General features: G+C 39.8%; 4 protein-coding genes across 9 annotated transcripts; 2 read left to right on the top strand and 2 right to left on the bottom strand.

Moving 5' to 3' along the window:
- Window positions 1–50,304: 50,304 nt before the first annotated feature.
- On the top strand, window positions 50,305–58,311 carry TAC1 (tachykinin precursor 1; the record flags this gene model as incomplete). Of its 4 annotated transcripts, XM_081244368.1 has the most annotated exons (6): window positions 50,305–50,427; window positions 51,486–51,582; window positions 52,062–52,106; window positions 52,583–52,606; window positions 54,051–54,104; window positions 57,775–58,311. In XM_081244368.1, the coding sequence occupies 6 exons, from the start codon at window positions 50,305–50,307 to the stop codon at window positions 57,822–57,824; spliced, it is 393 nt and encodes a 130-aa protein (XP_081100494.1). In that variant the 3' UTR covers window positions 57,825–58,311. The 4 variants fall into 4 exon arrangements, with proteins under 4 accessions (XP_081100494.1, XP_081100495.1, XP_081100496.1 ...); XM_081244369.1 differs by lacking the exon at window positions 52,062–52,106; XM_081244370.1 differs by lacking the exon at window positions 54,051–54,104.
- A 36,847-nt stretch (window positions 58,312–95,158) lies between these two features.
- ASNS (asparagine synthetase (glutamine-hydrolyzing)) lies at window positions 95,159–112,393 on the bottom strand. 2 transcript variants are annotated; one of them, XM_081243496.1, is made up of 13 exons: window positions 112,290–112,393; window positions 108,871–108,906; window positions 107,867–108,138; window positions 104,049–104,286; window positions 102,234–102,419; window positions 101,875–101,976; window positions 101,258–101,385; window positions 99,872–99,998; window positions 98,396–98,502; window positions 97,816–97,916; window positions 96,601–96,682; window positions 96,355–96,510; window positions 95,159–95,497 (listed from the first exon to the last, which is right to left on the bottom strand). In XM_081243496.1, exons 3-13 carry the CDS (start codon window positions 108,113–108,115, stop codon window positions 95,288–95,290), a joined length of 1,686 nt encoding a protein of 561 aa, XP_081099622.1. In that variant the 5' UTR covers window positions 108,116–108,138; window positions 108,871–108,906; window positions 112,290–112,393; the 3' UTR covers window positions 95,159–95,287. The 2 variants fall into 2 exon arrangements, with proteins under 2 accessions (XP_081099622.1, XP_081099621.1); XM_081243495.1 differs by lacking the exon at window positions 108,871–108,906.
- A 7,856-nt stretch (window positions 112,394–120,249) lies between these two features.
- On the bottom strand, window positions 120,250–232,267 carry LOC308622230 (uncharacterized protein). Of its 2 annotated transcripts, XM_081243497.1 has the most exons (8): window positions 231,937–232,267; window positions 231,259–231,332; window positions 182,774–183,149; window positions 161,188–161,320; window positions 128,479–128,552; window positions 127,090–127,228; window positions 121,659–121,849; window positions 120,250–120,275 (listed from the first exon to the last, which is right to left on the bottom strand). In XM_081243497.1, the coding sequence occupies exons 3-6, from the start codon at window positions 183,036–183,038 to the stop codon at window positions 127,224–127,226; spliced, it is 477 nt and encodes a 158-aa protein (XP_081099623.1). In that variant the 5' UTR covers window positions 183,039–183,149; window positions 231,259–231,332; window positions 231,937–232,267; the 3' UTR covers window positions 120,250–120,275; window positions 121,659–121,849; window positions 127,090–127,223. The 2 variants fall into 2 exon arrangements, 1 of the variants encoding a protein (XP_081099623.1); XR_014016586.1 differs by lacking the exons at window positions 120,250–120,275; window positions 121,659–121,849; window positions 127,090–127,228; ... (1 more) ...; window positions 161,188–161,320; window positions 182,774–183,149 and adding an exon at window positions 207,393–208,098.
- A 210-nt stretch (window positions 232,268–232,477) lies between these two features.
- On the top strand, window positions 232,478–274,888 carry C1GALT1 (core 1 synthase, glycoprotein-N-acetylgalactosamine 3-beta-galactosyltransferase 1). Its single transcript, XM_081243392.1, has 4 exons — window positions 232,478–232,696; window positions 259,958–260,194; window positions 263,372–264,039; window positions 269,794–274,888. The coding sequence occupies exons 1-4, from the start codon at window positions 232,690–232,692 to the stop codon at window positions 270,010–270,012; spliced, it is 1,131 nt and encodes a 376-aa protein (XP_081099518.1). The 5' UTR covers window positions 232,478–232,689; the 3' UTR covers window positions 270,013–274,888.
- Window positions 274,889–288,358: the final 13,470 nt, after the last annotated feature.

The raw sequence follows: 288,358 nt of genomic DNA, 5'->3' as shown, positions 1-288,358 counted from the left end.
AGAATAAATTTTGTATAAAACTGTGAAAAAACTATAGGAGAAGAGAGAATATAATGTGATTTATAATAGTTATGTGTGGTTTTATTGAGAAGGAGGGTGATTTCAGTTTGATTGGGATTTGAATTATCTAGGGAGGGAAGAGACAAGGAAAGAGACTTAAAAATCCAACATCTTTATCTTAATTTACAGTAACATTTTTTATCTAATAAGAGGATTTTATATTTACGGAAGGCTCTCACTCAGTATGACCACAGCCATAACATTAGGATCTGTGTTCTTTTCTGCTATAACTAGGAAGAAGTGAGCCTAGATGTAGCTGAGGCAGAAAGTCAACCTGGTAGGTGAAAACAGTGAAAATTACTGCTTATGTGTCTTTTAAAATATTCACTCTAAATCATTTGACATGAAGTGCTAATTATCAAACAAATTTTATAGTCACTCAATTTTTCCATGAAAACAATACAAATCAGGTTATTGCCGTACAATGGAAATTTTATTCTATTAGTACAAATTAATATAAGTCTATTTGAATGGACTCATTATAGAATTTGAGGGATACTGAAAAATAGAATTTCTAATCTAACTACTTGCTATTGGAACTCTCCTAGTTTCATGTACCTGCTCAGGAAAACAATGTTTTTGAAGAATTGCCTTTTAGAAACACAGAATATATATTAGTCCATCTTGGTAATGAAGTAATGTATTCTTTCAAGGTTGGGAATTGTTCTAGTAAATGGTAGAGCATTCAAATATATGGCCATGTGTATTCTTCTCATTAACTAAATTACTGTTTACTACAAGTCAATGTGCACAGAAGTAAGACAAAATAATATTAACAAGCCACATATATAAGCTGCTTAATTTTCTTACAAATGCTACCTGAATTGAAAGGTTTTCTTTTCAAGATCTGTTAGAGAACACATCTTCCACTGAGATGGCTATATGCTTTTTCCATCTTAATCTGTTAATGTGGGAAATTGCATACACAGATATTCTAATATAAATCACCTTCATCTTCCTTGATCATGAGGCATTTTTTAAATACATTGCTAGTTTCTATGTGCTAATCTGTGGATTAAGACTTCTGCAATTATGCTCATTAAGTAAGACTGACCTATGACATTCTTTTCTTGTACTGTTTTTCTGTGTTTCAACACTGAGGTTCTAGCCTCATAAAATTAGTTGGGAGTTACGCCACTTTTGTCATTCTTTGTATTAGTTGCAGAAGATAGGAATTACCTATTTCTTGAATCACCTGTAAAACTATCTAAACTAATTTTTGCTTTGGTGGATATATATTTTAACTCCTAATTTTATTTCCTTAATTGTTAGAGGTCTAAAATTGTGTCATTTCTTTTAGTCAGTTTTGTTATGGTAGATTTTGCTGAGAAAAAGTCCATTTTGTCTAAGTTTTCAAATTTATTTGCATAAAGTTTTCTATAGTATTCTTTTACTATTTTTCTGTGACTGATGTATTTGTGATTATTTGCCTTCTTTCATTTTCAATAATGTTTACTTAAATCTTCTCTATTTTGTCATTTTGCCAGTTTGATGATTATTTATCCTTTCAATGAATCAACTTTTGGCTATGCTATTTCTTGACTTTTATGTTGTTCTCAATTTCCTTTTGGTTGTCATTATTTTTATTAAATCTTTATTTTTGCTTTTAATTTTTCAGGTACTAATATAACTACATCAACCTTTTCTGGTTATTGTGTACCTGGCTTATCCTTTCTCATTCTTAAAAAAAAAAAATCAACTCTTCGTCCTTATATTTGGGGATTTTTCTATAGATTTTTGTTTGATTTCTGTTTACCACGATTTTTCTTTACTTTTTTTTAACCTTTCCAAAATTCTTCTAGATTGATCAAACCTTTATCTCTCTTGTGCCTCTATATACTGTTTAATATTATAGATTCTATTTTTATTTTTTAGTGATTATTCTTAGAATTTCTCATGTATAATTGCTTAGGGTCTAAATTTTATCAATAGCTTTACTCTCATTCAAAAACATACACGGACTTTAGAGCTTTAACCTAGACTACCTCTTTGCCTATTATATTGTTATTATTCAGTTTTTAGTTCTACCCTGTTGATATTCCTATAATTAGTCATTATTACTGTTGCTATTTTATTCAATCAATGCTTGTCTTACAGATATACCAATTTATTTTCTTAACATTCCTTCTTGCAATTTAATCCTTCTTTTAGGGGTTTTATTTTCTTCTTCTTCTTCTTTAGTTTTTCCTTTAGTAAAGGTATGTAATTGATAAATCCTTTCCCTCTTTGTTTTGTGTTGTCTGGAAATACACTTGTTTTGCCTATAGTCTATAATATTTTAGCTGTATATAGAATTTTAGCTTTACACTTATTTCCTGATTACTATTTTTGTGATAAAACTACTATAGTCATAAAACATTAGAAACATTTCCTTTAAAATTGGGGGGGTGCTTCCCTGGTGGAGTAGTGGTTTGAGAGTCCGCCTGCCGATGTAGGGGACACGGGTTCATGCCCCGGTCCGGGAAGATCCCACGTGCCGCGGAGCGGCTAGGCCCATGAGCCATGGTCGCTGAGCCTGCGTGTCCGGAGCCTGTGCTCCGCAACGGGAGAGGCCACAACAGTGAGAGGCCCGCATACCACAAAAAAAAAAAATTGGGGGGGGAGGATACTTGCTACACAACTTCTGTTTAACATTTTTCTGGTTTAGTATCATAATAAAAAGAAATAAAAGATTTATGAATTGAAAAGAGAGCCTAAATTTTATTACTCATTAATGATATAATTATTTCTGTAGAATATCCAAGAGAATTTACAGAAAAAACATGTTAGAAAAAATGTTAAAATTCTGAGCAAAACACGGACCTAAATGTAAAAACTTAAACCTTAATACTTTTAGAAGAAAACATTGGAGAATATATTAATGACTTCAGTATAGAGATCATTTTCTAGAACAAAACACAATGTGCACAAACCATATAGGGAAAGGTGGATAAATGTTTAGATTATAGTAAAATTTTAAACTTCTTTACAAGAGAAATATCATACAGCAATAGTTAAATTAAAATGTTTAACTTCTTTAAACTTCTTCACAAGAAAAATATCATAAAGTGAAAATATGAGCCACATACTAAAAGAATATTTCTATAATCTTACAATTGACAAAAATTAGAATCCACATTATATAAAGAGTATCAGCAGATGCAAACTAGTATATATAGGAGGGATAAACAACAAAGTCCTACTGTTTAGCACAGGGAGCTATATCTATATCCTGTGATAAACCATAATGGAAAGGAATATGAAAAAGAATACATGTATGTATAACTGAGTCATTTTGCTGTACACCAGAAACTAACATAACATTGTAAATCAACTATACTTCAATAAAATCATTGAGACAAAAAAAAAAAAGAGTATCTGTGAAACAGTAAGTAAAATGCAAGCAACCCAAGAAAAAATGAGCAAAGACTATGAACCAGCAATTTATATAAGATGAAACCAAATGGCCAATAAATGTGTTGTGGTAGATTAAATAAGTGTTGACAATTCTTCCCTCTCCTGCAGTAGTTAATAAGCCTGCATGCTGATGCCATAGTCTCACAGGGGTGGAGTATTCCCCACTTCGTGGATGTAAGACTCAGCTACGTGCCTTGCTTTGGTCAATGAGACATAAGCAGAAGTGTCACAAGCAGGGACTTGAAGTGTCCATGATTAATGGGGCTTGCATCCTTGTGTTCCTGCCTTTGCTGCAAGAAGAGCCTCTCTAGCTAACTAGGATAAGAGACACCTAGAACAGATGTGCATCCGCAGACCTGCATCCTGAAGCAGAGCTGCACCAGCTGGCCTGCAAACCCATAAAAAGAGATGATTGCCACTAAGTTTTGGGGTGGTTAGTTACCAGATATTATTGCAGCAATAGCTAACTGTTGTACATATGAAAAGATAATTAACCTTATTATCAATAAGGGAAATGTAAATGAAGCCACGGTGTCGAACCATTTCCTATCCATGGGATTGGCATTACATAACACTGCTGTACAACACTTTGGAGAGTAATCTGACAATAAAGCGCAACGCTGAAGCATTACAACTTCTAAGTATGTAACCAAGAAATCCTTGCACTTGTGCACAGACACATAAAAAGAATGTTTATTACAGCAGTGTTTGTAACCGCATATTTTTTAAAAATCTAAATATGTATCAACAGAAAAATGGATAACTGCATTGTAGTATGTTCACAATATGAAAAGCAGTAAAAATGAATGAACCATCACTATGCATTTCAGCATTAAAAAATCTCAAAAAAACAGTGAGCAATAAAAACAAGTTTCAGAAGAGTTCATGCAATTCTACTTGTATGCTGTTCTAACCCATGTAAAACAATGCCATACACTGTTCAGATATATACTATTTATGCATCTTCACATAACAATAGCAAATTTGGAAAGCAGTGTGAGAAGTACTATCAGTAAAAAATATACAGGTGTTATATTGAATCTGTTTTTATTTATTTAAAAGAAATAAAGGAAACAAACATAGCAAAATTATAAGATCTGACAAAGCTGGGTGGTAGGTACAGCTGTTAGACATGTTACTCTTTGGACTTTTCACAGTGCCTTAACATTTCATAATTTCAAAAAGAAAGAGCTTTCAATTATGAGGAAAAGACCTTTTCTGATACCAGCTCTGCCATTAACTGGCTATGTGACCCTCAGCAAAACCTATGGGCTCTCTGGACCTTTGTTTTCTCATCTGCAAAAATAAATGTTTTGAACTAAGAGACCTTTACGTTTCCTTGCACCATTAAAATTGCAGATTATATTAATTTTTAAACACTGAATTAACTGCCTATTTTTATCCATTACTCTGGGCAGAATTCAGAATATCCACTTATACATGCAAAACCATCAATAGAGTCCTGTGACCTCAGACAATTAGCTCAGCTCAAGGAATAAAAACTAAACTGTGATTGAAACAGTGTCTCATTCCAAGATCATGAAAGCTCTAAAAGTATGAATGTCCTCAAAGGTCTTTGTGACTAAAAAACTGTTTCTATTGTTCTAAAAGTTAAAGATCCAGAAAACCAAAAACACAAACAAAAAAAGTCATCATCCTTCAGGAAAGAATGAGAGCAATATCCTTATGAATGTTTTATAGAAATCTGTATAGATCCTTAACAGGACCCGCCCCACAGCCCAATTTTCTATTGTCTTGACACAATTAATGCACAACTGTGATCATTCAAAAAACGTGATAAGCAAGGGTTGGCAAAGTACAGGACTAAATTGGTGCCATTTTTCTACTGTAGACACAAAGAAAAGTCTCACTCTTGATAAAAAGGACACATTAAATCTAAAGATTAAAATGAGTCTCCATAATAGATTCATGAATTCAGCAGCAAGAAAATAGCATTCTTCTTTCTTTCTAAGTGCGGTTTGTGTTCTTAACTTCTTTGTTTCAAGTTATTGGGAGAAAATATAGTTCTTTGGCTACAGAAAATATTCCATCTAAATGTTTTCATATACAGCATATGAATAACAAAGCTATTTATACTATATCTCTGCTTTTCAGACCCTCTGACATACAGGACTCTAGTGCTTTCCTGGAGACAATAACATGCAAATACCTATCCAGGGACGCTTGATGAAAGCAGCATCACCTGCTGTGGTCATGTAATAAAATTTTTTCATGCTTAATAAATATGCTTTTAAAAGATTCCACACTTAAAACATTATTCAATGAGGGCATAATTTATGCTCATCTTGGTCATAGTGGCTGAAAATCTTGAGGATTTGATGAACAGCTCCTTCCCTGTGTGTTTAAGAGTTGAAGTCCCTCCTGCTCTAAGAGAAGATCTTATCTGTGATGTTCAACTTGGGAATTGACTTAACAGAGAAACAGCCTGTGGTAAGGACCACTGAGCTCTCTCACTCATGGTGATGCCATTCTGTTCCATTAAACATTTACTCAGTGGGCAATACAAATACACAGCATCATGCAGCACCTGACAAGAATGTGGGGGGAAAAAACAGACAAAACAGCTGACATACCCAACTTCTGCAACTGGGGACAGTCATTTATAATTGTCTGCCTAACATTCTGTATGTTGAAAGTAAAGCATTTATAAATCTGACCTTCACTACTTGCTAGCTCTGGGCTGACCTTGGATATTTACCTCACTTGTTTAAGCCTCAGTTTCCTCAACTGTCTCTTCAACAGTTTCCTAACCCTAAGTTCTCACTGCACAATTGCTGTTATCACTTGTTTCTACAGCTGATGATATATTTTAAATCTATCTTTATCTATTGATTTTCTTTCTATAATTGCACTCTAAAATTGGCCATACCTATTATTTCCACTGGGATCCCAAAGATAACCCATACCCTCTCTCCAAGATTCTGACTCCTTTCCAGGCCCAACTCCTCATGCCTTCGCTATACAAAGGGTCAGAGGAGAAAGTTTCCACCACCGCCATCACCACTCTGCTGTGGCTGGTCGCACAGCTGAAGGTAGAGTTTTAGAAAAGAGAAATGCCTAAGGTGGATTCAAGTTGTTCTCTGACAGTATAATATGAAGTCTGCTTTATTTCCTCTATAGAATCCTTGGTAAATTCTTTTAAAAATTAATTTTTTTTGATTAATTCTTTTTAATGGTAAAAACATACATAAAATTTACTATCTTAGTCATTTTAAAGTACACAGTTCAGTAGTGTTAGCTATATTTACATTGTTGTGAAACAGATCTCCAGAACTTTTTCAGCTTGCAGAACTAAAACTCTGTACCCATTAAATAGCTCTCTTTTGCTCTCTCCTCCCAGCCCCTGCTAAGTACATTTTACTTTTACCTCTATGAATTTGACTACTTTAGACACCACATATAAGTGGAATCATAGAATCATACAGTATTTGTCCTTCTGTGACTCAATTCTCTATCTTTCTTTAACCTGTCAAGAGCTTTAATAGATACTATTTTTTTAAGAGGTATGTTATTCAGAATTGAAATAAACCAACCGGAAATACCAAGATTATCATTAATGATGAGCAATTAAAATATGTAACTTGAAGTTTATCCATATGGAAAACTATACCTACACAATTTAGTGTTTTTGTTGGGTTTGATGGCACAGAAATAACCCATGTTACACATCTAAGATTAAACTGTTTCTTTGCCTTGGTAAATTCTATACCACTGTGCTTTACTTTGTACAAGGGGCTTTGGGGGAGGGTGAGAGAAGGATATTGCTTAAACAGGAGAGTGAATAGATGAATAGGCACCTGATATTTACATTACATAATTAAAGGAGAATTACATACCTTACACCTCTTTTTTATAGCTCCTTTCCCCATGGTACCTAATGCAATGCCTACCTTCACAAATATTTGTCAAATAAAAGGCAAAGATCATGAGAGGAAGAAGAACAGAAAAATAAATGTGATGGTGGTGGCAGAAATAATGGTAGCAGAAGAAAAGAGAATGAAGCAGTAATGAATTACAGAGGGGCCTGTGATCAACATTTTACTATAAACCAAAGGAAAGCAGACTTCAACATACAGAAGTCCCTTACACCCTTGATTCTAGCAGGGGCAGGTGTTGATTTAGCTCAAGTTATAAGGGGATCAACTATATTCTTTGTTCATCCTCTTTCTTTTCAGCAGCTCCCCTCTGCATTCAATTCAGCTCCACTCCCCTGCTGGATCCTGTACCCCGGGCAACAACACTCTGACTCCTCAGAGCTTTTTGAAGCTTTCCACCCGCTACCACATCCCTCAGCCCAGTGGAGGATGGCAGACCTTCAAACCACAGCCGCAGGCAGAGGTCACCTCTCTAATTCACAAAATTGCTCTAAATAAAGGAATGCCTTGGTGCCATATCTGTCACCAGAACATTTTATCTTTTTCTAAAACAAGCTTCACTGGTCATCTGAATAGTGTTAAAGAAGAGATGAGGTGGATGGTTATGAAAGATTGCAAAAGGTAAAGAGGCAAAGCTTTCCTCCTGTTGCCACTTCCCCCCCCTCACCAGACATTGAACCTACACTCGCTCCAAATACTGTTATGCTTCCAAGAGAAGGTAAGATACAGCTCAACAAAGAGATTTGTACTCTATTTGTTGGAAGTGTGCATAAGAAGCTCAGCAGAGAGACCAAAGTCAAAAATATAAATCAAGGAGTCATCTACCTGGAGACTATCACTGAAGCTCTTGGAGGAGAATAGCATTCCTTTCACTCATGCATCAATAAAAGATTAATATCAGGAGCTTCATTGGTTCATAGGGCTGAAGGATGCACCAGCTGGTGGTTCATAGTTTTAGGTCAGTGCAAGTTCTATCAAAGAAGAAAAGACATATGACTGATCCTTGCCTTAGAATGGATCATAACATATGGATAAATTTCTGCAAACAGATATACATCAGAAATGAAAGTGAAATCTTAGTGTTTAATGGACCTCTGCCTGAGAAGGCCTTTAGATTCCATGCGCTCTAGGTTCTTTTAGCTTCTTGGGTTAAATAGAGTAAGTTGTTAGCTCTGCTCATATTGACACTAACTTGAGGTCCAGATTCCTGCCGTGGGTGCTGCAGTGAGTCATTTTCATCCAGCCTTATTTACTTGGTAGATGGTTGACCTAGTGCCTTGGTTATACAAGGTGTGAAATGAATAATGAACCTGAAGAATTTCTGGTCTTTGCCATCATCTAACAAATTTTAAAAGTACAGTTGAGGTGTTTCCCTGGTGGCGCAGTGGTTGAGAGTCTGCCTGCCCATGCAGGGGACACGGGTTCCTGCCCTGGTCTGGGAACATCCCACATGCCACGGAGCCGCTGGGCCCGTGAGCCATGGCCGCTGAGCCTGCGCGTCTGGAGCCTGTGCTCCGCAACGGGAGAGGCCACAGGAGTGAGAGGCCCGTGTACCGCAAAAAAAAAAAAAAAGTGCATTTGAATGGTAAATAAAATAGTGGCTTATCTTCATAGTTTTATTATGAAACACAGTTTTAACCTAGGTTAAGGCAATAGGGATAATACAATGTGTTAGAAAGAGGTCTTTTACACCAAGTACTGTCTTTTATGCTTGCCACTTAAATATCTGACAGCTTGACATGATCATAAGAAAGGTTATTAAAGTGAATAATAATAGTTCTGCTGTAGTGAGCTTTTTAGAGAACATTCTAATTCCTTTAAACCCTCATCATAAATGTGTTTCTATGCACCAAATGTCGAACTGTATTTATACATGTGAAATATTCATCACAACAATGAGTATGTAAACATAAATATTAATGAAGAAATACAGAAACAATTTTATTGATTAAAAGTTGTCTTCCCCTCCAAGGATATACACATTAACATCATTATGCCTATTTAAATGACTATCATTACTATTGAAACCCCAAAATAGAATTTAAAATTTTGAAAACACGTCTATACCCTGACCAACTGGCCGTGGATGAAGTTACCAGCCTCTGATTTAGTATGAACATACTCGTGAGCTTGTTTTGTCATTCAATTTCATTTTAGCTTATTTTTTTAACATTTCCCCATTGCCTTCTGCTTTACAAAGAGAGCTGTGCTCCCAAACAGGTTTGACCCCAAAATTATGTTGTAATTCAGTCTAAGAAAAAAACAAATGTAAATAAAACATAGGGGAAAAAATTCCGGTAAAAAAAATTGAATGGCATGAAAATGCTGTTCAATGAAATATTTGCATGAGAATACTAATGAGAATTTTGAGTACATTTCAAGCCTCAGAGAAAAACATGCATTAAATATAATGGAACCAATATAATTATTTTTTATGACATAAAATTAGGTAGAAGTTGAATAAGTAAAAATAACTAGGAAACTAAGCCAAGATATAAATACTATTAAAACATTGACATTCTCACTATTGTTTATAATTGAACAATTGTATATATGTATATAATATTTATGTAATCAATTTTAAGTGAAAATTAATAAATATAAATTATAAAAACTAAACATTAGTCTTATCAACAAGCACTGTGATCTGGAGCAAGTTATTTAATTTCTGTTTTATCACCTATAAAAGGGGGATAATAAAGTCTACCTCACATAGTAGTTATAAGTATTAGAGATGATGCATGAAAGTACCTATATCACAAGATTCATAGTCATTAAAAAAAAGCCAACTCTAACTAGCTTAAACAGAAAAATAATTCATTAAATGTTTTTAAGTAACTACATGAGCTACAGAAAGACCAAAACAACAAGTACTGAGGTTACATAGCCAGAACCAGGGCTGTAAGTCACACTGTACAACAGCTGGAGACAGCATTTTGGAGGCAGTGTTGCCATTCCCACTGAGATGGATACAGGGATTTGCATTGACATCAGTATCACTGGGCACAGGATGCTACCAATAGAACCTCTGCCTCTGCTACCTCTGGGAAGCAGGATCTATCCTTTGTAAGCCAAACCAGAATACATTTTTTTATGGCAACTTCTTCCATCAGAGTCGGCTTCAAAGACTGACATGGGTGTGTCCAACTGGCAGAGGCTGGGTCACATATTTGTACTTAGAGCTAAAATAAAGTTGGAGAAATGGGTTTCTGGTTTCCATAGTGAGAGTTCTACTCATTGGGTAGAAATTCCCCTAAATTTAAAAAAGATTAAAAACGGGGAAGCCAAAAAGGATGGAAAATATCCACTATAGTCCACTCCTTTGGCATCTCAACTTCCTCATACACTCTTCTTCCTTATACAAACTTTCAAACAAATACATCTATTATTGTACCCAGCTCTAAGTCCAGGATCTCTGGGGTAAATTTACTCCTCCTTCACTTCACAGTCCCATCTTGAATAACATGAAACCTATGGATTATGAAAATCACCATCAGGGACTTCCCTGGTGGCGCAGTGGTTAAGAATCCACCTGCCAATGCAGGGGACACGGGTTTGAGCCCTGGTCCGGGAAGATCCCATATACCACAGAGCACCTAAGCCCGTGTGCCACAACTACTGAGCCCACATGCCACAACCACTGAAGCCCACGCACCTAGAGCCCGTGCTCCTCACTAAGAGGAGCCACCGCAATGAAAAGCCCATGCACCGCAACGAAGACTAGCCCCCACTCGCCACAACTAGAGAAAGCCCATGCACAGTGATGAAGACCCAACACAGCCAAAAATTAATTGATTAATTAATTAATTTTAAAAATCACCATCAGCATACTCTACATAAAATTATTAGAGACAAGGAGAGGGTAAAAGAGGAAAATATGTATTTAATATTTAATTACATATATACACAAATATGTATTTAAGTACATATATTTGATATCAGTCCATTTTTCTTCAAGTCACAAGCTATAGTTATTTGATTTTTTTTTACAATGTATATTACATATTTTTGTCCTTAAACCAGCAACACATCTGGTGGTTGTCTTCCCGTGATGAAGTGACCCTAAATTTTATCCCTGAGGGATCTGAATCTTTAGCAGTCTTGCCTGAATGAACCTGTTCTCTGGTTATCCACTACCATTTACCACTGTGCGTGGAAGAACTTCGAGGCCCTCCAGAGGATCCTTGGTTACATCATACTCTGTCCTTCCTCTCTGCCTTCATTGAAAAACAGCAACCCTATTTCCCTTAGATAATCTAAACCAATTCCCCCTACTAAAATATATTGTACAGTTTGCCTGTTAGTACACTAGCAGGAAAATCTAGGAGCTATGTTGGTTTTCTCCAGGTAAAGAAACCACACCTGGGGACTTCCGGGGAAGATGGCGGAAGAGTAAGACGCGGAGATCACCTTCCTCCCCACAGATACACCAGAAATACAGCTACACGTGGAACAACTCCTACAGAACACCTACTGAACGCTGGCAGAAGACCTCAGACCTCCCAAAAGGCAAGAAACTCCCCACGTACCTGGGTAGGGCAAAGCGGAGAGATTCCCGCACAGAGGATCGGTGCCGACTGGCACTCACCAGCCCGAGAGGCTTGTCTGCTCGCCTGCTGGGGCGGGCGGCACTGGAAGCTGAGGCTCGGGCTTCAGTCAGAGCGCAGGGAGAGGACTGGGGCTGGCGGCGAGAACTCAGCCTGAAGGGGGCTAATGCGCCACAGCTAGCCAGGAGGGAGTCCGGGAAAACTCTGGAGCAGCCGAAGAGGCAAAAGACTTTTTCTTCCCTCTTGGTTTCCTGGTGCGTGAGGAGAGGGGATTAAGAGCGCTGCTTAAAGGAGCTCCAGAGACGGGCACGAGCCGGGCTAAAAGCGCGGACCCCAGAGACAGGCATGGGACGCTGGGGCTGCTGCCGCCGCCGCCAAGAGGCCTGTGTGCGAGCGCAGGTCACTGTCCACGCCGCCCTTCCGGGAGCCTGGGCAGCCCGTCATTGCCGGGGTCCCGGGATCCAGGGAAGGCTTCCCTGGGAGAACGCACGGCGCGCCTCGGGCTGGTGCAACGTCACGCCGGCCTCTGCCGCTGCAGGCTCACCCCGCACTCCGTGCGCCTCCCTTCCACCCGGCCTGAGTGAGCCAGAGTCCCCGAAGCGGCTGCTCCTTTAACCCTGTCCTGTCTGAGAGAAGTACAGACGCCCTCCGGCGACCTACACGCAGAGGCGGGGCCAAATCCAAAGCTGAGACCCGGGAGCTGTGAGAACAAAGAAGAGAAAGGGAAATCTCTCCCAGCAGCCTCAGAAGCAGCGGATTAAAGCTCCACAATCAACTTGATGTACCCTGCATCTGTGGAATACATGAATAGACAACAAATCATCCCAAATTGAGGAGCCAGGAGTCAGTGGTGTGCCTCTGAGGTGGGAGAGCCAACTTCAGGACACTGGTCCACAAGAGACCTCCCAGCTCCACATATTATCAAACGGCGAAAATCTTCCAAAGATCTCCATCTCAACACCAACACCCAGCTTCACTCAACGACCAGCAAGCTACAGTGCTGGACACCCTATGCCAAACAACTAGCAAGACAGGAACACAACCCCACCCATTAACAGAGAGGCTGCCTAAAATCATAAAAAGTCTGCAGACACCCCAAAACACACCACCAGACGTGGACCTGCCCACCAGAAAGACAAGATCCAGCCTCATCCACCAGAACACAGGCAGTAGTCCCCTCCACCAGGAAGCCTACACCACCCATTAAACCAACCTTAGCCACTGGGGACAGACACCTAAAACAACGGGAACTATGAACCTGCAGCCTGCAAAAAGGAGACCCCAAACACAGTAACATAAGCAAAATGAGAAGACAGAAAAACACACAGCAGGAGAAGGAGCAAGATAAAAACCCACCAGACCTAACAAATGAAGAGGTAATAGGCAGTCTATCTGAAAAAGAATTCAGAATAATGATAGTAAAGATGATCCAAGATTCTATTTCCAAGATCCAAAATCTTGGAAATAGAATAGACAAAATGGAAGAAACAGTTAACAAGGACCTAGAAGAACTAAAGATGAATCAAGCATCGATTAAAAACACAATAAATGAAATGAAAAATACTCTAGATTGGATCAATAGCAGAATAACTGAGGCAGAAGAACAGATAAGTGAGCTGGAAGATAAAATAGTGGAAATAACTGATGCAGAGCAAAATAAAGAAAAAAGAATGAAAAGAACAGAGGACAGTCTCAGAGACCTCTGGGACAACATTAAACACACCAACATTCGAATTATAGGGGTTCCAGAGAAGAAGAGAAAAAGAAAGGGACTGAGAAAATATTTGAAGAGATTATAGTTGAAAGCTTCCCTAATATGGGAAAGGAAATAGTTAATCAAGTCCAGGAGGCACAGAGAGTCCCATACAGAATAAATCCAAGGAGAAATATGCCAAGACACATATTAATCAAACTGTCAAAAATTAAACACAAAGAAATCATATTAAAAGCAGCAAGGGAAAAACAACAAATAACATACAAGGGAATCCCCATCAGGATAACAGCTGATCTCTCAGCAGAAACTCTACAAGCCAGAAGGGAGTGGCAGGACATAATTAAAGTGTTGAAGGAGAAAAACCTGCAACCAAGATTACTCTACCCAGCAAGGATCTCATTCAGATTTGATGGAGAAATTAAAACGTTTACAGACAAGAAAAAACTGAGAGAGTTCAGCACCACCAAACCAGCTTTACAACAAATGCTAAAGGAACTTCTCTAGGCAAGAAACACAGCAGAAGGAAAAGACCTACAATAACGAACCCAAAACAATTAAGAAAATGGGAATAGGAACATACACATCAATAATTACCTTAAATGTAAATGGACTAAATGCTCCTACCAAAAGACACAGATTGGCTGAATGGATACAAAAACAAGACCCATATATATGCTGTCTACAAGAGACCCACTTCAGACATAGAGACACATACAGACTGAAAGTAAGGGGATGGAAAAAGATATTCCATGCAAATGGAAACCAAAAGAAAGCTGGAGTAGCAGTTCTCATATCAGACAAAATAGACTTTAAAATAAAGACTACTAGAAGAGACAAAGAAGGACACTACATAATGATCAAGGGATTGATCCAAGAAGAAGATATAACAATTGTAAATATTTATGCACCCAACATAGGAGCACCTCAATACATAAAGCAAATACTAACAGCCATAAAAGGAGAAATCGACAGTAACACAATCATAGTAGGGGACTATAACACCCCACTTTCACCAATGGACAGATCATCCAAAATGAAAATAAATAAGGAAACACAAGCTTTAAATGATACATTAAACAAGATGGACTTAATTGATATTTATAGGACATTCCATCCAAAAACAGAATACACATTTTTCTCAAGTGCTCATGGAACATTCTCCAGGATAGATCATATCTTGGGTCACAAATCAAGCCTTGGTAAATTTAAGAAAATTGAAATTGTATCAAGTATCTTTTCTGACCACAATGCTATGAGACTAGATATCATTACAGGAAAAGATCTGTAAAAAATAAAAACACATGGAGGCTAAACAATAAACTACTTAATAACGAAGTGATCACTGAAGAAATCAAAGAGGAAATCAAAAAATACCTAGAAACAAATGACAATGGAGACACGACGACCCAAAACCTATGGGATGCAGCAAAAGCAGTTCTAAGAGGGAAGTTTATAGCAATACAATCCTACCTTAAGAAACAGGAAACATCTCGAATAAACAACCTAACCTTGCACCTAAAGCAATTAGAGAAAGAAGAACAAAAACATCCCAAAGTTAGCAGAAGGAAAGAAATCATAAAAATCAGATCAGAAATAAATGAAAAAGAAATGAAGGAAATGATAGCAAAGATCAATAAAACTAAAAGCTGGTTCTTTGAGATGATAAACAAAATTGATAAACCATTAGCCAGACTCATCAAGAAAAAAAGGGAGAAGACTCAAATCAATAGAATTAGAAATGAAAAAGGAGAAGTAACAACTGACACTGCAGAAATACAAAAGATCATGAGAGATTACTACAAGCAACTCTATGCCAATAAAATGGACAACCTGGAAGAAGTGGACAAATTCTTAGAAATGCACAACCTGCCAAGACTGAATCAGGAAGAAATAGAAAATATGAACAGACCAATCACAAGCACTGAAATTGAAACTGTGATTAAAAATCTTCCAACAAACAAAAGCCCAGGACCAGATGGCTTCACAGGTGAATTCTATCAAACATTTAGAGAAGAGCTAACACCTATGCTTCTCAAACTCTTCCAAAATATAGCATAGGGAGGAACACTCCCAAACTCATTCTACGAGGCCACCATCACCTTGATATCAAAACCAGACAAGGATGTCACAAAGAAAGAAAACTACAGGCCAATATCACTGATGAACATAGATGCAAAAATCCTCAACAAAATACTAGCAAACAGAATCCAACAGCACATTAAAAGGATCATACACCATGATCAAGTGGGGTTTATTCCAGGAATGCAAGGATTCTTCAATATATGCAAATCAATCAACGTTATACACCATATTAACAAATTGAAGGAGAAAAACCATATGATCATCTCAATAGCTGCAGAGAAAGCTTTCGACAAAATTCAACACCCATTTATGATAAAAACCCTGCAGAAAGTAGGCATAGAGGGAACTTTCCTCAACATAATAAAGGCCATATATGACAAACCCACAGCCAGCATTGTCCTCAATGGTGAAAAACTGAAACCATTTCCACTAAGATCAGGAACAAGACAAGGTTGCCCACTCTCACCACTCTTATTCAACATAGTTTTGGAAGTTTTAGCCACAGCAATCAGAGAAGAAAAGGAAATAAAAGGAATCCAAATTGGAAAAGAAGAAGTAAAGCTGTCACTGTTTGCAGATGACATGATACTATACATAGAGAATCCTGAAGATGCTACCAGAAAACTACTAGAGCTAATCAATGAATTTGGTAAAGTAGCAGGATACAAAATTAATGCACAGAAATCTCTGGCATTCCTATATACTAATGATGAAAAATCTGAAAGTGAAATCAAGGAAACACTCCCATTTACCATTGCAACAAAAAGAATAAAATATCTAGGAATAAACCTACCTAAGGAGACAAAAGACCTGTATGCAGAAAATTATAAGACACTGATGAAAGAAATTAAAGATGATACAAATAGATGGAGATATGTACCATGTTCTTGGATTGGAAGAATCAACATTGTGAAAATGACTCTACTACCCAAAGCAATCTACAGATTCAATGCAATCCCTATCAAACTACCACTGGCATTTTTCACAGGACTAAAACAAAAAATTTCACAATTTGTATGGAAACACAAAAGACCCTGAATAGCCAAAGCAATCTTGAGAACGAAAAACGGAGCTGGAGGAATCAGGCTCCCTGACTTCAGACTATACTACAAAGCTACAGTAATCAAGACAGTATGGTACTGGCACAAAAACAGAAAGATAGATCAATGGAACAGGATAGAAAGCCCAGAGATAAACCCACGCACATATGGTCACCTTATCTTTGATAAAGGAGGCAGGAATGTACAGTGGAGAAAGGACAGTCTCTTCAATAAGTGGTGCTGGGAAAACTGGATAGGGACATGTAAAAGTATGAGATTAGATCACTCCCTAACACCATACACAAAAATAAGCTCAAAATGGATTAAAGACCTAAATGTAAGGCCAGACACTCTGAAACTCTTAGAGGAAAACATAGGCAGAACACTCTATGACATAAATCACAGCAAGATCCTTTTTGACCCACCTCCTAGAGAAATGCAAATAAAGACAAAAATAAACACATGGGACCTAATGAAACTTCAAAGCTTTTGCACAGCAAAGGAAACCATGAACAAGACCGAAAGACAACCCTCAGAATGGGAGAAAATATTTGCAAATGAAGCAACTGACAAAGGATTAATCTCCAAAATTTATAAGCAGCTCATGCAGCTCAATAACAAAAAAACAAACAACCCAATCCAAAAATGGGCAGAAGACCTAAATAGACATTTCTCCACAGAAGATATACAGACTGCCAACAAACACATGAAAGGATGCTCAACATCTTTACTCATTAGAGAAATGCAAATCAAAACTACAATGAGATATCATCTCACACCAGTCAGAATGGCCATCATCAAAAAATCTAGAAACAATAAATGCTGGAAAGGGTGTGGAAAAAAGGGAACACTCTTGCACTGCTGGTGGGAATGTGAATTGGTACAGCCACTATGGAGAACGGTATGGAGGTTCCTTAAAAAACTACAAATAGAACTACCATATGACCCAGCAATCCCACTACTAGGCATATACCCTGAGAAAACCGTAATTCAAAAAGAGTCATGTACCAAAATGTTCATAGCAGCCCTATTTACAATAGCCCGGAGATGGAAACAACCTAAGTGTCCATCATCGGATGAATGGATAAAGAAGATGTGGCACATATATACAATGGAATATTACTCTGCCATAAAAAGAAATGAAATTGAGCTATTTGTAATGAGGTGGATGGACCTAGAGTCTGTCATACAGAGTGAAGTAAGTCAGAAAGAGAAAGACAAATACAGTATGCTGACACATATATATGAAATTTAAGGGAAAAAAATGTCATGAAGAACATAGGGGTAAGACAGGAATAAAGACACAGACCTACTAGAGAATGGACTTGAGGATATGGGGAGGGGGAAGGGTAAGCTGTGACAAAGCGAAAGAGAGACATGGACATATATACAGTACCAAACGTAAGGTAGATAGCTAGTGGGAAGCAGCCGCATAGCACAGGGAGATCAGCTCGGTGCTTTGTGACCGCCTGGAGGGGTGGGATAGGGAGGGTGGGAGGGAGACGCAAAAGGGAGGGGATATGGAAACATACGTATATGTATAACTGATTAAATTTGTTATAAAGCAGAAAAAAATAAAATTAAACTTTAAAAAAATATATATATAAAGAAACCACACCTGGAGCAGCAGCTGCAATAGGAATCCTTATCTGATTAAGTGTATGGTAATCTACTCACCTTCTTAAAGTCCGTCAGTCTTCTGTATAGGCCAAATAGGTGAACTGAATGGGAATGTGGCAGAATAATTGCTTGATTAGCTGTAGATTGTTAATGAGGGCACTCATCTCTGTAATCTTTCCAGAAATGTGAAATTACTTTGCTTTACTATCATGGTATGAAGAGGCAACACTAGGGGCTTCTACTTGCTCTTTCTTACAATGATAGACCTCACTCTATAAGCCAATAAGGGGATAAGTAAACCAATAAGGGGATTCTGCTAATTGCTGAATATGTCTATCCCAATTCTGGAATCTAAGACTGGGAAGATAACCAAGAGGTGCATTTATAGACTCACAGGACCCACTGTGAGATGGACCTGACCTGAAACTTCATTAATCATCCGACTTTCATAAGCTACTACTCTAACTGGTGAACCACGACAGTAGAGAAGAGCCAATAAGAAGCCTTTTAAGGATCCTGGTTTTCCCCACATTGATGTATTTTCAAAGCCTTGGTGAAAGGCATATTCCCTGCTTCAACCTGGGAGGGGAGTAGTAGACAAGCAGTTTGTACATAGTAATTCTCCTCTCCCTAAGCTTTTGCACACTTTTCTCTGCAGTCCACCAAGCATGTTCTGGCATCTCAACTTCATTTAATGTAAAAACCTGTCAGGTCTAGATTTCAGTGAAACAACCAAGCAAATTCTTAGAGCCACTCTCAGGTGCTTGAGTTAACACACTGATACCAGAATCTCTGGTTGACACAGTCACATCAATAAAACATAGTATTCTTTCCACCCTGGTCTAACACAGTTAGGATTTATTCCTATACATATTACCTATGTTTCTGCTAATACAAATTGACAAAGTCTTGCAATTTTTGACATTTATGGCACTTCTCTCATATCATCTCTTGAACCTGCCTCCTTGAGTATTTGAGTTCTGTTATAGGTCTAGAAACTATGAGAGACAACAAAGTTGAGTTGAGCAGGGTCAGCATTTCTCTATAAGACTTCAGGAGAGTTTATTATAGATTCTTCAGGTTAGGGGAAGCTAATTTCTGCAGACAAGGGAAGAGCATGTTTCTACTGGGAAGGAGGGCCCAGAAGAATTTGGAACAGCCCAGATGTCCCCATCTCAATCTACAAGGTTCCACTCTTTCACAACAAATGCCTGAACTTTAAAATTCAATACCTTATGAGGCTGTGAACTCAATTTGTGTTGTCATTCAGCTACCTGCAGGACCTAGACTATGAGATAAATATATCTTTCAAGGCAGTCATGAAAGCTTTCTGTGTCTTTACTTAATCCTAACCCTATAAATATAAAGCCCTGATCCCATCATTTTTTTGAAAGTTCTCCAGCATACTTAGAAGCAAGAATATCACCCACAAATCCTATTCTCTTTATTCCCACTATAATTCTCTGTTGCAGCAACTACCTTGTCATCCTAGTATTCCATCAACATTTGACTCTAGGTGACCACTGATTGATCATTTAAGTATCTATTTGGCTACCTCATGGCATGGACTACCATGAAGTCAACAACCAGTGGAATGTTAGACCTTGGGAGGATATCTGCGACGTCCCCCTCACTGTGATTTGTGCAGAGCTCTGTGGACGTTGCAATATCTATGGGAACCAAGGCACTGACCGAGCTGCAGCATCTCATCATCTCACAGCCTTCTAATTATAAGAATTTCCACCTCATCCAAAACGTTTCTACATTATTCTCACTGGTAAAATCTAACCCAGTATTTAAAAGGGATTGGTGATAGTGGCACCACCCTGACAACAACAAATCCAGCACAGCAAGGAAACTATCCTGTCTCAACAGTGGTGCTGGGAGAATTTATAACCTCAAGTCAAGCCTCACAGCAATCTTTGAATATAGGCTACTTGCACTGGCTAAAACTCTTCTAGTTGGAAATTTGATTTAATACGATCTTGAGGTGGTAATGTGCACAGAAATCGACAGAAGTAGACACAAATCTTCTCCAAGCTCAAGCTATAATTCTTCCTGACTCATCTGCCTCCTATAGCAGCCAAAACAAAGTGAGATGAAAGGAGATATTATGGGCATCACCATCTTTCAAGTCTGACAACTCCTGCAATTCTCCCTAGAGATACACTACTGCCTTGGGGTTTCTATTTCTGTAGGATGGGGGAATTCTAATGATGTCCATTTGGCCGTTAGTAGTCTCCTTATTTCATAGATCATGGCGCCAGTCTGAGGATTCTGCTTGTTGCTGAAAATGTAACTCAGAAGTTCCCAAACTTTCTTGGTGTACAGTATCCTTGTTGTCACAGTGATTTTTACACAGTGGCTTTAGACCAAAAGAAACACCTAACCATTCTGTTGATTAGGTAGTTACATTTAAACAACATAATACGTATTTATGTCCTAACAAGTTGATAGTTGTTTGAAAAATAGTATACTTTATTGAAAGAAAAACATTTTTATTTTATTCTTGAGTAGACAAAACCATTTATTAATGGGATGTGTGCATGTATATGGCACTGCACAACTTTTCAGATCTTAGGCGAGAAAATGTCACTCTCATTTCTGGTTCCACATTAATTTCTCACACAGTATTTGCTTTCTATCACAGCAACTGCAAAAAAAGCCATCTTTGCAAAGAATTATATCATCAAAACATATAGCACAAACTAATGAAACTTTGAATTACCCTGAGCTAACACTTCTCATGATGTGTAACATATGTCAAGTATCACTGTGTTTCCCTCAAAAATTTAAAATACCTGCCACACCTCTGTGACTCAGGATGCCTTGGCACACAGTTTAGGAACTATGGATATAACTAGCACATAGAATAAGCCAGTCTCAGGGGTGTAAACCTAAACCAATCTTATTTTCTCTCAGTGACTCTTTGAAATTTACTGCTTGGAGAAATTTTCACCTGTTGCCCCAGAGTGTTTACTATGTTCTAAGTATGTTACAATATTAACTAATTTAATCTTCATAACCCAAGGTAGTCACCACTATTGTTATTCCCAATTTACAGATGATGAAACTGAGGCACAGAGAAGTTAAGTAACTGACCCAAGATCAACACAGCTGCTAAGTGGTCAATCTGGAATTCAATCCCAGGTAACCCTTTGGTTCCAAAGCCTAATACCTTTAACCACCACATCATGCTGCCCCTTTAACATGAAGTCACCACTTCTACCCCCACTGAGCAGAGATAGCAACAACACACTGGACACTGGGTGTTACCACTGAAACCTCTGCCACCACTGCCTCAGGAAATTGCAGAGGCAGCAATACCCACTGCCATGCAAGCAGAATGGATTTTGTTTGGCACCTGTTTCTTTCATCACTTAATGTGACTGGTAGAGCCTAAGTCAATGGTCAAATCCCTGCACCCTAATGAAATGGAAGAGGGGAAAGAGATTTATATTTCTACAGTGGGAGGTAGAGGCTCATCGGGATTAGAATTTGCCAAATACAAAAAAGCTGTGAACGTCCAGAAAGAAAGGCAAATGCCTTCCATAGCACATAATACTACGTCTTATACAGAAGTAAAGATACAGATGAAGTATTAGCAGTAACCGTTATTGCCAGTAATTATGTTAAACAAGGAATGTGTGTTCTTATATGGTGCCTAGATCTTATTGTGATGAATCTACATGTATTTATGCTCTTAACTTCACAAAATGAGTTTTCTATCCATAACTTTCACTAACACCCAGGAATGTGTGCTATATTGTTTCTTTCATTAACATTCACCAAGCCTACACAACCTTAGACTTAAAAAAAAAAAGGATATAAAAATGCATCAACCCACATGCTTTTGAAAGAGAAAAAAATGTTCCTCTCTCCTCCCCATGGTGATTCCCTCTCCTCCACACTTTTCAAAATGTTGATCCAAATATAGATTTAAATGATTTCTCAGGGCATAACATATTGCATTCCGAGATATTATCAACATGCTCATGCTCTCCTCAAAACTATATTAATGGAAACTGGCCTCAAAATAAGATTATTAGTCACAGGAGCTAATTTTAAGTTTTAACATATCTTTATAATTGGTGACTCAAGTATTAAAGAAAAATCATAATCAGAAATAACAGAAGAACTAAAATGTTTAGGTGTGTTTATATGTAAATACATGCACACTAAGTAGAGAAAGAGAGAGACTAAAAACATGAAAATGGGAAAATGCACATTTTATTATAGAGCTTCATGAAGAACACTGCTGAATCAGACCAAAAGTTCAACCAGCTTGGTATCCTGTCTCAACTGTAGCACGACAGTTCCCTCTATGACATGGCCGATTTGCCAGGCCCCCTTGAATTTCACAGACCTTACATTTAAAAGCAGGTAGAATACTATCTATAGGAAAATGTTCTCACATCTGTTCAAATACAATTAATTAATAATTATTAATTTAAAAAATCAAAAGGTTATCAACATTAAAAAATGACTCCAAAAGTCACTGATAGCATCATGATTCTTGAGAAACACTTGAAAACCCTGAAAGGTCTTAATCACTGCTTCCTGTAGGATGGATGAGATAACAGCCTAAATAATTTAAGAGATTATATAAAGAGGCAAGAGGTACATTCATTTGCTTTTCTCCCAGGAAAAGTAACGCTATACATAGCTACTTACCACTCACAGTCACATTTCTTGTACAGAAATGATGATCTGGCCGGAACCAGTATGCCCCAACTATCCTATTCACATCCTGCTTCTCACCACTCTCTTCCATCTCCTTTCCCTTCTCTTCTGAGATCCATCACACGTGATACCCTTGATCCATCCACATCCTTCCTCCACAGGGGCCACCCTACATAATCCTTGCCAATTCCTCTATCGATACCCTTCCCTTCCCATCCCCACCATAAAAACTTTTCTGTCTTTAGACCGCTGTCTTAGGAGTTTACTCTCTGCTCTTCTAGAACAGGTAAGTAACTGACACATTAGTGAGGGCTAACTTGTTAGTGGCAAATAATGCTCTGTTCAATGACTCCTCCAGAATAGCTGGATCCTAAAAGTGAATGCCTGAGTCTCCATAAGACCTTCCCTGAGTCCCCTGGCTGAACTTTATCTATTATCTCTATTATAGCACCGAAATGTGACATTTTTCCACCTTACATTACAAAGTTTATGAGCATATTCATCTCCATTCTTAATTTATAAGATACAAGCAGACACCCAGAACAGATTTTGTATCCCTAAAAGATCCAACAGTGACTTCATTGACCTGTATTGACCCTATGAATAAAGCCTGATGGAGGAAGCAGGTTTTTTAGAGCGCCTCAATTCACACCACTATTCTATCCCTGCATAAAACCCACTCTGGAATTAGGCAGTGGGTGGAACTGACAGTTGGACTCCACTGCCTGTGTCTTTCCTCCACAAGCAGTATTTACATCTACAGGTGTGAAGCTTCTCTCCTCTACTCGGCAGATAGGCTAGTCAATGTTGGGCTGACATGGGGGAAACAGTGAGGAAGAGAGGATGTGTGGGAAATAGAAAGGTCCCAAAAGGGCCTACAAGAGAAGATTGCAGGGGAAAGAAAAGAGAGAAAATGGATGATATCCTACAATCTTTCTACTTCTAGGAAACTACTGAAAATGACAAAGTGGGAAAACAAGTGCTATAAAAAGTGCCAAATATTCCTTACCAGTTGTTTAGCAAAACCATGTCCAAGGGGCTATTGAGTCATGGTTTCCTGGTTGTGAAAAATGATGTGATAAGAAATCACTCCCACAGAACTGGTCAGACACTTAACTTGCAAAGATAAAATTCACAAGATTCTCACTGCATGACATATCGTATCATGTTAATATGCAGAAGGGGCTGCTGAAATGATAACATTTGCTGGTTAAATTTGAGAAAATCCCATCATTACAAGACATATTTCTTTCCCTTTATACAAGTGACTTTCGGGGAAATATTCACAGTCTAAAATTAAAGCTGCCAGATCAAATGACAAGATCTAGGTAGTTAATTGGACACAGATGAAGGGAGGGGATGAGAAGGAAGAAGAGGACAAGAAGAAAATTGGAGAGGAGGAGGAGAACGGAAAAAACCTAGAGTAACTTTAAGCATCTAAAATATTTCTAGGAGCAAGAATTCTTATGTTTTAGACACATGTCTGTCATATTAATAATTATTTTGAAGTGACTTAGTTCTCTGTAAATGCTGCAAAGAATATAATCTGTACCTGTGGTGAAGACAAACCTGCTGCTTTGAAAACACTGAGAAGGTGGTCAGCTTTCCTACTTGGCTACTGAATGCATCAAAGAGATGCTGAAAAGATACCACTCTGCCCATAGAGGTCTGGCATTCCAGAAAACTTGGAAATAGGAGATTAAAATAAAAAAGAAAGAAAAGAAGTTAGGAAAGCTCTGTAGTGAAAGGCAATGCATACAACATGATGCTCTAAATAAGCAAGCTATCTAGAGGTCCAGGGAGAGCCAATTATCAGGGAATTTACTCATTCATCCTTTTATTCTTTCATCCATTAATACATATACCCATCTAGTCACTCATTCAACATGTATTTGTTGAAAGCCCTCTACATGCCTGGTTCTGGAAATACTGTACTGAGTACAGCAAACACAGTCATGGAGTATATATTTTTCATTAGATAGTAGGGTTTTGTTTTTGCTCCAAGAGAAATTATGGAGAAAGAATATATCTTGGTCTTGTCATTAAATGGCAGAGTATAGCACACACTTGATGAACCCCTTGGAGTTGTTAATTGGACTTTGTGTCACTAGGAACGTGATAAATTGATGTTGTAACAGAGTACATTGCCATTAATTATAACTGGCCTCCCTCATGAATATTTCAGAAACCATTCTTTAGCTGAAAAGGAAAAAAGGAACAGAATTTTAGAAAACAAAATTTCTTAAACTGAAAGATATATGAAGAGGATTCATTTCCTATTCACTCTCAAGCAAATCATTCACATGAACGTCAATGGTAACAAAGAATTACCAAACTTTGTTCTCTGTCTCTAAGGATTTTACATTTTAAATGTTGAGTTTCAAAATAAGTGGAAACCTGAGAAACTCTTAAAAGGCATAAGTAAGCAAAAACAAGACTATGCTTTACAAATCTTCACGACACCCTTCACATATTACTTTCCAACCACACTACCTCTCAAACCAATTTTAAATCTCATACACCTCTTAGTTTCTTTGAGAATTTATTGCCATAAAATTCAATGTATTTAACCCTCAGATCACGTCTGTGTACTAAGTGAAGCTTAAAATCTAAGGTCAGAAAGTGCTCATTGGTCTGTCTTTAACCTAGAATACTAGCAGTGTAAACAAATGTGATATCTCTATAAACACCCTTCCTCCTAGGTTTAGCTATTTTCTAGTCACCTAACCAGCCATACTTTTCATCGCCCTAACATGGCACCTTGTCATCCCTTATAGGGGCTTCACCTTATTCCCAGCTCTCCATCTTTTCCTGTGCTCCTCTCAGCATTTGGAGTGATCTATCCCTCCCTCTCCACACCTTTAGTTTCACAACCCATTCTTCCTTCAAGGTCAAACTCAAATACTATAGCCCATGAACCAAAGGTCTGGCCTGATCTGGTTAACAATGATTCCTCCATTATCTTTGAATTCCTGTAGCCTTTTTGTTTGTACTCTACACTTGGATACTTGGCCAAATATTGACAGCCTCTGCTCTTTGAAGAGGAGGAACTATTTCAACTAATTAATGAAATATAATAGCATAGAAATTCTTGACCCAATACTTACGCCTACATTTTAGAAGGAAAGTGAATCATACTTACAGGAAACACCTGACTTTTCTCCACCCTCCCTCTTTTTAAAAATCTGACTCTAGCACACAACAGGAAATACTGAACTTAAAAGGTGAAGGGTCCTCTATCCTTCCTTATTGAAAGTAATTTGTCCTTGTTCTAAGTATGATCTAACTTAATCATTGAATTATTTAAACTAAACTTGCCTATGGAAATTATGAAATAAGCAAAGTTTGCTCACAATGCATCTCACACTTTTTAAAATCTAGACTCCAAGTCAATCTTTCTTACCAGGGATCTAGAAATGAGACAAGTATCTGCTGATCTAACTAATCCACTCTAGTGAATGCAGTCTTGAGCCAACGATCAGGGGAGATTCCCTTCTCTTTGCCAGGTTCCAATTACCTTAACTAGTACTATTTTCCCAGATAACAGTGAGTAAATGTCTAGATCTCTACTAGAATGGCATTAAGCAGAAAGAGTTTTCAATAAAATCACTCTCTTTGCTACTGAAGGCAGCATTAAGGAACAATAATAGCTGAGACTGAACACTTGCATAGGTTAGCTCATTTAATGCTCTCTCAACCCTTTAATGCAGATCCTAGTTTTAATGCCCAACCACCCTGGCTCCACATAGCCCCAGTCTATCCACAACACAGCAGTCAGAGTGGCTTTTTTTTTTTTTTTTGCGTTACACGGGCCTCTCACTGTTGTGGCCTCTCCCATTGCAGAGCACAGGCTCCGGACGCGCAGGCTCAGCGGCCATGGCTCACGGGCCCAGCTGCTCCGCGGCATGTGGGATCTTCCCGGACCGGAGCACGAACCCGTGTCCCCTTCATCGGCAGGAGGACTCTCAACCACTGCGCCACCAGCGAAGCCCCAGAGTGACTTTTTAAACCCAGATTATGTCACTGCTCTGTTCAGAAACCCTCAGTGGTGCTCAGTCTCTCTGAGAGTAAAAGCCAAAGCCTTACAATGGCCTACAATTTCCTCCAGCATCTGACCCTCCACTGTGAAGGGTCAGTGAAGAAGTAGACTTCACTTCTACTACTCTTCCTTCCTGGCTCCATTCCAACCACCCTGGCCTCCTTGCTGTCCTTCGAACACAGCAGACACCCACCACCCTCAGGCCCTTTGCACCAGCACTTCATATGCTTCACTGGTACCTTCGCAATGATACCACCCTTTTGAAAATTGCAACACCCATTCCTGCCCCTGCAGCATTCCCTGTTTCCTTTGCTCTATTTTTTCCCTAACAATGATCATCTTTTTAGATACTATATTATTTATTTGTTTGTGGGCTTATTCCTTTATTAGGTATTTTAATTAAACTTTTTCTTTTGAGATAATTATAGATTCACATGTAGTTGTTAGAAATAATAGAGATCCCATATACACTTCACACAGTTTCTCCAATGGTAACATATTACAGAAGTATAGTACAATATCACAACCAGGATATTGACATTGATACAGTCAAGATACAGAATTGTTCCACCACCAGAAGGATCCCTCATGTTGCCTTTTTATATTCACACCCTTTTCACTTCTGCCACCACTTTCTCCCTGACCCCTGGCAACCACTAATATGTTCTCCATTTGTTAGGTTTTGTTTGTTTTTTCCCTACTGTAGGATGTAAGTTCCACAAGGACCAGGGTGAACGATTGTATGGAATGTATGGAAGAAACTGAGATACTGAGAGGTTAAGAAATGTGTCCAAGGACACAGAGATGGTAAGAGGCTGAAGTAGGATTTAAACCATCTCTGCACAATCCAACCTCTAAGTAATACCAGAGTGACTAAGGCTGAATTCCTCAGGAGCAGATGCTGACACCAAGATTCACATACAAGTGGATTATTAGGGAAATGTTCCCAGAAAGAAACTATAAAGGAGCAGGGGAACAGGCAGGGAAGAGAAAGTAGTCAAGAAGGGTGAGATCTCAGGCAAAGTCCTGGAAAGTGCAGCTTCTGCCTGACCCCATAGTGGATCTCTGGAGTATAAGTCACACCTGAACTCAGAGTATTCCTAGTCAAACCCAAAGCAAGGGAGCTGGCCTTTAGTGGCCCTTCACTTAGTAGACATTGGTCAAGGGCTGGGAATGGATGAGGTGTACATTCTCAAGTACTTCCTTCCAACACTCTATGCTTAAGGGCAAAGCTGCTCCAGTATGCTGACAACAATTAGGGTTAGAAGATAGGTGTTAGAAGGGAAAGTACACCACAGGGCAAGAAGGCTGGGTGGGGATAGGGGACCACTAACTTGTCTACTAAGTTGTCCTTCAATGTCTCTCATAATGCCTAGAATCATGCCCCAACTCCATATCATGGCCTAAGACCCCACATAACCTAGCCCATGTCGACCATTCAATCCACATCATGCACCACTATTCTGCAGCTCAGTGACCACAGGGCCTTTGCACCTGCTTCCCTCTCCCAGAACACTCGTCGTCTAACTCTTTACATGACAGTCGGCTTTTGATTTTTCACAGGCCAGTTAAAATATCCTCAAAGAAGCCTTCCTTAAACATGGAACCATCACAACACTTTGTATTTATAAAATATACTTATGTTTATTTGTAAAAAGTACTTATAATCTGTAATCATTTTATTTCATTTATTTTTGGTTTTTTTCTGTTTCCCACTAAAATACAAGCCCCATCAAGGTAAGGGCAATGTCTATTTATCCAGTGCAATATCCCTAGTGCCTAGCTCATTATAGGGGATCAAACTATCTCTTGAATAAAAAGAAATACTGCGAGAGAAATCACTAACCACACAGAATCACAGACGCTTTGAGTAGATCTTTTTTTTTAACAACTTTATTGGAGTATAATTGCTTTACAATGGTGACTTCGTTTCTGCTTTATAACAAACTGAATCAGCTATACATATACATATATCCCCATATCTCCTCCCTGTTGTGTCTCCCTCCCACCTTCCCTATACCACCCCTCTAGGTGGACACAAAGTACAGAGCTGATTTCCCTGTGCTATGTGGCTGCTTCCCACTAGGTATCTATTTTATATTTGATAGTGTATATATGGCCATGCCACTCTCTCACTTTGTCCCAGCTTACACTTCCCCCTCCCCATGTCTTCAACTCCATTCTCTACATCTGCGTCTTTATTCCTGTCCTGCCCCTAGGTTCTTCAGAACCAATTTTTTTTTTTTAGATTCCATATATATGTATTAGCATACGGTATTTGTTTTTCTCTTTCTGACTTACTTCACTGTATGACAGACTCTAGGTCCATCCACCTCACTACAAATAACTCAATTTCGTTTCTTTTTATGGCTGAGTAATATTCCATTGTATATATGTGCCACATCTTCTTTATCCATTCATCTGTCGATGGACACTTAGATTGCTTCCACGTCCCAGCTATTGTAAATAGAGCTGCAATGAACATTGTGGTACATGACTCTTTTTGAATTATGGTTTTCTCAGGGTACGTGCCCACTAGTGGGATTGCTGGGTCATATGTAGTTCTATTTTTAGTTTCTTAAGAAACCTCCATACTGTTATCCATAGTGGCTGTATCAATTTACATGCCCACCAACAGTGCAAGAGGGTTCCCTTTTCTCCACACCCTCTCCAGCATTTATTGTTTCTAGATTTTTTGATGATGGCCATTCTGACTGGTGTGAGGTGATACACCACTGTAGTTTTGATTTGCATTTCTCTAATGATTAGTGATGTTGAGTATCCTTTCATGTGTTTGTTGGCAATCTGTATATCTTGAATTACCCAGAGACTTCAAGCAGAGGCAGCCCAGAAGGAAGTATAGCAAACCTCTATTCTCCAGCATCCATGAACTTCCCCATCTCTCTCTTTTGTGAATTGGAAGATACCACACCAAATGGAATGTAGAAGTAGTATTTTTATCTTTTCTTGTCTCAACAGTAGGATAAAAACAACTCTCCCCCCACCACCAAACAAATAGTAATTTTCTTCTCCCTTTAAAAATTAGACTGATTTGACAAACACAAGTTTTATAACACAAACAGAAACATAGAACATGAATTTTAAGGATTGTTTAAAGTCAAAGCAGGGACTTCCCTGGTGGTTCAGTGGTTAAGAATCCACCTGCCAATGCAGGAGATAATGGATTCATCCCTGATCTGGGAAGATCCCACATGCCGCAGGGCAACTAAGCCCATGTGCCACAACTACTGAGCCTGTGCTCTAGAGCCCGCAAGCCACAACTACTGAAGCCCGTGCCCCTAGAGCCCGTGCTCCGCAACAAGAGAAGCCATCTTACTGAGAAGCCCGCGCACCGCATCAAAGAGTAACCCCCACCTACTGCAACTAGAGAAAGCCTGTGCACAGCAACAAAGACCCAATGCAGCCAAAAATAAATAAATTTATAAAAAATAAAAATAAAATAAAGTCAAAACAAACTTCCAGTTTGTTGTTTTGACTATAGAAGCTTCAAAGACTTATTAATGTGTTGTCTAATTTGCTGCCAATGACAATAGATCCCAATGTATGTAGTCTGTGAACCTCTCCAGTTTTCCAATTTTAAATATTTCTGGTAAGGACTATCTTACTAATGTCTTTTGAAGAACACATATTATCTAATAACATAACCAGTTATTGACCCTGAAGAGTCAGAAAACAAGAGTGTCCCCAAGAAAAAGAGGAAATTCTCTTCCAAGGAGAAGCCACTCAGCAGTGGGCCTGAAGAGGCTGCTGCCAGCAAGAACAGTGGCTCCAAGAAAAAAGAGAAAGCTCTGAAAGCTATCCCAGGAAAATTAGAATGGACATTTCCCTAGTGGGGCATAACTTGCAGAAATATTTCCCAACCCATCCCCTATAGCCCAATAAAAATAAGACCAAAAAAAAAAGAATTCTTACTTGTACTTAAATTTTAATTCTTCTCTTTTTAATCCCAATAATGGGATACATAAGCACACATCCACCAGGCTTCTCTGTATCTATCTATCTATCTATCTATATATATATATATAATAAAACCTAGAATAGGTTTTCCTTTTCTTCCAGCACAAGTTCAACTGGTATATCTTCTAGGTAAATCTTCCCATTCCCTCAGTTCTAAGTAATTCAGGATACCTTTCTTAAAATTCCCAAAATACTTTTCCGTCTGTCTTCAGGTACTTACCTTTTCCTGCCATCTATGTTAACAATTCTTTAAGCAAATCAGCCTCTGTCCTCTCCAGTGCCGTAGTGTGGTGTCTGGTTGCGAGCAGCACTCTGGAGCCACACTGCCTGGCCCCAGCTCCTCTCTCGCCAAACAACTAGCATCGCGTGAATGTACGACTCTTCCCATTGGCAGAATAAGGAATGCAATTTTCTTTAACTCAATCTCTATTTCAATTCCTCATTCCACCTGATGATAGAACACGTTATTTAATTGATTCCAGGTTTTCTCAGTCAATTCAGGGTTAACTCTCTCCCCTATCAGGGAAAAGTGCCTCCTGGTGTTGCATCTGTGCCGGAACGTTGGGGAGGGTTGTCTGAGTTCTAACTCATCTGCATCCCACTCCTGGTGCCCGTTCTCCCTGGCCTGTGCTGAGCTGTCTGAACCCCAACTGTCAGCCACTTGTAGTCCTCATCACAACACCTCTACATATGGTGGCCCTCAGGGTTGTTTGTTGCTTGTCCCTCTGCCTATCTATAGTCAGAGGGGCATTTTCTTGGTCATTTTTGTATCATAATAAAAAAATGACAAGTTTGTTCTTCCTACACCTACTTAGAAATACACTGCCTTTCCAAACACATATAAACCCATAAAAAGCTGAATAACTCAATGTTCCCAATGCACTTTATACAAAAAAAAAAAGGTGTGTGAGTGGGTCTTAGAGGTATATATTAGAAAAATATTTTCCTACAACATTTCTTTTACAGTATTAACTTTTAATATTTGTTTATCAACATAATAAATGTACATGCTGGTTACAAGCAGCAGTCCTCCACCCATCCCTTTCTGCCACCAAATTCAGCCTGTTCATTCTGGACTCCTGAAATCTCTCTGAGCACTATGCTCCTGAGCTCTTTGTTTTATCAGCTCCCAATATTTCCCATTAACTTCCTGCTATGACAGATGAAGATTTATGTCACTCTGCAATCACCCACCTGCCTCCCCTTCTGTCATTGCCCCAAATTGTATGGCTTTCTTTTTTCTTTATTGGCTAACTTGGCCTTCTACCTGGATCCCTTGTTCCATCCAGTATAGACAGCAAGTTTTGACTTGCCGTTTAGTATATTAAGCTATTGGCTTTCTTAGTCTTCCCTTTAGCTCTCCTTCACCCCACCTTCGCCTCTTTACTTCTGTCATCCTTACTCTTAATTTTGTACCGTCAAAATTGATAACGTGTATACTGCTCAGTAACCATCGTTTAGTCTTCCGTATTCTGTCAATACACTGTTCTAGAAGTTAAAATTTTTTTAAAGTTTACATGATTATGATTATGTATATATTTTCCAATGCACACCAATCATTAAGATAACATTTCTTTTCTTGTTCTTTTCTTTGGTTTAGCATAGAGTTTAAAGGCCTTATTGCTTGCTCTTTTTTAGAAAAATCTCTTCATTTCATGTGGGATTTTCAATGCCCCAAGATGGTTTTTTTTCCTTTTACAGAAAAGGCTATTTAGAGGTGTATTTTGGTTTTAATAATTACTAACTTTATAAAGCTTTGTCAGAGAATGTTGTTTTTTATTCATAATCAAACCTCAGAAGGTTAGAATTTAATGCCACCATTGTAACCCTTCCTCTATTTCTTCTGCTTGTCCACTGGGAACAAATCAAGTAGGCTGCTGAGGCTTGGCTGTGAGGAAGACTTGTTAGCTATGTTTCCATTAGTCATACTCCCGGGTGAGAAAAGAGTACATACTCTTGACTTTATGACTGTCAGTTGGTTTAAAATCCCAACTGTGAATTTGAAGGTGAAGAGATGTGCAATTGTTAAGAAAAAATAAACAACAACAGTGAAAAAACCTGAGGTAATCCTATAGCTACACCTACCTGCTTTCCCACGAAGAGTCAATACTTAATAGTAATGAAGGCAGTAAATATAGCTCACTGTCTTAAACTGCCAAAAATTGTTTACATCTATTCTCTCCAATTGTTCAGCTGAACAGCAACTGCTGAAAAGTCAGGCAAGACTCACAAACTGGACTCTGCTGGCTTGCCTGCTTCACTCCACTTTCTCTGCAACCACGTCTGACAAACCCGATATAGCTGAGATTGAGAAATTTGATAAGCCAAAGTTGTTCAAGGCAGAAGTGTAAGAGAAAACTCTACTGTCTTCAAAAGAAAAGATCAAACTGGAGAAGGAAACAGGTGAATGCTAGTGAGGTGTGCCACCAATAGGCACTGCTCATTCCACAAGGGTTGTCCTCTTATTTTACTTCTCTTAGCTGTTTAAGTTTGTGAGATGCAGGGGTTGGATCAGATTTAAATGACTATGTTGCTCTTTTTCACATCAAAGAATCAAGAACTACCGACAGAAAAGGCCTGTCTCTCTCAGGCAGGTCTGGCTGGCTGGCAGGGAAGAAAAAGTACCTGGATGTTGATGATGAAACTGTTGGGTTGAACCAAGGTGAATCTTCAATGAAAATTAAGTTGGTTCAAGGTGCCTGGCAGGCTGTAAAATGCAGTTTCATCAGAGTGCCATTTTTTTTGTTGTTCTTCAGACGATTTTAGTTTTCGAATGCACCATTTTTAAAATATGCAAATAAAAAGTTTTCAAACATGAAGAAAAATAAAGTCAAACCACCTAGCTTCACATCGTGCATCACTACATCCCTCTGAGATAAGAGCTAATGCCGATGCAGAGAGACATCATTACTGACAATGAACAGTACAGGTTTTGCTGTAGTTCCAGAGTCTGGGAAGACGGTGCCTTGGAGAGCATAAAATGATCTTAAATGCATCTACTCTGTTTCTGAGCTTATATCAAATTAATCTCTCAAAGCCTCAGTTGCCTTGTCAATAAGACAGATAATAATAGTATTCACATTAGAGGGTTACTGCAATAATTAAATGAAATAAGGCACTTAGCACAAATCTGGCACTTGGTAAGCACTCAATAAAAAATAACTATCAGGGCTTCCCTGGTGGCGCAGGGGTTGAGAGGCCGCCTGCCGATGCAGGGGACACGGGTTCGTGCCCCGGTCCGGGAAGATCCCACATGCCGTGGAGCGGCTGGGCCCGTGAGCCATGGTCGCTGAGCCTGCGTGTCCGGAGCCTGTGCTCCGCAATGGGAGAGGCCACAACAGTGAGGGGCCTGCGTGCCACACACACACACAAAATAATAATAATGATAACTATCATTATTCTCACTATTCTTTATAATCTTATATGACCCAGCCTCTTTGGGCAGTTGCTACTGTTGCCTTGTGCTCCTCTTGATGAAGGATTAAACACTTTAACATATAAGACCGCCCCCCCCCAACACACACACACCACCAAAAATAGGTCCAAATGCAATAATGAGAAGTGAGAATTTACTGAAGATTTTGTGTTGGTAATGGGAAGAGGATTCTTCTTGCACACACTATGGGAAAACTTCTCTATTTTCCCAAGAAATGCACCTCTTGCCAAAGGTATATACACAACACACCTGCTCCCCTGTGGCAGCCCAGGAACCCAGCAGTTATCTGAAGCCTGAGCAGTATTCATCTTCAATATGTCTGGGGGTGTAGGTGGTTCATGCTGCCTCACCCATTCTTCCTCACCACCAATGTCAATGTTCCCCAAAAGTATAACAAGAATCAATTTTTGTAAATAGAGGCGTATTTTAGGCATTTGGAAAAGTCTGCTAACCTGGACCAATTCAAGTATCACATCTCCTATGAAACTGTCTTAAATTAAGCAGAGCCAGCCACAGGAAAAGCGGATCGGAAGTCAGGAGTCCTGAGTTCTAATCCTGGTTCAGCTGATAACTGACTAAATGATCTTAGAAACATCTTTTTGGTTGTCTGTTTCATCACCTGAAAAAAGTGTTTGGCAAGATGATTGCTAAGGTATCTTTCAATTCTAAAATTCCATTGTTACAGACCGTGTCCCCCCAAAATTCATATGTTCAAATCCTAACCCAAATGTGAAATGTGCCCCTATGAAAGAGACCCCAGAAAGCTCTTCATTCATTCTACCTGTGAGGACAGAGTGAGAAGACAGTCTATGAACAAAGAAAGGGGCCTCACCAGATACTGAATCTGCAGACACCTTGATCTTAAACTTCCCAGACTCCAGAACTATGAGAAATGTATCTTTGTTGTTGATAAGCCACCTAGTCTGTGGTGTTCTGTTACAGTAGCTTGAACTAAGACATCCACCAAGGATCTTTCTGTAAATACAAGAATCTAAAATTAAAACAAATCTTTCATCTCACTCTCAAGGTTATCTTAAATCCCAGTTTCTTTAAAGTGAGCTGTGCCTTAATTCTGATATCTAAACTCATGAAGCCTGCATTCATAAAATACAGGCCAGTGCTGCAAGCTTAGATACCTAATAAAAAAAAAGTAAAGATACATTGGCTATGGTTTCATTTACAGAAACTAAGTGTTGAGTAAGCTAATTTCACTTACGTATACAGAGCTAACTGCTCCCTGGAAATATTCTCCATACCAAGATATGTCTCTCAGTGAATATTGCATTTCCCCTGGAACACTCAGATTCTACATTTAGAGTAATAATGATATAACCATGATTGCAATTTACTGTCTACCAGTTCCCAGGTACTATACTATGTGTTTTACAATGTGATTTCATGTTATCCTCACAGAAACCTTATGATGTAGGAATATTAAACACAAACATACACACACATACAGAATAAGATGTCTAAGTTATATGCTTAAGGTCAAACAGCTAGCATACGATAAAAAACAGACAATAAACCAGGTCCATCTTACTGCGATATCTGCATTTCATTCCATTATCTATGTTCTTATAGCCTCTAAATGATTCTAAGTATGTGTAATCACCTATGAATCTCAAAGTTTTAAAACAGCTATGCACTGTATAGATTAAAGTAGCAAAATCCCATTACACTAGAATGGATGCAGTAATTGAAATTATTTTTCTTTTGTATGCTTAGCATATTCTAAAGAAATGTTGGTAGGGACTTCCCTGGTGGCACAGGGGTTAAGAATCCGCCTGCCCATGCAGGGGACACGGGCTCGAGCCCTGTCCGGGAAGATCCCACATGCCATGGAGCAACTAAGCCCATGCTCCACAACTACTGAGCCTGCGCTCTAGAGCCTGTGAGCCACAACAAATGAGCCCACGTACCACAACTATTGAAGCCCATGCTCCGCAACAAGAGAAGCCACCACAATGAAAAGCTGAAGAGTAGCCCCTGCTCGCCGCAACTAGAGAAAAGCCTGCGCGCAGCAACAAAGACCTAATGCAGCTAAAAATTAATTAATTAATTTAAAAAAAAGAAATGTTGGTAGAACAAAGTTGCAGTCTGCCACTGGAACAAATTTTTAAAATAAGAAATAACTGGACTTCCTTTCCTTTCACGAAGCTTCTTCTAACTGATAACTTACCCTAGAAAGATGATGGGGAATCCAAAATGAAGTAAATGGAAAAGAGATTGGCAATACATTTTTAAAGGTTTCTCTGAATTCCTAGTTACTGGTAATGCTATTTGCTACTTTTAGAAGAATCAGTCCCAAATCTCTTGAATTCAGTTGGCTAAAAGAAAGGAAGATAAATCACTGGACCTCTAGTTAAGTTACTTCCTTATAATTAAAAATCCATTTACCCATAATTCTATTGATTCTTCTTGTGGCTGACAGAGATGTAGAATAATAAATTATTATTTTATATTTAATTCTTAATCCAAGTAATTATATCCAGGATAATTCTGTTACTGGGATAGCTTGATGACTGATTTTTACATATCACTAACAATGACTCATGGCCAGTACAAGACAAGCAGAGTAGAAGGCTGCTGGCCTTTTTACTTTCTGTTTATAGAGTAAGCACTGAGGATGAAATATCAGACCTCTCCATGGTTTAGGCATTAGTGGCTTCAGGTTTCCCTTAAACTTCACAGATGCTGACTGCCATATAGCGCTAGATATTTGCTCAGACAAGAGCTTATGATTTCTTTTAAATTCTGTTCCACGCTATGCAAATCATTGTCAAAGTTTAGTAAAGTCTCCCAGGCTTTCTCTCAGCTTTTGAACCAGATCCAAGGTCTCGGGCAAAACTCTTTCCCACTAAAAATGTTAACCATGCCTCTCTGTCTCTCAATTCCCCTTTTTACTGAAGTTTTCACCAGGATATCTTGGGATACTGTCCTTCATGTGTTCCTTACTCATCATTCCTTTCAGATAGATCTACTAAAAACAACACGGAGTTTGGCTCTAAGATTTCCCCACCAATTAATTAATTAATTAGTCTTATGCATGGTTCTTAACACATCAAAACTATCACTGTAAATAAGGACATATGATTACAGAGCAATTAAACATCTCTGGAGTCTTCCTATGAAACTGTTCTGATAAAATTTGTAATCAATGGTAAAGTTTGTTTCTTTTTCTATCTTAATGCTATGATCAAAGCTCAAACAGTACAGATGATGGAATTTTACTACTAAGGACATATTATGTCAGGTAATTTACATATACTAGGGTATCTATTTATACATGAATTTCTTAAGGTTTTAAAGATTAGACGTTTCTGTACTTTTTAATAAGAAAATTATCTCTAAGCAAATATGGTTGGATCTTACCACATGGCTTTGACTAATGATTCTTCATAGTTTTCCTTTTTTTCATCAGTTTCTCTATTTTCATTTTGATGTAACTATTTAATAAGGGAACTCTTTCTCTGGACCTCCACTTTATTCTCCTCAGGTAAATGCATTGTCACAACACCTCGAGACAAATTAAAGACTTAAGGACTATTGCCTGATTGCACCCATGAGAGTAGATTAAACTACAAAGAGGGCCCCATAAGGGCAGTACACAGGAAGGGCATTCTCAGTGAAAGATAAACTGGGAAAGGGGCTGCTTAAAAGATCTCAAAATATTCAACAAGCAAAAGGGAAATTATTTTTTAAATTGGAGGTGGGACATAGGACAGGTTCACTCATTTGTTCAGATAACATTTATTACCTGCTATGATCGGGTATTATTTCAGGAACTGAGTATAAAGTGAAGAACAAAATTGACATGTTCCCTGCCCTTAAGAAATGTATTTCAATTAAAAATATAGTCACAGGTCAATAAAAAATAGTTAAACACAACTTGTGGTGAACGTAATGGAATCACAAATTTGGTACAATGATAGAAAATTTAGGTAGTAACCTGCTTAGATATGGTGATCAGGAAAGCCTTTCTGAGGTAGAGACATTTGACCTGAGAACAGTACAATGAGAAAAGACTAGCTCTGCAAGGAGAAGGGGCATGAATATTTTAGCCTGGAGGTCAACAAACATTTTATAATGGGACAAAGAGTAAATATTTCATGTTTTGAGGGCCACTTGTTCTCTGTTACAATTACTCAACACTGCTACTGAAGCATGAAAGCAGCCATTGACAATACCTAACCCAATCTGTATTGACTGTGCTCCAATACAACTTTATTGACAAAAGCAGGCAGTGGACCAAATTTGGCCCATAGACTAGTTTGCCAACTCCTGCTCTAGCCAGATATAGGACCTGGGCAAAGACTGTGGACTGGGACTGCTGTGTTCAAGGGACTGACAGGACACTGGTAGGTTAAAGTAGAGTAAATGGGAGGAGAGGGGCAGGAAGTGAGCATGAAGAGGTAAGCAGGGGCCAGATCATGCATGGCTTTGAAGGCCAGGGTTAAGGATTTTATTTAAGCCACTTTGAGTTTTAAGCAGGGTGGTAACAAGGTGCTCTTTGTGTTTTAAAAGCTCATTATAATTCCTTTGTGGAGAGTGGTTTGGAAGACAATTGAAGTTGTTCTGGACTAACAAGGTGGCAAAAAAAAAAGGGAAGAGGAGGACTTGCCTGGCGTGGCCAAAAAAAAAAAGTGAGGATCCTAACTGATGATGATGGATTGGGTGAGGGTGGGAGGGGTGGGGGGGATGCAGAGATAAAAGAAAGGAGAAAATTAACTTTGAGGTTTCTGGCTGGAACAACTGGGTAGACCACAGGTAGTCAAGTTGGGCTAAATTAAAAATTTCAAAGAGGAAGACTAGAGGACTTCCCTGGTGGCGCAGTGGTTGAGAATCCTCCTACCAATGCAGGGGACACGGGTTCGAGCACTGGTCCAGGAGGATCCCACTTGCCACGGAGCAACTAAGCCCGTGCACCACAACTACTGATCCTGTGCTCTAGAGCCCACGAGCCACAACTACGGAGCCCGTGGGCCACAACTACTGAAGCCCATGCACCTACAGCCCACGCTCTGCAACAAGAGAAGCCACCACAATGAGAAGCTCATGCACCACAACGAAGAGTAGCCCCCCTCGCCACACCTAGAGAAAGCCTGCGTGCAGCAACGAAGACCCAACACAGCCAAAAATAAATTTAAAAAAAATTTTTTAAATTAAAAAACATAAAAAAGAGGAAGACTAGAGGGAGAAAAGACTAAAAAGCTAGGTTAAATGCATATTAGGGAATCTTAAGAAATGAGTTAAGGAGATTGTAATTGTCTTTGTGAAAAAGAGGAAATTACTGAAGAGTTTTGTAGAGCAAAATAATACATCAGAGTTCTCCTATAAACTGTGTTGTGTTGGATAGATTAGAGAGCGATATGTCATGAGTCAGGGAAAATTGTTAAGAAATTATTGAAATCATATAGAAAAGAGATAATGAAGAGTTGGCCCAGGGTTATTAGTATTGGAAATGATAAGAAATGTAAACCTAACAGGTCTTTTGGTTTTATATATATATACATATATATGTATATATATATATGTATATGTATATATACATAAAATTTGAAGCTATTTATAATAAATTAATGATATAAACTAATTTTAAACATTAAAACATAAGACAAAAGCCAAGTTTTAAAGAGAAATGTTGAGTAATTACACTAGACTAGAAGTTAATAAAACTGAGCCCCAAAATCGAAAACTAGCTCTGAGTTCTCTGACAGCTGAGATAAATAAAATAGAAGAAAAACAAGGGGAAAGAGGTGAAAATATTGGATAACATAACTCCTATCTGATATAAGGAGACATACCAGTTTTCCAGAGAAGATACACCAAATAATAAAAGAAATAAATCTCACAGTCTTTTACAAAAGGAACATTAAACACACAATGAACTATGCCATAAGAGCTATTTGATCAAAACATATATACTCCTCATTAGCAATTTCTTAAATCAAAAACTCTTACATTTTATATCTAGACACCCAATTAAATAGAATACGTTATACCATAGACCTGTGATATTATTTTTACAAGAATTAGAAGCAATGAAATCCAGATAATGAGTTTTAGAGTGACTTGATTTGATTCAAAAGTGAAACTTAGAAAATAAGAATACATGATTAGTGCTTCCCTTAGACATCCCCCACCCAAACCCTCAGCACATAAATGACATCAACTCTACAGCAGGCCGGACAATATGGTGGTAAGAGCTAGTGGCATGGACCCTGAAACCAGATAGCCTGAGTTCAAAACCCATTTGGTAGAGACATTAATGGAAGCAGTGCAGGAGAGTGGTCATGGCTGCCAAATGGCAAGGTCTTCCCAGGGTAATCAGGGAGGACTTTTCGGAGTTCAAAATCAATTGTCTGATACATTAACTATTAAACTACTGCCTAGAGGATGAAGGGAATAAAGTATGGCTTCCCAACTGGGTTTCTCAGTTTGACATTGAAAAATGCACTTTCCTGTTTTAGGGTGCCCAGTGAATCTAAATGCGCACATTCTCATTATCAATCTAGTTCAGAATGATTTATTTCCTGATTTTTAACACTGTTTCTATGCCATGTTACAAACTGGCCATTTTGCTAAGACATTTGGGCTGGCTACCCCTAATTTTCAATGAATTTTTGACCTTTAAGGATCCAGTTTAGTAAAACTGATAACTGATTAGGTGTATGTTCAGTAGACTTATTAGTCTGGTTTATTATTTTAACCCTGCAGCGTCATGTTGAATAAAGAGATTATCTTCAGTCTTTTGGCAAGTATATACAATGTGAATTTTTCAATTGCACCCAGAAGCAATGGAAGGAAAACACATTTGTTAAATATTTTTAAAAACTGTTATCCTTGACTATATGTAAGTAGTTCAAAAAATCACCAAACACCTAATCTTTTGATCCAAGAACCACTAGTGACTAGGAGTTTATGAGGTGAAAAACAACAGCTGTGAGCTTTGCTCTTCTTCGAGAACAAGTTACCTTTGTTTGCTAACAGGATTTGCTGATGTTTAGACTGAACAAGAAGTTAATGTCAGTTGACTTCATCTTGTTTTACCCCTCCCAATCCTTGACTACCACCCCCACCACCCCCCACCCCCAACCCCCACCCCCGGCAACATTTGCCACCTTGGTTCCAATCCTCCAGTGAATACCCATTGCATAGCCTTATCTCTCTGCGTTTGCTTAAGCTGTTCCCTCTCCCTGGAATGCCTTCTATCCTACTCCCTCCCACCTAGGGAAATCTCATTCCATGCTCCCTTAATACAATGCTCACTCTTCTGTTATAGCATCTATTATGTGTCCTGCCCCTCTGACTTTCTTGAGCCCTGCTGGAGCAAAAAGTGTGACTCATTCAGCTCTGTATTCCCAACACCATACTTGCTTAGAACATAGCAAACATTAAATAAATGTTTATTGATTTAATTCTTTTTGTGGCATGTGCAGAAGGTTGGAGGGTTGAAATACTGTATCCTTTTTCTAGTAGTGTGCCACTTCTGACTTTACTATACCAGGAACTCAAATCAGTTTCTCATAAGAAGTGGCTCTCTGGACAAAGGGACGGCAACACAACAACTAAACGCTTGAAAAAGCAACATCATGAAAAATAGAAGGAAGCAATTAGATTTAGATGCAAGGGATTAGTATTACCTGATGAAGCCATGATTATATTACCTGGTTTTGAGTAGAACTGCTTAAAATCCCCTCTACTGTACCTCAGGTGCTACAGAAACTTGTAATTCTACCTTTGCCTCTGAGTGGTGTCTCTTTCCATGCAGTGGCAAATGCTCAATAACCCAGAGCCTGGTAATAATGGAGGCTGGAAGGATTTCAAAGAGTGATTGACATGAGTGTGCTTTAAAAAATCAATAAAGCATGTTAGAATTTCCATGAGGCAGCAAGAAAAAAAGAAGTGATCATAGCAGCGAGATTTCCCAGGTAAATAACATGTAAAAGGTAAGCCAGTGTGTCAGGGAAGAGAGAAGGGACTTTACCCTGCAGATAACATATTCTTCCACTGTCATATTTGCAGCTACAGCAGTGCTCCAGAGGATTTTCTAAAGTTAGGGAGTCTGGGACAACAAAACAGTAAAGAACTAAATGCATCCATGTGATGTAGATGATATCCAACAATTCTACAAACAATTACTAGTCAGATAAAATGAACATGGTACTGTTCCAGGTCTTCTCCAATGCCTACAAAATAAAGTAAAAATTGTTAATTCCAGGAAGAAAATTAAAATCTACCATCAGCCACTAAACAAGAGTCACAATCTAATTAATGCACTAATCTTCAAGAACCTGTATCCAATGAAAGAAGCAGAAAATTCTGGAGCCAAGCAGAGAGAGAGGCCCATCACTGCTTGGCTCCACAGGACCCCAGTCTCCCAAACTTTGCCATCACCTTCCAAAAGATTTATTTGTGAATTGATAAAATTCTGAGAATTCTCAATGATGCTATACATGGAGAGAAGCAAACTGAGTGAGCAGATGATTATTTTCTTCCAAAACATAAAGGATACAAGTGGGTGAGAGAAACTGGTGACACCAGGGAATAGAATAGAGCTGATGCTCAGGGAAGTGGAGGGAAGCTGTCAGGCATACAGAACTCAAAGTCCAGTGGGGTCGCTCACCAGAAAGGAACAGACCCTCCAATCAGGGAATTGACATGGAACAAGACACTGCACCAAAATCTCAGGGGAAAGAGCAGAGACTAAGTATTCAGACTGTATCACACCTCATCCAAGTTCCCCCTCCCCTGTCATTCCCTCAGGCTAAGAAAAGTGAACAGAAGGCAAAATTCCTAGTTCTCAGAGGGAAAAAAATCTCCAGTATTATAGAAATAGAGTCCAACAGTCACGTCCAGAGCCACCCAAGCAACATCTAGATGGAGAGAATGGTCCAGAAACTGTGCAAATATATTACACACTGTTTAGGATTCTCCAGAGAAACAGAACCAATAGGATGTGTATGTGTGTATGTGTGCATGTGTGTGGAGAAGGAAAGAGAGGGAGAGATTGGTTTTTTAAGGAATCAGTTAAAGGATTTAAGGAATTAGCTCACACAATTATGGGGGCTGGCAAATCTGAAATCCACAGGGCAGCCTGGCAGGCTAGAAATTCAGCAAGAAGTTGATGTCTTGGGTCCAAAGGCAGTCAGGAGGCAGAATTCCTTCTTCCTTACGGAACCTCAGTCTTTTTCTCTTAAAACCTTCAACTGATTGGATGAAGCCCACCCATATAATGTAGAATAATGGCTTTACCCAAAGTCTACTGATTCAAATATTAATCACATGTTAAAAAAAAAAAACCTCCATGGCAACATCTAGAATGGTGTTTGACCAAACAACTAGGCAACATAGCCTAGCCAAGTTGACAAGTAAAATTAACCATACACACAAACACACACACACACACAGCCACCTAGAATAATAATAGTTAAATGTTCATTGCATGTGCTAAGCACTGTTCCTTACACTTTACATGTATTTACTCATTTCACCCCCACAGCAATCTTATGAGGTAAGTACTATTTATTATCCCATTTGATGGATTAGAAAATTGAGGCAGAGAGTACATGGCTAGCAAGTGGCTAAGCCTGTATTAAAATTGGTAGCACTTGCTCAAAACTCATGCATTTTACCACTGAACTTGAAGGAAACATAACTCAGGAAACAGAAGGAAACTCCCTCAATTACTTCACACCAAGAATATCTTAATAAGAACATAAATTCAATAAAATAAAATTATACCAATAAAATAATAAAGCAATTAAATGAGATGAAACAGGAAATTACTAATCTACATAGACAAATTGGGGACTATGCAACATGATTATGGAAATAGTAAGTAACTTAGATACAGCAAGGTGAATTACTAACACAAAAGTCAATTACTACACAAAGAGGAAAAGGTAAGATAATCTAAGTGAATGTGGATGAAAAGGGCAAAGAATTAAAGCAACTTGGTAGAATATTATAGACATTAGATATACATATTACAATAGTATATATATATATATATATATATATATATATATATATATATATAATAAAATATATTAAGATCCAAAGAAAAAGACCATAATATTTTTGAAGTGGAATTTCCATTTAAAAGATATATTCACAAAGACATAATACAGTAGAATTTCCCCAAAATGAAGAGAGAGAATTATCTGCAAAACAAAAACAGTCATGACACGCTAAGAAAATTAGATGTGAGATGCCCAACAAGACATATCCTAATTGAAATATTGAACATCAAGGATAAAGAAAGAATTCCTCAGATATTGAAGCAAAACAGCAAATCACATCTAAGCAGGGGGAAAAACTATCCCACCTCGGAATTCTCCACAACACTCAATTCTGCAAGACAATGAAGCAGTGTCCATAAAGGGCTGAGACAAATGGAATTTAATTTTTAAATATTATAACTATTTAAGATGTCATTCAAGCATAGGAAACACTGAGAGACATTCACTAGCATGAAAGAAGGCAGGGAATGCAATATGTATGATTTCTTCTCGAGGAAGAAAAATTTGCTTGACAGTAACATCCACCCAAATAAAAGATGATTGAAAATAAACTTGAGAATGGCAAAGCTAGATTAGAGGGACTGGTGGTGAACATAAATCTGTTTAAATATAGAATGAATAGAAGACAACTAATGAAAGTACAGAAGCAAAAATAATTGTGAATGTTATAAACCTGAATAATATTAAAATAATAATATAATTACAAAAATTGGGAGGTGGGGGGTAAGGAAGATGGGAGGAAGTTTGAGTGCTAATGTCCTCATCTTTCAAAACAGGAGATAAATAGGTACTCTCCAAATATCTATTTTTTACACTGTTACATACTGGCCTCTTAATGTTTATCTCCAAATCTTGTTTTATAACATTAATGGGTTATTTTATGGAAAAAGTATCTTGTGGTAAAGAAACATTTTTCACTTTTATTTTGTTTTTCTTCTGCTAAAGTCAAATAAAATATAAGCAACCATCTTTTATTAAAAATACTTCCTAGGATCTCATCCTACTTTCATAACTTTTATTTATCTGTGACTATTGCTATAGTCTTCAACATATAATATGCATAGAACTATATTCAAAATAATGTTAAGGGTGGCAATTTCTGAGTTTGTGGTAATTTTTTAAAAAATACATTATTGTATTTTTCTGCATTGCGTTATTTTTTATAAAAGGTAGGTCTTATTTTACAAAAAGAAAAAAATCAGGTGTTTTTTTTTTTCCCTTTAAAAATTGTAGGCAGTATATCAAGATGTTAACTATGGTTTATTCTGGGTTATGAGAAAATGGATGATAGTATTTTTTCTTTGTGCTCTCCTGCATGTTTTTAATTTACAAACATAAAAAATGATTTATTAACTATTTACTTTTTCACCATTCTACTTCTCATACATATGCATTTTACTGATATGTATATTTTCATAAATTTGATGTTTTGGGAAACAAAACAAATAAAGAATAGAAATATCCCAAATAAAAGAAATGAAGAATATAAGTAGCCCAAACCCTGCAATGTTCAAGGAGAAAGTGTGTCAGTAAAGTGCATGACCTTACTAGGAGCACTAAGTTAGCAATTGACGAATGACGTGGAAAAAGTGGGTAATGTATTCTTTGATCAATTTTTTATCTCATTGTTGTTTATTACTCAATTCTATAAAACAGCCTTTGTTTTATGTACTGTGGCACATTTACAACATATAGCATCTGAACACAGTTATACACCTGGTTACACTGAGCTAACAGGGAAGAATTTGTGAAATAGCTGTCTTTATTGTTACTTCATAAACCACATCAGCAACTAAGAAAAAAAATTAGTCTAAAATGCCCCACTTTGGGTATGGAATTTTACAAGGTGGAGAGGGATATGAATACATATTTGCTTAAAATATAATAACAACAAAAATAAAATAATAATAAAAGGATAAACTAAACCTAAAAGAAATAGTTACTAGAAGGAAGAGGGTAGTGGGACAGGGATTGAAAGTATACTTCTTTGAATACATTATGTTTCAAATATTTGAGTTTGGAACTATGTGTTTTATATAATTCTAATAAAAGCAATTCCTAAAACTCAAAAGCAAAGTGAGCAAATGAACCTATGTGTATTATAGTTGATAGCATAACCATATAGAGAACTTTTAAAATGACTTTAAAACATAGTAAGTTGACTGAACATACCTTGTGTGATATATCTTAAAGATTTTAAAAAATGCAAACAAAAGCCCTTAGTCTGTTTCTAATAATCATATATTGTTGATCATGTTGGCATCGTGTATTGGGATAAAGCAAATGAGTAACAATGTTGATGTCACTGGGAACTGATATTTTGGCATTGAAGAGGAGATGCAAAACAGAAGAGGTTAAAGAAAGACCCTAAGGCTTCCCTGGTGGTGCAGTGGTTGAGAGTCCGCCTGCCGATGCAGGGGACATAGGTTCGTGCCCGGTCCGGGAAGATCCCACATGCCACGGAGCGGCTAGGCCCATGAGCCATGGCCGCTGAGCCTGCACGTCCGGAGCCTGTGCTCCGCAACGGGAGAGACCACAACAGTGAGAGGCCCGCATACCGCAAAAAAAAGAAAACAAAAAAAGAAAGACCCTATAGTATCCTGATTTGAACAGAAAGTTGTCACGATATATTCATGATTTTAAACACACACACATACACACATTTTCAGCTCTATTCATTGAAAAAGTCTTGAAACAATGAAGAACTCTGTAGCAGTGTGCACCCATAATACCCAGATTATGGTCTCTAATTATCATTTCTAATTCAAAAGAAACAAGAGCTCCTTAAATGCAAATTGCAGGTTTGAGGCAGGAAATATACAACTTAAACCTAGAATATCTTGTCTTACCAAAATCAAGAAAGCCCTTAAAGCCTATCTAAGGCATATCAGATATCTCACGAGTCAATTTGAAAAGTCACTTTCTGGTCACCTTTCTTCTTCTGGCCAAGAAATGGGATAATCTGAGCACCAATTAGAAGGAGGCCTGATTCTATCTTTCTTTGAAGAAATGAAATACTTCAATTGTGTTTAAATTCATGAAGTCATAAGAATCCTAAATGGGGGGGTGCCATATTTGAATGTATTAATTTACCAACTCATTTTTTAAATTGGTAAAGGGAATTAATCAAGCACTTATCCCATCTTTCCTAGGTTAGCCATGTCTTAGAGTAACTACATAGTTGTTGAGAAAAAAATTTTCTCTTTATATGGAAGGAATAGGCCAGCTAATAAATAAAAAAATAAATGATAAAATCATAATAACACTATTTTGAAAGTACTAATAAGTTAATGGATCTAAAAAGATCAGCAACAGCTGCTAACTCTCAAAAGGAGAAACAACCAGCTATCACGTGCTTCCTAACAACATATACAAAGTAACTTTGTCAGAAAAACTGAACCAACATGTCATTAAACTTCTAGATACAACTACCAAGTAATCGGAAAAAGAACAGAGGAACAAGTTAAAAGAAACCACTAGGTGTAATCATCAAACTCCAGAACATAGTACAGTCTACTGAGCAGTTTTATTCATAAAGAGAGAGCGAGAGAGAGAACTATAGATTAGGTAAGATTTAAGAGATATACAAACCAATTGCAATTTATGAACTTCATTACAATTCTGATTTCAACTAGTGAACTGTATGGGGGTGGGGCTTATGAAACAATGAGGAATATTTGAACACTGACTGGATATTAATGTAAGGAATTATTTTATGTTGTTTTTAGGTGGAACAACAGCATGGTTCTGTTTTTATTTTTTATCCTTTCTATAGACATGCTGAAATATTTACAGTTGAAATTATGTCTGAGATTTGCTTTGAAATAATCTGAGTGGTGGGGAAATAGGAAGGGTTTGTAAGTGAAACTTGCAAATTGTTTCAAGTGGATGATTCTCTCTACTTTTGTATGTTTATAATTTCCCATATAAAAAAGTTATAAAAACAAAGAATATAACGCCTTGCATTGTGAGGCTAGGCCTAAAGAAATGAGATAGACACATGGGAATTTCAAAAGTCAGGGTTATTTAAGGAAGAACAACAAATATTAGAAGAAAAAATATTGGTTTATATGAATTGCAATATATGAATTCCTTTATGCACTATACTAAGAACATCAGAATTAACTGGAAAGCATAGTACTTACTAAGGAAAGAGCAGAAAACAACTCCACCCCAGATACAACAGTCATTTAGTCTGCAAGGCAAACCATGGGCTCATGGAAAGCTGTGATATCTATACAGATGTTATTTGTCAAATCGTTTCGTACTGATAATGACTGCCCAATTAACATCTTCACTACACTTATTTTCATATACAGGAGAAATCTATGAAGGATCTTAAGAGTCCTTTAGCGACAACCGGGAAGGATCCTGTACACCTCTGGCGCGTTTCTTAGTCTTCAGTGAGAAAGGGTAGGAGAGAAGCGAAAACGTACCCCTGCTCCAGCATGTAGCTAGCTAGCTTGGAACAAAAGATATCCTAGAATGGCACTGATATAAAAGTTCTAAGTGCAATGCCAGGTTTAAATTCCCCTGTCTCCAAAACGTAAAATAAATCTGCTGCCATCGTCTGAAATCCTATGGGACTGAAAAATCCTTTCGTATTACTGAAGAAACGCCAGTATTCTAGCTAATTTGGGAGAAGGATGTTCTGCTCGTAGAAAGATCCTATTGATATATCTCAGCAACACTTAAGACACTCTGCAGATGGAAATAGGGGGGAAATGTCTCCCTACCCGTCCCCCCCATTTTAAGTTCTCCTTTCTTAGCCTGATTTTCGACAACAATATCTTTATACCCGAAGTTATTTGGCCATCCTTGGAAGTGCAACTTACCCTCTCAAGGGACTTAAAAGTTGCCTAAGCGTGAGGAATGAGTCACTTTGCTCAATTTTGATGAGTAATCTCAGGTGTCATGGAACCCCATTCTGAAGAAAAAGAGGGGAGGGGGCGTCAGATCTGCAAACGGAAGAAGACAGGCCGCTGCGGATTGGATGGCGAGATCTCGATTTTCCTATAATTGCGTCATTTCGAACCCAATTGGGTCCAGATGTTATGCGCACCGACGGATTGCCGTCTCGGAAACTCTCAATCAGACGCAAGCGAAAGGAGAGGAGGCGGCTAATTAAATATTGAGCAGAAAGTCGCGTGGGGAGCGTGTCACGTGGGTCTCGAGGCTCAGCGAACCTCGGATAAATACCGCGCTGCAGCCAGCAGGCAAAAGCGCGAGCCGCTGCGACAGAGAGCGCCGAGCGCCCAGCGAGCGCTCCGACCCGCCGAGGAACCCCAAGGGCTGGTCAGCCGCAGTAAGTGCCTGCGCCCTGCCGGGTGGGCTTTCCGCACCGCGCACCGCTCCGAGGAGGCGTCTAGCAGGGCTGGATGGGCCGCTGCGGCGAGGGACAGCGGGGAGACAGCTGAGGGACAGCGGGGGGACTGCGGGGAGACGGCAGGGAGACGGCGGCGAGACGGGTATCCCAAGTGCCTTGTCCCTCTTTGCCTTCCACCCGCAGAGCCTCCTGGCTTGAAGGTATGGATTGGTGGGTTGGGGGCTGGGGGAGCTGGGATCTAGGAAGAATAGGATTTGAGAAGCTTTAGGGCTTGATTATCTTTCGTAAATGGTACCGACAGGACTTTAGCCCTTAGGCGGTTTATCTTGTTTCAGTCGACCTTGAGTTCCGTTGTGGGATCGAAAATCCTGCTGCCTTAACTCTTGGATAGACACCCCCAATACATATATTTTTTTTCTCTCCTCTGCCTCTTCTCCCCACTCTTCCCAGAAATCCAGCATGAAAATCCTCGTGGCCTTGGCAGTCTTTTTTCTCGTCTCCACTCAACTGTTCATAGAAGAAATTGGAGCCAACGACGATCTGAGTTATTGGTCTGACTGGTCCGACAGAGACCAGATCAAGGTGAGACCCGGTCCCAAGATGGCCCGCGCCGTTCTTCATGGGCTTAAGAGGTGTCACTTACCCCCCCGCGATAGCATCCTAGTTACCCTAGCGGGCACCGGGACCGCAACCAGAGGCGGTGGAGGCGCGCCGGGAGGGATGTAGAGGAACGCCATCCCCTGGGTCCCACACGAGATTCTGCATCCAAGAACCAAGTTTCCTCCCGAGGGCTGCACCGTCGGGTCTCGGGAACTCTCTGGAGGAATAATACCCTCCTAGGTGATCCCGGAATCCTCACAAGACTGGAAACCTCACAAGGTTTCATCCCCTGGTAACGCGGATTTCGGAGACTCAGGTCCAGCTGCAAGGACCTGGCATTTGGAAATGCTGGGGCAGGGGCAGAGGAGTGCGCGCCCGACGCAGGCGAAAGCAGGGGCAAGTGGCGAGGTGCTGGGGGCTTGGAGAGTCGCAGGTGGGTAGGAGGCTAACTTCCTGCGATGACTTTTATTTTACGGACCTGGAGACGTAGCCGCAAGTTTTCCTTTAGGTTGCTCGCAGGCTATTCGCGCAAGGGAGAGCGCCCCGCCGGAACAGTGAAAGTCGCGCACTGTTAGTCGCTTGTAAAGGGCTGTCACCTTCCCTACCCTCCCCCCGCCACTCCCCCCTACACACCTGTGCGCATTTAGGGCGGTGAGAAGTCTCCAAAGCCCGAGCTAGAGATGAACAAAGTCCGGTAGCTGAGCGGCAGATAAGTGAGGGTCCCCGGGATGGGAGGAAAGAGGGGAAAGCGAGCAGGGCTTGGAGACGACGAGCCTCCAGCTAACTGGTTACTGCTAGGCTTCGGGGAGGCGGCGGCGCCGGACACGAATTGGGCGGGGAGGGGTGGAGAGAGGCAACGCCCCGGTGTCGGGAGGCCCGGCCTCCTCTCGCCTCGGAGCTGGTTCCCCACCCTGGCTTGGCCTGTCCCCACCGCCAAGATTTGCCCCAGGCTGGAGCGCACCACCAGAATGACTCTAGTTTGCCGGCGCCTTGCACTGGTTGCCTACACGTGTGCCCCTGTCGGTGCGTCTGTCCTCTAGGAGGAGCTGCCCGAGCCCTTTGAGCATCTTCTGCAGAGAATCGCCCGCAGACCCAAGCCTCAGCAGTTCTTCGGATTAATGGGCAAACGGGATGCTGGTGAGATGGGCAGCCATCACCCTCTCTGTCTCTCTGGGCACCGCCCACCGCCCCCCCCTCGCCACTCCCACCCCGGAATCCTAGCTCATGCTCAGAGCACACAGTCTCTCTTGATCTATGAGCAGAGATTTCCACCCTAAAATGGGTATATCTCCCGGAGCACGACTCTGACCCTCACCCCGCTAACACACACAAGCCACGGAGGGAGGGAGAGATCGGTCCAAACCGCCAAGAACAGGAACCAACCTTAAGCTAAGTGCTTCCTTGACTAAGGATCCAAACTGACAAAGAACAGGAAGGCACGGGGCCTCCAGGGGATATCAGAATGTTCTCAGTCCATGTGGAAAACTGACTTTAGACCACTGGAGTTAGATTAGATTTAGCTGCCAGTGTCTCATGATAGAAATATTTCCTTTTCTTGAATTCTAACACCATCAGTGGAGCGTGTAAACAGTTAATGTCAATTCGTCTCTTGTCAGATTCCTCAATTGAAAAACAAGTGGCCCTGTTACAGGCTCTTTATGGTAAACGTTTCTATAAATCTTTATTTTACTCTTGTGAATGCACATGTATGAAAATGGAGAATGTCTTTTGTGGGATGAAATACAGATTCTTGGTTGATTATTGAATAAAGAGATGGGTTTGCTCTCTCTCTCTTGAGCATCAAAGCTGACCGGCCTTGAAGATGTATCTCTTATAAGAAAACGAGAGGTGGTATGGCCAGGCAGTTCAGGCCTCAGGAGTCTCACAGACCTGAGTTTGAATCTGTGGCCCACATAAATCACTTAAAAATACTCCTTTTGTTTAAAATATTTTGTCTTTATTATTAATAATTTGGATAGCATTTATGATTCTGCTATATTCCTCGGGATAGTACATGAATGGAAAATGTTGCATTATTTTAAAAATCAATTTATTTTATAATTCTCTTTAAAAGATATAATGTAGCTCCTTTAAAACAAATCTATTGTGTTTGTTAATTTTATTTTTCTTTCTATAGGACATGGCCAGCTCTCTCATAAAAGTAAGTTCCAAATTATTTTGACATGTATCATATGCAAATGTAAATTAGATTGAATTCCACTTTACATAATAACTTATTTTCTGTTGTAATGTAGACTTAATATTTTTAATTAACACAATTTAAGAATGGCGCAGACTCATATTACATCCAGAACATGAATGTTTAAAGCTCTGTTGTTTAAACATATCATACTTACTAAAAGGATGCATTATATTAAAAATCCTTTAACTCCCAGCTGAACTGTTGCTGAATTCCTGACCCACAGAAACTGAGATAATAAAGAAAGAAAGGAAGGAGAGGAAGGAAGGAAGGGAGGGAGGGAGGGAGGAAGGAAGGAATCCTTTAACTCCTGTAAATTGTTAGTTTTAGATAAGAATTTCAATCCTAGGGGTAAAAATCCACCACACATTCCTCTCCCCTCACCCCCACCCCACCACTTCCACTGAAAAAAACAAAAGCAAAAACAAAAATCCAAGCATTTATAGGCATCTCCTAGTTCATTTAGTATGCTTGATTCCATGATGATGTCATTTATTAGAGTAATCCAGCAGCCAATTAAGAGGATGGAGTGAATGTCTGCGTAGAGAATCCATACTAAAGGTAAAGATAGATAAAGTTGTAGAAAGTACCAGGGGTCCATCTCAATCACACTCACTTATCCCAAGGTCCACTCACTTACTCCAACTTGGATTTTGATTCACTGGAAGCAGAGTAGAGGCCACACTAAGATAGCAGCCATGTTCTTAGCTAATATAGTATAAACCAAGAGACATCCTCCCACTAGAGTTAAAATAATAATCCTTTCCAAAGGCTTTATCTTTGAAAGTAAATAAATCTTATTCATATTTACTTTCTCAGGACTTGACTTTCAAGGGAATTATGTATAGCAAAATTCCATGTAATGAAAATAAATGTACTATATTAATGTCAAAACTAACGTACTTTTTCCAAAAGAAATATTTTTAAAAATCCAATAAAATAGCAATAGTGAACTTTAGAAGTTTATAATCATCAGGTACAGGAATCTGATTTAACTAAGCTTCAGTTTCCTGAGAAATACAACATATTCAGTAATATGAGGAAATAAGCTTTGATGTTTCTGCCACACAAATGTGAAATTGACTCCCTAAACATCAAAGCTAGCTCAAATAGCAATATTTAAAACATTGTATATAAACAGATAAAATAGAATATGAATAAAGTATACTTGCTAATATTTAGATATAGAATTGAGAAAAGTGCTTTCATTGTATTATTTTTATTTAGTGTCATTTATAAGACTTACTAGGAATCTTTATTTCTTCAGGCTCACCAAAACTTGAAATAATTATATATTTATTATATAGGCATATATTTGGAAGCTTGCTTTTTTTTGATACTAGTTATAACAGTTTATTTCCTCAGAGATATACATATTAAAATACCCCTAAATGTATTTTTCCAGGGCATAAAACAGATTCCTTTGTTGGACTAATGGGCAAAAGAGCTTTAAATTCTGGTATGTATAAAACCATGACTGCAAATAAACAGTACCTTAAATCTACTTCTATTTTCTCTAAGGCATTCTTTTCAGAGTATTAAACAGGAATAATAAAATTAAAATGAGTATTTATGTTGAAAAAATCTAATTGCAATAAATAAATCCAAGAATGGATTTATAGATGATTGAGCTAATATCACCACAGTATCAATCTATCCTTCTCAAACTCCCAGTGTCTGCCGCATTTAAACATTACCTAACCTGAATCTTTGGGCTAGTCTAATACCCTTTCCCTTACATCTGTTCAATAAGCCACATTTAACCTTACTGAACTAAGGGGGATGGAGGATGGGGGAGATAAGACCGATAATTTTACTTGTTACCAAGGTAATTGGAAAGTCTTACAAAAGGTTAAATCTGACAGTCTTCCAACACAAAAATAAATAAATAAATAAAAACAAATCCATTTTTATAAATCACTTGCTCTTAATGATATTATAGAAGCTCAAACTCTAAACCTGATGAATGTTTAAGACTAGGAGAGTAACATAGTCTGTTCCAGTGCCTTCAAAAAGGAACACAATCAAATTATCCTAGAGGGTTATAATCAGTTCTGGCTATAAAACCCTTAAAGAGAAGGAGAGCCACAATTCTCCTCATAACCCAGTTTAAATCTGAACAACTCTTTCACTTGATTTAAAGCCTGCATATTTCCTTTCTTTTCTTTAATTTCTATCTTCTATGTAAATGCCATATGCATATATCTGAAAACTCTAATTTCTTAACTCATTCATCACAGTATTTTTAAGGTTAAATAACCCCTGTATCATTTTCATAGAAACTGATATTGTGTTAAGCTCATTCAGGCCTTATAGTTCATAGCTTAATTTGAAAGCTATTCAAATTCTCTTTATTTTACCTTCAGTGAAATTAGAATTAAAATACTAATAATGTAATTAATTAGAAAGTAATCATCACCTGTCTTATCCATTTAGAATATTTCTGGTTTCCTGAAAATCTGTAAGTAAGATATGCTGGCTTAATTAATCTGAAAAAGTCATGCAAAAATGAGGTATCCTAGTATTTTTTTTTTAATTTCATTTTATTTTTGGCTGCATTGGGCCCTCGTTGCTGCGCGCGGGCTTTCTCTAATTGCGGTGAGCGGGGGCTACTCTTCGTTGCGGTGCGCAGGCTTCTCATTGTGGTGGCTTTTCTTTTTGCGGAGCACAGGCTCTAGGCGCACGGAGCTTCAGTAGTTGTGGCTTGAGGGCTCTAGAGCGCAGGCTCAGTAGTTTTGTCGACCCCTGGGCTTAGTCGCTCCAAGGCATGTGGTATCTTCGCGGAACAGGGATCGAACCCATGTCCCCTGCATTGGCAGGCGGATTCTAAACCACGGCGCCATCAGGGAAGCCCAAGGTATCCTAGTATTTATATTGGTTCTCTACCTTCCAGATTTAGACACTACATTTGTATTTCTTCGTCAGTAATTTGGAGGCTTCTCAAGTTTAAATTTTAAAGAAGTTACCAGTGTACCTAATGAAAAACTAAAATTGTTTTATTAGTATGTATTATCTTCCAGCTTTTGGAAATGGAATATAAGTTTAAACCACACTGGCTTTATTTGTATCAGAAGTGTACACTAGCCCTTATATACCTGTGGTTTTCTTGATAATCACACCAGTCAACAACTTTCCATTTTCAGAATTGATAAAAGGTTTCAGAACATGCTTAACTTTACAAATAATATAGATATGTGCAATATGAATAAATTAGATGCTATTAAATGTACTTAAAATAATATAATTATAGATAATATTAAATAGAATCACTGTATAAATCAGAATCAATTTATGACTAAATCTTTGCTCCTCCATTTTAGTTAAGAAAATACAAAAGGAAAAAATGGGCAAGCATGTAATTTATACCCAATCGGGTACATTTTCATATAATCAGTTGAGGCAAGGTTATCATAGACACCTTCTACAGCCATCCAATCCTTACCCTGTTATGGTCACAGACCCCTTTGACAATCTGAGTTATCTAGAAAGTGTCTTCCCAGAGAAACCCTTATCAGCTCATACACACAAACATTTACATATGGTTTTAGAGGGTTCAAGGACTCTTGAAGGTAAGAAACTCTGCTTCCAATTAAGAGAACATTGTATTTCAGCTCAATCACTAACGTCTTTGGTTAGTTTACATTCACATTCACTTCCCTTCTCTGAGGAACAAAATTATGTTACCGAAAGCTTGTCAGGAACTGTACTTGTGCTGATCATCCTCCTCCTCCTACAAACAAACCAGGGTCAGAAATGGACTGTTTCTTTCCTTCAGAACTGCCAAGATTGGGCCTCAGACTATTCCACCCCAGAAGTGTGTGCATGATTGACATAAAACATTCTCCTTATTGTTAACCTCACTTAAGGGAACCTTGGATGCTAATGAGAACCTGCTCAGTGGTAAACGGGGAAAGTGATAACACTGGAGGCTTCACCTACCTACTCTTCCAACAAATCCTTCTCACTGAGAAAATTGTTTAGAGTGGCACCTATGATTCCTACATGTCTTTCACAATTCTTTCTACTATTTCTATTTAAATTCAGTATTTTATACATGCATACTGAATTTTTAAAAGCACAGTAGTTTGACTACAATGTAAATCTAAGTGTATAAAGTATTAGATAAAATGATGAAAATATATACTTAAGTATTTTGATCACAGCAATCTGATCCTTACCCTTTTGTGGCTGCAGACCCCTTTGAAATTATATTTAATAATATAATATAATATAATATAATATAATATAATATAATTTGGTACTTTTTTCTGTCCATATAGTCAAAGTACTTAAGTTACTTGCTAGCTATATGTTAAATACCTTTGGAAGCAGTGATTAATCTTTCACAGGCCATTAGGGTGCTAGGAGGTAAGTTAAACTATGTTTTATTTAGATGACTCAATTGCCCTACTTATAGACAATGAGATTGTTTTTAGTCTCAAGGACAATCTATCAGTGGGAGGAATCCACAAGATAGGAAGAGACCCTGACACCATTAGGTACCCCTATACCAGAAATCAGCAAACTTATTCTGTAAAGAGCCAGGTTTTAGACTAACATTTTAGACTATGTGAGCCATGCAGTCTCTGTAGCAGCTACTCAAGTCTTCCATTTTAATGTTAAAGTAGGCATAGACAATACATAAATTAATGGGTGTGGTCATGTTCCAATAAAACATTATTTACAAGGAAAGACGGTGGGCTGGATTTGGCCCATGGCCTGTAGTTGGTTGATTCTGTCCTAGAATAAAAGTCCCACATTTTGCTTTCATCCTCCTACTATTCCTGTTTACTTTAGGCATTGTCCTTTCTATAAATCACCATGGTGTCCACCACTGCTTGAGAAAGCTGTGGAGAATCAATGTTGCAGTATACTGTGGAAATACACTTTGGGGGCACCAAGTCTATGAGGATGACCAAAATAACCAAGAATTCTGTGGACAGATCACTTCCAATCAGGATAAAGACTGAGGCCCGATTGGAAGATGTACAAATAAGACTCTTAGAAATACTTCCATGGAGTGAAAAAAGTAATTATGAGTTTAAAATAAATTTCTGTATGCCTTGAACTTTGTTTAACTGTGTCAGTGAATCTTCTTAACAAACCCTTTACCTTATCTTTGTTCTCAGTGGCTTATGAAAGGAGTGCCATGCAGAATTATGAAAGAAGACGTAAATAAACTACCTAACGTATTATTCATTGAGCTTCATTTGTGTCAATGGCCAAGGCAAGATAAAATGAGACATGCGCTATGAGGAATAATTATTTATTTAATAATAATTGTTGTTTTGAGTTGAAAACTCAAAAAGTATTTATTTTTCATATTCTGCCAATATGTGTTGTAAAAGCGTGTTGTAATTCTAATATGACAACATGCTCAGAAGTAGAAGTCAGTGGTAATTTCTCAACAAAGCACAGTATACAATGAAGTTGTAAAAGCCTATGAGAGATATAGTCTCCAAAGAAAGAAACCATTTCTCTTTGCTGGCAGCAGTCACATCAGCTACTACTAAAGAAAGGAAACTCACAGATAGGCTGTGCTTCTCCATTTGCTTTCATGGTGAAAGTGTACTGAGACTTGGTACCAAACTGTGTTTTTATCCCTGCAGCATGTTTCATGTTTTGTGACTATATAGAGATGTTTTAAAAGTTTTACTGTGATTCTAAGGTCTTTATTTTATTGTACAATGTGTTGTGATAGTCTACATTTTAAATAAAAGAAAAAATATCTTGAGAACTGTGTCTTATTCTTTCATTAACATTTATGTCAAATCAGCAACCTTTCTTTTAGTAGATGAAATATGTTCCAAGCTGTTTTTGGCTGCTAAATACTGAAACAGAAAACTACTAAATCTCTCTTCCTTAAGGAAAATGACCAAAATGTAATCCCAGTTTCTCTCACACACACACTTTTGGCACAGGATCATTCATGGAGAAAACAATTACATTCTGGTCCCCAAAACAGTTAAAGCTCAATTCTGTTTATATGTGCTTATGATTCCCTTTTACAAATAGGATAATCTATTTTAAAGATGCATTTCACTGGTTATTTCCTTGTTGTGTAAAACATCAGCACACTACCATTTCAGCCATGTTTAAAGCCCAGGAATAAATGCAGCAGTGTTTGAGTCTCACTAGAATCAAGACACCAAACCAAACTCTCACAAGGGTCACTAGAGGATGATACAGAAAGCTAGGGAGCTGATAATATGGCATCACCCCCATAACAAAGATAAGAGCTGCTTTCTTGCATATCTAACGACTGCCTGTGAATTGCTAGTGCCCTTAACACTCCAGCAGAAGCATGTGTATCAGAAATACAGGGCAATCAGAGGGAAGCTCTTGTGTATTTATTTAAGGGGAAGCATTGCTAAGTGTCCTTGGAATTATTTTCTGATTGCATAAGAGAGTGTGAAATATTGACAAGTGGTAAAACAACTCAGGACAAGCATTGCTCAGTGAAATAAAACTCTGTGAGTTTATTCTGGACTGGTGACTGTTGTTGATCAACGTTAAAACCACTTGTGGGACAGGAGCGCTAAAGCATATTTTAATCTTTATATATTTAAATGAATAATTTGTTCAAAAAACTCCAATGAACTAATTTGCCTTATTACACAACACTTTTTTTTTTTTTTTTTATGGTACGCGGGCCTCCCCCTGTTGTGGCCCCTCCCGTTGCGGAGCACAGGCTCCAGACGCACAGGCTCAGCGGCCATGGCTCACGGGCCCAGCCGCTCCGCGGCATGTGGGATCCTCCCAGACCGGGGCACGAACCCGTATCCCCTGCATCGGCAGAAGGACTCTCAACCACTGCGCCACCAGGGAAGCCCTACACAACACATTTAAATGCTACAAATTATATTACGATAAGCAAAAAGGAGAAAATCATAGTCATAGAGCCCCATCCCCCAACAGTAATGTTTGATGTTCTATTTAATAATAACAATAGGGGCTTCCCTGGTGGTGCAGTGGTTGAGAGTCCGCCTGCCGATGCAGGGGACACGGGTTCGTGCCCTGGTCCAGGAGGATCCCATATGCCACGGAGCGGCTGGGCTCGTGAGCCATGGCCACTGAGCCTGCGCGTCCGGAGCCTGTGCTCTGCAACGGGAGAGGCCACAGCAGGGAGAGGCCCGCAAACCGCAAAAAAAAAAAAATAATAATAATAATAATAATAATTTTAACATAGAATCATCATCATAATAATAGCTTCATAATATATATTTAATCACTCATTGAAGGAAATATTATTATTATCATTTTACAATTGAGGATATGAAGCTCAAGGAAATGTTGGGGTCGGAGATTATAATACGAGAGGAGTCAGGATTAGAAAGGAATTATTAGGCAGAAATAACAATGAGATTGATGAAGCAAACTGCCATAGTGACAAAACTGAATACTATGACATCACTTAAAATGGCATTATGGTGTGTTTAGTGACATGAAACAACATATATGGTATGTTGTTAGGCACAAAGCAGTATTTCTGCATTGTATGTACATATATTTTTCTGCATAGATGTTTTAACAGGAAGGAACCATGTAATGGATAAGAGTGTGGGGTTCAGAGTCAAACTACTCTATCACTTAATGGCTGTGTGATGATGGGCAAGTCCCTTAACTTCTTTCTGCCTTGTTTTCATCATCAGTAAAACTGGACTAATGATGCTGTCCACTACTATCATACACCACTCTACACAGTGGACAGTAGCCACACGGAGCTTAGGTGAGGGTCGTGGGACATGATGCATGTCAAGCTTTGAGCACCATCTCCGACACACAGCAAGCATTCGGTGAATGTTACCTGATGCCACTGTTAGCTACTCTCCAAAATCCCCAAAGAGAAAATTAGCACTATATGATAGCCACTAAAATGGTTTTTATAGACACACTGAAGAAGCAGTAGCAGCATGGGTAGTTTCTAAATAGTTACCACACAAATTAAATCTGGGGCCATCTCACAAATAGAGTGGCGCTTCGTGCTGTGCATCACTGCACTAGACAGTCCCCACAGCCCCATCCCTCTCTGACATTCTATAAATCTCTGCAGCAGGATTGAAAAGCGCTAGGTGAAGACCATTGTCTGCCAGGCCACACTCCTGTCTGCTCTCCCTCCAGGCCCAGAAACCTAGCAACCGCTGAGCAGGAAAGAGAGCGACTGCAGCTTGAAGTTTGTACTCATGAAATATTTATTGTTACTTCCCCTCTGTGGCATACTTCCTTCAACTAAAATGAGCTTTCTTCACCTATATTCCTTCTAAAATACTTTTACTCTGTTACAAAACAGCAAAAAGATCAATCTGGATAGTTAATCTACCAGAATACTTTATTGCTTTGGTTTGGGGTTTGTTTTTTGATTTTGGTTTTGTTTTGGTCAGGATCCAGGGCAAAAATAAATGACACTCAAGCTGAGTCATTAGAGGAAGATTTAATAAAGGGACTAATCACAAAGGTGTGGGCAGGATGTGGAAAAGCCAGCAATGGAATGTGGTCTCCAGGCTAACATCCTTGGAGCCACTGTGATCCCCAGGCCTGAAGGATCAGGATGAGGAAGTGAGGGTCTCTATGTGCCAAGGGCTGCCTGGCAGCTGTTGTCTTCATGGGAGGATGAACCAACACAGGATAATCAGTATGGGGGAGAGAGTGGGGAGGTCAGTGTATAAATGCCCCAACCTCAATCTCCTCCTCCTGTCTGATCTGCTCTTGTTGCCTCCATTGGGTAAACCCACCCGGAAAACAAAGGGCTCAGAGCCCTGGGTGCCTTCCACACTGGAAAGCTGCACAGACAGGGCACCAAAGCTGGTGGAGAAAGCTGGTGAGCACATTGGGAGGTGGAAAAGGAAGATGCTCAATACATCAAGTACCCGATTATTTTGAATCAAAAGGAAACTCATAAGCAGAAATTCAAATAGAGAAATGTAGATAGTAAAAATAAAAGTCCTTATCTGAACACCAATTCTACTCCCGAAGGATATAGTTTCATGTGGATCCATCCAAAGAAACAAACAAAATTAATCTTATTTCAACTTGAGCACATGCTGAAATCTCCCCTTTTAACACCAAATCATTATAAGAATTTTTTAAAAGGTACATACATTTTTTAAAGAAATTAATAATTACACTGGGATTTGTGAAAAACAGAGAAAGGACTTTTGGTGGACCAGAAATTACACAGTTTCTGGAAAAAGAAAGCACAGGGAAGCCACAGCTGTAAGCCGTGGTCCTGGCAGGAAAATGCGGAGGCTGCAAAGGAAGGTGCTAACCCCAGAATAGGAAATTGACCACGGCAGAACGGACTTCTCATCAGCAACACTGGGTGCCATGAGATCCAAAAACAAAATCTAAAATTTCTTAAGGAATATAATATTCAGCCAAATTATGAATTTGTGAAAGAAGAAAAACCACCTAAAAGCTGTTAGCTTAAGCCTTTTTTTTTTTTTTTTTTTTTTTTTTTTTTTTGCGGTACACGGGCCTCTCACTGCTGTGGCCTCTCCCGTTGCGGAGCACAGCCTCCGGACGCACAGGCCCAGCGGCCATGGCTCACGGGCCCAGCCACTCCGTGGCATGTGGGATCTTCCCGGGCTGGGGCACGAACCCGTGTCCCCTGCATCGGCAGGCGGACTCTCAACCACTGCGCCACCAGGGAAGCCCTTAAGCCTTTTTTAAAACCATCACAACAGGTGAATTCCTCAAGATGTCTGTTCTGCAGGAGAGCAGATAACCTAAAGAATTCACATGTTAGATTGATGAAGGTCAGTCAAATTTCCACTATTTGTAGAAGTATTGTCAAAACAATTCTGAGGGCTTCCCTGGTGGCGCAGTGGTTGAGGGTCCGCCTGCCGATGCAGGGGACATGGGTTCGTGCCCCGGTCTGGGAAGATCCCACATGCCGTGGAGCGGCTGGGCCCGTGAGCCGTGGCTGTTGAGCCTGTGCGTCCGGAGCTACCACAAAAAAAAAAAAAAAAAAAAAAAAAACCAATTCTGAGAATTGTTCACAGTTCTGATTCTTGGAAGTTATAGGGAACTTACGCTGCATCAGTCATGGGACAGGATTCGGGGACTGCATTTAATAAGACCAACCTAACCCTAAAGACTTCACCACAAAACTGTTAGAACTAATAAATTCAGTAAAGTTGCAGAATACAAAATCAACATACAAAAATAATCTTGTATTTCTATATAATAACAACTATTCTGCTGAAAAAGAAATAAAGAAAACAATCCCATTTACAATAGCATCAAAAACAATTAAATACTTAGGAATAAATTTAACCAAGTAAGCAAAAGATCTGTACACTGAAAACTATAAGGCACTGATGAAAAAAAGTGAAGAAGACACAAATAAATGGGAAAAGAGTCTGTGCTCATGGATTGGCATAATTAATATTGTTAAAATATCCATACTATCCAAAGTGATCTACACATTCAAGGTGATCCCTCTCGAAGTTCCAAGGGCACTTTTCACATAAATAGGAAAACAATCCAAAAATGTGTATGGAACCACAAAAGACCCCGAATAGCCAAAGCAATCTGGAGAAAGAAGAACAAAGCTGGAGGCATCATACTTCCTTATTTCCAACTATATTACAAAACTGTAGTATTCAAAACAATATAATGCCAGCACAAAAACAGATACGTAGACCAATGGAACAGAATCTAGAGCCCAGAAAGAAACCCACACACATAGTCAACTAATATTTGACAAGGAAGCCAAGGATACTCAGTGGGGAAAGGATAGTCTCTTCAATAAATAGTGCTGGGAAAACTGGATACTCATGGCAAAAAAATGAAGTTGGACAACTATCTTACACCTCTCACTAAAAATAACTTGTAATGGATTAAAGACTTAAATGTAAGACCTCGAACCATAAAACTCCTAGAAGAAAACATAGGGAAAAATCTCCTTGACATTGGTCTTGGCAATGATTTTTGGATATGACACCAAAAACACAAGCAGCAAAAGCAAAAATCAACAATTGGAACTACATCAAACTTATCAACAAAATGAAAAGGCAACCTGTGAAATGGGAGAAAACATTTGCAAATTATGTACCTGATAAGGGGGTGATATCGAAAATATATAAAGAACTCATAAAACTCAATAGCAAAAAAATAAAATACAAAACAAAACCAAACAAACAAAAACCAAATAATACAATTTAAAAATGGGCAGAGGACCTGAATAGACATTTTTCCAAACAAAGCACACAGATGGCCAACAGGTACATGAAAAGATGCTCAACGTCACTAATCATCAGTGAAATGCAAATCAAAACCGCAATGAGATATCACCTCTCACCTGTTAGAATGGCCGTCGTCAAAAAGACAAGAGATAACAAGTGTTGGCTAGGATGCAGAGAATAGGGAACCCTTGTACACTGTTGGTGGGAAGACAGTTGTTGGGGCAAAAATTATGGGAAGAAATTAAAAGCTAAAGAGAGAGAGAAATAAACCCCAAATTGACAACTCCTCAAATAGGAGGGAATATACTTCAATAGAAGACATTTTCAGCAGATATTACATTCCGTCAGTTCCCTAAACTTTGTATTAATCTTGATTCTTTAAAATATTTTCCAGTGTAATCTTCTTCCTCAAAGCTAGTTTACATACATGTAAGAAAACTATTTTCTAAAATAGACCAAAGTATGGAGTTAATTTCTAATCTTTACTTTATTGAGTCATTATTTTTCATAAAGAAATATTTAAGGAAGTTAAAAAACTTCCTCTATGGCTATTTCATATAGTGGTATTCTTTCTTAATACACATTAATGGCCTCTTCTCAATAGGTAATAAGTCTATTGCATAAATACATCATTCTACATTTGTAGCCTTTTTAAAATCCTGATTCAGTTATGTTAGGCTATGAAAATGTATTCTATAAATCCCCAGAAATACATTTGGATTTTTAAAAATTCCACTGTAATCGCTTCCTTGATGCCTATTTTATGTGACTCCAACCCATAATGATGGAGGTTGGGTTTCTTCTGTACCAATTCAGAAAAGTAAAAATTATGTTGCATTACTCAGGCATAATAGGTCAGAAAAATTGGTTCATTCACTCACCTATTTATTCATTCACTGTCCATTCATTCACCACTTGTCAATAGTCTTTTAGCTGTAAAACATTGTGATAAGTAAATTAGACAGTGATACTGACATCAAAGCACTCACTATCTTATGGGAGGATAAGATATGCCCAAATAACTAAACTGTAGCGATTGCCATAAGAGAGATACAAATAAAGTGTGATTAGCCTTGTGATGGCAGAGACCATTTCCCTCTGGCTTTCTGGTAAACCCTTATATCTAGAATAGTGCTGGCTCATAGCAGGTGCTCATACTTGCTGAATGGAGGAAAAAAGAAATGAATGAATAAATGAATGAATAAAAGAGGAGGTGGTATTTAATCTAGGTTTTAATGATGGAAGGATCTGGTTATGGGAAGATAAAGAAGGCAAGTTTCAAGGACCAAGGTCATGCTTATGAATCTTATTTTGATCACTCTAATTCAGTTTTTTTCCAGCTGAGCAATAAGTGCCTCAAGCCTCCCTTTGGTCCCAAGCCTCCCTTTCCACACTGTCCTGTCACAACCACTTGAGAAATCATCAATGAACATAAAGGCAAATATAGTCCCAGAAATTAGGGAAAATTTTTTGAACCATGGTCCATCCATCAGATGAATTCATTCCTTTCCAAAGGAGTCACCTTGAGGTTTATGGACTTAGTTCCATGATGTCGACATTATTCACTATACCCTTAGAACTCCGGAAATTGCTTCCAGAATCTGTATCAGCTCTTTATAAACATCCACAATGGTTACATTTTTATTCTTTAAGAGCAGCTTTGATATTTAGGAGTCCTGATATTTTCTCCACTTAAATATTCAAGTAGGTCAGTTCAGCAACATTATTATTAAATATCTTAAAGAGATACCAAAATCACCTCCCCAGAATATTTGCTGTACATGATGACAAAGCATGTAAAGTGATAAGGAGACTAGCTTAGATGGTTACATTACCATTTTATTTAAATAAATCCTCAACTACCCACTGTAATGTAATGGCATATTTTTTTCAGCAATGGAACATTGATTTTTATTTTAATAATTTGATGCTTTAATTTTTATTTTATTAACATAAGAACCCAACAAGAGATCTACCCTCTTAAAATCTTTTTAAGTGTACAACACATTATTGTTAATTATAGGAATGATGATATACAGCAGATCTCTAGAGCTTAGGTATCTTGCTTAAGTGAAACTTTATGCCCATTGATTAGTAACTCCCCATTTCTCCCTCCCTCCAACCCCTGGCAACCACTATTCCACTCTTTGCTTCTATGAATTTGACTACTTTAGATACCTTATAGAAGTAAAATCATGCAGTATTTGTCTTTCTTGACTGACTTATTTCACTTAGCATAATGTCCCCAAGGTTCATCCATGTTGTCACATACTGCAGAATTTCCTGTTTTTGGAAGGCTTAATAGTACCCCATTGTGTGTACATACCACATTTTCTTTATCCATTCACCTATCTGTGGACTTTTAAGTTGTTTCCATATCCTTGGCTATCGTGAATAGTTCTGCAATGAACATAGGAGTGCTAATCTCTTCAAGATCCTGATTTCAATTCTTTTGGATAAATACCCAGAAGTTTGGTTGCTGAATCACATGGTTACTCTCTTTTTAATTTTTTTGAAGAATCTCCATAATTTTTTGTATAGTAGCCACACTATTTTGCAAATTTTCCTACTAACTGTGTGCAAGGATTTGTAAGGGGATATTTTCTAAAATCTCAATGGAACTGTTGTTGAACCTAAGTTCATGTGCCCGATGCACAGTGAGGCCAAACAATCTGAAATGTCGAGTTTGGAGCAGAGAAAGGTTTATTGCAAAGGCCAAACAAGGAGTACAGAAGCTCAGCTCAAAAGACCCAAACTCTCCAATGGTCTTCAGGGAAGTGTTTTTAACGGCAAATTTGGGGGAGAGGGCTGCAGGATGCATGACTTTCTTCTAATTGGTTGGTGGTGAGGTAATAGGGTGGTGTTCCACCAGTCCCAGTCATCAGCCTTTTGGTTCCAACCAGTCTGGGGTCTATGTGTTTGTGCTCAGCCTGAAGTTACCATCTTCCACCTGGATGGGGTGCCTTAGTTCCTATAAATGAACTCAAAGATATATCAGATTGCTATGTATATGCCTTGAGGAGGAACTAGGACTCTGCTTTATCACTGCATTATTGTTTCTACACTGCTTTTCCTTTGTTTTGGCATTTCCACACTTCCCTAATTAGTAACTGTTTGAATCTGCCCTTTGGAACTCTAGGAATACCTAGGAGGCTTTTGTACCCAGGAGGGCCCTGCAGGGTTCTGCTCGGTTTCAATCCCCCCTTTTCTTTGATACTCTTTAATCTTGAGGGGGAACAGGTACAGGACAAGAAAAGGAATAAAGGTTTGGATAGATAGGTTATTCATAAATTTGGCAGAGGATCTTAGCTTTACAAGGACTCGGTTTCAGAACTGAAAAACTAAGCATATATTGGAACTTCTGAGTTCCCAGAAATTCAATAAGGGTTTGAAAAAGATCAGAGTAACAAAGTGTTAGATTATCATTTTAAAGAGTTATTTCATAGCAAACAAGTACATCAAGAGGACTAGAATTTTTTTTATTAATGAAAAACAAGAAGGTGCTTCTGAATTATAGAAGACAGCCTTGCAAAAATTTCAAAGAGTGGATGAGCATATCTAATATAATACCCAAGGGGAACATATGCCATGGAAGAAACAAAGGAACACCATATTTTTATTTATTTATTTATTTATTTATTTATTTTTGCGGTATGTGGGACTCTCACTGTTGTGGCCTCTCCTGTTGCGGAGCACAGGCTCCAGACGCGCAGGCTCAGCGGCCATGGCTCACGGGCCCAGCCGCTCCGCGGCATGTGGGATCTTCCCAGACCGGGGCACGAACCCGTGTCCCCTGCATCGGCAGGCGGACTTTCAACCACTGCGCCACCAGGGAAGCCCCGGAACACCGTATTTTTAAAAAGTGTAAGATGGCTCTGAACGGGATCTTATCTATGCTCTTAGATGGTTAGTATATTTTCCCTTGTATCATCATCATGATTTATTATTAATGGTGTGTCTTCAGTGTCATACATTAGTGAAGATACGCCAATGTCTTTCCCTTAACATCCAGGATAGACTATATTTTATGCATACCATCTTTCTATGTTAACTATTTATTTCTTCCATTATTCAGTAATAAATGAAGATACTCTGTCCTCTCTACAGTTGACCCAGAAAATGAAACAACCTTGGGGATCCCTTCAAATACTGGTACTTTTGTTTTGTTTTGTTTTTAAGACTTTTAGGGGGCTTCCCTGGTGGCACAGTAGTTAAGAATCCACCTGCCAATGCAGGGGACACGGGTTCAAGCCCTGGGCCAGGAAGATCCCAGATGTCGCGGAGCAACAAAGCCCGTGTGCCACAACTACTGAGCCTGCGCTCTAGAGCCCACGAGCCACAACTACTGCCTAGAGCCCGTGCTCCACAACAAGAGAAGCCACCGCAGTGAGAAGCCCGTACACCGCCACGAAGAGTAGCCCCCGCTCACCGCAACTAGAGAAAGCCCACGAGCAGCAACAAAGACCCAGCACAACCAAAAATAAATAAATAAATTAATTAATTAATTAATTTTTAAAAAGACTGTCAGAAAGTTCTATTAACCAACAATAGCATAAATAATATTAAAAAGTCCTTGTTGTTTATTTTAAAATATGTCTTTCTCTTTTTTCTTTTCACTTTGCACCTTACATTGTCTAGGTTTTCCTCAAAATTATAGAAATGATGTATGAGAGAATGTCATGTCCTTTCACTCTCCCAAAACTTTATAAGAAATTCTTACAAGCTTGTGGGCATAATTATCTTGATTTCAAGAGAAGAAACTAATATAGAAAAATTTCTAGATAAGTGTTTGTCCAAATATTTTAGAAACTAGTGAAACATAAGGAAAATGCTCTTTCAAATAGCAAATCATTTATGTAATATATGATAAATAATTACCACTCATTTTTTTAAAAAACTGTAACTAGTTTCCTGTGTGATTTATATTATAATTCATTAGGTCAACTGAAATGATATATTTCAGTGGCTCTCAAAAAAGACTGCACATGGGACCATGATGCATGATATTCACAAAAGTGTGACACAATCCCAGATGGAAGACTGCAAAACAGATAGAACATTCTGAAGATTATAAACAATTCTCAATAATGATACCCTCAAAAGACTCATGCTCATCAAAACTACAATGAGGTATCACATCACACCAGCCAGAATGTCCGTCACCAAAAATCTACAAATAATAAATGCTGGAAAGGGTGTGAAGAAAAGGGAACCCTTCCACACTGTTGGTGGGAATGTAAATTGGTGCAGCCCCTATGGAGAACGGTATGGAGGTTCCTTAAAAAACTAAAAATAACAGGGCTTCCCTGGTGGCGCAGTGGTTGAGAGTCCGCCTGCCGATGCAGGGGACACGGGTTCATGCCCCAGTCCGGGAAGACCCCACATGCCTCGGAGCGGCTAGGCCCGTGAGCCATGGCCGCTGAGTCTGCGCGTCTGGAGCCTGTGCTCCGCAACGGGAGAGGCCACAGCAGTGAGAGGCCCACGTACCGCAAAAAAAAAAAAAAAAAAAAACTAAAAATAGAGCTACCATATGATCCAGCAATCCCACTCCTAGGCATATATCCAGAAAGAAAAACTCTAATTCAAAAAAGATATATGCACCCCTACTGGGCTGCACCCCACAGGCCTACAAGGCCTGTGCTTGCCCAACTTCAAGACCAGAGTCAGCAACAGAGACATCAATGGTTTAACGGATGGGGGAGCTTACACGTCTAAGCAAGGTCCTGGAGCAACACTCCATCATGTGCAGCAGACAGCAGGCAGGATATGATGGCAGTCTCTCCCAGGGTAAATACCGGTTACACGGGAATTGATGTCAGGTGGGTTCATTTGTTACCAGCGAAACCAGTAGAGGGGCACGCCCCTCACCACCCCTTTGATAAGAACGATCACCAGCTGGGGCCTGGGGCAAGTTCACAGGAAGGTCAGTCATGTGAGTAGGGTGTAGGTGAAGCAGGCACTGGTCAGGCTGGGGATGTACAGAGAGCAAGAGAACAGCCACCTTGAGTGGTGTGACCATACAACCCCACTGTTCATAGCAGCACTATTTATAATAGCCAAGACATGGAAGCAAACTAAATGTCCATATACAGATGAATGAGTAAGGAGGATGTGGTGTATATATGACTCAGCCGTAAAGAAGAATGAAATATTGCCATTTGCAGCAACATGGACGGACCTAGAGATTATCATACTAAGTGAAGTAAGTCAGGCAGAGAAAGACAATTATATGATATTATTTGTGGAGTCTAAAAAATTATATAAATCAACTTATTTACAAAACAGAAACATACAGACATAGGAAAGAAACTTCTGGTTACAAAAGGGGAAAGGGGAGGGGGGTAAATTAGGAGTATGGGATTAATAGATACACACTGCAATATATAAAACTGACAACAAAGATTTACTGTATAGCACATGGAACTATATTCAATATCTTGTAATAACCTATAATGGGAAAGAATCTGAAGCCGTACACCTAAAACTAACACAATACTGTAAATCAACTATAGTTAAATAAGAAATTAAAAAAAAATAATAACTCATGCTCAAGAAAATATAAGGGAATACAAGTAAATCAAAATGATGCTATTTTTTACCTTAACTTTTCTCCTTTTTAAATTTCACGACCTTAGAATTTTACCTATTATTAATAACAAATTTGTTGTGATCCACCTCATGTCTGATATTTTATTGTAGTTGCTAACACTGCTCTCTGTCATTCATTAGTTCATTCATTCAAACACCGTTCTTTGACAGCACATTTATTGAATGTAGGCTGGGCATCAGGCTTTGTGATGTGCACTGGCATTAGAGAGACAGATGAGGAGTCCCTGAACTCAGTTTTGTCTTTTTTTTTTTTTTTTTTTTTTTTTTTTTGCGGTACGCGGGCCTCTCACTTTTGTGGCCTTTCCTGTTGCGGAGCACAGGCTCCGGACGCACAGGCTCTGCGGCCATGGCTCACGGGCCTAGCCGCTCCGCGGCATGTGGATCTTCCCGGACCAGGGCACGAACCCGTCACCCCTGCATTGGCAGGCGGACTCTCAACCACTGCGCCACCAGGGAAGCCCCAGTTTTGGCTTTTAATCATCAGTATATTGAATGCTGGTGAATGATGGATTGCTGTTTCATGTTGGACTCCTATAACCGACAAATTATAAAATGTTCTTTAACACGAGATTCACTGCAATTTTAAAATGACTGAACTTCTTCCCTATTTTATTTCATGTGCATTTACTGATCACTATCTATTTGACAGAGAGGCTGAATAGCAAATTTTAGGTTTTAAGAAGACCAACCAGAAATGGAGACATAAGTTCTGGTAAAGAAGGGCAGTTTGAATGTGTGGTATGCTCCTCCCCTCCCTGAAAGCTACTGAAATTGAGGGAAGTGAAGATAGTCTATGTACAACTAAAATATTCCAACTTAGCTTCCTAACCAAGAAAAATTAAAAATGAACCCAGAAGCTCCTCAGTGAAACGACTTAAGACAAACACTGAGCCATCAAGGAAAAGAAATAGGAGCTTTGTTCAATTTCCAGGAATATGGAATAACAGAGAGACCAAATCATCTAGCCTCAAACCATCTTAAAATATTTTTAAAGGGAAAATATTTTTAAATATGCTTTTAAGTTAATGAAAGATGCTGCAAGAAATTAAGAAAAATCATGTGAAACTGGTACTAAAGTGGGAATTGCAGCCTAGAGCCTGTGCTCCACAGCAAGAGAAGCCACCACAATGAGAAGCCTGCACACCTCCACGAAGAGTAGCCCACACTCACCGCAACTAGAGAAAGCCTGAGCACAGCAACAAAGACCCAACGCAGCCAAAAAACCAAATAAAATAAAATTAATTCATTAAAAAAAAAGATTATTCTGTTAATAGGAGCCCCAAATCACAGTTGGGTGGGTATAAAGATATTACAATTCAGGAAATTTAGAACTTAATTTAGAATTTCATTCAGGAAATTTTATTCACTTATGGGAACACTGGAATCACTAAGTGCAATGAGTCATTAATATCCATTAAGCTGAAGCACAAAATTAGTTAGTTGATAGTCAGGAAGCTTGCCTTTCAGATCAATACAATGATCATGGGCTTCCCGGGTGGCACAGTGGTTGAGAGTCCGCCTGCCAATGCAGGGGACACGGGTTCAAGCTCTGGTCCGGGAAGATTCCACATGCCACGGAGCAACTAAGCCCGTGTGCCACAACTACTGAGCCTGCACTCTAGAGCCCATGAGCCACAACTACTGAGCCCGTGTACCACAACTACTGAGACTGCATGCCTAGAGCCCATGCTCCACAACAAGAGAAGCCACCACAATGAGAAGCCCGCACGCCACAACGAAGAGTAGCCCCCGCTCCCTGCAACTAGAGAAAGCCCACGCGCAGCAATGAAGACCCAATGCAGCCAAAAATAAAATAAAACAAAAAATAAATAAATTTAAAAAAAACAAAATACAATGATCATTATTAATCTTTCTCCACCCTGAGTTGGTGGGAGGAGCCTCTCACACGGTTTTACGTCCAGAGTAGTGGCAAAAGAGCCTTCCTTACACTGAAAATAAATTGTATATTTGGTCTTCCAAGAAGCAGAGACAATAAATATATCCTGAATGGATCAAAACTGACCTGTTTTTGTTTTCTTGTTTTGTGCAATTTGTCCTTGTCTGTTTTGTTTTAAATAAAATAATGTAAGGATAATTCTGCTTAAGATGATAGTCCTAAAACATGACACATTAACTTTTAAGACTTACGTTAATAAATCCCTTAATAAGGGCCAAGCCTTCTGTAAGCGTTTTAATGTTTGTTCAGAATCTGAACCCATAGGTTTCCATGTCTGCCTCAGGAGTGTGGCACAGGTGAGTAAGCCCAGAAGTAGGGATAGAAAAATAAAACCATATCTTCACCAAGCACCACAGCATTATTTCCAGCCATCGCACTTCCTCCTTTCCTTACAATACTGTGAGCAATGAATGGAATCACTCTTCTAGCAATAACTTTCATTTTATCAGTTATAGGGAGCAGTGGTCAGAAGAAAATTATAGAATGTTTGAATTAGAGAAACCAGATAGCATCTTATCTAGCTGTCTTGTTTATGGCTAAGGAAGCTGATATCCAGAGAAGTCCCATCGCCCCTCAGAGGCAATGAGGCGGTAAAGAGAGGACATTCTTCCTCTTGTTTACTGAGATAATTATTTGGTTGTAGTGGTGAGGACATGATTTATTAGCATTTCTTAAACACAGACCAATTTCAAGTTGAGAATCTGCTTTAGGTCTTACTGCTTTATAATGAACAACCACAAATTTAGTGGCTTAAAACAAATCCCATTAATTAGCTCACAGCTTTGTAGAAGTCTAGGCACATGGTGGAGGGGGTGTTCAGCTCAGGTTCTCACAAGGCTGAAATCAAGCTCTTAGCCAGCTGCACCTCTGATGGATCTCAAGGTTTCTTCCAAGCTCATGTTGTTGTAGCAGAGTTCAGTTCCCTGAGGCTGTAGCACCGAAGTCCCTGCTTCCTTGCTGAGAGATGGTCTCAGCAACTAGAGGCTGCTCGCACTCCTTGCCATGCGGTCCACTAATGTTCAAAGCCAACAGTGGAGAATCTTTCTCAGGTTCAATCCTTCGCATGCTTCAAATTTCCCAAACTTTGAATCCTTCTCTCCAGGAAGAGCCTCATTCCTTTTTCATTCATTCCTGATCTGATTGGGTCAGGTCCAGAATAATCTCCCTTTTTAAAATCCAACTGTGCCATGTAACGTAACCCAATCATAAGAGTAATAACCTACCATATTTACAGGTCCCTCCCACACCCAAGGGTTGGAGATCATCTTAGAATTCTGCCAACTACTGAATCCATGCAATTGAGCAGTTTGCATAACACTGGCCCAGCTGCAAGCTCCACCGAGCTGAACAGAAGGTGCACCAGGATTCAGCACATTTCTGAGGGCAACGCTACTGAGATTGTGGGCATGGAGATTAATGAGCTCCGAAAGTTCTTGCTCACTCACCAAATTTTAAACAACAATTTTCGAGGCTTACAGCCTTATGTAAAGAGAGGAACTAATGTAAATAACATAAGATTATTGAGGGAAACAGGAACACTCTAAATGTCTGGTTTGAAATTATATATATCAACTATTCAAAATTATGCTCTTCCTGAGAAAGAGCCGTGTTTTGATTCTCCCCTTCATCATGAAAATAAAAGTAATTACAAATGATGGCTTGGCATATTGTAAAGACAATGCTCCATCTATGATGATCTTAAGCCTCTTTTCTGAGCTAACTCAGTAAAAGATGCATTCATTATACAGACCAAAATATATTGCATGCTGCCGGCAGCTGTCCCATCTGTCCATTTCCATGGCTAGAGCTCTATTTCAGACTCTCTCTGTCTTTCTCCTGGACCCTGCATGAGCCCATCACCCATGCTCCAGGGTCCATTTGGTATGCCTTGTAATTTTCTTCTAACCAGACATGATATACTGGGTAAAAGGAAACTCTGGAAATATGCTTTTAGTAATGTAATGGTGAGGTACGGGGACAGGACAGTTTTTCTACAGTCCTATGATTAGGTCTCAGCCTTTAGTGAACCTATGCCTCTGGCCTGTGAACTTCTCAAGAGTTTCTCAGTGGTTTTCTCCCCACTTAGATACGACAGGATGGCTAGAGTGGGCCGGAGTTGTCTATTTCCCTTCTGCCAGGTCAGTTAGGCTCTGACAATATCCCAGTGAATTAGGCTGTGGTTAATTAGTTTCACCTGAAGGGAAGCTCTGTTCAAATTGGTTCCTTTTCCCCTCCTCCTACTGGAAACACCAGGGGATTTTTCTCCAATATTTGCTGTGAGAACCTGGCTGAGCTCCTAAAGGTAATTCTCACAATATTGTTGAGCCCGTCATCCCCTGCCCGCCCTCTCAAGACTGGGTGCCCCTGAAGTTTTTAACTCTGAGTTGCCTACACTGAACCTTCAGCAATTCAATTATAGTTCCGGTTTTCCTTCTCCAGTCCTGGTTCCCACTGCGTTTTTTTTGTGTGTGTGTGTGTGGTACGCGGGCCTCTCACTGTTGTGGCCTCTCCCATTGCGGAGCACAGGCTCCGGACACACAGGCTCAGCGGCCATGGCTCACGGGCCCAGCCGCTCCGCGGCATGTGGGGTCTTCCCGGACGGGGGCACGAACCCACGTCCCCTGCATCTGCAGGCAGGCTCTCAACCACTGCGCCACCAGGGAAGCCCCCCACTACGGTTTTTCCTCTGAGTCTCTGCTCAGGTAAGTCGTGACCCTCTACGTTTACTTCTCTCTCCAATCTTGGAGGCGGAAATTTGCCCTCTGTCCTCCCTTCTCTTACAGATCCAAGAAAAGTTGTTTATTTTTCAGCCTGTTCAGCTTTTACCTGTTAGAACAGAGTAGCGACTCCCAAGCTTCTTGTATGTGAATCTGGTAGTCAGGATGTTTTTAACTCGTGTACTTTTCCAAATCTTAATACCCAGGATGTCATTAATTTCCAACTTTAATTCCCCTCTGCAGAAAATGTAATACTATTTCCTTTTATCCCTGTGGCCAAACCATTGCTTACATTGATACTGAGGGATTTCTCTCAAAACCTACAGTAAATAATCTCGAAAAATATCTGTTCACAGCATGCAGTTAAACTGCACTTGATGAAACAAACGGATTTTGTCTGAAACATGTATTCTAGGACCAGCTTTCCATAAACTGACAAAGATTTGGGTTTTGTTTTTGTTTTCTTTTTTGTTTTTGTTTTCTTTCTACCACAGAAAGTTCAAGTTTTATTTTCATATTTCTCAATATTTAACCTGTGTTAAAGGAACGTTCTGTACTAACTCTGCCTATTATACAACTGGAACCTAACCATTTGTCAATTGTCATGTGCTAACTATATCATATAGGAATTATATGAGAAATACACTAATTAAAGTGATGAAATTATACACGATTATAGTAAAATTGGTAGAGCCAACACTGAGTCACTCCTCAACAGAGCTTCCAAGAAAGAAACAGTAGTTGTCTGTTGACCTCTCCCTCTGTCCCATGACACAGGCATGCAGGAGGAGACTTGTGTTCTGTTTTTTCCTAAGGGCATCTACTAAACACCTATTTATAAATATCTGTTAAACATGGTAGTCAGCATGATTCTGAGGATTGGAATGTAATAAGGAATTCACTAGCAAAAGGGGAGTAGGGACAGAGCCAATGTCAAGAGCAAAGTTGCCTTTTCTAAATACTTTAGGTATGACATATTGCACACAAATGCACACGTGCACTAAAATTCTACTTATGACATTGACACATTAGAAGTAAGTGCCATTTGAATTTTATTAAGAAATCACGATATACAGATACGTTTTTAGTTTGGATTTCTCACGCTTACTATGATCCTTCCTACAGTCTCCTCTCCTGTCCGTCTACCAAAATCTGTTCTAATCAAGCATCTGGTATCAGCAATAGAGGCCTTAGTTTGAATTTAAATCATTGTGTTATATTCTCCCAGAGCAACTTCACTTTAAACCTGAAATCAAATGGACTGTCCACTGTCATAGACATTTACAGTATCAACCAACAGATGAGGAAAGGTTTGGGGAAACATGAGAATGATCCTGAAACCACAAAATGTAGGCAATGTATGAGACCAGCCCTTCAAAAACATGGCCTTTTGAATCCAAACTTCTTCATAAAACACAGAAAAAACTCATGCTTTTCTCAGGCTAAGATTTTCAGTGGCTCAAGTTTCCAAGCATGTTGTTTTATCTTCAGGTTGTCACTTCTTCTTTGAGTCTAAAATGCCTGACTTTCCCAACCTCTTAATCTTCCATCAAAAATCAGAAACATTGCATGATATAATTAAACTATATTATGCTCAAATTCTTTCTCTAAGGCTAGTTCCTATTATTACCTGTTTACATATTTCTGTCCAAAGGAATATGTTATTGAAACAGAAGAGAGAGGTAGTACACAAACACCTAACAACTTCTAGCAACTAAATAAAGGATATATAAGATGACAGCCTGTATTTGAAATATGCTCTAAAGCACTTCTCTTAACTTATACTATGTAGGTGGAATGCTATAAAAAGAATGTTTTCCTTTTTGTACATATATTGTACAGTGTAAAACGTTACATTATTTTGAATTTTTAAAAAGGATTTTTAAGGAAGAAACAATCCAAATATTAAGGATTTGTCATTTTCCTTATGTGCTGTTAACTTTGTCTTTAGTTTACAAATGAGAATCTCAGAGTCTGAAACTGTTTCATTTACAAGAAATATAAGCCACTCCTCTTAAAAAAAATAAACCATCAAGGTCAATTTGGTTCACTGTGAACAGTTATACCTAAATAGTACTAAATATTAGGTTCAGTCCTGGTGCTGAAACCATGTTAGACAAATCAGTTAATAAATGCTTATTTAGTCATATCATTTGCAAGATTACCTGTTAACTTCCATGTGGGATATAAACGCAAGTTCTCTGTCCCTTACAGAGTTAATACCAGAACTGAAAAGACCAAGTTAAAACATATTGAAGAAGACAAAATTGGGGCTGGGGGGAGCGGTGCAGTGGCAGTTCATGGCTAATGCCAAATAAATACAGAATAAAACATCACCATGGGGCTTCCCTGGTGGCGCAGTGGTTGAGAGTCCGCCTGCCGATGCAGGGGACACGGGTTCGTGCCCCGGTCTGGGAAGATCCCACATGCCGCAGAGCGGCTAGGCCCGTGAGCCATGGCTGCTGAGCCTGCGCATCCGGAGCCTGTGCTCTGCAAGGGGAGAGGCCACAACAGTGAGAGGCCCGCCTACCGCAAAAAAAAAAAAAAAAAAAAAAAAACATCACCATGGAAGCTTACAGGAGAAAGCTCTCATTGCACGGGTTTATTAAGCAAACTTTCTCTTCCTCTATGTGATGTTAAAGCATCTGCTTTAAGTTCAAGGATAGCAAATCTGTTACACAGATGCCACCTCTTCCCTTGCAGCAAACATAGAAATCCTCCCCCAATAGCCCTGCCAGCAGCAGCCAGCAGCAGTTGCCAGCACTGGCAACCCAGAGGACACCTGCCTGCCAGGGTGAAATAGGCTGTGGGCCCCCTGCCAGGATAAGGGCTTTATCCCCAAAATTTAGCACACAGCTTGGCACACTAAAGGTCTCTAATTAAAAGAAGCTTAGGTAATTAATTAACTTATTAAGTTACATAATTCGGTTCTTGCCTAGGTGTGAACAATTTCTTTTCTGTATTTGACTGTTCTCCAACCCAGGAGGGACAATATTGAGATAGGGTCACAGGTCGGTGCCCTGTAAACAGAGTACTAAGGAGTAAAGAAGACAACAGAACACAGGAAACTGAAAAGGCATAAAGAAGCAGGAGCCCACTGAGTGGAAGGGAAAGGTCTGAAATTAAAGAACAAAATTAATGGCATCAAGGTCAAGTTAAGCTGACCATGAACCTGAGGGAAGTCACTGTCCCACATATAGGTGCATTTTGTTAAAATTATAAAATACAACTTATTTGCAAGTATATATAGAAAGCTTTTGTACAGTTTAAAGAGCAGTAATAAACTAAACGCTCATATGCCTACTACCACATCAAGAAATAGAATATTCCCACCCCCAGAAGCCACTCCACGCCCTCACTGATTGCACCCCTTCTTGCTCCTCTCAGTGGTAACTACTGCCCTGAAATTGTAATCGTTCTCTAGTTGTTCTCCGTCTTTACAATCTATGTGTCCCCATGTTTGAACATTTGCAGTGGAATAATACTATGTGTCTCTTCTTCTATAACTTTCTTCTTTTATTCAAGTTTATGCCTTTAAGATCATCCATGTCATGTATGTACTGAAGTTGATTCATTTTCACTGCAGTGTAGTATTTTACTATATAATTATTCCATACTTGTTTGTCCATGTTACTTTTACGAACACGGGTTTTTCCCGTTTTTTTCCTATTATAAACAATGCTGAAACAAAAAAAAACAAAAAAACCCCAATGCTGCTGTAACCATTCAGGTACCTGTCTCCTAATACACAAGTGCCAAAGTTTCCCAAGCGCATGTACTTGGTAGCAGAATGGCTGGGTCGTATGGTATGGTCATGTTCCACTTTACTAGGTAATACAAATTGTTTTTCATACCTGTTCAAAAGTGATTGTACCGGGCTTCCCTGGTGGCGCAGTGGTTGAGAGTCCGCCTGCTGATGCAGGGGACACGGGTTCGTGCCCCGGTCCGGGAAGATCCCACATGCCGCGGAGCAGCTGGGCCCATGAGCCATGGCCGCTGAGCCTGCGCGTCCGGAGCCTGTGCTCTGCAAGGGGAGAGGCCACAACAGTGAGAGGCCCGCGTACCGCAAAAAAAAAAAAAAAAAAAAAGTTGGGGCACGAGATGTTGGGTTCAAAACCTTCATTCCTCAGAAAGAGCTGGGAGTTGTGAGTTCCCTCCCAACTGTATGTCACTGTGTGGGCGTGGGGTTCATGGCAAGAGGATGTTTCAGCGTTTCCTATGCATTTCAATGTGGGTTTATTTTCTTGTTCACCCAAAGTATAGGAGTTGCTAGTTTCTGGATCTCTTTCAGAGGGAATTGTTCCTTGTGTGGCTGTAGATTCGGTGTGTCTGTGGGAGGTGAGTCCAGGAGACTTTTAGGTCCCCATCTTGGACTGGAACTGCCAAAAAGAAGAGATATTTACACTAATAATTAAAAATCTAAATTTCTGGATTCTCTTTCAAAGAGAATGCCAATGTTCCCCAGGGCACTGGGGGCAGGGGCGAGGGGAAGGATCTAAGGAGCAGCTGCACTCCACACACAGGCCTGGGCTTGCTTTGCCAACAGCCACAGCAATCCACTCCCTGCCCAGTCTGGCTTCACCATTTACACCTGTCTGGCCCCTCTCAGCTCTTTTCTTCAGTTGTATTGTGATATAATTGACATACAACATTGTGTAAGTTTGATATTTACAGCACAATGACTTGACATACATATATTGTGAAATGATTACCACAATAAGTTAACATCCATCACCTTATATAGTTACAAAGAAAACAAATATTTCCTTGTGATGAAAATTTCCAGGCTCTACTCTCTTAGCAACTTTCCTCCTCAGCTGTTGAGTGTGTAATTTCTGGTTGGGTGATGGTATATGACTTATCACGTGTTACAATATGACAAAGATGTTTACAAGGTTATCACCTGGGGGTTGTGGTTATAATCTTTGACCACAAAAATGCTAGACTACACACACACACACACACACACACACACAATTCAGCTGTTAAAACTGACAGGAAAATTCCCCCGAAATCTTGTGGAACATATTCGGCTGAATATCATCTTGCCCCACCTTGTGGTCATTTGAGAGCCACACAACCCAGACCACCCCGCGCCAAATACAGCAGAACGTGGCTTGGTCTGGGGATAAGGTAATAGGATTTATATAATGTTGTGTTCAATGTGTTTTAGCAAAAATCCCAGATCAGTAGTTCATGAAATTTGATCTGATCAATCGATGCAGAACCCCAGAACCCTGCCACTGTAGCCAATAATGAATCATTCTTTTCAACTGTGTTTTCTTCTCACTCCAGTAACAACAGACCAACACAAATCCAGGGTTCTTCCCTAACCCTCCACTTTCAAACCTCCTACTCCAGAACTTGTAACGTTCTCACTAAAACGTCTGCTGGTGAGCAGAACCCCATAATGTATAAAAGATGATGGTCACTGTAATGGGGTCTCACCAATTTTCTACGGTTCATCTAGCCCCAAATAAAAATTGCCTTGTTAATATAGAGGTCTTTTCTGTGGCATCCATTATAATCAACAGATTATTGCATTGGCCACAATTGACCATCTTCTGTTTCAGTGTCTGGGCTGCTCCTACGTTCTATTTCTTCATCCATAAAATGGGATGACAACAATAGTGGGTACCTCTCAGGGTTGTTATAGAGACCTAGCATGGTTTTAGACCAGGGTTAGACTCACAGTGAGTCACCAGTACAGGTTAGCTCGTGTTATGGGTAAAAAGTCTTTTAGCTGGATTAGAATAAACTGAGATGAGGCAGGACTCGCTAGAGTGGGTGATCCTATAAATGACGGTTTGTGTAGATTTGATTGTTCAAAAGGCAAAATCAGATTGGGATTGTCCACATTCCTTCTTACCTTTGAGTATGAGAGATCTTAACCTTTTAAGAACACACTCTGTACAGGTACGTTTAGGATGGCGGATCAAGGAGGAGGAAGATAGAAGGTTGAGGAAAAAATACATATATAGCTCATACTGGCCTGAACAAGAATCATATGCTGTTAGCAAGTTAAAACTGTTCGCTTATTACCTATCGCAAACTGTGGAGCTTCTGTGCTTGGATTTATTCCATGAAATGAATGTGTCATTTCTCCAATTTGGCATAAAAGTTTGTCTGCATTACCACATTTGAGAAAAATCATAAAATGTCTGAAGAGAAAATCATGTGTCTTGGCTGTCACCTTGTGGTCTTATGTATTATATTAGCCGTCAGAAATCAAATATTTTATACTGCAACAACCAATTTCTAAAATACACTAATAATTTGAGTATGGCTTTTTCCCTAGCATTACTGAAAATTCTCCAAGTTGCAAAGAGGACTATAAATTAATTTTTGGCATCCATTCACTGGCTAGCTAGGGCCTGAGATCAGGTAAGAATTCACATAAGATCTAGATCACATAAAATCTACATTGAACTAAGTCATGTGTGCTTCTTTGGGTTCATAACAAATTTTTTGAAAAATTTTTTTAAAAGAAATTCTCTTACGCTTAAATTAGTAGGTATGTTAAATAACTTCTGAACTATCCATTAAATGGAGTATATAATCCCATTTAAAATAGAGAATTAGAGAAAAATCTCGGAATTATATTTTTTCCATGCACATAATTATTTTCTATACTCTAATCCTTTGAAAGGTAACACAGAGTAAGGGTTAAGTTCAAAGCCCCTAAAATTCTTGAACCTGGGATTAAATACCCCACTCTGATTACTTATTAGCTATGTGAACTGGGGCATGTAACCTAACACCTCTCCCCCACACTCTGCATCTATAGAATGTGGATGAGCTCAATAGTATACACCTCACAGGATTATAGCTTTGAGAGCAGTCTTGAGCATTCAGGAAGCGTGACCTTTGGTTCTGGGTAACCAAAATTAGAATGGCGTGAGTTAAATTAACTTTATTGCTAGAAATCAGCCTTCCACCCGAAAGCGTTCCCCACTTCCACCAGCTCTCTCACTCCTGCCTCCTCCCGGCCACACAGTGATGTCTTGGCTGCTGCTGATTCTTGAGGGGCAGTTTTCTGCTGGAGCCTCTGGGGTAGGGCCCTCAAAATGACTGGTGAGCAGGGTGTCAGAATTGCTAGCCACCAGGGTTTGCTGTATGCCGCCCGTTCTTTTCTTTTCAAAGAGGAGTATATGTTTTGTTGTTGTTATTTTATTCCTCTTCTATTGTATATTGAACAGGTAGGGAGCAGGTAAATTTTCTTATAAGTTTATGAAGAGGAACCACCTTGTACATCAGCCCATCATGCAGAAATCCTCAATTCTGGGCATATGGCCACGACAAGATGGAATTCTTGGGTTGTCACTCTTGAAAATCACTCTTGATGATTGTATTTTGTGTGTATGAAAGATAGTGAACTATTTGGTGACTGAAGGGTGGATTTGGGGAGTCATTAGTACTGTTCTCCAAAAACACATTTCATTTCCCTTTCTGGTACATGCAACCTTGAAGTTAGGAGTGGTCAAGTGACTTGCTTTGGCCCATAAAATGTGAGGAAAAGTGATGTATCTCTGCAGGTGGAAGCTCTAAGTCACGGTACATGAGTCACCACTGTCTTCATCCCCTGCCTTGCTGGTCTTGGAAGTATGTATGTGTCAAGATTGTGTCTCGGGCTTCCCTGGTGGCACAGTGGTTGAGAATCCGCCTGCAGATGCAGGGGACAAGGGTTCGTGCCCCGATCCAGGAAGATCCCACATGTCGTGGAGCGGCTGGGTCTGTGAGCCATGGCCGCTGGGCCTGTGTGTCCGGAGCCTGTGCTCCGCAACGGGAGAGGCCACAACAGTGAGAGGCCCGCGTACCGCAAAAAAAAAAAAAAAAGATTGTGTCTCCATCAGCTGAGTCCCAGAGCGATTATAACCCCCTCAACAATGAGCAGAGCCCCCCGAGAGACCCAGATGAACATACAGTTTGAGCAAAAAATAACTTTTGTTGTGGTAATGCACTGAAAATTTGGGATTGTTTTCTCATCATCTAACCTAGCCCTTTACAGAAAATGATTAGCGTCACTGGCCTCGCCTGGGAGGTAACCCATCTCTCCCTGCTTCTGCTCCCAACTCAACGCTAGAGAAGCCCCTTTCCCCCAGTTCCTAATTCACAGCAGAGACCCGGGCTGTACTTTCATGCTGGTATTGGGAGGATAGTCAGGCAAGAACACCACAAAGACTCTAGAGCCAATCTGTCTGGCTAACTTGGGGCTCCACCACTTAGTACTTAGCTGAATGATTTGGGCAAGTGACTTAACCTGTGTAAAATAGACGTAACAGTGCTTACCTGTGCCAGCTACTATGCCTGTGTAAGAAACCATCTCAAAATGTAACGGTGAACTTCCGGGGAAGATGGCGGAAGAGTAAGACGCGGAGATCACCTTCCTCCCAACAGATACACCAGAAATAACATCTACACGTGGAACAACTCCTACTCAACGCTGGCAGAAGACCTCAGACCTCCCAAAAGGCAAGAAACTCCCCCACGTACCTGGGTAGGGCAAAAGAAAAAAGAATAAACAGAGACAAAAGGGTAGGGACGGGACCTGCACCAGTGGGAGGGAGCAGTGAAGAAGGAAAGGTTTCCACACACTAGGAAGCCCCTTCGCAGGCGGAGACTGCAGGTGGTGGAGTGGGGAGCTTCAGAGCCGCGGAGGAGAGCCCAGCAACAGGGGTGCGGAGGGCAAAGCGGAGAGATTCCCGCACAGAGAATCGGTGCCGACCGGCACTCACCAGCCCGAGAGGCTTGTCTGCTCGCCCGCCGGGGCGCGCGGGGCTGGGAGCTGAGGCTCGGGCTTCGGTTGGAGCGCAGGGAGAGGACTGGGGCTGGTGTCGTGAACACAGCCTGAAGGGGTTAGTGCGTCACGGCTGGCCGGGAGGGAGTCCAGGAAAAAGTCTGGACCTGCTGAAGAGACAGAAGATTTTTTCTTGCCTCTTTGTTTCCTGGTGCGCGAGGAGAGGGGATTAAGAGCGCTGCTTAAGGGACCTCCAGAGACGGGCGCGAGCCGCAGCTGAACGCGGACCCCAGAGCGTGGGACGCTGGGGCTGCTGCTGCCGCCGCCAAGAGGCCTGTGTGCGAGCGCAGGTCACTGTCCACGCCCCGCTTCCGGGGAGCCTGTGCAGCCCATCACTGCCGGGGTCCCGGGATTCAGGGACGGCTTCCCTGGGAGAGCGCACGGAGTGCCTCGCGCTGGTGCAACGTCATGCCGGCCTCTGCCGCCGCAGGCTCGCCCCGCCCTCCGTACCCCTCCCTCCCCCCGCCCTGGCTGAGTAAGCCACAGCCTCCAAATCAGCTGCTCCTTTAACCCCGTCCTGTCTGAGCGAAGAACAGGCGCCCTCCGGCGACCTACACGCAGAGGCGGGGCCAAATCCAAAGCTGAGACCCGGGAGCTGTGAGAACAAAGAAGAGAAAGGGAAATCTCTCCCAGCAGCCTCAGAAGCAGCGGATTAAATCTCCACAATCAACTTGATGTACCCTGCATCTGTGGAATACATGAATAGACAACGAATCATCCCAAATTGAGGAGGTGGGCTTTGAGAGCAAGATTTATGATTTTTTCCCCTTTTCCTCTTTCTCTGAGTGTGTATGTGTATGCTTCTGTGTGAGATTTTGTCTGTATAGCTTTGCTTGCACCATTTGTCCCAGGGTTCTATCCATCTGGTTTTTTTTCTTAAAAATTATTTTTTATTTTAATAACTTTATTATATTTTATCATACTTTATTTTATTTTACTTTATCTTCTTTCCTTTTTTCCTTCCTCCCCTCCTTCCTTCCCTCCTTCCTCCCTCCCTCCCTCCCTCCCTTCTACTTCTACTAATTCTTTCTTTCTACTTTTTCTCCTTTTTATTCTGAGCTGTGTGGATAAAAGGTTCTTGGTGCTGCAGCCAGGAGTCAGTGATATGCCTCCGAGGTGGGAGAGCCAACTTCAGGACACTGGTCCACAAGAGACCTCCCAGCTACACATAATATCAAATGGCGAAAATCTTCCAGAGATCTCCATCTCAACACCAGCACCCAGCTTCACTCAACGACCAGCAAGCTACAGTGCTGGACACCCTATGCCAAACAACTAGCAAGACAGGAACACAACGCCATCCATTAGCAGAGAGGCTGCCTAAAATCATAAAAAGTCCACAAACACGCCAAAACACACCACCAGACGTGGACCTGCCCACCAGACAAGATCCAGCCTCACCCACCAGAACACAGGCACTAGTCCCTTCCACCAGGAAGCCTACACAACCAACTGAAACAACCTTAGCCACTGGGGACAGACACCAAAAACAACGGGAACTACGAACCTGCAGCCTGCAAAAAGGAGACCCCAAACACAGTAAGATAAACAAAATGAGAAGACAGAAAAACACACAGCAGGTGAAGGAGCAAGATAAAAACCCACCAGACCTAACAAATGAAGAGGAAATAGGCAGTCTACCTGAAAAAGAATTCAGAATAATGATAGTAAAGATGATCCAAAATCTTGGAAATAGAATAGACAAAATGCAAGAAACAGTTAACAAGGACCTAGAAGAACTAAAGATGAAACAAGCAACGATGAACAACACAATAAATGAAATTAAAAATTCTCTAGATGGGATCAATAGCAGAATAACTGAGGCAAAAGAACGGATAAGTGACGTGGAAGATAAAATAGTGGAAATAACTACTGCACAGCAGAAGAAAGAAAAAAGAATGAAAAGAACTGAGGACAGTCTAGGAGACCTCTGGGACAACATTAAAGGCACCAACATTCAAATTAAAGGGGTTCCAGAAGAAGAAGAGAAAAAGAAAGGGACTGAGAAAATATTTGAAGAGATTATAGTTGAAAACTTCCCTAATATGGGAAAGGAAATAGTTAATCAAGTCCAGGAGGCATAGAGAGTCCCATACAGGATAAATCCAAGGAGAAATACGCCAAGACACATATTACTCAAACTGTCAAAAATTAAATACAAAGAAAACGTATTAAAAGCAGCAAGGGAGGGCTTCCCTGGTGGCGCAGTGGTTGAGAGTCCGCCTGCCGATGCAGAGGACACGGGTTTGTGCCCCGGTGCGGGAGGATCCCACATGCCGCGGAGCGACTGGGCCCATGAGCCATGGTGGCTTAGCCTGTGAGTCCGGAGCCTGTGCTCCACAACGGAGAGGCCACAGCAGTGAGAGGCCCGCGTACCACAAAAAAAAAAAAAAAAGCAGCAAGGGAAAAACAACAAATAACACAAAAGGGAATCCCCATAAGGTTAACAGCTGATCTTTCAGCAGAAACTCTGCAAGCCAGAAGGGACTGGCAGGACATATTTAAAGTGATGAAGGAGAAAAACCTGCAACCAAGATTACTTTACCCACCAAGGATCTCATTCAGATTTGTTGGAGAAATTAAAACGTTTACAGACAAGCAAAAGCTGAGAGAGTTCAGCACCACCAAACCAGCTTTACAACAAATGCTAAAGGAACTTCTCTAGGCAAGAAACACAATAGAAGGAAAAGACCTACAATAATGAACACAAAACAATTAAGAAAATGGGAATAGGAACATACATATTGATAATTACCTTAAATGTAAATGGATTAAATGCTCCAACCAAAAGACATAGACTGGATGAATGGGTACAAAAACAAGATCCGCCTATATGCTGCCTACAAGAGACCCACTTCAGACCTAGGGACACATACAGACTGAAAATGAGGGGATGGAAAAAGATATTCCATGCAAATGGAAATCAAAAGAAAGTTGGAGTAGCAGTTCTCATATCAGACAAAATAGACTTTAAAATAAAGACTACTAGAAGAGACAAAGAAGGACACTACATAATGATCAAGGGATCGATCAAAGAAGAAGATGTAACAATTGTAAATATTTATGCACCCAACATAGGAGCACCTCAATACATAAGGCAAATACTAACAGCCATGAAAGGGGAAATCGACAGTAACACATTCATAGTAGGGGACTTTAACACCCCACTTTCACCAATGGACAGATCATCCAAAATGAAAATAAATAAGGAAACACAAGCTTTAAATGATACATTAAACAAGATGGACTTAATTGATATTTATAGGACATTCTATCCAACAACAACAGAATACATATTTTTCTCAAGTGCACGTGGAACATTCTCCAGGACAGATCATATCTTGGGTCACAAATCAAGCCTTGGTAAATTTAATAAATTGGAAATTGTATCAAGTATCTCTTCCGACCACAACACTATGAGACTAGATATCAATTACAGGAAAAGATCTGTAAAAAATACAAACACATGGAGGCTAAACAATACACTACTTAATAACGAAGTGATCACTGAAGAAATCAAAGAGGAAATCAAAAAATACCTAGAAACAAATGACAATGGAGACACGACGACCCAAAACCTATGGGATGCAGCAAAAACAGTTCTAAGAGGGAAGTTTATAGCAATAAAATCCCACCTTAAGAAACAGGAAACATCTCGAATAAACAACCTAACCTTGCACCTAAAGCAATTAGAGAAAGAAGAACAGAAACACCCCAGAGTTAGCAGAAGGAAAGAAATCATAGAAATCAGATCAGAAATAAATGAAAAAGAAGTGGAGGAAACAATAGCAAAGATCAATAAAACTAAAAGCTGGTTCTTTGAGAAGATACACAAAATTGATAAACCATTAGCTAGACTCATCAAGAAAAAAAGGGAGAAGACTCAAATCAATAGAATTAGAAATGAAAAAGGAGAAGTAACAACTGACACTGCAGAAATACAAAAGATCATGAGAGATTACTACAAGCAACTCTATGCCAATAAAATGGACAACCTGGAAGAAGTGGACAAATTCTTAGAAATGCACAACCTGCCAAGACTGAATCAGGAAGAAATAGAAAATATGAACAGACCAATCACAAGCACTGAAATTGAAACTGTGATTAAAAATCTTCCAACAAACAAAAGCCCAGGACCAGATGGCTTCACAGGCGAATTCTACCAAGCATTTAGAGAAGAGCTAACACCTATCCTTCTCAAACTCTTCCAAAATATAGCAGAGGGAGGAACACTCCCAAACTCATTCTGCGAGGCCACCATCACCTTGATATCAAAACCAGACAAGGATGTCACAAAGAAAGAAAACTACAGGCCAATATCACTGATGAACATAGATGCAAAAATCCTCAACAAAATACTAGCAAACAGAATCCAACAGCACATTAAAAGGATCATACACCATGATCAAGTGGGGTTTATTCCAGGAATGCAAGGATTCTTCAATATGTGCAAATCAATCAACGTGATACACCATATTAACAAATTGAAGGAGAAAAACCATATGATCATCTCAATAGATGCAGAGAAAGCTTTCGACAAAATTCAACACCCATTTATGATAAAAACCCTGCAGAAAGTAGGCATAGAGGGAACTTTCCTCAACATAATAAAGGCCATATATGACAAACCCACAGCCAGCATTGTCCTCAATGGTGAAAAACTGAAACCATTTCCACTAAGATCAGGAACAAGACAAGGTTGCCCACTCTCACCACTCTTATTCCACATAGTTTTGGAAGTTTTAGCCACAGCAATCAGAGAAGAAAAGGAAATAAAAGGAATCCAAATTGGAAAAGAAGAAGTAAAGCTGTCACTGTTTGCAGATGACATGATACTATACATAGAGAATCCGAAAGATGCTACCAGAAAACTACTAGAGCTAATCAATGAATTTGGTAAAGTAGCAGGATACAAAATTAATGAACAGAGATCTCTGGCATTCCTATACACTAATGATGAAAAATCTGAAAGTGAAATCAAGAAAACACTCCCATTTACCACTGCAACAAAAAGAATAAAATATCTAGGAATAAACCTACCTAAGGAGACAAAAGACCTGTATGCAGAGAATTATAAGACACTGATAAAAGAAATTAAAGATGATACAAATAGATGGAAAGATATACCATGTTCTTGGATTGGAAGAATCAACATTATGAAAATGACTCTACTACCCAAAGCAATCTACAGATTCAATGCAATCCCTATCAAACTACCACTGGCATTTTTCACAGAACTAGAACAAAAAATTTCACAATTTGTATGGAAACACAAAAGACCCCGAATAGCCAAAGCAATCTTGAGAACGAAAAATGGAGCTGGAGGAATCAGGCTCCCTGACTTCAGACTATCCTACAAAGCTACAGTAATCAAGACAGTATGGTACTGGCACAAAAACATAAAGATAGATCAATGGAACAGGATAGAAAGCCCAGAGATAAACCCACGCACATGTGGTCACCTTATCTTTGATAAAGGAGGCAGGAATGTACAGTGGAGAAAGGACAGCCTCTTCAATAAGTGGTGCTGGGAAAACTGGACAGGGCCATGTAAAAGTATGAGATTAGATCACTCCCTAACACCATACACAAAAATAAGCTCAAAATGGATTAAAGACCTAAATGTAAGGCCAGACACTATCAAACTCTTAGAGGAAAACATAGGCAGAACACTCTATGACATAAATCACAGCAAGATCCTTTTTGACCCACCTCCTAGAGAAATGGAAATAAAGACAAAAATAAACACATGGGACCTAATGAAACTTAAAAGCTTTTGCACAGCAAAGGAAACCATGAACAAGACGAAAAGACAACCCTCAGAATGGGAGAAAATATTTGCAAATGAAGCAACTGACAACGGATTAATCTCCAAAATTTATAAGCAGCTCATGCAGCTCAATAACAAAAAAACAAACAACCCAATCCAAAAATGGGCAGAAGACCTAAATAGACATTTCTCCACAGAAGATATACAGACTGCCAACAAACACATGAAAGGATGCTCAACATCTTTACTCATTAGAGAAATGCAAATCAAAACTACAATGAGATATCATCTCACACCAGTCAGAATGGCCATCATCAAAAAAATCTAGAAACAAGAAATGCTGGAGAGGGTGTGGAGAAAAGGGAACACTCTTGCACTGCTGGTGGGAATGTGAATTGGTACAGCCACTATGGAGAACAGTATGGAGGTTCCTTAAAAAACTACAAATAGAACTACCATATGACCCATCAATCCCACTACTGGGCATATACCCTGAGAAAACCGTAATTCAAAAAGAGTCATGTACCAAAATATTCATTGCAGCCCTATTTACAGTAGCCCAGAGATGGAAACAACCTAAATGTCCATCATCGGATGAATGGATAAAGAAGATGTGGCACATATATACAATGGCATATTACTCAGCCATAAAAAGAAACAAAATTGAGCTACTTGTAATGAGGTGCATAGACCTAGGGTCTGTCATACAGAGTGAAGTAAGTCAGAAAGAGAAAGAGAAATACCATATGCTAACACATATATATGGAATTTAAGAAGAAAAAAAATGTCATGAAGAACCTAGGGGTAAGACAGGAATAAAGACACAGACCTACTAGAGAATGGACTTGAGGCTACGGGGAGGGGGAACGGTAAGCTGTGACAAAGCGAAAGAGAGGCATGGACATATATACACTACCAAACGTAAGGTAGATAGCTAGTGGGAAGCAGCCGCATAGCACAGGGAGATCAGCTCGGTGCTTTGTGACCGCCTGGAGGGGTGGGATAGGGAGGGTGGGAGGGAGACGCAAGAGGGAGGGGATATGGGAACATATGTGTATGTATAACTGATTCACTTTGTTATAAAGCAGAAACTAACACACCATTGTTAAGCAATTATACTCCAATAAAGATGTAAAAAAGAAAAATGTAATGGTGTCCAACAACCATTTATTAGGCTCATGGATTGATGAGTCAGGAATTTGGATGGAGCACAGCGGGGATGGCTTATCTCTGCTCCCCATGAAGGGGGCCTCAGCTGGAAGGCTCAGACTAGGAGCTGGAATCATCTGGGGGTTCACTCACCCCACCCCTGGTGATTGACATTGACTGAGACCATGGCTGGGGCTGTCAGCCCTCTTACACATGGCCTCTCTGTGTGGCCTGGGCTTCCTTATGACACACATTGAGAGAGAGAAAGCAGAGGCCGATTCGCCTTTTGTGACCTATCCTCAGAGGTCACTTTCTAGTAGATTCTACCAGTCAAGGCAATCATAAAATTCTTCCCAGGCTCAAGAAGAGGGGAAGCACACTGCTTCTCCAAGGGCACAGCAAGTCTCTGGCAGTCTGTGAGACCAGAAATACTGCTGTGGCCACTTTTAGAAAATAAAATCTGCCATGCTTCCTCAGAATGAGGGTTAACTCACTGAATAAGCTAATGCAATAAAGTACTACAACAGTTGGTAGGTATGTGCTTGATGTTGTGATTTTCACTGCATAGGTTTAGAGCCATATGGAACTGCCTCCCTGTGGCCGGCCTTTCCCCCCAATGGTGACCCACTCCAAGAATCTGCTATCTCAGACTCAAGACCAAACTAAGGCAACCCCCAAGGCAGGAGGAATCGAGGAGCAGGCTCTGAGGCTTCAACAAGGTGTTCACACAGTGGTCTGACACCAGCAGGCCCAAGGTTAGTTCCTTTTCCTATTTTCCTTGTAAAGGATTTAAGAAGCTTTGAGGCCTTATTTAACTAAGATCATATTCTTGCATAGGTACAACTGTGCTTTTCAGCTAAAGATCTGCAAGAAAATGTTAAAACTATTGAAAACAGTGGTAGGATTGAGGTGTTTCTAATATTTCATTTTTTAATGGAAATATAAATAAATTTTGTAAATAAACTCATTTGTATTATTTTAAAGATTCCACATATACGTGATATCATACAGTGTTTATCTTTCTCTTACTTCACTCAGTATGATAATCTCTAGGTCCACCCATGTTGCTGCAAATATCACTATTTCATTAAGAAAAACAAACAAACAACTCTTAAAGGGTACATCATCCACTAAGGTGTGCAAATGAGGTTGAAAAGGCAGGACAAGATCAGCTAAGAATCTTTTAGTTTCTGCTGAAGGGATTGGATTATCTGTTGGTAACAGTGCTGTGTGGATTAGAAACCACATGCCTCCTTAGCACTGAGTCATCAATATCAGAAAAGTCCAGGAAAGCAGGCTTGGCCTGTATGTAGCTGCTAAGCCATGTGCACATGTCCCAGTGGCTACAGCTTCTTCAGCTACTTTAGTTGCAGAAGAAAAGGCTCACTTTATACCACGTGCCTAGCACATTATGTAGGTCTCACAGGCAGTTTGTTATCTAGCGAGTTGCTGCAGTCACGGTTGACCTGCAGGACTGAGTATCTCTACTGTCAAACTTTTGGGTGGTATCTAAAACCACACCAGATCACAGAGTCACTAAAGTTAAAAATCTGAAGCCCAAGCTCATACCCTTAAAAACTGGCAGTTTGTGGTTTACGGCGTACCTTAATCTTGCAGTGCACCCTGGGTAATCACTATCAGCTAAGTCTCCCAAGCATTTCTGGTGTCACTTAGCTTGGCTGGGTGAGGCTGCCCCATGAATGGACATGCCTGGCATCAAATCATGCCGGGTTTAAACAATTCAAGCATTTACAAATACAAGATTATCATTAAGAGTCACCCAATATTAATTAATGACATTTCCTCAGCTTTCTAGAGACTTTTAAAATTTTGTTTTATTGAAGTATTTACAATATTGTGTTAATTTCTGCTGTACAGCAAAGTGATTCAGTTATACATATATATATTAATACATTATTCTTCATATTCTTTTTCATTCTGGTTTATCACAGGATATTGAAGATAATTCCCTTGTTTATCCATTCTATATAAATCGTTTGCATCTGCTAACCCCAAATTCCCAGTGCATCCCTCCCCTACCTCCCACCTCCCTCCCCCTTGGAAACCACAAGTCTGTTCTCTATGTCTGTGAGTCTGTTTGTTTTGTAGATGTTCATTTGTGTCATATTTTAGATTCCACATGTAACTGATGTCATATGGTATTTGTCTTTCTGACTTCATTTAGTATGATAATCTCCAGGTCCATCCATGTTGCTGGAAATGGCATTATTTCATTCTTTTTTTATAACTAATATTCCATTGTATATAAGTACCACATCTTCTTTATCCATCCCTCTGTTGATGGACATTTAGGTTGTTTTCATGTCTTGGCTATTGTGAATAGTGCTGCTTTGAACATTGGGGTGCATGTACCTTTTCAAATTAGAGTTTTGTCTGGGTATATGCCCAGGAGTGGATTGCTGGGTCATATGGTAGTTCTATTTTTAGTTTTTCAAGGACCCTCCATATTGTTCTCCATAGTGGCTGCACCAATTTACATTCCCACCAACAGTGTAGGAGGGTTCCCTTCTCTCCACAACCTCTCCAGAATTTGTTTGTAGACTTTTTAATGACCATTCTGACCAGTGTGAGGTGGTACCTTATTGCAGTTTTTATTTGCATTTCTCTAATAACTAGCGACGACGTTGAGCACCTTTCCATGTGCCTGTTGGCCATCTCTATGTCTTGTTTGGAGAAATGTCTATTTAGGTCTTCTACCCATTATTCAGTTGGGTTTTTTTGTTGTTGCTGAGTTGTATGAGCTGCTTATTTTGGAAATTAAACCCTTGTCCATCACATCATTTGCGAATATTTTCTCCCATTCCGTAGGTTGTCTGTTTTATGGTTTCCTTTGCTGTACAAAAGTCTGTGCATTTGATTAGATCCCATTTGTTTACTTTTGCTTTTATTTCTATTGCTTTGGGAGACTGACTTAAGATAACACTGGTACGATTTATGTCAGAGAATGTTTAGACTTTTTAAAAATAAGTGAAGGTCAACAGGTAGGCTTAAACAGTCCCCAACTTCCAACTTACCAGCTAAATTCCTGGGCTACTCACTCTTCCCATGAAGCGTTCTTTTATTTACCTGTGCATCAGCAGTTTCCTCTTCAAAAATTTGTAATAACTAAATTCATCTTTAAAATACATTTCAAAATCCTGTCCCTAAATAACCAATGAGCAGTCAAATGAAAATCTACCTGTTCATTGAATGTTTCCTTGTTATATTTTCTCTTCTTCCAACCAGTTTTGGAATGTTTTTTCCTTTTATCAGAAATGCCTGGCTCTAGAACAGGGCTTGGCAAAGTATGGCCAATGGGCCAAATCCAGCCCACTGCCTGTTTTTATAAAGTTTTAATACAACACAGCCATGCCCATGTTTGCATATGGCCTTGCCCATTAGTTTCCATACTGTCTGTGGCTGCTTTTGCACCATAATGGCAGAGCTGAACAGTTCCAAGAGAGGTCTGCAAAGCTGAAAATATTTACTGTCTAGCCCTGAAAGTTTGCTGACTCGTGATTTACAACGATAGTTCCAGAAGAGACATTGACTCAACAGAAAAAAATATAAATTACTATCCGTGGATGAAAAATGTTGTCTGCCATATCAGTAAGCAAAGGATATTAAAGCCATCAAGCCATCAGCCACCTGCCACTGTGCACCCTGAGGGGATTCAGGATGGAGAAAAGTAGGATACTGGCCCTAGACAGTTAAAATGCATATCAAAGGAATGATTTCAATTAGCCCAGACTCTTGCCTCTTCCTATACAGAGAAATGCACTAAATTCATTAACTTGAGATGTTTGGTTTTAACAGTAATCTTTTGATGTTCTGGACTACCTGGTCTTTGTTGCAAAAACTCCTATATATCCTGCCTCTTCCCTTACCTCTGCGGGAACAATCTCAGAGGCTGTCTTCTGAGCTTAAGGAAGTTTTATTCAGCAGATTTTCTGATGACTTAATTCTCAACTTTTAGGCTGCGCAGTTTTCAGTCAACATATCTTACAAAATAGAGCTGTCAAAGTCTTACAAAGGACTTACCTCTCCAGAATGTAACTAGCCAGCTGTTAGGAATGCAGAAAGAAGTAAGGGAGGAAGTCAGAGGAGGACCACACACAGATGAGGCAAGGCCTGGAAGGAGGCCCCGCTGGCATGAGACCCAAAAGTCCTCTACAGTAGCTCTGCCAGGAGAGGGCGTGTGAGGCTTCCCAAACATCAGACTGTTTCCCCTTTCCTAGCTCACTCTCTTTTGTGATACAGTGAAAGCTGTTCAGTTTCTAGCTACCTCTGATGAGGGGGCTGTATGAATATAAATGACTATAGCAATGTTTCAGATTTAAGACTTTTATTTTTTCACACCCAAGCAAGCCCGGGCCGTTGACCCTTCCTGCCCCCAAGCCCCCTACCCTTCACAATGAGAAGAAATGTTTACTTTCACTCCATGGCTCAGGGAATACCTAAGCTTTGGCAGTGGCCTTGTAATGGGTCAGAGTGCGGGCAGAAGGGTCAGTGGCGCTAGTCCACCTGGGCATCCAGTAATGAGGCAGCCAGTCGGCGCGGCCCGGGTAGTGGCGTTCAAAGATCTGACGGTAGTAATAGCCTTCTTTCGTTTTGGGAGTATTGACGGCAAATTTTTGGGCTGCGCTTGCCATCACTGCGTCATCAACCTGCAAGAATAACAAGATAGAAGTGAAATGGTTTTTTAACTGGCACGGAAATACTTGTATTTAATCTGGCTCCACAAAAACAAAAAACAAACAAAAAGAGAAAAGGCATGACTGTATATTGTGTGAGAGACTCTTTGGATCACCTAGAAAATGCTAAAATACCCTAATATACATAGCTGCAGTGACCTTTAAGGAACATTCACATGCACACTTCTTCTAAGTGGTGGCTCTAAGTGTTTGATTCATTTGTGCCTAATAACGTCCGGCACCCAATAGGTGCCCAAAAATGTGTAAGATGAAAGCCAGGGGGCTTCCCTGGTGGTGCAGTGGTTAAGAATCCGCCTGCCAATGCAGGGGACACGGGTTCAAGCCCTGGTCCGGGAAGATCCCACATGCCGCAGAGCAACTAAGCCAGTGCGCCACTACTACTGAGCCCACACTCTAGAGCCCACGTACCACAACTACTGAGCCCACGTGCTACAACTGAAGCCTGCACACCTAGAGCCTATGCTCTGCAACAAGAGAAGCCACCGCAATGAGAAGCCCGCGCACCACAACGAAGAATAGCCCCCGCTCGCCACAACTAGAGAAAGCCCATGCACAGCCACGAAGACCCAATGCAGCCAAAAATAAATAAAATAGATAAATTAAAAAAAAAAAAGTCAGTGATGACTGGTAAGTCTCCTCTCTCTATTCTAGATGCCACTTTATTCTTACAGAATTCTTTAAAAGAAGTATTGTTTATAGGGCATCTCTCCCGCAGACACAAACATTTAAATTAAATACAAAATGAACAGTGATTACTACTCTGCATCCAAATTATCCTATTCCAGAAAATACCTTTAAAGACATGATACCTGATGGTCAATGTATTCCTGTAAAATCCTAAACCAGGAATTCTTAACTGAGGTTATTCCATCACTGAAGGCTTCTTTTGGTCGCCAGAGAATCTCTTTAGGTATCAGATTGGAGTCCTCAAACGTCTCTCTCAGAAGATGTTTTTCTATCCCGTTCTGACATGAAAACAAAAGGAGTGTCAGTGAAAGTTCTAAATATAACCAGTATCAATGGTTTTTTGACAGTTTTTATCTTGATTCACCCACCTTGGGGATTCTCATATTTGGTGGCAGAGACATGTAATAGGAAGAAAATCGATGATCCAGGAAGGGGACTCTCAGTTCAAGGCTTAAAAAGGAAAAGAAGAAAATCTAAATCAAAATGGATATTTAGTGCCTGTCTGTTTAGATTCAGACTTAGTTTCCTAGGAATTCACTTAGCCTCTAAGTAATGTTAACATTATAAAGTCATTTTTATAATCCTAAATAACTGCCCTACGTTAATGCACGAATACAAAAACCTTCATTCAGAGTACATATTACATCATCTAGGGAGTGAAACGAACTACTGGAGAATAATTACTTTTACTTTCCCTTCTGTATACTATTAAATATCTCAAAAATCAGAAAAAGAATGAGTGACCTGATCATTAAGAACGTACTTTGCCTTGACTTTTCTGACTCACAGTTTTTTCTAGGTGAGACCATCTCTCGTCCTATTAAAAACTGTAATGCTAATCTGCGGTTATTACCCTATCTGCTTGTCCTAACCAGAGTCCCCAGGATCCAAGAAACAGATGATGTGGCCTTTGATGAAACATTGTAGAACACTGGTTTATACTGAATGTAAGTTATTCATCAGTTAGTAGTAAAAATGTTTGAATTCAGTTCATTCCGCAACCTCATATTATTTTCTAATCTAAGTGTGATTTGGTAGAAGCAACTAAAAGAGTTGATATTGGTTGTTTATCACATACAGTAAGAGTCTTCAATTCTCCAACATGACCAGCTTTAAAAAGTGAAAACTTTAGCCAACCAGAAATGATACCAAAGAAACCTGTTTTATAAGCTGATCAAATCTCTTGCATCTTTGCTTCCCTCTCCCCACACATGGTCCCCACAGCATCAAACAGGCATGGCAGGTGCTCAACGCTCACAACATGAAGGTGTATAATCTTTATTTCTCTTAAAAAAAACTTTAAAAAAGAGCTGCAAGTGCCTTCCATCTCAGTTGCCCAGAAGTGGGCAAGATGTTGTGCTTTCAAGGTGGGAACTCCATCTCAAACCGCCTATCCATGTCCTCTCACCATGACAACAGCACTCTGATTCAGCCTTATCCCTTTGCACTAACAGACAAGCTTCATTTTCTCTATAGAAGGCATACTTTGCAACATATACTAACTGGAAAGAAAGAAATCGACCACTGAGCCTTTTGTTTTTTGAGGTTATTTTTACAATCGCTTCCTAAAATACCACGTTTACCCATGGGCAGCAGTAGTTCGATCTGCTCGGAGAACATCAAACAAATACAGTTCCTTCAGAAGCCGCTCACTCTCCTCCTCAGCCTTCTCAGGGGAAGGAGCCTATTTTGCAAACAGAGCTGAAGTTACAAATACACCCACAAGCTTTGCTTCTGGCACATGAAACAGTTTTTATATCTCACTCGTACACGTAACTCCAATTCTAAAGGTGGGTAAGACAAAAAGCCAAACAGAGCTTAGGGAATGGAGTAAATGCTTGATAAAACGTACCTTCCCTCACACCAAGACTGCTAGTGCTAAAACAAACAAAATGACGTGCTGTACGACAGCCATAAGACCATAGGGGACTAAGAGCAGAAACATGATTCTTAGGCTTAACTAGTTCAAAAAAAGATATTATCTGCCACTATTAAGACTTCTTTCTCCCCCCAAAAATACAGACACTATCAGATTTCCTGATATGTCTCACAAGATATCCAAAGTGTTACTGTTATACCAAAAAAGAAGATAGAAAATAGGTAAATAATAATTCATACTTTTCTTCCCCTAGGATCAATATCCCTTCATTTGAGAATGCTTACCTTGTGAAAATATATGTAACCCTGTGTGAGTTCATCTGAACCTTCTCCAGAGAAGATCACTACGCTATCCGTGTTCTTCCGAATGTACTTTGAAATTAAGTACATACCTTAAAAAAGAGACAGAAATTATTGTTAATTTCCACATAACCCTCTACCAAGAATGCCTTTTATTTGATTTCTGGAAATGACTGCAAGCTTTGCTATATTAGACTAGACTCTCTGTTAATATAAAGTAGTTTGCAAAAGAATGACCTTATATCTACAATATCTTTATATGGTGCCTATCTTTTTATGTACGTAATCCAAAAGTTGTACTGTTGTGATGAAACACCCCAAAACCCTTCCACAATTTTATTTACAGGTTTTAAAATGTTACTGCTTTCAGACCAAGAATGTCTATCTGAAAATTTTGCTAAACAATGTTAAAAATGCTAAAAAATTTTGCTGAACAATGACTCAAATATCTTAAATGTGATAACGTTCACACCAGTATCACTATAAAAAAAATTAAAAGTTAGGGCTTTGGTAGCTTAATGTTTATTCGGGGCTTTTTTTCTGATACTTACTCCCCATTCAGCATATGTCAAATACAGTTAAGAATATTGCATCCTTGAAAAATGCTGGTTGGTCCCTGTAAACCAGTATCTGCTCTTAACTGTTTTTTCATGATCACCTCCCTATAGGGATACTTTTTAGATCTTTTTCCCTAATCTCCTTCACCAATGAAATATCAGTACCAGAAATACTGTATTTCTGTTGATGTACTGTGGCCCTTTGGAAGGCCAGAAACCACTGTAAAACCTAAGATTTTTTTGCCCTTCAAGAACTAATTTTTGCTTCCTTGGGAGAGACAGCACCTCTGCACTATTACTGCAAAGATTAGAGCATGAGGATGCAGACCCTAAACTTTGCAATGGAGTCCTGTCAGATTCTGCATCCCTTAAGAGAGGCATATCTAAGCTAGTAGCATATTAGAGACTCAGCAAAATTAGATCAGTCTGATTGGGAGTATACTTCTAATCTCAGTGTGTATCCACAGGGTAAAACTAGTATTTCTTGCTGCACAATATGTTATTGATTGATAAGTCCTACGATGGAATATTTACCAAAATATATCTAAAACGAGCATTCCTTACAGAAATTAGTTACAACGTAGACCTATTTCCCTATACAGCCCAAGAAACTTTTATATAGAGAAACTGGGGGAAAGGTGGTGCAAAAAATATGTATCTACTTTTTGGAGAAATATAAATAGTGATACCATAAATGTGGAAGTTTACTATGTATTTATTGTTCCTCTCCAAAAGAGGTTTCAGGAATTCTTAAATGGCCTTGTCTTCAACAATTGCTGACACAGGAATTTTACCTGTGCTCATTCTTGAGTACTATTTTTTAAACAACTGCTTGAAACAGGATTGTTTAATCCTTACACCTTTTCAGTATTAAAAATCTTTTGGGGATCATAAAATACCTTACCTACTGAAGCACGGACTGTCGTAATATCATAAGTTTCCAAGGAAAATATGACTTCATCCAGGACCTGAATGCCTTCCTCAGAGTTAAAGAGGACTTCATGGTGTTCGCTCCCAATATGATCTGCCACCTGATTATACAAAGAAATACCCACAGGCTTGTGTTTTAAAGAAAAGGACTACTCTTGAAAATGAAGCAGGACCATAGCTCACAACACATTATGAATTAACAAGGGTGTTAAACAAACAAGACAAACTAAGCAGAAATGATTCTGTAGGCCACCACAATAAGGGGAAATAATTCTCTAGGCCACTGCATACGAGCCCCACCTAGTCAGGCTCCCTTGCCTCCCCCAGTGTCTGCCCTCCACTGACCACCAAGAGGTAGAGCTCCCATCCACTCTTCCCACTCCAAGACTTCACCCTAACAAGCATGCCCCCCACTCCCCCTCACACTGATTTTACCTCCTTTTGGCCCTCCTGCAATGCCTAATTCTACATCCAGGATGTTATTCCTAAATTAAATGGCCCCTCCCCTCATTCTGTTTCCTTTGGCTATTGTGGATTCATTTAGCATTGGTCAGCTTGCTTTGGGACCACTTGCTTGCTCCTTCTCATCCACTCCATGCAAGTTTCTCCAAAGTGGGAACGAGGTCTCCCGCACACTGAATGTGTACAAGGTCCCCTCTGCCCACAGCCCTAAACACCGTACTTTATTAAAAAAAAAAAGAAAAGTAAAAAGAATAGCTAACATTCTCTAAGTACTCACTACACGCTAGGTTCTATCCTACACACTTATATTAAGTATTATGTAATTTTCACCTCAAAACTATCCCATGGTAGATACTATTACTTCCATCGCGTGAGTGAGGAATTGTGTGGTAGAAGTAGGATTTGAAACCAGCAGTCAGGCTCTAACGCCTGCAGCCTGAACCACTATACCATGCCCTAACTCTCAAAAGGGCGGAATTATCATAGGGTCTTTGTGAGGACTGCATGGGTCGTGATAGATAAAAGTGCCCAGAGGGGCTTCCCTGGTGGCGCAGTGGTTGAGAGTCCGCCTGCCGACGCAGGGGACACAGGTTCGTGCCCCAGTCCGGGAGGATCCCACATGCCGTGGAGTGGCTGGGCCCGTGAGCCATGGCCGCTGAGCCTGCGCGTCCGGAGCCTGTGCTCCGCAACAGGAGAGGCCTGCGTACCGCAAAAAAAAAAAAAAAAAAAGTGCCCAGAATACAGTGTACAACATAGTTGATATTCAATAGGCATTTCATTCCGTGTTAATATATTTAATTCAAAACAATTACCTAAGTCAATGCAGCAGCAAAGTATAGAACCATCAATTACTAACAAGTCTGTCTTAACTACATAACAGGCAAAGACAGTGTCTTACCTTTCTAGCAGCTAGTAAATCAGGACTGTCTTCCATGCCAATCGCAAATGTCTGGAGAGGATACTGTACTTGGGCCTCTTTTAGCTGCTTCAACAGGATGGCAGCAACCAAACTGGAATCCAAGCCACCTATGAGCAAGACAGGAAGTGTAGTGGTTATGGGCCTTACATAAGAGAGGGACAGATATGCTTTACATTCCTATTAAGCACTAAGATTACAGTTTTACCATTTAGAATCCCTAAGTTATATAAATTGAAAATCAACTTGAAGGAGAAACATCTGACATTTAACCTGTGACAATGGTAACAGTATTTGAATTGGTTAAAAACCACTACACACATTCTAGGACTCGAATCAAGATGGTGGAGTAGGAGGACATGGAACATTCTAAACAATGTTTACTAGCTCACTCGTGCCAATATAATTAGAGTATCACCTTAAGTTGCTACATTATTATTAAAATATTGAAAGCAACTTACAGAAAACCTTTTCATCCTATAATGGAGGAAAGATTAAATCATACAGTAAGTATTTTATAGTCAAAACCTACTGGATAGCTATCAATCATTTAAGTGAAATATGCACTAAATACAATTAGGTTTTTAAACTGACTTCACCTGATAAAAGGCAGCCAATCCTTCTGTCCGTCATCAAACGTTTCTTAATGGCATTGTCAAAAAGGATTCGGAGGTTGTTCTTCACAGTTTCTATCTCAAAACCTATTAACACATACAGGAAATTAAATAGCTGCAGAAAAGCCTGGGCTGAATTATTTACTGAAATGGGTGCACAATCATCTGCCTCTATCATGATGGCATTTGCTCAACAGTGAAGTTGGCCAAATTGCAACGTGTCACCTCCAAATTAAAAAGGAAACAGATTTTCGAACGTACATCATTCCAGTGATGTGAGAGTTCAGTCTTCCTTTCGGGGAGAGAGGGGTGGGGAACAGGTGGGTGGGCTACTGCCTTCTTACCCGGGAAGAGTTTCTCCGCACTGTCATACAGGGCATGCAGAGGCTCATCTCTACAGTGATGATATTTAACCATCTCCACCGATGCTACTTTGCCATTTGGCTTTAAATCCAAAACTTCATAGTGTCCTGGGAGAAAAGGCTCCACTTTTAAAAAAGGAGTCATGGAGTGCTTCAAGTTAATGAGACCTACATATTCAAAAAGATAAATTTATTCAAATGAGGATAATACTTCACAGTAACTTTCATGATTAGTTAATATCACCTGAATTCCTATTTATCTTCCCTCTTTAATACAAATACGTGTCCATTACATAAGCAAAACTGGAAAAATATAATCGCTCAAAACCCTACCATCTGCTTACGAGAAAGGTAATAGTGGTACAGAGATGCACAGCAAAATTACATTCGTTTCTAGTAGTTCAAGGCAATAGGAAAATCTTCAGTGTTCAATTTCTTCTCCCTAGCTGGAATTTCTGATTTTAAAAAATCTGTTTTCTTCACTAAAGCAAACAAATATAAGAAAAGATATATTTATTAAGCAAAGAGAAGGACTTGAAACTTAATTTTATGATATCCTGGTAGTCACTTGTCATCACTGAGGTATCTTAAGAAAATAGCTTATGGTTCCCAGTCCTTTAACAAGCAAAATGATCCACCATTACGTACTTTAAACTCAGATATTAAGAAGTCAGACATCTATCCCTTATGTAGCTATTATATACTGTGTGTGAGTTAAACATTATAATTTAAATTTCCTCAATAAGTTCTCACAGGAAGTAACCAACCTGACATCACCATGATCTGTGATTAAAAAAGAAAAATCAGTGGTTTATTATAAACAGTAACAGCCTATCTACACAGAATACTTATTATGATTTATAATTTGAGTTGGTTGACCCAGGAATCTACTGTGTAGTATGGAATTCAAACAGCAGACAAGCCCCAGATCCTATCACCAGCAAGCAGACCTCAAGCTAGCCACACAGCTCCTGTAGGGGGAGGAGCAGTTACAAGATTTTTAAGCAGGGAGCACCATGACCAAATGAGGTTTTTTTGGTTTTTTTTTTTCCGGTACGCGGGCCTCTCACTGTTGTGGCCTCTCCCGCTGCGGAGCACAGGCTCCGGACGCGCAGGCTCAGCGGCCATGGCTCACGGGCCCAGCCGCTCCGCGGCATGTGGGATCTTCCCGGACCGGGGCACGAACCCGTGTCCCCTGCATCGGCAGGCGGACTCTCAACCAACTGCGCCACCAGGGAAGCCCTATGGAGTTTATTTTTGAGGTGATAAAAAATTTCTAAAACTGACCGAAGCATTGGTTGCAGATATCTATGAACATACTAAAAACCACTGAATTGTACACTTTAAATGGAAGAATTGTATGGCATGTAACTTATACACCAATAAAGCTGTTTAAAAAATGCTAATTAAAATGAGTCTGTGTGATAGCCATGGCACAGTACCACAGAGCAATAACTGCAGGGACGGCCAACCCTACCATTACAATGTGACATAGGAAAACTTGAAAATACATATGGGATCAGACCAGACGCAGAGCCTATTAGCACAACAAAAATTAAATGACTTTACTACAGATTTATCCTCTAAGGTTTACAGAATTTAAGTGCTAAAAAGAGAGTCCAACTCCTTGGCTTTATAAAGAAAAGCTCAGAAAGTCCATGACTCACATAGACACTTATAAAAAATCTGGGTTGCCCCATTTGTAAATATGCGTTGGATTAGATTTACAAATATTATTTAAAAGAAAACACAGAATCAGGACAATAATGAAAATCTACAGTAAAATTCTATCCTTACCTTTAGCTTCTGAACACACGGCCAAAAATCCATCTTCTGTCATGGCTTTAAACAAAGGTCTGACTCCATAGGTATCTCTGCCCAAGAATACTTTCTTATTGGCAGTATCCAGTAAAATAAATGCAAATACCCCATCCAACATACAAACTGTTTGCTCAATTCCTCCTTTGTCATAAAGATGAAGGATTATCTCACCATCCACTTTGGTCTGGTATTCAAATTCAAAATGGTGTTGCAGCTTAAGGAAACAATAGTAAAACAAAAATGTTAGAATCCTTGTGCATTCACTAATTGTCTTTTATTGCAAAGTTGCTTCAGTATTTTTGTGCTTTATAATTTCATGCACGTTAGTGATTTAAAAGAATAATGGCATTATAAAAATATAGCCTGTTTGAACTCAGAATCATACAAATTCTTTATAACATAAAGCTAAGCCCGTGAAAATTTTAGTTGCATTCTGATAACCAGAATACAGATGCAATGTACCTCAGTATTGCGTGGAGGGATGGAAATGTATATTATATACATACTGTGTATGTAATACACATGTATTTACATAAATATGTTAAGTTAAAGCAAATAGATTGCCAGGTGTCATGGACACTAAAAATGTGTCTTCTTCAACTGTGAGATTTTGGTTTGGGAATATAGTATCAGCCGAGCTTCTTCCAGTTCAGCCTCACAGACTTCCTATAAAAACAGAAAGCGAAAGGACAAACACGTTTGGCACTATTCCCTGACAAATAAATGATTCCATCACAATGGTGGAGACAAATGGTCCAACACAGAGCTGCTGGTCCTGGGGAGGACTATAGCATCCCGTCCTTCCACCACTGCAGAGGCATTAAAGCTACATCTCAGTGATGGACAAAATGATGCTGGAGCTTTATTCATCCACATCCCCCAGTGGAACAGCAAAGAGACCATCATTCCCACTGCATGTAGAGAGGGTTCAGTTAAGTTATTTAGGCCCAAACTCCGTGGCTCTCCCTCACCACTGGCCAACTGTGAGGGTGAAAACTTCTTGGTATGTTCCTCTTTCTTTGTACTTACTCATATTTTTGGCTGATAATAGAGAGGAGGTTCACGTAAACAAAATCAAGTTGAAACGCTGGGTACATTTGAACATTTAAAACATGTTTTTAAATATCAAAAAGTAAGTCTCTATGTTTATATGTGTATGACCTGTAAAGCATGCTTCACAACCATGCTCACTCTATAAATTTGAGAGCCTTCTGTCTATAAGCACGGAACTGTCCCAAAATGGGCTTTGGCCGCTTCCAATAACTACAAAGCCACCTCCTGGTCACCTCTCCTTGCTCTGAGAGACTGTCATTGATGACCTCTGTCACTAGGAAGTAGTGTTTGGAAGGGGTCTTCTGCTGACCCTTCTGGGCTTAAGTACCTGCAGGATAAATGAGCCTAAAGCATTAGATGATTTCAGCAAGCAACACCTTCCAAATCTATACTCCACCACCACATCATCATCATGGCTCTTTGGCCTAAAGCTTACAGGTAACTTACTGGTTAATGATTCACGTGTATGCTTCCCACCCTCCTGAAGCCACACTTAGCTTAAAGCCCCCATGTTCTGCCATCACGCGGAAATCACACTGCCATCTGACTTGCTGGCTCTAGGCCTCTGATGCCCCCTGCAGGGAAGGGGCCTCCTCTTTGCCCAACCTTCACTCGTATTCCTCCTCTCCTTGACCAGTCTCCCCCTCCACTCCCACTGCTGGCTGGATTTTAGTAGTAAATTCTATTTTCACCAAAAAAGGGGGACCTTTGAAGCTTATGTTGCAGAATTCTTTATATAAGCCTGAAATGTCAATTCTACTCTTTAGACAGATTTTAGATGCTCACACTAGATAACCTGAATGACTGGTAGAAGCAATGGAACTTCTCTGCGTCTGAAAATACAACATATTTGGCTAATTTAGAAAAGAAATATTTTCAAAATATTTAACTATTTAACAAAATACACAAAAGCAACTATGTTGTTCAAGTAAAATATGGCATTTCCTACCTAATTTAAGGTGAAAGTCAGGCTACTACTGTCATAATACAAACTTAGCATTCTCACGTACACGGTACCAACTTGGCTTAATAAGGAAGTTTTAACTGCCCCCTCCTCTATTCCCACTAGCTTGAAACTCCCTTACTTTTCCTGTTCCATTTCACCTCCAAGCACCTATAAAAATGATGTCTGATGTATAGTAGGCCCCTATTAAATATATGAAAGGAATATGCTGAATAACTATACCGACTCTTCAAATGAAAAGCCTATTCTTGAGTGTTCCTATAAGCGGACAACAAACAAAGACTAAAGCTATTATTCAGAGATAAAATGGCCAGAGGGTGACTAGAATATAAATCCCTACTCATGAATGATAGGCATATATCAAGAAGTCTCAAGAAGTACCAAGAAAAATCACAACCAAATGTATGACCCTTGAATGAAATCTGGCTCAAAACCAAAAAACAGCTATAAATATATTCTTGGAACACCTGGGAAATTTTAATATGAACTGGATATTAGAGGGCATTATGGATTCTTAGGTATAATAATAGTATTGGTGTTAGGTAGAAGAATGCCCTTATTCTTAGCAGACAAATGCTTACATATTTAGGAGTAAAGTGTTATAATATCTGCAGTGTACTCTAAAATGATTAAGCCCAAAATTGAATGTGTGTGTATATAGACAGAGATATAAAGCAAAAAAGGCAAAACATTAACAATTATTCCATCCAGATGCTCAATGTTCTGTTCTTTTTTTGTAAATTTGAAATTTTCAAAATTAAAAGTTGGGGCAGAGAGTGACAAAAAAATAACTTGCAAATTTTAGATTAAAAAATTTCTTATGAAACACTAGCCAAACAATTCCAGATTGCAAGGCTCTTAGTAAATGCGGCTTCCTCGGGTTAGAATTTCCAAACCTTCACTACTCTCATCCTAAGAGTATGCTTTCACCAGATTAAAAAGCCGTTCCAATTTTAGTGCTGCCGAAAGTCTTACTTCTTGCACTCCACTGCATCTGGCTACCTGTCTATCCTTCGCCTGATTAATTATGCAACAGCAGCATCTTAAGGGCAGCTACAAATGTGATCATCCACAAACTATTAAATTCTATCCCTGCCTTAAAAATCTTCAAATCTCATTGCTCTAAGAATTATATTCTACCTCCTTACCAAGTCCTTCTTGCTCTGGTCCTCCCCAATCCCACCTGGCCCTTGTTCACTTATGACAATCCCAGGGTTCTAAGCATGCTATTCCCTCTGCACGAAAATGCCCTTCCCAGCCCTGCTAGCTAATCGTTGTCCATTCAAGTCTGAGTTCAAGTGTCAATTCCTCAAGAGGCTTTCTCTGACCACCTATACTGAAACTGGATCTCCCATATCCATGAGCTCCATATTCATTTTTTCAGAATGCCTAGTATATGTACAATGATTTTTTTTTGTCTGCTCCCTAAAGGAATAAACTCCTCCAGCATGCAGACCTACCTCTCATATTTACTACTGTATCCCCAGTGCCTAACACAGCCTCTAATTAACATTCAAATTCATAATAGGAAAAAAAAAAAAGATTCTAAGAGTTAAAAACCTGAAATGTAATCCTTTCTATCATTTTTTTTTTTTGTGACCAAGTCATTTCACCTCTTTGTGCATCGGTGCCCTGTCTCTCTATATATAATTGGAGCAAATGAGAACGAACATGGAGTGTTTGAAAGCAAAAAGCATTATACAAAATAAAATTATTATAACCAACTAGCTCTAAGGCTTAATCACATCCAGATAGCTTCTGGTTTTATTCTGTTTACCTTCTTGTGGTTGTAGATTTCACCGTTGTAACACAGCCACAAGTAAGGATATTTCTTCACTCGAATTGGCTGCATTCCAAACAGCTGGTCAACCACTGCCAACCGGTGAAATCCAAAGCAGCAGTTGGTATATCCATTGACATTCTCAAAACGAAATGCATCTGGACCTCTGTGTGCAATCTTCATAGCACTCAGACACTGAACAGAAAGGCAGTCGTCACTGCCAAAGAGGGCCCAAATGCCACACATGGTGCAATGGAGCTATGGGCTCTCTATGGAGAGAAAAACAGACAAATTAAATATTCAATACCCAATCCAAGTCTGTATTCAATCTTGATTCCCAAAACTTGCATAAGCCATTTCAAAGACTGAAATATAAATTATCTTATCTACAGCAATTTTCCAGTAGGTTGGCAGTCACACAGGGACAGAGAATGATTTAATTTACTTACAAGTATTCAGGAAAGATGGATGACCTTAACATCCAGCCAGCTATAGTAGCTTAGCCCCCAGTCAAAGGCTGCATCCCTCTCACATTAGGATTTGGTCAGCTAGAGCTAGCAGTGTTCAGGCCACATTCTGTTTTGTATCCTAGGTTTACACCCAAGATACAGATACACATGCAGGCTGGCTCCATCCTTGCCAGAGATCCCATCCCCACTCTCTCCATCCCAGAATCCCAAAAGCCCTGAAAAATCCAAGAGATGCTCCAGATTACTACAGTCGCCTCTTGTGTCTCCTTGACAATTAAATGCCTCTTTATACCTGTACTAATAGATGTTTAGTGGGTAGAAAAGATGATCATACATACTGCCTAAGTGTAACATTAAGATACACAGCTATTCGTGGAGCGGCTGGGCCCGTGAGCCATGGCTGCTGAGCCTGCGCGTCCAGAGCCTGTGCTCCGCAACGGGAGAGGCCACAGCGGTGAGAGGCCCGCGTACCGCAAAAAAAAGAAAAAAAGATACACAGCTATTATAAACATTTCACTACTTCTAGCTTACCTCCAAGTGACTTATTCAAACACAATCAAAGAAATTCTAAAAAGAAAAGAGAAAGCAATATTATCTGATATCTTAGTTTAATAACAACAAAAAAAATTAAGTTGACAGAGATACAAAATGTTCACCATCAAAATGTCCTAAAAGACAAAAATGTTAAACATTTTTGTCTCAAAGCTACCTTGGTGAGTAAGAAAGCAAAGTAGGTGGGACAGACACAGCAGCACCTCAGAAAAACAATTTGGCTCTTCGCTGTAGGCCAAGAAGCAAATAAGTACTTCCTACAAATGTTAATTACTTTGCAATTCAAATTCAATTCTCAACCGTGAAATAAAGAGCAGTTTTAGTTGAATGCTGTCAGCTCAAAACAGTTACTTTACCTAAATATCTGTAACTTGTAAACTATTTTGATATTTTTTTAATGGAAATCTGCAGCAAATGCCTAGATAAAAGGCATCAAGAAAAAATATAAATATTCAAGTTACATCAATCACTTGGAACAATCCTCTGAAGACATTTCATTTGCATTTAAATGAAACAAAGCCTTATTTGGAGCTTTTATGAGACCAGATCAAATTAATGGAAAATGGTATTAACTAAAACAACTTGGAAATGAAGTATCACATGTCCTATGCAGCCCCTCCCATGCATTTGGCCAAACAGCTCATAATCAGATACAGGACCATCTCTGAGATATTGTCAGTTTGGTTCCAGACCACCGCAATAAAGCAAGTCACATGAATTTTTTGGTTTCCCAGTGCATATAAAAGTTATGTTTACACTATACTGTAGTCTGTTAGGTGTGCAATAGCATGATGTCTAGCAATGTACATACTTTAATTAAAAACTACTTTATTGCTAAAAAATGCTAACCATCATCTGAGTCTTCAGCAAGTAGTCATCTTTTTGCAGTGGAAACATCAAAGATCACTGATCACAGATCGCTAAAGTTTCAAGTTACAAAAATGTGACAGACAGGAAGTGAGCAAATGAGCAAATGCTGTTGGAAAAATGACACCTATGCAGAGTTGTCACAAACCTTCAATTTGTTTTAATTAAAAAAAAAAGCAGTACCTGCAAAGCTAGGTATGCTTGGATTTACTTCGAGATTTACTGGGAAAATTCACTGAGGTTTAAGTGAAGTGACTATTAATAAGCCATCTACCTTTTTTTTTTTTTTTTTTTTTTTTTGCGGTACACGGGCCTCTCACTGTTGTGGCCTCTCCCATTGTGGAGCACAGGCTCCAGACGCGCAGGCTCAGCGGCCATGGCTCACGGGCGAGCCGCTCCGCGGCATGTGGGATCTTCCCGGCCCGGGGAACGAACCCGTGTTCCCTGCGTCGGCAGGCGGACTCTCAACCACTGCGCCACCAGGGAAGCCCAAGCCATCTACCTTTGACTCTAGAAAAATGGGCTGGGAAAGTGCTCTGAAATCATGTGCGGTGATTAGTCAGTCATTTACCTAAGTCTTCCTAATGCTGCTTAGTGAATCCCATTAAGCATGCTACAGAAACACAGTAAGCACTAAATTGGAGGGGAAACAGGGGCACCAAACGATTGCAAAGCACACTTATTTCTCCAGCAGGAAAAGCAAATTAAAACTATCACCTATTATTTTTATTGGAAACAGTATTACTTGCAAACATCCTACTTGGCAATGCTTTTTCCTACTGCTGTTACCTGTTCCCAGTAATTTTCCATATTTCCTCATAAACGCCTAGAGCAGTGCTGTCCAATTGAAATGTGAGCCACATGTGTAATGTTAAATATACTAGTAGCGCCATTAAGAAAGTAAAAAGACAAAAGCATAATAAAAAAATTTTTTTAAGAGAAAAAAGTGAAATTTCAAATAGATTTTAACACAATGTACTGAAAATAGTATTATGTCAACACGTAATCAGTACAAAAATATTAACAAGATATTTTACATTGCTTTTTTCTATTAAATCATCAACACTTTAAGCATATTTCAATTTGGATTAGCCAGCACTTCATGTTCTCAATAGTCACATGTGGCTAGTGGTTACTGAATTGGACAGTGTTGTGTCAGAGCACTTAATTTCTTAAACCAATACTTAAAAGCAAAGTGATACGGTGAAGTTTAAGATTTCAGCAACTAACTCCTGCACAGGTTCAAGACTTAAATTACTTTTTTTTTAAAAATAGATCTTTACTGGAGTATAATTGCTTCACAATACTATGTTAGTTTCTGTTGCACAACAAAGCGAATCAGCCATGTGCATACACATGTCCCCATATCCCCTCCCTCTTGAGCCTCCCTCCCATCCTCCCAATCCCACCCCTCTAGGTCATCGCAAAGCACCGGGCTGATCTCCCTATGCTATGCTGCTGCTTCCCACCCAGCCAACTATTTTACATTCCGTAGTGTATATGTCGATGCTACTCTCACTTCGCCCCAGCTTTGCCCTCCCACACCATGTCCTCCAGTCCATTTTTTATGTCTACCTCTACTATTTACCATAGCCAGGACGTGGAACCAACCTAAATGTCCATCGACAGATGAATAGATAAAGGAGATGTGGCACATAGATACAATGGAATATTACTAAGCCATAAATTACTTTTAATTAATCTTATAATAATGAGATCAATCAATGAAAAAGTTGAGTTACCAGTGCTTTTAAATTATTTATCAAGCACCCCAGGCAATAGATGGTAAAGAAATAATGTAGGCCACAGGCTGAGGAAAAACACTGTCCATTCATTCAAACTAATAACATTAAACTGAAACTGGCCCTATAAAATAGATATCCAATGAGAAAAAGCATGCCCGTTTCTTTTGCCTTTTCCCATACCGCGCCGCCTGTCGTGCCCAGATCTCTTCTGGGCAGGATTTGCTCAGCAGGTCACTTGTTGAGTCTTGCAGTCCACACAGATGGGGGGAGGGGTAACTAGGTGAAGGGGTGGAGGTTGCCGGAGGTGAGGGGTTATCCTCCGAGGCCTTAACAGACAGCCCTGCAGACCCTCCCTCTCGGACCAGGACCTAGCGACCGCGTCGCCCCAGGACTCGCGACTGCACTCGGGCCACGTGCACCCTCCAGCCCATCCGAGCGGGTCCCCTGAAATGCGAAAACTTCCGCAGGCTTCGACACAATATAATACAAAATAATTAAATTTAAAATGGCCAACTTAAACCGCCGCCGCCTTCTCTCCAAAGCGGCAGGGCCTTGGCTCTGCGGGTCACGCTGTCCCCGCTCCGGGACCACAGCGGAGGTCTTCCCAGGGGCGCAACAATCGGCCCCGCCCCCTTTGCTCGGCAGCAGCCGCAACAGCAGCGGACGCCGGGATCCGCGTCTGCCCTCCCGTCGGGCGGGCCAGGCTGCCGCGCATCCTCCTCCCTCTCCCGGGGCAGCCCCGCGGCACGCCGGGAGAGCGCCGCGACCCCCGGCTGCCCAGCCTACCTGGGCTCCAGTGAGGTGGGCCGGCGGGCGAGCGTAAGGTGAGCAGGCTGCGACTTACGGGCTGAGGACCTTCCGTCACCTCTCACTTTATAACCTTCTGGCTCCTGTAATGCGTGCGGGAAGTTTCATCACTTCTGGGAGGACCAACCAGCGCGCAGAGGCGTGGCCCGCAGGGCGTCAAGGCGCTAGCCCGGCCAGGACTGGATGCGGAGCGAGGGATGCGGAGCGAGGGAGGCGGAGGAACTGCTCTGTTTCTTGCTTCTTAAAGTGTTAGTGCACCTGCTGAGGGAGAGCCTCAGAGGTCTGGCCAGGTGCCCCACTGACACCTAGGATTACCTTACCTGCTGTTCTGACAATTCATTAATCTTCCGCACTTGTTTTGTTCTTAGGGAAACCATCAGCAACTGATTGCCGTATCCCCTCTGCAGCAGATCTCCCTCATGTCTTTAATTGTGAAGTCTTTAGAAGTGCTTTATCCTCCTTATTACTAAGAGAGCATCTTAGCTGTGGATACACATATATTTGCTAAATTAATAAATAGTGAGACAGATGGGAAGAGCTGGATGGGTCTCCACCTTTTATTTTATTTTTTATTTATTTTGGGGGGCATGAAACTCCTACATCTTTATTTTTTAAACATCTATTGAAGTATGATTGCTTTACAATGGTGTGTTAGTTTCTGCTTTATAACAAAGTGAATCAGCTATACGTATACATATATCCCCATATCCCCTCCCTCTTGCGTCTCCCTCCCACCCTCCCTATCCCACCCCTCTAGTCCACTTTTTATTAAATGCAAATTAGATTTCATTATGTTCTTCTACCTCAGATGGAGTTAAATTTCTCCTTCCTCTGGACTTACAGCACAGTGTAATTGTATTTTGTGATGGATCATCATCAGACTTCTGATGTGGTTGTATTGGCACTCAATGAGACGGTCACCTTGTTGGTTGTGTCAACCTCTTCACCTTTTGGCTCTCAGGATCGGCTCAGTAGATTCATGTATTCAGTTCAATTCGATTACTCATTACATTTGGTCGTTGACAAATTTCACTTTCAGGAAAGGACTGAGTTCCATTCCAGTCTGAATTTTATGACTACTCATATGACCATGAGATATGTTCTATAACCTCTTTACATTTACATCTTTAAAATAAGCAAGTTAGGGACTTCCCTGGTGGTGCAGTGGTTAAGAATCCGCCTGCCAATGCAGGGGACATGGGTTCGAGCCCTGGTCCGGGAAGACCCCACATGCTGAGGAGCAACTAAGCCCGTGGGCCACAACTACTGAAGCCTGCGCGCCTAGAGCCCATGCTCTGCAACGAGAAGCCACCACAATGAGAAGCCCACTCCGTGCAACAAAAGAGTAGCCCCTGCTCGCCGCAATTAGAGAAAGCCCGCACGCAGCAACGAAGACCCAACACAGCCAAAAATAAATAAATAAATAAATAAATAAATAAATAAATAAATTTAAAATAAATAAATAAAATAAGCATGTTAGAGACTACTGGGGGTCCTTCCAGTCCTGAAATTTTAAGTACTAAAGTGATGAGAGTTCTGTAGAGCCATAGCACCCAAGGAGGGAATTATTTTTTTTCATCCCCACAATATCAACTATCTCATCAAAACTCAAAATAGCATTGCAATCTGGATATTTTTACATGAGACCCAATTAGAAGTGTATTATCCATATTTACACACCTAATACTTGTGGATCCAGATGTGAAACCAGGTTTGTCTAGATCACAGGTCATTTTCTTTTCATCACATTCTGCCTGTGGAATAGAATGACAGGAAGATCCGTGTTGTACTGGAGACACAGACAGAAGAGAAAAGGGTTGATATAGCCTCTCTTATTTTTACAAAATATGAATGATCTCCATTCAGGACAAAATATATTTTCTTTTCCAGATTTCATCCCCATTCATATATTGGAGAATTACCCTGAAATTAGACTTTTTTCCTATTTATTGTCTGCACTGAGAGCTTGAAAGAGGAGACTCTCCATTTTAAAGGCACTGATGAACTGGTACCAGTACTGCCCTCAAATTTATTATGCAGAACTGGGTAAGCCATGTCCTCATTAAAAGATATTTAAGGCCTAATGTTTCTTTATAAAATCTAAGTCACATTGATACCTAAAACCAAACTATATCAGTGACCCCTAAACATTTTTACAAAGATTCCTTTTAGAATTTAAAAAAAAAAGGTTTTCTTGACCTGTCCCCACAAGAAGACAGTGTGCTTTTAGTGTCCCTTTGATAGAGAAAATATACCAAGATAAAAATAAACAAGGCCCCATGACTTCATAACACTCTAAAATAAATTTGTATTTTATTAGTCACATCAGCACCAAAATAAATTGAGAAATAGTAAAATTACATGTGCAAGACATACTGAGATCACACTATAGTTAATGCTTGTACAGGATACAGGTTTGATATCCTCATGTAATACATTCCCAACCAGTTCAGTGATTGTCAAGAATACAAATTCCCTAAGCACAGAGCATGCAGTAGACACTGAGTAGTTGCCAGACAAGAGCAAGGATGATAGAGGACTAAGTTCTAAGGTTCTTTATTGCCCTAAAGTTTTCAGCATCAAATAGACTTTGCTATGTCCTATTCTATATACTCTCTCAAACCTGAGGACAAGCTGGGAAAGTAGGTTTTCTACCCACATTTTACAATGTAAAACTAAGACTCAGAAATTGAGGGATTTAGCCGAATACACACTGTTTGAATGAAATCATAAAGAATTGAATCATAATAGTATAAATCCCATTTCCCTTCCCACCCTGTCTAGGTAGTGGGAGATAGATACTTGATACCCTATCTGGTGTGATTGGTGGTACTGGGTATCCTTCCCTTGTCCCTTCAGAGCCACTTTCAGGTTTGTGCCCTGGCTTCCCGGCCCTCCTCTTTCACTGGGAGTGGTCAAAGGGAGACACTTCCAGGAGCCGCAGAGGGTGGGAGGGAGAAGTCTCAGGGCATTTCTTTTCCTGGCTCACATACCACAAAGCTCCTCTCCTGTCAGCTGACCCTCTTTGTTCTTCCTTCTCTGCAGATTCCAGGAACTGCTTCCTCCTCACCCCCTTCAGGCCTAGCCCTAAGGTGCTGAGGCTTTCCTAAACCCTGCTGCCCACGCTTCTCTCATTAGCCCTAATTGGAGTGTGCCATCTGCTTATCTGAACCTGACCCGACACATTGGTCTAAGATATAACTGAGTTTGTGGTGGATTAAACTAGAGTGGAAAACAATTCATATCCTCTCCTAATTATCCAACACAAATGAAAACTAAATTATGTTGGCCTATTTTCCCACATCTTACCTCACCCGTCCTGAAACCTCACTCTAACAGCCACCTGGGAGCATTTAAAACTCTTTGAACTTAGTCCCTGAGGAATCAGAATAAAATCCTCCTCTGTCAAGTAAAACCTATAGGCTAGTTCCCCATCCAAAAAATGTAACTGGCAACACAAGACTATATTTGTTAAGCCCTGAGAGCATTAATTAAAATCAAGTCTTTAAATTTCTTTTAAATATCAACTAAGCTGGTTCTTCTCAATTTTTTTTGTAGGTGGATCTGTTTTCTAGAATTTAAAAAATATATAGTTGTTAGACAATCACATGATGGTAGCTATTCTTGGGTATTCATCGACTAAGAAAAAGTACATTATAATAAAAAGCTTCATTGATGTTAATAACACCTTAAAATAAATACTTGTTGAATTACTAAATGGTGAGTTGGAGTGGAATAAGTGAGAAGAGTAGAATGTTCTCCAGTCGCTATAACAGATTTGATGGAGCTTTCTTTGTGGTCCTCAGGAAAATGAATCCTTCCTTCCTGTGGCTCCAACTTCACTTATAGCTGCTCTTCCAGCCTTTTAATATTGGTAACTGTGTTGAGGTATGAGTTTCCTACCTAGCTGTGAACTCCTAATAGTCCCATCAAAGCATGTTAATGATGCTAGGTTAGGAAACTAGAATACTGAGGTCTAGTCCCAGATACACAAATAGTTTATGATATGTCTCTTGATCTTCTTGGGTTTCCACATCTGTAAAATAATGGGGCTGAAATAAACAAACTTTGGTGTTTCTTCTAGACTTACAATTCTAACCATTGAAACTAAATAGATATGAGCTATTTACAGCATTCCAATGTAGGAGTACAGATCAATATGTTAATTTCTCATCTAAGAAACCCTTATATTTACATTGCATATAAGATTTCCTCTCATTTAAAGCTAATTGAGAATCAGAGACAGGACAGGACTTAGGATCACACAGTCATCCAGGAGTATATCCAGGATCTGAGCCCAGATGGATCTGAATCCAGAGTCCCTCCTCCACCACCCACACGGCCTCTTATCTGGGAGACTGATCTATCTAAGAGGATTGTCCTTTTTATTCCAGGGCACAACTGAGATCCAGGTTGTTCTATATTAAAATATAGCATATTTCTAAGTATAATCTTTTTTCCAGTCTTCGCTTGCATTTTTTATTGGAAGCTAACAAAGGACCAGAGGCGCTTTTAAAATTATTTTAACTGAGCTATTAAGAATGTAGAGTTCATCCTGTTTCTGTTCTGAAAAGACCCTGGTGTCAGTATCCTCATCTTCCTCCATTCCCACTTACCCATCCCCACTCTGTCACTGATACTTTACCAAAGTTTATTATGTAAAATTAATATGCCCTGTCTGCAGGGTCCACAACCAGAGAACAGCTCTAGCTGAGAATATTAGTTAAAACAAGAGTTTCACATGAAAACTATTACTTGGTATGTAATAGTTATAAATAAGAATGTCTTTTTTAATGTCAAAAAATTGAGCAGTCTCGGGCTTCCCTGGTGGCGCAGTGGTTGAGAGTCCGCCTGCCGATGCAGGGAACACGGGTTCGTGCCCCAGTCCGGGAGGATCCCATGTGCCGCGGAGCGGCTGGGCTCGTGAGCCATGGCCCCTGAGCCTGCGCGTCCGGAGCCCGTGCTCCGCAACGGGAGAAGCCACAACAGTGAGAGGCCCACATACCGCAAAAAAAAAAAAAAAAAAAAAAAAATTGAGCAGTCTCACATAATAATAGTTGTACATCAGTCTCCCATTCATAGAGAAGAATAAGTGAGAAGCCACTTAAAACTCAGTAAAGACTTTGGAACTCATTTTGTTTTCTTCAGCATAAGAGCATCCACATATATCCTGAAATATAATTCTTCACGTGCGTTCATGATGCCTCTGATACGCAAGAAGGGCAAGGACAATTATAGAGTGATATTGTAAATAGAATGGAAAGGACAATGGAGGTAACAAGGGCCACGAGAGGTTTCTAAGTGAAGTGAAATCAGATCAACTTTTTCAATAGCTAACCTTGACAGCCGTGGGGAGAGCCAACTGCAATGGGATGCCCGGCAGGGCAGCAGGAGGTCAATTAGAAAGCAGAGGAGGATGTCAGCAGCGCTGGGATGCAGAGACAGACAGATGTGGAGACAGTGGGTATGAGGGTGAGGGAGAGGGAAAATCCAGAACAGTCTAAACTTGGGGAATAGATTGAAGGAGAAACCATGATAGGAAATAACGGGAAATATCAGAGGAGGAGATGTTAGAATAGGGACATCTGTAGGGTAGGGAAGGGGTTGGAAGGAGGGGCAACATTGTGTTTACTTTAGTATCTATTAAGATAGAAATGCCTGAGCTACATCCATAGGCAGTTGGATGGATGTACCAGTTTAAAACTAGGGAGATCTAAGTTAGAGTTTTAGACCAAAATAAAGCATAGTAGTTACAACAGAATCAGATAGACAATGAGTTCAATCAAAGCTCTGCCATTTGCTGACTCCATGGGATTGGGCAAGATTCAGAGCCTTACTAAGCATAAGCTTCCCCATTTGAAAATGAGGCTGGTAATACTCAGAGGAGTTTTTGGTGTGGATGGAATGACACAAGGCAGATAAAGAGGTTAGCAAACTGCCTGGCACATAATAGTAAATTCTCAGTAAATGTTAGATGCCATTATTATTATATAGGTTATTGAACAATGAATAGAGGTAAAAATTGAAACCAAAGGATTGGAAGTGATAACTGTGGGAATACACGAGAGAGAATAATCAAAGGCAAGGTCTTGAAGATGCCAACTCTGGAGGGGAAGGCAGAGTAGGAGCAGGCAAAACAGACTGAGAAGGTGTGGAGGATCAGGAGAGAGCGAGCGGGGGCCTGGAAGCCGATGAAAGAGTTGCAACTAGTAGGAGGATGGATCAGAATCATCATATTAAGCAGTTATGGAGCAGAAAATTAACCATTAGATCTCATAATGAGGATGTCACTGTTGACCTGAACAAACAGTACTTTAAAGAAAGGGTAGAGGCAGTACCCTGAGATAGCATTCAGCTTTCCTAGATGTCTGGAAACTTAATTACTAAAAATAGATATATAATTATAGAAGAATATACTCCAGCTTGAAAACAAAAAGGGGGGCTTCCCTGGTGGCACAGTGGTTGAGAGTCTGCCTGCCAATGCAGGGGACACATGTTCGAGCCCTGGTCTGGGAAGATCCCACATGCCGCAGATGCAGCTAGCCCCATGAGCCAAAATTACTGAGCCTGCGCGTCTGGAGCCTGTGCTCCACAGCAAGAGAGGCCGCGATAGTGAGAGGCCCGCGCACCGCGATGAGGAGTGGCCCCCACTTGCCACAACTAGAGAAAGCCCTCACACAGAAACGAAGACCCAACACAGCCATAAATAAATAAATAAAATTTAAAAAAAATCTTATTATTTCTCAGAGAATAGTTAGAAAAACACTGTTGTAGGCCATTAATCTTTAAAAAAACAAAACAAAACAAAAAAAAACAAGAAGGGGCTAATTAGTAGTATTAACACAACTGAAATGGTTCTCTCCAGGAACTTTCCCCTCAGTGTGTGATCATGCTATTATTTCTCCCATCTTAACAACAACAAATCTTGACTCTATAACTCTACTTCTTCCTCTGTCCACTGCTCCATCTCTCTTTTTAATCTTTGCAGCAAAACTCTTCCAATGGTTGAAATTCCCCATCTCCAATTTTCTTCTACACTCACTCCAAAAGGACTTCTCTCCCACATTCCACCAAAATTACTATTGTCAGAGTCACCAGTAACCCTCACATTGTAAAATCCAATGGTCATTTCTCAATCTTCACCTTAGTTGATCTATTACCAACATGTGATAATTTATCATTTTCTGCCCTTTAAGCGCTTAGCTTTCAGGATGCATATTCTCTTGATTTTCCTCTTTTTTCACTAGCCACTCTGTCTCCTTTGCTGGTTCCTTATCATCATCTTGATTTCTTAATACTGGAGAGCCTTACAGCTCAGTCCTTGGACTGCCTTATCATTATTATTTTTAATCTACACTCATTATTCACTCAGTAATCTAATCTAGTATCATGACTTTAAAAATATTTACATGCTGGTTCCCAAATTTATATCATAAGCCTAGATCTTTCCAAAAATTCCAGAATACTACATCCATCTTCATTTTAGCATTTCCACTTGAAATCTTTAAAAAACTGTACATTTAAAAAATGTATATCAACTAAATCAATGCTTGTTAACCCTTTCAAGCATGTGGAGCCCTTACTAATTTAAAAATTAAACCATTCACATGAGAGTAGTTGTAATTGGATAGCCATTGATAGCAAAATTTATAATGAAAGAACTTACTATGACTTTAGTCACACTTGAAGTTTATATTTCATTAATCATTACATTCACTTGAAAAACATTTTTAAAGATGTTATCAATTATGTTATTTTCAATCTATAGACAGTGAGATAGCAGCATCCACATTAACCAATTCATTGCTATATAATTCCCAAACTCTCCAGGACCTATGCCCCACAAGTTGAAAAACACAACTGGGTTACCAGTTAATTCATATGCGTATCCAAATGTTTATGCCTTCAAGGCTTTAAATTTTATATAGGTTGACACTTACCCTAGATGACTGATTCCTTGTTTCTCTTCATTTCAATACATTACTTATAGGGATTCTCTTTTCAAGCATTACAATTCAGAATGGGAAAAACAGAAATCCTCATGTTTAACCCTCTAGTCCTCAGTCTTCTCTCATAATTTCCTAAAGGTACCACCAGCATCTGTTCACATCCTAAATACAGTTCAAAGGTCAAATAGCAGAAGATAAAATTTGAGAACACCCAATACACCATTAAAATGCCATGGTTTCGCCTCGTGTTATTTTGACTAAATATTAAAATTCACTTCCCTTTGTGTAAAACAATAAAAGACTATTAATATGGTCCTTAAAAGACACTTCTTAGAAAAATTAAGATGGCTGTAAGATGTAGGATGGAATTGTAGTATGGAGAGACTAAAAAGCAAGGAGACTAGTTAGGAGGTGACAGATGATGGAAGTAGCAGTAGGGATGTCCAGATACCTCCGAGCTAAGTACTATAGGACTTGGAGCCAAAAGTATAGGAAGAATGAAGGAGCAGAAGGATTCTAGGATGACTCCCAACTGTCTGTATTTGTGTGAGTGGTGATAATATTAACAATATGTGAAAGAAAAGAAGAGGAGATTTGAGAGAATGTAGGTTCAGTTTTGTTCTTGTTAAAGTCAAAGTTTCTGGAGGCATCTAGGTGATGACTCGATAGAAAGTTGAACATAAGGATCAAGTCCATCAGTGTATCAATAGCATGCATCAAAATCATCTACCAAGATTTTAATTCAGTAGCAATGAACAGGAACAAAGGGCACCTCTATTTAAAACAATTTTTACTGATGTCTCTGAAGTGCCCCAAAGGTGTGAAGCCCTGGTCTCAGGTTCAAGACAGAAACTGAGGTTGGCAATATATTGGGTAGCATATGGTAAGTTTAAAACAATAGTTTGCAGTCATATCTAGGACCAAGTCCCAGATCTTTCAAGATATGATTTGAACAAGGAATGCAACTTCTGTGATCAAAACAGGAATACTATTAAGAGCCTTTCAGGGTTGTTGTAAGAATTAAATAAGATGAAAAATATAAAGAAATAAAAACAGTTCCCAATACATAATTGCTCAAAAAATGGTACATTTGGAGAATGGAATTAATCATCCTGAAAGGAACAAAAGAGGTGGGAATTAAAGGTCAGGCCTTGGGAATGCCAACATTTTAGGTGTAAGGAGAGAATGATAAAGCATATACACTAAGAAAATATCAGCAAGAGGCCAGAGAAGATCCATGGAGAGCAGTGAACTAGAAGCAATGGAGGAAATTCTTTCAATAGTCATGGGATAGGCCAACAGCATCAATTTCAGGATTAAGGAAGACTAAAACTAAAAGTGTATCACTGGATTGGAAGATGAGGAATTCACTGGGGAATGAACAATAAAACACACTCACAATAATGAGTCCTCTTGCCTGAATCCTTAGGGATGGCACCTGAGGTTGATTTCTAAACAGGCTTGTGACCAGACATTGGTTTCAGTTTCTGGTTGATTGATGTCTTCTCCAAGGGCCACCATATCCTACCTCTGAAATACTGCTGCTTTTGTCTTGAGTGGATCTTTCATGCAAGGTGGTTGTCAGAGCACCTAAAGGGACAAGAACTTGAACTTTATCAAGCTAATAGAAGAGACTGAATACACTATTTTATGCCTTCTTGTACACATGGCAGAATGTGACCTAAGGATAGCTTTCATTAAAACCCAGCTCAAGATTTTTCAGCAACTATAATTTTCTATCAAGAATTAACCATTCATTAGAGTGATCTTCAGCCTTTGCCTCCTGTGTACTCCCTCCTTCTTTCCTGTGGTGCAGTTTTGATAAGCAACGAAGTCTGATTATAAATCCTGAGCTTGAGTTTCATTTTACACAACAGTTTGGTGTAGTTTTTTGGATGTGAAACAAAGACCTTGAGAATGGCAGAGGTGAATGAAGTACAGGGCAGGGAAGTGTGAGTTCAGGGTAGGACTTTTTGGTGCCTTACTTTAGGTTCTTTCCTAAGTCCCTTCTGCACGCTCCCTCGGCAATACTATGGGTAAGCTCTATTCTGGAAGTGTTTTCTGTTCAAAAAGACTTTGTTTTGGGGGGAGGATTATAAACTGAATCTGTCTGTCTAGTTACTCTTCCTACTTCTTATATCTTTCCTATATGATCCCTTCAAAATGGATGGCTTGTTTGTTGATGTTTATCTAGCTCAATTTTCTATCAGTCTCCTTCAATCCAAGGTTTAAGAAGGGTGTCTCACCCCTGTCAGGTGCACGTAAAATCATCATTATCTTTGGGCTATAGCAGCAATTCTCAAAATATAGTCTTCAATGAGAGCAAAACTATTTTCTTAGTAATACTAAGATGTAATGTGACTCTTTCACTCAGTCTGTCATGAATGTACAGAGTATGAAACATTTATTGATATAGTTTCAGATTCCATATGACAACCAACCTTTAAGAAACTACCACTTGTCAAGTTTGGTGTAGTATCAAAGAAGAATATCTACAATTATCTCAAAAGGCTGCTAAAATACTCCTCTCTTTTCCAACTACACATCTGCATGAGGCCAGATTCTCTTCATATACTTATGCCAAACAATATATCACAACAGATTGAAAAGGGAGGCAGAGTGAGAATCCAACTGTCTTCTAAACCAGACATGAAAGAGATTTGTAAAATATATAAACAATGTCACTCATCACTAATTTTTTGGAGGGGAAAATAAAAGTATTTCTCATAAAAATTATTTATGTTAACATATAAAGTTTTAATTGTCATGTTTAAATGAATCAAGAATAAATCTTTTTTTAATTTCTCCATTTAAATTATTTATACCATAAATATTGATAGATATGTTCCACCTAAAAAAAGAACTCTCTCTTGGGTCCACAATAATTTTCTGAGTGTAAAGTCATCCTAAGATTAAAAAAAGAAGTTTAAGAAACATCGGTCTATAGAATTTGTTCTTTTTAAATGGAGCTCCCCCCTAAAATCTAAAAACATGTGGCATCTTTAGCTTACAGGCTAGAGAGAATACACTCTGTGACATCTCCATCAGACTGAGTGAAGACCTCAAGGAAGCCTCTAAGCTCCTCAAGGAGACTCTGGACAAATCATATCAGGACTCAGCTACGTAATAATAAACCACCAAGCCAATACCCTTGCAGAATTACCCTCCTTCTCTGTTTCTAATCACAACCCCTCCATCAAGTGTCTCTGGAAGTGACAGTCAATCATGATACCCCTAGAAGGACTCATAAATATACAGGTATTCAGGTGTGGATTACAATCTACGAAGGGGGAAAGTCGATCATGAAGAAAAGCAGCTTCCGAAATAAACAGCACTTCTTGTCATATATCCTAAAAGATAAGATCTCCAGGTTTCCTTCCTTGGTCCACTGCTCTCCGGAACAAACACTGTGACTCTTTCATAGAATGTTTATGTTTTACTCCCCTGGACAAATACTGTGATTATTTTTAAATCTTTAATATTTTATTGGACAAATAGCATAACTATGTTTAATTGTAGGTAGCCCCCTTTAACTAGCCCTTTTCAAGTTTGTCAACTTGGGACCATAAACTCTGCCCTCCACCAATCTTCCCTCCACCCCAACCTCCCATATCTCAAAATCCAGCTGTATCACTGGGACCAGGATTTCCACTGACACTTGTACATGTTGTGATAGACCATAGACTTAAGCTAGAAAGGAAAGAAAATGAAATATAATCAGGATGGTAGATGGGAAGACTACGGAAGGGTGGAAGCTAACGTGGTCTCAATTAGTTGGCTGAGTAGAGGCAGTACGTTAGCGGGTGCTTGTCATATCATAATCATCATAGATTTGTAGAGATTTATATGAATTTGTATAGATGTATGTATGTAAAATTATAACAGTTTTCTGGCATATGGCAATTCATTAGGATACTGTGAAGTATAGAGGAAAGGGAGAAAGAAAGGGGCTCCATCTACCCTCAGATGCTCTGGGCCTTCCCTCTGCTTCTCGCACTCATGCTTGTCTTGATATTTCAGTGCTGTTGAGGACATTACCTCATTTCTGCAAAGATGGGTCAGGTTTCCAAAAGGGGCAGGGCCTCTGTTGCAGCTGTCAGGACAACTCTACTCTAAACCATAGGCTGAGAAGAAAAGGAGTCTGGGGAGAAAAGCAAGAGTTGGGAAGAAGGATAAGAAGAGGGGAGAAAAGCCTGTAGCTGTATCTTTGGGCCAAACTTTCAGAACACATTTGCAAATCAGAATAATAAAAATCCAGGGCTAATCTGGATCATATTTCCCAAAGATCTGCCACGCCGGCTACTTGGAGATTGCCTGGCTTGCTGCTCTATAAAATAGGGAGCTTCCAAATTTGTTTACATCTCTTTGGGGAGGAATTATCTTGTTGTTACTTGACTTCCAGTCTTATGCACCCCCATACTTCAACTGTATATTGTTTGATTCATTTCTCTTCTTTTTCCCAGATGATGTCAAACACAATACCTGAAAGAAACATTTTGCTCCAGACATATTTGTTGAATTAATGATGGGTAGGATAATTTGGGATCATTCTTCAGCAGGTTTTCTAAAGCCTTCTTTTTGATCCCCAGGGAAATCCCTCCTTCCTCTGTGTACCCCAGACCAAAAGAATTTTTAAATTCTGAATTAAAAACTCTGGGTGAAGTCCAGGTATGGATAAGTTTGAAGACTTCCTCCAGATGATTCTGGTGTGCAGGCAGTGTTATGAATTTCAAGGACCCACTTCAGATAAAGAAAATATTTGTATTCATCATTGTACCCAGCAGTACCAGCCCAATGTCCAAAATTAAGAAGATTCTCACTTATTTGTTCCATTCAATCCCTTCAATGTTTCATTAGCCTTTGATTGAAGATCAATTTTCCATTACTAGGGATGGAAAATACTAGGCTAGGAGAAGCCTCTTCAGTCTCATCCCAATTATATAACAATTTTATGATGTGACCAGTAGATCTAGTATGGCCTCTTGCTTTTTTCACATTTGTGAAGTAATGGGCTAGGCTAAATAAGGGTTAAGTTTCCTCCAGCCTTAGAATTTTGAGCACTAAATGGAAGTGAGCTATTTGGGCACATGGTACCATAGAAAGAAAATTTACTAATCTTTCCAAGTTCAATGTTACCTTATTTAAACTCCCAATAACCTTATAAAATAGGCTTTGTTCCTATATTGAAGATAAGGAAACTGAGGTGTAATATTTGGTGATTTTGTATACAAGTTTTAACCCAAATAAATCCAAGTCCAGAGCCCAGTCTCCTCTCACCACACAGGGCCTCTGAACAAGGAGAATGATTTATATAAGGCAGCTGCCCTGGTGGTGCTGCCAGAAGAACAGGTGGCTGCACTAGGATGGAAAACAATGTCTTTCCCCCGCTTTCAATATAGGACGCAACTGAAGACCAAATTGCACTAGATACGTTATTAAATCAAAATATCACTTTTTCCCCTTGATTTTATTCCCATTTCTGTAGTGAAGCCTACCGTAAAGGATGGATGCATTTAAAAGTGCTTTCTAATGAGCTATTAAAAATAAAAATTAAATTCTTCCCTTCTCTGTAAAGATCCTAGGGCTGGTAACCCCATGCACACTCAGGTCCATGCCAATTATTATTCAATCCAGGTATGACCTTGGCTACAGGGTCAACAGCCTTGGAACTACAATAGCTAATCATGTTCATTAAAATTATTAAGTTCTAAAACCCCAAAGAAAGCTTTTACGAAATGTTGATCAATCAAAAAGGAGAACTGGGCTTCCCTGGTGGCGCAGTGGTTGAGAGTCCGCCTGCCGATGCAGGGGACACGGGTTCGTGCCCCGGTCTGGGAAGATCCCACATGCCGCAGAGCGGCTAGGCCCGTGAGCCATGGCTGCTGAGCCTGCGCATCCGGAGCCTGTGCTCTGCAAGGGGAGAGGCCACAACAGTGAGAGGCCCGCCTACCGCAAAAAAAAAAAAAAAAAAAAAAAAAAAAAGGAGAACTAATCAGTGGATCCCAGCCTTTTCTTTTACATGTGAGACACTCATTTCAACATGAAAAAAATTGAATGTAGTTGTACTTTTAGTATCTCATTGAGTGAGAAATTCACAATAATAAAAAGTCACTATAAATTTAGTAATACTTTGAAATTAATCTGGATTTTGTTCCTTATATAGCATCTACATACGTCTGAAAAAATAATTATTCACATACACATGAGACAATCTGAACAGAAAATACAGGTGGGGCCAACTGTTAATGACCTTGGATAAATGCTATGGAAATTGGTAGGCAATAAAAACTCAAGGAGCCAAAAGAGGTTTTTAAGCAAAATGACAGAATCAGATTGATTAAAAAGGTAGGTGACAATGTGCAGGACTAATGGGTTGTGGAAAGACCAGCCCAGGGAATCAATTAGGAAGCATGAGATGATGTCGGCAACACATATTTGCCATGACATTTATGAACCAAATGCTGCTGAACATGAAGACCAATTTGACAGGAGATAATGGAGAGGAAGGAGTCAGGACATTTCTAGACTTAGAGAGTGTGTAAAAGATAGAATTGTGAAGCAAAATACATACAAAAGAGGAGGTATTTGTGTTGTTGAGTTTGGGGGGAGGGGGAGAGTTGGAATGAGCAGGAATTTTGGAAGGCAGTAGACTACAGTTCTTATGGTGACAGTTTAGGATTCAGATGCGTCTGTGTTCAAAACCAAGGTCTGCCACTTGCTGACTATGTCAGCTTGGGCAAAATCCCTAACCATAATGAATCTGTTCCCTCATTTGAATATAGGGACAGTGATACTACATCACAGTATAGATACAATGATACAGCACGCACTTAGGGATTAGAGATGTACCAGCACGTGATGATGGCATGATCAAAGTTGAGTGCGATTATTATTATGTAAATTTTCAAACCATCAGAACTGTCCAGGAGTTGAAGCCATGCTACTTAAATTGGAGAAGTGATCTTCATCCTGAGAAACAAGAGAGAAAAATTAAAGTAGGGCTCGCTGGATGTCAAGACTAGAGAGACAGTCAAATGAGAGGGAAGAGGTGAGAGAACCAGGAGAGGCTGGAGACCTGAAGCCAAGGAGGTAAGAGTTTTAACAATCAAGGGAAGAGCTGAATATCATCCCAGTTTTCACTGAGTATTGGCGACAGAGCTAAAAATCAACCCTGGATTTGCCCGTGGATTAGTCGTCAGTATGAAGAGAGATGTGAGGGCAATGGCAATATGCAGGGAGTGACTTTACCTTAATTTATAAGGTAAGATGTGTATAAGATAAGAGAGTGGAGCTTAAATTCAAAACAAGAAGACCCTAATGCAAAGCAGGGAATAATTTGGTTCAATTTAAAAAAAGGTGTGTGGGGGGAGAGTCATTCCACATACTTTTTTCCCCTCCCCTCCCAAATCTACTCCATTAATAAATTATTTTAGTTCTCCTATCAAAATAAATCCCAAGTCCATTAACCTCTTCTCTGGTCTCTCTATGGCTACCACCCTGGTTCAGACTGCTATCATTTCCCTCCTGGACTACTAACCACTTAATTAGTGTCCTGGTTTCATCTCACTCCTCCGAGAAATGATTCTCTGTAGCATTAGCCAAGGAATTTTGAAAAAATGTTAAGCAGATACTATTGCCCTGCTTCAAACCTTCAGCTGTTTCCCACTGCATTTAAAATACAACCCTCACTATTTACCCTGGATCTATGCAGCTCTAGTGAATGGACCCCTGATTATCTCTCTTACCTTATCCCCCTCTACACTCCCCCTTGGCTACCAAGTTTAGCACAATGGTCACCTTTCCTTTCCTCTTGCAAGGCGACTCATTCCCATTTTAAGCCCTTTGCACTTGCTATTCCCTCTCCCTGGAGTGCTGTCTCTCATGATCTTCCCCATCTTCCTGTTTTTCTCATCTCAACTCCGATGTCACTTTCTTCCATGACACTGGCCTTCCATGGCCTTGTCCATTGAAGTAGCTCTTCCCCCTCCTCCAGTCAATTTCCATCTCTCTTGCCTTCACAGCTCTATTGACATCTGAGTCATCTTGCAGGTTTGTTTATTGTCTGTCTCCCATCTCCAGAATGAAAGCTTCAAGGACACCGGTACCTGACCCATGGTCTTGAATGTGAAAGGATTACTTGAGAGAGATCCAGATTCTACTTCTCCAGGAACAGACAGCAAGGCGTTAGGGTAAGAGGTAATGGGTAAACCTCTGCTTACCCTTTAGAGAAGGAGGGAAACTTGGTTCCAAAGGTTTACCCCTAAGGCCTCTGGTTCCTCCAAGACAGCATTGCCTGTAGAGAGTGAAGGGGCTGCGGGTGACTTAGGGAGAATAGTACATAATGACAAAAAAGGGGACTCCCCTGTATGGCTGAGTCTCTATCTATGAGTGGATGCCATACACATCTAGTGGGGCACTCAGTGGTGGGACTGTCTCTAAAAAGCAGGAGAGAACAGTGAACAAGTGTTGATCCCATGAGCTTATGAATCAGGAGTCCCAGTCTCTCTCATTCCATCTTAGCTCCACACAGCAGCCAAGGTGATTTCACAAGGACACAAATCATATCATGGTGCTTCCCCATTTAGAAACTTTTAAGTGTTTCATTCACTTCAAACCAAATGCAAACCCCTCAAGCTTTATGTGAATTGGTCTCTGCCTACCTTTCTCTCTGACATCATCTCATATCCATCCCTGCTAACACACTGGATTCCTCTCTTCCCCATAGTTCTCAAGGTTATTTGCACCTTAGGTCTTTGCTCTTGCTGTTTCCTCCACCTGGACCACTCTACCCTCAGACCTCTGCATGACCAGTTCCTTTATATCATGAACTCAAAGCTCTAATGTCACCACCTCAGCCAAGGCCACCTACTCTGAAATAGCCAGCTACCTCTTCACCCCAACCAGGTCATATCACTTCAACCTGTTAATTTTCTCCCAGTGCTTCTTGAAGGTTTCCTCTTTTCTAGGCACTGATCTCAGTATGCATATGTGCATATTCATTTATTTAATCCCAACAACAACTAAATGAGAAGGAAGCTTTTATAATCATACTCATGTTATAGAGTAAGAAACTGAGGCCCAAAGAGGTTAAATAAATTGTTCAAAGTCACATCAGTAAACTGTAGAGAAGCTGTGATTTAAACCCAGGCAGTCTGACTCCAGGGCCAGTGTTCTGGAACCCTTTCCAGTATACTTCAGCACACAGCATACAGTAAAGGCTCAATAAATGTTGATTAATTGTATAATCATCAAGGAAATAAGAAATCCAACACAGGGATGCACTTTTACTATCTGATAAATTCCGAGGAGCCAAAACTACCCAGCAGACACCCTCACTAGGAAACCAGACCTCCAGGGAAGAAGAGAGGGAAGCCCACTCCAGGAAGTTCTCTACATCAGGACAAACCAGCAAGCCCCCAGGCTGGCAGCAAAGGTTACCCACTCTTGGCTGAATCTTGATGATATCCAAGGGACTTCATGGACTCCTGAGCAAGATGGAGAGCTGACAGGGATTTATCAGGAAATACAACTGACTAGGCTTTGACCGATAGTAGGTGTCCTCGCCCCCAACCCCACCATTGCCTCCTCCACCTTCACCATGTCTAAGTGAGACACTACACTCTCAGAGGCTTCTGGTGGTACCCATGTAACAGGTATCTCTCTAGATCCTAGAGACTAGGATATAACCACCTCTGAATCCTGCATCCAGGACAAGGACAGGACAGGCAGCCTTGGGGGCTGCTATACCAGCCCTGGCTCTGAATGCCCTTCAGATACAAGGACCATTTCAAACAGACTTCCTGACCCACGTACCTAAAAGTATGCCCTGCATTATCCTCCATCGGGGCTGGGGCTATACACTGTTAACCAAACAAAATTTTCCATCTCCATGGTCTACCCAGCCACCTGGACTCCAACTTTTCATGCACGTGTATTCCAGTCTTGGATGGCATCATTCAAGAGCATCCACATGAGCTTCATCTTGTTCAGGGCTCATCAACAGCCAGCTGGTCACAGTATATCCACTATATCACTAACCTTCCAAAGATAACAGGGATGGTCCATCTGCCCCACCTCCCTCAGTGGAATCTGCCTAGAGCAAGTCAGTGTTCCTCTCTGCTCAGGACACTCAGCATGAATTGCCCAGTTCCCCATTTCTCCTGGTTACAAGAACACTCTAGCAACCAGCACACTTAAACCCTCCTAAAATAACTTTCTGGTGCACCAAATAATGGTATAAAGGACATATCCAGTAGGAGCCCAGGCAGTCAGAGTGAAAGACCCCAGCTGGCTTTCCTCCCAGTGTATACATTGGAGCATAGTAAGCTTTTCTCCCAGGGAACTTGAGGAAATTATGTGGACCCTTTCCAGACATATTACATCATAGTAGCTATTCTCTTGGTAATTATTGTTGAGAAAATATATGAAAGGATGAGTCTAGAAATACTTTAAAATAAATTCCTATCATATTCATCATAAAGGCACACATAATTGTTTTTCAGAGATTATTAGTCTACAAACAATACTACAAAAGCAGTAATTGTGAGCCTATGGCCCACAGATTAGAAAACACTGAACTAGATTCCCAGCTTAGGTCTGAACCCCCAGATGTGGATCCACATAATGACTTTCAACGGCCCTGAGCACATCTGCCTTCATTGATACTGTCCTCTGTAAAAAATATTAAAATTTATATTTTACAATTGTGTTGGTATATAGACAAATATATTAATATTATGTTAAAATATTTTCTTTGACCTAGATGCTCATTTTTTTCTGACTTTAAAAGAAATGAAAACATTGTCACTGTTGGTCCTTAGCACTATGCTTCATAGAGAAGGCAGCCCTGCCCAGGTGTAAACACCTTCAGGGCAGTGTCCATTTCAAGAACTCACTACTAATTATTAAGTGGGTTATTAGTCAATAACCCAAATGATGGTCATATTTTTTCTCACCTCTTCAATCTAGGGTCTAAAAGGACTTCCTTTTTAGTATTTGAAATGCAGGTTTGAGAAGGTAAACTTCTGATCCTTAATTTTCCACCCCATCGGTTATCTCTCATAATTCCTTAGTGTACTGACTGCTTTCAATCCATAATTCAACAGGTTAAAAAAAAACAGGATGGAAAATTCAAGAAGAGAATTTCTAATTGCCAGATACAGTATTATACTGCCATACTCATTTGCTGTCATTTTAGACCAGTTAGGACTATACCTCTTGGTCTCATGTGCATCCTGTACAAGTTCATAGACAAATAACTGACAGAGTCCACCGATAGATGCAGTTTTTACTTTAAGAAAAATGTCTTGGGCTTCCCTGGTGGCGCAGTGGTTGAGAATCTGCCTGCTAATGCAGGGGACACGGGTTCGAGCCCTGGTCTGGGGGAATTCCACGTGCCGCGGAGCAACTAGGCCCGTGAGCCACAACTACTGAGCCTGCGCGTCTGGAGCCTGTGCTCCGCAACAAGAGAGGCTGCAATAGTGAGAGGCCCGCGCACCACGATGAAGAGTGGCCCCCGCTTGCCACAACTAGAGAAAGCCCTTGCACAGAAATGAAGACCCAACACAGCCAAAAATAAATAAATAAACAAACAAACAAATAAAAAGCCAAGCATTTGAAACCCTTTAAAAAAAAAAAAGAAAAATGTCTCTGCAGGAATAAAGACACAGACCTACTAGAGAATGGACTTGAGGATATGGGGAGGGGGAAGGGTAAGCTGTGACAAAGCGAAAGAGAGGCATGGACATATATACACTACCAAACGTAAGGTAGATAGCTGGTGGGAAGCAGCCGCATAGCACAGGGAGATCAGCTCGGTGCTTTGTGACCGCCTGGAGGGGTGGGATAGGGAGGGTGGGAGGGAGACTGCAAGACAGAGGGGATATGGGAACATATGTATGTGTATAACTGATTCACTTTGTTATAAAGCAGAAACTAACACACCATTGTTAAGCAATTATACTCCAATAAAGATGTAAAAAAATAAAAAATAATAATAAAAAAAAAAGAAAAATGTCTCTGGAAGCAGTGGGAAGGAGAGCTAGAATGTGAACTGTTGGTAAGCAGGAGACCAGTGAGAAGGCAAAGATGATGATTTCAGCTGTGCGGATGCCCAGACATTTCCAGGGTAAGCTCTGCAGGAGGCGGTACCAACCACATGGGAAGATGAGGGAGGGGGAGCAGGTGGGATGGTTGCCTGTGCACCAGTTAGACCTTGACAGCTGCTCAGCTCCAAATTCACCCAAAGCCTACTCTGTGAAATGGACCTGGGCCTTTTAAATATTTTTCCTTTGCCGGCAGGCATGATTTAGGCTTTGTCAGTAGAGGGCACTTGCTTCCTGATTCTGGAGATCTGTGTGTCTTTCTCCAGCACCTGCTCCTGTGTCACATGCAGCTTCCCCAGTACCTGGCAGCTCCCAGCAGCCAGCAGCTTCCGCAGTCATCCCCCTCAGAAGGTTTTGTAGCAGAATGCCTCCAGGGACACACCTCTTTGTGAACAGCTTTCTTTGGCACCCTAGAGAGCTGATTTCTGGCAAGTTAGCCAGCACTGCACCCCAGTGGCTTCTCTGCCACCCAGGGAGCTGGCAGTGCCCCCTCCAACAAGGTCCAGGTCTCAGCCTGGAAGGGGGTGGGGGCCCTTCCTGGTGTGCTCTGTCTCTGCCCCAGCGGTGGTGGCTGCTCCTTATATCTGCTATTCCTAGACTCATTTCAGTTCTTTTGCTTCTTCCTAGCCCATCTCTTGTTACTTCTATCCCCTCTTATACTTAATAGTTTTTTATATTAAACTTTCCCATTACTGTGTGATTTATGTCTCCTGATTTGGCCCAGACTAATAGACCTGGCTCCTAAATTCATAAAGATGGTGATATTATTAATAAATATGAAAAACAGGAAGAGGAGGCAGTATTTTTTTGGTTTGTTTGTTTGTTTGTTTGTTTTGCGGTACACGGGCCTCTCACTGTTGCGGCCTCTCCCGTTGCGGAGCACAGGCTCTGGACGCACAGGCTCAGCGGCCATGGCTCACGAGCCCAGCCGCTCCGCGGCATGTGGGATCTTCCCAGACCGGGGAACGAACCCGTGTTCTCTGCATCGGCAGGCGAACTCTCAACCACTGCACCACCAGGGAAGCCCGAGGAGGCAGTTTGAAAGGAAAGTAATTTGTTCTGTTGTGTACATGTTAAACTAAGGTTCTTGACAGACACTCAGGAGACAGTCAAGAACAGGGCTTTACATTATCTGGTGCTTTTCCAAAATACACATGTTCCAACTCCACCCACTGAGATGTTTATTGAGATGTGATACTAGATTAGGGCACAGACACCTGTATTTTTTTTTCATTTTATTATTTATTTATTTTATTTATTTTGGCTGCCTTGGGTCTTTTGTTGCTGTGCATGGGCTTTCTCTAGTTTCTGTGAGCAGGGTTACTCTTCATTGCAGCACGTGAGCTTCTCATTGCGATGGCTTCTCTTGTTGCAGAGCACGGGCTCTAGGCACACAGGATTCAGTAGTTGGGGCACATGAGCTCAGTAGTTGTGGCGCACGGGCTTAGTTACTCTGTGGCATGTGGGATCTTCCCGGACCAGGGCTCGAACCTGTGTCCCTGCATTGGCAGGCGGATTCTTAACCACTGCGCCACCAGGGAAGCCCTGTATCTTTTTCAATCTCTACAGATGGTTCTCAGGTGCAATTGCAATATTTGACAGTATAGGGTATTGATTTGTAGTTAGATTAATTTGGGTTTATATCTCAGTTTTGCCTTTTATTAGTGATGACTTTGAACAATGACAAGTCTCTTCTACAAAATGTGGCTAGTAATATTTGGCTGTTTAAATTGTAAGAACTAAACTAGATGAAGACATGTAAAAAGCATAGTTCTTGGCACATCATAATATTTATTTCAGTAAATGGTAGGAGTGATTATTCTTCTCATATGTTTTGAATCTGCTTTATTCTTCTACATTCTACTTACCCCCACCTGATATATTATACGGTTATGTCCTTATTTTATAATTCACCTGTCTAGAAAGTAAACTCCATGATAGCAGGGCATTGCTCTAATCAGAGTTGCTCCCTAGGGTCCAGGACCAATGTAAGTAACTCAACAAGTATTAGTTGAGTGAATAAATGATCTAAATCTGAGCAGCAGCAGCATATTTAGAGAGCAGAATCAGTTAACTTGAAAGACGAAGAGAGAGTTGAATTTAAAACACAGCCAATGTTTGAAAAGTAGGAAGAAGAGAAGCAGTCAAAGACATATATACACTAAGTGAGATTGACATATATACACTAATATGTAAAAAATAGATAACTAATAAGAACCTTCTGTATAAAAAAATAAATTAAATTAAATTTTAAAAAAAGATATCGTAGGGGAAGAACAAACTTTTCTACATTTTAGGCTCCTTTAGTGGGATCTGTGAATTAAACTGACAAAGGACAGATTAACAGGAGAAAAGGTATACAAATTTTATTTGATGTTAATTTTTATTGGGTTGGCCAAAAAGTTCTTTTGGGTTTTTCTGTAAGATGTTATGGAAAAACCCAAATGAACTTTTTGGCCAACCCAATACATATACACAGAGGCCTTCAGAGAAAATGAGTGAAGACACAAAGAGGCATTTAGACCCAGGGACTTATATACCAGTTTAACAAAGGGTAATAAATTGTGAAGACCTGACTAGACAAAGGATACAGGGATTAGGACACAGACATCTTGGGTGAGACATTATTCTGCCTTCTGGGAATCTTCTATGATAAACTATCAAACTATTTGCCTGGGCAGGAGACTCTGGCAAAGTAAAGTAATGGTAATGAAGACAGTGGACTATCAAAATCGTGCTAATATGGACAGCAAGGTGTGGTTCTCAGACTGCAGGCTGAGTCGAAAAGTAAGACGGCTTTGGTTTTCACAGCCATAGCCTACAGCAAATAAGATCCACACATCACAATAATAGACATGATTTACTGAATCCAGCCTTCTTCATGTGGTTTAATTTCACTACTGGCTAAGTGTCCAAGAGCCAAAATTGCCAGTCACCCTATCTATGAAGCTGGAATCCCAGGGAACAGAAGCTTTGTTCCTTCAGCAAAGCTTTCAGTCTCAGAAAGAGAAGCCACAAAGCCAGAACACAGACCAGGCAGCACCAAAACATCTCTCCTCAGGAGACCATGGAAGGTGTCTAGACTTACTTACACTGGCAGACTGAGCTTCTTTCCCTTGAGTACTTTTGTAATGTATAAGTAGAAGAAGTTGCAGTATAGGGTGGTCTAGGTAACTGGAGGCAGCTGGCAGCCTTAGGGCAGATGGGGCTGAGGGGGCTTTCCCAGGGCCAGTGCATTATGCCCACAGCCAAATGTGGAGCCTTCCTCCTCAAAACTCTCTATCTGTGCTTCTGAACATATAGCCTGCCGGCCTTCAAGGATATGGTTTACTCATCAGAAATCCTCTTCAGTTTGATCTTACCCTGGTGTCTACTGTTGGAGAAATATAATTAAAAACAAAATCTCATCCCAACCCAGAACACCTCTCCACAAAGGTAAAAGGGAAAAAAAATAATTGTATTATTGAAAAACCATTAAACCAGAATGTGATGCACATTACAGGCAACCCGCTGAAGAGTTTGCAAAGACAGAAAGAAATCTTACTATTATATATTGCTCAGTGGATACATTATATTCATGTTTTCAAGATAAAATTGCTAAATTTATTGTATCTTTGTAGAGGTAGGGTTTGCAATTTGGAATCAGGTGACAGCTGAAGTTCGTCCCATCTCTTCCTGGGAAATGAGATAGAGCGATATCTTCCTTGATTTCAAAGAAATGGCTCTCAGATAGTTGTATGACGGGCAAGAGGCATTTGACCTTCTCTACCACCTGGAAAAGGTCAAGCCCACCCTCAACACCAGAAACCTGACTTTGGCCTCCATTTTATCTGTCATCCCCAAACTCTGTCACATTAATCCTAAATTATCCTGTCCTTATTATAACCAGTGTTCCCAAACTTCAATCCATGGGTATATCCCTGCTTTGGTGAACTCAATTCAAAGGCCCCCATGTTAGCATCCTCCCACCAGGTGTCTGATGCACAAAAGAATTCATATTTCAGTGGAAAACTATGCATTGTGTAGAGGATATTTCTTCAAGTTATCAAGTTCTATCCCTGTCCATTGTCCTTGAGCTCTGGAAGTTGTAGGTAACTGAGAGACTTGCAAATTCTGTCCTATCTTGTGGAGGTTCAATTGTCTTCACTGCCAATCTATGGAAAAAAAGTTTGTCTCCATTTACATGTTCAATTCAATATCCTTTTGGTCTATATACATCTGAGCTTTTTCAGCTTTTCCTTTGCACAGGTTATAACATCTGCCTGATTCCTTCTTGAGCTAAGCAAACATGTTCATTTTAATAACTGTATAAGGAAGTAGTTCAGTGTATGTCACCCTAACATATGCCACTCTGGCATAAGAATTACTTTGAGCTGAAAGTGACTGAGAAAGAGCAGACACAGTATAAATTCTCTGCCCTCCCCCTACCTGCCTGAAAGCAGAACATAAATTCCCCTTGTGAAGGTGCCCTTCCCATCTTCCACTTCCCATACCAAGAAGGGGATAACAACCTGATTAATGGAGATGAGATGGCACCGAGAGGAATCTACATAGCAAACCCTATTAAAACAACCCTTATCTTCCATTAGTTTCCCCCATATATTTACCTAATTGTCAGGGCTCCAGCTGAAAAAACTAGGAGGGTAGAGGGAAAAAATGTTTCCTCCCTTACAATAGGAAGCATGATTTTAACTTTTTAAAAAAACTTTTTCAACACTAGCAGTAGCCAAAGTAAGAGAACCAGCCAAGTGCTCATTTGCTTTACCTGCTACAGGTACCATGCTCCTTTGCCCACCCTGCAAAGGTCTGTAGCACATACCATTCCCCCCGCCCTGCCACAAAACACCCTCTACCCTCCGTTTACTGTTTGCTCTTCTACCAACTCACAGCTCCCCCATTCTTCCTAAATCTACCATTGCCTTCTCAGCCAGCCACCTCTGAACCACCTAAGAGGACATTCCAGCCTGTCCCCTTCCTCATTCCTCCTGGACCCACTGACACCACCTGCACTTGGCTTAAAGCCTGCTTTTTATAGCACTCTTATTGAAATATCAGTAGGATGATCACAACCTAGGACTTCTGAGGATGAAAGGGAGTGATGTTAAAAATCACAAGGCAAGAGGAATAAGTCAGGATTGGCTTGGGAAGCCTGGGATGTATATTCATGCTATGAATCTGTGGGAGAATTTGATGTTAGAATCAGATAATAGATGAGTGCCTGAATCCTGGATAAATCACTCATAAGTTGTGTGATGTTGAGCAAGTTGTTTTACTTCATTGAACTTTGGATCTTTCTCCTGTTAATTGAAAGTAGAAAAACAACTTTCCAGCACCAGTTGTTAAAATTAGAGATCACTAGAAGATTAGAGATATTTAACATAGGGCCTTGCACAGAGGGGTGCTGAAAAAAAGGCATCTCTGATCATCCATGTGAGACCTGATGTGGTTCTTGCCCTCCAGCTTCACATCACAGTTGCAGATTCCAGGCCTTGCTCCTGGTCCTGCCAGCAGCTCAGTCCATCCCCCAGGCCTATGGAGAGGAATCAACACACTTCCTGCCTACCACCTAGAATTTCCCACAACTCTACCTCGCAGTATTGTGTATAAAACTAAGAAAAAACACCTAATATTTTGGGAAAAAATATTTTTCTTAGCCATTTTCATTATTTAAGCACTATCTCATAAAAATCCAAAAGGCAATGATGTTGTAGATAATGTCAGCACTGAAAAGGGACTTTTAAATCTAAATTCTACATAGAATTGAATCTATTCTAGGGGTTCTCAACCTTGTCTGTATATTAGAGTCCCCTATGGAGCTTTTAAAAACTACTGTACAGTTACCTGGATCTCATCCAGAAATGATGGTTCTGTGGGTCTGGTGTAGAGACACATCTTTTAAAAGTTTCCTGATGATTCTACTGGCCAGTCAGGGTGGAAAACCACTGACTTCCTCTCTGAATACAAATTATAAAATTGTGCAAACATGATGAAGGGGTATAGCACATGGAAAATGGCTGTTGTTAACTTGTTTAGATAGTGGATTCCATTATTATTGTTATAACATTATTTGTAAAATAAGCAAAATGATATCAATTACATGTATCTGTGGGGTCTGAGTTATTTGCTTCTAGAAATATCTATTTAGAATCCTGTGAAGATGGCAAGGGAAAGGACAAGATGGGGTAGCTATAAGACAAGAAAACAAACACCACCCACATGGTACTCCCTAGATTCCTTCCATCTCATCCCACTCTGCCCAGTTGCAAACCACAACAAGAATCCTCCACTGTCCAACTGTCAGCTGATGCTCAGCATATATACTTGCTGGGAAGCATCAGAGGTTATAGTCTGCCCTCTGCTCCTCTCAGCCTTCCACGTCTGAGTATTTCAATTCAGACTGGAGGTTACATCATTCTGCAAGGTCCTACCAGGGCTGCAAAGGAGTCTGAAAATCTACTGCTACTAAAAAATTCCACCATAAACTAGAGAGTGGGAGAAAGGAAGGATGGAAATGGACATGTTAAAGCTAGACCTGTGAGCCAGGCTGTCAGAAAAGATATGCAACTCTGAATCATGGGGGAAGTTTTGGCTGCTAGTCTCTCATTTCTTCAAAAACTAAGAAGGGGATGACATTTTCTAAATACTATTTGGTGACTACCTGCTTTAATCTTCTGCAAATACCAAAATCTTTTATATGTGTTTATATCTCTTTTGAGGAAACTCATTCATTCAACAAATATCTACTCAGACTTACCACATGTCAAGAACTGTTCTGAACCCTGGGAACACAATGAACAAAACAGATGAAAAATCTCTGCCCACTGGAGCTGACATACTAATGAGGAAATTATCACCTACTGTGGTAATTATTGTAGTTATTATTCTCCTTATCTCACCCCTCCACCTTTGTTGTAAACTGGCACATTACTTGCCTTATTTTCCTCTGACCAAATGCAACATATTATCTGGTAAAGACTTGTTTCTTAAACACTTATGTTGGGGCTTCCCTGGTGGCGCAGTGGTTGAGAGTCCGCCTGCCGATGCAGGGGGCGCGGGTTCGTGCCCCGGTCCGGGAGGATCCCGCGTGCCGCGGAGCGGCTGGGCCCGTGAGCCATGGCCGCTGGGCCTGCGCGTCCGGAGCCTGTGCTCCGCAACGGGAGAGGCCACAGCAGTGAGAGGCCCGCATACCGCAAAAAAAAAACATTTATGTTGAACTGATGAATGGCTAGAATAGTAGACTGCTTTCATAGATAATGGCTTTAGTGAAGGTTTCTCTTTTGTCTACAGGCAAAATTAATACCTCCCTCCCTTTACAGTCTCAAGCTTTTATTTCAGCTGCTCTCCTAGTCCAGCTATAGCAAGATTTGGTTGAGTTGATGCCTTTGTCTCCACCATATTGGCAGTAGCTTCTGATGAAGAAGCTAATTGAAGTACCACTGCATTCACTAGCACTAAGAAGACTCTCAAATATATTTATTCAGTTCCATAGGAGAGCAAAATTTGCCATCCCCAAATGAGTCTCTTTGGCATGTGGATTATTTCAAGCTGAAAACAATCAAGGCTCAAAACACTAAGGAAGAACCTTTGATCTTCCTGCTAACTGCCTGAAAGAATTTAGACAGAGGACCTGTTCCAGGAGGGGAGATATCATCATAGATGCGTTGACTAAAAAAAATGTGCAACCTAAAAGTTGAGAATTATGTTTTATTTAGCAGACTTGCTAAAGACTTAAGCCTGGGAGACAGTCTCTCAATAGCTCTGAAGAACTGCTCTGAAGAGGCAAGGGAGGAGCCAGGATATATAGAAGTTTTTGCAAAAAAAACCCCAAGTAGTCAGAACATCAAAAGATTACTGTTAATTAAAGAAAAACCAGACATCTCAAGTTAATGAATTTAGCACTTTTCTGTGTATGGGAAGATGCAAGAGTTTGGGCTCACTGAAATCATTCCTTTGCTATGCACCTTAACTATGTAGGGCCAGTATCCTCTTTTCTCCATCCTGAATCTCCTCAGGGTGTACCTTTGCGGGCGAAGGGCGCAGCTGCAGTTGCAGCTGTCTTGATGGCCACAACATCCTTTGTTTAGTGATTGTGGCAGGCGACATTCTTTGTCCACAGATAACTATAGTATAATATGAACAAGGTGTGGTAGACAGGGAGGAACCTAGCAAAGTCTGTTTGTTAAAACTCCTCTCTGTGTCCTATTGTTTCTGTATGGTCCAGCAAATATTTGTTAACCAAATGATTGCACTTTCTTTTTTTAAACATTTATTTATTTATTTATTTATTTATTTTTGGCTGTGTTGGGTCTTCATTTCTGTGCGAGGGCTTTCTCTAGTTGTGGCAAGCCGGGGCCACTCTTCATCGTGGTGCGCGGGCCTCACTATCACGGCCTCTCTTGTTGCAGAGAACAGGCTCCAGACGCTCAGGCTCAGTAGCTGTGGCTCACGGACCTAGTTGCTCCACGGCATGTGGGATCTTCCCAGACCAGGGCTCGAACCCATGTCCTCTGAACTGGCAGGCAGATTCTCAACCACTGCACCACGAGGGAAGCCCTGATTGCGTTTTTTCATCTTCCTGTGAATTGCCTTCCTTCCCTTAGAAGTCCCAGATCTTTACCTCCTTCTTCTTAGTCCAGGATGACATATATACCTCATTTTACCTGACTGTCTTTTGGAATCTCTCATCCTCTGATTCCCTGTACATATGTAACTAAATGTGGGTTTTTTTCCTGTTACTCTGTCTCATGTCAATTTAATTCTTAGACCAGGAAGAAGAACCTAGAAGGGTAGAGGAAAATTTTATTTTCCTTCCCCAACAGTTCAATTCAAGGTTGATTTTTCATTATACTTAATTACTAGGTAATTTATCCATCCATAGAGTAGAAACTACAGCTAAGATATGAAGTAAGACCCTGGGCTCAAGCCCCAGCCACATAGTTGATTCAGGATGTGACCATAAGCAACTTTCATTCCCTCCTGAAGTTTCCATGCCTGCCAAACTATGAGTGCTAATTAATACATTCTTAAGATTCCTTTCAGCCTTAGAATTCTAAGCACTAAACAGACATAAGCTAGTAAACTATGGCACTCTTAAGTAGGGAGAGTGTGAGGGGTAGAGTGAAAGACAGGAAGAAACATGAATATTTGTAATTTTAAGGACTGGGTATAAGGTAAAACCCAAAGTTCATATCACTTTTTGTTGTTGTTGTAGACCAGATTGGGAGGTCATTTTGAAGTGCCTGCATGCACCTATTCATTAGGCCACTGGAAGTACAGGTCTAGAAATGTGGCCATCCAAGCTAGAGCTCAGAGGCTGGAAATCAGAGTAGTTATAACAACAGCTTATGAGTCGCCCAGGCCTGGGTTCAAACCTGACTTTAACCTTTACTAGATATGAGAACCTAGACAAGAACTTTAACCTTACTGAATCATAGTTTCCACATCTGAAAATAGTTATAAGAACTTACTCCTCCTGAGGTTTGAGGAATGGATTACATGAGACAATGTATACAGCAACTAGCAAAGGACCAGGCAGCAATAATGATAGGTGCCATTATTATCATATAGATGCGAAAGTCATCGGTCATCACAATACAGATGGGGGGTGTTGCCAAGGGAATGATGCTGGAAAGCTAAAGAGAATCAAAGACAAAAGCTCAGGGACTCCAGTACCAGAGAAACATGCAGAGAAGGAATAGGCAAAGCCGTGGAGACAGGGTAGCCAGAGCAGCCAGAATGCCAGGGGAGAATCAGGAGAGGGTAGTGAGCTGGAGGCTGATAGGAAAAGTGTTTCAACAAGCAGAATGAATCAGTTTCATCCCCCTTTCAGTAATGGAGGACAGGTGATAAAATTTAACCCTTAGATTTGGCAAGTGGAAGTGACCTGGAGAATGGGAGTTTGAAGAGCTCTGTGAAAATTGAGGAAATACACAAGGATATCAGTTAGCACTCTTAAGACTCTGAAAGCTTAATCATAAAAATGGATGCATACTTTTTTTTTTTTGCGGTACGTGGGCCTCTCACTGTTGTGGCCTCTCCCGTTGCGGAGCACAGGCTCCGGATGCGCAGGCCCAGTGGCCATGGCTCACGGGCGCAGCAGCTCCGCGGCATGTGGGATCTTCCCAGACCGGGGCATGAACCCGTGTTCCCTGCATCGGCAGGGGGACTCTCAACCACTGCGCCAACAGGAAAGCCCTGGATGCAAAATCTTAATAAAGAATATAATCTAGATTAAAATCAAAAAGAGCCTAATTAAAAGCATGAGCACATCTAAACACATAATTTGGTCAAGCTAAAAATCTAAGAATCTTCTTGCTTTTTTTTCACTTATCTTAAAATTAAGTCCATTAAAAACTCCTTTTGACTCTGTTTCAAAAATCAGTGCAAATTCCTCTACTTCTCTATCTCCTCTGGCTACCACCCTAACTGAAAGCAGCACTCTCTGCTCTGTGCCACCTGCATCTCAACAGCCTTCTGCCTCCTTTCTTTCTCCTGAGAATCCATTCTCCTGAACAGCTGCTATGGTGCTATTTTTAAAACAAGAATCAGATCATACCAATACATTGTTTTACATTTTCCAGAGACTAACCATTGTACTTAGACTGAAATCCATACAAAGGGGTTTGTGTAGGGTCAGTAGGGTCCAATGTGGCCCCACCAGAGACTACCTCTCTGACTTCACTGCATCCTTGCTTTCTACACTTAAGCCACATTGATCTTTTTGTATCTTATACATGTCAAACAATTTTGTATTTTTTTAAGAGGGTGCCCCAAATGACATAGCTTCAGGCCTAGTTAAACTTAGATCCACCTCTGCTCAGCTCCCTGTCACCATCACATCAGCCTGTTCTTTAACTGAGCTTACTGTATGTGCCAAGCACCATTCTAAGAATTCAACATGGACTTTTTAATTTAATCTTCACCACAACTCCATGAGATCAATAATATCATGATCCTGATTTTTACACATTAGGAAAGAGAGTCTTAAAGAGGTTGAAGAATTGAAAAGGTCCATACAGCTAGAAAAGAGGAGATGGGATATTCAACCCCAGGCAGCTTGGGGTGGAAGAAGGAGGGAGGGAGGAAAAGAGGCAGAGAGAGGCAGAGAGAGAGAGAGAGAGAGAGAGAGAGAGGCAGAGAGAGAGATGAGGCTGCATATGACAGCTTAAAGAAAAGGGAGTCAAATGTTACTGGAAGCTAGAGAAAAGGAGACCTTTATTATACAGTGGCAGAATGTTCCTCATTCTCGGCTCTCCAAATGACAGATGATTCTAAAATTAAGAAACGGCTTCCCAGCAGAGATCAAATTCAGGACCCTATCAGAAATATATCATCTAAAGGTGAGACCAAGGGAGTGACTGTAAATTCCTTCCTTAAGGCTTAAGAAAGGTTTGAGGTGCTGTTTCAAATAGACCAAAGTTCCTGTAAGGAAGGATCTTAATGGTGTGTCTCACAGATCCTCTCCTTACTGCAATTCTAAGAATTTTAAGAGCATCGTCCTATAGCAGTCTTACAAAAAGCCCAGTACAGAAGGGCTTATCTCAGTGAGATTTGTGGGTGTGGTTTTTGTCTAATGGAGGGAAACAATAATATTCAGAGGAGATCTACAAAGTTTTAAAGAAATTGTACTGGTGAATACACAGCTTAAACTAAAAGAGACAGAGGACATTTACAAAATTAAAAGAGGCCTTTGTACCCACAAATAACTATGTGTTGGAAGTAGGCTAGAAAATTACTCTGTTGCATGCATAGGCTATTTATTATGAAAAGGGAATGATGACTCAGATGGCAAAACCAAGAGCCCAGAAGGCAGAGCCAAGAGCCACAGTAAATCATTCCCAGGAAGTAAGACTGAATCCTAATCAAGAAATAGGTAGTATATGCCCAGCTAAATTTCAAAGTTGCTTTGGAATGGCAACTCTTGGGTTTCTCCCATTTTCTCCTATTAAAAAGCAGTTTAGAGCATTTCTAAGCCTATTTCACTATTGTATGTTGGGTGTGTGGGGAGTAGAGAACTTGTCTTTTCAGTTCACAGGTCTTTTAGGTAAAGAGGGATTGCATTCAAGGAGCTGTACACAGGGAACTGCACACAGAAGCCTCATCTTCACCTGCACCACATTTATATGGCAGGATTTACATGATTTGACCTGATGCTATAAAGGGCTGATAGTTGAGGGTCTTTCAGGAAGTAAAGAATATTTTTCATGTGAGAGTGATATAACTGTTGTGGCCAGAGGGTGGACATACTTTCCAAAGATGCCACATCTATCCCACATGCTCTTCTTACAATGCAACACTGACACTCCTTCGGATCTGTGTAACTACCTCAACAAAGAGTATGTGGCACAGTGACGCTGCATGGATTTTGAACCTAAGTCAAAAAAGGTGATTGGCTCCTACCTGGCTCTCTTTCTTTCTTGGACACATGAATTGGGAGCTGATATATAAGAAGTATGAAATTGCCAGTGCTGGAGAGACTTCATGTAGAAGACACTTACAGATAGAGCTACCAAGGAGCCCCAGCTATTAGTCACCCCCAGCTATTTGAGTCTTCCTAGCAGCAACTGCCAGACATGTGAGTAAGAGATCCTTCACATGATTTCAGCTCCCAGCCTTCAAGCTGCCCCAGCTGACACCAAGTAGAGCAAACATGAGCACTGTACATATTGTATATTTGTGAGCGAAATGGATGTTAAACTAGTATATTGTGGGGTGGTTTTTATGCAGCCATGGTAATTGGAACAATACTCCTGCCTCCAAGCAGATCCTGTCAGACTGTAACTAAGAAAACTATTTCTAGAATATTAAGTGAGGTACCTACATTACAAAGATATTCCCAGGCATCCAAAGTTCTACTGCTCCAATCTTGACTCCTGAATGCCATTGGGACCCAATGACCCTCTTTTCAGCAATCGCCCAGCCACACTCACTCTAGAATTTCTCCCACTTTGTCCCCTTCAGAACTAATTACCACAACCCTGGACATGAAAGATAATTTCTATCCTGATGGTATAACCAACCACCTAATCTTCACTATTCATTCAATTTTTATTCCAGTTTCGGAAGGCAGTTTAAATATGCTCTTACGAAAGCACACCACAGTCCAGACGGATTCTCTACTGCTATACCTCCAAATTTAAATATCACTGCTTCAGCTACTAAAGCTCCATTGATTCTTCACAGGAAAACATTACTCTCCCCAATGCCAATCACTCTTCCATCAATGCTCCATCAGTGCTACTTAATCCATCCTCTACCAATCTTCGAGGACCCCATTCCTTCTGGAACCGTTGGCATTCAGCCAATTTACGGACAAAACCACTTATGGCTCCACCTTCCTTCACCTCCAAAATTTTAGAAAGAACAATCTATGCATGTTTCCACTTCATTGTTCCCTCTTTACTGCTCAAAGTGGAAGACAGTTCAAAGGGCACAGCTGGTAGAGAGGTGAGGTCTAGTCTAGGCTAGCTGGACAGCCACCCAAACACAGCCTCAGGGAATACATTATTTCTTGAAGACATCATGATTTGAAGTTTGGACCTCTACACATCCAAAAATCATATCTTTCCAGAACTAGAGTTGATATGACCCATAAGTAGACTCATGATGATCAAACTAATTCTGATATATAAACATGTTTTCCAATATCAATTTATAATAAGAATTCATACCTGCTTTCTGTGGACAAGAATACTTATGCCCACCAGATTTACTACTGCTTTTTGCTTTTTCCCTCAACTGACAACTGAAGTCACATTTTTATATTCTTTTCTATCAATCTAAGACATACTTTTTTTTTTTTTCAGTTATAACCTCTCCAAAATCAGAATGCTTCTTACAGCTGACTGTGTTTTACAGTTACTGTCAGCCAGGTGGCAGTCATGATGTAGTGCATTTAAAACTTTCTGTTGATTTGGCAGTTTCTGAAAAAGTTAAACAGAGAGTTACCATTTGGCCTAGAAATTCCACTTCTAGGTATTAAACCCAAGAGAATTGAAAACATGTGTCTACACAATAACTTGTACATGAATGTTCATAGCAACATTATTCATACTAGTCAAAAAAGTGAAAATAACTACTAATGCAAAGATAAACAAATTGTGGTATATCCATACAATGGAATATGATTCAACTAATGCATAGATAAACTAATGTATAGATTAAAAAACTGTGGTATATCCATACAATGGAATATGATTCAGCCATAAAAAGGAATGAAGGTATAGATTCATGTAACAACATAGATGAACATTGAAAACATTATGCTAAATGTAAGAAGCCAGATATAGAAAACCATATATTATATGATCTCATTTATATGAAATGTCAAGACCAGGTAAATCCATAGAGACACAAAGAAAGCTGCCATGGTTGGGAAAAGCAGGTACTGGGAAGTGACCACTAATGGTACTGGGATTTCTTCTTGGGGTAGTGAAAATATTCTGGGATTAGATGGTGATGGAATCTCTTGCAGGTTGGCAGAATGTTGTGAATGTACTAAAATCCACTGAATTGTATACTTTAAAAGAGTAAATATGACCATATGTGAATTATATCATAAAAAGGGGGGGGGTAAACAACAAAAAAGTCACAAAATCTATGTCAAAAATGGGAAAAAACAAAGCAAGAAAACTTCTTGGTAAGATGAAGAAAGTGCTATCATCAAAGTGTCTGGGATTCAGTGACACACAGTATGTGAGGAACACTGTTTGCCAGGCACTGGCAAGGCCACTGAATGAAATGGATATTTAAATGACCAAAGGAAAAATTTTTCTTGCATAAAAATCAAAGGAGGGCCCTGAACCAAGATGGCAGAGTCGAAGGACATGCTCTCACTCCCTCTTGCGGGAACACCAGAATCACAACTAGCTGCTGGACAATCATCGACAGGAGAACACAGGAACTCACCAAAAAAGATACCCCACATCCAAAGACAAAGGAGAAGCCACAATGAGATGGTAGGAGGGGTGCAACCACAGTAAAATCAAATCCAATAACTGCTGGGTGGGTGACTCACAGACTGGAGAACACTTATACCACAGAAGTCCACTCACTGGAATGAAGGTCCTGAGCCCCATGTCAGGCTTCCCAACCTGGGGGTCCTGCAAAGGGAGGAGGAATTCCTAGAGAATCAGACTTTGAAGGTTAGTGGCATTTGATTGCAGGACTTTGACCGGACTGGGGGAAACAGAGGCTCCAACCTTGGAGGGCACACACAAAGTACTGTGCGCACTGGGACCCAGGGGAAGGAGCAGTGACCCAGGGGAGACTGAACCAGACCTACCTGCTAGTGTTGGAGGGTCTCCTGCAGAGGTGGGGGGTGGCTGTGGCTCACCATGGGGACAAGGACACTGGCAGCGAAGTTCCAGGAGGTACTCCTTGGCATGAGTCCTCCAGAGTCTGCCATTAGCCACACCAAAGAGCCCAGGTAGACTCCAGGACTGGGTTGCCTCGGGCCAAACAACCAACAGGAAGGAAACCCAGCCCCACCCATCAGCAGTCAAGTGGATTAAAGTTTTACTGAGCTCTGCGCACCAGAGCAACAGTCAGCTCTACCCACCACCAGTCCCTCCCATCACGAAACTTGCACAAGCCTCTTAGATAGCCTCATCCACCAGAGGGCAGACAGCAGAAGCAAGAAGAACTACAATCCTGCAGCCTGTGGAACAAGAACCACATTCACAGAAAGACAGACAAGATGAAAAGGCAGCGGGCTATGTACCAGATGAAGGAACAAGATAAAAGCCCAGAAAAACAACTAAATGAAGTGGAGATAGGCAACCTTCCAGAAAAATAATTCAGAATAATGATAGCGAAGATGATCCAGGACCTCGGAAAAAGAATGGAGGCAAAGATCGAGAAGATGCAAGAAATATTTAACAAAGACCCGGAAGAGTTAAAGAAAAAACAAACAGAGGTGAACAATACAATAACTGAAATGAAAACTACACTAGAAGGAATCAATAGCAGAATAACTGAGGCAGAAGACCAGATAAGTGACCTGGAAGACAGAATGGAGGAATTCACTGCTGCAGAACAGAATAAAGAAAAAAAGAATGAAAAGAAATGAAGACAGCCTAAGAGACCTCTAGGACAACATTAAATGCAAAAACATTCGCATTCTAGGGGTCCCAGAAGAAGAGAGAGAGAAAGGACCCGAGAAAATATTTGAAGAGATTATGGTCGAAAACTTCCCTAACATGGGAACGGAAATAGCCACCCAAGTCCAGGAAGCACAGAGAGTCCCATACAGAATAAACCCAAGGAGAAACACTCCAAGACACATAGTAATCAAACTGGCAAAAATTAAAGACAAAGAAAAATTATTGAAGTCAGCAAGGGAAAAATGACAAATAACATACAAGAGAACTCCCATAAGGTTAACAGCTCATTTCTCAGCAGAAACTCTACAAGCCAGAAAGGAGTGGCATGATATACTTAAAGTGATGAAAGGGAAGAACCTACAACCAAGATTACTCTACCCATCAAGGATTTCATTCAGATTTGATGGAGAAATCAAAAGCTTTACAGACAATCAAAAGCTAAGAGAATTCAGCACCACCAAACCAGCTCTACAACAAATGCTAAATGAACTTCTCTAAGTGGGAAACACAAGAGAAGAAAAGGACCTACAAAAAAAACCCCAAAACAATTAAGAAAGTGGTAATAGGAACATACATATCGATAATTAATTTAAACCTGAATGGATTAAATGCTCCAACCAAAAGACACAGGCTTGCTGAATGGATACAAAAACAAGACCCATATATATGCTGTCTACAGGAGACCCACTTCAGACCTAGGGACACATACAACTGAAAGTGAGGGGATGGAAAAAGATATTTCATGCAAATGGAAATCAAAAGAAAGCTGGAGTAGCGATACTCATATCAGATAAAATAGACTTTAAAATAAAGAATGTTACAAGAGACAAGGAAGGACACTACATAATGATCAAGTGATCAATCCAAGAAGAAGATCTAACAATTATAAATACATATGCATGCAACATAGGAGCACCTCAATACACCAACGGACAGATCATCCAAAATGAAAATAAATAAGGAAACAGAAGCTTTAAATGACATAATAGACCAGATAAATTTAATTAATATTTATAGGACATTCCATCCAAAAACAGCAGATTATACTTTCTTCTCAAGTGTGCATGGAACATTCTCCAGGATAGATCACATCTTGGGTCACAAATCAAGCCTCAGTAAATTTAAGAAAACTGAAATCATATCAAGCATCTTTCCTGACCACAACGCTATGAGATCAGAAATGAATTACAGGGGAAAAAATGTAAAAAACACAAACACATGGAGGCTAAACAATATGGTACTAAATAACCCAGAGATCGCTGAAAAAATCAAAGAGGAAATCAAAAATCACCTAGAGACAAATGACAATGAAAACACGATGGTCCAAAACCTATGGGATGCAGCCAAAGGAGTTTTAAGAGGGAAGGTTATAACAATACAAGCCTATCTCAAGAAACAAGAAAAATCTCAAATAAACCATCTAACCTTACACCTAAAGGAACGAGAGAAAGAAAAACAAACAAAACCCAAAGTTAGCAGAAGGAAAGAAATCATAAAAATCAGAGCAGAAGTAAATGAAATAGAAACAAAGAAAACAGTAGCAAAGATCAATAAAACTAAAAGCTGGTTCTTTGAGAAGATAAACAAAATTGATAAATCATTAGCCAGACTCATCAAGAAAAAGAGGGAGAGGACTCAAAACATTAAAATTAGAAATGAAAAAGGAGAAGTTACGACAGACACCGCAGAAATACAAAGCATCCTAAGAGACTACTACAAGCAACTCTATACCAATAAAATGGACAACCTGGAAGAAATGGACAAATTCTTAGAAAGGTATAACCTTCCAAGACTGAACGAGGAAGAAACCAGACACAGATGTAGAGAACAAACGCATGGACACCAAGGGGGGAAAGTGGCGGGGGAGTGGGGGTGGTGGTGTGATAAATTGGGCGATTGGGATTGACATGTATACCCTGATGTGTATAAAATGGATAACTAATAAGAACCTGCTGTATAAAAAAATAAATTAAATTAAATTAAATAATTAAGAAAAAAAATGACCAAGGGCTTCAAGTTATCACAGATGGAGGTATTCATCTGCCTTCATTTCTACAGCAGAAGTCAGTGAATTATTGTTAGTAGTAGTATTAGTATTTGCCCATAAGCCAAATCTGACCCCCCTCCCCCACTTGTTTTTGTATGAAGTACAGATAAAATATTTAATTTTATGTTTTTAAATGGTTATAAAATAACAAGAAAATTAATATTTTGTTACAAATCAAAATTATATGAAATTTGAATTTGTGTTCATAAATAGAGCTTTGCAGGAACACAGCCATGCCCATTTTGCAAGACAATGGTAGAGATGAGCAGTTGTGGCAGAGACCATATGGTCCACAAAGCCTAAAATACGATATGACCTTTCACAGAAAGTTTGCCCTCCCTTGATCTAAACCACTGAGATGATAGAAGTCACTGGGCAACTAATTTTACTAATAAGGGCGCTCAGGGTCCAGAGGAATGCAGCTCCCACACATCTTGCATCTTTTCCAGGCTGGTATTTCCCTGATAACTATTCCAGCTTCCTTTAAACACATTAGCCCAATCAGTTGGGCTACAGTGATATTTTCCCTTCCTGTTCAATTAAGATTGTATTGTTTCTACATTTCCTGTTGATTTTAATGGTCAAGCTCTTAGAGGTCTAGGGGTACCTTCCTGCTGCCTGTGTGTATGATCTCTTCCCTTGGGACAGGGGATAGCAGACACAGTCAGTGCCCTCCCATGTCTCTCAGACCTTTAGGTAGGCTCCAGATGCCTTCCAACTGCCAATATCTGCCTCTTGTTGCCTGGGGAATTTTTTCAGAAATACAATAGGCTTCTTACCAAAACTTCTGGCAGGTGAAAAATGCAAAGGAATAAACACCTCTAGGCGTAACCCTCAACGAGTAACTCTTGAAGTTGGCAGATAAATAGCCCAGCTGTCTCATCCCTTGGGCATGTATCTGCATAATTTCCAAGAAGGTCCTTGTGGGATTAAGCTCTAGTCTCCCACTATAGCAGATCACTTAATATTATGTTATAGTTGCTTTTCTTACCCTATTTTACTTCTCCTGTTCATATCAGTGTTTCCTGAAATTCCCAAATAACCTGCTTAAACCAGAATTCTTGTCTCAGTCTCTGCTTCAAGAGAATCCAAACTAAACACTGGAACTAAAATTACCCCTCCTATAGCCCTTGAAGTAGAATCTCCTGGGCGGAAGTTGTACTTGGTATAATATACAGAATCCCCAGAAATTTCAGCTCTTTCAACAAGGGGCAAGATGAGGACTGACTAGAAGAAAGTTTGTTCTCTTCCCAAGAGAGGTCAAGAATAAACGCTTGCACTGAGAATAAAACCAAGGTTTCCCTAGGTCTCTACTCGTTCCATCATTGGAGATGGTTGCCTGTTACCTGAAGTTCAAGTTATATTGCCTCAGTTTAGACCCATATGTCTAGCAGCCTAATGGACATCATCTGGTTGCAGCCCACACTTCACTTTTATATATGTTATATGTATGTATATATGTATATATGTGTATGTACATATACAGGCACCGAGATTATATATGTATATATAAAATCTAACCCAATATTATCTATATCCTCCCCTATTCCAACTCCATCCCCCAAAACAAATAAATTAATAAAAGTCTTGTCTTCTGATATTCCTTATTTCACTCATGGTCTCACCCTCCAACACAGTTTCCAAATTTAGAAATATTCTTAGCCATGCCCTCTCTGGCACGCCCCACACGTAGCTGGTCACCAAGTCCTCCGGTGCAGGGGCCACAGTACCTGTGCATCACTGTTGCTCCTAACATCTCCTATCTCCTAACTGACCTCCTGCTACTAGTCTCTCCTATGCCATTTGGCTCTCTGCACTGCTGCCAAAATTACCTTTCAGAAAAAACAATCAATTGTATTCTGTCACCTTGCTTTGAAACTTCTTTGACTCCATTTTGCCTACAGAATAAATTTCAAATCTTCTTGTTATGTCCCTAAGGCCCTTACCAATTGGCCCAGCCTCCCTAGAAGTTAGCTATTTCTCACACATATATGAGTGATTATTTTTCAGATGGATACAGATGCTGTTGAGATAAAGAAAATAAAAAACTCATTTCAAAGTTTTACTGAATTCATACTAGTTTTATTCATGTATTTTTCAATCAATGGAACACAAAAATGTATAACTATTATCATGTGGAGCTGTAATTTTCTGATGTTTAAAAAAAATTCTCATACTTGAAAAGTTGAGAGTCAACTAGATTTATGTTTTTTTAAGTACTTTTCCAACTTTCAGCACTTATTCACGCTAAGTAACTTTTTAAAGGCAGGAGCATTCCAAGGATGTAGACTTTGAGAACAATGGTCTACATGGGCTGAACAATAAATTTGGTCTTGTAGCAGCGTAAGCATGTATCTATATAGTGTGGGTGTCAGTGGGTGGTGGAAAGGAGATTAGTCTAGGGTTTATACGTCGATAAACAGCTCAGGATACTATACTTTATTTTCAATTTTAAAAAGTCTGGCTCCTTAGGTAGACTTCAAAAAGGAAACTGGAGTAAAGCCACCTGAATTATAATACAATTTAGGCTTCCATAATGTCCTGTAATAAGAAGGGAGGATGGAAACAGTTTTCCCCCTCGTGAATCCACTAGTTCTTCAGCATCACCAGGACACCATCTCGTATTGGATAGTCTCCCATTATAGAATCAGAATGTGGTGACTGGAATAAGCAGACTCTGGATTCAAATGGATTTGGCTTCAAATCCTGGCAACGCTCTTGGTAGCTCTGTGACCTTGAACAAGTCACTTCTCTGAGTCTCAATTTCTTCATCTATAACACAAATAACAGATCCATTGTACAACATTATGACTTTAAATGAAATTAAGTTGTTCTTGTAGGTATTAATGTCTTCTTTTCTTTCCCTGTTACTAAAATTACCATGCTCCCAAATATCTCATATATGTTTAAGGCTTCAAACCCCATGTCTGGAAAGATCCTTAGAGCCTATTTAGACCACCTTAGTTTTCAGATATGGAAATCAAAAAAGGTCAGGTAAGTTTCCTATCATAATATAATGAAGTGATAATATTTGGAATATCCACAAAGGAAAATAAGGAAAAATAAAATTAAAAGATTTTGAGAGTTGCTGGAAATGATCAAGGTCAACAGAGGTAAAACAAAAACAGCCCACACATGTGCATCAGGGAAAGGATTTTCTCCAAAAATACTTTTCAAAACCAGAAAGGAAGAACGCAGATACCAAAGGTCTCCCTGCCTCTGCACCTACTGCTGTTGGAGATGGTTATCCAAATGTCCCTCATGTTTCTGCAGGTCTTGCAAGCAGAGGCACTAACTGCCTTTGAACCAAGCCATCTTTTCAAGAATGTTTGTATAGTGAACAGTTGAGAAATGAGGACAGTTTCCCCCTCTAGAGCAAAGGGAGGTTTTTCTTACTTCCCATTATAAAAGATTTGGGTTCTCTAAGCTCAGGGCTCTTCCCTGTAACACAACCCACTCACTGCCCATGAAGTTGTCACCTAGCCCTCTTCACTGCCCTGTAGGAATCTGGGTTTAGGGAACCACTGCAAGAAAATGCTGATGCTTGGCTACTGCTATTACTGTAATTAAATCCTTTGTCTCTGATCCAGGGGTCTCATATCTTCTGCCCACATCCATGAAACTTTCTGGCTAACTTGTTAGTTTGCAAGTAGGGGGAAAACATCTCAGACTCTCCACAGTTCTGGACATTTGCTAAGTATTGTCAATGATCAAAGCTGGCTTTAAGTCCTTAAAGCAGAAACTTTAAAATAGGCTCCCCTGACCGCCTCATGCAGACTACTAGCAACTAAGGCAGACCCAGAAATAGTAATAATAACCATTTATTTAGTGTACGGAAACTCTTAGTGCCCCATTAAAATCCCCTTTGGATCTCTTCTAGCAGCTCCGTGATCTAATCCCCCAGCTTCGGAGGGCTTTGCTGCTAACAGCAGGCACCTGTGACCTTCTCCAGAGGCTTGATCTTGGGCACCAGAGCCACCTCACCTGTACAGAGTACAGGAAGTGGCTGGGGGGTTATATTTCTTCCAGGAAGCCTTGAAGACAATGAAGTAGAAGTACTGACTGAAGTAGAAGTAGGGGTGCCCTGCTTCTTTTCCTCAAGGCTAGATAAACTCTATGGGTATAATTTATGCTCCAGAAGTTCCTGTGGGATCAGGTTGAGACTGACTGATTGTGATTTGGGCCATTTGAGGGCCTTCAGGTAGTTTAATTTCACCCTTTTCTATATTCCCAGCATTCAAATAGGCCTAGCAGAAATCCCATCTAGGAAACTGCTCAGCCCAGGAAAAACTCCAATCTGAAAACTTGGCAGCAACAGCCCAGTTCAGGCAGCAGAAGAATGCTTTTCCTTGGCAGCCGTACTGGCATCTGGGGGAAGTCCTGAAATGGGAAGAGCCTAGAGGGCTGCTCTAGGGAAAGTTTATACAGCTGGGAAGCAAAAGCAGGCTGCTAGTCCTCCCTGCCACCCTAAAAAGACCACTGCTGTCCATGTATGGCTGCAAATCCAGTTCATAGGGCTACCATGACACTACATCCATAATGAGTCTCGTCTCAACAGCACCCCTTGACTCCTACCTGCAGGCAGCCTAAGTATGCTGTGATGGTTAAATTTTATTTGTCGACTTGGCTAAGCCATGACAGCCAGTTTGATCAAACATTAGTCTGGAGGTTGATGTGAAGGAATTTGGTAGGTGTGATTAATTTCTACAATCAGTTGACTTTAAGTAAAGCAGATTACCCTTGACAAGGTGGGTGGGCCTCATCCTATTAGTTGAAGGCCTTAGCAGCAAAAACAGGTTTCTGGAGGAGAATTCTTCCTCAAGACTCAAGACAGAGGTCCTACCTGAGTTTCCAGCATTGTTAGTCTGCTCCATTGATTTCAGACTTGTCATCTCCCACATAACTGCATGAGCCAGTTCCTTAAAATAAATCTCTTTACATATAATTACACACAATCTCCTATTGGTTCTGTTTCTCTAGAGAAACTGATACAGGTATGTTCCACCATTCCCAGTCTCAAATGCCCCAAGAAAACATGACTATGGCCTTCATTTTAGCCAGTTCTTCAGCCACATTCAACCTAACTGAACTTGAGCTAACCAGCCCCCTAGGCTTATACTTCCAGATTGCAAGTATATCCCTACGATTATGTGTCTGCCCAGTGCCCAACTGCAGTCAGGTGCTCTTTTGCACACTCTTTAGACAGGTAGCTGATTACATAGCTCAGCTACCTATCCAGCCCCCACGGAACATGCCTAGAGCCAACCTCCACCTTCCTTCACACAGAACACCCTATACCCCCAAAGTACACTTTTCCTCTGCCATCTCCCAGCACCCTTTTCCTCCTGGAACCACTGGCACAATCCAATGCTTAGCAAACTTCCTGGCATGTGGAGGTGCTCACGAAAAATCTAATGAAGGAAAGGTTGTCATTTAGCAAGCTCAGAAGCTCCAAGAGGATTTTTGAGAACTCTTCTGGTGGACCAAGGAAAGTTAGAAAGTCCATCCACCCCCTCCCTCAAGTGGTAGATCACTGGCATCTCAGTGGAATGCTATACCATCAGGGTCAACTCCTCCTCACCTGACTGTACTCACTGGAGCACAGGTCAAGGTTCACCTCCAGGCAAACTGTTTCTGCTAAAGGGAGAGGAGTCTTAACCAAGAACAGGTAAACTGCCAAGTATAACCATATCTTGTCTCAGTCATCATGTCCCCTGCTCCAGCCTCCTTAGTACCAGCCATATTTGATCTACATACACAAGCATTCTGGATTTTGCCTCCTGTTTGGTCAGTGCTCTCCATCCAGCTTTGTTCTCTCATAAGCTCTCATTCTGAGATTCTGGACTCTAGAATCAGAGCTATACATTTTAGAATCCTGGCTTTATCACTTACAAGCTGGGTGACATTAAACCTCAGTTCCTTCACCTGTCAGGTGGAAGTCATCTAACAACTTTCCAGGACTGCTGTGGGTTTAGAAGTAATCAGAGAATTAGTGAGATCTAGCAGAGCATCTGGCACACAGTAGGAGCTTTTAAAATGTCAGCCATTAGGGAGTTCCCTGGTGGCCTAGTGGTAAGGATTCTGGGCTTCCACTGCCATGGCCTGGGTTCAGTCCGCAATCAGGGAACTGAGATCCCACAAGCTGCATGGCATGGCCGAAAAAAAAAAAGTCAGCCATTGTTATTATCATTGTGGGATGAAAGTTAATATTTGACATCCAGGCACCACCACAATTATTTTTGTAAAAAAAGACATCTTACACCTGGGCCAGGATAGCCTGCAAACCCTTCCAGACTGGAGAACCTAAGCAGAAGACTTCCCAACTACTCCCATAAGTCTGCAACAAACTTAAGACAGGAAATATTAAAAACTACTTAAAGTTTTTATATTTTGAAATTTCAATTTTCTTAGCCATTTACAATCTTTGAGCTTCACTCTTCCATATGTGAAAGGAGCTGGTTTGTCAGCTTCCCCTAATGGTAGCTCACAAAAGTAACTTTTCATGAGAAGTCTATAGAAAATTGAATTAATTCCTATGATTCTCAGCTCTAAATGCACATCATAAGTAACCCCTGTACAGCTTTGTAAGATGCTCTCACACTGGATCTCCAAGAAAGAATTCCACTTCTATGGGTCTCTGTGTGGCCTGGATGATTGCATCTTTTAAAAGCCCCCTTGGAGATTCTGACGACCAACCAAGCTTGAACACCACTGACTTACTCTCTGATTATAGATAACTCAAAACTGTACAGAGAGATGTGATGTAGAAATAGATGCAGATTTGCACCACGGGGGCTGCAGGCAGCCCTCAGCTGTTCTCAGCCTGCTCTCTGTTTCCCCCACACCCCTGCCCCCAGCACCTCCGCATTCTGCTTGTCTGGATACATTAATTCAGACTGCAAGTTACCCAACTCCTGCAGGGTTCCAGCAGGGCTTCAAAGGGGTGGAGCCCCTGCTGCTCTAGGCAGATGCTACCTCAGACCAGCAGTCCAGAGGAAAAGGGGGATGGGTAGGAGGGAGCTGTGTATAGAATAGAAGCAAGGAGCAGAGAAAAGGGAGAGGGTGAGGGATAAAGCTGTATTTATGCACCTGGCTGTCAGAAAAGAAGTGTGACCAAGTAAGAGGGGTTTCCGCAGAGAATAACAAGCCCCTCCCAGCCATTCAGAGGTTGCCTGGTTTGCTGCACTGTATATAATGCTGCTTCTGCTTCTGTTCACATCTCTTTTAGAGAAAAATATTGCCTAGCATTGTTATGTTCCCCTGCATCTTATTCCTGTCCCCACTCCGTGACTTACATTATCGGTAGGTTCTCTCTTCTCCTATTCTCATATCTGGTAGCAGGATGCAGTGGTTAGCTGGCACAGATTTGTTGCTCCGCAGATTTGTGTTGCATTAATGAATGGTGAGCTGGTAGACAGTCCTCCCCACAAGTACACACACAGTGCCCCAGACTCTAGATGCAATTCTACTTTGTCCCCAGGCAGAATGCATCCCTCCTTCCTCTGGGTCTGCAGCATTTGGCACTTCACTTATGGTTACTCCAGTCTAATCTGTCCTGTAGATCTTGGGTTACGTCTGTGTCACTGCTGCCAGGCTGTGAGCACCTCAGGTAAATGGGTTGCTTTGTCCACCAACTCCCGGCACAGCACTGACATTAAGTAGGCTCTTGAATATTTGCTACCTCCAAGCCAATTTTCTATCTCCATATTATTTCACTGTCATCTGGTTTCTTCATCACTTGGAATAAAATCAATGAAGGGGAAGAAACACCAGGTAGGAACCTGGTCATACAGCTGCAGATAACCTATAAGACCTCTTGAGTTTCCATATCTGTCCACCAACTGGACTGAATCAGCTCCAAGGACACCCAGAGATTGAAGCACTAAACATATAGAAGATATCTGGAAGCATGGCACTGGGGAAAGCAAATGAACCTGAATAAATTCCCTGCAGATCAACCTTACTTCATAGAAACCTCGCCATTACTTTGAATTGTCTATTTTATTCCCATTTGAAGAACAAAAAAGAGAGTCTCAGAGCTTTGATTTGTTTAAGGTCAGAGAGAATGCCTAGGATTGGAACTCAAACCCGTCTGAACCCACAGCCCACTCTCTCCACACACTGCCTCACCAGTGGGAGACTGACCACACAAGACAGTGTCTTGGGGATGGTGCTGAAGAACCATAGCTTCATTAGGATGGAAATAGTTTTCATCCTCCCTTTTATCACAGACTGTAATAGAAGACAGAGTTTCACAGTATGACATTTCTATATTACTAAATCATGTCCTTTCCCAACTCTGCTTTTATTCCCCTTTTGGAGTCATTTTAAAAAGCTAGGGGCATTTAAAATTTTTATTTGAATTATTGAGAATGAAGATAAAATCATTCCCAGCTTTTTGTAGGCCTTAGAGCTTGTATTCCTACGCCATCCTACCTCCACCATCCTACCTTACAATTTCCCCCTTCTACTCCCCCCAATATACATAGAAAACCAAATTTATCAGTCCAAGTACACCCTTGAACTTAGAGTCCATATCCTTCTACTAACTTTGGCTAAGAAAGTTTCTTGAAATAAACTCTGAAACCTGGATGACATATTTCATGAGAACCTAATCTAGTTGGTTTCCCAATATTTATAATGAGAATACAGTTCCTACCAAATATAAAAATCCATCTCCACCTGATAATAGTTGTGCTTTTTAAAGTATCCATTGATTGAGAAAATAGTCAAAATGATAAAAAGTCAAAATGAATTCAGTCGAGTTTGGAAATGTTTATATTTTCTGCATCTATATGGCATCTATAATCCATCTGAAAAGTAATCACTTGTATGTGTGAAAAATAGCTGACTGCAAGATAGGCCAGGCCAATCATCAAGGGCCTTGGGCAGCATACCAAGGAGATTCATATTTATTTTGTAGGCAAAATGGAGTCAAAAGTTTTAAAGCAAACCGACAGGACCAGATTGATTTTTTTTTCAGAAGATAATTTTGGCAGCAGTATAGACAGCCAGTTGTGAAATGGGAAGAACAGTGGCAAGAGTTCAGGAAGGAAGTGGAAAATGACATTGGAGCCACAGTGATGCAGAGATACCTCTGACCCCAACATTGGAGGACTTGGTAAGCAACCAGGTATGGGCAGTGCAGGAGATGGAGGGCCCAAGATGTTTCAAGATTCAGAAACTTTCGGAGACTGTTACCTCGAAAAGAATAAGGAATACCAGAGGAGGTATGTGCTTTTTAGATGGGGTTGGGGGTTGGAATTGGTGGAATGGTTGGTGAGATTGAATGGATCTATATGTACTAAGTTTGAAATGATAGGGTACATTCATGTACTGTCTCTCCTGCATGCCACCGGATATTAAAGTCTGATAATGAGAAGATCTGAGATGGATCTTTAGGCAGCAGTAAATCATAGTTGTTATGACAATAGCTTACAAGTCAGACAGACCTTGGTTCAAATCCACTTACTAACTGGCTTGAGCAAAATCCTGAACTTTACTGAGCCTTAGTTTCCTCATTGGGAAAATTGGGATAATTAATACCCACAACAAGGGTTTCTTACAAAAGACTGCAGGGTTTTTTTAAATTAAAGACTATATATATTAGTAACTCACATGGCATATAATAGCTGCTCGACAAATAACAGGTGCTGTTATGTAGATTGAAAGCCTCCAGAGTAAGTGGTACCATCTCCTGATATAGTGAAATTTATCTTTCTTGGAGAGCAAAGGAGAGAAAAATGAAAGGCAGGGCCCTGGGGATGCCACACTAGAGAAACAACCAAAGGAAGTGCAGGCAAAAAAGGCTGAGAAGACAAGAAGGAAATCAGGAAAAGAGGGTGACCTGGCTGTCACTGGAGGAAAGAGCTTCAACAAGCAGAAGGTGGGTCCAATTCTTGAAGCTATGGACCAATCATTAATCTTGAATTAATAAGGAAACCATAATGCCCTGAAGAGTGACGTGAGGATAATGGCAACCCACTGGGGCAGTATTCAAGCACTCCTAGAGCTATGAAAGGTGAATTATCAAAACCATTATATAATTACAAGAGAGAGAACATAATCTGGATTAAAAATGAGAGCATAACTTAAAATGAGAGCATAATCTGTATTAAAAATGAGAGCATTGACATTGCCAAAAAAATGATGCATCTATTTGACGTACCTGGAGCAATTAATGTCTACTGCTAAAGTTTCCACTACAGATGCAAGAAAAAAAGTAATCCTTGTGATTTACTATGCTGTATACCTGTTACTTAATATTGTACATCAACTATACTCCAGTAAAAATAATAAAAAGTTAAAAAAAAGAAATAACCTTATCAAGAGTAAAGAGCCTGTTTTACTCAAAAAAAGGAATCAAAATTTCAAGTTAAAGAAAATTGTCCAAACAAGAAAATGTGCAAGTACTCGTCTGTCACTCATCTAAACAATCCAATCCATCGACAACTGCTGTTAGCTCTATTTCCAAAATCAATTCCAAATTCAGCCCCATTCTATGGTGGCTTTCTACTTCGTTAATTTAGCTAAATTGGAGCTTTATTTCCAAGAATTCCTGTGGGTTACATTTTGACATAAGAGAAATTTGCAGGAAATTTCACTCTCCAAAACAAAGCGGCAGCCATTAAAGTCTAAACGTCAGTACAGAGTGCCGTGCGGCAGTTCACTTACGTTGTTACAGTTTGACTTGTTGGTTCACCTCCTTGGAGCAGGGCAGCAGCTGGGCCCGGAGCTTCTCCAGCTCCCTCCAAGTCTCCTCTTCTGTCCTCTCCACGTCCTGGATCAGGTACTGGGGGAAGGTCACCTGCGACATTAAGTTGGAGGCACTGATAGATGTAATCCCAATTTGTCCCCAGTCTCCCCTGCTTCACGTTCAGTTTTTCTTCTCAACTCCTGGACCTACTGACTTCAGTGGCCTCAGGCCTCCACTAGACAGAGAGGCACCAGCTTTCCAGAGACTTCTCTATCTCCTCCCACAATTGTGTAAGGTCTAAATCCTATAATAAATCCCATATTCCATATTATTCACAGTGGTTTTTTTCCCCTGATTGAATGCTGACTGATATAGAAATTGAAACTAAAAGTGATTCCAGGGAACAGAAACTCAGGGATGGTTCTCTAAATTACCTCTGAGTTATCTGGAGCTGATTTCCTGATACAGTTAAAGAGACGACTAAAGGAGACAGTGGTAGTTTATGACATGCAAAAGATTTAGTTGAAGTATCACCTGGAGACATCTGTAATCAAGTGTCAACAGAAGGCAAGGATTTGAGTGAACTAACTGCTATCAAGGAAGATTTTAGTGAAAATAAAAAATGTTTGGGAGTGAATGAGTGCTTCTAAGTGCATTGAAGAATTTGGGGGGGAAAAGAAACTGATGAGCTTAAGGATTTATAACTGTCCTGAAAGATAAGGATATCCTGGACCACAGACCAAGATTTCTGAAAACCAAACATGAATTTAATCCTTTGGGTGGCTGAATTACAACACAAGTTGAATTCTCCACTTTGCAGCGTTTCTTATGTTAAGGTTAGGACACAGATTGAGAAGGAATACGAATTAAAATTTGCGATAGGAATATGGGAGCAGATTCCCATGACGCTGGGGACCTTGAACCCCTAAATTCTACTGATCCTCCAGTCCCAGCAAGCCCCAGGAGGTAAGCTATGAAGTGTGACTCATAAGGAGGTCAATACACACCTCGAGAACTGCAATATTTTGTCAGTACACATTGACAGAACCTCAGTAATGTGCAGGGGAATGGATCTTAAATTGTATTGGACCAGGGAAGAAGAAATATATTGTTGGACCCTCCGAAATTAGTTTCTTTAAGTGCACAAAGCAGAGACTCTGAAATCAGTGTGTTAGCTCGAGGGGCTGCAAATGACCCTAAACCTGGAGTTAAAGGTACTTTACACTAAATGAACTTGCAGTTTCATAAGCTTCTTGGTATACTGATGAAGGGATCCAAAGGCTTTGGAAAAATGACATGCTTAAGTGGATTTATTATGCAATACTTGTTCAGATACCTCTAACTATGTCTCCCAGAATGGTCCAGCAGATATACCTTCCACTAAGGCTTTGAGAAATGCATTGGGGAAGGAAGCCCAGCTTCCATAAAGAGCGTTATGGTGGCTGTTCTCTAAAGGTTAAGAGATGAGAGGAGGAAATGCTGCCATCAAACTGGGGTCTCTGAATTCAATGGGGAGAATGAGATACTGGCCTGGCAGGAGCCAATTGGTAGCATTTAATCACAGAAGACAAGGAAGATATGGTTACCACAATGGGCAGCAGAGCTGAAAGTCAACAGAAGAGTCTGACCCATGGAGACCTTTGACTTTCGATAGTTGATCGTGATGTCCCTAGAACTGAAATAGGTGATCACCTTACTAATGTCCAATTTGATTAGTATAAGTAGTGTGGCGAAAAGAAGTCATACCTGATTCAACAATAAAGAATTGTGGACCCTCAACCAATTGCCAGACTTAAGCCAGTTCATGGGCCCAAAGCCCCTTGAAAGAAAGGAAGACAGGGTCTCCTCAAGGAACACTCCTACTAGGCAACGAAAAATGTACACTCTAAGTCTTCCTTCCAGCCAGAGTAGTCTTCAACTTAGGGCAATTTTACCCTCCGAAGGGTAGCTGTCAATGTCTGGAGACATTTTGGATCGCCACAACAGGGTAGAGGCTAGGGATGCTACTAAACATCTTACAATGTACAGGACAGTCCCCCAGTGACAAAGAATTATGTAGCCCAAAATGTCAAGAGTGCTAAGGTTAATAAATCCCGCTTTTCCCAAGAGACCTGTGACCACTGAGTTCCAACAAGCAGAAAGTGGGTCAACATCATCACAATTTGCAGTGATTCAGGAGGACCAGGGCTAAACATTAAGCTTGGGATTGGCATATATGATAAATCAGAGTCACAGCACAGACTGAAGAGCGGTGTGTGGACAATGTTCAGGCACCCCTAGAACTCTGAAAGTTTAATTATCCCAAACATTACATAACTGCAAGAGGGAGAAAGTAAAACTCTGAACGTTTAATTATCCCAAACATTACATAACTGCAAGAGGGAGAAAGTAATCTGGATTAAAAATAGAATATAATTAAACATAGTAACAAACTAAAATTTGTGTTTAAAGTAAAAATGTCAAGTGATCCTTTTTCACTTACCAAATCCAATTCATCAGCAACTGCAATCCAAAAATCAATCCTAAACCCAACTCTTCCCATCTCTCCCACTTCTGCTACCCCCTCCTTGAAGCCCCTGGCATGTCTCTCCTAGAAAAGCCACTTTAACAGCCTCTTTACTTCCTCCCTTGTTCCTGGAGAATCTATTCTTGATATGCTGCTGCCAAGTGGTCCTCTTACAATGTAAATTACTCATGACACTCCTGAGCATCACAGAGAGTACAGCTGAGGATGTGAGATCATAGTGTGGGGGATGAAAGTGGGAACTCTTTCCTACCTTGAAGGAAAGCCCAGAGGTATGAGTAAAGAAAACACTGACCCAGTTTTGCTCCGCTTGAGGGAGCAAATATGGAAGGTGTCCCTGGTTTTCCTGCATCCATTCCTGGTCTTGCCACCCTTCCACACACACTCTCACAAATTACCCTTCAAAGCAGCAGAGCGATCTATTCAAACCATAAATCAGGTTGCTCAGCATAAAACAAACACCCACAAGGAGCCTCCTGGAACCAGCGCCTAATCCAAGTAGTCCCGAGTGGGGCCTGAGGGTCTTACAGCGTTTCATCTCTCCAGGTGATTCTAATGTGTAGCCAAGGCTGAGACCCACTGGACTACAGCTGTACTTCTCAAAAATCTAATGTGCACACAAATCACCCGAGAGGCTTGTGAACTTTACTTTCTGACCCCAGTAGGGCTGGGTGGGGCCTAAGATGCTACATTTCTAACAAGCTCCCCATGTGGTGCTGATGCTGCCGCCTGAGCACCACACTCTGAGTAGCCAAAGCCTGGGAGGGTAAATCATTGCTCCCCTCTACCCAGATCACCCTTGCTCATAAATGCTTGAAATCATATTTTTCACCCTCTACCAGCCCTCCAGTTTCTCAGCCTCCTAGACCCACCAATAGCTCTGCAGCCAGCCAGCTCAGGACAGAATCTGTGGACAAAAGAATGACAGAATAATGATGTCCACTATGGGAGACACTATATTTCTTCCCACTGTACAGTAAGGCTTCCTTCCAGGTAAAATTAAGCAAAATTCAGCCCTGCTATGTCCCACTGGAGACTGGATCTTCAGAGGGACAAGTTAAAACCTAATCACAATACCCTCCTCTCTCTCATATGCATCTAGAACAGTGTTTCTCAACCTTTTAATTATTATCACCTCCCTAAGGAGCATTGTTAGACTTTTTAAAAATAAATTTATTTATTTATTTTTGGCTGCGTTGGGTCTTCGTTGCTGTGCGCAGGCCTCCTCTAGTTGTGGTGAGCAGGGGCTACTCTTCTTTGCGGTGCATGGGCTTCTCACTGCGGTGGCTTCTTTTGTTACGGAGCACGGACTCTAGGCACACTGGCTTCAGTAGTTGTGGCTCACGGGCTCTAGAGCGCAGGCTCAGTAGTTGTGGCACACGGGCTTAGCTGTTCCGCGGCATGTAGGATCTTCCCGGACCAGGGTTCGAACCCGTGTTCCCTACATTGGCAGGCAGATTCTTAACCACTGCGCCACCAGGGAAGTCCCTAGACTTTTTTTTCTGATGGCACCCCCCTCCCCCATGAAATGTTAACACCACACATACTCTTGCCCTTTGTAGGGACACAAAACATTGTTAATACCTGTGTTTTTTGCCGCCCCCTTGTGGACAATATCACCCTCAAGGAGTGCAGAATCTGAGATCTTCCATTCACTCATTCCAACCACCCAGCTCCCAGGCCTGGTGTGTAGACCACACACTTATACACTTTCCTCCAGCCTGACCCTTCCAGCCCAAGTTATATGTTAGAGAGGACACCGTTTTTAGAATCACACAAACCAAGTTAAACCCAGCCTCTGCTATTTACAAGTTTTGGGACCTCAGGCAAATCTTTCCCTTTCTTAGCCTAAGCATCTCAACTGTTAAATGAAATCAAAATATTCACACTGAAAAACTGTTGTGAGGCATAGTGGGGGAGGGGAAGTGCCCTGTAAAACACAGATTACAATGCCCAGCACAGGGCAAGTGTTTGATAAATGGTCGTAACTGGCCATGATTTGGGGGTTGCCCTCCAGAGTTTCATACCTCAGTTGAGATCAGATCCTTAGCACCTGGCTCCAGTAGCACCTTGATGGCCTTGTATACCAAGCCAAATGAAGATTAGACATCTGTCATCAGGCCACAGGGCAGCAAGGAGAAAGACACATCTTCCCTGGAGCATCTACCTGAGAACCAGGAGATCCTAAAGCAGTCCGGGGAGTATTACTGGAGTGGGATAGGGAGTTGAGAGGGACTTCCAGCACAAGTAAATGTACAGCCTGCAGCCAAGGCCACTGTTATCGATTCATAGTCCTGACCCAGTCTCTTCACCTCAACACGACCCTTGATGTCTACCTCCTGGGCAAGAATAGGTCTGGGCAGCCCAGAAGTGCCACCCCACTCCTCTTCCCAAATGCCCCTGGAAACTCTGACTAGAGGCCCATTTCCAGCAACATGCCCAGCCTCCCTTACCATATGGACCCTAACTTGTCTCCAGAAATGCCCTCCCCCACCCCACCAAACAGTACTGGCCACCACTCTCCTACTTATCAAAGAGATTCTCCATCTTCGCAGACTATCCACCACCTAGACTGTAACCTTCACCTCCAGGGCATACCCCTACTTTGCAGAGTACCATTCAAGCTGGGTACATTGTTCTTCTCCTGTCAAGTCCAGCCACAACCAGAAAGAGTGAATCAGCCCTTTTGCCTTCTACTCTACAGACATTGTGGCTGCCATCCTCCAAAGAAAACAGCCTCCCCACTCTCAAAAGTACAATTTCCTCTTCAACCAACTCTCAGGTCTCCACCCCTCCTAGACACCCTGACATAATCCAGTGTTTAGCATGGTGATTTAAAAAGTCCTAAATGAATACCTGTTGCCTATGTCTCCACTGCGGGCACCAGAAACACCCACTCCCCAGAGTATCTGACTCTGTCACTAGGGGCGGTGTGACCTTCCTACAGGTGACGTTGCCTCCCTCAGCCTCAACTCCTGCACCTGTCACATGGCAGTAAAAGCAATACCTCTAGGGATAATTAGAGGATTGAACACCCAACAGAGAGCCTGGCTTCCACTTGGGGCCTCTCTAGTGAGAGACTGACCTGAAAAGATGGTCATCCTGGTGATGCTGCCTGAGGAACAGGTGGCTTTCCTGGGAGGGGAAATCGTTTCCAGTCTCCTTTTTTATTTCATGATACAAATGAGGACCAAGTTGTATCATATTACAGTACAGACTTATTACTAAAGAATTATTATTATGTTTTCCTGACCTTAACCCCTTCCCATAGTTGATTCCACCATCAAGGCCAAAGGCTTCTTAAAGATTCTACCACCTAACAAAAATATCGTATAAAATATTTAGTATTTCAACAAACAACCAAAATTTAATATTTTATAAATAAATAATTTCTAGCCATTTCCATCATTTCAGCTTGTTTCTTGCAAAGGAGAAAGGTAATGTCTTATAATTTTCCTGTTAAATCAGCATATAAAATGAAATTTTAAATTAAAATTCTATCAAAAATGCATTTGATATTGTCATGGTTCTCAGCCCTGATGAGTCCTCAAAATCCACCTGCAGAGTATTTTGAACAAAGTTGCCTGTTTGGGGCCATAGCAAATGTGCTGCAAAGAACATCTTATACTTATCTTTTGGTGCACATATATATCTGACTCTGTAGAGTGCATATCTGAGAATAAAATTGCTAAATCATAGGAGATGCATGTGATCAGCTTTTGTAGATCTACCAAAGAGTTCCTAAAGTGGTTGTACAAATTAACACTCACATCAATAGTGTGTGAGAATCCTCACTGTTCTGTATTCTCACCATCACTTGGTACTCTGTCCTTTTTATTTTAGCCATTTCAGTGATTGTTTTAATTTCCATATCCTGAACCACTCATGATGTTGAGCGCGTGTTTATTGGTCATTTGTATATTTTCTTTTGAGATGTGTCAAGTATTTTTTTCTGAGTTGGCTTTTTACTTGTTAATACCTAATATATATATTATATTCAGGGTACAAGTCTTTTGTTTTATGTGTATGTATTGAGAATATCTTTCTTGCCATCTCATTCTCTTAATGGTGACTTCTGTTGAATAGAAGTTCTTAATTTTAATAGATCTTAATTATCAGTTGTTAACTGTCATCAATAGTAAAATGGATAAATAAATTGAGGTTTATTCACAGAATGAAATACTATACAGCAGTGAGAATGAATAAATCAGAACTATTTGCAACAATATGGATGAACCTCACACAACACTGAGGGAAAGAAGCTAGACACAAAAGTATATATTATTTTAGTTTTTTTTTTAATTCCAAAAGCAAACTAATCCATGATGTTAGGATATTGACAACTTTGGCTGGGCTGTAGTAACTGGAAAGGGGTACAAATGGCTCTCTTGAGCCGCTGGCAGTAATCTGTTTCTTGATCTGAGTGCTGGTTACCCAAGTTTGCTCAGTTCGTGAAAGTTCACATTATTGACATGATATGTTTACTCTGATAAAAAGTTATGAAAGTAGAGGTTCATATGCCTGAGCTCCAACTCCAGAGGGCCTGGATGTCCATGTTTCCTAGTGACTCAGATCTGCAGCCAGGGCCGAGGAACTTTACTCAATACTCTGGCCGTAAATATCTGCAGATATAAGGACTAGAAGCCCCATTTCTTGAAAAATGTCTACTTTGTTAGACACAGTTAAATGGTGGGATTATAGGAACTTCCCTGGTGGTCCAGTGGGTAAGACTCTGGGCTCCCAATGCAGGGGGCCCAGGTTCGATCCCTGTTTGGGGAACTAGATCCCGCATGTCACAACTAAGAGTCCACATGCCACAACTAAAGCCGCAACTAAGACCCTGCAGAGCTGAAATCATTAATTAATTAATTAATATTAAAAATAAATAAATAAATGGTGGCATTATAGAGTTATTTTTTCCTGTTTCATTACCACCTAAATTACAATGTTGTTTTGTGCAATTATTAAAATCCTGTGAATTACACTTCTCCGTTGTCTCATTCATTTTTTAAATTGTTGCTTTGATTCTCTGGAAAGAAACATTTGCTTGTAAGTCTAGCAATGTGGTGAGAGGGAGGAGGGTCAGAAGCTATGAGAAACTGAGAAGATAAACATGATCCTCATGATGCTGGCTTGCCTCCGTCTTGTGCTACTCTGATGAGTTCCAGCCCATAGCCAAGCATCCTCATCTGACCAGGTGTGGGGGGAGAGTGGCGATGTACACCTCTCAGAAGGCAGGGTCCAAAGTTAATGGGGTTCTGCAAATTATTGTACAGAGTGAGGTCCTGAAGAACAGGAGAGACAGAGGCAGCTGCAGCTGCCAGGCACAGGTCTCTCCTGGGCTTTCTCTCTGTCTTCTCATGCCCTGTGTCTGGCAGTTTGAAAGCAGACTAGTCATTCATCATTTTTTGCAAGGGCCTATGAAAAGGGGTATGGACTCTGATGCTGCTAGACAGATTCTAGTTTAGATCAGAGGCCGAGGAGTGGGGAAGGATACACAAGAGGGGGAAGACATGTTAACACTATATTTGTGAGCCTGGAAGGAAATGTGACTCTGGATAATGGTGATACTGGCTAATGGGGTCAGTTTTGCAGAGACAAAGAGCCCCCATTCCAAGTCATTTGGTGGCTGACTGGTTTTCACACTTTAGAAAGCCTTCCTTCTTATTCCCAGGCAAAATGAATCCTTCCCTCCTCTATGCTTCTGCTGCACTTGGCACTTGTGTATATCCCACTAACCAGCAGCATCACCAGGGAACTTTTAGACCTGCACATCCTTAGAACCCAAACCTACTGAATTAGAAACTCTGGATACAGGGCCCAGTGATCTGGAGTTTAATGAGCCCTCCAGGTGATCCTAATGCAGGCTAGAGTGGTTCTCAAACTCTAGGAGTGCCTGTTCCTTTAGGTGAAGGGCACCTGTGCAGTACACCCTGTAGGACTTGGAAATCAATGGAATGTAGGAAGGCAGAGAAGTATTAAAAGATGAAGATGTTTCTAGTTTTGGAGACTGGATTAGTTGTACCGTGAGGCCAAATAAGGAACACAGGGGGAGGAGATATTTCAGTTTGTTATTATTTGTTTGTTTTGTGGGATTCATAGAAGGTAAGGAGCAGGTGATAAGTTTGGTTTTATGCCTGTTTTCAGATGTGCGAGCTCCATGCATGTGTGTTTCACTAAGTGGCTCGAAGTATAGATCTGGAAATGTGAGGTCTGAGCTGGGGCTATGGACAGTAGGAAGCACTGGTTATAACAACAGCTGAGGAGCCGCATGGGCCTGGTTTTAAATCCAAGCTCTCCACTTTTAATTCTTTGAGCTTGGGTAAGTTCATACACCTTCCAGAGCCTTTGCTCCCTCATCTGACAATTAGAATAATCATACCTACCCACAGAGTTCAGGGAAGGATTGAATGAGACAACATGTTTAGCTCAATTAGCCAAGCTCCTGGCTCATAGAAATGGCTGGTGCTACTACTTTATAGATTTGTGAGACAGCAGAATATAGATGGGAAATGCAGGCCATGGAGTGGAGCTGGTCACCCAGGTTGTGCAAGAGAGAAAAAGCAAGACTGAGCCTGGGGACACCAACATGTGGAGGGGGCCAAGCAGGAGCAGCAAGGAGATCAACGAGAAGGCACAGGTTTAGAGGTAGGAAGAGGATCAGAAGAGAGTGGCCTGTGGGTCAACGGATGAAGGAATTAGATCAACAACTGCACATATTGCAGCCATTAGTCAGGACTGGAACTGAGAATTAGCCATTTTATTTGACGATGAGAAAGTCAATGGTGACCTGGAAAACAGCAATGTCAATGGAAGTGTGATGGGAGAGGCAGAACCCTCCAGCCACATCAAACAATCCTTATACTGTAAGTTTAGTCATTAAAATAGATCCATAGTTGGAAGAGAGAAAGGAAATGTAATCCACCTTAAAAATGGGAAGAGCCTAATTAATGGCATTAGTACATGTAAAGGAATAATTTTGCTCGGATCAAAAACCTAGGAGTCGGGGGCTTCCCTGGTGGCGCAGTGGTTGAGAGTCCGCCTGCCGATGCAGGGGACATGGGTTCGTGCCCCGGTCCGGGAGGATCCCACATGCCGCGGAGCGGCTGGGCCCACGAGCCATGGCCACTGAACCTGCGCGGCTGGAGCCTGTGCTCCGCAACAGGAGAGGCCACAACAGTGAGAGGCCTGCGTACCGCAAAAAAAAAAAAAAAAAAACCTAGGAGTCAATATTTGTTTCTTTCCTTCGCATCTCACATCTGAGTCATCAATTACTCGTATTGGACCGATCACCAAAATAAATCTGTAATCCATCCACCTCTTTGCTCCACTGCTGCCACGCCAGTCCAAGCTACCCTCATCTCTCTTCCCCAGGCAAATGCAATAGCTGTAACTTCTTTCCTCTCTTGCCTCTCCAGGTGCCTCCCTACCCCTGCCCTCTTCCCAGCTGCCCCAGAGATTTTTTAACATATAAATCAATCACAGTAGTCTCTTTGTCAAACCCTCCAGAGGCTTCTCACCATACTTAGCAAATAATCAAAACAACTCACCTTGGTGGGCAAAGCCCCACTGATCTGTTCCTGCTTCCTCTCTGACCCTATACAGTCCAATGTGGTAGCCACCAGCCACATGTGGCTACTGAGCATTTGAAATGCTGGTAATAGTAAAAAAAAAAAAAAATTCTTTAATATTTCTTTAACAATTTTTACACATATATATATTCATAGAGCCAGATGTGACTAATGTAATTAGATTGAAAAACTGAATTTTAGGTTTTATTTAATTTATATTATCTTAAATTTAAATAGCCACATGTGGCCAGTGATTACCATCGTGTGCAGCACAGAGGTAGAACATGGCCTTCATCACAGTAAGTTCTACTGGACTGGGCTGCTCTGGCCTGATCTCCTGCTATGTTCCCCCCTGCTTACTGGATTTCAGCATAGCTGGCGGCTGACCTTCTGCTCTTCACTCACATTAAGCTCCTTCTCCCCTCAGGGCTGCTGCACAGATTTTTCTCTCTGTCTAGATTTTGTTGCTCGTTGATCTTCACATGACAGCCTTGTCTCAGCTTCAACGTCAACTCCTCAGAAAGGCCTTTCCTTTCCACCCAAATGAAAGTTTCCCTATTATGTTATCTTCAAAGCATTTCTGGCTAGGTAAAAACATTTTCCATATGGGTTGTTGACTTGTTTATTGCCTGTATCCCCTTTTAGGATGTTATTTCCCCAAGGGCAGGAACCTTGACCCTCTAGTGTAGGTGGAGGACTCAAGCTTTAAAAAATAAGAGGCAAAAAAACACACAAAAAACGAGGCAAGGTTGCTGAATGTGAGCCTGCTGGGGATAAAGGGATTTGAGAATCCAGGAAACCCAGCAAGGAACTGCTGAAAAGGATTTAATTACAGGTAAAGGGGCCACTGGGCATCACTGAGGATCCAGAAGGGAGTAGACGTCATCAACAGTTTGTAGTAAAATCTGTAGTGTGATTTTTCTCCAATAAGAGGAAGAGCCTAGATACGCTTATCACATTTAACCCTCACAACAACCTTTGAGGTGTGCTGAAGTGTCCCCACTTTACGAGTTATTAAAAGCAGAGAGATTAAGGACCCTACCTAAGACCATGAAGTTAATAAGTGGAGAAGCTAGGATTTGGACCCCGGCATTCAGAACCCAGAGCCAGTGCTCTTAGCCACATCACCATATTGTCCCTCTCCTTATTAGAGCTGCACATAGTGGGTATTTCATTAATGTGATAAATGTCCATTGCAGGGCTCCATGATTTCCCATCCCTTCCAAAATGGTATACCAGGCATAAAAAACAAGATGAGACAGATAACAATACCATTTGAATAAATTTACATAAGTCAAACTTTTGCACACAAACAATACACGTAGCGCAAAGAGGCACACAAAAAATAGACATTAAATACTTTGGAATGGTTAAGTAAAAGAAAATTAGAACAGAAATAGAGTTACAGATATAGAAAACAAACTTATGGTTACCAGAGGGTAAGAGTGGGGAGGGATAAATTGGAAGATTGGGATTGACATAAACACACTACTATATATAAAATATCAATAGATAACTAATAAGGACCTACTGTATAGCACAGGGAACTCTACTCAATAGTCTGTAATGGCGTATATGGGAAAGAATCTAAAAAAGAGTGAATATATGTATATGCATAACAGATTCACTTTGCAATACACCTGAAACTAACACAATATTGTAAATCAACTAACCTCCAATAAAATTTTTTAAAAAAGAAATTAGGGAAAAACAGGGAATAGATAAATAAAACAAGAGAAGAGCCTTGCATGGACATATAATGATAACATGCCGTGAACTAAGAAATAGAACTAAGCCCTCTGCCCTGAGGCCAGGGAGACCACGGGCTGCCCAGCTCATCTCTCTAGCTGTGAGGACCAGGGTCAGAAGCTTCCCTCCTCCCCTCAGAGGTCTCCCACCATTCTAACCTCACAGAGCTTGGGGTGATATGGGGAAGGTTTCAATTCATACAGAACTGCTTATAAATATTTTTTAAATGTTTTACTATTACTAGCATTTGTCACTCAAAAATATGAATGCATATCAATTTTAGGTGAGGCAAAAAATGGACCTTCAAATCAAAAGCCTATAAATAAAAATACTATGTACTTTGGTGGTTCTCATCTTTAGAATAACTCAAATACACTTCCATATATTAGGAATCCACAGCACTAAAGCATGGCCCAGGGATCCAAAGTGTGTGTGTGTGTGTGTGTGTGTGTGTGTGTGTGTGTGTGTGTGTGTGTGTGTGTGTGTGTGTGTGTGTGTGTTAAAAGCAGCCCCGAGATGATTTGCATGACCAGTCTCACTTGGGAAGCATTGCACTGCCACTGAATGACTACCAGTTTCCTAGTCAGACATATAAGAGAGGGACATTCCAAGCATGGATAATGACAGTGCAGCATGGAAAGTCCTGGTAAGTTCTGGAAAAAGTCATCTACTAGAGCTCTGGTTTGTGGAGATCGGCAGTAGAAGCAGATGTGATGGGGTCAGACTCCAGAGGTTCTAGGAAGCAGGGCTGAGAGCGCTACACTTCACCCTGGAGACATCAGGGGCGGCACAGGTTTAAAGCAGGAGGTGGCCCAATCAGGTGTGCTGGTTGGAGGCGTGACTCTGGCAGCCAAGTCCAGTGGACTTGGGTGGAGGGACTGGCGCACGTGCTAAGTTAGAAGAGGGAAGGCAGCCATGTGGACTTGCTGTCTAACAGATGAGGGAGATGCAGGATAATGCTTAAGTTCCTGTCCTCAGAGATCGGGTGGAAGGTGGTCCCTTTCTCCATGTACAAATTGTACACAGATAAGGTCAGGAGGAATAGGGCTGAGCCACCCTGGGAATAAATAAGCCTCTGCCTTTTTTGAGTCATGTAAACCAGAATGTGGATGTGTAAACTGCTGTGTTCATTTCATCCTGACTCTGCCCCTAGGCTGGAAGCCTGGGAGGAAGGAATAACAATCGCAGTTTATTTATTCCAAATACAAATGCTGTGTATAAGTAGCTCAGCTTGCTCAGTGTCTTGTGTTTGATAATTTTTTTTTTTTTGCGATACGCGGGCCTCTCACTGTTGCGGCCTCTCTCGCTGCGGAGCACAGGCTCCAGACACGCAGGCTCAGCGGTCATGGCTCACGGGCCCAGCCACTCCACGGCATGTGGGATCTTCCCAGACCGGGGCATGAACCAGTGTCCCCTGCCTCGGCAGGCGTACCCCCAACCACTGAGCCACCAGGGAAGCCCCTTGTGTTTGATAATTTAATTTAGTCTTCTGGCTCCCTGGGTCTGTCTGGTCTTGGTGTGTAATTGCTTAGCAAATCTGCCACCTCTTTAAGTCTTGAATCATCCTGGTGAGTATCACTGACCTACCAGACTATATTGTTGGTCATGCTGGTTTTGAGCATCTATATCCCTTTATGTTTTAGTACTTTCTCCCTTCCACCCAGATCATTCCCTTCTCATCTGCCTTGTTAGACTCTTTTTTTTCTCTGCCTCAGTCTTGTTGGATATTATAAAAGCAAAAGTTATCATTTCTTATATAAAGTACTACTCTAATAAGCATGTTACAGTTCAGCTCAGCATCCTCCACAGCGGTGGCTGGGGAAGTCCTGCTGGGAAGGTGCGCAATAATCCAGCAAAGAGATAAGACGTGGACAAGGGGGAGTCAGGAAATGAGAAAAAGGGAAAAGGCCCAAGGATTCACATGGAGACTGCAAATAAATGCATTGAGGGGAGAGACAAAAGATATTTCAAAAATTGGAGATCACTATTCAAGAAAGAAGATGTGACAAAACAGAAGATTAAACAATAATCACTGGGGGCAGAGATGTGGGTCAAGCAGATATTTTCACTCAATTCTAGTATAGTAGAAACAGGCATCATCGCTGAAAACTTGAAAAGATTTAAAAAGAAACAGCTTCTTACTGTAGCAATTCCACCTAAGTTAACCTCTGTGAAGAATTCTATCTGGTTCAGTGACACATATGAGATTCCAGAGAAGTTGCTCCCTGCTCTTAAGCTTAGGGTCCCAAACTGTCTGGTCTCCCCTGCTGAGAATCCTACCTCCTCCTGATAATAGCAGGACAAACCAATAGAGCATTTAATTCACATTAGAAGCAAAACATGCAAAGTCCAGAGTAGAGCAATGGAAGAAGGAAAATGCAGTCAATGAGGGTTGATGTCATTAGGGTTAACATCAGACTCACAGAACTTTGTCCAAATCTAGCATCATTTTTTGCTACCTCTTATTTAAAAGGTTTTGATTTATGCAGTCTTTCCTCATCTAGGGTATGGATTTTCACAGGCATATACTGCGTTCTATTTAATCTTTGTATCCCTAGTAATGGATGGTGTACCTAGCACAGAAAAGGCACTGAACACATATCTGATAAAGGAATGTGGTTATTTTCTTGACAAAATGATAATAATCGAAACTCTCAACTAGAAAAAAAAATTCTGAGAATCATCACCTTAGAGACTTAAAGAATTTGGGAGTCTGTACTCTGTGTTCCTATCCCTTTAAACAGAGTGAGCCCACCCAAGTATCCTACTACATCTGGCCTGTAAGATCCAGTTTCAGAGAAAAATCATTCCAGGAAATTTCCTTGGTACACTCCCCACTTACACCAGCTCCACTACTCCTGCTGCTACACCCGGCTGTCCGGACTCAGGGCTCAGTACCTCGGACATTGATAGGTGCCATGTGCTCCTTCAGGTCTGATGACTGACAAAATTTCCTCTCTGGTTCATGAAACCTCTGTTTCCCACCTGGCTCTTGTGCCTGCTCGCCAACACCCCCCAACCCAGTGACTATGATTTTATTAGGTTCCAGAAATATCATCAGGATAATAAAATCAACCCTCAGAGTGCTAAGTCAACTTAGCAATGAATACACCATGAAATGAATTAATAGAGACACCTGTGTTCACTTGGGTCCATGACATTGGCATGGCTGTTCATAGCAATCACCTGGGGAAATCTAAAACTCTTGACTCGGGGTTACCACCTCCATCGATTCTGATGTGATTGGTCTGTGGTGACGCCTGGGCATCAGAACTTTTAAAAATTTCCAGGTGATTCCTATGTAAAGTTTTCAAATCACTGCTTTAGGTTGAAAACCAAACTGGTACCATTTTTCCCCCAAACTGCAGAGAATAGACATTACTAAATGAAAATGAAACAACTTCTTAGCACTGTGTCCTAGTCTCTTGTCTGAGTATATAATAGCACCTATATAAGGGTTACTAGATGAAAGTAGCTTGGTTTAGGTGACATGTTAAAAACCACCCTGCAAGTAAAATGAGGTATGTTGGCTGAAAAGGTTTCAGACTTGTTAAAACAAATAAATAATTCCAAAATGTTAATGCCATGGGGATTGATTCTTCTCTCTAAACTGAGAAGCAGGGGTGAATGTTCTCCCCACTTCCGATCTTAACTGAAGGCTGAAAGCTATCTGTCCCCTCAGGATGTGGGTCAGGATCTCCCACCCCACAGAATTAAGAAGGGTTGGCATTCTCTGACTGGCCCCTCCCACCTGCCCAGGATTGGCTATTTTCAGAGATGTTATCTGGAGAGATATGGGCCTTAGCTCTTAACTGAGGGGACAAATGCCAACCTCTGGGTCTGACTCATGCCTAAGACATGCAGAGGGTGTCCTCAGAAGCATGCAGGGCTCCTTCTTCAGCTGTTCTTTAAACAGCTGACAGGGAAGCCCATCTTCCAGACATAACAGCTGAGGAAGCATTTGGACTCGGCTTCCATTCCTAAGACTCCAGGGATAAGGGCATGGCCCAGCCCTGGGTGCTGGCATCTTCAGCCTTAACTCCTGTGTGCTGTTTGTCCCTCTCTCTAGACCAGAAGGGCCGGCTCATATTGGTGCCAAAAGCAAAAAGCTTCGATTTCTGGGAAAAAAAGGGGGGCAGGTTATTAAATTGAACAGAATGGTTAACAATGCCGTGAAAACTATACTATGTGTAGTTTAAATAAGCTGCACGTCTATGGTCTTCTTTCATTAGACCCATTATTCTAGTTCTCTTTGGAAGCTTCTCAGAATCTTCCACCTGGGGAGGCCTGTCTTAGGATGGAGCTGGGAGAAGAGTGGTCACTAGCTGTGCACAACTCGCACCATCCCTGACATGAGATTCCAAGTGGATTCTGCCACAGCCCAGATAGGATAGCCCCTACAGGGGGTGGCGCTGTCATTTAAGAAGACTCCTGGCTCTTCTCTCTGGACACATTTGGAGAGACATTGTGATCACCTGTCTACTTGCTGGTGGGAGAGAGAGGGGAGAGGACATCCATTATTGGCTGGAGCTACAGCTTGAACAGAATCAGAGACGGGCAGAAAGAAGCAGCCATGGGCTTCCCTGGTGGCGCAGTGGTTGAGAGTCCTCCTGCTGATGCAGGGGACACGGATTCGTGCCCCGGTCCGGGAAGATCCCACATGCCGCAGAGCGGCTGGGCCCGTGAGCCATGGCCGCTGAGCCTGCGCGTCCGGAGCCTGTGCTCCGCAGCGGGAGAGGCCACAACAGTGAGAGGCCCGCGTACCGCAAAAATATAAAAATAAAAATAAAAATAAAAGAAGCAGGCATGCCAGGAAGGCCGACATATTCTCTACTGACAGGACTATGTCGTAGAGGGGTGAGAGAAAGCTCACAGCGGGACTTGTGTGGACTCAGGAGAGGGTCAGCATGTGAACAGCACACTCCTCTGTATCTTGAACAATAGGTCCCAGCCTGCCTTGTCTGTGGAGATAGCAATGAACTGGTCTCCTTGGCAACGGAGGCGCGCTGGCTCCGCAGGGCTACCAGGCAGGCGTCTGCAAGCCTGGAAGGAGTGCATTGCTCCTGCCTCTTTTCAACATCCACACCATCCAGATACATGTCCTCCCACTCCTCTTCATTGCTGTCCGTCATCTACTGCCTTTGAATCACTCTGAATCACTGAGTGAAACCCCCTCCACTCCAAATCTTGAGAGATTTCAGCCTCTATGAAGATAGCCAGTGAGCAATTTTACTTCCCAATTCCTGATTGTCCTTTGCTGCACTGCATTTCAGTCCCCTAATCCAAGGAGCTTGTCCGGGATCTTAATATCCTGGAAGTGCTCCAACTCAGAAATTCTAAACTCCAATCATCTGTTCTCAGATCACCTCCTACACACTTTCTGCTCTACCTTCATACTCACTGCATCTGTTCACAAAAAAACCTCTAATTCCTCAACCCGTTCTCTCCTCACAGTCTAGCAGGACCTGTTGGACTCATCTGCCACTACGCAGCCCAGGCCCCTTTGCTCTGAATTACTATCTCACCAGAAAAGTCTAAACCCTCAATCAACGCTACAAGCTACCTCCTCTGATTCTAAACTCTGGCATTGCTGCTGCCATGCAGGATGGCACAATGCGACAACACAATCATTTCTAGTTTCCAACCTCAGCTGAGCCCTCAGCAGTGTTTGTCAACCTTTCTATTTGTTTTTGACCAGTTTCATCCCACCTTCTCAATGGCTCTCAGTTGATTGCTTCACTTCTTACTTTTTCCACCAAACTGGCATCAGCAGCAGCACAGTCAACATGCTACCTCATTTCACTCGTGCACGCTACAAACTTGTTCTCCACCTCTGCTCAGCTGTTGCCTTGGCGGGCAAGGTCTTCCTCCCCCCACCATCACCGAGGGCCTTGCTCCATCTCCCTCCTCCCTCTGGAAGTGGGCTCACCAATCTTTCCCTTGTTTTTCTTTACCTTCTCCGTCTCCCTCTCTGCTGACCCCTCCCTGTGTCTACAGAACTGTCGGCTTTCCTCTCAGTCCTACCCCCTGATCCAGTGTACCCCATCTGGGGTTTGGCAAGCTAGGGTCCACAGGAAGCCTCTCTTTGTGAATAAAATTTGACTGGAATATAGCCATGCTTATTTGTTTATATATTGCCTACAGCTGCTTTTGTGCTGAACAGCAAGTAGTTGAGTAGTTGTGACAGAGATCATGTGGCTCACAAAGCCAAAAAGATCTGCTCTATGGCCCTTTGTAGAAAAGATTGTGGGCTCCTCCATACTCACCACCCTCTTCCTTCCCTCCTGGCCACTCCTTAATCCATGGTAACTGCGATGTTGCTTCTGTGTCTTACCACCTTCCTAATCTTCCCTTCCTCAGGTCACTGAGGTGAATCACAATTTCCCAATTCAAAGGCAGGGGGGAGATTTTCTCATTCCTTAGTCACTCTCTGCTGCACTGGACATTTGGAGATCACACTGTTCTTGAAATTCTAGGGAAAGATCCCAAATGCAAATGCCCAGAGGAACCAAGCAGGCTGTGTCAATGAGTGAAATGGTCACATTAAGATATGCGTGTGGGGGGACCTGGAGAGCCTGTCCCCACAGCAAAAGGGGAGCCCCTGCACTGCTGTGAGGAATCTAGGCCCTACATAGCCAAATATTCCAGTGCTTCATGGGAAGCTAAAAATGCAGACTTTATGAGGCATTGCTCAACTCTTAAAAGGTGGGAACTATTTAAAAAATATTACAAACCCTCAGGAGCCAAACAAAATGAAACTTTCGGCCAATTTGGCCTAATGGCTGTGGATTAGTCCCCCTGGTTCCATGACTGAACTTTCTTGGTTCCCTTGGGGAATCCTGATTTTTGCTGCTGGAGGTTCTCTTCAGCCAGCCTGCCTCTGCCTTCTCAGATGTTCATCCCCAGCTCATGCGTCTTTTCTTGCTTCATAGTTTCTCAGGTGAAATCTCAAATCTATCTCTCACTCTACCCTAGGCACCTGCTTCTGACTCGTGTCTCCATATGGGAAATAAACTGCTCCACCTGGAAATCCCACAGATACTTCAAAATCCACATCAGCCCTCCCCCATCTTCAACCCCTACCCTTTGCCAAGCCAACACCTACTCCGAAATTAAGACTCAGGTTCCCCCCAACCAAGCTGTCCTCCTCTCCATCTTTCCAATAGGATTGAGGTGCCTCTCTCTGTGTCCTCAGAATATTTTGGTAACTATACTTTGTACAAAGTATTATAATTATCTGTCTCTGTTTCTGTCTTACGCACCTAGAGAATAGCCCCTCAGTGGGCGGGGACTGTCACATTAATCTTTGTATTCCCAGCTTCTAGCAGAGTGCTGACACATAGTAGGTTCCTAACAAATGTTTGGCAAATTAATACACAAACAAAAAAAAGAGAAAGATACACTAAAAAATTAAATTGCCAAGTTTTCTATGCCTTCAGAACACTTTTACTAGTGTAATTTTTATTTTATGGTGTCTTTGGTATATAGCTAGTATTACTGTTAACATGTTAGTATTGTATCAGAAAAGAATGTAATTTTCCCTTAATTGTGATTTTTTTTTTTTCGGTACGCGGGCCTCTCACTGTTGTGGCCTCTCCCATTGCGGAGCACAGGCTCCGGATGCGCAGGCCCAGCGGCCACGGCCCACGGGCCCAGCCGCTCCGCGGCATGCGGGACCCTCCCAGACCGGGGCACGAACCCATGTCCCCTGCATCGGCAGGCGGACTCTCAACCACTGCGCCACCAGGGAAGCCCTAATTGTGGTTTTTAAAACATTTGTTTTCATGCTAAAGGAAAACTGTGTTATGTCCAGCAATAAAAAATAGTAAAATGTAATAAACTGAAGTCAACAAATAAAGTAGGATTTGCCAAATAAATACATCATAAACAAAACATAGTGACGGTGTATCTCTTCTAAAAAATGAGATTTACTGGGAGAATTTACTACCACACATAACAGAAAAAGTAATTTCTTGATCTTAAAATCTTGTTATGTGGAATGATAGCTAACAATGAAACAAAAGTTTCTCTCAAGCAATTATAGAAGGCAGTGATTCCAGCTTTCTGGAGGGACTCGTAATGCCCTATCATGTATTTGATTTTGTGGCATACTTTTAAGAATTCTATGAGCTATATCTCTTGGGAAAGGTGGCGGGAGTGGGTCAGGGTGAAAATGTTTAATTGATATCAGTTTTATTTTCACCCATAGTTAAGTGCTTGGGACTCTCCATCATTACCGCTTGCAGCTAAGACATTGAGAGAAAGTTCTCCTTTTCTACCATTAGGTGGCAGTATTGCTTTGGGACAAACAACAACGACACTGTCTTGTCTTTTTTTAAAAATAATTTCTAGATCTGTTTGACCTTTATTTTATTCCTAAACTCTAGGCTTCAGAGTGCCCAATACAAATAACAGTGGAGTAAACAAGGCACAGACATGATATTTGAAGAAAACTGAAGTGGGCTCACCAATATCATTCCTTCGTTCAGAACCTTGTCTTTGCAAGAAATGCCCACCAATTTTTCTCCCCCGAGGAAAGGCTTCTTTTCCATCAAGTAAATCTAGAGTGATGATTAAGGCAGAAAAATAGGCACCATGTTGCAAGTGGTAAATTTGCTTCTCTGAGAACCTCCAGATTGGGTTACATCCAAATCACTAATCTACTCCCCAGCCTGGCAAGAATCTACTCTGAATATGTATTCACATATGTCTCTTTTTTACATTATTGGTGGGATAGGACTGGAGAAAGGCATACAAATTTGTTGATGCTCTATTAATTTTTTAAAATTTATCCATGTATATAAGCCCACGTAACCATAATACTGTATAAGATATAGAACGTTCCCAGCACCTCAGAAGGTTTCCTATGCTTAGTTTTTAAAACCAGGAAAAGATTTCATTTCTCAAATAATGTATTCAAAACAAAACAAAACAAACAAAGAAAACTCCCGAGGCAGAATAGTTGGAGAGAGGGGTTGTCCTACTTTATACATTGATCTGGGTCTCTTTGTAGCGTTGAATAGGAACTCTGTGGTATATGCTTTCTGGAATGTGTATTCAATGCATGGATGGGATGGAAGATACCAAGTCCCAGTGAGGATGTGGAGCAGCTAGAACTCTCGTGCATCAGTGGTGGATGTGTAAAGAGATGCGGTCACTTGGGAAATCTGTTTGGCAGCATCTACATAAGCACACCCTATGACCCAACAACTCTACTCCTATGTTCATAGAAGAGTATGAATACATACATAGTTTCAAAATGCATATACACTTTCACTAAAAGGCGTGTACTAGGAATGTACAAAGTAGTAAATGGCCCATCAACAGTAGAATGCATGACTAAATTGTAGTATATTCACACAATGGAATACTATACAGCCACAGAATGAATCATCCACAAATACATATAACAACATGGATGAATCTCACGAACATAATATTAGGGGAAAGAAGCTAGATACAAAAGAGTACATATGTTATGATCCTCCTTTTATGAAGTTCAAAATTAATCTATGCCCTGAAGTGTGGATCATAGTTTCCCTTGGATGGGAGTGGTGATGGGAGAAGGGGTTTCTGGGTGCTGGTAACATTCTGATTCTTGGTGTCACAAGTGTGTTCACTTTGTGAAACTTCATCACCTGTACACTTATTTTAGGAAATACATGTAAATTATACTTTAAAGTTTTTAAAAATTAAACTCTAGACAAAAGTCACTTCTACCTGGAATGACAATGTGACGGGATGAAGGAAATAACATTTCAGTTAGGCCCTCAAACACGGGTAAGCAAGCCTTCCCAGGTGGAGATGGAGAACAGATATTCTGTAAAAAACGGAATCCTTTAAGCAAAAGCACGGAGGTTAAAAAGAGTAAGGAATGTTTGCAAAATGTCGAAACTGGCCAAAGAATAAGATTGGTATAAGAAAGAAGCAGTATCTTAAACAGCAGATCCTGCTTCTTTCTTATACCAACATGCTCGATAAGCATTGCTTGACTCTTTAAAGGACTTAAATACTGCAGGATTTTTCAGGAGTTCTCCCAAAGGCAAAATTCTTCACAAGGAATTTGATAGGTTCAAGTCCAAGAGGCTGTGCAGTCCTGTGTGTGCAAAAGAAATGTCCTTGGTTAGGTCACCTCGTGGAATGTCTCCTGGAATGCTAATGTCTTCCTGCATTGTCCTTTTTTTTTTTTTTTTTTTTTGCTGCATCCTATCCTTTGCCTTTAAATAAAGAAGTAGGAGAAAAGTCTCACAACTAGACAGAGGGAGTCTAAAGAATTGGGTCTTTATTTGTTGGGCAACATAGTGAGGTTTTTATTTTGTTTTTGTTTTTTAAGGGAGAAGCAAAATGATCAGATGTACACTTTGGGAAGCTCGATGTGCAGGATGCACAGGAGGAAGGAGTAGCTGCAGACTGAGGGGGCAGCACTCAAGTGTACAAGACCCCCTGTGATCTGCCTTCTTCCCACCCACCTCTTCATTCTAGTCCTTCACATAACCCCACCCTGCTACAAGCCAGTCATCCCATCACTTGCAGTGCTTCCAACCAAATCCAGCCCTCCCGGCTTTGCACACAGGGCTCCAACCCCTGGCAAGAGCCTTTCTCTGTCCCCTCTAATTAGGCTTACACTGAAAAAGAGCCATCTCTCCTCCCAGCAGCTCTCCCAGAAGTTTTGCCATAAAACAAATCAAAGTCTGCAAGTACGGAACTTGTCTTCAGGATCAAAGAATGTGTAAATCAAAAATGTGTGTAAATCAAATAAGGAACATAAGATGCAAATAGTTTCTATTGTCAAATCATGTGCAGACGCTGAAGGAAAAAGAAAAAAAAGATTAGTTTTTAACATTAATTTACAAACAACAGAGTTTCATTCCTGGGCCTCATCACTTTCAATAGTTTATCTGGGGTCTTGAAAACCACAGAAACTTGTAGTAACGTCCATAATGACAAACCACCAGGAATTACCCCAGAAGATAACCACAGCCCGATTTTGTTTTGGTACACAATGTGCTGTCCTTCCCCCTCGCCACACTACCAACCAAAAAGATGCTTCCTTGTTACTGGCAAGAAATTAGAAATTGCATATTGCGTCATTAGATCTCTTTGTATAGGCCCAGATTGCAAAATGTTTGAAGAAAATGAATAAGGGCTAAAGAGAATCATCTGGACGTTTTCCAAGGTTCAAAAGGAAACAGGAAAACTCAAGTAATTCACATCCTTTACACCTTCTAAGCAAAGCACACCCTTAAGCATTAAATGTAGTCATCCACAAGTGCAAATATTGGCCAAGGTGACACACAGGGCAGGCAGTGACAAATGAAAAGCACAAATATTTGTAGAGGGTTTTCAGTGCTAGGACCCAACCCTGGTGAAGAAGAATGGAAGCCAGTTGACGCCTCTTGGAGCAGGTGGGGCAGCAGCATGCTGGCGAGTGAGATGATGGAGGAGCCCAAGGTTTCCAAATGAAGGGCAGGAAGGGGATTGCGCATCTGGAAACCCACGGGACAATGGTCTTTGCTGGAACATCAGTATTTTAAAAGTTTAAAAATACTGATGCTCAGCCCCCATCCTCAGATTTCATTGGTCTAAGGAAGGTCCCCCATGTGGGGTTTTTCCAGGTGATTCTATGGTGTAGCAAAGTTTAAGAACCACTGAAAGAGCAGGAAGGCAGGGGAGTTAAAACTGTGGGCTGAGTTCAGGGTTACAATAGTCCCCTGATGAGAACTTATTCTCACCCCAGCCCACCCCTCTCCACCCCACCACACTCACCCAACAACCACCAGCTCAGTTTAATGTCTCCCAGGTCAGGCCCCTGGAAGATTCATCTACAACCTCCCCGCCCTGCAGCCCTCACCCCGGCACAGCTCTCTAAATCGATCAGCCAGTCACCAGGTTCTGTCTATTCTGCATCTTAACTCTCAAATCTGCCTTCTCCTTCCCATCTCCATAGTTGCTGCCTTATTCTGGTGATTTGTTTGCTCAACAAATAATTATTGAGTGCCCACTACTGTTTAGGTGCAGGCTATGTACACTGTATTGGTGAATAAAACAGACACAGTCTTTGCCCTGTGGGGCTTACAGCCTAACGGGGGAGAAAGACTATAATCAGGTAAGTGATCAAAAAAGTTTAAGACCAGAAATGTAAGAACTGAGAAGGAAACAAGCAGCGTGCGGTGAAAGAGTAGGGGAGGTAGAAGGAATCTGATTAGACAGCGAGGGTGGGAGGAACTCCTGGAGGGTCACATAAATTCTTTCTAAACTCTCACATAATAATCTTGGTCACATCCCCTGTCACTCCATTCCCTTGGCAACCGCCAGAGTGAACTTTGTAAAAGCCCAGACACTTTAGTAGGCTTTGTAACCTCTTCATGACCCAGCTCCCACCCACCATGCCAGGATCACATGTCCCTGAGGCTCTAATGGCCTCAGACCACTAGAAGCTGTGGGATCACCATGGTCTTTCCAACCCACTGTGTACACCAATGCCCTGCCAAGAAGGCTCTTTCCATGTCCTCCATCTGGCTTGTTCCTGTTTGTCTCTGAGAACACATGTTATGTCGCCTCCTATGAGAAGCCTCATTGGACCCTCCCTAGTTCGGCGGGGGGAGCTTCCATTCTTCTGGGGTTCCGGGGCACTCCATGTTTACATGAAGCACAGCACTCTCCCCTCTGTGATGTGACTGAAGTTTTCCTGGTCTGATCCTCCTCTGACTTGGAGCATCTTTAGGACAGAGACTATATCTTGTTCCTCTCTGTTTCCCGTGTCTGGCACAGTGCTTGGCACTTTAAGACACAGCAAATTTGAATGTACGTGTGGAAGGTCCTTTGCATGTTTTTGGCCTCTTAGCTGGACCTGCTAGGTCTCAAAGGGATGTAGGGTGACCTACTGTCCCAGTTTGCTTATAAACACGAAAGGCAGGAGTTAAAGATATCTTCTATCTCCAAAGCCCATGTTTTTTCCACATAATGATGTCACAATTGTCTCTACAGTGTTTTTAAAGTCACTGACACCATCTAAATTGAATAGATGATGATGTTAGAAATTTTTGAAAAATACAGATAAACAAAAAGAAAACAGTCACTCAAGTCCCATCTCCAACCACAGTTGTTGTTAACATGGCACGCATCCTTCCAGACATTTTCCCACACAAAGTCATCACATACAAACACATCCAGGTGTGACCAGGCGTAAAGCTACGTGCGAACAGGCACTGCTCTCCCCTCTACAGTTCCAGTGCCGTGGCTGTGGTATTTCACACAAAAGAGACTACTTATTTGCTGCTCAGAGTTCAAAAACTGTGGTTCAAACACAGTTTGAGGTTTTTTACACCTCACCAGCTGCTTAAATCGGAACTTGTTACTTGCATTTTAGACCGTGTATTCTGTACCTTTATTATAGCCTCAATATTTTCAAACTCTCTCTGAGCTTGTCCTATCCACCCCACAATCTTTTTCAGTCTTTTTCTGAACAATTTCTATCTGGGGTCCTCAATCCTCCTGCTCCAATGTGGGCTGGGAACTCTGTAGGCTGCTGCCCAGCAATCATCCTGGGACTTTACTTCCCTGCTTCCTGTTTCCCCCACCTTCCTCTTTCTTAGATTACTCTCTCTTATTGCTAAAATGCATCCTCAAGTACTTTTTAAGAAAAGGTATGTTGGAGAAAAGAATACTAATCCTTAAATATTTGAAAATGCCTTTTTCCCCCTTCAAACTCAATTGATAGTTTGGCTAAGCATAACAACAATCTGGATTTAAAATTTTCCCCAGACAACTTTGAAAGCCTTTCTCCACATTTTCCTTAGCATCTTATGATGCTGATAAGAAGTCTGATGCAGTTAATGATACTATTCTTTGTAAGTCTTCCATTTTCCCTCCCTATCTCTCTCTCTCTCTCTTTCTCTCTCTCTCTCTCTTTCTCCAACCCACCCCCCCCCACCAGGTTTTAAGGTGTGTGCTGTGTTTCTCTGTGTAATTACTAGGTACAAGGGAATGTATATTCTACAGAGGTTGGCAAAGTAATGCTTCCCACACCCTTCAAAGATGTCCATGCTCTAATCCTAGAACCCGTGAATTCATTCTTTTAATTAATTTATTTATTTATTTATTTATTATTTTTTTTTTTTTGGCTGCTCTGTGTGGCTTGTGGGATCTTAGTTCCCCAGCCAGGAATGGAACCCATGGCCCCTGCAGTGGAAGCACAGAGTCTTAACCACTTGACCACCAGGGAACTCCCTGAATTTGTTCTTTTATACAGCAAAAGGGATTTGGCAGACATGATTATCTACCTAGAGATGGGGAGATTATCCTGGATTATCTGGGTGGGCCCAGTCTAATTACATGAGTTCTTAAAAGTGAAGAGCCTTTTTTGACTGGGTCAGAGCTGGGACAGAAGAAGGAAGAGATGTGAAGAGAGAGACTTGAGCTGTCATGGCTGATTTGAGGATGGAGGATGGGGACCATGAGCCAAAGACCACACTGGACTCTGGATCTGCCCTCAGCTGACAGCCAGCAAGAGAATGAAGCCCTCAGACATATCTGCAAGGAACTGAATCGGCCAGCAATGGAGATAAACAGGAAACGGATTCTCCCTTAGAGCCTCCAGAAAGGGACACAGCCCTGATGGCGCCTTGATTTTAATCCAGTGAAGCCCATACCAGACTATGACCTACAGAGTTTAAATTAATAAATGTGTGTGTGTGTGTGTGTGAGTGTGTGTGTGTGTTTTAAATACGTATAGTTTAAATCCACTAAAGTTTGTGGTAATTTGTTACAGTATCAACAAAAACCCGATACATTTATATATTAAGTGCTGCCAAATTTTCATTCCAAAGGCTGACTTTATTTATACTTATGCCAATAGCTGATGAGAAAACTCTTCTTCAAAACCTTCACCAACATAGGATATTTTCAATATCTTAATTTTTCCAAGCTGATCCTGAAAAATATTTTATTTTTATTTTTATTTGTAGTCCTCTAATTTTGTAAACAAGGTTGAACATCTTTTATATATTTGTTAAAGTTTTTTTTTGTTTGGAATTACACTGTCCTTATTTTTAGCTACTAGATTTCTAAAATTTCAAACTGTTATGACTATGTGTACAAGATGTAACCTGTGAGGTATTTACTAGATACTTAATGATTTGTATCTCCTTTCTGCTGTGGAAATTATGTTGCCTATTAAACTAGGTGGCAGAATCTGCCAACTGCCTAACTCAATATCAATATCCTCCTCCTTAGTAAGAGTATCCTGATCTTTCTGTGATCACATTGCTGCCCAGAATAAAGGACTACATTTCTTAGCTTTCCTTGCAGGCAGGTTTGGCAAAAGAGATGTAAGCAGAATTATGGGAAAGCTGCTTAAAGGTAGTTAGCACCGTTTGTAACAACCACCCCCCAACCCTTAAAAAAAATTTTTTGGGTCCTTCTGGCTTACTTCTTTTTTGGCCTGGATTCAGACACAATGGCTTAAGTTGCAGCAGCCATCTTGGACTATGAGGTGGCCTTGAGAATGAGGTGGCCTGTTCTACCATTTAGCATTTACTAGATGGTAGAACAGGAAGGTAACAGCCTAATGTTCCCAGTGACTCACTGAAGTCACCAAACTACCTCAGAGCTATCTACTTCTTTTATGTGAGTGAGAAACTTCTATCTTGTCAATCTCTGATTTTTTAGTGATTTTTCTGTTTTATGATGCAACCAAAGCTGATCCTAATATAGAACCCCAGCAATGATCTGCTATGACTTTTATATCTTATCTTTCCTACAACTCTCTCTCTTTTTCCTATTTTCTAGGTGAGTTTCTTGACTTCACCTTTAAAACTTTCAAAATTTTAACTCCTACAATTCAATTTTATTTTCCAAGAATTCTTTCTTCTTCATAACACACAATTTCTTGTTTTATATATGTCATTGTTTTTGACATCTCAGAAGCTACCAGTTGGAAAGTCTCTCCTATTTTAAGGTGTATGTCTGTTCCCTGAATTCTTTCTTTCCTTCTTTCCTTCCTTCCTTCCTCCCTCCCTCCCTCCTTCCCTTCCTTCCTTCCTTCCTTCCTTTCTTTTTTCTTTCTTTATCTTCCTGTTAGTTTACCTTAGGTTTTTCTTTTCATGTTGGAGACTTTCATATGATATCTATTGATCCTTCGTTGCTGTTCACATTAATAATTAGGCAATAACGTGACAAATTAACATCACATGCCTCCTGATAAGATGCACTGAGAAAAATCCCTTCCTTCTGTGATTTGCTGCCAATAATGTACAGCCTGAATTTAATCATGAGGAAACATTAGACAAACCTGAACTGAGTGACATTCTACAAAATAATTGAAGAGTAGTCTAAAATGTCAGTACCATGAAACACAAAGGTTAAAGAATTGGTCCTCATTAAAAGAGTTTAAAAGAGACATGGCAACTGAATGCAACATGATCTGGAAATTTCTATTGCTGAAAAGAAGGTTTTTTTTAAATTGGAAAAACCTGAATAAGAGCAACAACTGGATAATAGTATTATATCAATGTTAATTTTCTGATTTTGATCTTTTTTTGTACTTCTGTGAGAGAATGTTTTAAGGAAATACACACTGAAGTATTTAAGTATAATGGGGTATCATGTCTGACTATCAAATTGTTCAGAAAAAAACCAAAATGTATGTATATCTATCTACCTATTTGTCAAGAAAAGAGAGAGAAAGGAATAAACATGTTAACATACTAATATTGAAGAAACCTGGGTATAGTGTACATGAGAATTCTTTCCTCCAACTTTTCTGTAAATCTAAAATTATGCCAAAATAAAAACCTTTTTAAAAAAATATGGCAATAGAAAGACTCTGGAAGCTGCATGTACATGGGCTGGTTAACGGTAGGTAGGATTTGTGCAGCCACGAAGCCAGCTGTAACTCTAGGAACCCTTAAATGCCAGAATAAGGAGTCATTACCTCGGGAATGTTTCCTAGTCATCTGCCCTAGTTTTTCCTAGGCAGTTTCTTAAGATTGTTTAAACCCTCCAGTTTTTGCCCTGGGGTTAATGACTGTCTACAGATCCTTTCAGTCCAATTTCTTAGTCCCATCCCCGATTGCATCTACTGTGTCAAAGTCTAGAGCTTGTCTGGGCCTCTTCCAGACAGTCAGCTCCCTGGTGTGTTCTTGGCTATGGCTTCCTCTACTCAGCCTCAACAATCAACACTCATTCATCTTCCAGAAATTTTACATCTTCCAGAAATTTGTTGAAATCCCTTGTCTACCAACAACCCCTCCCATTTCTTTCATTGTGTTATTTTTGTTTTCATTTTTTATATATTTTTCTTCCTAGGCATGTGCTTCATCAGCCATCTTGAACCAGAATTCTTTCGACAATTTAATGTTAATTTTAATCTGAAACTTATTACTCAAGGAACATATCCTTTTTCCATTTTTTGGGGGGTGGGGAAGCATATCTGACAAACTCCTTCAGCTTTTCAACATTTCATATTGTTATAAGCCTTCTCAGATCACTATAGATTGTGTTAAATTCTCAGCCCTTGGTATTTTTTGTCATACTATTTATTTGGTCATTTATTTTAGTTATATTATTTAATTATTTCACGTGCATTGTCTTCTGTAACTTCACCTTATGGATTCAGGTTTGCTAAGGCCAAACCCAATTTATTCCTTTTTTTATATTTTATCTGAAATAAGGATATGCCCAGAAGAATAGGGCAGCCAGCATATCACATATGATCTCTTCATCTCTCAGCCATGGCTGATTGGACCTGGTATGGGCTCCAAATGGGCAGCTAATCCATTGGTTGATTCAAGTCAAGTCACACCTTCAGCTGGTGTGACTTGACCTGAGAAGATGATCTGGACCGATCAGATTCCCTCCATTGTGAATTCAAACTATAAAATACAGAGATTGTTACTAGTCAGTGGTGAGTACTGTATTGGAATAACAAAGCCATGACAGTTCAGTGGCTGAGGCAGCCATCTGCAAGATGATGAGTAAGCAAATGAAACTGATCTTCAGAGAGATGAAAATGGTATAGATGTGGAGAAGAAGCTGAGACTAAGTGAGAGAGACTATTTACCTCGGTTCTAAACAGCTTCCTAGTTTGTGTGAGGCCCAACTGCACAGAATTCTGTGAAATATCTGTAACATTGACATACATCTTCCTTTTTAATAACTAAGCTAGTTTGAGTGGGTATCTCTTTCATGTAACCAAAAAAAAAAAGTGTTAACTTTATTTTAATTTCCTGATTTTTGTTTTTAAAACATGAAGAACTCTTTATTAACAAGACTACTGATGACTGAAAAAAAAATGCACAGCCTAAAAGTTGAGAACTATATTTTATCTGGCCCACAAAACTGAGGACTTAAGGCCAGAAGACAGCCTCTCAGATGGCTCTGAGGGACTGCTCCCAATTGCAATAAAAGTCAGGTAGTCTGAACATCTAAAGATTACTGTTAATTAAAGAAAATCGGGGACTTCCCTAGCAGTCCAGTGGTTAACACTCCTTGCTTCCACTGCAGCGGGCACGGGCTAGATCTCTGGTCAGGGGAACTAAGATCCTGTATGCCGCAACCAGGTCTATCAAGTTAATGAATTTAGTGCTTTTCTACGTACAGGAAGACGCAAGAGACTGGGCTCATTGAAATCATTCCTTTGATATGCCCCTTAACTACCTAGGGCCAGTATCCTGCTTTTCTCCATCCTGAATCCCCTCAGGGTACAGTTGCGGGTGGCTGTAGTGGCTGAGGGATTGTTGGCTGCAACATCCTTTGTTTATTGATATGGCAGGCAATATTTTTTATCACACAATACATAAAAATTAACATCTATCTCAATCAGTACACAAATTAAAATGTCAGAATTAGATTTTTTTTTAATCCTCTGATAGAACGTAGAGTCTTCTTCACTAATCCTTCACTGTTTTTAGTCAATTTAATCTAATTCCACCACTAGAGTAAAAATTTCTTCTGGGGAAACTCAATTTTGTTGTTTCAAGAGTCAAGGAACAGGCATGAATTTCCCATTGTAAGCTCTCCTGTAAAAGTTCTTGCCAAGAACTGATTAAGGAAATGTATTGCTTTCTCTGCTCCCTTCGTTTGCCCTTCCTCATCTTTCTCCAGAAGCAGCAGGAGAAAGATCCAATGCCTTCAATGTGTTTCCATACTTGCTATTGTGAAATTATATCTTATTTCAGTACTATTCTCTACATGATTGTGACCTTTGAAGCTAGAGTTTATTCTTGTTTTTATATCAAATGGATCAGACATATCATGGGTTTTGGGGAAAAAGTGTATATAGTTATAAGAATATCCAATCAGAATAAAATTATCTCACACACTTAAACAAATCCTAATTTTTGAAAGAGTTATAAAAGAATTTCATGATAGTCCTCCAAAGTGAGTTCCTGAATGTATGGACTATGCCTTTTTATTCCTTTCTACATTCCCTCCAAAGAAACAACAACAAAAAAGATTTAGAGCTGTGTAACCTTCAGCTCTCCAGTAAATGTAGTTGAATTGAGTCATTTCAATTACAAAAAGAAAATTTTATTAAACATTTGTGCCAAGTTTCGAGATGAAAATACATTTAAAACAAAGTTAGGAAATGACACTAAAATTTTTGAGTTGCATAAGTCAGCAGTTAAGAGTAATGTTCCAAAATCAGCACTGCCCGTCTCCTGTGAATAAGCAGTTTATTTTGGCAACTGCAGAAGCTTGTCTTGGATAGATACATAATGACCCATGCCATTGCTGTTCTCTTCCAGACCAGTTAGAGAGTTATTTCTTATGCAGCTATCTAACTGATTGCTAAAGCTAAAACAAGTATGTTTCATATTATTCTCAAACAATAATTTTTTCCACTTTTTTATGTGGGTTTCCCTGGTGGTGCAGTGGTTAAGAATCCGCCTGCCAATGCAGGGGACATGGGTTCGAGCCCTAGTCTGGGAAGATCCCACATGCCGCAGAGCAACTAAGCCCGTGTGCCACAACTACTGAGCCCATGCGCCTAGAGCCCGTGCTCAGCAACAAGAGAAGCCACTGCAATGAGAAGCCTGCACACCACAACAAAGAGTAGCCCCCGCTCACCGCAACCAGAGAAAGTCTGCACGCAGCAACAAAGATCCAATGCAGCCAAAATTAAAATTAAAATAAATAAATTTATTTAAAAAATAAATAAAGTAAAATAGTTTATGTTCATTTAAAAAATTCTGACAAGTATGACACAGTTGGAAAAATAAATTATCCAGAGTTCCATCATCTAAACAGATCCTCTCTTTTTTTAATGTGTAATGCAAAGAATTTTATTTATTACATCTCTTCTTTTTTCTTCCAGTTTTATTGAGATATAATTGACATATAGCACTGTATAAGTTTAAGCTATACAGCTTAATGATCTGACTTACATACTTCATGAAATGATGACCATAGTAAGTTTAGTGAACATCCATCAACTCATATAGATATAAAATAAAAGAAAAAAAAATTTTTTTATTTTTCCTTGTGATGAAAAGTCAGGATTTATTCTCTTAACATTCGTATATAACACACAGAAGTATTAATTGTATTTATCATGTTGTATATTACCAAACAGGTCCACTCTTAACATATTCTTCTTGTTACTTTCTTCTGAAAAACCAAAACATATGTATTTTAATTGCTTTTTGCATAGAAAAATAAGTTAATCTGTATGAAATGGCTGAGTAATTTGTGATCTAAACTATAATACACCAGTTGTCTGTGAGTTCTCCCAGACTTACTTTTGTGCTCTAGGTCAAAGCTGCCCTGCTGGAGGAAACACTTTAGCCCCCGTCCTAGTGTGTGTGCTCCAGTACAGGTATGTTGAGGAAGGAGGAGGAAGCGTTCGAAAACGGTACTTCTCAAATTGGACTGTGCATAGGAACCATCTGCAGGTCTTGTTAAAATTAAGTCAGCATTTCAAACAAGCTCCCAGGTGATGCAGAAGCTGCTAATCCACGGACACACTTTTAGTAGCAAGATCCTAACATAACTGGGAACATAAGAGAACTGATGGACGAAATTTTTGCCTTCACACATCTATAGCCACCATTAAGCCATTGCCACATCCCTGACCCATTTCTGGGAAAACATGGGACTATTTCTCATACCTGGAAAGTTTCCCACAGACTGAGAGAGGAGTAAGGACTGATTCATTGCCATACAAGTGAAAATACTGAGCAACCACAGTGAGTCTCTCCTCTGCAGGGGAAGCCTTGCAGAGTTCACAAAGTACCTGTTCATCTCTTTTCCTTTGGTAGTAGTATCTATGATATCTGGGCACAGGGTCTTCTAGAAAAAGGCTACACTTCCCAGCTTCCCTTAAAGCTGAATGTGACCATGTTACCAACTTCCAGCCAATGGGAACTAAACAGAAGCGTGTGTGCAAGCCATGGTTTGAGGATGGCAATTAAATTAAGATATTTTATTTGTTCTAGTTAGGATAAACTGCAGCCTAGGTGCAGTTAACTAAAATTTTAATTGAAAGTGCATACTCCAGAGGTTGTTGCTAATGTTCCAACTGAAAAACCCATATGCTAGAAGTGAGTACTCTGTTTCTGTCATCAACATCTGGATTGACACCAGATTCTTTGCTAATGTTCTCAGTGAATTTCAGAAACGGGGTTTTAAGTCTACTAACTAGTATATTGAATGCCAGAAAGGAACTCTCATTGGCTAACTTAAAGATATTTAAGATATAAGCTTGGTCTCTAAAATCTTTAAGAGACCTTCCCCACCCCTTGCATGAATAGAGTAAAGGAATGCAGTGAGGCTTGTACCTTTAGGAATGGTGCCTAAGGCTTGATCTCTAAATAATTCTGGGTCAAGACTTTGGTTTTAGGGACTTCCCTGGCGGTCCAGTGGGTAAGACTCCGAGCTCCCAATGCAGGGGGCATAGGTTTGATCCCTGGTCAGGGAACTAGGATCCCGCATGCCGCAGCCAAAAAAAAAAAAAAATGGTTAAGACTTTAGTTTTCGAGCTGCCTGATATCAACTACCTAGATAACAGATTCCTGCTTCTGGAACAGAAGTGAGTTGAAATTCTGGTACTAGCTAGGTGCCCTTATGCAGACAACTTAACCATTGTATACCTCAGCTTCCTCATCTAAAAAATGGAGATAAAAATAATGCCTCAAAAGATTGTCATAAAGATTACACAAGATAATAAATTTAAAGAGCTTAGTATAGTGCTTGGCATGTAGTAAGCACTTAATAGCTTTTATTTATTCAACAAACAACCTGTGCTATCAGCAAAGTACTGTTTAACATTGTAGCAAATTGCAAACTGAGGTAGACTGGGTCCCTACCCTTAAGGAATTGGCAGGCTGATGGGAGAAATAAAACATGCAAAGTAGATAACTATAATAGAAATGGATGTTAAGATAACCAGATAAATTACTTATTGTAAATATTCATTAAGGATGGTTGCAAATTCTTTGTTATCCTGCTATTGAATCTAATTACCTTCTCCTTAAATCTGGGTTGGCCTTAGTAACTTGCTTCAATTACAGTGTAACAGAAGTGATGTTCTAGGATTCTGCCCTGCTCTTTTAGAATGCTTGCTCTGAGGGAAGCCAGCCATCATGTAAGAAGCCCAAGTGTCTGGAACCATCATGTTGTAAGGAAGCCTAAATATCCTCCTGGAGAATCCGCATAGACAGAGCACTAGGCCTGGCTGTTTCGGCCATCTGTGAATAAAAAAGACTGCCTGCCAATCAGTAAACAAAGGATGCTGCAGCCATCAAGCCATCACATTACAGCCACCCCCAACGATGCACCCTGAGGAAACTCAGGATGAGTAAACACAGGATACTGACCCCAGATAACTGAGGTGCATATCAAAGGAATGATTTCAGTGAGCCCATCTTCCCATACATAGAAAGGCACTGAATTCATTAACTTGAGATTTATTTTCTAGTTTTCTTTAATTAACAGTAATTTTTTGATGTTCTGACTACCTGGTCTACCTGGTTGCAAAAACTCCTATATATCCTGGCTCCCCCCTTGTCTCTTCAGAGCAGTCTCTCGGAATGATCTGAGAGTCCTGTCTCCTGGGCTTGAAGTCCTCAGGATGTCCTCTGAATAAAACATAATTCTCAACTTTTAGGTTTTTTTCAGTCAGTGAAGTTTTTTCAGTCAACACATCCCAGCCCAGGAATCAAACATGAGTAAAAAAGCTGTCCTGGCAGCATCTTGGCAGCCCCAGGAAAGATAATATGGAGAAGAACCGAAAACCCAAATACCGGCCAGAACTGAGTCCCCATCCCGTGGCCCCGGTCAAGCCATCCAAGCCAACTAACTAGATATGATGTTAGGTAAGTCATGTAAACTCTTTGCTACAGATGACTTATTTCTAATGGGATTACAAGAGTCGTCTTTCTTACGTCTCTATGCATGCCTGAATGAAGAAAATAGTGTGTGCAGAAAAAGAGTTAGCATAGCAGGCCTGAGACTGCTGTCCTTAGAAAGGTCTGCTTGCAAGATTGACCCTTGGCTGGCATCTGGGAACTTAGCCAGTAAACAGTTCCCTACACTGACAGAAAACTTTCCCTAAGTTCTTAAGTTTCCTTAAGTTCCCTAAGGGTGGCTCACTAGGGCTAGACTGCTTGCGCACAGTATGCTTCATGCTGAACATCTGCTCCTCTTCTTGGACCCGGAATTTGGGTATGTGGTGGGCAGAGAGTGCCTGTTTGACCAGCCCCCAGTGAAAACCTTGAGCACCAAGTCACTAATGAGCCGCCCCAGGAGCCAACACTTTGCACGTGTGGCCACAACTCACTGCTGAAGGAAGGAAGGCAATGCACCGAGAGAGGACTCAGAAGCTAGAGGCTGATTTCCTCCCAACTTCACCCCATGCACCTTTTGCTTTTTCTGATTTTGCTTTGTATCTTTTCATGGTAATAAATCTTAGCTATGAATACACATAGATGCTGAGTTTTGTGAGACCTTTTGTCAAATCACTGGGCCTGGGGGAGTGATCTTGGGGAGCCCCGATACACAGCGTTTTAGAAATTATGAAAGAAACACTGAAGAGCTGTTCAACTTTCTCATAAAAGGAGGCATCCCTCCTAACTGTCTCACGCTCTTCCTCTCTTCTCCCTCCTTCCCAGGATATGCATATTGAACTTCCTTCCTGCCTAAGTCCACAGTGGCAGGTGGGCAGAAACACACTGCTGGAGGTGATGGTTTTAGTTTTCGGTCCTGGAAAATCTGTATAACTGCTATCTTGCATACAAATACAACAGTGGTTCGTCCGCATTTTACTTTTTATCCAATTGTGTTTGCCTTGTGTGGGTGGAATATAAGAGCTTTCATCTCATTGGGCTGAAGATATCATGGAAATTTCTTTTAAAATATTTACCCAAAGACTAAACTGGTGATAAAAAGCATTTTCTTTGCAATTATAGAGCAAGACTTCATAAATGTATGGCTAAGTCGTTAAAGAACTGGCATCACAACATCAGCAGGATTTATATCCACCACATAAAGTCTATGCAGCATATCCTGCAATGCAGCATATCCGTCTCACATAGTGTAATATGCATGACTTATTTTCAGATGATTTTCCTGATAAACTTTGTGATTATATTTTGACAGGGCTGAGTATCATTTCTCTAATCGCAGAGTGACAAGAGCTTAGGGATTGTGACAAGCAAAGTCCTTGGATTTGGCTCTAGAAATCAGCTGAGCATGGTATATTTTAAGAATTCAAATAATAAGTCAGTAAACCACTAAATATTATGTGCTAAGCTCTTTAAATTATGTTGTAGACACAGGACTGGGAGTTTGGAACCCAAGTTCTAACCCAGTTTATGTTCTAAAGCTATAATTAAATAATTGATAAATAATTCATTTTTACTGGACCTCTATTATACCAGCTATAAAATGAGAGGTTCTAGTGAACCATTTTTTCAATCCCAAACATTCTACAGTTCAATGATAATATAAAGCCTGGGATACGTACCAAATGAGAGGGCACAAATGTATTCTGTAGAAGGGAGCAGTTCCTGGAGGCTAAAACAGGAAATTTTAATTGGCCAGAAAAGAGAGAGTCACTTCTCTCGGAGTATGGAGCTGAAGTGAAGGTATAGACAGAATCCACCCTGAGGGATCTTAGGGAAATTTCAATATGAAATAACAATGATATCAATAATAGCTAACCATTTTGAGTATTTACTAAGGTGATAAGTATTATTTAATTCCCATAACAATTCTAGGTATTGTTATTATTCTCGTTTTATAAAAAAGAAAACTGAGGCACAGATTCAGATTTTTCATGAGGTCAGGTAGCAAGTGGTAGTACCCAAGATGTGAAGCAATCTAATACTCCAAAGCATAGCTTTTAATTGCTGTTATGGCAGTCACGTGTGAAAGTCAGTGATAAAACTCCCCACAGAAGTTTAAAGTGCAATTGACTGGAAAACCAGCATAAACGGAAAATAATAAGCCATCATCAAGAAGAAGAATGATAATTACCTTTCCTGGAGTGCCATTTGTGTGCTATTCATTTATTGGCTCTAACCTTCATAGGTGTTTTTTGTTTTTATTTTTGTTTTAAATTTCCATTTTACAGTTAAGAAATCTGGGCTCAGTTCAACTTGTAATAGCCTGAGAGCTATTAGGTAGTAGGGTTGGGAGTCAATCTTGAGTTTGTCTAGCTTCGAAAATCCTACTTATTCCACTATGCCATGCTGGATTCTTGGCAAGGAAAAAAACCTATTTGCAAATATTAAAAACAGCTGTATCCTACTGTATGCTTTTATTTATGTGAAATTCTAGAACAGGGAAAACTAGTTTATGGAGACAGAAAGCAGATCAGCGGTTGCTTAGGGAGGGGAAGTGGAGATTGACTGCAGAGACCAAAAGAAATTTTTGGAATGATGGAAAGATTTTATATTTTGATTATGGTATTGATGACATTTACATTATGTTTGTTAAAACTCAACATACACTTAAAATAGGTGCATTTTATTTATTTTATTTATTTATTTATTTGAGGTACGCAGGCCTCTCACTGTTATGGCCTCTCCCATTGTAGAGCACAGGCTCCAGAAGCGCAGGCTCAGTGGTCATGGCTCACGGGCCTAGCCGTTCCGTGGCATGTGGGATCTTCCCGGACCGGGGCACGAACCTGTGTCCCCTGCATTGGCAGGCTGACTCTCAACCACTGTGCCACCAGGGAAGCCCAGGTGCATTTTATTATATGCAAATTATACCTCAATAAAGTTGATTTTTAAAAAACCCAAGTGAATCCAGTAATTGGTCTTCTAGACAGAAGCTGGGGCTGCTGGCATAACCTGTCTTTTCATATGCCTGGGATCACTGTGGTGAATATGAAACACTAGCTCTTAACACCCATTCCAACCACCTCTGTGATACCTTCTTGTATTGCAAAGACTGAAAAGCTCAAAACTACATTTCTATGACTCCTTCACAGCTAAGTTCAGATTGTGAGTTAAATATACTCAAGAGACTAGAAAGGCAGGAGTGAGACCAGAGCCACCTGCCTACTCTGATGTTTGTTGCTGCCACCAAGTAGGGTCATGCAGGCATCAGATTTTTCTGCAACAGCATCCCAATATCCAGTGTCCAGCTTCAGTAGTGTTATGAGTTAGCAGATGCAAGGATGACAGTGTCTTCATGATCCACAGACTGAAACTAGAGCAGCGTGTGCAAGAATTCAAATGGTTCCCCAACAGACTCTTAACTTCACACATTTATGACTGGGAGGGGCGATAGCTCCCCTGGCAAACCAGTTTGATGGTTATCTCCTGGTGGTTATTTCTGGAGGCTCAGTTTAAAGGCTGCTCCTCCAGCTCTCCAATGATTTTGCAGGTATCTAATTACCTATATTAAGTCCCTTTCTACTTATAATTGTGGCAATGATTTCTGTTTCCCTGAAACTATACACTGACACCACCATGAAAGATGGTATGTGTTTATTCAGTCACAATGGTAACTAAAATAATTACCAGCATTATCAGATTGACAGCAACTTTTACCAACTACTGTCTTTCTGCCAGGATGAATTCAACAAGGTACAGGTGAGGACAGCTTTATTCTTCTCCCCATTCGACTCAAACTCCATGGGTAGATCTGTCTGTTCCTCCACAAATGAAATGAGGCCAGGTCTCCTCACGTTTTAAGCCACTCTCAGATCTTAAAGTTTATCCTCCAATTTGTTTGTCCCCCAAATCATCTCATTTCAGTCATTAAAATGTCCAGTCCAAGGTCATTAGCATATAACCCAATGTTCTCATCCAATTTAAAGCTTATTCACACCCCCAGCTTGAGCTTCCTTTGGCCTCTCATTTTCAGGAAGACAACATTGTTGGCTTCTGCTCCAATTCTCTGTAAGATGTTTCTTCGCTTTCCTTCTCCTTCCCATGTCTCCTCCCCTACTAGACTACTCAGTTTCCTCTAGGGTTGGAATGTGATCAGGAAGAGGAAAAACTAGTCTCTAAGCTGGTCCAGATATGATCTGGCATTAGAGCCCTCTGGGCATGGCAGATCCCCAGTGCTGATTCTTTCTCTGCTGGGTCACTGACATAGCTCCCTCACCCCACTGCAGCCTTCCAATGTCCAACCAGTTCCTTTTCAGGCTGCCCAGTGATGAATCCTCCTCAGTTTCTACATCCAGTGGTATACTCTAACTTCGCTGAGGAGCAGCTTAGCAAAGCCTTCCTGGACAGTCTTTTCAAAATGACTCCCACTCAGCTCCATCCTGCCAGCCCACAGGACACATGGGAAAATTCCCCACTACATCATTCTGCTGTTGGTGGGGAGCACCTGGGCCCCTGCAGCCACAGTCTTCCACGTTTAATTCCCAAGACACGAGTTAAACATTAGTTCCTACTTTGCTCAAGCTCTCTGAAGCTTCCTGTCACCTTCCTTGAGGTGAGAGGGAAGCACTCCCTTCCCCTTCTACATGAGAAACAGGAGAATAGCTCCCTAAAAAACAATTTCTCTCTTTTTGGCCTTATCAACGACGACTCCTTTTTCAGTAGAGGTGAGTGATTGCACACGCCAGCTCGCATAGTCTCAGACTGTCTCAGCCTGTCTGGCATAGGTGGTTCAGCAACTCACTTTAGAATGTGGAGGTACTTTGCAATTATTTATTTTGGTTTGGGTTTTTGAAGCCATGAAATTTTGGTCTTCGTGGCCAAAATTGAAGCAGAATGTTCTTTAATTAACAACAACCCTATAAGGTAATGATGAAGGCTTCCGTTTTAGAGACAAAAAAACTGAGGTTCAAATGGCAGAATATGGGATCCCAACACGAATAGGTATGACTGTAAGGACTCTGCTGTTAACCATTATGATTACATGTTTGACACTGCAAACAATGATGACTGCTATGGGTTGAACTATGTCCCCCTAAATCCATATATTGAAGTTCTAACTCCCAGTACTCAGAATGTGATGTTACCTGGAAAAAGGGTTGTTTCAGTATAATTAGTTAAGATGAAATCATATTAGACTAGGGCAGACCTCTACTCCAATTAGAGTAGGACAAGTAAAAGGGGAAAATCTGGACACAGAAGGGCATACAGGGAGAAAGTCATGTAAAGACAGGAGTTAAGCTGCCACATGCCAAGGGACTACTAGAAGCTAGGAGAGAGGTCTAGAACAGATCCTTCCCTAGTGCCTTCAGAGGGAGCATGGCCCTGCTGACACTTTGATCTTGGGCTGTGAGTCTCCAGGCTAGGAGACAATAAATTTCTGTTTTTCAAGCCATTCAGTTTGTGGCACTTTGTTAAAGCAGTCCTAGAAAACTAAATAAAACAGCTATGTGACAGCCGTGGAAGTATGACTAAAATTCCAGTTGAAATTAGCCCTGTGTAAGAGAACACCTGAGTAGCCCAGAGAAGGAAAGGCATTGGGAGCAACAGAATGGGACATGGTATTTGTCTGCGTTGGATGACAGAAAATTGCGTTGGTCACTAGGAACCTTTGGAGAGGCTGCTAAGTAGAAAGCTTCTAAATTAATCTCACTTTCCTAACAGCAGAGAAGGACTGCTAACTTTCCCTTGAAAAACTTTAAGAAAACAAACCTCCAACCAGAATTTTACATAACTGTTTCTGGGAAAGCCTAAAGAAATTTGGAAGGGGTCCAAACAGGAAGTTGTACCTGTACCTGAATGTACAGAACTAGGAATAAATGAAAGGGCAACACATTATAAGCTTATATTGAATATTTAAAGTTCTTGCTGGCTTTGAGAATAGCAGTATTGAGCTACTAGAATACTTTAATAAAATTCACTTATACATACATGGGACCTTCAGACAAATAAACAATCAAAAAGATTTTCAAACTGTAATTCATGCAGAATGTGGAGACATATCTGCATATCCCAGACAAGATACACACACACACACACACACACACTATCGTTTTTGAGATTTTAGGTATTGGGTTTTAATTTCCAAAAAATATTGGCTCAAGTAGCACAGATATGCAATTAAATATTAATAAAAAGATCCCCAAATCTCAGTGGCTTATCACAATAAATGCTTATTTTTCATTCACATCACAGTCCAATGTGGATCAGCTGGTCCTCCTGAAGCTTGTAGCTATGCAATCTAGAATGCTTGGCCTCCACTGATGGGAAGGGAGGGATAGAGAAGGTACACTGACTCTTAGCTGCCTCAGTCCAGAAGAGACACACACCACTTCTGCTCATGGGTCATTGGCCAGAACAAGCACATGGCCCACCCTAACTGCAAGTGAGGCTGGGTCATGTAGGAGAACACCTGAAACACTGGGGGAACACTCATTGTCTTTGCCATAAAACTATACAGGGAACGAGTGTATAAGTTACACTAACTCCCAAGGTGTGATGTTTGTTAGATGATAAATCCAATGAGAACCTGATCTCATTAATATTAACAAGGGGACACTCCGATGCCTTCCTATCTATATGCAAATTATTATAGAATGGCTTGATTGCTAAAATTAGTGCCGCTCAAGGGCTCACCATCAATCTGGTAGTTCCCAGAGGAGTACCTCACATGTGACCCCTCTCCACCAAACCAAATTGCTCCATGTATAAAACTGAAAGGGAAGTAGGAGTTTTCAGGGGCAGCCTGGGAAGGGGAGAGAGCAGTGAGCGTTCTAGGACTTGGAAAAAAAGGAAAAAGATTGAGGAGAGGGTCTCAACAGAGGGAGGGAGGCCCAGCCATATGACAGCTGACAAGAGCCCTGGAGAAAAGGGTAGCTAGTGATTCATCCCCCGTGTCAGGACAATGATCGCTAATATCCAAGTTTAAATCATTCTCAATTCTTTCCTGAGCTGTAGTCCTGGCTACACCATAAATGACACTAAAAGTCTGCTATCCTAGAGGAAGGGCCAGGCCTTGGGAATTAATGAGGGTTGGAATAACTGTAGAGACCTTGATCCCACATTTTCTAGAGCAAACTTACTATCTGGTCCTATATTTTACAAAAACTCACATCTCAGGCCAGGTGTCCCAATCTTTTATTCAAAAAAATATTGTCACTGGGAAAATCAGTCCTGCAGGAAAAATGGAAAAGACTTTTCTGGGTGGGGGGGAAGGCCCCATGGAGAGCAGATGACAGCACAGACTTGAAAGTAGGTCCAGGCAGCATACGTTCATAGCTTTTGCCAGCAATGTTTAACAGAGGAAAAAATCTTTCTGTATTTTCAATATATTGTATTTGCATCAGTAAATCCTAGAGGAACACCAAAGAAGCTTAAAAAAAAAAAAAAAAGCTACCGGGGGCAGGGAAAGGGGGGAAATATGGCAGACAAAGGCAGAGGTAGGAGTGAGAATTTTCACTATGTACCTTTTATATTATTTGATTTTTAAACCACGTGAATATGTTATCTATTCAAGACTGTAAAAGCAATTAGGAGAAAAAACGTCTTCCAGCCACCACAGCCTTGTGTTCAAGCTGCTTTGGGAGAACAAAAGAATCGAAGCAGAACTCTTGAGTGAAGCAGTGTGGAAAGTGGACAGTAGTCACAGGAAGAATGACACTGTCAGCACAAGCAGGAAATAGGAGCAAGAAGTGACTAAGGGACTTGGAAGTTTCTGGCTCAACTCCTCATTCCCTAAAGCTCTGGAGCTATTTGTAGGGAGGAGATGTTGGGCTTTCATACAATGTGGAATGGGAGCTGGACACTTTGAAAATTTGGACCTAAGAGGAAAGGGTGGCCCTAGAAGAATGGGAGGACTTGCAGACATCCAGGTGGGCAGACACTTGGATTATACCAGCATGACATTCAAGGCCCTTGACAATTTGACCTGATCCTTTCTGGGTCTCACTTCTCTCCTTTACTGGGGCACTTCTCTCATTAAGGAACAGTCCAGGCTAAATGTTGAGGACACTAGACGAATGAAAAACTAAGAAGCTCACAGTCTGGTTGATAAAAACTGACTTATGAACAGCAAGGTGTTACTAATGCTCTACTAGGAAAGTGTAAGTTTCCGTGAGGGCACAAGTGAGGAGTGGTCATCTGTGCCCAGGGAAGATCAGGGAATGAGGCTTCATAGTCAAGGCAGAGCTCGAGCCAAGTCCTGGGAGGTGAATGGATATACCAGGAGGTGGGGAGGCGAGGAGGGCATTCTTGGCAAAGTAATTTGTGCACAGGCTCTGAGGGATAACACATGATGGGGTTTAAAATCTGTGCTGTGCAAGTGACTCCACATGGTAAAAAGGTAAAGGAAGGAGGTATTGAGAAATGCAGCTAGAGAAGCAAGAAGAGAGGCCTTGTGTGCCATGGACTTTATCTTAGACAGTGGGGTGTTAATAAGGGTGAGTCAGAGATCCTGCAGCTATTTGCTAACACTGGCTTCAGCAGTGAAAACTGATTGGGTCTACTGGAGGGACGTGAGACTGGAAGTTGGTGAGACGAGTTAGAAGACCATTGCCAATGAGAGAAGAAAGTTGGAGAACGCCTGAAATGAGGCATTCACATTACACCTTACCATTCTGCTGTGACCGTGCTACCTCTGAGGCCTTGAGCAAGTTACTTCACATCTCTGAAATTTTCATCTGCCAAATTACCTGCTTTACAGTTACCATGATTACTTGCTTAAAGGTAGGAACTATTATTCCCCAAACACACTATAAGCCAAGGACATCAGTACTCTCACTTCTGGGGAGCCACGGTGCATTGTGGGTGTTTTAGTTACCTATTGCTGCATGGTAATAAGTTACCCCAAAATGTAGTGGCTTAAAACAGGAACCACGAGGGGCTTCCCTGGTGGCGCAGTGGTTGAGAGCCCGCCTGCTGATGCAGGGGACACGGGTTCGTGCCCGGTCTGGGAAGATCCCACATGCCGCGGAACGGCTGGGCCCGTGAGCCATGGCCGCTGAGCCTGCGCGTCCGGAGCCTGTGCTCCGCAACGGGAGAGGCCACAAGAGTGAGAGGCCCACGTACTGCTAAAAAAAAAAAAAAAAAAAAACAGCAACCATGAATCTGTGAGTCTGGGTGGTCCTTCTGGTGGTCTCACTGGGGTTTGCTCATATGGCTGCATTCAGCTGGTGGCGAGGCTATCCTAGGAGTTCTAAGGTTGTAGCTTCATCCTCATGTCTGGGGTCTTGGCAGGATGATCAGAATGTCGGGACTTAACTATCTCCACATGGTCTCTCACTATTCCATTATCTAATCCAAGCTTTAAATGTGGTGGCTGACTTCCAAGACAGTGAAAATGAAAGCTCAAGACCTCTTAAGTTCCGGGGATTTATTGCTATGAAACAAACCATCCCAAAACAACTCAACCATTTATTTGATTTATTTGCTTGTGATTCTGCAATTTGGGCAGTTTAACTCTGCTTCACGTGGTATCCGCTGGGGCAGCTCAACAAAAGCTACAGGATTTAGGGTGCCAGGTTTCGCTCACATGACTGACACCCCAGCTGGGGTGACTGAATGGCAGGAGACTGGCTGGGTTTCTTTCTCTCCACTCCCTCTCTCATCATTCAGTAACCTAGCCTCAGCTTCTTTACGTGGAGGCCAGATCCCAAGAGGGCAGAAAAAGGACTCTGCAAGGCCTTTTAAGGTCTAAGCCTGTAAGTCATGCTGCATCATTTGCACCACATTCTATTGGTCATTGTACGTCACGGGGCTGGTCCAAACTCAAGGTAAAGGAAGTAGACACAGCCTCTTGATGGGGGGAGATTGGAAAAGTCAAATTGTAAAAGGGCACATGAAATGCGAGGGGTTAGCTGGCTATCTGGAAATGATCTAGCCCAGTGGGAAAGCACTAGTTTGGGAGATCTACACACTTGGTTACAGATTCTCGTTTCACCACTCCTTAACCAATTTCTCTCAAATTTAGTGAACTTAGATTGACTGCCCAATATCTGGACTATCTTTCTAAGTATGGGTTATCCCCCCTTATGATCACAATTTTTTAGGATCCACCACTAGATATGAACACCTGAGGAAAGATTCTGTGGTAATCGCTCTCTATACAGAATTTAATGATGCCTGGCATTAGTAACAGAGGAAAGCACTCAATAAGTATGTATGTGTGTTGAATTAATAAGTAATAATTAAATAAATAATAAGCAACAATATTAGCTATTTACCATATACCAGGGACTGTTCTAAACACTCTAGGTGTATTAATGACTCATTTAAGTATTACAGCCCCATGAGGTAGGTACTATTATTCCCTACTTTCAGGTTAGGAATCTGAGGCACAGAAGGCTAAACAGTTTCTCCAAGATTATGCAGCTAGTGTGTAGTGGCCCTAGATTTGCATCCACTTGATCTGGCTCCAGAGCCTTGCTCTGAAACAGCAGGTTTTGCTGCCTTTGTGAAAATGTAAACTGCTGTGAAGACAGGATTGAAAACTGAAGAAACCATGGACTTGGAAAGGGATAGTTATCCCAGACATCAATCATATAGAAGCATTATAGTATGCTGGTTAAGAGTACAGAGTCTTGAGTCAGATACATAGTGATTTAAAGTTCAACTCCTCCCAGAACTACTCTACTACTTTGGATGGGATGCTCTCCAAGTCTCAGTTTTCTTATCTGAAAAATAAATCTAAGAATATTACCTATCTCATAGGACTGTGGTGAGGCTGGAAAGAGACAGGGCAAGTACAGTCCTTATCTTAGTTTTCGTATATAATGAAGGATCAGTGAGTATTCACCATTAATCACATAGATAAGGAAGAGGGAAATGAAACCGTAAGGCAATACTTAAAAGGAAAAAATTAGGGGAGGATGCAGGTACATGTACACTTTATAATGATAAAATTCCATCCCCCCCAAAGTTTTTTTTTTATTGATACAAAAAACCTAAGAAGTTGAAAAAGGAAAAGCAATTAAAGCTCTTCATTAGTAAGTCAAGAGAAATTTGAGCATTAAAAATGTTACTGAGCATTATAAATGTCATTCTTTCATCAGGAATGCTGTATTGACCTTCTGGAAGAGGTAGATTATATCAAAAAAGTTTTTAAGGGGCTACTACAAGAAGAAAAAAGGTTGGGTAAAATAGAAAAGCATCATATATCTCAAGAGTCAAGAGGGCTATTCAATGAGCAAAACACAGAAAATGATAGGTCTATAAGAAAGGAAAAGAAAGAAAACTGCAGCATGCTAAAAAGGTTAACACCCATTTTTAAATTAAGATTTAAGAACACTAAAAAGAAAATCCATATATAAACACCAAGTGATGAAATGTTTGAAACCTGTTAACACAGATTTTATTAAAAGTTCATGCTAGCTAAGTTGAATAAGCCTGTGATTGATATCTGATGAAAGAAAAGTCACAGACGTGGTCACTGGGGTTGTCTACGTAATTTTTTTTTTGGCACATCAAATGAAGGCTTTACTAGAAAATCAGCAAAAACTTCTGTAGAAACAAAAAACGATGCATCTTAAATTTCACTGGCAAAGATGACAGCTGAGAGGATCCTCCTGGAATTCTGCTTTGTCCTTCCTTCGCCCTTCCTTCCTCCCCTCCCTCAGGCAAGGGCAGGGGGAAGAAGCATCTGAATGACAGCAGTGGTGGTGGGGCAGAGGTAGCTGGGAAGCTTCTGAGGCTACTGCTTCCTTGTTTCTATCACACAGAAACACAACCAAAAAAGGGTTTGCTTTTCATGTAGAAATTAGACTTTTTTTTTGCTTCAATTATAGATACAAATTTAAGTAGATTATAAAACTACATAGATATTTCCTAAAAGGACTCTCATAAAAGAACTGGCTCTACAAGGCTCTACTAGACTAGAAACTCTACAAAGTACACAGTGTTCCTTTCTTACTTCACATGTTCACTGCAGCTCTGCAGATTATAAATGATCCAGCAGTACAAGCAGTTTTTGGAAAAGCAGCAGAAAATACAATATTTTAGGTATAAAAGTATGAGAGTACTTTAGAAAGAGAAGATAAAATAATATACAAGGCTACTTGACTTTTGTTGGCTAAAACAATGGGATTGATTCATTCAATCATTCCTTCAGCAAATATTTGTGAAATACATAATATGTGCCAGGCACTGTTCTAGACATTGGGGAGACAGCAATAAACAAGATAAAGCTCCTGGGACTTCCCTGGTGGTGTGGTAGATAAGATTCTGTGCTTCCAATGCAAGGGGCCCAGGTTCGACCCCTGGTCAGGGAACTAGATCCCACATGCATGCCGCAACTAAGAGTTCACATGCCACAACTAAGAAGCTGGCGAGCCACAACTAAGGAGACAACGAGCCACAACTAAGAAGCCCATGAGCCTCAACTAAGGATCCCACCTGCCACAACTAAGACTAAGACCCAGTGCAACCAAATAAATAAATATTAAAAAAAAGAGATAAAGTTCCTGTTCTCTTTAGCCTTGCATTCTAATGGAGCAAAACAGACAATAAACAGAAGATATATAAAAAGTGTTTTGAGTTCTATAAAGAAAGAAAATTCAGCATAAGAAAGAAGGAGAGCGATTATGAATCTTTTTAGGTTTTATCCTCCCCCTTTCAAAGGTCTATCCCCAGACCAAGAACCTGGCAAACAGTAAGTACTCAATAAATCTTTGTTGAAGGACTAGCAGGGCTGTCAGTGGTCCCTGGTGAGCACAAGTCTCCAGGGTGTTTGCTGGTGAGCATTCTAGAGTGTGATGGGTCACAGGGACCAGTGCAATAGAAGAACCTACAAAGGAAGCATAAAACTTCTGGGGCCCTCCTCATGTGGTTCCTGCCTGGTGAAGACATCCCTCTACCCCTAGAAGTGACCCCAGGAACACAGGGATGGGCAGGCCTCCTCATCTGGCCACCACATGGGTTGTGAAACAATACTCACTCACAGAAGGTGTTTTCATTATGCACTTCCTGGGTCTCAACTAATCCCCAGGACACCCTACCCCCTCTCCTTTAGGCCCTTGGGCACAAAAGATCTCCTATTTCTCTGAAAACAGAATTACACTGCCTTTGAGTAAGGGCCCAGAACTTAGAAAAGCCAGTTTATCTTCCCTGGAGGATAAAAGGGCCCAGAATTTAGAAACTTTGAAGGACAAAGACTTTCTTTTATCCACTCTCAACACTGAGTGTGTGTGTGTGTGTGTGTGTGTGTGTGTGTGAATACCTACGATTCTACCTTTCCTCACCTAGTCACCTGCCCCTCCCTTCTTCAGTGGGCCACCACCTTGCTAATCCTGTTATCTGAACACTTTCAGAAATTTAAATGGTGCTGGAAATCAGTGATATAATTGAATCAGGTTTTTTACACAAACAATAATGAGAGAAGATTTGATTTTTGACCAAGGGCCTAAGGAATGATCAGGAAGACAGTGCTTAATCAATTATAAATTATATAGCAAGGCCATAGGAGTGTATATACCTAGATGGAGGCTTGTAGCCACAATCTAATACATTGATTTTTAAAATTTTCATGTCAGTTGAAGGCTACAACATAAATGAGCTTTTTACTAAATGAAGAATCAATCATTTCTATATTTAAAGATAGATACTATTATTAAAATGCTAATTGCACTAAAACATATTTTTAATTGATGGTTCTTCCAAGAGAAGTTTGGAGACAGAAGTACCACATTTATTACAAAGGGCAAAATAAGCTGACTGAATTGTTAAAAGCTGCAAAGGTGGGACTTCACTGACCAAGAAACAAGGGAATTTCCATGGTCAGGAATGGGTACAACTTAATTAAAGGTAATCAAACAAGCTTATGGTTATGTTAAGTAATAAATCAGAAAGTGACTCAAGGTCAAGTGCATAGAAACAAATGGTTCCAAGAAAAGTAGTTGCCTAAGGAGGAATAAAAAATGGGATAACAGGGGCTTACCTACATAATAGCAATATACATCAGCTAGAAAACTATCATCTCTGCTATTCAAATACGGCAGTAAAACAAACTTGATACCATTGTTATGCATATCTCTGGAAGGAAAGATGTAAATCTAAACTCACAAATTTAAATATACACAATATAGGGCTTCCCTGGTGGTGCAGTGGTTGAGGGTCTGCCTGCTGATGCAGGGGACGCCGGTTCGTACCCTGGTCCGGGAGGATGCCACATGCCGCAGAGCGGCTAGGCCCGTGAGCCATGGCCGCTGAGCCTGCGCGTCCGGAGCCTGTGCTCCGCAACGGGAGAGGCCACAACAGTGAGAGGCCCGTGTACCGCAAAAAAAAATAATAATAAAATAATAATAATAATAAATATACACAATATAGATGGAAACTAACATTTGAGGGGTTTTTTTATACCAGGCATATCCATTATCCCCTTTCATCCTCCTCAAAACACACTGAGATGAACATTAACTTATCCATTTTACATGTACTGAAATTGTCTCACAGGTCTTGTAATGGACCCAAGTTATAAAACTAGCAAGCAGTGGTACACGAATTTGAACCCAGGTCTGCCCAATTCCAAAACCCTTATTTATTACACTCCATGACCCAGCTCTTTTATGATCCCAATTAAAAAGGCCCTGGCATATGAGACTCAGGCAAGGGTTCTGGGAGCCTGGTGTGGAGTAGAAGACGACTGAACTTTGGGCTGTGGAGCCAAGAACCAAAGATATCAAATAACAACAACTACAATAATAATGATGATAATTTTATATCAGATACCAAGACTGAATGAAGAGCCAAGAAGACAGTGCAAAAATTTACCAAAGAGACGCCAGTGTACCAGGAGGTACTGGTCTTTTGTTGGACACTCTTCCTTTCAAAAACCCCTGGATAGAGAGGGTCTTTAACACCCAGAGGAGTGAGATGGGATAGAAGGAAAAGCCACCATCACCTGAAGGATTAGACAGTGCTGAAACCCATTGTACAAATAACCACAGGAAGCCAAAGGTCAGGGAGAACTGGGGTCTTTACATCTCTCGCGTGAGATAATAGTAGTAGTAGTAATAGTAATACCAATAACAGTAGCAGCCACAGCAGCTAACATTTGTTGAAGGCATAACTGTCAAAATGTATGTTAAGCAATTTGCATACATTACATAATTTGATTGTTATATCCCTCCAAGGTGAGTGTTTTTTTTTAATCTATTTTGTATGTAGTAGTGTGTATCTGTTAATTCCAAATTCCTAATTTATCCCTCCCTGCCTTTCCCCTTTGGTAACCATAAGTTTGTATTCTATGTCTACAGTGTTCTTAATATTCCCATTTTACAGAGAAGAAAACTGAAGCTTGTGGAGCAATTTGGTCCCAGAGCTCTTAACCACTACATTATAGATTCTTAGTCACTGCCAATAGGTTTCCTATAGAAAGACCCTATCCTCCGTAGGGAAATTTCTGCCTTTAACAAAAATTTTATTCTATTTCTTGATAAATGATATCCTGGGCTTATCCTGCCAAGATTTATTAACTCTATTTTTTTTTCACCCCAACTATTTAAAAATGCAAGAACCATTCCTAAGCTGTGGGCCACACAAAAACAGATGGTGGGCTGGAGTTTGCTAACCCCTGGTTTGGAGAAAAGATCATGATTATTATCACAAGTAATTTACACCATACTCAGTGAGTGTGTGGGGGTGTGTATGGGTATGCCTTCCTCTCTAATGTAAAAACACTCTTTTTGGTTTGGCTATATTAAAAACTAGTCAGATGTTCTATGATGGTACTCACCACTTTTTTAGACCCCTAGAAGTGATACTAACAGTAATAGAGCTAACATTTACAAAAGGATTAATAGATGCCAATGTCTGTACTAAAGTGATGTTTATGCATTATTTCATGATGTTCTCACAACAACCCTATGAGTTAGGTACTATTATCTTTTCACATTTTATGAGAAAACTGAGGCTTAGAGAGGTGAAATAACTTTCTTAAATGACTTGGTGGCTAGTGACAGAGCTGGGAATTGAACCCAATAGAACCCAGTCTACTATCAGAAATTTATTGCTATTAGTAAAATTTTAAGTTAATTCTATGAACTATCTGAGACTAATCCATTTGTACTAGTTCAATAACTAGATACACAATACACATTAATATTCAAACTAAATATCTTTGGCCCCTATCTCTCTATCACAAAATCAAGAAAGTTTTTATTTCCTCCCCAAGGGGTTTATTTAGGATTGGGGATATATCTGACATAACAAAAATCTGAAAATCTGCTCTGTCAGCAGAAGCTCTCCTAGATGTGATCTTACTTGCTTTTGCATCATATATGCAACACCTGGGGCTGCCCTCTGCTACGTAGTGCCTCCGGTCACCATGTCTCTTAGGCATTGCTATGAATGCGGCCCCCTAGCACTGTTGGACCATGGCAATACCATACGGAGATGCCAAAACTGGATGTGGCTCTGGGGAAGAGAGAGGTCTTATCTATAAGGCCAAACATATTTACCTCCAGTTTACTTACTCATGGCTACTTTCTCCTCAGCACACAGCAGTCCTCTCCCACTCTCATTTCCTCTTTTTCCCCACCCAATGAAAACCCCATCTGATGACACTGCCTTCAGGTTTCAAGAGGTATCAAGGAGCTGTAACTAATCAGCTTGGCAAGTTTAAGATTTATATCAACCAAATATAAAGGGAGAATAAATTAGGGATAGGCAAAAGTTACACTATGATGTTAAATGACATGAAATCGTGCAATGCTCAAGAAAATAAAAGGTAAAGATGATGAGATTGTAAGTGAATTTTTCCCTAATTTTTCTTTTTCTTTTTTTTTTTTTTTTTTTTGTGGTACGCGGGCCTCTCACTGTTGTGACCTCTCCAGTTGTGGAGCACAGGCTCCGGACGCGCAGGCTCTGCGGCCACGGCTCACGGGCCTAGCGGCTCCACGGCATGTGGGATCTTCCCGGACCGGGGCACGAACCCATGTCCCCTGCATCGGCAGACGGACTCTCAACCACTGCGCCACCAGGGAAGCCCCCTAATTTTTCTATAATAAATAAATTGTTGTTGTAAATTTTTGAAGTTGATGAAAAAAATGTTGTGGCCCAGTTTTCAGTAAACATTTTACTATGGGATACAGAAAACAGGACTAGTTTATTTTGGGGGAAAAAATGAATAATGCTATTTAAAGGTTACACTTTGTCAGTGAATGAGGTTTTTTTTGTTTTTATTTTTTTGCCGTACGTGGGCCCCTCACCGTTGTGGCCCCTCCCATTGCGGAGCACAGGCTCTGGATGCGCAGGCCCAGCGGCCATGGCCCATGGGCCCAGCCGCTCCGCGGCATGCGGGATCCTCCCGGACCGGGGCATGAATCAGTGTCCCCTGCATCGGCAGGCGGACTCCCAACCACCGCACCACCAGGGAAGCCCAGTGAATGAGTTTTTATTTTATTTATTTATTTGGCTGCACCCGGTCTTAGTTGCAGCGCAAGGGATCTTTTAGTTGTAGCATGTGGGATTTTTTAGTTGCAGCATGTGAACTCTTAGTGTGGCATGTGGGATCTAGATCCCTGACCAGGGATAGAACCCAGGCCCCCTACATTGGGAGTGCAAAGTCTTAGCCACTGGACCACCAGGGAAGTCCTCGTGCATGAGTTTTTAAAGAGAACTTCACTAAGCATCAGAAAACTCTGGATCTATTTCCTGGCTCATCCATGGTCCATTTGTGCGTCTTGGGCAAATCTTTGACACGGTTTATTCATCTTGATCTAAAAAAATTTTCTCAGAACTAAGATTCTTTTGACTTCATATTCCTAGCTCTCTGGTAACTAGTAATATGGATGACCCTTTCCTTTTCCCTCAGGTATATCCTGAAATACGTAAGTTTATTCTTTAACCCATGTATCCATATATCTATCCATTTGTTAAATTAACATTTATTGGCAAGTTATTATGTGCCTGACACTTAGCTGAAGCATCTCTTATGATCTGTTGGTTGTCTGAAGATGGTTTTCTAGGTAGATTTCTCAAGGAGCAACATTCCATGAGTTCGTGCATGTTCACAACTGCTTTGTTTTTCTGTAACTTTTATACTTAAAAGCAAGTTTGGGTATGTATAAAAATCACTGTTTGATATTTTCTTTCCTTGGTTATCTTAAATATGTTTCCCTACTGTTCTATGCTGTGGATCAATCTGATGAATATATGATTTTATTTTTCCTTTATAAGTGACTTGATCTTTGTGCCTGAACATCCAGAGTTTTTTCTTTGTTGTCCAGTCTTACCAGAGTAATGTATTGGTGTTGACAATTCTGGGTTCATTTTCCAATGGACCATGGATGGTGTGCTCTTTCAATACAGATGTTCGATTTTTTTTTAATTTTAAGAAAACCTTGCATTATGGATTTTTGTATTTGTTTTGTTCTATTGCTTTTATTTTCCCCCTCCAACATAAATTGTACTTATGTTGAATCTTCTTTTCCTGTCTTCTGTATTCTTTTTCTTTCGAATCCTTTTTTTTTTTCCTTTTTTCTTTCTCCTCCTTTGTCAACTTTATTTCCCAAATTCTGTTTCTGACAATGGTGGACTAGGTTGTTTCAGAATAATGTGAAGGTATTTGAGGAATCCTCACTCAGGAAGTGAGGATTTATGGGAATTTTATCCAGAAAATAAGGGAATCCCAGAGCCTGGTATGTGGCATTGCTTTCAGCCTTGAGATATTTGCCTATATGAGAACAGTAGCTGAAAAGATGAGAATTTGAGCAAAACTTTTGATAGTTTCAAAGGACTGGAGGAAAATTGGAGTTCTTAGCCATGCAGGGAAGAGGGGATGTATAAATCTCAATTGGGACCAAAAAGGGACACATTTTATGAGTAAGGAAGGGTAAACTGGAAACACACCAGCCCTTACAATGACTTAAGCTCAGTTTTGAATCATATCCATCTCCAACTGATGTTTAGCCTTCTAAATTCTGAGTTTCCTAATTCTAATACATGCCATTCTTTATAGTTTTTTTAAAATATTGTCTGTCTTTTAATTTTATTTATTTATTTATTCATTTTTGGCCATGTTGGGTTTTCATTGCTGCACGCACAGGCTTTTTCTAGTTGCGGCGAGCGGGGGCTACTCTTCGTTGTGGTGTGTGGGCTTCTTATTGTGCTGGCTTCTCTTGCTGTGGAGCACATGCTCTAGGCACGTGGGCTTCAGTAGTTGTGGTGTGCGGGCTCAGTAGCTGTGGCTCGCAGGCTCTAGAGCTTAGGCTCAGTAGTTTTGGCGCATGGGCTTAGATGCTCCACGGTATGTGGGATCTTCCTGGACCAGGGCTCAAACCCATGTCCCCTGCATTGGCAGGTGGATTCTTAACCACTGTGCCACCAGGGAGGTCCTGTTCTTTTATAGTTTTTATTGTTTTCCTAAGTTCTTTTAGATAATTCTGTTATATTATTTAGTTTTTATCTGCTTTTTGATTGTATATTTTCTGGAATGCATTATTTAGTCCATTTTTTAAAAAATAATAGTATGTTTGGTTTCTGACAATATTCTTTTCTGTTGTTCACGTATAAACAATTTGAGTGTACTGTGCTTTTAGAAAGTGGTTCCCTTGTAGGGGATTGAGAGGCACCATGGTACCTTTCTTATCTTTACTGCTTAGGAGCTCTCTCCACTACTGTTATCACAAAGATAGATGATAGACAGACAGATACACAAATATATATTTAAATAACCACTCTGTGTAGTTATACCCATTTTCTGAGCTCTGCCTTCTCTGGAGTCCTACCTCTCCCTAAAGAGTTTGATCCTTTTCTCTCTTTGCCCTCAGAGTTCCTGTCCTGATCAATCTGAATTCTTTTCACAGTAGCATTTTCCTTAGGAAAGGAGTTTTTATTAGATCTTTCTCAGTTCTTTGAGCACTTAAGTCACTGCAGTATCTTCTGATCTCTCCATAGTCCCTTAGTGTGTAGCTGTGTACCTTTTATTCCACTCACCCATAACCAGAGTCTGGAACCTTCTCCTTTTCACTGTTATTCTCACAATATTCACTTGCTGAAAATCCCATTCAAGGAGGGACTTTCTCTTTTTGAGGATTTGTTGGCAGTTGTTGAACTGCAATGTTCATAGAACCATTAAAACTTTTTCTTTCTACTCCACTAGTTCTGCATAGCTGCTAATCCTAGGCATGTCCTGTATGGGTCCTACATCATCTGTGGTTTGGGTGAAGCAACACCCACTGGTGTTCTGAGGTTCATGGGGGTGTTTTGGTTGGTCTTCTGGAGGATGTTGTGAGTAGAATTTTTCTTTTGCTATTCTAGTTATTTACTATATTTTTAGGAAAAGATTGGAAAAATTCAGAAACTATACATCATGATCTTGCCCTGACCTGAAGTCAAGATGGGCTTACTTATTTTTATTTTTATTTTATTTATTTTTTTATTTTTGGCTCTGTTGGGCCTTTGTTGCTGCGCGCAGGCTTTCTCTAGGTGTGGCGAGCGGGGGCTACTCTTCGTTGCAGTGCATGGGCTTCTCATTGTGGTGGCTTCTCTTGTTGCAGAGCATGGGATCTAGGCGCGTGGGCTTCAGTTGTTGCAGCAAGTGGGCTCAGTAGTTGCGGCGTGTGGGCTCTAGGGCTCACCGGCTTCAGTAGTTGTGGCACGTGGGCTCAGTAGTTGTGGCTCACAGGCTCTAGAGTACAGGCTCAGTAATTGTGGCACACAGGCTTAGTTGCTCCACAGCATGTGGGATCTTCCCGGACCAGAAAGATCTTCCCATGTCCTCTGCACTGGCAGGCAGATTCTTAACCAATGCGTTACCAGGGAAGTCCCACAGATGGGCTTATTTTTAAATCAAGGAAACAGTCACTGATTCTCCATTACTCTGTTGTCTTGACTGGCTTCTAAGATTATAGTTACTTCTGATGTATTTTCTGTTCAACTTACTTGAGTGTTTATTAGCTTTCCTAAACATTCTTTTAAAGTATAATCAGCCTCTATCTAAGAGGTGCCCACATTCTGATATTACTTTCATTTTCTCACCAACTCTCTTCAAATTATGGCTTCCTTCATTAGCTAGCCTCAGAATATGTACATATATGTTCTGAACAATTTCTTCAATCAATGAGATTCTTTTTCCTTTAAAATTAGACTTCATTTGAGAACTTCCTTATGCTAAAATTGCTGTGTTTTCCTCCTAGGCATGTTTCAAATTGTTCTTTATATTTCAGGAGCCTCAGTTAGGATGCTTCCTTTAATATTCAAAGGACTCACTAAATTGAAAATGGTTTCCTCAACTTAATATTGCATTAACTTTGCAGTACACTCCTTCCAAATGAAAATTGGCACATTCAAGCCTGTTACCCTCACACTGCTGGAAACATAATTCTCTGATGAACAGAGGAAAATTACTACATTTCTCTGCGATTTTGTAGACTCCCCTCTACTCTTCAGAACTTATTAGAATGCCCCATTCCTTTTCTCTAAAGAAATGAAATTAAATGGGGGGTGGCAGTGGGGAGAGCAGTCTCTAGTCTCCAGGAATCTACTACAGGGCTCTGTACTTGATCCTGTCCAGTTTAATTCAATCAACATTCAACCTTCCATGAGTACCTCCTATGTGCTAAGTTTTGTGTTAAGTAGAAAAGATAAATAAGAAATCATCCTCCAAGGGGGCACTGGAGTTAGATGTGGGTTAGAATACTCATCTATTGTTCACTAGCAGGTGACCTGAATTAGCTATTTGACCTCACTGAGCTCAATTTCCCTATCTGATGAGGCCTACATAATACAGCTGTTGTGAAAATTTAACATATATGCTTTATATATTATACAAGCACATATGTTGTATACATATATAATACATATGTACATAGTAGTGTATTTGTAGACATGTAATATATGTAGACATAATTTTTACAACAGCTGTATCATGTAGGAAATTGGTATGTATACAGTAGGCAGTACTCAATAAGTGTTTTTTCCTTTTGGATAATGTTATAATATACTTGTAATTTGAAAACATTTCTTCCCCTTTTACCTCTGCAACCACAAAAAATGGCTGTTATATACAGCCTATTGATTTTCTTAATGAAGTGAATTAAAATGGATTATGTTTTAAGATACCACTCCTATCTCAAATTGTGTGATATTTGTAAATGTATTGAGACAACAGTAGGGTTCTTGATATGAGGTCATAAACTCCTAAGGGGTTCAGGGAGTTTTTGCACCTTCTGAAATTGCATGCAAATTGGGTATATTTGTGACTTACACATTTTTGGAAGGAGGCAATTCATTGCTATCACCAGATTTTTAATGGGACTGAGAAACCAACAAAAGTCAAGAATCATGAGGGTATTATAAAATCACAGCTGGAATTCACAATAGATTATATTTTTGGAAGTCACACACTGTCTACACAATTTCCTTTTTTATAATGCTTAGCACAGAGCCAGAAAGAGTTAAGAACGTAAACGTTTTTTTAAAAAATGATAGTAGGGCTTCCCTGCTGGCACAGTGGTTGAGAGTCCGCCTGCTGATGCAGGGGACACGGGTTCATGCCCCGGTTCGGGAAGATCCCACATGCCGCGGAGCGGCTGGGCCCGTGAGCCGTGGCCGCTGAGCCTGCACATCCGGAGCCTGTGCTCCGCAACGGGAGAGGCCACAACAGTGAGAGGCACGCGTACCGCAAAAAAAAAAAAAAAAGATAGTAATAGTGACATTCCTTTCTCTACTAGGAGTGGCAGGTATAAAAATAAGGACTAGAAAATCAAAAGAGCCAGGCCAAATACTGAGAGCAGTGAAAGACCAGAAAACAAAGAAAAAGGAGAAGAGAAAAACAAAATCCCCATCTGCCCCCCAACCAAACAGAGGAAGAGGAAGAGAGGGAGGAGGAAAGAAATAGATTGGAAGAGAAATAGAAATGCAAAGGAGAAGAGGGAGAGAGAAAGAAAAGAAAGTGGTCTGTTCATTGGATTATGGTAGTTTGTTCCTTCCCCTCTGGCCCCCCTCCCCAATAATCTCTTCAAGACAAATGCTCCTTAGAGAAAAAGAAGTTTTACAGACTGAATGAAGGTGCATGAACTTTTAATCTTAGCTTAATTTGATCATGATGCCTTTGGCAAGTCACTGTTTTACCACCTGAATTTTATTTATCTGCATCTAGACCGTTAATGTTAGCAAACCAGAAGTCCCCTATCTCTGTGTGAGGTGTATTTCAAAAACTCATTTTAAGGTGATTCAACTTGAAGTATGGATGCATTTTTCTTTTTTTTTTTTTTTTTTGCGGTAGGTGGGCCTCTCACTGTTGTGGCCTCTCCCCTTGCGGAGCACAGGCTCCGGATGCGCAGGCTCAGCAGCCATGGCTCACGGGCCCAGCCGCTCTGCGGCATGTGGGATCTTCCCAGACCGGGGCACGAACCCGTGTCCCCTGCATCGGCAGGCGGACTCTCAACCACTGCGCCACCAGGGAAGCCCTGGATGCATTTTTCTAAAGAAACAATGTTAAAACAGTATCACAACAGTTCATAGAAACATACTTAACATATAATGGCAGAAAAGGGAACAGGCCTTTCAGTCAGCTGGGAGCTTGGTAAGCTGGAGCACAGTCTCTTTTCTCATTTCCTTTCTCACACTCTAGGGAGCTTTGTACTCACTCATGTTAATAAATTGGGGGATGTGTCTGTACTTCAAAGATAAAAACCAACAACACAATAAATGGCCATTTGCACATGAGAAGCAAAACTAGTTAACTTTCCTCATCTTTATTCTATCCTTCAACTCTTTCCTGCCCCACATGGGCATGCTTCTTGCCCCTAGAACCTCTCCACATTTTATACAGAGTACAAATTCTGGTCTCCTCACAGAACTAGAGTTCTGGTTCTTCTGAACTCTAGAAGTTTCTTTCTGTTCTGTTTTTGTATACCATCTTCAATTTACATCTAGATCTTTCAGGTTTCAACTATAAAGTGTTATCTTCCTACTTACCAGCCTCCACTTTCCATCCTTAACCCCTACCCCTGTCTTTTCCCCTTATCATTTATATCCTTGACCAAAGTCTAATGTACATGGGAATAAGGAATGCGATCTTGACTGATAATGCTCTTACAGTTGCTTAAACTCTATTTAAATTGCTTATATATTATGGCTCATTATTTTTCTTTCAATACTAATTGCTTCTTCTGACTAGTGCTGTGTTTGTATATAGAGGCAGTTCTGCCCAAACAGAAGGAAATAATTCTGCTTTCCCTTTGTCATCTGCTAACATTGTTCTCAGGGACTGGTTTCTCTGATATAATCCCTGTAGCTACTACACATTTTTGGACATGTCCTTGCTTTAGGTTTTGTCATATGCTGGGTTCCCCAGAGAAAAAATTCTGAAACAGAGATCAGAATACATACAGCTTATTAGGGAGTACTTTTTGAGATTAATGCCTGTGAAAAGGAAGAGAAAGAAGCAAGACTGGACAGAAGGAGACACTGAACTATGATGTAGTCTTAACAAAGGCCTTAGTCAACCCCATGGGGAACTCTGACAGTGGAACGGACCTAAAGTATATTACAGGTTGAGGTTGGGAGGCTGGTTTTTATACCCCTGTGCTAATTAGTCACTGGATGTGGGTGCCCTGAAAGAAGGTGTGGTCTTGAGTTAAGGCAGGTAGCTGCACCCGAGGCAATTCCCTGAGAGGGTTGGCAGCTGAGGGTTGTCTGTTGGCAGCACTCCCAATAGCTAGGGGAATAATTCTTTTAGTCCTGAAGGGAGATCAGAGCAATGCATCACTACGTCCACCTCAGGTTTGCTGCCTTTGATCACACGCACAGTATTGTTTTTATCATTTAATATGTCTGGAGTGAGTCATCATAAAATGCCCCAGAAATGCCCCCACTTGGTGAAGATTAACCTTGCCCGTCAACTTTATTGGGCGCTTAAGTATTTCCTATAGACCTGAGACCCTCACTAGAAGGACCAAATGGTGTTTGGGAAGTTGGAACTTAGAGTCAGGCTGGTGTTTTTCTGTGAGCAGGACAAGAAATCACAGTAGTCAGTGAGAGAAGATGGCCAGATAACTGAAAGACAGAAGCCAGGTTAGGAAGGAGTGAAGACCCGGTTGTGCCCACTCATCTGTATAAGAGGATGGTGATCCTTGCACAAGCAGATCTGGGACTAAATAAAGCTCTTTTAGGGGCTGGATTTAGCCAAAAGGCTGTAGCTTGTAGATACTTCATTTAAAAGATTCGCATTAAAAACATGCGTCAGGAATCTTGTTGGTTTCATTTGCATTCAACAGGACAAGATTTCTATCTGTGTGACCTTGGGCAAGACTCTAAAACTCTCTATGTGTCAATATCTTCATCTATTAGATGAATGTAATAATAGTAATAGGATTAGGAGTAGGTGATAGTCCAAGTTCAACACTGAGTAGATTGGCACTTATCAGGTTCAGTAAGCAATTTTTAGAATTGGTATTGTTGTTATATTTATTACCATATTGAGTTAATTGAGTATTTTCTGTCAAGCCACTCAGCCTAAATTTTGGAGTCAGAAGAATAAGAAAATATTTCGAGTTGTTAAAATTTTGAAACAATAATCAAGGAAAAAGTTGTATGAAGTTTCTTTGTACTATTTTTGCAACTTTTCTGTAAAGTCTGAAATTATGTCAAAATAAAAATTGAAAACAAAAAGCTTTCTGACTTATTTTGCTGGGATTATTTGGAATGGGAGCAGGCATCTAGGAGACTTGACTATTTTTACACTGCTTAGTTTTATGTAATTAGACCCCTTTAATTTATCCCTTAATTTTTGTGAAAATATCACTCTATTTCAGTCATGTTTGGGGGAAAAGAAAGAGTCTGTGTCCATATTTGGGTCAGAGAGAAAAGGGGAACATCATATTCATGGGGTGTAGATGAAATGCAAGCAGGGGAAATTAAAGTGAGAAATCTTCAAGAATGAGGTGAAAATACAGGAAGAAAGAGCCAGAAAAGCATGTACTGCTATATTTTTTTCCTTATTCCCTTCCTGGAGATTTTTCTTTCCTGGGGAAAGATGAATGATATTTATAAGCACCTACTGTGTGCCAGGCACAGTACTAAGTGCTTTCACATGTTATCTGATTTACTCATAACAATCCTGTGGCAAAAAAACACATTACTGCCATTTTACAATGAGAAAAACTGAGCCTCAGAGAGAATAATTAGGTTTCCCAAGACCACATGGTAATTGAGGGAGCCGAAGAGAGAGTGCTGCATCGGTTTAAGGTCAGATTGGGTTAAAGGTCCATCAGCAAGTGAATGGATACACAAATTGTGGTATATTCTTATAGTGGAATACTACTCAGCAATAAAAAGAAATGAACTATTGATATATGCAATATGGCTTCACTTCAAAGTAATTATGCTGAGTGAAAAAAGCCAGATAAAAAAGAGCACACATTGTACGACTCCGTTTATGTAACTCTAGAAAATGCAAACTAATCCATAGTGACAGAAAGTAGAATAGTGGTTGCTTGGAGATGGGGTGGGGTGGGGAGTGGCAGGAGAAAACTTTTGGGGGCAATAGATATGTTCACTATCTCGATTGTGGTGATGGTTTCGTCGGTGTATACATCTGTCAAAATACCATATTATATACACACCTTATGCATATATAGTTATTTCATGTCACTTATTCCTCAATAAAGCAGTTTTTAAAAACTGGGTTGGAATCCTTGTTATACTACTTACAAGTGCTTAATCTCTAAGATTAGTTTCTTTATCAGTTAATAAGGTTGATAACACCTACTTCAGAGAGCTGGTATGAAGATTAAAATAAATCAGTTAGTTAACTCTTTAGTACAGTGCCTAATATAACAGCAAGTAAGTAGCAGACATTATGTGACAAGTCCTAAACTCTGAGTTCTTCCTTCTTAGAGCTTTCTCTACTTTAGTTAGTAATGTTAGTCATTGTTATTTTTATTTATAGCTATAATTCAAACACATCAATCTTACTTCAAAGTCCAAGATCTTTCCACTAAACCACACTAAACCATGACAAATGTTATGATCTGAGTTAAGGAATGTCATCACCCAATGGGAGTCTTCTGCATAAAAAGCTGGTTTGTTGTAAAGCCAAGTTTGTCCAAGTTGTGGCTATTGTAGTCTTCAGCTCCAGAATTTCTCTTTAGTTCCTTTTTTTTTTTTTTTTTTCAGTATGTGGGCTTCTCACTGCTGTGGCCTCTCCTGTTGCGGAGCACAGGCTCCGGACGCGCAGGCCCAGCGGCCATGGCTCACGGGCCCAGCCGCTCCGCGGCACGTGGGATCTTCCCGGACCGGGGCACGAACCCGCGTCCCCTGCATCAGCAGGCGGACTCTCAACCACTGAACCACCAGGGAAGCCCTTTAGTTCCTTTTTATAATTCTTTTTATTGATATTCTAATTTTGTTCATACATCCTTTTCCTCATTTCATTTAGTTCTTTGTCCATGTTTTCCATTAGTTCTTTGAGCATATTTAACACAGTTGTTTTAAAATCTCTGTCTAGTAATTCCAGTGTCTGGACTTCCTCAGAGATGATTTCTACCTCTTTATTTCATTCCTTGGAAAGAGCTATACTTTCTTGTTTCTTTGTATGCCTTGTGATTTTTTTGATGAAAACTATTTAGTTTCTATTGTAGTATGGTACCTGGAAGTCAGATTCTCTCCCTCTCACAGGGCTTCCTACTTTTTGGTTGTTGAAGGCTGTAGCAGTCAGTTTGTTCAATGTTGTTTCCAAACTACTACTGCAAAGACTGCATTCTTTGTCAATGTGGTCATTAGTCTCTGTTCCTTAGCTTGTGTTCAGCTGGTGTTTAGATAGAAATTTCTCTGAAAGCTAGGAACCTACAAGTCTTGGCAAATTGGCTCTGATCTTCAACTTGCCAGGCTTGCATTGTGCCAAGGGATCAGCCTAAGGAAAAGCTTAGGGTCTTCTCAGGTGTTTTCTGAGCATGTATCTTACCCTGGGCATGTACACAGCTTTCTAAATCCCCACGTATACATAGTTGCTTTTAAATGTCCTAATTTCCCAAAGAAACTCTCCCCAGTTTTTGCCTTAGACAGTCTACTGTATGTTTCAACCATAATCTCTGCCCCAAGTGTCTGAGGCTTGTTAATTTGGCTTGAAGTATTTTCAAGCTCTTTCTCCTGAGTTCTGAATTAGGGGAGACAGAGTGGAACACCTAGCATCCGTCCTTTAGGTTGTCCCCATATTAGTCTGCTTGGGCGGCTGTAACAAAATACCACAGCCTGGAGAGCTTAGATAACAGAAATTTCCCTCTCACAGTTCTGGAGGCTAGAAATTCAAAAATCAAGGTACCTGCCAATTTAGTTTGCCTTCTCACTGTGTCCTCACATGATGGAGAGAAAGAGAGAGAACGAGTTCTGGTGTCTCTTCTTCTTACAGGGCACTAAATCTATTGAATGAGAGTCTCACTCTTATTGCCTCATTTAACCTTTATCACCTCCTCACAGGCCTCACAGTCACATTGAGGATTAGTGCTTCAACATATGAGTTTTGGGGGACACAATTCATTGCACAGCACCCCCCAACAGATTAGAACAGATTTTACAACAATGTGTGAACAGGGTCAGCTTTGTTCCCTTCAGAACGGAAACAGTCCCACAGTGGAAACACGGGCTGTTGCCGTTCTAAGATAGCTGCCTTTTTATGACTGCAACAGCTTTATGACCACTGCTGCTTTAAGACTGTTGCCACTTTAAGACAACTGACATTTTATAAGACTGTCCCCATGCAGGGGTAGAGGTAGTGGAAGGACAAGTAAATCACTACAGGATCTTCCTACTTTTTTTTCACAGCTATTTTGAATTTAATGGGCAGAACACTTCATAAAATAAAGATAGCAGAAAATCAATTTGATTGGTAAATAGCTGGGCTGATAAACTTTGCCACATAATGTACATTACAGATATCAAAGTTTTTTCTATTACTTATGAATAAACTAAATTATAAAATTTTAGGGAATTCCCTGGAGGTCCAGTGGTTAGGACTCTGTGTTGTCACTGCCGAGGGCACAGGTTCAATCTCTGGTTGGGGAACTGGTCACCTCTCTGGAGGCAGCCACTCTTTCCAATTTCTTATGTGGCCTTCCAAAGATGAAACCACACAGCTCAGATTGGGACTCTGAGCCCAATCACACCTCAGATGGGACTCGAACCCAGCTGCACTCCAGATTGGACTTGAACCCACAATCTCCCAGCTGGAACCACACACCTGGTCTCAGGACTCAATGCAACTTGGGTTCTTTAAGTCTCAGCACAGAAGGAATTCAGCGAGAGGCAAAGGGATAAGCAAGAAGTAGATTTATTAATACAGGACACTTGTGAAGGATATAAGCAGGCAGGCAAGAAGGCTCTGCACTGAGAACTAAGCAGGAAACCAGATTTCTTTAGGGAGATACACATGCCACAGACAGAGTGTGGGTCATCTCAGAAGGCAAGAGGCCCTGGGAGAAACAAACTCTACAGAGTGCGGATCACCTCAAAAGGCAAAAGCAGCCCTTCCTACTATTTTGAAGTGCCTTGATTCAGTGCTCATTTGGTTGCTGTAAACTTTCAACTGTTTTCCAGAGTTCTCAAAAATTGATTCTGACTGTTTCTGCTTGTTTTTCGATGTTTCTGTGGGAGAACAAGAGTGGGAAGCTTCCTACTCTGCCATTTTGCTTTTTATTCAAAAGACTGAAGCTTTTGAGTTTTTCGTAAGTTTTATGTTATTCCTCAGACCAAAGCTTTCAAAATGCTTTTTTACTTCTTATAAATGAAAAAAAACTATTTAGAAGTGATGAAATGCACTCTAAAGAATGGAAAAATTACCCACTCAAACTAACTTAACAATAACGAGTGTAACTTAATATAAGAATACAGTGGAGGGATTCATGGAACTCAAGAGTAGTCGGGCCATTTGCGGGACGGGTGTCATGAAAAGTCTGTGAGAAGCTAAAAAATGATACTCTCCCCTTTCTCTGTTTCTGTGAGATCACCAAAGCTCAGGGTCGTTTCTCTTCTCAGATAGTCTGCTTCATTTTTCTCTCTCCCTGTACAATGAGTTCCCCTTATCTTGGGTTCACACGTTTGGGTTACAAGCCCCTGTTTGGTTTACAGTTTCAGTGTTCAATAGAGAGAAACTAAGACCTCTCTTCCAATTCTAAATTCTCAGAGGAGAGAATGTGATTGATTCAGATTCCTTCAAGGATCAAACTCTATCCAATCAAGAAGGGAGAAGGGTCCTATCATATAAACATGGCTGTGAGGACCAAATCTCTAGATGGGAACTGGAGGAAAAAGGAAGAGGAATAGAGTGCTTCTCAATGGATGATGGACAGAAACCCAACAAAATATCTACCCCAATCCATTCTTAGATTTAAAAACATTTAAATACAACTTAAAAGAAAGAAGAAAAAAATTGTGTCACGTTATGCAGCTAAAATTTGTAAGTCAGTTCTTTACAATCACAGAGGTAACAAACACATTTATAAATAATTTACTGCTTACGGATTTTAAAGCATCACCTACTCCACTTACAACAAATGTTTTCTGCTTTTGTTGAGCCACCGGGGAATATAATTAAGGAATATTCTGAGTCTTATTCCAGGAAACTAGAGAAACGCAGGGTAACCCCAGGGAGCCCAACCTTCTAAGTTGAGTATTCTCTGGTTCCTCAGTGCTCACAAGGCAGTCTCTGCTTTCAAACTAACATGTTGTGAGTCATGCTGAGTCTTCTTCTCTTGAGATTAAAAGTATTTCCCAGACTTTCCTTTTTACTTTATCTCCCCCTCTGCTCCGTTCTCCACCTTTATCCCCTTCATGTGTCAGTCAATCCAGAAAGTAACACTAGCCTTTCCACCTGTCTCAAAATCTTGGTTGATTTTGTGAAGATGTAGCTGCAAGGAATAAAAACTGTTTGGAAAATGCTCTCTTAGGTTCCACAGAATGAAAATACTGTAACCTGGCAGGAAGTTTCAATATGAGATGAGAAGCTCCGTTGAAAAGCACACTATCTCCAGAAAAGAAAGCTCTCTCTCTTTTTTTCTACGTTTCTTCTTCCTATTCAAGTGAATAACGATGGGAGGTAGCCAGGGTCAACTAAAATCACAAATAATCTGATCTCTAGAGGAGTCAGTAGTTTCAACTGATTTAGAGTCACACCTGGACAGCAGAGAACAAGAAAGAAAATACAACAAAACTAGGAAGTTTCGATAATTCATCCACTACATTATCAAGACTTGAATCTTACACTGAAGCTCTGTCTTACTCATCCTCATATATTTATCTCTGGAGTTAGTCACACCACCAAATTATGCATTGTCTCTAATTGCATATTCTTTACCTCTGATGTTCCATTATATAAAGCCTTCCCTTTTGTGCCCAAGTCTTCCTCTCTGAAAGAGAAAGACGTGTATTCTACCATTTATTTTCTTGCTCTTGGGTGTAATTTTGCTCTAGAATAAATGCTTACACTCAGACCAAATTATTGGTTAAATGTATGTTTGTTACTAAGTATGTTTAACTACCACTGTTACCATAAAGAGGGGCACAAACCCAACCATCCATAAAGAGGGGCACACACCCAACCATAATTACAAATTAAGTCCTGAAAAGAGAAAGGAGACAGTCATAATTATGTATTCTTTTTAAAGTGCAATCATATTTCAACAGGCTAATAAAATGAGATCTGACATATAATAACTTACCATTCTGCCATACTCTTAAATCCTAACTGCTTACTATGAATGATGCTAATATTTTACAAAGGTACACAGTAAAATCAGTTATTAGTTATCACTTCTTGAAAGAAAAATCAATGTTATACACACCTAAAATATTTAATACTCAATTGCTTAAAAATAAAAAAGGACAGGGCTTCCCCAGTGGCACAGTGGTTAAGAATCCACCTGCCAATGCAGGGGACACAGGTTCGAGCCCTGGTCCGGGAAGATCCCACATGCCGTGGAGCAATTAAGCCCATGCACCACAACTACTGAGCCTGCGCCCTAGAGCCCACAAGCCACAACTACTGAGCCCACATGCCACAACTACTGAAGCCCACACACCTAGAGCCCATGTTCCGCAACAAGAGAAGCCATTGCAATGAGAAGCCCATGCACTGCAAGGAAGAGTAGCCCCCGCTCATCACAACTAGAGAAATCCCACAAGCAGCAATGAAGACCCAACGCAGCCAAAAATAAATTAACTAATTAAAAAAAAAAGTAGGATAGACATTACAAACCTAATGTAATTAAAAGAATGACACTGTCACATATAATCACACTGACTACCTTTTGAGGCCAGTCAGGATTATTTCCCCCAATTTATGGATAGTGAAACTGAGATTTAGAAGGCTTAGGTGACTTGCTTCTCAGCTAATCACTGATAAAACTGGGAGCAGTATTCATGTCTCAAGGGTTCCATTGCTTTATTCACTATATGTTTCTTCCAGGATTGTCAATGTTCAGATCTCAGTAAGATTCACAATTGATCTCCCTATGATCATGTCAGAAAAACCTTACATAACACAGGTGTCAGGGAACAAAAATAATACCAGCATTGTATGTTACCCTTTAAGTGAAAAAGATATATTGATTCAACTGTTTACTCATTCAAGCAACAAATAATACCTACAAACGTGTCAGGCATTGTGCTAGGTAGGCTCTGTTATACCCAGCTATCGTCATTATCTTTGCTGCACAACAAATTATCCCAAAACTTAGTGGCTTGAAACAACAAACATTTATTATTGTACAGTTCTGAGGGCCTGGAATTTGGGAGTGGCTTAGTTGAGTGGTTCTGGCTCACAAACTCTCTTTGGGTACAATAAAGATACTGACAAGGGATGCAGTCATCTGAAGGCTTGACTAGGGCTGGAGGATCTGCTTCCAAATTCACTCACATGGCTGTTTCCAGGAGTCCTCAGTTCCTAACTGGCTGGAGCCTTAATTATTCATAACATGGGCCACTCTATAAGTTGCTGAGTGTCCTTATGACATAACTACCTTTCCCCAGCGAGCAATCCCAGAGAGAGAGCAAGAAGAAAGCTGGCATATGTTTTGTAGTCTCCTCTAAGAAGTCACACTACAGCATTTCTATATTCTCTTCATGAGAACAAGTCACTAGGTACAGTCCAAACTCTAGGTGAGGGGAATTAAGCTTCACTTTTGAAAGAAGTATGAAAGAACCTGTGAACATATTTGAAAACTACTATACCAGTAAATATAATTTAATTTATAGAATTTAATCTAACTATTACAAAAAGATTTGTTAATCTAATTGTAATATTTGGGTATTTAAAGGAAAACTAAGTTTATTAGAGAGTGTTTTTTTGTCATTGCTTGTTTCCATTTTGTGCCCCCATTTTCATCTTACCCTATTAAAAAATTCTACATGTAGTGCTAAATAAATAATGACTTTTCCTATCTTTTTCTATCAATTAGGACTTTCATTCAGTGCTTATAACGGAAAACCCAAACAACAAGACCTTAAAGAGGAGGAATTTATTTTCCCTCACATAACAACAAATCCAGAAGTGGGCAGTCCAGAGCTGGGTAAGCTTACCCTCCAAAGCAATCATGAACCCAGGCCACTCTGGCTTCCTATGCTATTATCTTGTTCTCGCGGTTGAAATAGGGCTGCTCCACCTCTAGCATCATGTCACTGTTCCAGGTAAGATAAAGGACAGGTATAGGTCCAACGGCTAACAGGAAATTTCTTCCATAAAGCTTTGAGCCTCTCCTAGCAACATCTACTTTCATTTTGCTGACAGGTCACATGGCTAAACCATTGCTTATTAAAGACTGAGGAAGTAAATATTTTTAACTGGACACACTGTCACCCTGAAAAAAATCAGAGTTCTGCTAGTAAGAAAGAAAGGGTTTAATCAACTATCAGTGTCTATCACCCTGCTCCAAGGAGCCTTGACACACATTATTCTGCTCCAAGGAGCTTTGACATACATTACTGAAACACCACACCGGACGGACAAACATACTGTCCAAGGTTTATCTGTGTTTCAGATGGGAGAGTCTGGTCATTTTGAGTCTCACATATAAATTATATTCAAAGTAATCACACTTTCTTTTTTCTAGTCGATAATGAAGAAAAATTGGCTGACATGAATGTCATTTCCAGGAATTTATTCAAGGTGACAGCTGCACAGTTGTGCAAAGGTACATGCATTAAGAAGCTCGTCACAGAATTGTTTAAAATAGTAAACATTTGGGAAAAAAACAGAAATGAATCAATAGAATACTGGTTAGATAAATGATAGTACATCCACTTAATGGACATTATGCAACTTTTAGAAATGATGTTATTCATCATATATTGTTCAGTGAGAAAAGAACTGTGTACATAATGAAATCCAGTTTATCATACATTGTATTTATATATCTTTATGTATTTTTTATTCTTAGAGATGTCTGGACGAGTATAACATGAACTTTTAAAAATGGTTACCTCTGAATTACGGGATTTGGAAAATTTTTTTTTGTATTTGAATAAGTATGTATTGTTTTCATGAAAATAATAGCTATTTTCAAAAATACCCAGAAGGGTAGGAGGGGCTGATTTGATCTGGTGTTGTTTGTGTCAACATACCTTCTTGCCACTAAGAAAATTATCTTAGACATGCTGTATCTGAGCTTATCCTTGGAAGGATTTCTTATCTTTGCTCACTGGAAAAATATTATTCCTTGTTCATTATAAATATTAATAAAATTAAAATAAGAATCCTGAGGTGTTTTCTTTTATTTTGCTTTCTAGTTGGAACACTTTGACCTCTGAAGGGTCTCTTTTCCCTGTTTCACAGTGGCTGTGGAAGAAAAGGGGGTGAGGCTGGGAAAGAAAGAAAATGATGGAGGTAAGGATCCAAGAGAGAAGTCTGGAGGCATGGGCCCAGGAAAGAGCACTAACCTGGACATCAGATACTTGCACTTCTCTTCCAGAACGGGTTTCTCAGTTTATCTTTCTGATCTCAGCTTTCTCATCTGAAAAAATGAGAGGTTTGGATAAGAATCTAGATGTTTTAAAACTCTTTTGGAAGATTCTTTCGGATTTATTAATCGCATATACTGCTAAACTACACTAAAGCTGAATGTAAACAAATTAAAGGGGGGTGGACAACAACAATACCTTACTAACGTTATTATTTCTCCCGGACATGTTAAGTAACTTGCCAAGGTTACACAGCTAATAGGTGGAGGGAACCAAGATTCCAGCCCAGAGGCCAAGGCACTAAAGAACTGGGAGGGCATTTAAAGGAAGCAGGGTAGCTTTCTCACCCTCAGGCTAGGCCTTGTAAACGACGGTTAACACCAATAAAGTCAAGACCTTACCCCACCTCCTGACTGCTGTGGGGTTGCCTCAATCGCTCCAGGACTCCTCGCTCTAATCCGAAAACAGTTTTCTGATACAAAGTCCCTTTGCCAACTAAAGGGTGGGGGGTGGTGAGGTTTTGCAAGGATTCGAGGAAGCTCTTCCGGCCATTGCCTGACAGCAGTGAGGTAATGATAGAACCAAAAGACCACGTGTGCCTTCAGGAGGCTTTGTGGTATCACTAATTGGGTTTTCAGCCCCTGCGGGTTCACATACCTGGTTATGCAACAACAGTTCGCGTATCTATCTTGCCGTATTTCCTTTCATTAAGGCCAGAGAGATACTGAGTAAAGAGAGTCGGGAGGGGGGCATAACAGGGGTAAAAAGAACTGTTTAAGAGCAGGTTAGAGGCCATAAGACTCCTGCAGGGTAAGAGCCTGTCCCTCAGACAAAGATCCCTCAGGTATCCGCAGTCTCGGTCCTCACTGCTTTTAACTCCTCTCAAGGTCCGCAAGCTAACGCAAAACCCTAGACCAGGATCAGGAAGCCGGAGGCCGCCAGCGAGGAGCCACAAGAGAGTTGCGACTATCGCCCAGAGAAAACGCGACTTCCCAGACCCCTTCGCACAAGGGCGGGGCGTGCGCTCGGCTGCCAATCCCCGCGCCTACACGTCATCGTAGCCCCGCCCCACCCTGCCCCCTCTCGCTCCTCCCTTCCCTGGGGCTGGTGCGGCGGCGGCGACGTCAGCGCTAGGAGAGCCCTGGGTGGCGGCTGCGCTGTCCGCGGGCCGCGGCCTGGACGCGCTGCGGGGAGGGGCGGAGCGAACGGGCGGGAGCGCGCGCTGGGCCCGCCTCGGCTGCTGCCGCTGCTGCAGCCGCCACCGCTGCCGGGGAATAATCTGGGCGGCAGCGGACGGCCCCGGCTAGCAGCCACGAGCCACTTCTGCGGCTGCCGAGAAGAACGAGGGTCGCCGGTCTCGTGTCGTCCCCCTCTCTGCCCCCGCGGAGGGGCGAGAGGGAGCTGAGGCTGATGTCAGGTACGCCGGCGGAGGCGCCCTCAGACTGTGGGTCCAATGTCTCGGTTCCCCTCGCCCTCCCCCTCTCAGAGCGTGAGTGTGTGAGTGGGGGAGCGTGGAGGGTGGAACCCCTCCCCCGGCGCCGCCAAACAGGTGTCTCGGAGCCGTCGCCGGGGCTGGGGACTTGCGGGTTCCTGAGGGAGGCGCGGGGCACTTCCTGCTCCCGGCGTCTCTGCGAACTGCCATTGGGGCCGCCTGCCCACCGGGCCGCTATTTTGTTGACATGTACCCTTCTCTGGGTCGTGGGTCCTTCCCTTTTACCCTCTCGTGACCCTCGCCTCCTCGCGCGCCGCCTGCCGTCGGGTGGCGACGGTGAGACACGGGCTGCGCTCCGGACCCCGCGGCTTGAGCACTTAGCGGTCCTGCCCCGCTGGGCCCTCTCCCTGCGGACCTGCGGGCGCTCAGGTGTGGACATCTTCCAGGAGAGCAGCCGGGCTGCCGCGCCGCCCCAGCGCCCAGCGAGCGGGCGCCTTCCGCAAGTGCCGGGGGACTTCCTCAGGGCTCTCTTGGACCAGCAGGTTTGTCTGTGGCCGATTTGTTCTTTTAAATTTCCCAGCCTCTAGTGAGGCAGGTGTGTTTGGGCACTAGCTGCGTGGAGGACGAGAAAAGGAGTTTTTTCCTTCCCTCCTCCCTCCCCCACCAAGTGTGATGGGATTCGTAGGTGCTGACAAATTGGCTTTACAGCTCTGAATTTGGATGTATTGTATACGCAAAAGGATGAACGAAATTTAGGGGTGGGGATTTATTCTTGCCCAGCTCTTACCTTCTCCCTTTATTATTATTGTCAAATGACAAAACATCACAAGCTTTGGAAAAGTTGACTAGATTTATAATCTAGTTCTCTCAATTCCTTATAGTTATTGTGGTATATCCTTTTGAAGCGTTTCAGGTTGAAAACTATTATCCTAACCATGAATTGGTTTCCTTATGATTTTAAAAGTTAATTATAAAGTTAGGACTTGAATGCAATAGAGTAGGTAATTAGGCCAATGTGTAACGAACAGAAATATGTTCATTTACCAAAAACTGGGCAGTGATAGCTCTGCCTGGGTGCCAGGAAAAGGTGTCGTGCATAATTTCAAGTTGTTTAATTCTGGTGTTAGTTTAGACGGTGGGAATCTGAGGTTTTAGGAGGTAAAACTAACTTTTTGCAACTTTCCACACTTTTATCAGATAAATGTCACTTGATGCTGTGTGTTCTAAGTATTGTGTTTAGTAATCATACTTATTTTATTTTCTGCCAGCCGTAGTGTATACTAATGTACAGTTTAATTGAGTGTAAAGTTTCAAGTTACCAAACAGTTAACTCTTTTTACCATATGTTAAGTAAAACAGTGATTTAGTAAGGAAAGTATGACTCACTTAAAATTCTTCACAGGAAAAGAGTGTGGTATTTTAGTACTAGTGGAGAACAATTAGATGTCTCTCTTAAATTTGCTTGGAGTTTCTGTTTTTCTGATCTTTTTAGTTAGGATTCAGCATTTTAAAAATATTTTGTGGTTACTACCCATTTAAAGATAGGTATTTTTCTTAAATATGGTTTTTTGGGGGTATAGATTATACTAGTCTATATTTCTGAGTAAATTCAGTATCCAGAAATTATTAGAATTTTATCACAGTCATTTAGGAGTACATACCAATTAATGATCACCTAGTCATAGAAATAGAAAAGTGTGTCATTTAGGTATATGCTATATACTATTTGTATATTGACTTGTGCTCACTAAGATAAAAATTGCATTTTACAGCTTACTTTATAAACCATGGTAATTTAAAGTAGATTTTCTGTGTGAAGAAATCATTGATTGGAACTCTTGTGACAGTGCACCTGTAAACAAACAGTAAATGGAAAATGGACAACTTGATGCTGAAATTTCATTCAGATTCACTTAAAATTTTAAGCTTCCCAGTACAACCATGTTACTTTTAGAAGATTTGTTGAGATTTGAGTAAAGAGGCTAGTGTACAAACCACAGCAAGGTGGAAAGAATATGGCAAAATTCTTTTACCCAAACCTAAGTGGGATTAAGGTCATTCTTTTAGAATAAGGGGGAGAAAATGGAGAATTGTTCCATAAAAGAGAAGTTAGCATTTTATCTTGAACTCTAAATGTGTATCGAATGTGTATTTAAATTTTCAGTTTATAACTAATTCGGATGTCCTATGGGAAGATACATGCCAAAATCTATAATGTGTGAAAATAAGAAGTGTCCCTTGAAGAAAAAAATATAAAGAAGCTGTTGTATGTGAAATAGGGTAGGCCATAGGAAGGTAGGAGAAACCAAAAAGAAAATCTGAGTACATTATCTAGAACCTGTAGTGTGAGCTGCCTTGCACATTGAAGGGACACATGGAGGGCAGAGAGAGGCGGTATTAAATTGGGGAGATTCTGAAACAGGAAGTCTGATTAGTTCACAATGAAAGCTATATATTAAAACAAATTGGTGCAAGTTGGATAATAGGGAGACTTGAAATTATACAGCTTGGTGTAGTCATTTGCAGTTTTGGTCATTGTGTTAGTTTCCTAGGGCTGCTATAACAAAGTACAGCAAACTGAGTGATTTAAAACAACGGAAATTTATCATTTCACAGTTTTGGAGGTTGGAAGTCTGAAATCAAGATGTTGACAGGGCCATGCTCTACCTTCTAGGGAAGAATCTGTTCCGTGCCTCTTAGCTTCATGTGTCACTGGCGTTCCTTGGCTTGAAGTTACATCACACCAGTCTCTGCCTCTGTTGTCACATGGCATTCTCCCTGTGTGTCTCTGTCTTAGTATGGTGTTCTCCCCTTTTTGTAAGCACTTCAGTCATATTGAATTAGGGGCCACCCTGCTGACCTAATCTTAATTTGATTACCTCTCCAAAGGCCTTATTTCCAAATACGATCACAACCATAGCTCCTGGGATTAGGACTTCAACACCAGTCTTTTAGGGGGACACAGTTTAACTCATTACAGTCATGTAATTTATCTTTTATAGTATTCAGTAAAATTTTAGCACCATATAGCAGACCAAATCAGAGGGTGCCTTGGGAACAGAGTAAATTCATTTACCTATCTCACTGCCTACCATGTGCCAGGTCATAGAGGTAAAGCAGTGAAGAGGTGAACAAAAATCTCTGTTTTCATGGAGCTTACATTCTAAAACATTTGTTCTCAAAATGTGGTCCCTGGAACCTCAGCATCATCTGGGAACTTGTCAGGAATGCAAATTTTCAGGCTCTATTCCCCAGACTTCTTGATTCGGAAACTCTTTTAACAAGCCTTTCAGGTGATTCTGATGTAGACTCAGGTTTGAGAACCACTGATCAAGATGGAGAAAAGAGACAATAGACAAGATTAGTAAGTAAAATATGTAATATATTAGATGTTAATAGGTGCTGTGAGTAGGAATAGGGTGGCCAGGGAAGACCCCCTGAGAAGTTAAGACCTGAAGGAGTTGGGGAGTGAGCCATGTGAGTATCTGGGTGAGTTGTGTTCCCAACAGAGAACAGCAAGTGTAAGGACCCTCATGTGTTTGAAGAACAGCAAGGAGTCCAAAGTTAGAACACAGCAAGGGAACAGATAGTAATAGGTTCAGTTTTTGAAATTGCTATTTGTTCCTTTTTGACCTACAAAAACCAAATACTAGAAGGAGAGATCAGCAAGAGAGGAGTGTGGAGGGTAGGATTGCATACTGTGTGAAGTTCATCTTAAGGTTTTGGTTTTGTCTCTGAGTGACATTGGGAAGACACTGGAGGGTTTTGAGCAAATGAGTGACATGATCTGATTTAACTTTTAAAAAGACTGGTAAAAATGGATTGAAGAAGCCAAGGATGAAGAAAGGGAAAAGTTGATTAGGAGGCTGTTGCAGTAGTTGGGAGAGAAAAAGTGGGAGAGTAAGAGGAAGGGGGAAAGGTGGCTTGGATTAGGGTGGTAGCAGTGGAAAGGTTAGAAGAGGTACGAAATTTAAAACACACAGGATTGTAGTGAAAAGTAAGCTTTTTTCTTCCTTCTCTAGTTACTTCAGTCACCCAGTTGCGAATGTAAGGATACACTAGTATATAATCTACGTATATTTTATGCATTCATTTGGCAGTGTCTGAAGACATTTTGGGTCACAGCTAGGGGGAATGCTACTGGCCTCTAGTGAGTAGAGGCCAGGGATGCTGCTAAACATCTCACAGTGAACAGGACAGCCTCCAAACAGAATTATCCAGCTCGTGATGTCAGTTATGCCATTAAGAAACACTGGCTTAATGGGATTTACAGAGGTTGGGGTATGGACGGTGGAGGGAAGGGGATGTTGTATAGACAGAAAAGACAGTAAGAGTAGAGGAACTCACTGCACTGAGAAATTTTTGAACTGTAAATAGTTCAGAATTGCTGAAGCATAAATTATAAAGGAGGGATAGACAGAGCGGGAGCATACTGTACCTGTAAGGTAATGTAATCCTTTGAAAACAAAGTTATAAAACAGGAAAACTAACACATTATTAATTCTATGTTAAATATCACTCACCTTATGCCTATGTAAGGATAGGCTAGTATCATATGTATTTTATATATGCATGACATACCTTTTTATTAATTTTTTCAATATTTCTAACCTACATGGTTCATCTGTGAGTTTTTTTCAAATTGTCACAAATCTCAAAAAAGTTTTCCAGTATATTTATTGAAAAATATCTGCATGTAAGTGAACCTGGGCAGTTCAAACCCATGTTATTCAAGGGTCAACTGTAGTTACCTTTGGTGAGAACCTGGGGTAGAGATGGGCAAGAAAACATACTCTGTGTGTGTGTGTGTGTGTGTGTGTGTGTGTGTGTGTGTGTACATATTTAATCTATGGTTTCAGTTAGGGTTTGTTTTTTCCTTACATTTCTCATTTAAAAAGTAGCCACTACACCTTATTAAAAAGTCATAATCTGCCAAACGTGCAAAGATTTTCCTTATTAGTTCATATAGATCATTGTTTTTAACATCTATAGCAGATCTATGGTATGGATGTACCATATATTTTTTTTAACTTGTTCCTCATTAACAAACATCTGTGGCAATGGCTGCCATGAACATCTTTGCACAGTTCTGTGTTTATGTCCATAAGAGAAATTTCTGATCATGAAATGATGGGTCAAGGCATACTTGAAAAATTTTAAAGATGTTGCCAAACTGCCCTTCCAAAAGACAGTAAATATGTATATTCTGAGAAACAACGGATGAGCGCCAGTTTTCTCTCATATCTAAGTCAATACTGGCTGTTACTGAACTTAATATTTTTTGCCACTGTGATAGGTTAAAAATGGTATCTCTGGGCTTCCCTGGTGGCACAGTGGTTAAGAATCTGCCTGCCAATGCAGAGGACAAGGGTTTGAGCCCTGGTCTGGGAGGATCCCACATGCCGCAGAGCAGCTAAGCCCGTGTGCCACAGCTGCTGAGCCTGCGCTCTGGAGCACGTGAGCCACAACTACTGAGCCTGCGCTCTGGAGCCCGCGAGCCACAACTACTGAGCCCACGTGCCACAACTACTGAAGCCCACGCACCTAGAGCCCGTGATCCACAGCAGAAGCCACTGCAATGCGAAGCCTGCGCACCGCAAGGAAGAATAGCCCCCACTCGCCGCAACCAGAGAAAGTCCGCACACAGCAACGAAGACCCAACGCAGCCAAAAATAAAAATAATAATAATAATTAAAAATAAAATTAGGGCTTCCCTGGTGGTGCAGTGGTTGAGAGTCCGCCTGCCGATGCAGGGGACACAGGTCCGTGCCCCAGTCCGGGAAGATCCCACATGCCGCGGGGCTGCTGGGCCCGTGAGCCATGGCCGCTGAGCCTGTGCGTCCGGAGCCTGTGCTCCACAACGGGAGAGGCCACATCAGTGAGAGGCCCGCATACCACAAAAAATAATAATAATAAGTAAATAAATAAATAAATAAATAAATAATGGTATCTCTGCATTTGAGGTTTACATTTCTGTAATATGAGTGAAATGTGAACATTCTTGACCTTTTTTTTTTTTCTTTTCCTTCAAATCCTTTATTTTCTTTAACCTTTTTTTTTTTTTTTTTTTTTGGTACGCGGGCCTCTCAGTGTTGTGGCCTCTCCCGTTGCGGAGCACAGGCTCCGGACGCACAGGCTCAGCGGCCATGGCTCACGGGCCCAGCTGCTCCTCGGCATGTGGGACCTTCCCGGACGGGGGCACGAACCTGCGTCCCCTGCATCGGCAGGCGGACCCTCAACCACTGCGCCACCAGGGAAGCCCCTCTTTAACCTTTTTTATATTAGGTTGGCCTTTTCTCTTTTTCTTTATGATACTTTTTGGTATTTTTTGCTGTACAGATTTTTTTAAACATTTTATACAGAAACATACCTTTGAACCAGCAATTTCACTGCCAGAAATTTATTCAACGCATAATCTTATACAGTTTTACTATAGTTACACCTTTTGAGTTTTGAAAAGATCTCAGTTCATGATGTAAAGATGTAAAAAGATGTTTTCTTCTAGTTTTTTTTTATTTCATTTTTTAAAAATATTGAAATCTTAGAAACATTTGGAATTTGAAAGAGAAAGGTAGGGATCCAGATGGTTGCTTTTTATCTTTTTCCCAGAAGATTATTTCAATATCATTTCTTGAATAAGCCATCTTTTTCTTGATTTGAAATGCTATGTGTATTATGTATTAAATTTCCATATGTACTTTTTTTTTTTTTAACAGACTATTTCGATCTGATGAAGACCACCAGGGATATACATCTTTAGGCTAACAAAGTTAAGTTAATTAACTTGCTGCTGTGAGGGAGATCACACACCAGAGGAACTGCCAGAGGGGATAGGGTTATTATAGGATTCTGGAGAAGGGTGGAGTTTAGACAGAATTTAAATGAAACAATATTTGATAGGTTTAAAGTACAGCAAGACTGTGAATCGGGTTAATTAACATCAGGCCTGGGCTGAGAAGTAGACTTAAGAGTCCTGTTTCCTTGAAGACTACAAAGTTAAGATAAATGTGGAATGTTGTGTCTGGGAAACACTTATCTGAAGCTCTGGGTTGGAAATTGAAGCTGTTTCTGATTAGCGATTCATCATACATGTCAGAGTGGGGTGTTCCAATCTCACTGATACACTTTCAAATAATTCTAACAGTCTGGTTGTAGAGAAAAAAAAAGTTTCTCAGCAATATATCTTTAGTATGAATTAATAAAAGTGTTTAAAAAATTTTTTTCCGATTCACAGGTACACTGATATGCCTGTTCAGCCTGAATATCAAATTGTTTTAATTACTATACCACTATACCTGTTTTACTCACAGGTTTATTTTTCCAAACAACATTTATAATAATTTTTACCACATTATTTAATTTTTAAAAATCATATATCTTGTAGGTCTGCCTAGGCTTAGTCCACCCCTACACCCCTTTCAGGAATTTCCCAGGTATACTCTCATGTTTATTTTTTCAAACTTTTCAGTTACATTTTACCAAGTTACTTAACTTTTAAGTATCTTATATTTTAGTTGGGATGACATTTTATATAGATACATAGATAGATATAGATTAATTTGGAGCAAATCTACATCTTTATCATTGTTTTTTTTCCAATTTTTATATTGTGGTAAAATACACAAAATATACCATCTTAACGATTTTTAAGTGTACAGTTCAGTGGTATTAAGTACGTTTATATTGTGCAGTCATGAGCACCATCTTCCTCCAGAATTATTCTCATCTTGTAAAACTGAAACTCTACACCCATTAAATAGTAACTCCCCATTCCCCTCTCCCCCAGCCCCAGGAAATCACCGTTCTACTTTATGTCTTTATGATTTTAGCTAAGTATCTCATATAAGTGAAATTACAGTAAGTCCCCTACATACGAACCATCATCAAGTTTCGAACTTTCAAAGATGCAAACGTGTTTGCACGTCCAATCACATAATGTATGTTCACGTGTCTGGCGTACATTGTTACGTGCATGCATCCTCTACAAGTGGTTGTACTTTTGTGTACTTTACAGTACTGTATAGAGTACAATAGTACAGTATCTTTATTTCAAGCCCAGGATGTCCGGAAGCAAGAGTAAAAGCAGTGGTGATGTAGCTGGTACTGCTAAGACTCACCAAGCAATAATGATGGAACTTGCTGTGCAACACAAGTAGCTTACTAATGAAGACCTGATGGAATTGGAGGCCCAGAGAAAGGATGAAGAGAGACAAGGGGAAGAAGAAGTGACTGAAGAACCGAAGAGATTCACGATGCAGGAAATGGCAAGGGGATTTTCTTTATTTGAGGAGGCACTGTTAGCTTTTGAGGCACAGGACCCGAACGTAGAACGGTACATGAAGGTTGCAGCAGCTGTTCAGAATGCAATCCAGTGCTACTGTGTCATATATGACAAGAAAAAAAGAACCACTACCCAGACATCACTGGATCGTTTTTTCAAGAGGGTAGACAGAATTGAATCCAGCAAGGAACCAGAACCCGGGCCATCAGCGTCAGGCGTGAGTGAAATTGCAGCTTGCCCTCCATCTCCTATTGCTGACGATCCTTCAGCTCTACTATCTCCCACCTCCTCTCCCTCCTCCAGTCAGTAACTCTTCTTGCCTGTTCACTCAATGCCAGCCCCTGTATGCCAGCTGTTGTACTGTACTACTGTGCTTTTCAAGGTACTATACTATAAGATTAAAAATGTTTATTTTGTGTGTGTGTTTGTTTTTTATGTATTATTTGTGTGAAAAGTATTATAAACCTATTACAGTACAGTACTATATAACCAATTGTGTTAGTTGGGTACCTAGGCTAACTTTGTTGAACTTACAAACAAATTGGACTTATGAACGAGCTCTCGGAATGGAACTCATTCATATGTAGGGGACTTACTGTATATAGTATTTGTGTTTATGTGACTGGCTTATTTCACTTAGCATAATGTGCTCAAGGTTCCTCCATGTTGTCGCATATGTTAAGTTTTCCTTACTTTTAAAGGCTGAATAATATTCCATCTTGTATATAACACATTTTGCATATTCATCAATTATTGATGAACACTTGGCTTGCTTCCACATTTTAGCTGTTGTGAACAATGCTCCTATACAAATCGATGTACAGATATCTCTTTGAGACCCTGCTTTCAATTCTTTTGGGCATCTACCCAGAAGTGGAATTGCTGGATCATGTGGTAATTCTATTTTTAATTTTTTTGTGGAACTGCCATGCTGTTTTCCACCATTGCTGTACTATTTTACATTCCCACTAGAAGTGCACAAGTGTTTCCATTTCTCCACATCCTCACCAACACTTGTTTTCTGGGGTTTTTTGATAGTAGCTATCCTTAATGGATGTGAGGTGGTATCTCATTGTGGTTTTGGTTAGCATTTTCCTAATGCTAAGTGATGTTGAGCATTTTTTTCATACTCAACATTTCATGCCTATTGACCATGTGTATATCTTTGGAGAAGTGTCTATTCAAGTCCTTTGCCCATTTTTGGGTTGGGTTTGTGTTGTTATTGTTAAGTTTTAGGAGTTCTGTATATATTCTGGATATTAATCCCCTACTAGATGCATGGTTTGCAAATATGTTCTCCCATTCTGTGGGTTGCCTTTTTAGTCTGTTGATAATGTCTTTTAATGTACAGGTTTTTAAAGTTTTATAAAGCCAAGTTTGACTGTCTTTTCTTTTGTTGCATGTGCTTTTGGTGTCATATCCAAGAAATCATTGCCAACTCCATGTTGGGAAGCTTTTGTTTTATGTTTACTTCTAAGAGTTTTATACGTTTAGGTTTTAACTTAGGTCTTTGATCCATTTTGAGTTAATTTTTGTATATGGTGTTAGGTAAGGTCCAGCTTCACTCTTGAGCATGTGGATATCCAGTTTTCTCATTACCTCTTGTTAAAAAGACTGTCCTTTGTCCATTGAATGGGCTTGGCCCCCTTGTTAAAAATCTTTTGACCACGCATGGGAGGGTTTATTTCTGGGCACTCTGTTCTATTCCATTGGGCTATATGTCAGCCTTTGTGCCAGTGTCACCCTGTTTTGATCACTGTAGCTTTTATAGTAAGTTTTGAAATTGGGAAGTGTGAGTCCTCCAGTTTTACTCTTCTTTTCTAAAATTGTTTTGGCTCCTTGAGGTAACTTGAAATCCCATATGAATTTTATGATGGATATTTCTATTAAAAAAAAGTCATTGGATTTTGATACAAATTGTATTGAATTCGTAGATCACTTTAAGTAGTATTGACATCTTAACAATATTAAATCTTCCAGTCCATGAACATGGGATGTCATTCTGTTTGTGTCTTCTCTAATTTCTACTGAGGATGCAAGACATATTAATGTCTCATTGAAAAGTAACAAAAAGGTATTCTCACTTTTGATCTTCTGAATCTGAAATTGTGGGAATAGTTTTAAAAATAGAGTTATAGCTTGAGACTTAATACAACTTGCTTTTGAGGTGTTACATAATTTTTGGAAGGTTTATTTGTTTCTAATCCTTACATACTTTTTCAGGATTCATAAAATTCCAAGGTCCTTTCTAGTACTGAGGTTGTGTAACTGTAATGCTCGTAGAATACTTCAGGGTCATTAGGTGAAGGCTGTGTGTTAATATTTTCTATTTCTGTAGTTTTAATAAATTACAAATAGAAAATATTTTTAGTCTTTCTTTTTCTGAATTAATATGTACTTCTGTTATAATTTGTATGAGTTTAATACATATCAAAGGAAATAGTACATATAGTTCATGTTATATATCTAGTTTATGACTTTGGGTTATATAAGTGTGTAAATGTGTCAAATGATGGGACCATATGATTTTTTATTCAGTAAATTAGGCAGTATAGATAAAGATACCTATTTGGAAAAAATAATTTCATCTGTGCCCCCCACATATACACACTTAAAACAAACAAAACATTTGAATGCATTTTACAAGCCAGGCAATGTGTTAGTTGCTGGAGAGCTAGAGATAAAAGAGTTATAGCTGTTGTTCTTGAGGAACTTATAGTCTAGGGGGAAATAGATACGCACATACCTACTATGATGAAGTGTGATAAGTACATAGTAGGAGATGTAAATGAAGGAACAAGAAAATATTTGATGGGAAAGCAGTTAATTTGATCATGGGTGATGGGGAAGACTGATTATGAAAAGTACTGAAACTAAGGTAACCATGAAAGATAATTATGCAATTATCCAGTAGACATAACTGAGGAGGGCACTCCAAGCAGAAAGAATAGAATGGCCAAAGTCATCCATATGAAGGGCCATGGCAGATTTGGAGAATGGCTCAGTATAAGCTTTATGGATAGGGAGTATCAAGAGTGCAGGAAGGTAAACTAGAGCTAGATCTTGTTTACCAAGTAAGCAGTATGGACTTGATCCTGTGGCATTGGAAAGTATTTCCTTTAAACAAGACTGCTATGTGAAGCCTTTTTTAAGTTGGGAAACAGAGGTAAGAGAGTTGAGCCCAAGGGAGAATGATCAAGGAATGGAGAAAAGTGTTTACAGAGTGTAAAATAGATGTGGAAATATAATCAGGTTTGGGGACTTGGGGCATGAATAAGGAGATGCTTTGCCCTCTTATTTCAAGCCAGTTGATACTTACTGTACCAATGTCTTGTGAAAAGCATCATGGCCAACAACTCTGAGAGGTAGGAAACTGTTTTTTGTCTTCTGGGAGTTTATATTCTGTAAACAGGAGAAAATATACCAATGACCATATCCTTAGTTTCTAGGACAGTATTTGACACATTGAAAGGTGCTCAATCAGTATCACCTTCCAAAGATTTCGTAAAACCTCACAGTCAAGTTAAAATTAAGTTTCGTAAATCTCAAACTGTAATTCTGTTGTTTTTTTTTTTTTAATATTCCCACCAATTCCAGGTTCGGAAGATCAAAAAGTGAGAATGCCTTTTACTGTTCTGTGAGTTTCACAAATATTTTTTGCATCCTCGGTGATTTCTATAATACCCAAAGTTAGTGCTGTGTTATAATGCTTTATATCAAAATGAAGAAAGGGAGAATGGAAAAGAGTGCCATACAGATTTCCTTTCACATGTGCTCTACTTAGTGGCTAACACTCAGGTTTGGATTTCCAAGCCTACATATACCTAGCAGTAACTCAAAGAGAACTGAATCTAAACCCAATGGAAAGAGCATTGAACTAAAGACAAGGCTTTCTTCCCTGCTTTAAACATTACTCTTGGGGCTTCCCTGGTGGCGCAGTGGTTAAGAATCTGCCTGCCAATGCAGGGGACACGGGTTTGAGCCCTGGTCCGGGAAGATCCCACATGCTGTGGAGCAACTAAGCCCGTGTGCCACAACTACTGAGCCTTCTCTCTAGAGCCCACGTACCACAACGACTGAAGCCTGTGTGCCTAGAGCCTGTGCTCCACAACAAGAGAAGCCACTGCAATGAGAAGCCCGTGCACCACAACAATGAGTGGTCCTGCAACTAGAGAAAGCCCCGGCACAGCAACAAAGACCCAACGCATCCAAAAATAAAATAAATAAATTTATTTTTAAAAAAACAACAAAAAAACATTACTCTTTGAGCCGAGAAGGGAAGTTGAGTACAGCATGTTCCTTTTTGAGTTCTATTCACTCAGAAATCAGAACTCTCAAGCCTCTATCCTATTTATTTCATGATCCAGCAAGCTACCAGCCACCATTCAGTATTTTTGGAGAGAAAAAAAATTTTAGTCAAAATAATGCAACAATTCTCAAAGTGTGCAGGAAAAATGAGATACCTTATATTGTTTTAGGAGGTTGATAAAGTCAATCTATTTATACTAGTATCAAAATGTTATTTGCTTTTTTTTCACTCATTCTCTTACAAGTGTACAGTCAGGTTTTTTAAGAAGCTACATAATATATGATATTGTGACAAATTGAATGCAGAAGGAGATATGGAATGCCAGATCCAGGTATCTTCTATTAAACCAGATACTGAGATTGTAAATATTTTAAACAATGCCACTCTTCTTAATAATTTTTTTAGAAAATGTAATTCTTTTCCATAAAATAAGTTATTTATGTAAAACAGGTAGTGGATTTGTCACTATTTATGAATAAATAGATATTTACATTTTTGTTTTAATTTTTAATAAAATTCTAATCAATAGATATAAGTCACATAAACAAAAGCTATTTGAGATCCTCACTAATGAAGAGTTTAAAGGGATCTTGAGACTAAAATTTTTGAGAACTGTTCAAGTAATGTATACTCGTTGAACTCAATTTGGAAAAATATGGAAAGAAAAATAGTCTTAGTTGCCCCTAATTCCACCACTGAAATTAGAAATTAGAATTAAGATTAGAAATGAGAAATTGTTAACATTTTGATATATTTTTTCTAGTCTTTTTTTTTTAGGATAGCTTTTTTTTTAAGCACAGAATTGTAATAACATTATAAATAAAACTTTGCATCCTCTTTATTTTCACTTGTGTGCTAAGCATATTTCCATTTATTGTGTAATTTTCAGAAAATGCTTAGTGATTTTAAAATATTCTATTTAGTGAATATATGTTTATATAATTTTATATTTTATTGATTCTAATTTTTAACTGACTCATTTAGCAGATAATTGAGGGCTTATGTGCAGGCATTATTCATAAATGCTTTTTTATATGTTATTAAAATGATTTCCTTCAATTATATTGAGTTGAGCCACTAAACTACCCTTTGAAGACAAAAAGGGAATACACTAAAGAAATTTTTAAGTTATCTTGAGTTTTTAATGATATCAGGCCACATGGCAAACTATCAAAAGTATCAGGAATTTATGTAACTCTTTTAGCCTGCATCATGCTATGGAAAGTTTAAATGAATGAATTTAAATTACTTAGAAGAGTATCCTTTGCATTGAATCATCATTCAGTGTTACCTATTTTTATTTGCTACATCATATTTTAGATTTGGCTGTTATTTTTAATGTTGTAATTCAGATATACAAATGACCAACTGTGAGTGTTTTCCCAGGTTCCATACTTGCATCTCTTAACAGCTTGCTCAACATTTCTGCATCAGTTCCCTACTGTTGCTTTAAAATAGAAACAGTGTGATACACTGAATATTGATCTGACCAAGCCTGTCCTGTCTTTAAAATATCTTTACTTATCCCTCATACTTATGGATAGTTTGACTGGGTATAAAATTCTAGCTTGGAAATCTTTTTTTTCTCAGAATCTTGAGGGAGTTTCTCCATTGTTTTCAACTTTCAGTATTGCTGTTTGAAAATTCAAAACCAGTGAATTCCTGATCTCTTACATGTGACCCTTTGCCGCTTGCTCTGAAAGTTTACAGAATGGTTTCTTTGACAAGTATTGTGAAATTTTATTATAATGTATCTATATGGGTCTGTTTTTATTCACTGTACTGGGCATTATTGCATCTTTTCAGTTTGGAAACTTCCTTGAAATATTTGGTTGTTGATTTCCTCCCCTCTCTTATCTACACCTCTAAACTGATTTTTAGTTATCAATTGTCTCTTTTTTTCCATCACCTTCCCTTTTTGTTTTGCTCACTTTTGGGGTGATTTCCTTAACTTTATCCTACAGCTGTTCTATTGAGTTTTTTGATTTTCTTATAAATTAAGTTCTTGGGGTACTTTTTCTCAGAAAAAAAATTTTTAAGGTAGTGTCTTGTTCTTATTTCAAGAATATGATGGTGGGCTTCCCTGGTGGCGCAGTGGTTCAGAGTCTGCCTGCTGATGCAGGGGACATGGGTTCGTGCCCCGGTCCGGGAAGATCCCACATGCCGCGGAGCGGCTAGGCCTGTGAGCCATGGCCGCTGAGCCTGTGCATCCGGAGCCTGTGCTCCGCAACGGGAGAGGCCACAACAGTGAGAGGCCCGCATACCGCAAAAAAAAAAAAAAAAAAAAAGAATACCATGGCACGACTTTTATCTTTCAGGATATTAGTGATAGTTTTGAGGATTTTTCTTTAAGTTTTCATCTCATTACATGGTCTCTTTAAAGTTACGTTAAATTTGACTATGTTGATCTTTTTCTTTCATATTAGAGGCTTTCTTTAAAATATCTGGTGATTCTTAACTGGCTATTTATATTTTAGAGTAGATATTAAAAAAATAATTGAAATCTCTGTACATGTTTTTAGGGCTTATTACCAGTAGTCCTCACTGTATGATGGTTGAATTGGAATGATTCATTGCTTAACCTTTTGGGGATTTCATAATGCAAAACAAACCAATTGGTTTTTAACTTTACCTATGCAACAATCACTGTAACAGGTGATGCTAATACTCTGTCCATAGACCTTTATCTCCTTCCTCTTCACAGGCTTTGTTGTAGGGCTGCCCTCACACTGCCAGATCCTGTTTTGCCAATGTACAGGCTCTGGAATTGTCTGGGGAATTTGTTTCTTATGGATAGCCCTTAACCAGTGATTGACTGTGTGGGTACAGCTCTGAGGTGTGGCCTACACTGCCTCTAGAACTACCTTGAGGGATTAAGCTAAAATTACCCTCCATGGACTTTGCTTGGTATCTTACCCTTTCTTGGCTTCCTACCCTTCCCTGTCCTACTTCCCTACAAGTTTTTCCCAGAAATACTTTCTAATAAATCACATTCGCACAAATGCGTCATCTGAGAGTTTGCTTCCTGGGGACCCAACTTAAGATAACTACTAATGTTTGGGCTGCATTTCCTGTAATAATGTATTATTTGGGGGTAAGATTGGACTGAGGTTTTCTATTTTATTTTTGGTCTCTCTTTGTCAGATATCAGTACCCAACCTTTTACATAAAAGAAGAATTGGTTAAGTTCTGCTACTTAATTTTCCAGAATGATTTATGTAGTATAATAATTATGTTTTTTGAAAGACTGAAGTATTTTATCCAGGAAAAACCTGGACCTCTTTGAAGTCTGGCTGTTTGACAGCATTCTTTATTTCTTCTCTGGTTTTTTGGTTCATTTAGGTTTTATATCTTGAGTCAGCTTTGATTATTTGTTTTTTTAGAGAAATGTGGTTTTCATTTAGGTTTTCATGTTTAATAGTTATTTCTTATACAAAATGCTCTTTTTTTTCATTTCATTTGTGAGTTTGGATATAGTTTGAATCCTGATTTGCACAAACCAAATGTGAAAAGACATTTGTGAGCTAATTGAGACAATTTGATTATAGAAGACAGTTGGGAAAATTTGATTACAGACTTGAGTTGGATAAGTCCAAAGAATTATTGTTAATTTTGTTAGCCATTGATAATTTTGTTAGGCATTTGATAAGGACATTTTGGCTTGTAAAAAAATGTCCATATTTTCGGAGAGGTGTATAGACGTACATGGAGGTGAGATGACTTGATGTCTGGGATTTGCATTAAAATACTATCATCAGTTGAAGAAATAATAAAGTAATGTAGCAAATTTTAAAGTTATAATTCAGTCATGTGATGGATATATGGGGGTTTATTGTTATACTTTTGTGTGTATTTGAAGTTTTTTTTAATTTTTAAATTTAATTTAATTTATTTATTTATACAGCATGTTCTTATTAGTCATCAGTTTTATACACATTAGTGTATACATGTCAATCCCAGTCCCCAATTCAGCACACCACCATCCCCACCCCCCCGCGGCTTTCCCCCTTGGTGTCCATATGTTTGTTCTCTACATCTGTGTCTCAATTTCTGCCCTGCAAACCGGTTCATCTGTACCATTTTTCTAGGTTCCACATACATGCATTAATATACGATATTTCTTTTTCTCTTTCTGACTGACTTCACTCTGTATGACAGTCTAGATCCATCCACGTCTCAACAAATGACTCAATTTCGTTCCTTTTTATGGCTGAGTAATAGTCCATTGTATACATGTACCACAACTTCTTTATCCATTCGTCTGTCAATGGGCATTTAGGTTGCTTCCATGACCTGGCTATTGTAAATAGTGCTGCAATGAATTAAATTAAATTAAATTAAAGCTTAAATTAAGCTTAAAGAAAAACCTCTGAGTTACCCCTCTAATGAAATTAGAGTACATACTTGTTAGCACATTCTCTCCTACCCCTCCCCACTCCATTTTTATTCACATGATATGCCCTTTCTGCCTATGTGTCTTACAGTTAAATTACTATTATCACTTTATCTCATGTAGCTTTTCTTTCTAGGATAATAATATTTCTGCTTTGTTTCATCATTACCACTCCACAGTGTTATATTGGAAAGGATTACAACCTTTTATTAATGCTAACCCTTTCATTGTGTGATTTCTTCATTTGTGAATTTGGGTTTTTGTTTTTGTTTTAATTTGGATTTTACTCTCAGCTGGTAACTCTCATTACCTTTAAGTAGGTAATGTATCAAGGGTATGTGGGTACTGAGTCCTTTGCATATTTGAGAATGTCTTCCTGTTATATGGATTCTTGAATGACAACTTGCTGAATCTTTAAGTCTATGGGAATGTTGTCCCCCTCAAAAACTTGGGTTTTTGCAGCATTTCTTTTGACATATAATAACACAGAGGAGAAAGCTGCCTAATAATTTTTCCCTTGTAGTTCTGCCTAATTTTTCCCTTTGACTTGCTTATTTTTCCCTGGATACTTATAGAGATTTTTTTTTAACTGAAGTTCAGGATCTTTTTTTTTTTCAATTTAATTTTATTTATTTATTATATAGCATGTCCTTATTAGTTATCTATTTTATACATATTAGTGTATATATGTCAATCCCAATCTCCCAATTCATCCCACCACCAACAACAACCTCCCCCCACCCCAAGTTCAGGATCTCTTAACCAAGGTTTTTCTTGATTATATGTGAGACCTTTAAATATTTTGATGCATGGCTTCCATTTCAGTGCATTTTCTTTTATATCTTTGACTTTTTTTTTCTATTTCATTTATTCTATTCTCTTTTGAGAAATAAGTTATTTCTCTGTTGGCTCTCCATTGCCTGTCTTTCATAGCTATCATTTCCTGCATAATTGCTCTAATCCCTTCAGTTTCTAAAAGACTACAAAATAGTCCTATATAGTTTAAGATTTTCTTTCCTATGGAGTAAGTATTCAGGTCTGTGCTTTTCCCTTGTCTTTTGCATCCTATGTTTAATTTTGTTTCCCACTACAAGGTTTTTATGTAGGTTCCATGTATTTCTGCTTGTTCATTTTTTAATAGAATCAATTCTAGGTAACCTTGCTTAAAAATCGTGTAGTTGAAAATCTCTTTTATTACCTAGATAGATAGATGATTGTTTTATGCACCATTTGGATCTTCCCTTTAAATTTTGAGCTAGAGATCTATGCTGCTGCTGGCTGACAGTTTCTGTCTAGTCAGTTAGACACCTGAGAGAGGTAAATTGGGGAGCTGGGACCTTGGACAGCTGCAAGTAGGAACTTTGAATTTTTTTTTTTTTTTTTTTTTGCGGTATGCAGGCCTCTCACTGTTGTGGCCTCTCCCGTTGCGGAGCACAGGCTTCGGACGCGCAGGCTCAGCGGCCATGGCTCACGGGCCCAGCCGCTCCGCGGCATGTGGGATCTTCCCGGACTGGGGCATGAACCCGTGTCCCCTGCATCGGCAGGCAGACTCTCAACCACTGCGCCACCAGGGAAGCCCGGAACTTTGACTTTTTAATGATTTTTTATTTTAAGACTCTAGGCAGTAGGGGGGCTTCACCAGGTTGGAGGCATATCATTCAAATTTGTTTGGCTGTTTTCCCATTTTGTCAGGGTGAATAGTTTACCTTGATAAGAAGTTGGGTTTGTTTCATGGGTCAGAACATATTTTTCTCTGCGTAGTTACCTTTGATCTGTAGTGGCTGGACATCCTTTTACATTCCCATCAGCAATATATAGTGATCTAGTTTTTCCACATCACCAGCATTTGGTGTTATCACTGTTTTTTATTTTAGCCATCCTTATGGGTAAGTAGAGATATCTCATTGTGGTTTTAATTTGCATTTTTCCTAATGGTAAATGAAGTTGAACATTTTCTCATTTGCTTGTCATCTGTACATCTCTTCAGTGAAATATCTGTTCATGTCTTTTGCCTATTTTCTAATTGGATTTTTTTCTGTTTAGTTTTGGGAGTTTTTAATATATTCTAAATACTAGTTCTTTGTTAGGTATGTGGTTTACAGATATTTTCTTCCAGTTTGTAGCTTGTCTTTTCATTCTCTCAGTAGGGTCTTTCACAGAGCAAAAGTTTTTAATTTTGATGAAGTCCAGTTTATCAGTTTTACCCTTTTATGAATTGTGCTTTTGGAGTCAAGTCTAAGAACTCTTTGCCTGCCTCTCAATCTTGAAGATTTTTCTCCTTCCTTTTTCCTAAAAATTTTATAGTTGCATGTTTTACATTTAAGTCGGTGATCCATTTTGATTTAATTTTTATATAAGATGTGAGACTTGGGTCAGGGTTTATTTTGTTGCCTAGGGATGTCCAGCACCATTTATTGAAAAGTTTATCTTTCCTCCACTCAGTTGCTTTTGTACCTTTGTCAGAAATCAGTGGAGCTATTTAAGTGGTTTCTGGTTCTCTAGTCTACTCCATTGATCCATGAGTCTCTCCCTCCACCAGTACTATAGAATCTTGATTTCAGTAGCTGTATGATGTCTTGAATTCAGGTTGACTGATTCCTCCTACTTTATATCCAATTGTGAGGATCAGAGAAAACATATAAAAGTTTCAAACATAATGCCTCACATGCAGTGTATTTGTAAGCATTTATAAGTTGTATCACTATATAACATTCATCCCAGTTTTATAAGGAAAGTCTTTGGGGAAAAGTTTTTGAACATCATTTTAATGTGATTTGAAGAGAGAAATATATTTTGAATATGTGAATATAACAAATGAATATGATAATCCAGAACAGTTTACAAATTCTAGACTGACAACCCTGGCAGGATATGGTATAAAGTACTAAAATATAAAAAACAAACAAAAAACACTGAAAGCCTAGGACTTTATTGTGAATTCCAGTGACTTTCTGAAAGCCTAAAAAACTGGAGGAAGGATTTGCTTGTGTAATAAAGGGCATTAAAGTCTTGGTGAGAGGATGTTAGTGACCAATGAGTGACTGAAAACCAACCATAAAAGAAGAGGAGCATTTATCTATATACAAGGATAAAAGATCAGTCTACCCTCAAAGTTTCTGGCACCAGTGTGGGAAGACCATGAGTTATTTTTAGAGTTTTAAGAAGAAGAGAGATTGTACTAGGTCAAGTTGTGCTTCAGGTACAAAGGCAGTAGTAAACATTCTCCAGCCTGCAAGAATTTAGAATATAGCACCAATGAGCACCATTACAAAAATTACTTGCTGAAATCCAGCCAACAAAAACACGACATTAATAAAGAACTCACATTTAGAGCAGCTGTGATAAAAGAACTATTAGTGAGCATAGAGTCCAGTTTAAAATATATTCAAGATCAAGCAGTCATGGGAATTACAGTGTAATTTACAGAATATAAACTATGTAAATTTTACAGAATAAAAGTAGTTCACAAAAATTGATTGTTGTGGGAGTATGTATATATATGCTGATTTACACTTTCTCAAAGCAAGAAATCAATAGGTACTGTCTAAATTTGAAATATGTAATAAAAAATAAAGCCTCTGATTGCTTTATTTTTTCATAATCCTTATCTTTAGAGGGATTGTTTAGAGGAGGGTGTTCACATTCTAAATGTTTATTAGCTGATGTTCAAAGTTAATTTAGATTCACTTAATTTTCCTTTTTTCTATAAATTCAAATAAATCTAATTTACTATGTTAAATCTTTAAAGTAGCATGACTAATATAATCCCAATTCTGTAAAACGATAGCACAATGGTTAAGAATCTGAATTCTTGATTCAGATTGCTGGTGTGACCTTGGGAAGCTTACTAAACCCTCTGTGTCTGAGTTAATCTGTAAAGTGGGATTAATAGTCCCTAGTTTATGGTTTACAGGTTATCCATGCTCTTATTAGTACAGGGCCCAAATGTTAGGTATAATTATCCCCCCTTCTATCTCTGTTATTCATAAAGATGTTATTCATATTTGTAATGATATTCACCAGATGTTAATGATAGTTGTTTCTGAGTGATGGGATTTGGGGTGGTTTCTTTCTTCTTCACATAGTTCTGTATTTGCTTGATTTTTTTTTTTTAACCAATGAATAGCACAAAGTTGTTCCTTAAAAAATAAAAATATAAATTTTAGTTGTCCCAGCACTTTTGCATCTGAAATCTGTAGTTTTAAAATCTCTTCAAATGATTCTGATTATGCATCAGGTTTGGAAAACAGGTGGCATTGATAACTTCCCTGCATTCAATTCTAATTAATATATATTGAAGCCTTTGTAATATGCGGTGTTGTTAAGCAATGTCTTCTTCCAGTCTGGTCTACTTTAGACTCTTGTGTTAAGAATCTGAAGGGGTGGGGGTGATGATTTTTGCCAAAAATCTGAATGGGGCTTAGGGTGCATTCCACTCATATGAGGTAGCTCTTATATGCCAGGAATAAGAAAGAAAAATGGAGGTATACAAAAATTTAGTCACAAGGCAGGAGCCCTTGAAATTGGAAGGAGATGGGGTAAAAGCAACAGGGATAAGCCAGCACATTCTGACTGAGAATTCTCTGGACCGGAAGGGGTGAGAGTATGACAGGCATCGAACAGCATCACAAAATATTTTTAAGGTAACAAATTTTGTAAAATCAAGAAGTCAGTTTTCCCTCCACTCACCCCAGAACAGGTGTCTTTCTAAAAAAGTGCTACCTCAGCTAAGAAAATCCTATCCATCTACGAATAATAAAACCTCCATGCTGCAGAAGTAGGCTTGTTCTGAAGTTCAGTATCTTCTTGGAAAATGGGCTGGGTAGCAGGTTAGTATTCATGGTTACTGGAGCTTGATCAGCACTTCCTTCACTTCAGATATTCACTGTGGTGATGGAAATAAGAATTTTCTCAGGCCCTACAGTCCTTACTTCCTGTTCTCAGTCACAGTGCTTTCTGTCTGAGTGGTACTGAATGCCACTGTGACTATTGCTTTCCAGTACCAGGAGTGGTGGACTCTGCAGCCATGGAAATTTCAGAAGGATTTGTGCCCTTCTGAGACTGTAATATGATTATATCTGGTGTTAAGGTAAGGAAAGTCATAGCCAGTACAAAAAGAATTAAAAATCAAAACTAGTGTGTTAGAAGGCAGAGTGTCAGTGGGAGAATTACAAGACGTGGGGAATTGCTTGCACTGTGGCTCCTAGTTGACTTCTCAGTTTCTTAAGTGCCTGCTAATGTTACCTCAGTAGCTTTCCTTTGGGTTTACGGCTTCAATCTTACTCTGCCAGTCTTTCTTTGATTACCATAAGAAATTTGGAGTTGTGATGCCTTTCACTTACTTCTCTCAGCTTCATGTTTTCAATTCATGATTCTTTGAAATCACTGACCTCAGTTGTATCAAGTCTTAATAATGTACACTCCAGTTAAAGGGAGAGCTCACATAATAGCAAAAAGATAGTTAAATAGTTCTCTTTGGCTTTTTGAATGTAATCTCAGACCAAGGTTTTGGCTAGAGCAAGGTCTAATGAACTGGGCTTCAAATAATATGGAGAATTTTAGAGTTTCAAAAGAAGCACTTAAAGCAGGAAGGATATTTTTCTGGGATTGTAGATTACACCTTTTGAATTATAAGGATTTTGTTAAAGGGCAGTTTGAATGGGGAAAAGAAGACAGTGGGAGGGAGATTTTGAGGACGCTGCCCCTCAGGGAAAACAGCAGAAAGACTTGGTAAACTTGTTTCTGTTTTTCCTCTGGGAAATTGAATGGGGGAGTTGAACGGGACATATATACTCTTTACCCATGAAGGCCTACCTTTCTAAACTTGAAGTTATAGTAAAGATAGAGCAAAAGAAGTAAACAAGTGCCTGCTGGTTTCATATTGGTAATTTGCATCTCTGGTGTTGAGCAGCTTTGCTCTCCACTTCCCCTTAGGGTCATTCTTCTCAAACTGGAATTGCTATTCAAGAGAGAGGGCCTGAGATACAAGATACAGGATAAGCATGGTATATAGTTCCATGGCATGCCAAATTTACTTACAGATTTTGGAATAAATATTTTTATGTCAAATATACATATATTGAATATGTATTAAATGAGATAAAATAAAAGGTCATATGAAAGTATTTTTATATAAAGCTTTTACTAAAGTAAATGTTAATACAGAAAAGTGTGTAAATCATAAATGCAGAGTTTAATGAATATCATGAGGATAACAAACCAGGTAACAACGACTCATTTGTTTTGTCTGATTTTAACATACTTTCTTTTTATAAGTGTTTGGATGACATATCTCTTTCCATCCTTTTGCTCTTAACTTTCTGAATATATTTGATGTATGTCTCTTGTAAGCAGCGTATACTTGGGTTTATTTTTTCTCTAGTCTGGCTTGTAATCTGTATCTTTTAAATCGAATTTTTAGTCTTTTTATAGTTAATGCCATTGCGGATAAATTTGTGTTTAGTTAATCATATAACTTTGTTTCCTGTTTGTCCCACATATTTTTTAATCCATTTCTCCCTTTTTTCTGCCTTGAAAATACTTGTATTATTTTATCATTTAATTTTTTCTATTAGAGTTTTACTTATATATTTTTACCTTTTTTAATGATTACATCAGAGATTATAGTATACATTCCTAGTGTCTTTTTTTATTATTTAATTTATTTTATTTTTGGCTGCATTGGGTCTTTGCTGCTGCACGCGGGATTTCTCTAGTTGCGGCGAGCGGGAGCTACTCTTCGTTGCGATGCGCAGGTTTCTCATTGTAGTGGCTTCTCTTGTTGCGGAGCATGGGCTCTAGGTGCGCAGGCTCAGTAGTTGTGGCTCACGGGCTCTAGAGCGCAGGCTCAGTAGGTGTGGCGCATGGGCTTAGTTGCTCCACGGCATGTGGGATATTCCCGGACCAGGGCTCGAACCTGTGTCCCCTGCATTGGCAGGAGGATTCTTAACCACTGTGCCACCAGGGAAGCCCTCCTAGTGTCTTAAAGTCTGATATTAGTATTTTTACACAACAAAATGATTTAGAACACTTAAACTCTTTGTATCCTTCTCACACTTTTTGTGCAAATTTTGTCATTTATTTTAATGATAATAGTAATAATACCTTGTGGGAACTTTTTAATGTTTTATGTAGCCTGTGTTCATTTGTATTTATTTATATACATAAGCTTTTTATAGCTCACCCTTCCTTTTTACATCTCTGAATTTTCATGGAATTCTTTTCCTTCTGCCTGAAGAACTTGTTTTAGTATTTTTTTAAATTTATTTATTTGTTTATTTATTTATTTATTTATTTATGACTGCATTGGGTCTTCGTTGCTGTGCACGGGCGTTCTCTAGTTGCGGCGAGCAGGGGCTACCCTTCGTTGCAGTGCGTGCGCGGGCTTCTCATTGCAGTGGCTTCTCTTGTTGTGGAGCATGGGCTCTAGGCGCGCAGGTTTCAGCAGTTTTGGCACACAGGCTCAGTAGTTGTGGCTTGTGGTCTCTAGAGCACAGGCTCAGTAGTTGTGGCACACGGGCTTAAGTTGCTCTGTGGCATGTGGGATCTTCCCAGACCAGGGCTCAAACCCGTGTCCCCTGCATTGGCAGGCAGATTCTTAACCACTGCGCCATCAGGGAAGTCCCTCTTTTTAGTATTTCTTTTAGAGTAGACCTGCTTATTATGAAGTCATTCAGATTTTGTTTTTTGAAAAATCTTTTTCAGATTTATTTTTGAAGGCAATTTTTGCTGGATATAGAATGCTTTCTTTGTCTTTGGTTTTTGGCAGTTTCACTGTGGTGTTTCTTGGTATCATTTTCTTTTCTTTCTTTTTTTTTTTACTTTTTAAATATTTTTGTGTTTCATAGAGCCTCCTGAATCTGATAGTTGGTAGTCTTTTGTCAGTTTTGGAAAATGTTCAGTCATTATTTCTTCAGATACTGGTTCTCCTCAATCATATGTCTCTTTTTCTTCAAAGATTCCAATTAACACATATGTTAGACCTTTTCACTCTATTCCTTACGTTTCTTTCGCTCAATTTTTTATTTACCATCCTTATGTCTTTTTGTACTTCAGTCTATGTAATTTCTTCTGACCTGGTTTTCAGTTTATTAATTTTCCTCTTCATCTATGTCTATTCTATACCTTATATCTTAATCTTGTCATTGAACTTATTGACTAACTAAAGTTATTAGTAGGAAAATGTCTTATTTAAGTCTCCTGCGGGTCAGTTTCTATTTTCTACTCTTTTCTCTGTTTTCAGTCAGACTTTTAATTTTGATACCTGATTATTTTGTATTGTGTTGGACATTATCACTACCAAAAAATTATAATAATAATTTGAGGTTCTCCATAATTTTATATTTATCCAGGAAACTTTATTTTTGCAGTTAGGCTAGGGGTAGATCACCCTAATCAGTCAGTGGTTAAGATGATTCCAACTTGGGCTTCAGTCCTTGTGAAGGTTGGTCTAATTTCTTCTCCTTCCTTATTCCTAGATTGTAGCCTTTCAGGGTCCAGATAAAAGCCTGGCTGTTTTCCAAGACCTCTTCTCCGAGACAGATGATGGACTCTGTTTTTTTTTCTTAGCTTCTTTGCGTCAGCTCCTGTTTTCTCTGTCAGACTCAGTAGCTGTCTTGAGGAATGAAGCTGTGCCAAATGTCCAGCCCACCTTTCCTGACTTCTTTCTTTTTCCAGAGCTTGTCCCCCCTCCCCTCAATTCTCACTGCCTTGATATCTTACCAGTGTCTCCAAACATATATATTTTTACATTTTGTTCAGTTTTTCTGGTTGTATTCAGCTGGATGGTTGGTTTTAAAGAACCTAGCCATTCTGGAAATATAACCACATGAAGCTGTTTTGTTGTTCCAGTGGTGATCATTGGTTTGTTTATTTGTTTTTACAAAATATTTCAAAGCAGTTTTTATTTTGATGGTCATATCTCCCAAACCCCTACCTTCACTATACATGTTCATTGTCCTGTGCTGTTAGTGGTGATTGGGTAAAGAGTTTGAGAAATGCAGTGGAAAGAGCACTGACTTTTTAAGCAGGCAGACTTGGGTTCAAATTGTGACTTTTATTGATTTTTGTCAACCTGTGCAAATTATTTGTTAACTTTTTAAAATTTCTGTTTTCTTATCTGCAAAGTGGTCATAGTGAGAATGAAAAATGAAATAAAAATTAAAATTTTTTTCAAGCGAAATAAAGTATGGACTGCATCTGGCATGTGGTAGATGCTTAGCAAACGTTTAAAAATTATCTTGGGGAGTTGGAAACTGTAGAATTAGGACTATTCTCATAAGAATTTCATAGGAATTTATAAGTTCACCATGTAGTAGTTATTAGCAAACCCTTAAGAAGAGCCTGTTTCGTTGTTGGGCAGTTCAACAGGAATTTGTTGAGCAGCCACTGTCCCAGGCATCCTACTTAATCCTAGTGACATATAGATACTGTTCGGGGTCTTGCAGTCCAGTGGGATAACAATGAAAGATAGTGAGCAGGTGGCAGCTGCATTCAACACTGCAATGTAGCCTGGGTATTAGGGCGAGGGGTTGGCAAACTTTTCTTTTAAAGGGCTAGATGAGGCTTTGTGGGACATACTGCCACTGTTGCAGGTACTCAACTCTGCTGTTGTAGTGCAAAAGCAGCCATAGTCAACACTGGGTGTATTCAAGTAAAACTTCACTTACAAAAACAGGTGGCAGATAGGTTTGGCCCTGCGGATCCCGAAACAGTGCTGTCTCTAGCCTTCTACAAGCTAAGAATTCTTCCTACATCTTTAAAAGATTGTTTTAATAAAAAGCAAGAAAAAGAATATACAAGACACTATTTGTGGTCCACAAAGCCTGATGTATTTTATTTCTAATTCTTTACAGAAAATGTTTGCTGACCCCTGATGAGAGTAGGTAATGATTACTACCAAAAGAGAAAAAGGGTAAATATAAGTATTTTGATAGCAAAGAAAGAAAAAGAACGTGGCAAGCAGGCTTGGGTCCATGCAGGATCCTGGCTAGAAGAACAGGAAATTCCGTGTTTAAATACTGACATATTTGCTCGTGCCCCAGCCCAGCAGTGATCCTCCTAGTTGCTACTCATTTATTGTATTGAATTGTCCATACTGTGTGCTTTTGCAGCAAATAGAGGGACAGAAGTTATATACTCTTAGATATGTTCTCCTGTATGAAAGGAATTAACTTCCCAGTATAGATAAAAGTTATCAGTCCTTACTCTTGGTATTTATATTGCTTTATAATTTATAACATCTTGCTAATTTTTTTCTTACAGAAATACATTTTCGGGAAATGGCCTCTAAATCTTGGCTGAATTTTTTAACCTTCCTTTGTGGATCAGCAATCGGATTTGTTTTATGTTCTCAGCTACTTAGTATTTTGTTGGGAGAACAGAGGGACCTCCAGCCTAATATTCTTCATAATGATCCTCATGCTAGGCATTCATATGATAATGAACAGAATCATCTAGAAGGACAGATGAACTTTGATGCAGATGCTAGCCAACATAAAGGTATGGCTTACTTTATTAAGGAGTAAAGAGAAACCATATTTTTCAATCTGTTTAAGTGTTGAGAGAATTGGAAAAAGTTATTTATATGAATTTTATTATATCACTATATCTTTTTATGAAAATGAGCTTAATTCTAGATATTAAATGACAGTTCTTGGTTTGCCTCAGGAGAAGGAAATTGCTAAAACCCAGATTTATTTAGGGTGTAAGATATTAACTTTGAATTTATTTTTAAATAGAAATAGTTCAGAAACCATAATTTGGGGAAAGGCAAGACTTTCAAGTTAGATTTGTTTCTAAAATTTTTAATTTTGTTATCATGGTTCATATCTGTGTTTGCTATCATCTTGTTTTAATCTTGGTTTTTGCTTAGTCTTGTTTTCCTAGAAAGGCTCAAGAGGTATATATAAATCTCAATTTATATTTTATCAGTAGCTAACATAACTAATCTTTTCTTGTTTTGAGAGGCATAAAAAATTAGGGAAGTAGAAAACTAGGAATGTTTTATATATAATGACTTCATTTTCTCCTGGTCTTCTACCTCTATCCAGATGTTCTGAATTATGTCCTCTATGTGCCCCTTAAATGTTGGTTTTCTCCAAGTTTCTGTCCTTTGGCTCTTTCTTTGCCTGTGTGATGTCATCAATCCCCATAATTTTAGTTTCCATCTGTTCCTTGCTGGCTTTACCTTAGCCTAGTTCCAGACACTACGAGAAGACATTCAGAATTCAAAGATCTCTGCAAATAGTGATTTATTTGACAGAAAAGAATACAGCAGCTTGAAAAACCATTGGAATTTTGGAATGCAAGGGTCCCCCATTAAGGGTTTTTTCTCTTATCTTTTTGGCAGTAAATTGCTTCTTTCCTATCTCTCAAGCTGAGGTTGAGGGCGAGGTATCACATCCTTGTTGAGTTTCATGAACTAGCAAATACATGCATACTATTACAAAGTGTGTCGTGTGTGTGAATGTTTATATGACAGTGATTCAGCTCTGAGCAGCCATGTTCTTATCACAGAGCAGTTTAATCATTGTGCACTTGATCTGTATCATTGCTCTAGGTCTTCAGCTGATCAGTTGGAGCCAGGCTTCTCTACTCCTGGTAGGCTGTACTAGATCAGCCTCACTGCAGGCACATATATTAGGATCTACTTGTCCTACTTGATGGTCCACAGAATGTGGGGTGTGCTAGAGGTCTGTTTCTCTCAGACTTAACATGTGTAAATCACACTCCTTTTCCTTTATAATCCTAAAATTCGCTCTTCCTCCTATTTTTATATAGCTCATTACTTTCTGCCTAAGCCAGAAACTATGAAGTCGTGGTAGGTGCTTTCCTTTGCTTACCAATCAATCCTGTTTCTCATAAATTCTAACAGTCTGCTTCTTTACCGTTTTTTAGGTTACTTCTCTCAATCTGTAGCATGCTTGCCCTAGTTCAGGCCGTATATCCATGTACCTGCTCTCAAGCAAACTTCACCATGCCTTTTGTCCTTTCTTCTTCATTTAAAGACCTAATTTTTGCATCATCTCTTATTTTTCCTGATATTGCCTTATATCCCCTTCTTCTCTATTCTAGCCAACTTCCCATTCCACTGTTCTATAGTGTTTATAAGGCATTGCTTTATTTTACCCTCAGCACATTGAAAGCTTCATACATACCTCTATTATAGCATTTCTAGTATATGGCAAGTATTGGTTTGCATGCCAGGCTCCCATGCTAGAATGAATTCTTCTGCAGCAGGACATGTGTCTTATTCATCTTTTTATCTCCTGTACCAGCACATGCCTACTACAGAGTAATGAATGAATTAATAATTGAAAGAATGAGAAAGACTATCTACCAGGATCCAGCAGTAGGGAGAAGGATGTCTTGCTCTAAGTGAAACATATTGGGGATTGCTGCTTCCACCACTTTCCCCACCATCCAGGATTTGGTATATGTGTACAGCTAAGAGATTGGGCTCCTCAAGTATATGAAATGTGAATGCTCTCTGACTGAAAAGAGGGTAATTTTCTCTGTTTTTGGATTGTGAATTCTTGATATTCAGAGGGACATGAGAATACTTTCATGCCCTGCCCAATCTTTCCTTCTACTCCCTCTCCATCAGTTAACTAGAAATTTATGCCTCCAGTTGTTAATTTCTCACAGGGCTGAGCTTTTGTAACTCACTGGTTGACCTTAACTTTAAGGATGTTTCCTCAGGATTCTGCCTAGAGCAGTGCTACACAAAGTGAGGTTTTGCAGACTCATGCTGATCCACAACTAAACAAGTATTAAAATCAGGATTAAATAGTTAGAAACCTTTATGGTTATTTGACAATAATTTTGAATAAATCTAGAAATAAAAACTTTGGGCTTGTATTTTATATTTATTTTTTAAATTTTATTTTATTAGTAATGCATTTTTAGCATATTTACAGAAGTATAGGTCTCTAACTATTGGAAATAAAAATTGATCCTTCACCAAACACTGATCTGGAATATCATGGTTGGATTCTTCCTCTAGAGCAGTGTTACTCAAAAGGTAGCCTTGGCTTGACAGCCTGTGAATTGTTTGTTACCTGTCTGCATCCTAATAAGGATGTTGCACCAGGCTCAGTTTAGTAACTCAGTTAAGTTCACTGCTGAATTAAGTGGACGTTTTGATAGGTTGTAGTAAAACTTCCTCTATGAAAGAAGTAACATGTTGCTTTATATTCTGGCATAAGCTCCCTATTTCTTTGCAAACTAGTGCTTTGAAAAACACTGCTCTAGACAATCTTGGAAATACTACCTCTACCTGTTCTGTTTCTCACTGCTAATTTGCATTTTGGAATGAGGTATGTTACTGTAAGAAGTAATCTCTGCATTAACTCCGCTTCGAACAGGGGTAGTCATGAAAGCATTTTTAAAACCACCTCAGGGTACTTGTCGAAATTCTTAACACTAGACTCTTGTGGACTCCAAAATGAACTGCTGTTTCATTAGTTTGTCTTTCCTGCCCTTCAGAAGCTTATTCACAGCAGTGAGAAATTCCTGTCAATGTTCTGTTTCTTTCAACTAAATCACTAATGGTAAAGAGGTATATGGGGTGGGGGGGGGGATCTTTGAAATTGTTTAAGAAAATGTCTTCTTTGGTATAATTTATTTGGATTTTACAACTATGTAAATTAACTTTAAACATTTTCTGTTTAATAGATGAGAACACTGACATCGCCGAAAACCTCTATCAGAAGGTTAAAATTCTTTGCTGGGTAATGACAGGGCCTCAAAATCTAGAGAAAAAGGCTAAACACGTCAAAGCTACATGGGCCCAGCGTTGTAATAAAGTGTTATTTATGAGTTCAGAAGAAAATAAAGACTTCCCTGCTGTGGGATTAAAAACCAGAGAAGGCAGAGACCAACTATACTGGAAAACAATTAAAGCTTTTCAGTATGTTCATGATCATTATTTAGAAGATGCTGATTGGTTTATGAAAGCAGATGATGATACATATGTTATATTAGATAACTTGAGATGGCTTCTCTCAAAATACAACCCTGAAGAACCCATTTACTTTGGGAGAAGATTTAAGCCCTATGTAAAGCAGGGCTACATGAGTGGAGGAGCAGGATATGTACTGAGCAAAGAAGCCTTGAAGAGATTTGTTGATGCATTTAAAACAGACAAATGTACGCATAGTTCCTCCATCGAAGATTTAGCACTGGGGAGATGCATGGAAATTATAAATGTAGAAGCAGGAGATTCCAGAGATACCACTGGAAAAGAAACTTTTCATCCCTTTGTACCAGAACACCATTTAATTAAGGGTTATCTGCCTAGAACCTTTTGGTACTGGAATTATAACTATTATCCTCCTGTAGAGGTAAGTTTAGAAATTTTATTACTGTATAAATACTTAGACTGACTTTTGTTTACTTTAAAAAAAAAAACCATAATGCGTATGTTTCTTTAGTATCAATAACTAAGAATCTACCTTAGTCTTTTTATATCGAATGGCAGTATAACAGAGTAGATGAGAACAAAGGTGTTGGCAGTGATAATTCAACAAATATTCGTACTACTGTATGCCAGGCACTAAGAATATAGCAGTAAATATGGCCAAGTTCCAGTTCTTATGAACCTTACATTCTGGATGAGGAGACATACAATAAACAGGCAGACAAGTCAAGTTATAATATGATTTTAGATAGTGGCAAGTGCCCTGAAGAACAGTAAAACCAGGTAAGAGGATGGAGAGTGACCCAGAGTGGAATGGGGTACTGTAGTTTAGGCAATTAAGGAAGACTTCTCTAAAGGGTAACTTTTGAACAGAAACCTGAGTGAGGTTAGAAAGCAGGCTACGGAAAGATCTGGGTAAAGAGCCTTCACGTCTTTAGGAACAACGCATGAAAAGACTTTGAGGTTCAGAAAAACCTGCGTTCAAATCCTGCTGTCCCACCTAATAGCTGAATGACCTTGGATGGACAGAATTTGCCTAACTCCTGAGCCTAAGTTTCCTCATTTGTAAGATGGATCTGATGTACCTGTCTCATTCAGTGGTAGTTATGGTGTAGGACTATGTCTATCACACAGTGAGCACCTAATAAGTCCTAGATCTCACTTGACACCTTAGCTTACATTCTTGAGAATTTTATCTAAAATACATTATTTTACTAAATATTTCAGATGTATAGCTAAATATTTGAGAAGGATATACTATTTTGTACCCAACAACCAACTTTACCAAATATTAATCTTTTGTCACATTTGCTTCAGATTTTTTTTTTTAAAGAAAAAGATATAGAACTAGGTGAGGCCTACATACCCTCCTCAGTCTAGTTCTCTTACCTCCTTCCTCAGAGTTAACCACTATCATGAGTTTAGTACTTAAAATAACCATGCGTGTTTTTATATTTTTCCTACATGTTTATGAATCCATAAATAATGTATAGGATATTGTTTTGCAGGTCTTTAAATAAGTGGAATTATACCTCATGTATACTTAAACATATGCCTTTTTTACACATTGAAATTTGTCAACATTAATGTATGTATCTGCTTCATTCATTTAGACTGCTGTGTCATAATCTAATATATGAATATTACTGTAACTTACCTATTCTTCAGCCGATGTATATTTAGTAGGCTGTTCCCGGTTTTTCACTATATGAGCATTGCAGCAGTGAATGACTGGAGACCGGGAGTCATGAAACCTAGCTTTTAGACTCAGTTCTCTTGTTAATATGTCTCGAGGCAAGTCGCTAGTGCTCTTCGCCTTCTTGTCGCTGGCCCTAAGGTACAAATAACACACTTTGTGCTACCTTTCTCTTCTTCACGAGCCAATGATTTTAGATCATCATCTAGAACAGTGGTTCTCAACCGGGGGCTTTTTTGCTTCCCAGAGGACATTTGGCAAAATCTGGAGACCTTTTTGCTTGTTAACTTAGCAGTTGCTACTGGCACCTAATGGATAGAAACCCACGAGACTGTAAACCCACTAGGTGCTAAACATTCCACAATGCACAGGACAGCCCTCACAACAAAGATTAGCCCAAAATGTCAACAGAACTGTGTTTTCAAAACCGTGACCGAGAATATCTGACCCAAGCTTTAAGCTATCAGCTTTAAAAAGGAAAATTTGAAGCAAATCGCTGCCGTTTCAGCTCTCAACCACCAGTGTGTTCTTGTTACTTACACAGAAATCATAGCTAATCCTTACGGCAATCCTGCATTTAAGAGGGGACAAAACTGGGGCTCAGGAAAATCAAGGAACTGGTCTATCCTGCTAAGTAGCCTAGGCAGTGTTGCAAATCCACTCTGGTTCTAAAAGCTTGTGTTATTTCCATCATGAGCACCCCTCTCTGATTAATGGGATATGTGCCCCCAAAAGGAGGGTAGGGGATATGTTAGAATAAATATTCTTTTGTTGGGATAAATTCCACTTGAATAAACATTTTAAAACACAGTTTTATGTAATGAGGTTGTTTGAAACTGTATGCTAGCATCTTATCGCTATTAGAGATGTAAGAATTTCCTAAACTATAAAACGTATGTATTCCCAAGTGTGCTTTTGATAGTCTATTTTTGTTTTGGTTTTAGTGAGGTACTACTTTGGATGCTTCTTTAGTGTAAACTCTTCTTAAACCATTCCAAGATTACTTGACCTCTTCCCTTCTTAATTCTGTACCCCTTCCCATACAAAAATATACCCAAACTCAAAAACATTACAAATGCATAATAACAAATATACCTAATGCATGTAAGATTTTACTGAGAGTATCTGATATTGAGTACACATAACAGTAACAGCAAAGGGACATCATAATTGTCATTATTTTGTAACCAGTAAAATATCCTACTTTCTCTTTAAGGGTACTGCCCACAGTTCCCACCTACAAATAGGGTATACCCAACGATATACTTTATATTAACAAAATAAATATTTCTATAGTACATATTTTATTTAAATTGTACTAGCTTTTTAAATGGATGGAAAATTTTATGTTCCTTCTATAATAATTTGTGAGTTGTATTGAAGACTGTAAAATGGGCTTGGAAGTTCCAAAATTGACCCAACCTTCTGATATTGTCTCTTCTCTCTCAGGAGGTTCTATATAAACCCAAAGTGAAATCAGACTTCTATTATTACTCATCATTTAAATCGTCATCTAAGGGAGTTACTGTTTTCAAAGCCATCCTGAGTCTCATACATACACTTCCTCTCTCTAGTAATCACTAAAAATACAGTGTAGAAAGTTTTTTTCTAGAGGTTAGGATGTGAGATATTCTAGTTGATCAAAGAGTTATGTTCTTAAGCTGGTTGTTCAGAACTTTGTGTGCAGTTCCCTTCTCATACACCTTCTCACTTCCCTAGAAGTAAGTCTATTCCTAGGAATAAAGTCTGTACCCTAGGAATAAAGTCTATTCTCTAGGACTACATACAGTCTATTCCCTAGCAGTAGATTTTTCACCAGAAAATTTGCAATCAGTCTTAATACAGTGGATTTAAAATAAGTGGATTTTAAAATATTTTAAAACCCTCTACTTGTGAAATTGCCTTTTCGTAGGTCAGAAATGATCAAATATGGTTTATTATATTAATTCTTCAGTTTTATTTGCATTAACTCTAATCCATTTGAAACTTACTGATATATGGTTGATGTAGAGAACTCTTGATTTTTCCAAATTGTTAACTAATTATTCCAGTGCCATTTATTAACTGAGTCTTGCTTTCATTACTGATTTAAAAATACCTCCTTTATTATCATTCACTATAGCATTGCTTATGGTAGGATCGGTATCTGAGATTTCAGTTCTGTTCTATTTGGTTTTGGCTCGGTACCATATTGTTTTGAACCTTGTAGCTTTACAAAAATTTTAAGTTATTAAGAGTGTGTCTTCCTCTTCTTTATTTCTCCCTCTCTTTTAAATTGTTTTGGCAACTCTCATGTCTTTATTCTTGTGTATAAACTTATTAATTTAGGAACAGTGGACATCTTTGTCCAGGATTTTTTAAGTTCCTTTTAGGTCCCTTAGTAAAGTTTTATACTTTTCTTCAGGTAAATCTTTATTTCTTAAGTATCTCCCTAGGTTTTTAGTATTTTTGTTACTCTTCTACTTGGGCTCTTTTCTTAAAACTTTTTAACTAGTATATACATGAAAGCTAGTTTTTTTTTTTTTTTTTTTTTTTAAAGCATCTTTACAATCTGGCTCTGTTCTTGGATTTTTTATTTCTGATGATTTTTCACTCTACTCTCGAGTTTTTGGGGTATCCATAATCATATGCAAAGAACTAGGTATTTCGTTTCTAATAATTTTAGCTGTTTTTTTATAGCCTTTTATTGCTTATAAAGCTTAATAATAACAGTATCCTGGCCATCCAGTAAAAAAAAGTGCAATAGAGTATAACATAATTAATGCAGTAAATCTTATCAAAAATATTATTGCAATATTTCAGAGTTATATAAAATTGCTTCCAGAGAGGATCAGTAATTTAATATTAACCGCTCTTATTCTAGTCTTTAGTTTACTATGCACTGGCCACTATAGTAGCCACTAACCACATATGACTATTGAGTGTTTGAAGTATGGCTATCAAAATTTAGATGTACTCAGGTATAAAAGTCATACTTGATTTCAAGGACTTAGCACAAATAAAAAGAATGATTTCATCAATAATTTTAAAAATATTGATCACCTATTGAATATTAAGAAAATAATATAGATTTATTCAGTTAAAATATATTCAAATTAATTTCACCTATTTTTACTTTTTAAGTATGGCTATTGCATTGTGTGGCTCACATATATCTACTGGACAGAGCTGGTTTGATAATCACAAGTTGACTTACCTGTTTACTTTTCATATTTGTTCCTATTCTTAAATTCCCTAAAGATGTAAAAAGTAGGCACCAGATAAGTTTCCAGCATCTACATAGTGGTCCAAGAAACCCACATATCCAGTGTTTGTTTCAAAGGAAAGGTCAGAGAAAATACAGTGGACAATTTCTTAATGATTTTTACTGCACTGTAAGCTACATACTTCCAAACATGAATTATTAAATGTTCAATTTAATAGGTCAATATGAATCTTCTCTGGGAACTTGCCAGACTGTTTTTCTCCCTGGGTCCCTGCAAAGACATTAGAGACTTAAGTTTTCTTGGAGTCATCTGAGTGAACCAGTCTCCAGATACCAATTCTGACCCCCAGATGACCTTGTGGCTATTTAAGTCTGGGACCAGTTTTTTAAATTTCTGTTTTCTTTATTTTCTTGCTTTTTCATTCCTCTTTGTATGTTTGTTGCATTTTTGTTATTTTGTTTTTGTCTTGTTTTATTTAAATCTGCTCTCATGCCAACTCTATTAGAAATCTATGAGAATTATATAACTGAACAAAAGTTTAACTTTGACCTACTTACTGAGGGCCACCTGAACTTGATTATTCTGTCAGTAGTAGCTAACATTTATTGAGCATTTACTATAGGTAAAGCGTAGTACCAAGCGTGTGACACACGTTGTCTCCTTTAAGTAAGCATCTTTTGAACATGCGGAAATTGAAGCTTATAGAGATTAAGTAACTTGCCCAAGATTATATACTAGTAGGCAAAATTTAGACTAAAACCTAGGTGTGACTCAGCACTTCCTCTCTTAAATACTATACTGTTTGGGTTGATGTGTCGATGAAGTATTAGGTTGCAGACACGTACTGGGCAAGGCTTTGTAGTCATTGAATGTTCCAAAGGTGTCTTTCTGAGGCTGAGCCAAGCAAAACTTCATAGTGAGAAAGTTATGAAGAGAAAGCAAAACTTGGAGAAATAGAGCTTTATCGTTTGTATAGTTGACCCTTTTATTTGAAGAGGTCTCAAGCGTTTTCTTTTTTTGCTAATCCATAGGGCATGAGAGAATATTGTTTCAGTTAGATATACTTCAGCAACTTCATGTTTGATTTTAAATCATTGGGAACTCTGAAAACTCTTGGTTTCTTTCACAGGTCTAATAAATTATGTGCCTCTGCTTTACTTTGCCAGCCTTAATGCTTGGATTCTGTTAAAATTAGTGTTTCCTTTATCAGTATTTGAATATTGTATGTTAACAATGTGCTATTTATTAATAATGCCTGTTTCCACTACTTTTTTAGGGTCCTGGTTGCTGTTCTGATCTTGCAGTTTCTTTTCACTATGTTGATCCTACAACTATGTATGAGTTAGAATACCTCGTTTATCATCTTCGTCCATATGGTTATTTATACAGATATCAACCTGCCTTACCTGAGAAGATGCTAAAGGAAATAAGTCAAACATATAAAAATGAAGATACAAAAGTAAATCAGGAGCCCTTGAAAGAAAAACATAAATGAACAGAGGTAAAATGTCTAGCATTGCACTGAAGAAGAACTTCTCCATTTCTGATATAGAACACTGGAATCCCAGTGAGGAATTCTTTCTAAGTGAACGTTCCATATTAGAAATTTTTCATATGAATGACTGTAAACTGAAGCTTTAAGTGAGCTGTGAAGTCTGTTGAAATGTGTTTTGATACAGTAATATATACATATATGAAAAACTTGTGTTTTTAAAATGGTGGCCAGGCAGAGGAACTAGAAGAGATTTTGTTGCCTGTTCCTGACCACATGTATTATTTTCACTGAGAAACTAAAACAGTTAAATTTGCTAAAACTACACTGCACCATTGTTAGTAACCCACACATGATGCTACACAGATCTGCCTTAAAGAAAATTTAGAAGGAAATATTGTTGCTCGGTGTTGTTTGTAAACTCAAAACATGAGTTTATATTTGCAGTATGATATAAATGAACCAACCCCCCCCCACACACACACACACATGCAACTTTTGTCTAATGAAAATTTTGCTGTGACTATTTATAATTGGCAGTATTTCTTCCAGAATAAGGTAGAATAAGAATGGCACTTGACCTAAAGTGCATTAATAAAACCACATTTTGAAATTATCATGGGCCTTGACTGTATTATATACTTGGTTCTAATTAATAGCTAATCTTTTACTGAGTCCCCGTTGTCTCTTTCCTAAACATGTTTAACCATTCTTGAATGCCATTCTCAACTATTAATATTTATTTACTGAAAGTGTTAATAGCATTCTGTAAACATGCATTTTTAGATATTTTATTCCCAAATTTACCCATTGTTAATTATGGGTAACTAATAAATAGTAAATGTAATGCTGTTTGGGGATGCTTTTCTTATATTAGTGCCACTCTCAGGAATCACTAAGTAACATTTTTAACTGATTATTTAAAACTGTCCAACTACATAATTATAGTTCCTTTCATTCTCATCCTGTTGAGAGATGAGAACTTGTTTGTGCCTTTCATAACTTGTTTAAAGCAGAGTTTTGAGATTCATTTTCAGGCTCTGAGGTGGCTGTTAGTTACACTGGCAAAATAATTTGTGAGATTTTGACCAGGGTTAATTAAAAATATTAAAAAATGCAGAGTGCTTAAACAAATTGAAATATGTCAGATATTAAAAGACCAAATACTTAGTTTACAAATAACAGCCTGAATTTTGATGCTGACTTATTTGGGGATGATTGTTTTGCCAATGGACAGTTGTAAGAGAGCTCAGTCTTTTTTTTTTTTTTTTTCCAACTTTATTGGAGTATAATTGCTGCACAATGGTGTATTAGTTTCTGCTTTATAACAAAGTGAATCAGTTATACATATACATCTGTTCCCATATCCCTTCCCTGAGAGCTCAGTCTTGATGACATCAAAAACACATTCATAAATGTTTCATTCTAATTTTAGTGACCCTCTATTTAAAGAATTTCTGGAAGGAAAGGAAATTTAAAATTTTTGTTGTCTTTAGCAATATCATCTGAGTGTATCATAACAGAATACTTTACAGACTTTCCATAAGATTATCTTAAACGTTACAAATAATTTACATTTCTCTTATATTTTATCATTATGCTAATTTTATGTGGCTGTCATGCCATTGATTCTGCTGCTTAGCTAAATAGTTTATATTTATTGTGCCAAAACATGTCAAAACTATGACCTCTTTCAGTTGTATATTTGAGAGGATGTTCATCTTAGTGGCTAATTATGGATTACTCTGTCAACATAGTGAAAACTTACACCAGTTTTCACCAATTGAATTGTTTTTTGTTATTTTCATGATGATATCATCTGCCAAAATTTCAAGGTGTTCATTCTATTCTTTGAACAACTCTTTACCTTGGTATGGATAGGAATTTATTTGCAGTCCGTACATGCTACTTTTCTGTACTAGAAGTATAAATGGTTTACCATGAACATCCGAAAACCTTAAAATTGATTCATAGGAAATCAACATTGTGATGAATCCTGGGGTCTGAAGTCAGACTGCCTGGGTTTAAATTCTTGCTCCATCACTAGTTTTGTAACCTTGAGCAATTTACTTAATCTCTCTGTGCCTCAATTCCCTCATCTGTAAACTAGGGACAATAATACTACCTACCTCATAGGATTTTTATGAGGATTAAATGAGTGAAAATGTGTATGGCTTTTAAAAACACTGTTTGGCCCAGAGTATGGAGTGCTAAGTATAAAGTTTTCTTATTATTCTTTACCTTGGAGTGTAAATATTTGTTTTAAATGAATGAGAAATCTGCTTTAATCAAATCAGGTAATAAAGGAAATATCTCATATATTTCTTACAATAAGTAATAGCTAGTTTTTATTTGATGCCTACTGTATGGCAGGTAACGTGCTTAGATACTCTGTGTTCATCCTCACAAATTGGGGGTTATTCCCATATTATAGATGAGAAAACTGAGGCTCAGAAAACTAAAGTCATTTTCCACTGTCAGAAAGCTACTAAGTAACAGAGCTAGGATTTATACTCGAAGCCTGTGTGTTCTTTGCCCCATGTTAGCCTTGAGGTTAATCATTAGCATTATTTCCATTTTTACCTGATGGCATGTGACATCTGATACATTGGCCAGCAGTAGTCAAATTAACCAGCCAAATTGTCATAGTGGTTTTTAAATTGTGGTTATTATACTCTTGCCTGAGGGCTTGTGAAAACGGAGATTTCAAGACCCCAATTCCAGAAATGTTGATTCTATCATGGGACCCAGGAGTATGCATTCTTACCAGATACCCTTGGGTTCTTACCAGATAAGAACTTATCTGGTTCTTACCAGATACCCTTGGGTAGAGAACCTTGGGTTCTCTACCAGTGTGTGGTCCCAACCAGCAGTATCAGCCTCACCTGGAAACTTGTTGGTAATGCATCCTCTCCTGGGTCTCACCCCAGGCCTACTGAATCAGGAACTCTAGGGGGTAGAGGCTAGCAATTATGTTTAAACAAGCCCTCCAGGTGAGTCTTATTCAGCATTCCCCTAAAACCTGGTGATTCTGATGCAAATCATCCTTGGAACACGCTGAGGATTACTTGCCCCATAAGTAAGGTTATCTTTCAAAAATTTAGATAAAGCATGTTTTAAATGAGTGTAGTTCAGCATCACACTATATTAAATGTAAAAGACTAAAGATAATTTAAAGGGTCAGTGGATCATTCATTTTGGCAAAATTCTTTAGCTGCTTCAGAGTTACTAATATCAGGGCCCACAGTAAAATATAAAGTTTAGTAATTTCATATTGGGGCAGAAAAGTTTCAGTAAATACTAGTCAGTATATATTAATTCATTAAAAGCATACTTAAATGAATGTCATAAAAAATGTCCACAATTGTTAGTAAAATAATTTTAAATAGAGGTAGCAAAGTACTATTTTATAATGTGCAGAATGTTTTTCTGCCAATTCATACTATCAAAATTTCATCACTTTTCAAGAATCAGTTGACTGTCCTATAGGACCTAATAAAGCAAAAAACTCTCCAAGTATTTGATAGAGCATATAAAACCAGATTTCATGATGATAATGACTTACTGTCTTTTAAATTAAGATTTTTGTCATCTGGGTAAATGATTTTAGTATGGTCTCAAAACAGGCTTTTGCTATCTTACATTCTCCAATATATACTTGTATTTTCAAGTGGGAAGTTCATAGTTGATACAAAGCAGATTTTTATCCCAGAGTTCAATTATTTGTTTTCAAATAAACTTCAGAGGAGTTTTTGTTACTGTAAGAAGATTCAAAAATAAATCACTGACCAATTTTTTTTTTAAGTATGGTAATTGGATTTGAGCATTAAATTTACTAACTGGTTATTTTCATAATTGTTTGAGTATTAATTTTTCACTTCCTTGAGCCCGTTATACTGTATTATTACCAGATTGAGGCTTGAAAAATCCTTCATTTGATTGATTAGATCAGGTCTACCCTTTTATTCATTTAAATTTTCATTTCTTTAGAATATTCTCTGACAATTTCTGCTTCTTTGTATTTATTGCCCTTTATTTCCTTGATAACTAACTTCCATTTTCTAACTACTCTTAATTCTGCCTTCACAAGATTAATTAGGCTTTTATTAGTGATTAGAGTTTGTATGTATCACTTACATTATTTTATACCTATTAACGTTAGTTTTCCCTATGAGGTTGGAAGTAAAAATTTGTCTAAGAATAATGCCTGCTGGCTCTCAGGATACTTGACCTACTTAAAAGTCTACGATGTTAAACTAATGCTAGATATACAATTAAATGAAGTAAATTCCCCTTTTCACAAACAAAAAAACCTCATTTGCCTCATCTCTCTACTTATTTATAGTAGACCTGACAGAAGCATACTTAAGAAATCTAGGGGACAACCTGTGGTTTATTTTGTGCTAAATGTAACCTCTGTTGATTTTTAAAAGATGGCTTATGTTTATATATTGGAGTTGAAATAGAGATTTAATTCAAATTAGAATAAGAAATTTTATAAATTCTCTTTAGAGAAACCAACTCTGTTTCAGAGTTGAATAATGCTCTATTTCAATTCCTTTACCTCTCTAGTTTTTAGTTTATATGTGTTAAGTTTAAATAACTTTGCAGGGCCCTGCAAATTAATAATCCATATAAAGTATATTATTAGAGGGAAACTAATCTTACTGCTAAGCAGTGTGTTATATTACCCAGTGAACGTTTGTGTTTTGGAATTTAAAAATTATGTAAGGTAATAGTATCATGAATGATTTAAAAATGTCTGGTGACTTGCTTATTTTAAGTGATCACCAATAAGTCAGAAAAATGTATTTTTAAATATGTTTTTTAAAGTGCCTTTTGAACATTTTTAAACAATGGATTTAAACAACTGCATAAAATAAATTACCATGTTTAAAGCTGTTTTATCTGATTATTTTTAATTGATTTAAAAGTTGTGGGAGAAACATTGCCTTTAATGGGTAGTTTTGGGGTTATTTACCAAAAATATTAAACTATTTTCCCATCAAAGTTATTCAATTTAAATAGGCTTAAATAATTTTTACTGCAACATATATTATTTTTCTTTAAAGCAACAAAACACTCCACCTCTGATTTTGAATAATGTGCCTTAAAAAACAGAAACACCTACGCTGTAGGCCAGGTAAGTGTGTGTCTGTGTATATATGTGTATAGGTATATGTATGTTATAGAAAGAGGAAAAGATTGCTCTTCTATTTCTTGGTATATTTTGATCTGTCATGTACACTGAGAAATTAATTTATTCAACTAATTATTTATTTAAATAATTGTGCCCAGCATCTACTAGAAATACAGTGGTGAAGAAAATATACAGGATTTCTGTTCTCCTAGAGCCTTAATTCTACAGCTAGACAATAAACAAATTAATAGATGAAGGAGCAAGATATTTCAGAGAATGGTGGTAGGAAAATAAAAGAATGATATGGTAGAGCAATTTTCTGGGTGGGGTGTCAGGGAAGACCTCTGAGGTAATATTTGAGCTGACCTGAATGACAGACATTTTATATGCTTCAAAAGGCATTTATGTCTATGAAGTTCTTTGCTCCTACTATGTAAAAAAATAGTAATAATAATGTTCCCCACCTTTGTGTAATCATGCTTTGGGCATATGTGAAGGCTCATTGAAATGTGATCTATAGGCCAAAAACTTTGTGGTTTTAGGCATATTTCATACAAAGCTCAGGTCTATTGGTATTAGATCGGCCTGGGACTTTTAGGATATGAATAAAAATTGACCTACCTCTTCCTAAGCAAATTATTACAGCTGTTCATAAGGCCCCTGAGGCTAGCCTATCTGCCTCAGTTTTCAGTAACTGCTACCCAATATGCTACTTACTAGTGCCCAAGCACATATATGTATGTACCAACATATATATATATATATATATACATGCAGTGCCATTTGGATTAAGCAGCTTTAGAAAAGCTAAGGAGAGAAATGCTACTTCATGTTGCTTTAGTATCAGAGTTGTGCAATTTAACGTATCTAGAAAGTCCCATGTTTTCCAGTCAGTAGTGTTTAGTTGTACTGCTAGTTAATGTCAGAGAAGAGATGTATTTACCTAAATATATACAGGTTTATTACCTATTTTAAGTTTTCCGAAGGTATAATCCTGGAAAGGATACATGATTATTGTTGAATTTATTTTCTTGCTAAAGGAAAGGGCTCTACCCCAAACATATTTTATATTAGATCCAATAATGCTGACAATATAGATTGTGCAAATAGAAATTCCTTTACTGTTTAATTAAGACTGAATGAACCTTTAACAATTGGAGTTAAGCCACATTGACATTCTCCAGATAAGTCTGTATTAGTAAACCATGAAAGTAAACTTTGTTTTGCCATAAGTTTGATTTTTTGCTAATTAATGTTTAGTTATTTTGTCTAGAACTTTAACTACCATAGTTCTTAAAACTATCTTTGTGTTGCATCATTTCTTCTGCCAAAAGAACCACCCGTTATTTCTGCTAGTGTTTCTTATATTGTGTTTTAGATATTTATTTTTTCCAGGACTGAAAATTTGTCCAGGGCATTTACACTTTTTTTCTCCTATATATTGCCTCTGTTTAGTGCAGTTGAATACACCTGTTTACTTTGCATTCATGAAATACACATTGTTTTTATTTATTTTTTATGAGATTCAGTCCTAGGACTTTAGCTATTTGAGTTTTCGAATGAATGTGTAGTTGAAAGATTAACAGTAGTTCCTCATTTGTAGAACTGCTAGATAATGTGTCTGCACAGAATTAGAGTGCAGTGTCTTAGTCTTAACAACTAATCATTTTGATTTTTGTCAGCTTCAAATCTTTTTTTATAGAACTTTAAACTGAATTGTCTTTCCTCCTTCTATTCCTGTTAACAGTGGAATCATACTCCTGGTAGCATTTCAGTTGAATTTCACTTTCCATTATTTTTGATGTTAGATTGTAGAGAAATGGTAATAAAATCTAGAAAGGAGTTTGAGAGACAAGTAATGATTCAACATTTTCTTTAGTCTTATGCAAGGCTGTCTTCCTTGTATCTGTACTGTTCAGTGGGGTGTATATGTGCATGTGTGTGAGAGACAGGAATAGAAAGGTATGATTATTTTAATAGTTGGATTTTTTCTTTAAAATGTTGAAACTTGCTTTTTCATGCTGTTTAGATTTACATAATAATTTTATTTGATGAGGTGAAAGTATATGCTTAGAAAAATAAGGCATAGAAATGATTGATTGTTTATAAAAATTCTTACAGACCTACTTGCCTGGTTGAATTTCCTCTTCTTGCCTGTGAACTTCTGGCTCTTCGAACCTTCCCCTATTCTTTTCTTCTCTCATTCCATGTCTTTTCTTTTTTCCTCTTTTTCCCATTGTCAGCAATTCTTTTGTTTCTTTAGACTTTTTATTGCCCCCATTTTCTATCAGCAGGTGTGTTTTAAAGACTTTAAAAAAAAAATCACATACCTCTTGTAAATTTCAGTTCCCTCTCACCAGCTGAAGAAACGTTCCTAGAATTGACAGAAACGAGAAGGAAAATTCCCTAGAATTAACAGAAAAGACTCATCAAAATCCTAGAATTTTCTCTTTTCTGTGGAAATGTTTTCTTCTAGAACCTGCCCCCAAAAAATATGGGTGCATTTTTTTAAATACTTGAAAACCAGTGAGAATCTGCCTTATTATTTTTAACCCCAAATTGATAGCATCTTGTCTGGCAAAAGTGGTTCGTGAGGTCTTGAGTGGCGCTCAAAAGTGGTTCGTGAGGTTTTTGTGGCAGAGGTAGATCTTAGGAACAGAATTGCAAGTATTTTTCTACTTTATTTGAAACAGTGAGGCAGAGGATTCTCCTCTGGTTGGCCATTTCCTGCTTCTTTGGGCACTGTCATCTTGGGCTGTGGCTTCCTCCTACCATCCTGTTTGGCCCTGAAGAAGGAACTTGTCCTCTCCCTTATTACCACAGCAAAGCAGAGACCAGACATTCCTGAATGTTCCAGAATAACAGAAGAAAAAGTCCAGAGAATAATTTATGAGAGCTGCCCAGATCCAGTGGGACCCTCTTGCCCCTCACCAAGCTGTCATTTCCTTGCCACCTGTTTCTAAGGCACCAGAGGTAGCTGAATCACCCCCATTAGAACATTCCAGATATTACCACATCTTTGAGAGTGTCAGCCAAATTGACATCTGCCCTGTGAAAAATGAGGAAGCTCTCCCTTCACCCCAGTCTAAAGCTCTCACGCTTCACTTCCTGCTGGAGAACTGACCCCTCCCCTGGGAAACTGACAGTGGAAACATTCACTTTCTTCAGAGGAAATGCCATCTTCACCCAGAGGAGTTTCGTCTGGATTTGTGGCCCCAATATGGAAATACCCAGTAATCTGACTTCATTGTATTTCATGAAGCCTGTATTGTTTGTTCTTAAATAAATCACATTTGGAGCAGCAACAGCCAAACCCAGGTGAAGGCTACACCAGGCTGAATTCTGTTCCTGTTTCATCTCACTGCATTAACGGTTTCCAACATGCCTTAGGATCCTATTTCAGCTGGGCTCACTTCACGATAATACTAATGAGCTTTGAAACTTAACAGAAGTTACTTTATAACTTCATTTATATCATGTTCCTTTTTTAAAATTTTATTTTTTTAAATTTATTTATTTTGGGCCGTGTCAGGTCTTAGTTGTGGCACGTGGGCTCTTCGTTGTGGTGCACGGGCTTCTCTCTAGTTGTGGTGGGTTTTCTCTCTAATTGTGGCTTGCAGGCTCCGGGGCACGTGGGCTCTGTAGTTGTGGCTCACGGGTTCCAGAGCACCTGGGTTCTGTAGTTTGCGGCACGCGGGCTCTAGTTGAGGCTCACGAGCTCAGTGGTTGTGGCACGTGGGTTTAGTTGCCCCATGGCGTGTGGGATCTTAGTTCCCTGACCAGGGATCGAACCCGCTTCCCCTTCATTGTAAGGCAGATTCTTTACCACTGGACCACCAGGGAAGTCCCCCATGTTCCTTTTTAAAATTAGCCACTTTCAAATATTCATCCTCAAGTGGAAGCAGAAAAAAAGAGTTGGGAAATAATAAGTGAATCACCTGTGTCTTCTTAGTGATCCTGAATTAGACATATGCCCTGCTATTTTCTACGATCCTTAAGTAATAATGATATTTGGTGTTGTTTTCCACCTGAAACTCTCATAATTTTACCAAGTTAGACCTTCTTTTCATGTTTTATTGTCCTTACACTCTCTTAGGCTACTAAATCCTCAAACAGATTTACCAAATGGAAAACTGGTGTTCAGAGGTCAAGTGAAGCAGAACTTAGTGGTGAAATTTAACCTGAGTCTGAAGTTTCAAAACACACCAAGATCCAGTCTCCTTTATAATATACTGACTTAGGAGGGTGGAAAAAATGAAAAACTGCTTGGTGCTCATAAATTTTAAGATCACAAATGACCTCATTTAGGGCTAATGATTACCTCATAATAATGTAAATTAGTGCTTTACTATAGAATCTTTGTATTAAGTAGTAATTTAGCCTTTTACTAATTAGTACTCTTTACAAATCCTAAACTTACAGAATATTTTCTAAATTTGCTCTTTAATAACTTTAGATCACTGCATAGATTATTTCAAACTCACTTATCAGAATCTCCTTTAAAGGGTTGTCTTTTTAACTTTTTGCATCAAAACTTTTGATGTAGAATTACCCAAACTTCTTGCCATTACCGAAATTCAAATAAGTGAAGCAAGGGAAATAGAAGGTGTTAAAATGTGAGGCAGTGACTATACCCAAAAGCATGGTTACTATCATCAGTGAGATTATTTTTTTTTATGAAATTAAAGAAAGTAGATTGGTTTACTAGGACACTTTTTCTCCAGACTCCACTTTATGTGATAGGATCGTAGGATGGTTTTCTCTCTAAAAAGTGCTGTACTTTTTACTGCTAAGAATTAAAAGTTAACGTCACCCCATGGCATATCATGTTAAAATTAGGAACTGTCATGGTTACTTCTTTCTCCTCTCCACAGGTAATTCTTCCCAGGGTATTGGTTCAACCCAAGCTATTCTGTACCCACAAGGTCAACAAACATTTGATTTATTTTCTTGGCATTAATATAAGTCAAAATCACACCCAGGAGACTAGGGTGTGGTAATACAGACATCAAATCTCCTAATACCCTAATTCTAAGCCCATCAGTCCACATCCTTTTTCATGTGAGAAAGAATGACAGAAACAATCTGACAATAAACAATCCGGCTTCTAGAGCCAAGACACACTAAAATGTAAGCAAAACTGGCGTAACAGGGTGACCTGCATTAGGGCTAGAGGAGTGGTCAGTGGTAAATCCAGCCCAAACCCCTTGGACTGTGACCACAGCACACAGATACGTTATAAGGTTTAAGTAATGAAGTCGCAGTCTGAGATCCTTTTAGTTGAACAAATATTTATGGATGACCTACCCTCTGCAAACATCTGTGGGAAATAAAAAGATGAATGAGATATAATTCTTGCTCTCTGAATCCACAATGTCATCTTTCTAATTTTCAACTAAACATGTAATTCAGTTTTCCCCAATACATCTCTTCATGTAAGATTGTATCCTGGAAGTCATTTAATATAATGCTCATACAATTCCAACTAGTAATTTTATTTTTTGCTCTCAATTCATCTCCCCACTCTAAGATCAAGACCAGGGTGGCGAATGGATGAGTTGGTGAATAATTTCAATCTACTCTGCTCTCAAGCTGAAATCACATCAGGCATGTGGCTTTAACATACAAAATCAAAATATATTCACAATGTCTGTGCCACTGAATTTTTCACCTTTTCATTGTTAGCTTTCAGAACCCTCTTTAGCAGATGAAATTGAGACTTTAAAAAGAAAAATTGAAGCTCATGATACAATTTTAAAATTCAATAAATTTATTTCCCACTCGTGTTTTAAACTGCTAGATCATTTTCCCATCCTTCCTTGAATTAAACGCAACACACACGTGTGCCTGTACACCACATACACACACAGACACATCCACTTTGGAGACCTCTGGTGAACAATCTATCGTTAGGGTTAATGGGACTTGTTAGGCTCTGCTGCTGGCCTGAGAGGAGCATGCAGGAAGGTGGATGGGAAGTGCCCTTGGGATTCATACCTACGGAGGGAGAAGTCGAGGGAACAGGTCTGTGCAGAGGGAGGTGTTGAACTGTAAAGCAGACCTAACAAAGGCCTGAGCCAGCCCATCAGGGAAACTCTGGAATTGGGATGGCCTTTCAGTCTTGTCCTACTTGGGGCAAGACTGCCTGACCGTTATGCACCAATACAGGTACCCCCCACTTTTCAAAAGTTGCTTTCCTCCACTTTACTTTTATGAAACACCTATATTAGTACCTGTTTTTGCTAACACAAAGAAATCCAAAGAGGATTTTCACTTTTACGAAAAAGGTGAAAAGTGAAAATAGCATTCCGCATTTGTTTTGCAGAGATGGAGCCATTATAGTGGCAGCACACACCCTGAACAGAGCAGGGAGAGTGGCACTGCCGAGCTCCTTCCCCAGGAAACGTCACTCAGCATCAAGCCACCAGAATTTTGAACTGTGTCGGTGAGCATCTGTGGTCTATTTCAGTTTATTTTGTACATCTGTTAGCAAGATGTGTCCTAAGATAATTGCCTCTTTGCTTTATGCCATTTCAACTTATGAAAGCTTTTGTAGGAACGCTCTGCTCTCAGATAGCTGGGACACCTGTATTTAGCAGGTCACTGGATAAGGACTGCCCAGGGAGAAGGCATGATCTTGGACAAGGTAGCTCTCTTCAGCTGAGGGTAATTCTTGGAACTTAGCTGAGAGCCATCAGCTGCCAGCACTCCCAGCAGCTGGGGAATAGGTACCTCAAACATGAAGGGGAGAGCAGACCACACCCCACAGTGTCCACTACAGAATCATGGTAAAAATCTGGCCATGAAAGCTCGCCTATGGCTTCTGTCTTCAGGCCTTTATTTTTTGTTTTGTTTTGTTTTCTTTTGGCTTTTCAAGAGTATCTAGACTTTCCCTCTTTCTCTTTGTGCTTTGATTTTTCAATACTGGAAAAGTTTCTCAATGAAAGACTGAAAGAAAAGCTAAAACAGTACACTTGCCTGACAACTCCTTAAGTTACTCTGGACAACTACCAGTTATGCTTTGCTCCAAAGAATACGTTTCTGGACCAATTTGGGCTTCCGAGAAAAGTCAAAATGAGTTTAGGAGGCAGGAAAGTTCAGGGCTGCCTGTGCCGTGTGATTAGAATTGTCGTGGAGATCTCCCAGGGTCATTGGCTCTGACATCGTCTTCATTCATAACTACCTCTGAACCCCAGTGGTGCTTACCTGTCAGTGTCACTCACCTTGCCCTTGGAGTGAACTGTCTCCTTTCGTTTATCACTTTGTGTCTGATTGGAGTTCCCAGGCTTGACTGCCTGATACCTCTGATACCTCAAAGTCAGGCCAGCTTACTGTCCTCCATGTCCATGACACTTACTTGGGGATTGCATGAACACTTACCTGGGGATTGCTAAATACTAGCTGATAACACAATTGAAGAATGGATAAGAGCCAGTGGGGTAAAGGGGTGCTAAGCAGGAAAGTGGATGAGCAGCTATAGTAGGCAGAATTTATAAAATAGTCTCCTTTCCCCAAAGATACCCCATCCTAATCCCCAGAACCTGTGAATATGATGAAATATCACTTCCATCACTCTGTTGTGATAAAGCATAGTTTACTTTCTTAAAATAAGGAGGTTATCCTGCATTATCCACATGGGTCCAGTGTAATCACAAGAGCCTTTAGAAATGGAGAGCTTTCTCCAACCAGAGCAGAAAAGGAAGTCAGAGCTGAAGCATGGATGAACTTGACACCCCGTTGCTGCTTTGAAGGTAAAGGGGACTACGTGCAAAGAAATTTTCATGTCCTCTAGCAGCAGAGAGAACCCCAGCTGACATCCAGCAAGAAAATGGGGCCTCAGGGGACTCCGTGCATGGAGCCCACCCTGGTCTGCCTGGACATCTGACCTACAGAACTATAAGATTGCAGATTGGTGTTGTTTTAAGATGCTAAATTTGTGGTAGTTTGTTACTGCAACAATAGAGAGCTAGTACAGTAGCCAAAATCAACAAGTTTACTCCTCACTATTTTGAAAAGCACTGTTTCTTCGGAGAAAACTAGAATCTGCCTCTAAACCAGTCTGTCAGAAGGGGAGGGTAGACTGAGATCAAAACTTATTTTGCATCATTGAGCTGCAACTTTATGTACCTTTTACTCTGAACACCTATCCTATGTGACAAATGCTCTTAGTATCCTAATATCATCTCCATAGGCTGCTAACTGGTGTTCACAGAAACTAAGTTATTGGTCCAATGAGTTCTCAATCCTAGTGCTCACCAGAATCACCTAGTGAGCTTTTAAAATATCCTGATGCTCAGGCCTGAATCATTGCGGTCCAGGCCTCTGGCACTTTTTTTTTCTAACTCACTTCTAATCACAGGGCTTATTTATTTATTTACTGTTTATTTTTCTTCCAGTTTTACTGAGATGTAATTGACGTACAGAACTGTATACATTTAAGGTATACAGTATAATAATTTGACTTACGTACATCATGAAATGATGACCATGATACGTTAAGTGAACATCTGTCATCTCATATAGATACAACATTAAAGAAATAGAAAAAAAATGTTTTCCTTGTGTGAAAACTCTTAGGATTTACTCTCATTTATAACATACAGCGTTGTTACCTTTATCCTGTTGTACATTACATCCCCAGTACCTATTTGTCTTATAACTAGAGGTTTGTACCTTTTGACTGCCTTCCTCCAAATCCCTCTCCCCCACACCTGCTACCTCTGGTGATCAGAAATCTGATCTCTTTTTCTATGAGTTCATATGTTTTTGAACTGTTATTGACCTACAACACTCTCTTAGTTCCTGGTACACAACATAGTGATTCAGTATTTCTCTATATTTCAAAATGATCACCAGGATAAGTCTAGTTACCATTTGTCACCATGCAAATATACTACATAATTATTGACTCTGTTCCCCACACTATACATTTCATACCCTTGACTCATTATTTTTGTAACTGAAAGTTTGTTACCTCTTAATCTCCCTCACCTATTTCTCTCGTCTCCCCCACCTCCTCCTCCTCTGGCAACCACCTGTTCATTCTCTATATCTATGACTCTGTTCCTATTTAGTTAGGTTTGTCTGTTTTATTTTCAGATTCCACAAATAAGTGAAATCATACAGTATTTGTCTTTCTCTGCCTGACGTATTTCACTTGGCATAGTACCATCTAGGTCTATCCATGTCACAAACAGCAAGATTTCTTTTTTTTTTTTTTGGCTGAGTAGTATTCCATTGTGCATATATATACCTCATCTTCTTTATCCATTCATCTATTGATGGGCACTTAGGTTACTTCCATACTTTGGCTATTGTAAATGATGCTGTAGTGAACATAGGGGTGCACCTCTGGCACTTTCTTAAGTTCCATGGATGATTCTGATATAACCAGATGATGTTTGACAACCACTGGTTTAAAATGTGGTTCATGGATGCCTGTGTCAGAATCCCCTCAGGGCCAGGGCAGACACAATGGTTGTCCCATGACAGCCATCCCCTACTTCTTCATTTACAACAGAGCCCCAGTTATGTTCAGGTAGCAATGTGCCTAGCCTTAGGGGACATTGCCACAGTCATTTCAGTTTTACACTCTAGCCATGTTATCCCATTGCACTTTCTCAAATACCTTCCTGTCTCCTTGTAGCTAGAGGCAACCAGTAACACGATTCTGGTGGAAAACATATAAGGAGACTCTGCCGGGGTGATGAGTTTCTAGGAAAGATTTTTTTTTTCTGGAAAACAGGGGGCACCAGGAGAGCTGTCTGGTGCCATTCTCTGAGCATCGTGGTGAAAGGATGTGTTATAGGGAACAGTGTCAGCCATCGCCATGAGTACTAACATGCTGAGAAAGTAGGATAGAAAGAAAGAGCTCGGGGCCCTGATGACCTCATTGAGCTACACCAACCCTGGAACCATTATTAGGAGACTTCTTGTTATGTGAGATAATAATAAGTTCATTTGTATCTTTTTTTAAGTTAGATTCCACACATGAGTTGATACCATGATATTTGTCTTTCTCTGTCTGACTTACTTCACTTAGTATGATAAGCTCTAGGTCCATCTGTGTTGCTGCAAATGGCATTATTTCACTCTTCTTAATGGCTGAGTAATGTTCCATTGTATATATGTACCACATCTTCTTTATCCATTCCTCTGTCAATGGACATTTAGGTTGCTTCCATGTCCTGGCTATTGTAAATAGTGCTGCAGTGAACATTGGGGTGCATGTATCTTTTCAGATTATTGTTTTCTCCAGATATATGCCCAGGAGTGGGATTGTTGGGTCATATGGTAGCTCTATTTTTAGTTTTTTAAGGAACTGCCATACTGTTCTGTAAATTGGTTGTACCAATTTACATTCCCACCAACAGTGTAGGAGGGTTCCCTTTTCTTCACACTGTCTCCAGCGTTTATTGTTCATAGACTCGTTGATGATGGCCATTCTGACCAGTGTAAGGTGATACCTCATTGTAGTTTTGATTTACATTTCTCTCATAATTAGTGATATTGAGCATCTTTTCATGTGCTTTTTGCCCATCCATATGTCTTCTTTGGAGAAATGTCTGTTTAGATCTTCTGCCCATTTTTTGATTGGGTTGTTTGTTTTTTTTTACATAGAGCCGCATGATCTGTTTGTATATTTTGGAGATTAATCCTTGTCGACTCCTTCATTTGCAAATATTTTCTCCCATTCTATGGGTTGTCTTTTTGTTTTGTTTATGGTTTCCTTTGCTGTGCAGAAGCCTTTAAGTTTAATTAGCTCTCATTTGTTTATTTTTGTTTTTATTTCATTACTCTAGGATATGAATCCAAAAATATATTGCTACAATTTATGTCAAAGAGTGTTCTGTCTACATTTTCCTCCAAGAGTTTTATAGTGTCCAGCCTTACATTTAGGTCTTGATCCATTTTGAGTTTATTTTTGTGTATGGTGTTAGAAAATGTTCTAGTTTCATTCTTTTACCTGTAGCTGTCCAATTTTCCCAGCACCGCTTTTTGAAGAGACTGTTTTTTCTCCATTGTATATTCTTGCCTCCTTTGTTGTAGATTAATTGGCCATAGGTGTGTGAGTTTATTTCTGGGCTTTCTTTCCTGTTCCATTGATCTATATTTCTGTTTTTGTGCCAGTACCGTACTGTTTTGATGACTGTAGCTTTGTAGTATAGTCTGAAGTCAGGGTGTCTGATTCCTCCAGCTCTGTCCAAATCACCCTTCTTTAAAACCAATCTCCAACACCATCTCCCCTATGAAGATTACATGGAACAGAGAGGTAACTATTTATCCTCAACAAATAACATTCTGCCATTTTAAAGAAAAAAGAAAAATGCACGTTGAAACAGGGATTCTGGACCACAACGGCTAATGATCAAGAGAAAAACTTCCCTAAATTTCTTTAAAATGTGGGTAAAATCAAACTTGGTCAAAAGGAGCTGCTGTCTCCCAAATGCAAATGGTCCTAGCTGTCTGTCCCCTTCCAGGACATCACTTAAGAGAGCAAGAAGACCTCTTCCCCAATTCAGACAGATGAGATCTCAAGGATCATACTCTGATCCTACAGATCACATTCAAGAGATCCCAAACCAGTCCAGTCCCTGTTCAAACTTGAGGGAGCTTGTTTGAGGATAGAAACAAACCAACAAGGAAACAAACCTTATATAGCAAATGGAAATATGTTAAAATTGCTGTTTCCAATAGATTGTATGGGTCCAAAGAATAAAATGATCTTAAAAATAAAAAAAAATTTTTTTTCAATTTTTAAAAGAAAGAAAGAAAAGCCTATTTTTCCCAGATTCACCAACCAGATGTTTCTTACCTTTAGACAAAATTTTTATAAGCTAAAATGCAAACAACAACAAACAAAGGACTCAGAATTCGGTTTTCTTAACTGCTCCAACATCAAAAGAGTTAGTTGATCACCTGGGAGGGAAATAAATCTTCTGTAATGAATTGAAGACATATTTTCTTGGATGTGAGTCGGCCCGCTGCCCAATAGTAAAACTGACATATTTTCCCTGTTGAATTATAATTGACAACTCATTTTTGGAGGAATCTGTGGGAAAATAACAATGCATTACTCTTTCCCCACCTCTAGTGTTGTTTATTCCTTGTACTGTATAGATGGAGACACTGAGTCTCAAGGAACTGGGGGGTTCCTTCACTGCTTGATGGAGTGGACCCAGCCATGTGCTTCATGCTGACCTCGCTGACAGCCTCTTACTCCCCAGTGCCCCTGTGGCGCTTGCAGAACACACTTCCCTCCTGCTCTGTTCTTACTATCTTTGCACGTTCTCATTCTCCATCTCCAGCTGCCCAAGTCCTCCTTGTCTCTTCAGGCTCAGTTCAGATGCCTCCAGGAAGCTCCCACCACTCCTCTCTGTCCCTTCCATGGCACTTGTTAGAACCATTTAGTGCAAGCCTCTTATCTTGTAATAAATTGATTGGCACATCTTAGAAGGCAGGGATTCAGTCTGTATCTTTGCATGTCCTACAGTGTCCAGGACAAGGCCTTGGACCTAAGGTATAGTCAATAGATGCTGGCTGTCTGAATGGTAACCTGCCCTAAATTGGTCAGAACAGCCTTCTCCCTATAGGAAGGGGTTTCTTCCCATGGGGTAGGCAAATCTGTCTACAGGCACCTGCCTTGCCTAGTCCTGAGCAACTTCCTGACACCCCAACTCTCCCCAACCACCCAGGCCCTTATTATTACTTACTAGTTTCCTTTTCCAAAAGATCAGTACAGTGGGGAATGGCTGAACTTGGTTTCATCCACTATTTGAGTTTTAAATTGTATTTACAACAAGTGAGGGCCTACTAGCCTAAAACTATGAGATTAAATCATTTGTTGAATGAATGAGTTTGATGGGGTTCAGGGGAGGCCACTGCAAGATGTGCCACTCAGGCATGTGGATTATTTTGAGCTGAAAACAAGCAAGGCCCAGAAGACTCAGGAAGAACCTTTGAAATTCCCCTTTACTGCCTAAAAGAATTTAAAATAGAAGGCCTGTTCCAGGAGGTAGATATCACCATAGACAACTGTAGGAAAGTATGAACTAGGTGTGGTAGACAGGGAAGAACTTAGCAAGCCCTGTTTGATCAAAGTCCTCTCTGTGTCCCATTGTCTTCAGATGGCTCAGCAAACATTTATTTACAAAACATTAATTCTTTCCATCTTCCTGTGAATTGCCTTACTTCCCTTCAAAGTCTCAA

This window comes from Mesoplodon bidens (genome assembly GCF_964165515.1).
Source record: "Mesoplodon bidens genome assembly, chromosome: 9".
NCBI lineage: Eukaryota > Metazoa > Chordata > Mammalia > Artiodactyla > Ziphiidae > Mesoplodon > Mesoplodon bidens.
This window is presented reverse-complemented; position numbering and strand designations above follow the sequence as displayed.

Bases quoted from the DNA above. Each gene is read 5' to 3' on its own strand.
- ASNS (XM_081243496.1), bottom strand. From the start codon at position 108,115: ATGTGTGGCATTTGGGCCCTCTTTGGCAGTGACGACTGCCTTTCTGTT. The intron at 98,503-99,871 runs GTAAGGTATTTT...CTCTTTTTTAAG, and splicing joins GACAGTCCGTGCTTCAGTAG to GTATGTACTTAATTTCAAAG. The intron at 95,498-96,354 runs GTATCATGTCTT...TTATTCTTGCAG, and splicing joins AGGAATACATTGACCATCAG to GTTGATGACGCAGTGATGGC.
- C1GALT1 (XM_081243392.1), top strand. The intron at 260,195-263,371 runs GTATGGCTTACT...TCTGTTTAATAG, and splicing joins AGATGCTAGCCAACATAAAG to ATGAGAACACTGACATCGCC. The intron at 264,040-269,793 runs GTAAGTTTAGAA...CTACTTTTTTAG, and splicing joins ACTATTATCCTCCTGTAGAG to GGTCCTGGTTGCTGTTCTGA.
- LOC308622230 (XM_081243497.1), bottom strand. From the start codon at position 183,038: ATGCTTATCGAGCATGTTGGTATAAGAAAGAAGCAGGATCTGCTGTTT. The intron at 161,321-182,773 runs GTAGAAGTGACT...TTAATGTCGCAG, and splicing joins CCGTCACATTGTCATTCCAG to GTGACCTTCCCCCAGTACCT. The intron at 128,553-161,187 runs GTAAGTGAACTG...CACTCTCTACAG, and splicing joins ACAAGTCAAACTGTAACAAC to GCAATGCTGTCTTGGAGGAA.